This window comes from Anas platyrhynchos, chromosome 1 (genome assembly GCF_047663525.1).
Source record: "Anas platyrhynchos isolate ZD024472 breed Pekin duck chromosome 1, IASCAAS_PekinDuck_T2T, whole genome shotgun sequence".
NCBI lineage: Eukaryota > Metazoa > Chordata > Aves > Anseriformes > Anatidae > Anas > Anas platyrhynchos.
In genome coordinates this window covers 80,284,238-80,567,322 of record NC_092587.1, presented here as the reverse complement: position 1 = coordinate 80,567,322, position 283,085 = coordinate 80,284,238, and the positions used below count along the sequence as shown (strand labels likewise).

The following is a 283,085-nucleotide window of genomic DNA, read 5'->3' as shown; positions in this document are numbered from 1 at the left end:
GCAGAAGTGAGGAAGACCCAGGGGCTCAGGCGGGAACAGCTGCTCCCTTCTGCTGGGGCTGAAAAACACAAGGCAAGAGTGGAAATCCCCGGCCCAGAGTCGGGGGGCAGGATAATCCAAGGGGCTGCGTGCCCTGACAGCCTGCTGATAACCCTGTCCCAAGGCCTGGCAGGTCCCGCAGGTGCTGTAACCAGCTCGTGCTGTCTGTCACTGGCAGTGGGTCACACCTGCAGCGTAGGACAACACGGGGACTGCCCTCTTGCTTCATGTCACAAGCCATGCCTGCGCTCTTCCCAAGCTGCACTACTTTTCTTCTTCTGTCACGCCTCTTTTCTCCCCTGCACACCTTCCTGGTTGCCCTCCCTTCCCCCTGTGTTTCACTGAATGCTCTTTCTCTACCTCCCTCCTCCTCACCTCTCTCTGGAGCTTCTTTCTCTCAGCTACCCAACTCTTAGCTGGGCTCTGTATCCCAGCCTGTTAAACACAACAGCGAGTAGTCACTTACTCAAAGGACTGACAGTCCAGCTCAGTGTCTGGCAGCAGACACGCTGAAGAGATGGTTTCTACCCTGAGAATGGGCACTGGGTCTTTCTGCTGGTACACAGCCAGCCACGGTACCATGCCCTTTATATATCCCAGCCCCGTATTTTCCCCCACCTTCTCCTTCTCCTAGAGGAGGGCAGAAAGGAAGGCTTTACGGTTACCTGCAGTCCCAAGACTGACTCTCTCTTGCTGGTTCATTATCGCTGCCACAACATCACTTCTCCACCAAGAGTCTGTCCATGTCACCAGTATGGCCACAAGCACAGCCCTGCTGCAGGAGGAGGAGCTAGGGCAGCTCCCTCAGTGCCGGGCAGTCTGCATGGAACTGAATCTGATGTGCAGACAGAGCCATAGCTGGGGTATTTCTCACAGCACATGGAGATGACAAACTTTCATCATTTGTCTGTCAGGACGTTTCACAAGAGGCTTGTTGCAAAACAGAAACTCACAGAGGCAAAGGAAAACAGATGAAAACCAGAACCACTGCTGCTCAGAGCATCTTCTTCTGTACATTTTCAAGCAGCTTCACAAGACACATTAGCGGTGTTTTTATCCTTCCCTGGTGAGGGAGAACGTGTGTGAAAATGCCTGTGCTGTTGGTATTTGCTAGCAAAGGGATAAATAATAATAAACACACTCACTAGGGCACGTGACTTGCTGATATGGAGCCGGAGATCTGAAGGGAACACCAGATCATGTCAGCATCCCTGCCTGTGACAGATTGCAAAGCTTTACTCTGTCACCACTACGTGAGGCACACATGGTGCTTGTAGCACTGCTCGGGGTGACTTGATTGAAAACTCTGGAGGATGTAAGCATCCCTAAGGATATCCCGAAGGAAAAAGAAGCCCTGCTGGGCCTCTCTGTGCTCTGAACTGAGTGCTGTGGGCATGCAGACACTGCTCTTCCACACCCCATCAGTTAGCTTTCTCCCTGTGAAGAGGCAGGCAAGTACGTGCTCAGGAAGAAATGGGATAGCTAACAACATGAGCATCAAAGGCTCGGAAGGGCAGGGCACACAGCTGGTGATAAATGAGGACAAACGTAAACCGTGTGTAGAAACGTGCACAAAAGGCTCAGACCATGCCAACAGTGCTGTTGCATTGGCAAGACGGTCCATAAATGTGCTTGCTGGTATTGTCCTAGAAGGAATTAACTACTAGAAGGTACTTGCTACTGGGTTCACAGCACAGTGAGAGATTCTAAAATGAAATTTTAGAACAAAGCGTGGTAACAAAGATGAATTGTACCACTCATGCCCCCAAATGAGAATGTGTGCTGTTTGTTCTTGCTCTGTAATATGCCTGACTCTGTGGTTGAGCTGAGGGTGGCTGATCAGGAAGGAAGATGCAGAGGGTAGGGAACTGTTACAGGGAAAATCTGCTCATATTGCACAGCTTAAATCTAATCGGTCTTGATGCAGTACATTAATGACACGTAGTTAACTGGCAACCCACGATCCATATATTCGGGATCAGTATCAGGAATATTATCAGGAATCATATTATCAGGAATAGTATCAGGAATATTTGGTATGGGAGGCACGGTTGTGGAAGTCGACTACAGGTCTCCAGATCAGGAGGAGGAAGTCGATGAGGCCTTCCATGAGCAGCTGCTAGTAGCCTCACGATCACGAGCGCTGGTCCTCATGGGGGACTTCAATTACCCAGACATCTGCTGGGTAAGCAACTCGGCCAGGCACGAGCAGTCCAAACAGTTCTTACAATGCGTTGAGGACAATTTTCTGACGCAGGTGGTGGAGGAGCCGATGAGGCGGGGGTGCTCCTGGACCTCCTTCTTACCAACAGGGATGGGCTTGTTAGGGATGTGAAGGTTGGGGGCAGCTTGGGATGCAGCGACCATGAGATGGTGGACTTCCAGATGGGACTAGGCAAAGGAAGTAAGGCTAAAAGCAGGATTGCTACCCTGGACTTCTGAAGAGCCAACTTTGACCTCTTCCGGGACCTGCTTGGGAGTATCTCATGGGCTAGATTGATTGAAAGCAAGGGTGCTTGTGAGAGCTGGGCTACATTTAAGCAGCACTTCTTCCATGCTCAGGATCGGTGCATCCCAAGGAATAGGAAATCGGGGAAGGGGGGCAAGAAACCCACATGGATAAGGAAGGAGCTCATCAATGAGATCAAAAGGAAGAGGAGGGTCTATGAAATGTGGAAAAAGGGCCTGTCCTCTTGGGAGGAGTATAGATGTGTTGTCAGGGCCTGCAGGGATGCAACGAGGAAGGCTAAAGCCCACCTAGAGATGAGGCTTGCAAAAGAGATAAAGGATAATAAGAAGGGCTTTTTCAAGTATGTAACAGCAAGAGGAAGACTAGGGATAAGGTGGGTCCCTTGCTGAATGAGGGTAGTGTTCTGGTCACGGGGGATGCTGAGGAGGAAGAGATACTGAATGCTTTCTTTGCTTCAGTCTTTGCTTCAGGGACACTCCCCCGGGACTCCTTGCCCCTGGCAATAGGACAAAGGGTCTGGGAAATGGAGGGCTCCCCCCTGGTGGACGTGAGAGTGGTTCGGGTGTGTCTGAGTGGGCTCAACGCAGACAAGTCCATGGGTCCCGATGGGATGCATCTGCGTGTGCTAAGGGAGCTGGCAGATGTGATCGCCAAACCGCTCTCTAGCATCTTGGAAAGGTCCTGGAGAACAGGTGAGGTGCCTGAAGACTGGAGGATAGCCAATGCCACTCCGGTCTTCAAGAAGGGCAGGAAGAAGGATCCGGGAAACTACAGGCCAGTCAGTCTCACCTCTGTCCCTGGAAAGGTATTGGAGCAGCTTGTTCTGGATGCCATCTCCAAGCAATTGGAAGAGAAGGTGGTTATGAGGAGTAGTCAGCATGGATTCACCAAGGGGAAGTCATGCTCGACCAACCTCATTGCCTTCTGTGATGGCATCACCAGCTGGGTAGATGGGGGGAGAGCGGTGGATGTCATCTACCGTGGCTTTAGCAAGGCTTTCAATACTGTCTCCCATGACATCCTACTAGCAAAGCTGAGAAATTGTGGGATAGATGAGTGGACAGTAAGGTGGGTTGAGAACTGGCTGACTGGCCAAGCTCAGAGGGTTGTGATCGGCGGAGCAGAGTCTGGCTGGAGGCCTGTGACTAGTGGTGTTCCCCAGGGGTCAGTGCTGGGTCCGGTCTCGTTCAAATCTTCATCGACGACCTTGATGAGGGAATAGTGTCTGCCCTCAGCAAGTACGCCAATGACACAAAGCTGGGAGGAGTGGCTGACACACCAGAAGGCTGTACTGCCATTCAGCGAGACCTGGACAGGCTGGAGAGATGGGCAGGAAGAAATCAAATGAGATTTAGTAAGAGCAAGTGTAGAGTCCTGCACCTGGGAAGGAACAACCACATGTATCAGTACAGGCTGGGGGACAAACTGCTGGAGAGGAGCTCTGAGGAGAAGGACCTGGGAGTCCTGGTGGACGACAGGTTGACCATGAGCCAGCACTGTGCCCTGGTGGCCAAGAAGGCCAATGGGATCCTGGCGTGCATTAAAAGGAGCGTGGCCAGCAGGTCAAGGGAGGTGATCCTCCCCGTCTACTCTGTCCTGGTCAGGCCTCACCTGGAGTACTGTGTCCAGTTCAGGGCTCCCCAGTACAAAAAAAGACAGGGATCTCCTGGAAAGAGTCCAGCGGAGGGCCACAAAGATGATATGGGGCCTGGAGCATGTTCCTTATGAAGAAAGGCTGAGAGACCTGGGTCTGTTCAGCCTGGAGAAGAGAAGACTGAGAGGGGATCTCCTCAGTGTATATAAATATCTGAGGTGTGGGGGATGGAAGGATGCAGCCAACCTCTTCTCAGTGGTTTGTGGGGATAGGACAAGGGGCAATGACTGCAAGTTAGAGCACAGGAAGTTCCGCACTGACATGTGAAAGAACTTCTTCAGGGTGAGGGTGATGGAGCATTGGAACAGGCTACACAGGGAGGCTGTGGATTCTCTTTCTCTGGAGATATTCAAGGCCTGTCTGGACGCCTACCTGGGCAACCTGCTCTGAGGAACCTGCTTTGGCAGGGGGGTTGGACCTGATGATCTTCCAACCCTGGAAGTCTTCAAAAGACGTTTAGATGTAGAGCTTAGGGATATGGTTTAGTGGGGACTGTTAGTGTTAGGTTAGAGGTTGGACTCGATGATCTTGAGGTCTCTTCCAACCTAGAAATTCTGTGATTCTGTGATTCTGTGATTCTGTGATCTTTCAAGGTCCCTTCCAACCCCTACAGTTCAGAGATTCTGTGATTCTGTGATATAATGGATCAATGACACATTAATAAACAGCTATGGGTTTCTAAACAGCTTCCTGCAACTACACCCCCAGAACTCCAGACCCCACAAGTGATCATTCGCACACTTGCACAAGCTCCTGACCCTACCCTCACTCCTGCGGTGGGAAGTGCAGCTTACAAGAACACATCCTCTTTTCTGGACGTGTGGGTTCCCCTGTTTACAGGGGCTTCCTGCTGCTGGTGCAGGTTCTGTGTGCGTCCACACCACTTCATGCAGTCTGCTGACCCACAGGCTGCTGAGGAAGCTCAAGGGCACATGCATCTGCTGAAGCTGTGGGTGTGTGCTTGCCTTATCCCTTACTGCCAGGAATGCCAGGTGAATGCCTGCCCATGGCATCCAACTCTGCTTATAGATGCTCCAACCTGGCAGAGTTGCCAGGGTCTTTCGTGCCTGTCCCTGAACCACTGAAGACAGTGGTACTTGGTTTTACCAAGTTCATTGCTAGGAAATTCTAGTTGGAGGCCCCGGAGAATCTTGAGTCTACTTTCCCGATAAAAAACAATCTAAAGGAGGGGTCAGGGAAGGCGAAGGAGGAGGCTCGATCGGGGATGAAAATAATGTGGAACAGGAGAAAGAAGAGGGTGGGAAACCTTTTGTGGTCCCCCTGCAAGTTCGGTTGGATCGTGAAAGAATAGCAACACCTAGTGCTCCTCCGGCGGAAGGGAGCACCGTACATACTTCATCGGACGGGTCCTTTTGGGGGGTAAATAAGAAGGGCTCCCTTATTTTGTTCCCTGCTGGGGGTCCTGAGGGGGCAGGGGTGGCATCCGCCAGCATTTTCGGGCTCCCTCCGGCCGCCCCTGTATGCAGCCCCCCCTGCGTTTGACCCTGGAGAGCGGGCAGGAGGGGAAGCGCGGGTGGAGCTTTTTTCGGAGAAGCCCCTACCATCGTCCATGCGTTGCATTCCCGTTCCGTAGGGTGCTGCGCCCCAAGAGAGAGAATGAGTGGATAGTGAGAGTTCAACAGATGAGGAGTCTCGGGATCCTAGACAGGCTACCCCGCGGCAGCCGATGCACATCCGCGAGGAGGTGCAAAAGGCAAGAGAAAAATGGACTATTAGTGCGAGAGAATGTCTTCTCTCAGGTTGTGAAATAATGCCAAGTCCTGGGCGGATAGGGTGCTATCCTGTTTTCGCGGGGTCTCAAGGACATCAGTGGCAGCCGGTAGATTGTAAGGTGCTGCTACAGTTAAAAAAGGCTGTAGAGGAGGGGGGATTCTCTAGCCCACAGACACAGGTTTTGTTGGATGCGGTGGCCTTGCAAGGGCCCCTGATGTTTGATTGGCAGCAGGTTGCCCGAGCCTGCCTGACGGCAGCACACGTACCCATGTTTGAGTCTTTGCTAGAAGAGGAAGGTGAAGTGTTAATGGCGCGTGCCTGGGCAAATCCCCAGGATCCTTTATATGGTATGCCTGGGGAAGCGTTGTTGGGATGGGGGTGGTGGAACACTCCGCAGGAACAGCTGCAGTCAGCCCGACTCCCAGTTGTCTCCATATTCGGCAAAAACCTGAGGAACACTTTGGGCGCTTTGCAGATAGAGTGCAGACAGCTGTGGCGAGCAGTAATTTACCACGGGAAGTGCAAGATGTTGTTTTGAGAGAATGCTTAAGAACGGGAGCTCTACCTGAGTTCAAGGCCACTCTTGCAGCACTTCCAGCTTCTGCAAGCGCGGGCAAGCTGATTGCTCGCGGATGTGCATTTGGCAAGGCTCAGGAGATGCAGCCTCTTGCTGCTGCTCTCAGTGAGCAGATGGTTGGGGTCACATCCACCCTCCAGGCGTTTGCTCTCCAGATTCATCCTGGAGGCTGTTTTCGTTGCGGACAGCGTGGTCACGTAGCTCGTGATTGTTCCAAGAAGACGGAACCTGTGATCGAAAACAGCCGTGTCCGTTGTTGGGTGTGTGGGCAATCTGGCCACCGTGCTCGCGAGTGTTCACAATGAAAAGGGGAGGTAAAAGAGGAAAAGAGGGGGGGGCTGTCGGGAAACGCCAACACTGGGACGAAAAGGGACCCGCCGTCTCGGCCGCAAGCATGGGTCCCAAGCCCCATCAAGCAGGGGTGGACAATTCCGCTGTCCAGTCTCGGGCCAGAAAACGATTGGTAAATACAGAAGCTTGGCTTGCAGGTGCACGGGCGGTGGAGCAAGGAGTGGAGATTCCCGTGCAGCTGCGGACTGCCACAGCTGAGCCCACTGTATTCCCTCTGGTAACCGAAAGTGATGATGGACTCTCTAGCGCGAATTATCCCCTGATACAAGTTAGCTTTGACATGGGTTCTCGGCCAACTTTGCCTGCCCGAGTAGCTATTCAAGGTGTGAAGGATCCATTTCCACCGCTAGCCACTATAACCTTTTTAGTGGACTCTGGTGCAGATGTCACCTCCATTTCCGCCGTACACTGGCCTCAACAATGGCCGCTAGATCCGCTGCCCCGAGCGGTCAGTGGGGTGGGTGGTTTGGTGGAAGGCCATCGCAGCCATCATCCAGTATTGATTCGCTGGGGTGACGCTGGTGTCCGGCGGGAGGTGGGGCCCCTCAGACCCTACGTTCTAGCCATTCCTATATCTCTGTTAGGTCGTGATGCATTAGTGTTAGCAGGAGCTCGCTTGCATATTGAACCTTCACAGCAGGTTTTATACAAGGGGCCACTGGGGAGCCATGCCCCTGTTGGCATTTAACATGGTGGTCGGATGACCCCATAAGGGTTGCCCAGTGGCCCATCACAAAAGAAAAGCTTATCGCTCTGCATGAACTCGTCAAACAAGAAGTGCAACAAGGACATCTCGTTCCGTCAACTAGCCCTTGGAACTCCCCTGTATTTGTAATTAAGAAAAAATCTGGGAAATGGCGCTTTTTACATGATTTACGTGCGGTTAACGCCTCAATGGAGGACACGGGGCCCTTACAGCCCAGGTTGCCGTTACCTACTATGATCCCTAGAGATTGGCAATGTATGATTATAGATTTAAAGGATTGTTTTTTCAGCATACCTTTGCATCCCGATGACACCAAGCGTTTTGCTCTAACCATTCCATCGTTGAACAATATGCAGCCAGCAGCCCGGTATGAATGGGTTGTCCTCCCTCAAGGTACGAAGAATTCCCCTAAAATTTGTCAGATGTATGTGGGCAAAGCCCTCAAGACAGTTCGTCAGCAGCACCCCACTATCTTGGTAGTCCATTATATGGATGACCTGCTGCTTGCTGCCCCCATACTGCCTTCAGGTCTGTATGATCAAATAGAGGCCGCTCTATTGAGATTTGGTCTGACCATCGGGAAAGATAAAACTCAGCTAGTGGCTCCATACAAATATCTGGGGACTCAGCTTACAGAACGCCTTGTGCAGCCTTAAAAATTGTTGGTCACAGAGAATTCGGTTACTAACTTGCATCAGTTACAAGTGTTGGTTGGCGCCCTGCAGTGGCTCCGTCAATTTGTTCCGCTGCCCCCTGACGAGATGCAATTATTTACTGATCAGTTACGGGGCGACACTGACCTGACAGCCCCGCGCCAGCTGTCTTCCCAACATCAGCACATATTAGAGCGCTTTATGCAACGCCTCCAAAAGCAAGGCTTATGGCGTCGCGATGCCGCACGGCCCTTACTTGCACACATCCTTCTGCAGGTACAGGGAGCTGTTATTATTCTACATCAGGGCCAGCTGCAGCGCCCACTGCTTTTTGGCTATGTGTCTGTGCCCCGCGTTGCGTTTCCACAATGGGATGAACTCCTTGCCCTCGCTATAGAGTGGGCTCGAACGAAGGTACGTGCAATAGATGGCAGTGAACCGCGCCTGTTGTCGGTGGAACTACGGCCAAATGCCCTGGCGTCTCTTTTACAACAATCTATGCGGTTGCAGACTGCCCTAGCAGCTTACCTTTATGCTTTGCAGGCGTATCCAAAGTCGCCTTATGCGAATCTATTTTCCGTACTTGATGTAATTCCTGCTTTGCCGATCTCTCCAGAGCCATTGCAGGCTCGAACTGTTTTCACTGATGCAGCTGGCTCCACTCACAAGTTTGCTGTGGTGTGGTGGACTGGCTCGGAATGGGAAGGCCAAGTGCGCTGCAACACTTCTGTTTCTTTACAGCGTCTTGAAATGCTTGCTATTTGTCTCGTGCTCTCTCTTTTTCCCACAGAGCCTTTGAATATTGTAACAGATAGCCAATACTGTTTTCGCTCTGCCACCCTCTGCCGTTCCTGCATTGCACCACGGACTGAAACCACAGTCCTCCTGTATAATGCTCTTTCTCAGCGCAGCCAGCCTGTTTTTGTAATGCATGTCAACAGCCATACCCAGTTACCTGGTTTCATTACGGTGGGTAACGCGGCAGCAGACTTGGCATGCTACCCCGCTCTTGTCGATACCCGTGTAGCTGCTGCCCAGTCGCACAGCCAATTTCACCAATCGGCTTTGTCGTTGCATCGTCTATTTAAAATTCCGCTAGCTGACGCACGGTCTATAATAGCCACATGTCCAGCCTGTAGTCACCCTGCTCCTCTGCCGTCTGGGGTAAATCCGAGAGGACTGCGCCCCAACGAGCTGTGGCAGATGGACGTTACAGAATATGCGCCTTTCGGACGTTTCCGGTCTCTCCACGTCGCGGTGGATACCTGTAGTGGTATGATGTGGGCTACTGCTCTCACAGCACAGAAAGCTCAAGAGTGCATTCATGCCCTGCGCATTGCAGTTGCGGTCATGGGCATCCCGCACACTCTAAAAACAGATAATGGTCCAGGCTACACTAGTCAGCTCTTTGGCCAATGGTGTTGTACCTGGGGCATCACTCATACCTTGGGTATTCCGCATAATTCTACTGGGCAAGCCATTATTGAGCGTACTCATCTGGCTTTGAAAGCTCTCCTCGATGCCCTTAAAGAGGGGGGAATGGAGGCGACTGGCTATGGAGATTCCTGTCCGCACGCTTTGTTATTAAAGGCCCTTTTTAGTTTAAATCATTTGGAAGGTCGATCCGCAGACCATGCTGTGACAGAACGCGTACCTTTAGGGGTTGTTCAGGTACGCCTGGGCGGTGGGCCGTGGAATCGGGATCCGGTACCCGTGTTAGTTATGGGTCGGGGTTACGCCTGTTTACAACTACCATCGGGGGTTCGATGGGTTCCAGCCCGATGGGTACGTCCATTCCCTGAGCAGGTGGACTCAAAGGAACAGCCGTTCCCTGAGCAGGTGGACTCAAAGGAACAGGAAATGAGTAAGTAACTTTCTTCCCTTTACAGCGACTCCTGCTTGTCCTCGCCTTATGCCCTGCAGTGTACGGGGGCTACTGGCAGGAGTATGCTGTGGGCTACCGGACCGCTCCGCTGTTTACAATGCCATACGCTTACAACCTACGGTCTGCTGAGCCAGTACTCAACGGGACACTTCATGGGTTGTTCCCGCCTGTTACTTGCCGGGGAAGGAAGCTGACTACCATCCGTATCAATGCCACCATGCAGGCAGGTATCAATCTGAGACATGAAACACTCTTGTCATCGGACAGCACCACACATGCGACGGAGGACGGAAAAGAAACCGTTCTGCCGACGGCACAATTGTGTGGCTCCATTGACATTTGGGACAATGGGACAGTAGCGGATGTGACCGTTCTGCCATGGACAGTTAAGACCACAGTGCGCAATCAGTCGGTGGCCTGGTTGTGGGTGGGGTCACCGGGCCAAGCTCCTGCACCGGTGGACTTCTTCCCTGGGGATGCTTGGACTGTAAATAGCCGTGCGACGGCCCTTTATCAATCGGTCCGCGTCGCGCATGTTTCGAACTCTGCTCATTGGCATTTACCTAACCCCTATTGGTTGCTCTGTTCTCAGGAACGTGCTTGGAAGGTGATTCCAGCTAACACGACACTTGGTTTGTGCTCTATGGGTCTGCTATTGTGGCCACATCGCACTGCTCGCAGCCCACGAGCAACCCGAGGAGTCTATAAAATTCCGGTGTTGTTAAAAATGAGAGATAAAAGGTTAGTTCAGTGCACACAGCAAGCAAGGAGCAATCAAGAGGAAAATTTAATGATAGGGTTAAATAGAGATTTCGCAAAAATGCAGAATGTGAGTCAAGTGACCGCTTGTTTACCTATACCTAAATCCGCAGGAGATCCTATACCCTGAGGTATAATCACATCACTGATACCCCAGATTGAGAAAAACAAAACAATCCAATGTGAATCGGAAATGGTCATAGAGACAGAAATGCTGGAAGGGTTTTATAGAGAGTGTCAGATTCGCCTTTATTCTGGGCGTCAAAAGGAAAGAAATAACATATTTACGGACCTAGACAACGAGGATGGACGACTAGGGATGTGTGAGTATGATGCACCATGCACACGACAAAAGTAAAAGGTTATATGGAAGTGTAAAGAAGGTAATGAGATAGGAGGATTAGAGGGTTGGGAGTCAGCATGGGCATTAAATATACTGCAGAAATACCAATATGGGGGGAATACTCCTTGGTGTTTGCAGTGGGTAGGAAGGACGAATAATGACCAGAGTTTACTATATGAGACGGCTCAGAGGGAAACTAGTAGTCGGGAGAGGGTAAAGGCAGTCCCGTGGTGGAATTGTACACAAATATTCAATTGTGACACTACTTTAGAAACAATATCTCTGCTCCCGGTAAAGATAGCCTTAGCCACCGGATGTGCATGCAGAGCTCTACAAGTTAACATGAGTATCACCAATCGGAATATAGCCAGCCAGACTGGCAGGGAAAAGACCTTAGTGAATTGTAAATCTTCGACTATACGAAGCATAGGACATTTTGTGTGGGCCACCAGTGATGGAACTTGGACGACTCATTTAAGTTTGGATGGCCCAGTAAAAGAAATAACTGTAGGATTGCCCACCCTTTGCCCACTTTGGAAAAAATCTCCTCTCATAGAGAGAAGGACAAAAAGAGAAGTGAAGAAGACGATGAGTGGCAGGAACCGTCCACTGGGATAAAAATAGGATGGGTGGTAGAATCGTTTGCCCCGATAGCCTCCTACCACAATAGGGAGTTGATATACAATTTGATGGGGCAAGTACATAGACTGGCCAACATGACCAAAAGGGGTTTAAGGAATTAAATATACAGTTACAAGCCACAACAAGAATGACCCTGCAGAATAGATTGGCCCTGGATATGCTTCTGTTAAAGAAACAGTGCGTCTGTGGATACCTTAAAGATAAGGTTGACCGTTGTTGTATACACTTTCCGAATGTAACTGCCGATGTAGAACGTGGCATATCCCAAATAGCCCAGGTAGAAGACAAAATAAAACTCTCGAGGCAACTCTCGAGGGGTTAGGCTTTCAGCTAGAAGGATGGCTTAAATCGCTCTTACAAACAATATTGCTACTAGTAATAGTATTCGTTGGGATAGGGCTAGTATATGCATGTATTAAAGCAAAAATAGCTAGAAGCAGTATAATGAATCGCAGCATGCCGACCATTGTCACCAAAAATCATGAAGGGTTCCCATTGTCACCGCTTGCTCCTGGGACGGATACTCGTCCCTAAGTAATTATGATTAAATCACGCTTAGTGTAACGGGTTAAAGGAGGTACGTTACTGCATAAAGAGGGGGGAGGTGTGGGATTATTCTGGGTTGTGCCTGCGTGCATGAAAGGAGGGGTCTGGGGTGCCTGCGAGCACAGTGGGAGGCGTCCTGGGTTCCTGGGTGGGACGCTTTGACACTAAATAAGATAATGTCACACAGTAATAAATTGGCTTATGGCACAGAACGCTGGTCGTTGTGTCTGTTTGTCCCAGGGCTTTCGTTCGGGATATCCTACACCTGGAGGGATCCATACTCTGTATATGTAAGCTTATATTCTCCGCTAACAAGCTTTCACCCTGAGCAGCCAGAGAGGGCAGTAGGGTGAGGCTGCTGGTGCTGATTGTGTAAGTGCTTTTCAGCAGCGCTCATCTGTCTGTCTGCATGCTATGCATACTTGTACCTGTATACGTACACGCTGTGTGAATGTGTGCAGCTGTGCCTGTTTGGTGTACACACTCAGCCTCGCTACAGCCTGGACCTAGGGACATGGCAATGCAGCCGCCTTGCGTCTGCTGGGCTATGGCATTCGGCAGCTTCTGCCACCACCCACACAACGACTCCCATGGATGGGTTTAGGAAGCCAACTCTCCTGGTCAGCCACCTTTTCTCCAGTACAAATTCTCCCCTGCACTGGGACACAGAGGGACGGCTCACGTTATAGGTAGGACAGAACAACACAGCCAGGAGATGCACATCGGCGCTGCCTGGGGAACTGGCACGGGTTGTTTGGGAGCACCGAGGCAGGTGATGCTTCCCGAGGCAAACAGAGGTGGGGGCATAGGGACCAGGAAACAGAAAGGGGTGGAGAAGGATGGGAGGCACAAGGGCACACGGTCTGCAGCAAGACTCGGGTGGAAGTGAAGGCAATATGCATTGAACTTCTGGAGGGGCCCTCACGGGCAGCAACCGCCCTGCCTCTCCCTGCCTCTTCTCCAGCATCGTCCAGCCTGGGCAGGTGTGCCCTGACAGGGCCCACTGAGGTGCCAGCCTCCCAGGACGCCCGCTGCATCTGTTGAGTCCAGAATTAGGTCTGAGGTGGGAGGGGTGACCAAAGGACCTACTAATTTTGCTGCTGGGGCCATGTCCTCATACCTGGTCAACCATGTGCAGGCTAGACTCCTGGCACACGCTCCTGTTTCTCTCTCAGGTAAGACCTTCAGCATGGCAACATATGAAAACCCCACAGCTGGTTTCCTGTGCCCGCTCTCTCCCAGAGCCCTGGCTGTGTGCGACAGGACCGTTACACACAGGTTATCTCTGAAGCGTTAAGACTCACTGGGTGTATGCAACTTCTACTGCAGTAGTCATCTCTGGCTCTTTGCTGGCACAGCAACATGCTTGGTATGAAGCACGTGCATGTGCAAAATACCTCAGCTTAGAGAGGGAAAGGGAAAGAGAGAGAGGGGGAGTGAGCCCAGAGCCTTTTTTATCGGTGTAATATTGTATTTTCTGCTTCACAGGAAATCAGTATTTGTTCAGCAAAACCAATGCTGAACAGGACTCTCTATGACCCAGCAAGAAGCAGACACCTCTTCTCAAGGAGAGAAAGGGAACAGCAGCTCTGAGCATCCTTCTTGCATTCCTGCATCTTCTTCCTTCTGGAGAGCTCCAGCTCTTTTCAGCCAGCAGCTGCCAGACCCACACAGAGAGAAGAGGATGACTGACAGAAGAGCCCAGGAACTGCTTTGATGACCCCGAAGCCTCCTGTGTCAGTCCCAGGGAGGCAATGGCATTGAAAGAAAGGTATTGGCACATTTCCCAGACATGACCTTCACCTGCCATGCTTGCATGGAGCTTCCATTGCCAAATCTGTCATCAACGACTATGGGATGGGATGGTCAGCCTGAGAAAGCACAGGCAGAGTTCTCTAGCATTTATTGTTTGCATTTGAGGGGTCATAGTACTTTCAGAAATACACATGCACAAGGGATGCTGTGTGCAGAGCAACATCACTCCCAGTCTCACCATCCCACCCAGCAGAGGCAAGACAAATGCTCCAAGGCTCTCCTACCCCTCCCAACACAGCCCTCTGTTTTTCCCAGTTCGCTGCTAATCTCAGGATGAGGATTCCTCCATCATAGAGTTACTGCTGCAGTTTCACAGATCCGATAAGAGTGGATTGTGCATTGGACATCATTCCAGTTCCGGAAAACATCTTTCTGGTAATGGATTAGAACGCACGGCTCATCATGTTTATCACTTGGCTCCCCAGGCCTCCAGAACCTGAGAGAGAGACAGACATGTTACTCCCCTGTGCACCCTGCAAGCAAATTGCTGGAAAAGGCCACACGTTCAACACAAGGCTTGGAGGGGAGACACTCCAGATGCAGTTTGATGGACAGAAGTCATACCCTTCCTCGCACTCTGCTAATCCCACTGGCAGCAGTCTTACATGCAAACCTGACTTCTTCCTAGAACCAACACAGCAGGGAGCTGTTCAGTCCTGGTGGGCAGAGCTGCTCACCACAGCTCACCCCAGGCACTTCACAGCCAGAAGGGGATGCGTCTCTTCCAGAAGAAACATCTGCAAGCCAAGCCCTGGTGATCTCTCCAGCACCCCATCGCTTCTGCAGCATGGCAGCACTGGCCCAGCATGTGCTTACACCTGCACACCTACAGGAACATAGACCATGTGCCTACACCTGCACACCTACAGGAACATAGACCATGTGCCTACACCTGCACATGTGTGTGGTGGGGCAGTACGGAGGTCAGGCAAGGCTTGTCCTGTATGAATTCATGTATTTCTCCTCAGGAAATGCAGCTTCTTCTCTGCCTACAGCACCGATGGCCATGTCACAGATAACTTATCACTAACCACTAACCAGCATGGATGGATCGGTAGGAACCTGGTATCCTACAAAGCCCTTGCCAGCTCCATCATTGTCCTGTCACAGACAGCCATGGCATATCCCTCCCATGCTCATCAGACACCCTCACATCTCTTCCACCCTCTTGCTCTACCCGGAGCCACACCAAACACTCTCCGTCATGGGATACTCACGCTGCTGATTCATTATAGGGAGTCTGGTCTGCCCAGCGCCACTGGCCCTACTCCTGTTTTGGCAGACCGATGTATAAATTGATTCCGTGTTGTTGGTATTTCATCTGTATTTCCTTATAGAGGAAAGCCTGGAAATGAGGTAGAGTACAACGTCCATGAAGTTCAGGACTGAACAGAGGGAGGTGGCAGGAGTCCCAGTGGGGTGGAGCTGGTGTCAGACTGGAGCCAGTGCTGAGTGCATGCAGCAAGGACATCCCCCCTCCACTGCAGGAGCCAGGAGGGGCTCTGAGACCCCTCCAGGCCTGGCACTCCTGTCTCCAGGCTGCTCTGTCCCTCTCCCAGCCCGGCACTTACCTGCTCTGCTTCTGTATTGATCACCACCAGCTGGGAGCCCATCCCACTGCAGTTCTGCTGGCTCTCATCCCAGGGCATCTGATCATCTGAGAAGTAATAGCAGCTTTCTTTAAAGGGTGTCCAGCCCTCTGGACAGCACTTCCAGCTGTCCTCTGTAGGGGAAGAAGAGCCTGTGTTGGACAAGATGTGCTGTGCCTCTTCTCAGTGAGCTCAGCGCAGAACCCCAAGTATCAGGGAAGGGGTTTGAATTGCACCTCTTTTCTGGACTGTGGTAAATGCTCTCTTTTGTGCTCCACAAACAGCACCATTGACACCCTGACAGATTGCTGTCACAGGGCCCCTGCTTGAAGAGCTTTTTCCCTTGTTCTATCGTGCCCATTCAAGCTCTCACTGGGGAGAGGCACTTTCTGCCTCACTGTTCCTGAGGAAGTCAGATGGGAAGTAGCTGGCAGCACTCCTCTGGGGACATGACATCAGAAAAGCATTGTCCAAGTGATTAGCTCTCATCTCATACACAGGAACAAACATACACAGTAAACTAGGCTGGCAGCCTCACTGCCAACACAGGTAGTTTCTTACACAAGCTGTGCATGTTTTCCTAGAAATTTGCCATACATGCAGAAAGTCTCATGATGGATCGAAAAGCATGGGCACATTCTTTTAAGCATGAGGTTATCTTTTTTCAGGTTATATATACCTCTATCTGTAAGCTGTTTCTATCACACACAGAATATAGCTCAATATGGAACATGTCCAACAAACAAGTCCTTCCAGTCTAGTCAACCAACAAAGACACTCTGGTACACTGAGCAGAGATGAAGATGCTTGCCCTGAATCCCAGACCTCACAGGGACTGTCTTCTTGGGTTCCCCACACAGGAGCTCTCCAGGGGCTCTACGTGCTAATCTATGCAATCAAGGTGTGACTGCCAAATGCTGTAACCAGCTGCTGCTGATATGGGGCCAGAAAAATGAAAGGAACAGGGAAGGGAGGAGAGGCCCAGGAGGCTGTGGTCCAAAGCAAGACTGCAGAGGAACCAAAACCAGAAGCAAAGAATTCTTGTGCTGCAAGAACCACATGAAAAGCAACGAACCTGCCTGCCTGCAATGCTTCTGCCTGGAGAGGTGCTTAGTTCTTCCAGTACCTACAGGTATATATTTCACCATGTCCCTTGCACTCACATATTCTCGCCCAGCAGAGTGAGGATATAGGCTTCAGGGCTCACACTCTTCAAAAGCTCCCACCTTCCATGCATGAGGCTGTGGAGTCCCTTTCTCTGGAGATATTCAAGGCCCATCTGGATGCCTACCTGGGCAACCTGCTCTAGGGAATCTGCTTTGGCAGGGGGGTTTGACCCAATGCTCTCTTCACATCCCTCCCAACCCTGTGAAATGAAAAGCTGCTCATTTCACACAGTTTAAATCTAATCAGGGTCAAAGCAGTTGTCTCAGATTCCCTTCTTGGCACCAAATCAAGAGAGTGAAGAGTCCAGGGAGTGGAAGAAGTAGAAAAAAAATATTAATTTACCTGTGTTCTTCTGTAGTAGATCAATGTTTACCAATACATTTGTAGAAACAGAAACCCTGGCACTGGAGAGCGCAGGCTTGAGCCATCCCTTACAAAAGGATGAAGTGCTTTTGGCTAGATTTGTGAACTGGACTGGAGCTGAGGGGCTGTATGTGGGCAGAGAATGGGACGAGTGATCAGAAGGTGGACATGGAGAACCCCACCCCCTTCCACTGGCCCAGGACGTGTTTTCAGAGCATCCTAAGTCAGACTGTAAAACATAGCATTTTCTTTCCTCACATCTCCATCTTCCTACCCTAGGGCAATCCAGCTCTGGCTGACAATCCTGTTCCCAAACTCAAAGGCTGATTTACAACAGAATAAATTTTGGGGACGTGCTCAGTGTCACTCCCAAGGCTCTTAGCATCACTCACTTTGGCTTGCAGATCCACCGGGGATGCAGTGCCACCCTTGAGCATTCTCAGGCAGAGTCTTGTACTGGCCACAGCTCCTGTGAAAGAGAACAACTGGGAAGAGAGGAAAGAGAAGGAAGGCGCTACTGTCATCCTTTCATCCTCATTCATGGGCAAGCTGTCCTGCCCTCCACCTTCTGGCTGAGAGCTCCCTCAGAGACTCGGTTACACCAACAAGCCCTGAAAATTGTATCCTGGAGGAAAAGAGCAGACAGCTTTCCCCACTACGGGTCACTCCCTCCCTTGGGCAAACACTGATCAGATGAGCCCCCCTCACCTCAGCTGCCTGAGACTCATTTTCCCAGCTGACAAAGCCCAGCTAAGACATCCTTAGAGGATGGGGTCAGGAAAAGGTCAAAGAAGTTGATATCATCCTAGTAAAGGTGGAATATCAATGTGCATTCCCTCTTAATCTGCCTGTGTTCTGCAGCTTTAGAGCACCCTTTGCACACATACCAAGGAGGGGAAGAACTGCTGAGTGCTGAGGCCTCACCCAAGGGAGCTGAACACCACAGGAGAGTTATCGCAGAGCAGTAACGATACTCCAGGACACTACACGCAACATATTTCCCTTCTGTTTGTTCCAGGCGGTGTGGGTGGGATGCAGCTGGAGCATTTTGGAGGATTTACGCCTCACTCTGCTCAACCGTGGGCAGCCCTGGTAGCAGGATGTCCAGGGAGATCATGCTGGCTCCTCGGCTGCAACAGGGTCACGCGGAGCTCTGAGGGACACCACAAATGCGGCCAGGAGAACTGAGAGCCAACAGCCAGCCCTCGGGGAACCTGCTCAGACGTCGTCTGGCACTAAGGAGACTTCTCGGCCGTGTTGCAGTGGGAGGGCAGGAACTGATGGGTTTCACCCAGGACTGGCTTTATCTGCACAGGTGGGCAAGTGAGAGGAGCTGTGGGAAGGCCCTGCCAGGACACTACCTGCTAACTGTGCAAGGGACGCGGCTCCCCAGCTAAGAGGCAGCGTGGGAAAGGGGCAGCAGAACAGGCTGTTTGGGTGCAGGGCAGTCGCCTGCTGGCAAAGAGGCTGGGGTTTTCTTTGTCCACCTGACACCAGGCAACTTCAGGCCCCGTTCCCTTCCTCCCCGAAGAAGTAAAGGGACCCTGGCACCCACCGAGGCCGACGGTCATAAGGGCAGTTTTGACGGCAAGGGCAGAAGCGAGGAAGACCCAGGGGCTCAGGCGGGAACAGCTGCTCCCTTCTGCTGGGGCTGAAAAACACAAGGCAAGAGTGGAAATCCCCGGCCCAGAGTCGGGGGGCAGGATAATCCAAGGGGCTGCGTGCCCTGACAGCCTGCTGATAACCCTGTCCCAAGGCCTGGCAGGTCCCACAGGCGCTGTAACCAGCTCGTGCTGTCTGTCACTGGCAGTGGGTCACACCTGCAGCGTAGGGCAACACGGGGACTGCCCTCTTGCTTCATGTCACAAGCCATAGCTGCGATCTTCTCAAGCTGCACTACTTTCCTTCTCCCGTCACACCTCTTTCCTGACCTGCACACCTTCCTGGTTGCCCTCCATTACCCCTGTGTTTCACTGAATGCTCTTTCTCTACCTCCCTCTGTACTGGGTCTGGCTGGGATGTTCACTTTCCCTGCAGCAGCCCATACAGTGCTGTGCTCTCCGCTTGTAGCTGGAACAGCAGTGGTATCACACGAGTGTTGTGTCTGCTGCTGAGCAGTGCTGGCACAGCATCGGGCCTCTCTCTAACCCTCCTAGGGGTGGGCAAAAAAGTGGGAAGAGAAACATCACCAGGGCAGCTGACCTAAACCAACCGAAGGGATATTCCATACCATATGATGTCACACTCAGCAATAAAAGGTGGAAACAGGAAGAAGAAGGGAGGGCTGGGCTCTCGTGAAAACGTCGGTCCTCCTCCCAAACACCGGTTACGTGCGTTGAGGCCCTGCTTCAAGGATGTGGTCAAGCATCGCCCGTTTGTGGGAAGTAGAGAGTAATTTCTTTCCTCTGCACTTCCACATAGCCTTCATTAGTTTTATTTGTTTGTTTTCCTCCCTTTTTTTCCTTTCCCCCTCCCTTTTCCCCTTTTCTTATTTTTCTTTTCTTTAAAATGTTTCGTTCATAAGAATCGTTCTATTATTATAATTATTATTATTAATATTATTAGTTATTATTATTATTATTATTATTATTACAGACATGCAGAAGAGATGGTTTCTACCCTGAGAATGGGCACTGGTTCTTTCTGCTGGTACACAGCCAGCCACGGTACCATGCCCTTTATATATCCCAGCCCCATATTTTCCCCCACCTTCTCCTTCTCCTAGAGGAGGACAGAAAGGAAGGCTTTATGGTTACCTGCAGTCCCAGGACTGACCCGCTCTTCCTGGTTCATTATAGCTGCCACACCATCGCTCTTCTCCACCAAGAGTCCGTCCACGTTACTGGTATGGCTACAATCACAGCCCTGCTGCAGGAGGAGGAGCAAGGGCAGCTCCCACAGTGCCGGGCAGTCTGCACGGAACCGAATGTGATGTGCAGACAGAGCCATAGCTGGGGTATTTCTCACAGCACATGGAGATGACAAATTTTCATCGTTTCCCTGTCAGGACATTTCACAAGAGGCTTGTTGCAAAACAGAAACTCACAGATGCAAAGGAGAACAGATGAAGAACTAAACCACTGCCACTCAGACCATCTTCTTCTGCACATTTTCAAGCAGCTTCACAAGATACATTAGTGGTGTTTATCCTTCCCTGGTGAGAGAGAACGAGTGTGAAAATGCCTGTGCTGTTGGTATTTGCTAGCAAAGGGATAAATAATAATAAACACACTCACTAGGGCACATGACTTGCTGATATGGAGCCAGAGATCAGAAGGGATCACCAGATCATGTCAGCATCCCTGCCTGTGACAGATCGTGAAGCTTTACTCTGTCACCACTACGTGAGGCACACATGGCGCTTGTAGCACTGCTCGGGGTGACTTGATTGAAAACTCCGGAGGATGTAAGTATCCCTAAGGATATCCCGAAGGAAAAAGAAGCCCTGCTGGGCCTCTCTGTGCTCTGAACTGAGTGCTGTGGGCATGCAGACACTGCTCTTCCACACCCCATCTGTTAGCTTTCTCCCTGTGAAGAGGCAGGCATGCAGGTGCTGAGGAAGACATGGGATAGCTAACAACATGAGCATCAAAGGCTCAGAAGGGCAGGGCACACAGCTGGTGATAAATGAGGACAAACCTAAACCGTGTGTAGAAATGTGCACAAAAGGCTCAGACCGTGCCAACAGTGCTGTTGCATTGGAAAGACGGTCCATAAACATGCTTGCTGGTATTGTCCTAGAAGGAATTAACTACTAGAAGGTACTTGCTGCTGGGTTCACAGCAGTGAGAGATTCTAGAATGAAATTTTAGAACAAAGCTTGGTAACAAAGATGAATTGTACCACTCATGCCCCAAAATGAGAATGTGTGCTGTTTGGTTTTGCTCTGTAATATGCCTGACTCTGTGGTTGAGCTGAGGGTGGCTGATCAGGAAGGAAAACTCAGAGGGTAGGGAACTGTTACAGGGAAAATCTGCTCATATTGCACAGCTTAAATCTAATCGGTCTTGATGCAGTACATTAATGACACGTAGTTAACTGGCAACCCATGATCCATATATTCGGGATCATTATCAGGAATATTATCAGGAATAATATTATCAGGAATAGTATCAGGAATATTTGGTATGGGAGGCACGGTGGTGGAGGTCTACTACAGGTGTCCAGATCAGGAGGAGGAAGTCGATGAGGCCTTCTACGAGCAGCTGCTAGTAGCCTCACGATCACGAGCGCTGGTCCTCATGGGGGACTTCAATTACCCAGACATCTGCTGGGTAAGCCACTCGGCCAGGCACGAGCAGTCCAAACGGTTCCTACAATGCGTTGAGGACAATTTTCTGACGCAGGTGGTGGAGGAGCCGATGAGGCTGGGGGTGCTCCTGGACCTCCTTCTTACCAACAGGGATGGGCTTGTTAGGGATGTGAAGGTTGGGGGCAGCTTGGGATGCAGCGACCATGAGATGGTGGAGTTCCAAATGGGACTAGGCAAAGGAAGTAAGGCTAAAAGCAGGATTGCACCCTGGACTTCCGAAGAGCCAACTTCAACCTCTTCCGGGACCTGCTTGGGAGTATCTCATGGGCTAGATTGATTGAAAGCAAGGGTGCTTGTGAGAGCTGGGCTACATTTAAGCAGCACTTCTTCCATGCTCAGGGTCTGTGCATCCCAAGGAATAGGAAATTGGGGAAGGGGGGCAAGAAACCCGCATGGAGAAGCAAGGAGCTCATCAATAAGATCAAGAGGAAGAGGAGGGTCTATGAAATGTGGAAAAAGGGCCTGTCCTCTTGGGAGGAGTATAGATGTGTTGTCAGGGCCTGCAGGGACGTGACGAGGAAGGCTAAGGCCCACCTAGAGATGAGGCTTGCAAAAGAGATAAAGGATAATAAGAAGGGTTTTTTCAAGTATGTAACAGCAAGAGGAAGACTAGGGATAAGGTGGGTCCCTTGCTGAATGAGGGGGGTATCCTGGTCATGGGGGGCACTGAGAAGGCAGAGATACTGAATGCTTTCTTTGCTTCAGTCTTTGCTTCGGGGACACTCCCCCGGGACTCCTTGCCCCTGGCAATAGGACAAAGGGTCTGGGAAATGGAGGGCTCCCCCCTGGTGGACGTGAGAGTGGTTCGGGTGTGTCTGAGTGGGCTCAACGCAGACAAGTCCATGGGTCCCGATGGGATGCATCTGCGTGTGCTAAGGGAGCTGGCAGATGTGATCGCCGAACTGCTCTCTATCATCTTGGAAAGGTCCTGGAGAACGGGTGAGGTGCCTGAAGACTGGAGGATAGCCAATGCCACTCCGGTCTTCAAGAAGGGCAGGAAGAAGGATCCGGGAAACTACAGGCCAGTCAGTCTCACCTCTGTCCCTGGAAAGGTATTGGAGCAGCTTGTTCTGGATGCCATCTCCAAGCAATTGGAAGAGAAGAATGTTATGAGGAGTAGTCAGCATGGACTCACCAAGGGGAAGTCATGCTCAACCAACCTCATTGCCTTCTATGTTGGCATCACCAGCTGGGTAGATGGGGGGAGAGCGGTGGATGTCATCTACCGTGGCTTTAGCAAGACTTTCAATACTGTCTCCCATGACATCCTACTAGCAAAGCTGAGAAATTGTGGGACAGATGAGTGGACGGCAAGGTGGGTTGAGAACTGGCTGACTGGCCGAGCTCAGAGTGTTGTGATCGACAGAGCAGAGTCTGGCTGGAGGCCTGTGACTAGCGGTGTTCCCCAGGGGTCAGTGCTGGGTCCGGTCTCGTCCAAATCTTCATCGACGACCTTGATGAGGGAATAGTGTCTGCCCTCAGCAAGTACGCCAATGACACAAAGCTGGGAGGAGTGGCTGACACACCAGAAGGCTGTGCTGCCATTCAGCGAGACCTGGACAGGCTGGAGAGATGGGCAGGAAGAAACCAAATGAGGTTTAACAAGAGCAAGTGTAGAGTCCTGCACCTGGGAAGGAACAACCACATGTATCAGTACAGGCTGGGGGACAACCTGCTGGAGAGGAGCTCTGAGGAGAAGGACCTGGGAGTCCTGGTGGACGACAGGTTGACCATGAGCCAGCACTGTGCCCTGGTGGCCAAGAAGGCCAATGGGATCCTGGCGTGCATTAAAAGGAGCGTGGCCAGCAGGTCAAGGGAGGTGATCCTCCCCGTCTACTCTGTCCTGGTCAGGCCTCACCTGGAGTACTGTGTCCAGTTCAGGGCTCCCCAGTACAAAAAAAGACAGGGATTTCCTGGAAAGAGTCCAGCGGAGGGCCACAAAGATGATATGGGGCCTGGAGCATGTTCCTTATGAAGAAAGGCTGAGAGACCTGGGTCTGTTCAGCCTGGAGAAGAGAAGACTGAGAGGGGATCTCCTCAGTGTATATAAATATCTGAGGTGTGGGGGATGGAAGGATGCAGCCAACCTCTTCTCAGTGGTTTGTGGGGATAGGACAAGGGGCAATGACTGCAAGTTAGAGCACAGGAAGTTCCGCACTGACATGCGAAAGAACTTCTTCAGGGTGAGGGTGACGGAGCATTGGAACAGGCTACACAGGGAGGCTGTGGAGTCTCTTTCTCTGGAGATATTCAAGGCCTGTCTGGACGCCTACCTGGGCAACCTGCTCTGAGGAACCTGCTTTGGCAGGGGGGTTGGACCTGATGATCTTCCAACCCTGGAAGTCTTCAAAAGACGTTTAGATGCAGAGCTTAGGGATATGGTTTAGTGGGGACTGTTAGTGTTAGGTTAGATGTTGGACTCGATGATCTTGAGGTCTCTTCCAACCTAGAAATTCTGTGATTCTGTGATTCTGTGATCTTTCAAGGTCCCTTCCAACCCCTACAGTTCAGAGATTCTGTGATTCTGTGATATAATGGATCAATGACACATTAATAAACAGCTATGGGTTTCTAAACAGCTTCCTGCAACTACCCCCCCAGAACTCCAGACCCCACAAGTGATCATTCGCACACTTGCACAAGCTCCTGACCCTACCCTCACTCCTGCGGTGGGAAGTGCAGCTTACAAGAACACATCCTCTTTTCTGGGTGTGTGGGTTCCCCTGTTTACAGGGGCTTCCTGCTGCTGGTGCAGGTTCTGTGTGCGTCCACACCACTTCATGCAGTCTGCTGACCCACAGGCTGCTGAGGAAGCTCAAGGGCACATGCATCTGCTGAAGCTGTGGGTGTGTGCTTGCCTTATCCCTTACTGCCAGGAATGCCAGGTGAATGCCTGCCCATGGCATCCAACTCTGCTTATAGATGCTCCAACCTGGCAGAGTTGCCAGGGTCTTTCGTGCCTGTCCCTGAACCACTGAAGACAGTGGTACTTGGTTTTACCAAGTTCATTGCTAGGAAATTCTAGTTGGAGGCCCTGGAGAATCTTGAGTCTACTTTCCCGATAAAAAACAATCTAAAGGAGGGGTCAGGGAAGGCGAAGGAGGAGGCTCGATCGGGGATGAAAATAATGTGGAACAGGAGAAAGAAGAGGGTGGGAAACCTTTTGTGGCCCCCCTGCGAGTTCGGTTGGATCGTGAAAGAATAGCAACACCTAGTGCTCCTCCGGCGGAAGGGAGCACCGTACATACTTCATCGGACGGGTCCTTTTGGGGGGTAAATAAGAAGGGCTCCCTTATTTTGTTCCCTGCTGGGGGTCCTGAGGGGGCAGGGGTGGCATCCGCCAGCATTTTCGGGCTCCCTCCGGCCGCCCCTGTATGCAGCCCCCCCTGCGTTTGACCCTGGAGAGCGGGCAGGAGGGGAAGCGCGGGTGGAACTTTTTTCGGAGAAGCCCCTACCATCGTCCATGCGTTGCATTCCCGTTCCGTAGGGTGCTGCGCCCCAAGAGAGAGAATGAGTGGATAGTGAGAGTTCAACAGATGAGGAGTCTCGGGATCCTAGACAGGCTACCCCGCGGCAGCCGATGCACATCCGCGAGGAGGTGCAAAAGGCAAGAGAAAAATGGACTATTAGTGCGAGAGAATGTCTTCTCTCAGGTTGTGAAATAATGCCAAGTCCTGTGCGGATAGGGTGCTGTCCTGTTTTCGCAGGGTCTCAAGGACATCAGTGGCAGCCGGTAGATTGTAAGGTGCTGCTACAGTTAAAAAAGGCTGTAGAGGAGGGGGGATTCTCTAGCCCACAGACACAGGTTTTGTTGGATGCGGTGGCCTTGCAAGGGCCCTTGATATTTGATTGGCGGCAGGTTGCCCGAGCCTGCCTGACGGCAGCGCAGGTACCCATGTTTGAGTCTTTGCTAGAAGAGGAAGGTGAAGTGTTAATGGCGCGTGCCTGGGCAAATCCCCAGGATCCTTTACATGGTATGCCTGTAAGGGGAAGCATTGTTGGGACGGGGGCGGTGGAATACTCCGCAGGAACAGCTGCAGTCAGCCCAACTCCCAGTTGTCTCCATATTCGGCAAAAACCTGAGGAACACTTTGGGCGCTTTGCAGATAGAGTGCAGACAGCTGTGGCGAGCAGTAATTTACCACTGGAAGTGCAAGATGTTGTTTTGAGAGAATGCTTAAGAACGGGAGCTCTACCTGAGTTCAAGGCCACTCTTGCAGCGCTTCCAGCTTCTGCAAGCGCGGGCAAGCTGATTGCTCGCGGATGTGCATTTGGCAAGGCTCAGGAGATGCAGCCTCTTGCTGCTGCTCTCAGTGAGCAGATGGTTGGGGTCACATCCACCCTCCAGGCGTTTGCTCTCCAGATTCATCCTGGAGGCTGTTTTCGTTGCGGACAGCGTGGTCACGTAGTTCGTGATTGTTCCAAGAAAAGGGAACCTGTGATCAAAAACAGCCGTGTCCGTTGTTGGGTGTGTGGGCGACCTGGCCACTGCGCTTGCGAGTGTTCACAATGAAAAGGGGAGGTAAAAGAGGAAAAGAGGGGGGGGGCCTGTCGGGAAACGCCAACACTGGGACGAAAAGGGACCCGCCATCTCGGCCGCAAGCATGGGTCACAACCCCCATCGAGCAGGGGTGGACAAGTCCGCCGTCCAGTCTCGGGCCAGAAAACGATTGGTAAATAGAGAAGCTTGGCTTGCAGGTGCACGGGCGGTGGAGCAAGGAGTGGAGATTCCAGTGCAGCTGCGGACTGCCACAGCTGAGCCCAATGTATTCCCTCTGGTAACCGAAAGTGATGATGGACTCTCTAGAGCGAATTATCCCCTGATACAAGTTAGCTTTGACATGGGTTCTCGGCCAACTTTGCCTGCCCGAGTAGCTATTCAAGGTGTGAAGGATCCATTTCCACCGGTAGCCACTATAACCTTTTTAGTGGACTCTGGTGCAGATGTCACCTCCATTTCCGCCGCACACTGGCCTCAACAATGGCCGCTAGATCCGCTGCCCCGAGCGGTCAGTGGGGTGGGTGGTTTGGTGGAAGGCCATCGCAGCCATCATCCAGTATTGATTCGCTGGGGTGACGCTGGTGTCCGGCGGGAGGTGGGGCCCCTCAGACCCTACGTTCTAGCCATTCCTATATCTCTGTTGGGTCGTGATGCATTAGTGTTAGCAGGAGCTCGCTTGCATATTGAACCTTCACAGCAGGTTTTATACAAGGGGCCACTAGGGAGCCGTGCCCCTGTTGGCATTTAACATGGTGGTCGGATGACCCCATATGGGTTGCCCAGTGGCCCATCACAAAAGAAAAGCTTATCGCTCTGCATGAACTCGTCAAACAAGAAGTGCAACAAGGACATCTCGTTCCATCAACTAGCCCTTGGAACTCCCCTGTATTTGTAATTAAGAAAAAATCTGGGAAATGGCGCTTTTTACATGATCTACGTGCGGTTAATGCCTCGATGGAGGACATGGGGCCCTTACAGCCCGGGTTGCCGTTACCTACTATGATCCCTAGAGATTGGCAATGTATGATTATAGATTTAAAGGATTGTTTTTTCAGCATACCTTTGCATCCCAATGACACCAAGCGTTTTGCTCTAACCATTCCATCGTTGAACAATATGCAGCCAGCAGCCCGGTATGAATGGGTTGTCCTCCCTCAAGGTATGAAGAATTCCCCTAAAATTTGTCAGATGTATGTGGCCAAAGCTCTCAAGACAGTTCGTCAGCAGCACCCCACTATTTTGGTAGTCCATTATATGGATGACCTGCTGCTTGCTGCCCCCGTACTGCCCTCGTACTGCCTTCGGGTCTGTACGATCAAATAGAGGCCGCTCTATTGAGATTTGGTCTGACCATCGGGAAAGATAAAACTCAGCTAGTGGCTCCATACAAATATCTGGGGACTCAGCTTACAGAACGCCTTGTGCGGCCTTAAAAATTGTTGGTCACAGAGAATTCGGTTACTAACTTGCATCAGTTACAAGTGTTGGTTGGCGCCCTGCAGTGGCTCCGTCAATTTGTTCCGCTGCCCCCTGACGAGATGCAATTATTTACTGATCAGTTACGGGGCGACACTGACCTGACAGCCCCGCGCCAGCTGTCTTCCCAACATCAGCACATATTAGAGCGCTTTATGCAATGCCTCCAAAAGCAAGGCTTATGGCATCGCGATGCCGCGCGGCCCTTACTTGCACACATCCTTCTGCAGGTACAGGGAGCTGTTATTATTCTACATCAGGGCCAGCTGCAGCGCCCACTGCTTTTTGGCTATGTGTCTGTGCCCCGCGTTGCGTTTCCACAATGGGATGAACTCCTTGCCCTCGCTATAGAGTGGGCTCGAACGAAGGTACGTGCAATAGATGGCAGTGAACCGCGCCTGTTGTCGGTGGAACTACGGCCGAATGCCCTGGCGTCTCTTTTACAACAATCTATGCGGTTGCAGACTGCCCTAGCAGCTTACCCTTATGCTTTGCAGGCATATCCAAAGTCGCCTTATGCGAATCTATTTTCCGTACTTGATGTAATTCCTGCTTTGTCGATCTTTCCAGAGCCATTGCAGGCTTGAACTGTTTTCACTGATGCAGCTGGCTCCACTCACAAGTTTGCTGTGGTGTGGTGGACTGGCTCGGAATGGGAAGGCCAAGTGCGCTGCAACACTTCTGTTTCTTTACAGCGTCTTGAAATGCTTGCTATTTGTCTCGTGCTCTCTCTTTTTCCCACAGAGCCTTTGAATATTGTAACAGATAGCCAATACTGTTTTTGCTCTGCCACCCTCTGCCGTTCCTGCATTGCACCACGGACTGAAACCACAGTCCTCCTGTATAATGCTCTTTCTCAGCGCAGCCAGCCTGTTTTTGTAATGCATGTCAACAGCCATACCCAGTTACCTGGTTTCATTACGGCAGGTAACGCGGCAGCAGACTTGGCATGCTACCCCGCTCTTGTCGATACCCGTGTAGCTGCTGCCCAGTCGCACTGCCAATTTCACCAATCGGCTTTGTCGCTGCATTGTCTATATAAAATTCTGCTAGCTGACGCACGGTCTATAATAGCCGCATGTCCAGCCTGTAGTCACCCTGCTCCTCTGCCGTCTGGGGTAAATCCGAGAGGACTGCGCCCCAACGAGCTGTGGCAGATGGACGTTACAGAATATGCGCCTTTCGGACGTTTCCGGTCTCTCCACGTCGCGGTGGATACCTGTAGTGGTATGATGTGGGCTACTGCTCTCACAGCACAGAAAGCTCGAGAGTGCATTCATGCCCTGCGCATTGCAGTTGCGGTCATGGGCATCCCGCACACTCTAAAAACAGATAATGGTCCAGGCTACACTAGTCGGCTCTTTGGCCAATGGTGTTGTACCTGGGGCATCACTCATATGTTGGGTATTCCGTATAATTCTACTGGGCAAGCCATTATTGAGCGTACTCATCTGGCTTTGAAAGCTCTCCTCGATGCCCTTAAAGAGGGGGGAATGGAGGCGACCGGCTATGGAGATTCCTGTCCACACACTTTGTTATTAAAGGCCCTTTTTAGTTTAAATCATTTGGAAGGTCGATCCACAGACCATGTTATGACAGAACGCGTACCTTTAGGGGTCGTTCAGGTACGCCTGGACGGTGGGCCGTGGAATCGGGATCCGGTACCCCTGTTAGTTATGGGTCGGGGTTACGCCTGTGTACAACTACCATCGGGGGTTCGATGGGTTCCAGCCCGATGGGTACGTCCGTTCCCTGAGCAGGTGGACTCAAAGGAACAGGAAATGAGTAAGTAACTTTCTTCCCTTTACAGCGACTCCTGCTTGTCCTCGCCTTATGCCCTGCAGTGTACGGGGGCTACTGGCAGGAGTATGCTGTGGGCTACCGGACCGCTCCGCTGTTCCCAACGCCATACGCTTGCAACCTACGGTCTGCTGAGCCAGTACTCAACGGGACACTTCATGGGTTGTTTCCGCCTGTTACTTGCCGGGGAAGGAAGCTGACTACCATCCGTATCAATGCCACCATGCAGGCAGGTATCAATCTGAGACATGAAACACTCTTGTCATCGGACAGCACCACACATGCGACGGAGGACGGAAAAGAAACCGTTCTGCCGGCGGCACAATTGTGCGGCTCCGTTGACATTTGGGACAATGGGACAGTAGTGGATGTGACCGTTCTGCCATGGACAGTTAAGACCACGGTGCGCAATCAGTCGGTGGCCTGGTTGTGGGTGGGGCCACCGGGCCAAGCTCCTGCACCGGTGGACTTTTTCCCTGGGGATGCTTGGACTGTAAATAGCCGTGCGACGGCCCTTTATCAATCGGTCCGCGTCGTGCATGTTTCGAACTCTGCTCGTTGGCGTTTACCTAACCCCTATTGGTTGCTCTGTTCTCAGGAACGTGCTTGGAAGGTGATTCCAGCTAACATGACACTTGGTTTGTGCTCTATGGGTCTGCTATTGTGGCCACATCGCACTGCTCGCAGCCCACGAGCAACCCGAGGAATCTATAAAATTCCGGTGTTGTTAAAAATGAGAGATATAAAAGGTCAGTTCAGTGCACATAGCAAGCAAGGAGCAATCAAGAGGAAAATTTAATGATAGGGTTAATTAGAGATTTCGCAAAAATGCAGAATGTGAGTCAAGTGACCGCTTGTTTACCTATACCTAAATCCGCAAGTGATCCTATACCCTGGGGTATAATCACATCACCGATACCCCAGATTGAGAAAAACAAAACAATCCAAAGTGAATCGGAAACGGTCATAGAGACAGAAATGCTGGAAGGGTTTTATAGAGAGTGTCAGATTCACCTTTATTCTGGGCGTCAAAAGGAAAGAAATTGCATATTTACGGACCTAGACAACGAGGATGGACGACTAGGGATGTGTGAGTATGATGCACCACGCACACGACAAAAGGAAAAGGTTATATGGAAGTGTAAAGAAGGTAATGAGATAGGAGGATTAGAGGGTTGGGAGTCAGCATGGGCATTAAATATACTGCAGAAATACCAATATGGGGGGAATACTCCTTGGTGTTTGCAGTGGGTAGGAAGGACGAATAATGACCAGAGTTTACTATATGAGACGGCTCAGAGGGAAACTAGTAGTCGGGAGAGGGTAAAGGCAGTCCTGTGGTGGAATTGTACACAAATATTCAGTTGTGACACTGCTTTAGAAACAATATCTCTGCTCCCAGTAAAGATAGCCTTAGCCACCGGATGTGCATGCAGAGGTCTACAAGTTAACATGAGTATCACCAATCGGAATATAGCCAGCCAGAGTGGCAGGGAAAAGACCTTAGAGAATTGTAAATCTTCGACTATACGAAGCATGGGACATTTTGTGTGGGCCGCCAGTGATGGAAATTGGACGACCCATTTAAATTTGGTTGGCCCAGTAAAAGAAATAACTTTAGGATTGCCCACCCTTTGCCCGCTTTGGAAAAAATCTCATAGAGAGAAGGACAAAAAGAGAAGTAAGTGAAGAAGACGATGAGTGGCAGGAACTGTCCACTGGGATAAAAATAGGATTGGTGGTAGAATCGTTTGCCCCGATAGCCTCCTACCACAATAGGGAGCTGATATACAATTTGATGGGGCAAGTACATAGACTGGCCAACATGACCAAAAGGGGGTTTAAGGAATTAAATATACAGTTACAAGCCACAACAAGAATGACCCTGCAGAATAGATTGGCCCTGGATATGCTTCTGTTAAAGGAACAGGGCGTCTGTGGATACCTTAAAGATAAGGTTGACCATTGTTGTATACACATTCCGAATGTAACTGCCGATGTAGAATGTGACATATCCCAAATAGCCCAGGTAGAAGACAAAATAAAAGAAGAGCAGCGTGACGCAGAACAGAATTGCCTGGGGGCAACTCTCGAGGGGTTAGGCTTTCAGCTAGAAGGATGGCTTAAATCGCTCTTACAAACAATATTGCTACTAGTAATAGTATTCATTGGGATAGGGCTAGTATATGCATGTATTAAAGCAAAAATAGCTAGAAGCAGTATAATGAATCGCAGCATGCCGACCATTGTCACCAAAAATCATGAAGGGTTCCCATTGTCACCGCTTGCTCCTGGGACGGATACTCGTCCCTAAGTAATTATGATTAAATCACGCTTAGTGTAACGGGTTAAAGAGGGTACGTTACTGCATAAAGAGGGGGGAGGTGTCCTCTGTAGGGGAAGAAAGACCTGTGTTGGACAAGATGCGCTGTGCCTCTTCTCAGTGAGCTCAGCGCAGAACCCCAAGTATCAGAGAAGGGGTTTGAACTGTACATTTCTTTTGGACAGCGGTAAATGCTCTCTTTTGTGCTCCACAAACAGCACCATTTAGAGCCTGACAGATTGCTGTCACAGGGCCCCTGCTTGAAGAGCTTTTTCCTTTGTTCTATCTGCCCATTCAAGCTCTGCTTGGGGAGAGGCACTTTCTGCCTCACCGTTCCTGAGGAAGTGAGATGGGAAGGAGCTGAGCACTCCTCTGGGGACACAGACATCAGAAAAGCATTGTCCAAGTGATTAGCTCTCATCTCGTACACAGTAACAAACATACACAGTAAACTAGTCTGGCAGCCTCACTGCCAACACTGGTAGTTTCTTACACAAGCCGTGCATGTTTTCCTAGAAATTTGCCATACATGCAGAAAGTCACATGATGGATTGAAAAGCATGGGCACATTCTCTAAAGGACGAGGTTATCTTTTTTCAGGTTATATACCTCTATCTGTAAGCTGTTTCTATCACACACAGAATATAGCTCAATATGGAACATGTCCAACAAACAAGTCCTTCCAGTCTAGTCAACCAACAAAGACACTCTGGTACACTGAGCAGAGCTGAATCTCAGACCTCACAGGGACTTTCTTCTTGGGTTCCCCACACAGGAGCTCTCCAGGGGCTCCCTGTGCTAATCTATGCAATCAAGGTGCGACTGCCAAATGCTGTAACCAGCTGCTGCTGATATGGGGCCAGAAAAATGAAAGGAACAGGGAAGGGAGGAGAGGCCCAGGAGGCTGTGGTCCAAAGCAAGACCACAGAGGAACCAAAATCAGAAGCAAAGAATTCTTGTGCTGCAAGAACCACATGAAAAGCAACGAACCTGCCTGCCTGCAATGCTTCTGCCTGGGCAGGTGCTTAGTACTTCCAGTACCTACAGGTATATATTTGACCATGTCCCTTGCACTCACATATTCTCACCCAGCAGAGTAAAGATGCAGGCTTCAGGGCTCACACTCTTCAAAAGGTCCCAGCTTCCATTCATGAGGCTGTGGAGTCCCTTTCTCTGGAGATATTCAATGCCCACCTGGACGCCTACCTGGGCAACCTGCTCTAGGGAACCTGCTTTGGCAGGGGGGTTGGACCCAATGCTCTCTTCACGTCCCTCCCAACCCCTACAATTCTGTGATTCTGTGAAATGAAAAGCTGCTCATTTCACACAGTTTAAATCTAATCAGGGTCAAAGCAGTTGTCTCAGATTCCCTTCTTGGCACGAAATCGAGAAATTGAAGAGTCCAGGGAGTGGAAGAAGCAGAAAAAAAAATGTTAATTTTCCTGTGTTCTTCTGTATTAGATCAATGTTTACCATTACATTTGTAGAAACAGAAACCAAGGCACTGGAGAGCACAGATCTGAGCCATCCCTTACAAAAGGATGAAGTGCTTTTGGCTAGATTTGTGAACTGGACTGGAGCTGAGGGGCTATATGTGGGCAGAGAATGGGACGAGTGATCACAAGGTAGAACTGGAGCAACCCACCCTCTTCCACTGGCCCAGGACATGTTTTCAGAGTATCCTAAGTCAGACTGTAAAACACAGCATTTTCTTTCCTCATCTCTCCATCTTCCTTCCCTAGGGCAATCCAGCTCTGGCTGACAATCCCGTTCCCAAACTCAAAGGCTGACTTACACCAGAATAAATGTGGGGCACGTGCTCAGTGTTACTCCCAAGGCTCTTAGCATCACTCACTTTGGCTTGCAGATCCATTGGGGATGCAGTGCCACTCCGAAGCATTCTGGGGCAGAGTCTTGTACTGGCCACAGCTCCTGTGAAAGAGAACAACTGGGAAGAGGGGAAAGAGAAGGAAGGCGCTACTGTCATCCTTTCATCCTCACTCATGGGCAAGTTGTCCTGCCCTCCACCTTCTGGCTGAGAGCTCCCTCGGAGACTCGGTTACACCAACAAGCTCTGAAAATTGTATCCTGAAGGAAAAGAGCAGACAGCTTTCCCCACTACGGGTCACTCCCTCCCTTGGGCAAACACTGATCAGATGAGCCCCCCTCACCTCAGCTGGCTGAGACTCATTTTCCCAGCCGACAAAGCCCAGCTAAGACATCCTTAAAGGATGGGGTCAGGAAAAGGTCAAAGAAGTTGTGAGATCATCCTAGTAAAGGTGGAATATCAATATGCATTCCCTCTTAATCTGCCTGTGTTCTGCAGCTTTAGAGTACCCTTTGCACGCATACCAAGAAGGGGAAGAACTGCTGAGTGCTGAGGCCTCACCCAAGGGAGCTGAACACCACAGGAGAGTTATCGCAGAGCAGTAACGATACTCCAGGACACTACACGCAACATATTTCCCTTCTGTTTGTTCCAGGCGATGTGGGTGGGATGCAGCTGGAGCATTTTGGTGAATTTACACCTCACTCTGCTCAACCGTGGGCAGCCCTGGTAGCAGGATGTCCAGGGAGATCATGCTGGCTCCTCGGCTGCAACAGGGTCACGAGGAGCTCTGAGGGACACCACAAATGCGGCCAGGAGAACTGAGAGCCAACAGCCAGCCCTCGGGGAACCTGCTCAGATGTCGTCTGGCACTAAGGAGACTTCTCGGCCCTGTTGCAGTGGGAGGGCAGGAACTGATGGGTTTCACCCAGGACTGGCTGGATTCGGCAGCTGGGAAGTGAGAGGAGCTGTGGGAAGGCCCTGCCAGGACACTACCTGCTAACTGTGCAAGGGACGCGGCTCCCCAGCTAAGAGGCAGCGTGGGAAAGGGGCAGCAGAACAGGCTGTTTGGGTGCAGGGCAGTCGCCTGCTGGCAAAGAGGCTGGGGTTTTCTTTGTCCACCTGACACCAGGCAACTCCAGGCCCCGTTCCCTTCCTCCCCGCGGAAGTAAAGGGACCCTGGCACCCACCGAGGCCAACGGTCATAAGGGCAGTTTTGACGGCAAGGGCAGAAACGAGGAAGACCCAGGGGCTCAGGCGGGAACAGCTGCTCCCTTCTGCTGGGGCTGAAAAACACAAGGCAAGAGTGGAAATCCCCGGCCCAGAGTCGGGGGGCAGGATAATCCAAGGGGCTGCGTGACCTGACAGCCTGCTGATAACCCTGTCCCAAGGCCTGGCAGGTCCCACAGGCGCTGTAACCAGCTCGTGCTGTCTGTCACTGGCAGTGGGTCACACCTGCAGCGTAGGGCAACACGGGGACTGCCCTCTTGCTTCATGTCAAAAGCCATAGCTGCGATCTTCCCAAGCTGCACTACTTTTCTTCTCCCGTCACACCTCTTTTCTCCCCTGCACACCGTCCTGGTTGCCCTCCCTTACCCTGTCTTTCACTGAATGCTCTTTCTCTACCTCCCTCCTCCTCAGCTTTCTTTGGAGCTTCTTTCTCTCAGCGACCCAACTCTTAGCTGGGCTCTGTCCCCCAGCCTCTTTTGCGCAACAGCGAGTGGTCACTTACTCAAAGGACTGACAGTCCAGCTCGGTGTCTGGCAGCAGACACGCAGAAGAGATGGTTTCTACCCTGAGAATGGGCACTGGGTCTTTCTCCTGGTACACAGCCAGCCATGGTACCATGCCCTTCATATTTCCCAGCCCCGTATTTTCCCCCACCTTCTCCTTCTCCTAGAGGAGGACAGAAAGGAAGGCTTTATGGTTACCTGCAGTCCCAGGACTGACCCTCTCTTGCTGGTTCATTATCGCTGCCAACACCATCGCTCTTCTCCACCAAGAGTCCGTCCACGTTACCAGTATGGCCACAAGCACAGCCCTCCTGCAGGAGGAGGAGCTAGAGCAGCTCCCACAGTGCTGGGCAGTCTGCACGGACTCAAATCTGATGTGCAGACAGAGCCATAGCTGGGGTATTTCTCACAGCACATGGAGAGAGGCGAATTTTCACCATTCCTCTGTCAGGACGTTTCACAAGACGCTTGTTGCAAAAAAGAAACTCACAGAGGCAAAGGAGAACAGATGAAAACTAGAACCACTGCCACTCAGACCATCTTCTTCTGCACATTTTCAAGCAGCATTACAAGACATTAGTGGTGTTTTTATCCTCCCCTGGTGAGAGAGAACGAGTGTGCAAATGCCTGTGCTGTTGGTATTTGCTAGCAAAGCAAATTAAATAATAATAAACACACTCACAAGGGCACGTGACTTGCTGATATGGAGCCGGAGATCAGAAGGGATCACCAGATCATGTCAGCAGCCCTGCCTGTGACAGATCAAGAAACTTTACTCTGTCACCACTACGTGAGGCACACATGGTGCTTGTAGCACTGCTCGGGGTGACTTGATTGAAAACTCTGAAGGATGTAAGCATCCCTAAGGATATCCCGAAGGAAAAAGAAGCCCTGCTGGGCCTCTCTGCGCTCTGAACTGAGTGCTGTGGGCATGCAGACACTGCTCTTCCACACCCCATCAGTTAGCTTTGTCCCTGTGAAGAGGCAGGCAAGTATGCAGGTGCTGAGGAAGACATGGGATAGCTAAAAACATGAGCATCAAAGGCTCAGAAGGGCAGGGCACACAGCTGGTGGTAAATGAGGACAAACCTAAACCGTGTGTAGAAATGTGCACAAAAGGCTCAGACCATGCCAACAGAGCTGTTGCATTGGAAAGACGGTCCATAAATGTGCTTGCTGGTATTGTCCTAGAAGGAAGTAGCTACTAGAAGGTACTTGCTACTGGGTTCACAGCACAGTGAGAGATTCTAGAATGAAATTTTAGAACAAAGCGTGGTAACAAAGATGAATTGTACCACTCATGCCCCAAAATGAGAATGTGTGTTGTGTGCTGTTTGTTCTTGCTCTGTAATATGCCTGACTCTGTGGTTGAGCTGAGGGTGGCTGATCAGGAAGGAAAACTCAGAGGGTAGGGAACTGTTACAGGGAAAATCTGCTCATATTGCACAGCTTAAATCTAATCGGTCTTGATGCAGTACATTAATGACACGTAGTTAACTGGCAACCCACGATCCATATATTCGGGATCATTATCAGGAATATTATCAGGAATAATATTATCAGGAATAGTATCAGGAATATTTGGTATGGGAGGCACGGTGGTGGAGATCTACTACAGGTGTCCAGATCAGGAGGAGGAAGTCAATGAGGCCTTCTACGAGCAGCTGCTAGTAGCCTCACGATCACGAGCGCTGGTCCTCATGGGGGACTTCAATTACCCAGACATCTGCTGGGTAAGCCACTCGGCCAGGCACGAGCAGCCCAAACAGTTCCTACAATGCGTTGACGACAATTTTCTGACGCAGGTGGTGGAGGAGCCGACGAGGCAGGGGGTGTTCCTGGACCTCGTTCTTACCAACAGGGATGGGCTTGTTAGGGATGTGAAGGTTGGGGGCAGCTTGGGATGCAGCGACCATGAGATGGTGGAGTTCCAGGTGGGACTAGGCAAAGGAAGTAAGGCTAAAAGCAGGATTGCTACCCTGGACTTCTGAAGAGCCAACTTCAACCTCTTCCGGGACCTGCTTGGGAGTATCTCATGGGATAGGTTGCTAGAAAGCAAGGGCGCTTGTGAGAGCTGGGCTACATTTAAGCAGCACTTCTTCCATGCTCAGGGTCTGTGCATCCCAAGGAATAGGAAATTGGGGAAGGGGGGCAAGAAACCCGCATGGAGAAGCAAGGAGCTCATCCATAAGATCAAGAGGAAGAGGAGGGTCTATGAAATGTGGAAAAAGGGCCTGTCCTCTTGGGAGGAGTATAGATGTGTTGTCAGGGCCTGCAGGGACGCGACGAGGAAGGCTAAAGCCCACCTAGAGATGAGACTTGCGAAAGAGATGAAGTATAATAAGAAGGGTTTTTTCAAGTATGTAAACAGCAAGAGGAAGACTAGAGATAAGGTGGGTCCCTTCCTGAATGAGGGGGTTGTCCTGGTCACAGGGGACGCTGAGAAGGCAGAGATACTGAATGCTTTCTTTGCTTCAGTCTTTGCTTCAAGGACACTCCCCTGGGACTCTGTTGTTTGTCCTCTTCACGGTGAGGGTGACGGAGCATTGGAACAGGCTGCCTAGGGAGGTTGTGGAGTCTCCTTCCCTGGAGATATTCAAGGCCTGTCTGGACGCCTACCTGGGCAGCCTGCTCTGAGGAACCTCCTTTGGCAGGGGGGTTGGACCCGATGATCTTTCGAGTTCCCTTTCTACCCCTACAGTTCTCTGATTCTGTGATTCTGTGATATAATGGATCAATGACACATTAATAAACAGCTATGTGTTTCTAAACAGCTTTCTGCAGCTACCCCCCCAAGAACTCCAGACCCTACATGTTATCAGACGCACACTTGCACAAGCTCCTGACCCTGCTCTCGCTTCTGCGGTGGGAAGTGCAGCTTACGAGAACACATCCTCTTTTCTGTGCGTGTGGGTTCCCCTGTTTACAGGGGCTTCCTGCTGCTGGTGCAGGTTCTGTGTGCGTCCACACCACTTCATGCAGTCTGCTGACCCACAGGCTGCTGAGGAAGCTCAAGGGCACATGCATCTGCTGAAGCTGTGGGTGTGTGCTTGCTGTGCTCCTTACTGTCAGGAATGACAGCTGAATGCCTGCCCATGGCATCCAACTCTGCTTATAGATGCTCCAACCTGGCAGAGTTGCCAGGGTCTCTCGTGCCTGTCCCTGAACCACTGAAGACAGTGGTACTTGGTTTTACCAAGTTCATTGCTAGGAAATGCTAGTTGGAGGCCCCGGAGAATCTTGAGTCTACTTTCCCAGACCCTTGCAGTACAGACAAGAGCCAACAAGAACAGCACGGATACAAACAAGATCAGTGGGATGTGGACAGAAGAAAATACTGCAGCAACAGGGGTCTTGTGTGACCTTGCAATCTAGAGTGCAGCTACTGGATACTCAATGATTAAGCCTAGCTCCTGGTGTGGGATTATTCTGGGTTGTGCCTGCGTGCACGAAAGGAGGGGTCTGGGGTGCATGCTAGCACAGTGGGAGGGGTCCTGGGTTCCTGGGTGGGACGCTTTGACACTAAATAAGATAATGTCACACAGTAATAAATTGGCTTATGGCACAGAATGCTGGTCGTTGTGTCAGTTTGTCCCGGGGCTTTCGGTCGGGATATCCTACACCTGGAGGGATCCATACTCTGTATATGTAAGCTTATATTCTCCGCTAACAAGCTTTCACCCTGAGCAGCCAGAGAGGGCACTAGGGTGAGGCTGCTGGTGTTGATTGTGCAAGTGCTTTTCAGCAGTGCTCATCTGTCTGTCTGCATGCTATGCATACTTGTACCTGTATACGTACACGCTGTGTGAATGTTTGCAGCTGTGCCTGTTTGGTGTACACACTCAGCCTCGCTACAGCCTGGACTTAAGGACATGGCAATGCAGCTGCCTTGCATCTGCTGGGCTATGGCATTCGGCAGCTTCTGCCACCACCCACACAACGACTCCCATGGATGGGTTTAGGAAGCCAACTCTCCTGGTCAGCCACCTTTTCTCCAGTACAAATTCTCCCCTGCACTGGGACACAGAGGGACGGCTCACGTTATAGGTAGGACAGAACAACACAGCCAGGAGATGCACATCGGCGCTGCCTGGGGAACTGGCACGGGTTGTTTGGGAGCACCGAGGCAGGTGATGCTTCCCGAGGCAAACAGAGGTGGGGGCATAGGGACCAGGAAACAGAAAGGGGTGGAGAAGGATGGGAGCCACAGGGGCACACGGTCTGCAGCAAGACTCGGGTGGAAGTGAAGGCCATGTGCATTGCACTTCTGGAGGGGCCCTCACGGGCAGCAACCGCCCTGCCTCTCCCTGCCTCTTCTCCAGCATCGTCCAGCCTGGGCAGGTGTGCCCTGACAGGGCCCACTGAGGTGCCAGCCTCCCAGGACGCCCGCTGCATCTGTTGAATCCAGGATTAGCTCTGAGGTGGGAGGGGTGACCAAAGGACCTACTAATTTTGCTGCTGGGGCCATGTCCTCATACCTGGTCAACCATGTGCAGGCTAGACTCCTGGCACACGCTCCTGTTTCTCTCTCAGGTAAGACCTTCAGCATGGCAACATATGAAAACCCCACAGCTGGTTTCCTGTGCCCGGTCTCTCCCAGAGCCCTGGCTGTGTGCGACAGGACCGTTACACACAGGTTATCTCTGAAGCGTTAAGACTCACTGGGTGTATGCAACTTCTACTGCAGTAGTCATCTCTGGCTCTTTGCTGGCACAGCAACATGCTTGGTATGAAGCACGTGCATGTGCAAAATACCTCAGCTTAGAGAGGGAAAGGGAAAGAGAGAGAGGGGGAGTGAGCCCAGAGCCTTTTTTATCGGTGTAATATTGTATTTTCTGCTTTACAGGAAATCAGTATTTGTTCAGCAAAGCCAATGCTGAACAGGACCCTCTATGACCCAGCAAGAAGCAGACACCTCTTCTCAAGGAGACAAAGGGAACAGCAGCTCTGAGCATCCTTCTTGCATTCCTGCATCTTCTTCCTTCTGGAGAGCTCCAGCTCTTTTCGGCCAGCAGCTGCCAGACCCACACAGAGAGAAGAGGATGACTGACAGAAGAGCCCAGGAACTGCTCTGATGACCCCAAACCCTCCTGTGTCAGTCCCATGGAGGCAATGGCATTGAAAGAAAGGTACTGGCCCACTTCCCGTAGAGACATGACCTTCACCTGCCATGCTTGCCTGGAGCTTCCATTGCCAAATCTGTCTTCACCGACCATGGGATGGGATGGTCAGCCTGAGAAAGCACAGGCAGAGTTCTCTAGCATTTATTGTTTCCACATCAGGGGTACTTTGAGAAATAGACATGCACAGGGGATACTGGGTGCAGAGCAACATCACTCCCAGTCTCATCATCCCACCCAGCAGAGGGAAGATAAAGGCTCCAAGGCTCTCCTACCCCCTCCAACACAGCCCTCTGCTGTTCCCAGTTCGCTGCTAATCTCAGGATGAGGATTCCTCCATCATAGAGTTTCTGCTGCATTTTCACAAATCCGATAAGAATGGATTCTGCATGGGACATCATTCCAGTTTCGGAAAATATCTTTATGGTAACTGATTACAACACACAGCTCATTAGGGTCATCACTTGGCTCCCCAGGCCTCCAGAACCTGAGAGAGAGACAGACATGTTACTCCCTGTGTACCCTGCAAGCACATTGCTGGAAGAGGCCACATGTGGAACACAAGGCTTGGAGGGGAGACACTCCAGATGCTGTTTGATGGACAGAAGTCGTACCCTTCCTCGCACTCTGCTAATCCCACTGGCAGCAGTCTTACATGCAAACCTGACTTCTTCCTAGAACCAACACAGCAGGGAGCTGTTCAGTCCTGGTGGGCAGAGCTGCTCACCACAGCTCACCCCAGGCACTTCACAGCCAGCAGGGGATGCGTCTCTTCCAGAAGAAACATCTGCAAGAAAAGCCCTGGTGATCTCTCCAGCATCCCATCGCTTCTGCAGCATGACAGCACTGGCCCAGCATGTGCTTACACCTGCACACCTACAGGTACATGGACCATATGTCTGCACCTGCACATGTGTGTGTTGGGCAGTACGGAGGTCAGGCAAGGCTTGTCCTGTATGAATTCATGTATTTCTCCTCAGGAAATGCAGCTTCTTCTCTGCCTACAGCACCGATGGCCATGTCACAGATAATTTATCGCTAACCACTAACCAGCATGGATGGATCGGTGGGAACCTGGTATCCTACAAAGCCCTTGCCAGCTCCATCATTGTCCTCTCACAGACAGCCATGGCATATCCCTCCCATGCTCATCAGACACCCTCACATCTCTTCCACCCTCTTGCCACACCAAACCCTCTCCGTCATGGGATACTCACGCTGCTGTTTCATTATAGGGAGTCTGGTCTACCCAGCGCCACTGGCCCACCTCCTGTGCCCTCAGACCGATGTATAAATGGATGCTGTGTTGTTGGTATTTCATCTGTCTTCCTATTTCCTTATAGAGGAAATCCTGGAAATCAGGCAGAGTACAACGTCCATGAGGTTCAGGACTGAACAGAGGGAGGTGGCAGGAGTCCCAGTGGGGTGGAGCTGGTGGCAGACTGGAGCCAGTGCTGAGTGCATGCAGCAAGGACATCCCCCCTCCACTGCAGGAGCCAGGAGGGGCTCTGAGACCCCTCCAGGCCTGGCACTCCTGTCTCCAGGCTGCTCTGGCCCTCTCCCAGCCCTGCACTTACCTGCTCTGCTTTTGTATTGATCACCACCAGCTGGGAGTCCATCCCACTGCAGTTCTGCTGGCTCTTATCCCAGGGCATCTGATCATCTGAGAAGTAATAGCAGCTTTCCTGAAAGGGTCTCCAGCCCTCTGGACAGCACTTCCAGCTGTCCTCTGTAGGGGAAGAAGAGCCTGTGTTGGACAAGATGCGCTGTGCCTCTTCTCAGTGAGCTCAGCACAGAACCCCAAGTATCAGGGAAGGGGTTTGAACTGCACATTTCTTTTGGACAGCCATAAATGCTCTCTTTTGTGCTCCACAAACAGCACCATTGACAGCCTGACAGATTACTGTCACGGGGCCCCTGCTTGAGGAGCTTTTTCCCTTGTTCTATCGTGCCCATTCAAGCTCTCACTGGGGAGAGGCACTTTCTGCCTCACCGTTCCTGAGGAAGTGAGATGGGAAGTAGCTGGCAGCACTCCTCTGGGGACACTGACATCAGAAAAGCATTGTCCAAGTGATTAGCTCTCATCTCATACACAGGAACAAACATACACAGTAAACTAGTCTGGCAGCCTCACTGCCAACACTGGTAGTTTCTTACACAAGCCGTGCATGTTTTCCTAGAAATTTGCCATACACGCAGAAAGTCTCATGATGGGTCGAAAAGCATGGGCACATTCTCTAAAGGACGAGGTTATCTTTTTTCAGGTTATATATACCTCTATCTGTAAGCTGTTTCTATCACACATAGAATATAGCTCAATATGGAACATGTCCAACAAACAAGTCCTTCCAGTCTAGTCAACCAACAAAGACACTCTGGTACACTGAGCAGAGCTGAAGATGCTTGCCCTGAATCTCAGACCTCACAGGGACTGTCTTCTTGGGTTCCCCACACAGGAGCTCTCCAGGGGCTCTACGTGCTAATCTATGCAATCAAGGTGTGACTGCCAAACGTTGTAACCAGCTGCTGCTGATATGGGGCCAAAAAATTAAAAGGAACAGGGAAGGGAGGAGAGGCCCAGAAGGCTGTTGTCCAAAGGAAGACCACAGAGGACCCAAAACCCAGTGCTCTGAAAACACTTGGCTATGTGCATCCTGGAGGGGAGCTGATGTTGGCTGATCAGTATGGACACTGCAGAGAAACTGTCATTTTCATCTGCTCAAAAGAGCACTGGAACAGGGTGCCCAAGGAGGTTGTGGAGTCAACTTCTCTGGAGATGTCCAAGACACGTCTGGGGCCTGCCTGGGCAACCTACTCTAAGGAACCTGTTTTGGCAGAGGGGTTGGACCTGATGGTCTCTCTAGGTTCTTCCCAACCCCTACAATTCTGTGATTCTGTGAAATGAAAAGCTGCTCATTTCACACAGTTTAAATCTAATCAGGGTCGAAGCAGTTGTCTCAGATTCCCTTCTTGGCACCAAATGGAGAGAGTGAAGAGTCCAGGGAGTGGAAGAAGTAGAAAAGGAAATGTTAATTTACGTGTGTTCTTCTATATTAGATCAACTCAAAGTTCTCCATTAAATTTGTAGAATCAGAAACCGTGGCACTGGAGATAAGAGGCTTGAGCCATCCCTTACAAAAAGATGAAGTGCTTTTGGCTAGATTCGTGAACTGGACTGGAGCTGAGGGGCTATATGTGGGCAGAGAATGGGACGAGTGATCAGAAGGTAGAACTGGAGCAACCCACCCTCTTCCACTGGCCCAGGACATGTTTTCAGAGCATCCTACGTCAGACTGTAAAACACAGCATTTTCTTTCCTCATGTCTCCATCTTCCTTCCCTAGGGCAATCCAGCTCTGGCTGACAATCCCATTCCCAAACTCAAAGGCTGACTTACACCAGAATAAATCTGAGGGACGTGCTCAGTGTCACTCCCAAGGCTCTTAGCATCACTCACTTTGGCTTGCAGGTCCACTGGTGATGCAGTGCCACTCTGAAGCATTCTGGGGCAGAGTCTTGTACTGGCCACAGATCCTGTGAAAGAGAACAACTGGGAAGAGAGGAAAGAGAAGGAAGGCGCTACTGTCATCCTTTCATCCTCACTCATGGGCAAGCTGTCCTGCCCTCCACCTTCTGGCTGAGAGCTCCCTCAGAGACTCGGTTACACCAACAAGCTCTGAAAATTGTATCCTGGAGGAAAAGAGCAGACAGCTTTCCCCACTACGGGACACTCCCTCCCTTGGGCAAACACTGATCAGATGAACCTCCCTCACCTCAGCTGGCTGAGACTCATTTTCCCAGCCGACAAAGCCCAGCTAAGACACCCTTCAAGGATGGGATCAGGAAAAGGTCAAAGAAGTTGTGAGACCATCCCAGTAAAGGTGGAATATCAATATGCATTCCCTCTTAATCTGCCTGTGATCTGCAGCTTTAGAGCACCCTTTGCACGCATACCAAGAAGGGGAAGAACTGCTGAGTGCTGAGGCCTCACCCAAGGGAGCTGAACACCACAGGAGAGTTATCGCAGAGCAGTAACGATACTCCAGGTATCTACACTACACGCAACATATTTCCCTTCTGTTTGTTCCAGGCGCTGTGGGTGGGATGCAGCTGGAGCATTTTGGAGGATTTACGCCTCACTCTGCTCAACCGTGGGCAGCCCTGGTAGCAGGATGTCCAGGGAGATCATGCTGGCTCCTCGGCTGCAACAGGGTCACGAGGAGCTCTGAGGGACACCACAAATGCGGCCAGGAGAACTGAGAGCCAACAGCCAGCCCTCGGGGAACCTGCTCAGATGTCGTCTGGCACTAAGGAGACTTCTCGGCCCTGTTGCAGTGGGAGGGCAGGAACTGATGGGTTTCACCCAGGACTGGCTGGATTCGGCAGCTGGGAAGTGAGAGGAGCTGTGGGAAGGCCCTGCCAGGACACTACCTGCTAACTGTGCAAGGGACGCGACTCCCCAGCTAAGAGGCAGCGTGGGAAAGGGGCAGCAGAACAGGCTGTTTGGGTGCAGGGCAGTCGCCTGCTGGCAAAGAGGCTGGGGTTTTCTTTGTCCACCTGACACCAGGCAACTCCAGGCCCCGTTCCCTTCCTCCCCGGGGAAGTAAAGGGACCCTGGCACCCACCGAGGCCGACGGTCATAAGGGCAGTTTTGACGGCAAGGGCAGAAATGAGCAAGACCCAGGGGCTCAGGCGGGAACAGCTGCTCCCTTCTGCTGGGGCTGAAAAACACAAGGCAAGAGTGGAAATCCCCGGCCCAGAGTCGGGGGGCAGGATAATCCAAGGGGCTGCGTGCCCTGACAGCCTGCTGATAACCCTGTCCCAAGGCCTGGCAGGTCCCACAGGCGCTGTAACCAGCTTGTGCTGTCTGTCACTGGCAGTGGGTCACACCTGCAGCGTAGGGCAACACGGGGACTGCCCTCTTGCTTCATGTCACAAGCCATGCCTGCGCTCTTCCCAAGCTGCACTACTTTTCTTCTTCTGTCACGCCTCTTTTCTCCCCTGCAAACCTTCCTGGTTGCCCTCCCTTACCCCGTCTTTCACTGAATGCTCTTTCTCTACCTCCCTCCTCCTCACCTCTCTCTGGAGCTTCTTTCTCTCAGCGACCCAATTCTTAGTTGGGCTCTGTCCCCCAGCCTGTTTTACACAACAGCGAGTGGTCACTTACTCAAAGGACTGACAGTCCAGCTCGGTGTCTGTGGCGGCAGACACCCTGAAGAGATGGTTTCTACCCTGAGAATGGGCACTGGGTCTTTCTGCTGGTACACAGCCAGCCACGGTACCATGCCCTTTATATAACCCAGCCCCGTATTTTCCCCCACCTTCTCCTTCTCCTAGAGGAGGACAGAAAGGAAGGCTTTATGGTTACCTGCAGTCCTAGGACTGACTCTCTCTTGCTGGTTCATAATTGCTGCCACAGCATCACTTCTCCACCAAGAGTCTGTCCATGTCACCAGTATGGCCACAAGCACAGCCCTCCTGCAGGAGGAGGAGCTAGAGCAGCTCCCTCAGTGCCGGGCAGTCTGCACGGACTTGAATCTGATGTGCAGACAGAGCCATAGCTGGGGTATTCCCCACAGCACATGGAGATGACAAATTTTCATCGTTTCCTTGTCAGGAAGTTGCACAAGAGGCTTGTTGCAAAAAAGAAACTCACAGAGGCAAAGGAGAACAGATGAAGAACTAAACCACTGCCCTCAAACCATCTCCTTCTGCACATTTTCAAGCAGCTTCACAAGACACATTAGTGGTGTTTTTATCCTTCCCTGGTGAGAGAGAACGTGTGTGCAAATGCCTGTGCTTTTGGTATTTGCTAGCAAAGGGATAAATAATAATAAACACACTCACAAGGGCACGTGACTTGCTGATATGGAGCCGGAGATCTGAAGGGATCACCAGATCATGTCAGCAGCCCTGCCTGTGACAGATCAAGAAACTTTACTCTGTCACCACTACGTGAGGCACACATGGTGCTTGTAGCACTGCTCGGGGTGACTTGATTGAAAACTCTGAAGGATGTAAGCATCCCTAAGGATATCCCGAAGGAAAAAGAAGCCCTGCTGGGCCTCTCTGCGCTCTGAACTGAGTGCTGTGGGCATGCAGACACTGCTCTTCCACACCCCATCAGTTAGCTTTCTCCCTGTGAAGAGGTAGGCAAGTATGCAGGTGCTGAGGAAGACATGGGAGAGCTAACAACATGAGCATCAAAGGCTCAGAAGGGCAGGGCACACAGCTGGTGGTAAATGAGGACAAACCTAAACCGTGTGTAGAAATGTGCACAAAAGGCTCAGACCATGCCAACAGTGCTGTTGCATTGGAAAGACGGTCCATAAACGTGCTTGCTGGTATTGTCCTAGAAGGAATTAACTACTAGAAGGTACTTGCTACTGGGTTCACAGCACAGTGAGAGATTCTAAAACGAAATTTTAGAACAAAGATTGGTAACACAGATGAATTGTACCAGTCACGCCCCAAAATGAGAATGTGTATTGTTTGGTTTTGCTCTGTAATATGCCTGACTCTGTGGTTGAGCTGAGGGTGGCTGATCAGGAAGGAAAATGCAGAGCGTAGGGAACTGTTACAGGGAAAATCTGCTCATATTGCACAGCTTAAATCTAATCGGTCTTGATGCAGTACATTAATGACACGTAGTGAACTGGCCACCCACGATCCCTATATTCGGGATCATTATCAGGAATCATATTATCAGGAATAGTATCAGGAATATTTGGTATGGGAGGCAAGGTGGTAGGGGTCTACTACAGGTCTCCAGATCAGGAGGAGGAAGTCGATGAGGCCTTCTACGAGCAGCTGCTAGTAGCCTCACGATCACGAGCGCTGGTCCTCATGGGGGACTTCAATTACCCAGACATCTGCTGGGTAAGCCACTCGGCCAGGCACGAGCAGTCCAAACAGTTCCTACAATGCATTGAGGACAATTTTCTGATGCAGGTGGTGGAGGAGCCGACGAGGCGGGGGGTGCTCCTGGACCTCGTTCTTACTAACAGGGATGGCCTTGTTAGGGATGTGAAGGTTGGGGGCAGCAACCATGAGATGGTGGAGTTCCAGATGGGACTAGGCAAAGGAAGTAAGGCTAAAAGCAGGATTGCCACCCTGGACTTCTGAAGAGCCAAATTCAACCTCTTCTGCAACCTGCTTGGGAGTATCTCATGGGATAGGTTGCTAGAAAGCAAGGGTGCTTGTGAGAGCTGGGCTACATTTAAGCAGCACTTCTTCCATGCTCAGGGTCTGTGCATCCCAAGGAATAGGAAGTCGGGGAAGGGGGGCAGGAAACCCACATGGATAAGCAAGGAGCTCATCAATGAGATCAAAAGGAAGAGGAGGGTCTATGAAATGTGGAAAAAGGGCCTGTCCTCTTGGGAGGAGTATAGATGTGTCGTCAGGGCCTGCAGGGACGCGACGAGGAAGGCTAAGGCCCACCTAGAGATGAGGCTTGCAAAAGAGATAAAGGATAATAAGAAGGGTTTTTTCAAGTATTTAAACAGCAAGAGGAAGACTAGGGATAATGTGGGTCCCTTGCTGAATGAGGGGAGTGTCCTTGTCACGGGGGACGCTGAGAAGGCAGAGATACTGAATGCTTTCTTTGCTTCAGTCTTTGCTTCAAGGACACTCCCCTGGGACTCCTTGCCCCTGACAATAGGACAAATGGTCTGGGAAATGGAGGGCTCCCCCCAGTGGATGTGGGAGTGGTTTGGGAGCATCTGAGTGGGCTCAATGCACACAAATCCATGGGTTCCGATGGGATGCATCTGCATGTGCTAAGGGAGCTGGCAGATGTGATCGCCGAACCGCTCTCTATCATCTTGGAAAGGTCCTGGAGAACGGGTGAGGTGCCTGAAGACTGGAGGATAGCCAATGCCACTCCGGTCTTCAAGAAGGGCAGGAAGAAGGATCCGGGAAACTACAGGCCAGTCAGTCTCACCTCTGTCCCTGGAAATGTGTTGGAACAGCTTGTTCTGGATGCCATCTCCAAGCCATTGGAAGAGAAGAATGTTATGAGGAGTAGTCAGCATGGATTCACCAAGGGGAAGTCGTGCTCGACCAACCTCATTGCCTTCTATGATGGCATCACCAGCTGGGTAGATGCGGGGAGAGCGGTGAATGTCATCCAACGTGACTTTAGCAAGACTTTCGATACTGTCTCCCATGACATCCTACTAGCAAAGCTGAGGAAGTGTGGGATGGATGAGTGGACGGCAAGGTGGGTTGAGAACTGGCTGACTGGCCAAGCTCAGAGGGTGGTGATTGGTAGCACAGAGTCTGGCTGGAGGCCTGTGACTAGCGGTGTTCCCCAGGGGTCAGTGCTGGGTCCGGTCTCGTTCAAATCTTCATCGACGACCTTGATGAGGGAATACTGTCTGCCCTCAGCAAGTACACTGATGACACAAAGCTGGGAGGAGTGGCTGACGCCAGAAGGCTGTGCTGCCATTCAGTGAGACCTGAACCAGCTGGAGAGATGGGCAAGAAGAAACCAAATGAAGTTTAACAAGAGCAAGTGTAGAGTCCTGCACCTGGGAAGGAACAACCCGAAGTATCAGTACAGGCTGGGGGACAACCTGCTGGAGAGGAGCTCTGAGGAGAAGGACCTGGGGGTCCTGGTGGATGACAGGTTGACCATGAGCCAGCACTGTGCCCTGGTGGCCAAGAAGGCCAATGGGATCCTGCCGTGCATTAAAAGGAGCGTGGCCAGCAGGTCAAGGGAGGTGATCCTCCCCCTCTACTCTGCCCTGGTCAGGCCTCACCTGGAGTACTGTGTCCAGTTCTGGGCTCCCCAGAACAGAAAAGACAGGGATCTCCTGGAAAGAGTCCAGCAGAGGGCCACAAAGATGATACGGGGCCTGGAGCATCTTCCCTATGAGGAAAGGCTGAGAAACCTGGGTCTGTTCAGCCTGGAGAAGAGAAGACTGAGAGGGGATCTCCTCAGTGTATATAAATATCTGAGGGGTGGGGGACAGAAGGATGTAGCCAACCTCTTCTCAGTGGTTTGTGGGGATAGGACAAGGGGCAATGGCTGCAAGTTAGAGCACAGGAAGTTCCGCATTGACATATGAAAGAACTTCTTCAGGGTGAGGGTGACGGAGCACTGGAACAGGCTGCCTAAGGGAGGTTGTGCGAGTTAGGCGCGGTGCATACTTGCTAGGTACGCAGGTGGCCATGGGGCCTGGAGTCGATGATGTGGTGAGTACTTTAAAATCCTTGGCCAAGGAAGTAGGAATAACTTTACGAAAGAAGGACATACAGTCCCTCTTGTTTTGGGTGACACGCCGGAATCTGGTGGGGTCTCCTGTCCATTGCCTGAGACAGGCTACTTTAGAAGCAGTGGGACGGGATTTATGTGACAGCGCTTGCATCGGGAACAGAGAGGCGCAGACTTTATTACCGACATATGGGTCGGTGCGAGCGGTTTTGGAAAAGGTAGCCAACAAGACATGCCTGTGGGCTAGTGTGCACCGCATGCTTTTGTCCGATGGGGACAGTGAGAATAAGCAGGCTCCTATGGAGCTGCCGATAAAAAACAACCTAGGAGAAGGAGGAGGCTCGATCGGGGGATGACAATAATGTGGAGCAGGAGAAAGAAGAGGGTGGGAAACCTTTTGTGGCCCCCCTGCAAGTTCGGTTGGATCGTGAAAGAATAGCAACACCTAGTGCTCCTCTGGCGGAAGGGAGCACCGTACATACTTCATCGGACGGGTCCTTTTGGGGGGTAAATAAGAAGGGCTCCCTTATTCTGTTCCCTGCTGGGGGTCCTGAAGGGGCAGGGGTGGCATCCGGGCACGTGCCAGCATTTTCGGGCTCCCTCCGGCCGCCGCTGTATGCAGCCCCCCCTGTGTTTGACCCTGGAGAGCGGGCGGGGGGTAGAGTGCGGGTGGAGATTTTTTCAGAGAAGCCCCTACCATCGTCCATGCATTGTGTTCCCGTTCCGTCGGGTGCTGCGCCCCAAGAGAGAGAACGAGTGGATAATGAGAGTTCAACAGATGAGGAGTCTCGGGATCCTAGACAGGCTACCCCGCGGCAGCCGATGCACATCCGCGAGGAGGTGCAAAAGGCAAGAGAAAAATGGACTATTAGTGCACGAGAATGTCTTCTCTCAGGTTGTGAAATAATGCCAAGTCCTGTGCGGATAGGGTGCTGTCCTGTTTTCGCAGGGTCTCAAGGACATCAGTGGCAGCCGGTAGATTGTAAGATGCTGCTACAGTTAAAAAAGGCTGTAGAGGAGGGGGGATTCTCTAGCCCACAGACACAGGTTTTGTTGGATGCGGTGGTCTTGCAAGGGCCCTTGATATTTGATTGGCGGCAGGTTGCCCGAGCCTGCCTGACGGCAGCGCAGGTACCCATGTTTGACTGCTAGAAGAAGAAGGTGAAGTGTTAATGGCGCGTGCCTGGGCGAATCCCCAGGATCCTTTACATGGTATGCCTGGGGAAGCATTGTTGGAACAGGGTGATTACTGCTGCTGATTTGGGCCGTAGAGCATTAAAGCGGATGAATGCTGTAGTCAGCCCGACTCCCAGTTATCTCCATATTCAGCAAAAACCTGAGGAACACTTTGGGCGCTTTGCAGATAGAGTGCAGGCAGCTGTGGTGAGCAGTAATTTACCACCGGAAGCGCAAGATGTTGTTTTGAGAGAAGGCTTAAGAATGGGAGCTCTACCTGAGTTCAAGGCTGCTCTTGCAGCACTTCCAGCTTCTGCAAGCGCGGGCAAGCTGATTGCTGCACGGATGTGCATTTGGCAAGGCTCAGGAGATGCAGCCTCTTGCTGCTGCTCTCAGTGAGCAGATGGTTGGGGTCACATCCACCCTCCAGGCGTTTGCTCTCCAGATTCATCCTGGAGGCTGTTTTCGTTGCAGACAGCGTGGTCACGTAGCTCGTGATTGTTCCAAAAAAAGGGAACCTGTGATAGAAAACAGCCGTGTCCATTGTTGGGTGTGTGGGCGACCTGGCCACCGCGCTCGTGAGTGTTCACAATGAAAAGGGGAGGTAAAAGAGGAAAAGAGGGGGGGGCTGTCGGGAAACGCCAACGCCGGGATGAAAAGGGACCTGCCATCTCGGCCGCAAGCATGGGTCACAACCCCCATCGAGCAGGGGTGGACAAGTCCGCCGTCCAGTCTCGGGCCAGAAAACGATTGGTAAATACAGAAGCTTGGCTTGCAGGTGCACGGGCGGTGGAGCAAGGAGTGGAGATTCCCGTGCAGCTGCGGACTGCCACAGCTGAGCCCAATGTATTCCCTCTGGTAACCGAAAGTGATGATGGACTCTCTAGCGCGAATTATCCCCTGATACAAGTTAGCTTTGACATGGGTTCTCGGCCAACTTTGCCTGCCCGAGTAGCTATTCAAGGTGTGAAGGATCCATTTCCACCGGTAGCCACTATAACCTTTTTAGTGGACTCTGGTGCAGATGTCACCTCCATTTCCGCCGCACACTGGCCTCAACAATGGCCGCTAGATCCGCTGCCCCGAGCAGTCAGTGGGGTGGGTGGTTTGGTGGAAGGCCATCGCAGCCATCATCCAGTATTGATTCGCTGGGGTGACGCTGGTGTCCGGCGGGAGGTGGGGCCCCTCAGACCCTACGTTCTAGCCATTCCTATATCTCTGTTAGGTCGTGATGCATTAGTGTTAGCAGGAGCTCGCTTGCATATTGAACCTTCACAGCAGGTTTTATACAAGGGGCCACTGGGGAGCCGTGCCCCTGTTGGCATTTAACATGGTGGTCGGATGACCCCATATGGGTTGCCCAGTGGCCCATCACAAAAGAAAAGCTTATCGCTCTGCATGAACTCATCAAACAAGAAGTGCAACAAGGACATCTCATTCCGTCAACTAGCCCTTGGAACTCCCCTGTATTTGTAATTAAGAAAAAATCTGGGAAATGGCGCTTTTTACATGATTTACGTGCGGTTAACGCCTCGATGGAGGACATGGGGCCCTTACAGCCCGGGTTGCCGTTACCTACTATGATCCCTAGAGATTGGCAATGTATGATTATAGATTTAAAGGATTGTTTTTTCAGCATACCTTTGCATCCCGATGACACCAAGCGTTTTGCTCTAACCATTCCATCGTTGAACAATATGCAGCCAGCAGCCCAGTATGAATGGGTTGTCCTCCCTCAAGGTATGAAGAATTCCCCTAAAATTTGTCAGATGTATGTGGCCAAAGCCCTCAAGACAGTTCGTCAGCAGCACCCCACTATCTTGGTAGTCCATTATATGGATGACCTGCTGCTTGCTGCCCCCATACTGCCTTCAGGTCTGTATGATCAAATAGAGGCCGCTCTATTGAGATTTGGTCTGACCATCGGGAAAGATAAAACTCAGCTAGTGGCTCCATACAAATATCTGGGGACTCAGCTTACAGAACGCCTTGTGCGGCCTTAAAAATTGTTGGTCACAGAGAATTCGGTTACTAACTTGCATCAGTTACAAGTGTTGGTTGGCGCCCTGCAGTGGCTCCGTCAATTTGTTCCACTGCCCCCTGACGAGATGCAATTATTTACTGATCAGTTACGGGGCGACACTGACCTGACAGCCCCGCGCCAGCTGTCTTCCCAACATCAGCACATATTAGAGCGCTTTATGCAACGCCTCCAAAAGCAAGGCTTATGGCGTTGCAATGCCACGCGGCCCTTACTTGCACACATCCTTCTGCAGGTACAGGGAGCTGTTATTATTCTACATCAGGGCCAGCTGCAGCGCCCACTGCTTTTTGGCTATGTGTCTGTGCCCCGCGTTGCGTTTCCACAATGGGATGAACTCCTTGCCCTCGCTATAGAGTGGGCTCGAACGAAGGTACGTGCAATAGATGGCAGTGAACCGCGCCTGTTGTCGGTGGAACTACGGCCGAATGCCCTGGCGTCTCTTTTACAACAATCTATGCAGTTGCAGACTGCCCTAGCAGCTTACCCTTATGCTTTGCAGGCATATCCAAAGTCGCCTTATGCGAATCTATTTTCCGTACTTGATGTAATTCCTGCTTTGCCGATCTTTCCAGAGCCATTGCAGGCTCGAACTGTTTTCACTGATGCAGCTGGCTCCACTCACAAGTTTGCTGTGGTGTGGTGGACTGGCTCGGAATGGGAAGGCCAAGTGCGCTGCAACACTTCTGTTTCTTTACAGCGTCTTGAAATGCTTGCTATTTGTCTCGTGCTCTCTCTTTTTCCCACAGAGCCTTTGAATATTGTAACAGATAGCCAATACTGTTTTTGCTCTGCCACCCTCTGCCGTTCCTGCATTGCACCACGGACTGAAACCACAGTCCTCCTGTATAATGCTCTTTCTCAGCGCAGCCAGCCTGGTTTTGTAATGCATGTCAACAGCCATACCCAGTTACCTGGTTTCATTACGGCGGGTAACGTGGCAGCAGACTTGGCATGCTACCCCGCTCTTGTCGATACCCGCGTAGCTGCTGCCCAGTCGCACTGCCAATTTCACCAATCGGCTTTGTCGTTGCATCGTCTATATAAAATTCTGCTAGCTGACGCACGGTCTATAATAGCAGCATGTCCAGCCTGTAGTCGCCCTGCTCCTCTGCTGTCTGGGGTAAATCCGAGAGGACTGCGCCCCAACGAGCTGTGGAAGATGGACATTACAGAATATGCGCCTTTCGGACGTTTCCGGTCTCTCCACGTCGCGGTGGATACCTGTAGTGGTATGATGTGGGCTACTGCTCTCACAGCACAGAAAGCTCGAGAGTGCATTCGTGCCCTGCGCATTGCAGTTGCGGTCATGGGCATCCCGCACACTCTAAAAACAGATAATGGTCCAGGCTACACTAGTGGCTCTTTGGCCAATGGTGTTGTACCTGGGGCATCACTCATACCTTGGGTATTCCGTATAATTCTACTGGGCAAGCCATTATTGAGCGTACTCATCTGGCTTTGAAAGCTCGCCTCGATGCCCTTAAAGAGGGGGGAATGGAGGCAACTGGCTATGGAGATTCCTGTCCGCACGCTTTGTTATTAAAGGCCCTTTTTAGTTTAAATCATTTGGAAGGTCGATCCGCAGACCATGCTATGACAGAATGCATACCTTTAGGGGTTGTTCAGGTATGCCTGGGCGGTGGGCCATGCAATCAGGCTGTGGTACCCCTGTTAGTTATGGGTCGGGGTTACGCCTGTGTACAACTACCATCGGGGGTTCGATGGGTTCCAGCCCGATGGGTACGTCCATTCCCTGAGCAGGTGGATTCAAAGGAACAGCCGTTCCCTGAGCAGGTGGACTCAAAGGAACAGGAAATGAGTAAGTAACTTTCTTCCCTTTACAGCGACTCCTGCTTGTCCTCGCCTTATGCCCTGCAGTGTACGGGGGCTACTGGCAGGAGTATGCTGTGGGCTACTGGACCGCTCCGCTGTTCCCAACGCCATACGCTTACAACCTACGGTCTGCTGAGCCAGTACTCAACGGGACACTTCGTGGGTTGTTCCCGCCTGTTACTTGCCGGGGAAGGAAGCTAACTACAATCCGTATCAATGCCACTGTGCAGGCAGGTATCAATCTGACACATGAAACACTCTTGTCATAGGACAGCACCACACATGCGACAGAGGACGGAAAAGAAACCGTTCTGCCAATGGCCCAATTGTGCGGCTCCGTTGACATTTGGGACAATGGGACAATAGCGGATGTGACCGTTCTGCCATGGACAGTTAAGACCACGGTGCGCAATCAGTCGGTGGCCTGGTTGTGGGTGGGGCCACCGGGCCAAGCTCCTGCACCGGTGGACTTTTTCCCTGGGGATGCTTGGACTGCAAATAGCCGTGCGATGGCCCTTTATCAATCGGTCCGCATCGCTCATGTTTCGAACTCTGCTCATTGGCGTTTACCTAACCCCTATTGGTTGCTCTGTTCTCAGGAACGTGCTTGGAAGGTGACTCCAGCTAACACGACACTTGGTTTGTGCTCTATGGGCACGTGCAATTGTGGCCACATCGCACTACTCGCAGCCCACGAGCAACCCGAGGAGTCTGTAAAATTCCGGTGTTGTTAAAAATGAGAGATAAAAGGTCTGTTCAGTGCACACAGCAAGCAAGGAGCAATCAAGAGGAAAATTTAATGATAGGGTTAATTAGAGATTTCACAAAAATGCAGAATGTGAGTCAAGTGACCGCTTGTTTACCTATACCTAAATCCGCAGGTGATCCTATACCCTGGGGTAGAATCACATCACCGATACCCCAGATTGAGAAAAACAAAACAATCCAATGTGAATCGGAAACGGTCATAGAGACAGAAGTGCTGGAAGGGTTTTATAGAGAGTGTCAGATTCGCCTTTATTCTGGGTGTCAAAAGGAAAGAAATTACATATTTACGGACCTAGACAATGAGGATGGACGACTAGGGATGTGTGAGTATGATGCACCACGCACACGACAAAAGGAAAAGGTTATATGGAAGTGTAAAGAAGGTAATGAGATAGGAGGATTAGAGGGTTGGGAGTCAGCATGGGCATTAAATATACTGCAGAAATACCAATATGGGGGGAATACTCCTTGGTGTTTGCAGTGGGTAGGAAGGACGAATAATGACCAGAGTTTACTATATGAGACGGCTCAGAGGGAAACTAGTAGTCGGGAGAGGGTAAAGGCAGTCCCGTGGTGGAATTGTACACAAATATTCAATTGTGACACTGCTTTAGAAACAATATCTCTGCTCCCAGTTAAAATAGCCTTAGCCACCGGATGTGCATGCAGAGGTCTACAAGTTAACATGAGTATCACCAATCGGAATATAGCCAGCCAGACTGGCAGGGAAAAGACCTCAGTGAATTGTAAATCCTCGACTATATGAAGCATGGGACATTTTGTGTGGGCCGCCAGTGATGGAAATTGGACGACCCATTTAAATTTGGATGGCCCAGTAAAAGAAATAACTTTAGGATTGCCCACCCTTTCCCCGCTTTGGAAAAAATCTCCTCTCATAGAGAGAAGGACAAAAAGAGAAGTAAGTGAAGAAGACGATGAGTGGCAGGAACCGTCCACTGGGATAAAAATAGGATGGGTGGTAGAATCGTTTGCCCGGATAGCCTCCTACCACAATAGGGAGCTGATATACAATTTGATGGGGCAAGTACATAGACTGGCCAACATGACCAAAAGGGGGTTTAAGGAATTAAACATACAGTTACAAGCCACAACAAGAATGACCCTGCAGAATAGATTGGCCCTGGATATGCTTCTGTTAAAGGAACAGTGCGTCTGTGGATACCTTAAAGATAAGGTTGACCATTGTTGTATACACATTCCGAATGTAACTGCCGATGTAGAATGTGACATATCCCAAATAGCCCAGGTAGAAGACAAAATAAAACTCTCGAGGCAACTCTCGAGGGGTTAGGCTTTCAGCTAGAAGGATGGCTTAAATCACTCTTACAAACAATATTGCTACTGGTAACAGTATTCATTGGGATAGGGCTAGTATATGCATGTACTAAAGCAAAAATAGCTAGAAGCAGTATAATGAATCACAGCATGCTGACCATTCTCAACAAAAATCATGAAGGGTTCCCATTGTCACCGCTTGCTCCTGGGACGGATACTCGTCCCTAAGTAATTAGGATTAAATCACGCTTAGCGTAACGGGTTAAAGGAGGTACGTTACTGCATAAAGAGGGGGGAGGTGTGGGATTATTCTGGGTTGTGCCTGCGTGCATGAAAGGAGGGGTCTGGGGTGCCTGCGAGCACAGTGGGAGGGGTCCTGGGTTCCTGGGTGGGACGCTTTGACACTAAATAAGATAATGTCACGCAGTAATAAATTGGCTTACGGCACAGAACACTGGTCGTTGTGTCAGTTTGTCCCAGGGCTTTCGGTCGGGATATCCTACACCTGGAGGGATCCATACTGCATATATGTAAGCGTATATTCTCCGCTAACAAGCTTTCACCCTGAGCAGCCAGAGAGGGCAGTAGGGTGAGGCTGCTGGTGTTGATTGTGCAAGTGCTTTTCAGCAGTGCTCATCTGTCTGTCTGCATGCTATGCATACTTGTACCTGTATACGTACACGCTGTGTGAATGTGTGCAGCTGTGCCTGTTTGGTGTACACACTCAGCCTCGCTACAGCCTGGACCTAAGGACATGGCAATGCAGCTGCCTTGTGTCTGCTGGGCTATGGCATTCGGCAGCTTCTGCCACCACCCACACAACGACTCCCATGGATGGGTTTAGGAAGCCAACTCTCCTGGTCAGCCACCTTTTCTCCAGTACAAATTCTCCCCTGCCCTGGGACACAGAGGGACGGCTCACGTTATAGGTAGGACAGAACAACACAGCCAGGAGATGCACATCGGCGCTGCATGGGGAACTGGCACGGTTTCTCTGGGAGAACCGAGGCAGGTGATGATTCCCGAGGCAAACAGAGGTGGGGGCATAGGGACCAGGAAACAGAAAGGGGTGGAGAAGGATGGGAGCCACAGGGGCACACGGTCTGCAGCAAGACTCGGGTGGAAGTGGAGACAATATGCATTGCACTTCTGGAGGGGCCCTCACGGGCAGCAACCGCCCTGCCTCTCCCTGCCTCTTCTCCAGCATCGTCCAGCCTGGGCAGGTGTGCCCTGACAGGACCCACTGAGGTGCCAGCCTCCCAGGACGCCCACTGCATCTGTTGAGTCCAGGATTAGCTCTGAGGTGGGAGGGGTGACCAAAGGACCTAATAATTTTGCTGCTGGGGCCATGTCCTCATCCCTGGTCAACCATGTGCAGGCTAGACTCCTGTTTCTCTCTCAGGTAAGACTTTCAGCATGGCAACATATGAAAACGCCACAGCTGGTTTCCTGTGCCCGGTCCCTCCCAGAGCCCTGGCTGTGTGCGACAGGACCGTTACACACAGGTTATCTCTGAAGTGTTAAGACTCACTGGGTGTATGCAACTTCTACTGCAGTAGTCATCTCTGGCTCTTTGCTGGCACAGCAACATGCTTGGTATGAAGCACGTGCATGTGCAAACTACCTCAGCTTAGAGAGGGAAAGGGAAAGAGAGAGAGGGGGAGTGAGCCCAGAGCCTTTTTCATCGGCGTAATATTGTATTTTCTGCTTCACAGGAAATCAGTATTTGTTCAGCAAAACCAATGCTCTCTATGACCCAGCAAGAAGCAGACACCTCTTCTCAAGGAGAGAAAGAGAACAGCAGCTCTGAGCATCCTTCTTGCATTGAAAAAGGATCCTGGGCCAGGAGCTGGTGGGGCTCATTGAGAGGGCTTTAAACTAGGTAAGAAGGGGGATGGGGCTGAAGCAAGGATTGTTGGGGCTGTGCCAGGGGGAACAATGGCAAGGCTGGAGTATAAGGCAATGGCCCAGCTGAAGTGCATCTACACCAATGCACGCAGCATGGGTAACAAACAGGAGGAGCTGGAAGCCAGGCAGGCAGGCAGGCAGCAGGCAGGCTACGACTTGGTTGCCATCACGGAGACGTGGTGGGACCAGTCTCATGACTGGAGTGCTGCAATGCCTGGCTATAGGCTCTTCAGAAGGGACAGGCAGCACAGAAGGGGTGGCGGTGTGGCTCTCTATATTAGAGAGTCTTTTGATGTTGTGGAACTCGAGGCTAGGAATGACAAGGTCGAGTCCCTTTGGTTTAGGATCGGCAGGGACAACAAGGCTAGTGTCCTGGTTGGGGTCTGCTATAGACCTCCAAACCAGGATGAGAAGACAGATGAGGAGTTCTACAGGCAGCTGACAGAAGTTGCGAAATCTGCAATGCTTGTACTCGTGGGGGACTTCAACTTCCCTGACGTATCCTGGAAGCACAACACAGCCCAGAGAAAGCAGTCTGGGAGGTTTCTGGAGAGCATGGAAGATAGCTTCCTGATGCAGCTGGTTAGTGAACCTACCAGGGGTGGTGCCCCGCTACACCTTCTCTTCCCAAACAGGGAAGGACTCATGGAGGATGTGATTGTCGGGAGCTGTCTTGGGCAGAGTGACCACAAAATGGTGGAGTTCACTATTCTTGGTGAGGCCAGGAAGGGGACAAGTAAAACCACTGTATTGGACTTTCGGAGGGCTGACTTTGGGCTGCTCAGGACACTAGTTGGTGGAGTTTCTTGGGAGGCAGTTCTGAAGGGCAGAGGGGTCCAGGAAGGCTGGGCACTCTTCAAGAGGGAAATCCTAATGGCGTAGGAGCGGTCTGTCCCCATGTGCCCAAAGATGAGCCAGCAGGGAAGAAGACCAGCCTGGCTCAACAGAGAACTGTGGCTTGAGCTTAGGAGAAAAAAGAGGGTTTATAATCTTTGGAAAAGTGGGCAGGCCACTAGGCAGGACTATAAGGATGTTGTGAGGCTGTGCAGGGACAAAATTAGGAAGGCCAAAGCTCATCTGGAGCTCAATCTGACTACTGCCGTTAAAGATAACTAAAAATGTTTTTATAAATACATCAACACAAAAAGGAGGACTAAGGAGAATCTCCATCCTTTACTGGGTGCAGGGGGAAACTTAGTTACAAGAGATGAGGAAAAGGCGGAGGTGCTCAATGCCTTCTTTGTCTCAGTCTTTAGCGGCAATACCGGTTGTTCTCTGGATACCCAGTACCCTGAGCTGGTGGAAGGGGATGGGAACAGGGTGTGGCCCTCACCATCCACGAAGAACTGGTTGGTGACCTGCTACTGAACTTGGATGTGCACAAATCGATGGGGCCGGATGGGATCCACCCAAGGGTACTGAGAGAACTGGCAGAGGAGCTGGCCAAGCCCCTATCCATCATTTATCAGCAGTCCTAGCTATCGGGGGAGGTCCCAGTTGACTGGCGGCTAGCAAATGTGACGCCCTTCTACAAGAAGGGCCGGAGGGCAGACCCGGGAAACTATAGGCCTGTCAGTTTGACCTCAGTACCAGGGAAGCTCATGGAGCATGATATAAATGATAAGAACTGCTTTGTATCACAATTGCCTAACTTTGGATTATTTACTAGCACAAGAAGGAGAAGTCTGTGGAAAATTTAGCTTTAGTAATTGCTGTTTAAAGATTGATAAAAAGGGTGTTTCTTCCTAGTAGCTAATAGAATGCTATGTTCCGGTTTAGGATGAGAAGAATGTTAATAATATGCTGATGTTTTAATTGTTTTTAATTGTTACAGAGCAGTGCTTACACCAAGCCAAGGACCAAGCCAAATTCAGCTTCTCACTGTCCTGTCAGCAGGCAGGCTGGGAGGAGGGCCGGACTGCTCGGGGTTAGGTTGAGCATCAGACAGTAGGTGGTGAGCAATTGCATTGTGCATCACTTGTTTCGTACACATTATTACTAGTAGTACTATTATCATCATTATTATTGTTATTATTATTATTATTATTTTCTTGTTATCTCAATTCACAGGCTTCACTTTCCCATTTCTCTCTCCCATCCCAGAGAAGGAGAGGGGGGAGGTGAGCGAGCAAACAAAAACCTGGAAGGATATGGAATGGGATTTATTTTCATGGCTGCCTGGTGGACCATGGGTTAAAAGAGTGTTATTTTTATTGTTATGTGGTGTAAAGATGTTATTGTTTATACCTTGTATGATACCTTGTCTTACATTATTAATACGCCGGGTGATAAATAGTACATTGCTAATAACTTCATTAAAAAAAAGAAGAGAATATGTCAATTATGATGCTTAAGAATTGGACCCTCCAAGAACAAACTGATGAAATCCAATTATTAATAACAGAAGAGACACGAACTGGGGATATTAAAAAGAAGATAAGGGATTGTGAGGAATGTTTTAACAATTCCAATTCGTGTCCATAAATTCGTGTCCATAAATTTGTGTCCATAAAGAATAATTCTGTTTGAATCCTCTCTGCCTCTGGGCCCTGCACTGGCAATTTAGTTCTTGAACCACAGATGCAGTGTGTCCCAGTCTCCCCCTCATTCTAGTCAATTTATCACGTCTTCAGAAAACACTCCTTAAATTTATGAACCTGTTTGCTTTTGTTATTCCAGACTTCTATTTCTAACAGTTACAGCCTTTTTTCCTGTCTTCTTCGAGATTAACTTAACACTGCTATAGATGTGTCTGTGAATGGCTGGGGAAGAATGTTTTAATTACTCGTGAAGCGTCAAATAAGAAAGCTGTTTGTGTTTGATGTCTGGGAGTTTCAGAACAACTGATAACAAATAGTGACTGTTATGAGATACTATGTGGATCCTTGGTATCTGGCCAGGGGGGCCAAGAGATTAAGAGGAAGAAAAAAGAAGCTGAAGGACGGTTGGGAGACAAGACCTGTGGAGAGTTTACAGAGAGTGTTCCGTAAACTTGGAATAGTGCCGAGTAAGTACAAAGGGTGAGAGGAAGACTACGAGCCTTCAGCATGAAAGACCCCTAGAGACCCCCAGAGGAGACTGATGCGCATGCTCCAGTAGGAGGGACTGGACCCCGGAAGCTAATTATAATAATCTATTTTTTTAGAAGTAGTAATGAATATGTATTAGTCTAGGTGCATAAAAATCAGCTGCTTGATGTAACTGGTGTGCATCCTGGTGGAGCAGAGACTCCCGGTGCACCCAGCGCTGTTTGCTTACCTCTATTCCTTTATATTCTTTTAATAAATCCTATTTTTTATTTAATCCTAATTTGAATCCTGAGCCATTTATAACAGAGCAGATCCTCTTGGGAGTCATCATGCAGCACTTGAAGGGCAAGCAGGCGATCAGGCCCAGTCAGCATGGGTTTATGAAAGGCAGATCCTGCTTGACGAACCTGATCTCCTTCTATGACAAAGTGACGCGCTGGGTGGACGAGGGAAAGGCCGTGGATGTGGTCTACCTTGACTTCAGCAAGGCTTTTGACACCGCCTCCCACAGCATTCTCCTCAAGAAACTGGCTGCTCTTGGCTCGGACTGGCGCACGCTTCGTTGGGTTAGAAACTGGCTGGATAGCCGGGCCCAAAGAGTCGTGGTAAATGGAGTCAAGTCCAGTTGGAGGCCAGTCACTAGTGGCGTCCCCCAGGGCTCGGTGCTGGGGCCGGTCCTCTTTAATATCTTCATCAATGATCTGGACGAGGGCATTGAGTGCACCCTCAGTAAGTTTGCAGATGACACCAAGTTAGGTGCGTGTGTCGATCTGCTTGAGGGTAGGAAAGCTCTGCAGGAGGATCTGGATAGGCTGCACCGATGGGCTGAGGTCAACTGCATGAAGTTCAACAAGGCCAAGTGCCGGGTCCTGCACCTGGGGCGCAATAACCCCAAGCAGAGATACAGGCTGGGAGATGAGTGGTTGGAGAGCTGCCAGGCAGAGAAGAACCTGGGAGTGATGGTGGACAGTCGGCTGAATATGAGCCAGCAGTGTGCTCAGGTGGCCAAGAAGGCCAACGGCATCCTGGCTTGTATCAGAAACAGTGTGACCAGCAGGGCTAGGGAGGTGATCGTCCCACTGTACTCGGCTCTGGTGAGGTCGCACCTCGAGTACTGTGTTCAGTTTTGGGCCCCTCGCTACAAGAAGGACATCGAGGTGCTTGAGCGAGTCCAGAGAAGGGCGACGAAGCTGGTGAGGGGCCTGGAGAAAAAGTCCTACGAGGAGCGGCTGAGTGAGCTGGGCTTGTTCAGCCTGGAGAAAAGGAGGCTCAGGGGCGACCTTATTGCTCTCTACAGATACCTTAAAGGAGGCTGTAGAGAGGTGGGGGTTGGCCTGTTCTCCCACGTACCTGGTGACAGGACGAGGGGGAATGGGCTTAAGTTGCGCCAGGGGAGTTTTAGGTTGGATCTTAGGAAGAACTTCTTTACTGAAAGGGTTGTTAGACACTGGAACAGGCTGCCCAGGGAAGTGGTGGAGTCACCATCCCTGGAAGTCTTTAAAAGACGTTTAGATGTAGAGCTTAGGGATATGGTTTAGTGGGGACTGTTAGTGTTAGGTTAGAGGTTGGACTCGATGATCTTGAGGTCTCTTCCAACCTAGAAATTCTGTGATTCTGTGATTCCTGCATCTTCTTCCTTCAGGAGAGCTCCAGCTCTTTTCAGCCAGCAGCTGCCAGACTCACACAGTGTGTGACTGACAGAAGAGCCCAGGAATTGTTTGATGACCCCGAACCCTCCTGTGTCAGTCCCATGGAGGCAATGGCATTGAAAGAAAGGTACTGGCACACTTCCCATAGAGACATGACCTTCACCTGCCATGCTTGCCTGGAGATTCCATTGCCAAATCTGTCATCACCGACCATGGGATGGGATGGTCAGCCTGAGAAAGCACAGGCAGAGTTCTCTAGCATTTATTGTTTCCACATCAGGGGTACTTTGAGAAATACACATGCACAAGGGATGCTGTGTGCAGAGCAACATCACTCCCAGTCTCATCATCCCACGAGCAGAGGCAAGACAAATGCTCCAAGGCTCTCCTACCCCTCCCAACACAGCCCTCTGCTGTTCCCAGTTCGCTGCTCATCTCAGGATGAGGATTCCTCCATCATATTGTTTCTGCTGCAGTCTCACAAATCCAATAAGAGTGGATTGTGCATGGGACATTATTCCAGTTCCGGAAAATATCTTTCTGGTAATGGATTACAACACACAGCTCATCACTTGGTTGATCACTTGGCTCCCCACGCCTCCAGAACCTGAGAGAAAAAGAGACATGTTACTCCCTGTGCACCCTGCAAGCACATTGCTGGAAGAGGCCACGCCTGGAATACAAGGCTTGGAGGGGAGACAGTCCAGATGCAGTTTGATGGACAGAAGTCGTACCCTTCCTCGCACTCTGCTAATCATACTGGCAGAAGTCTTACATGCAAACCTGACTTATTTCTAGAACCAACACAGCAGGGAGCTGTTCAGTCCTGGTAGGCAGAGCTGCTCACCACAGCTCACGCCAGGCACTTCACAGCCAGCAGGGGATGCGTCTCTTCCAGAAGAAACATCTGCAAGCCAAGCCCTGGTGATCTCTCCAGCACCCCATCGCTTCTGCAGCATGACAGCACTGGCCCAGCATGTGCTTACACCTGCACACCTACAGGCACATAGACCATGTGCCTACACCTGCACACATACAGGAACACAGACCATGTGCCTACATCTGCACATGTGTGTGGTGGGGCAGTACGGAGGTCAGGCAAGGCTTGTCCTGCATGAAGGACTCTTTCTCCTCACAAAATGCAGCTTCATCTATGCCTACAGCACCGATGGCCATGTCACAGATAACTTATCACTAACCACTAACCAGCATGGATGGATCGGTGGGAACCTGGTATCCTACAAAGCACTTGCCGGCTCCATCATTGTCCTTCACAGACAGCCATGGCATATCCCTCCCATGCTCATCAGACACCCTCACATCTCTTCCACCCTCTTGCACTACCTGGAGCCACACCAAACACTCCGTCATGGGATACTCACGCTGCTCTTTCATTATAGGGAGTCTGGTCTGCCCAGCGCCACTGGCCCACCTTCTGTGCCCTCAGACCGATGTATAAATTGATTCCATTTTGTCGGTATTTCATCTGTATTTCCTTATAGAGGAAAGCCTGGAAATCAGGGAGAGTACAACGTCCATGAGGTTCAGGACTGAACAGAGGGAGGTGGCAGGAGTCCTAGTGGGGTGGAGCTGGTGGCAGACAGGAGCCAGTGCTGAGTGGATGCAGCAAGGACATCCCCCCTCCACTGCAGGAGCCAGGAGGGGCTCTGAGGCCCCTCCACGCCTGGCACTCCTGTCTCCAGGCTGCTCTGGCCCTCTCCCAGCCCTGCACTTACCTGCTCTGCTTTTGTATTGATCACCACCAGCTGGGAGCCCATCCCACTGCAGTTCTGCTGGCTCTCATCCCAGGGCATCTGATCATCTGAGAAGTAATAGCAGCTTTCCTGAAAGGGTCTCCAGCCCTCTGAACAGCACTTCAGGTCTCGCCCTGTGCAGGGAGAGACCACGGAGCATGAATGCTAATAAAGAGAGAGATCATCATTGCAAAGACCCCCTGTTCTCCAGGGACAATGCTCGTATTCTAACTTAGATTGATTCTTTCTTTCTTTCTTTCTTTCTTTCTTTCTTTCTTTCTTTCTTTCTTTCTTTCTTTCTTTCTTTCTTTCTTTCTTTCTCTCCTTCCTTCCTTCCTTCCTTCCTTCTATAAATTTTTGGAAGAAAAAACACCCACAAGTATAATGTAGGTATTTCTTCAAATTGTTCTGAGGTATGATCAGAAGAGAGCTCTGTGTACACAAGTCCATGGTAATCTTTGTACCGTGCTCTCAGGTCTTGCTTTGACAAAGACAAAGCCATTCTGGTGATCTGTTTTGACTCCTCCTTGTACAGTCTCCCATAGGATTGTAGGTGCAGCAGCAGGGAATATTACTTGTTTTTCTGAAGAGAGTTGCACTTTTATTATTGCTCCATTATTAATCTTCCCTGCACCACTGTATGATACTATGCATTTTGTCCTTGTCAGTGTGTTCACACCCACCCTGCCCTCCCAGGACACTCTTAACATGGACCTATCCTCCCCCTAAGCTGCTAGCAGGAAATCCTTTTTCTCTCTCTCCCACATCTCTCCTCTGGAGCCTGCTCCTGTTGCTGCTTGCTGTGAGAGCAGACCCCAGCAATCACCATCCTCATAACGAAGACCTCCTGCATCCTTGCCAGCACCACTGACCTTTGCCTTGATGCACCGCCAAGATGCAGTGCAACTCTGTATGGTTCCCCTGCAGGGCTGCGGGCTTGTCACAGCTCTGGGAGACATGAGTGACTGGAAAGGGAGAGAAAAGAAGGCAGGGTTACCACTTTCTCCGTGCTTCTCCCACACCGTTTTGTACTTCACTTTTTTATGCATTTCCCCACCAAGCACTGGCTCAGCATCACTGCTCCTCTGGCTCTCCCTTTCAGGTTCTCAAGAGGTAACTGACATTCTGTCAGGGAAGAGGAACAAGCATTTCTGCTCCCAGCCACCCACAGCTGCCTGCAAGGGTCCTCCACTCAGTGACTGACAAGGTCTATCCAGGATGACCTAGTCAACAAAGCTAAGGAAGCCCGGGACCCACCTGAGCAGTCCCAGGTGGCTGTGGCAAGCCAATGGTTTGTTACTGGAGTCTGTCCCAGCACTGAGCAGATGCCCTCAGGCTTCCTTGGATGCCATGGAGCTGAAGGTGTGGGGTTAGTTGCTCCATGGCTCTTAGAAAACTAGGCCCAAAGCAGTATGGCTGCCTTCACAGCAAGTGACAACCTTCCACGTCAGAGAGCAGAGGGACCCCTGGGAGGGGATAACACAGAGAACATGACACAGGGTGGGGCTGATTCCACCTGACCACAGGCATTGACCATGGAGATACCCATCTAAATCCCTTTACAATCAGTGGATTAAAAGAAGCACTTCAGCAACACAGTTTCTCTCTTCCTAAGCTAGCCATAGACATCAGCAATAGTTTGGATGAGAAACACATTAGATGGGCCTGTTTTAGCAGCAGCAAAGACAGTCCAGGTGAAGGTAACAGCATATGCCTCTCTCTACTGAAACCAGGGTGGAATACTTGGGAATTGCTATTTGGCTCATACAGTGGTGGTGGCTGGTGTCAGCAGGCCATGTTCACAGCCCAAAGGACTGTGGAGTGGTCACCAACTCAGACACTCAGGGATATTGATAATATAGATAACATTGACAATAGAGATGTCTATTTTCATCAGCTGTGTCATTTAGAAATAGCAATACTAATGAGGAGGGAAGAGTAATCACAGTGACCCCTGTGAGTGATCAGTGATCTCCTATAATGGACAAAGGCTCAGAAGAGCTGGGCAGGGGCAATTACAAAGCTCGGGGAAGAATGTATGCAGTGACTGACCACAGCTGTTGCAATGAAAGGGGACCTTATCTCAGCACAAATGGGACCAAGGAGTGGGCTTTGCCCTAGTTAGCTGAGTGAATCAACCAGTTATATCAGCTGAGTGAATTGACCAGCTGTGTAACTGTACATCCCTCAGAAGATCAAAACAATGGCAATAATCTCCTAAATTAGCCAGACTGGCATGGGATGAAGGTATGTATGCTTTCAGCCCAAAACAGCATAGGAAACTGAACAACAAAAACAACTCGGAGGAGAGCAATGAGCCTGAGCTGGCTTTAACCCACATATTCCTTTTTGGTTGCTGGGGATACTCAGCGTTGCAGTGGCGGACAGATTGCAGAGATTGGTAAGCCCATCCCAGCTGGGAGCCCATCCCACTGCAGTTCTGCTGGCTCTTATCCCAGGGCATCCGATCATCTGAGAAGTAATAGCAGCTTTCTTGAAAGGGTCTCCAGCCCACTGGACAGCACTTTCAGCTGTCCTCTGTAGGGGAAGAAAGACCTGTGTTGGACAAGATGTGCTGTGCCTCTTCTCAGTGAGCTCAGCACAGAACCCCAAGTATCAGAGAAGGGGTTTGAACTGTACATTTCTTTTGGACAGCGGTAAATGCTCTCTTTTGTGCTCCACAAACAGCACCATTGACACCCTGACAGATTGCTGTCACCGGGCCCCTGCTTGAAGAGCTTTTTCCTTTGTTCTATCTGCCCATTCAAGCTCTGCTTGGGGAGAGGCACTTTCTGCCTCACCATTCCTGAGGAAGTGAGATGGGAAGGAGCTGAGCACTCCTCTGGGGACACTGACATCAGAAAAGCATTGTCCAAGTGATTAGCTCTCATCTCATACACAGGAACAAACATACACAGTAAACTAGCCTGGCAGCCTCACTGCCAACACTGGTAGTTTCTTACACAAGCCGTGCATGTTTTCCTAGAAATTTGCCATGCACGCAGAAAGTCACATGATGGATTGAAAAGCATGGGCACATTCTCTAAAGGACGAGGTTATCTTTTTTCAGGTTATATACCTCTATCTGTAAGCTGTTTCTATCACACACAGAATATAGCTCAATATGGAACATGTCCAACAAACAAGTCCTTCCAGTCTAGTCAACCAACAAAGACACTCTGGTACACTGAGCAGAGCTGAATCTCAGACCTCACAGGGACTTTCTTCTTGGGTTCCCCACACAGGAGCTCTCCAGGGGCTCCCTGTGCTAATCTATGCAATCAAGGTGCGACTGCCAAATGCTGTAACCAGCTGCTGCTGATATGGGGCCAGAAAAATGAAAGGAACAGGGAAGGGAGGAGAGGCCCAGGAGGCTGTGGTCCAAAGCAAGACCACAGAGGAACCAAAACCAGAAGCAAAGAATTCTTGTGCTGCAAGAACCACATGAAAAGCAATGAACCTGCCTGCCTGCAATGCTTCTGCCTGGGCAGGTGCTTAGTTCTTCCAGTACCTACAGGTATATATTTGACCATGTCCCTTGCACTCACATATTCTCACCCAGCAGAGTAAAGATGCAGGCTTCAGGGCTCACACTCTTCAAAAGCTCCCAGCTTCCATGCATGAGGCTGTGGAGTCCCTTTCTCTGGAGATATTCAATGCCCACCTGGATGCCTACCTGGGCAACCTGTTCTAGGGAACCTGCTTTGGCAGGGGGGTTGGACCCAATGCTCTCTTCACGTCCCTCCCAACTCCTACAATTCTGTGATTCTGTGAAATGAAAAGCTGCTCATTTCACACAGTTTAAATCTAATCAGGGTCAAAGCAGTTGTCTCGGATTCCCTTCTTGGCACCAAATGGAGAGAGTGTAGACTCCAGGTAGTGGAAGAAGCAGAAAAAAATTGTTAATTTACCGGTGTTCTTCTATATTAGATCAATGTTTACCATTACATTTGTAGAAACAGAAACCATGGCACTGGAGAGCACAGATCTGAGCCATCCCTTACAAAAAGATGAAGTGCTTTTGGCTAGATTTGTGAACTGGACTGGAGCTGAGGGGCTGTATGTGGGCAGAGAAAGGGACGAGTGATCACAAGGTAGAACTGGAGCAAGCCACCCTCTTCCACTGGCCCAGGATGTGTTTTCAGAGCATCCTAAGTCAGACTGTAAAACACAGCATTTTCTTTCCTCATCTCTCCATCTTCCTTCCCTAGGGCAATCCAGCTCTGGCTGACAATCCCGTTCCCAAACTCAAAGGCTGACTTACACCAGAATAAATGTGGGGGACGTGCTCAGTGTCACTCCCAAGGCTCTTAGCAGCACTCACTTTGGCTTGCAGATCCATTGGGGATGCAGTGCCACCCTGGAGCATTCTGGGGCAGAGTCTTGTACTGGCCACAGCTCCTGTGAAAGAGAACAACTGGGAAGAGGGGAAAGAGAAGGAAGGCGCTACTGTCATCCTTTCATCCTCATTCATGGGCAAGTTGTCCTGCCCTCCACCTTCTGGCTGAGAGCTCCCTCAGAGACTCGGTTACACCAACAAGCTCTGAAAATTGTATCCTGAAGGAAAAGAGCAGACAGCTTTCCCCACTACGGGTCACTCCCTCCCTTGGGCAAACACTGATCAGATGAGCCCCCCTCACCTCAGCTGGCTGAGACTCATTTTCCCAGCCGACAAAGCCCCGCTAAGACACCCTTAGAGGATGGGGTCAGGAAAAGGTCAAAGAAGTTGTGAGACCATCCTAGTAAAGGTGGAATATCAATATGCATTCCCTCTTAATCTGCCTGTGTTCTGCAGCTTTAGAGCACCCTTTTCACCCATGCCAAGGAGGGGAAGAACTGCTGAGTGCTGAGGCCTCACCCAAGGGAGCTGAACACCACAGGAGAGTTATCGCAGAGCAGTAACGATACTCCAGGTATCTACACTACACGCAACATATTTCCCTTCTGTTTGTTCCAGGCGCTGTGGGTAGGATGCAGCTGGAGCATTTTGGTGGATTTACACCTCACTCTGCTCAACCGTGGGCAGCCCTGGGAGCAGGATGTCCAGGGAGATCATGCTGGCTCTTTGGCTGCAACAGGGTCACGAGGAGCTCTGAGGGACACCACAAATGCGGCCAGGAGAACTGAGAGCCAACAGCCAGCCCTCGGGGAACCTGCTCAGATGTCGTCTGGCACTACGGAGACTTCTCGGCCCTGTTGCAGTGGGAGGGCAGGAACTGATGGGTTTCACCCAGGACTGGCTGGATTCGGCAGCTGGGAAGTGAGAGGAGCTGTGGGAAGGCCCTGCCAGGACACTACCTGCTAACTGTGCAAGGGACGCGGCTCCCCAGCTAAGAGGCAGCGTGGGAAAGGGGCAGCAGAACAGGCTGTTTGGGTGCAGGGCAGTCGCCTGCTGGCAAAGAGGCTGGGGTTTTCTTTGTCCACCTGACACCAGGCAATTTCAGGCCCCCTTTCCTTTCCTCCCCGGGGAAGTAAAGGGACCCTGGCACCCACCGAGGCCAACGGTCATGAGGGCAGTTTTGACGGCAAGGGCAGAAGCGAGGAAGACCCAGGGGCTCAGGCGGGAACAGCTGCTCCCTTCTGCTGGGGCTGAAAAACACAAGGCAAGAGTGGAAATCCCCGGCCCAGAGTCGGGGGGCAGGATAATCCAAGGGGCTGCGTGCCCTGACAGCCTGCTGATAACCCTGTCCCAAGGCCTGGCAGGTCCCGCAGGCACTGTAACCTGCTTGTGCTGTCTGTCACTGGCCACTGCCAGTCACACCTGAAGGTGTGTCACACCTGCAGCGTAGGGCAACACGGGAACTGCCCTCTTGCTTCATGTCACAAGCCATGCCTGCGCTCTTCCCAAGCTGCACTACTTTTCTTCTTCTGTCACGCCTCTTTCCTGACCTGCACACCTTCCTGGTTGCCCTCCCTTACCCCTGTCTTTCACTGAATGCTCTTTCTCTACCTCCCTCCTACTCACCTCTCTCTGGAGCTTCTTTCTCTCAGCTACCCAACTCTTAGTTGGGCTCTGTCCCCCAGCCTGTTAAACACAACAGCGAGTAGTCACTTACTCAAAGGACTGACAGTCCAGCTCGGTGTCTGGCAGCAGACACGCAGAAGAGATGGTTTCTACCCCGAGAATGGGCACTGGGTCTTTCTGCTGGTAAACAGCCAGCCACGGTACCATGCCCTTTATATATCCCAGCCCCGTATTTTCCCCCACCTTCTCCTTCTCCTAGAGGAGGGCAGAAAGGAAGGCTTTACGGTTACCTGCAGTCCCAGGACCGACTCTCTCTTGCTGGTTCATTATCGCTGCCACAGCATCACTTCTCCACCAAGAGTCCCGTCCCTGTTACCAGTACGGCCACAAGCACAGCCCTGCTGCAGGAGGAGGAGCTAGGGCAGCTCCCACAGTGCCAGGCAGTATGCACGGACTTGAATCCGATGTACAGACAGAGTCATAGCCGGGGTATTCCCCACAGCACATGGAGATGGGGGAATTTTCATCATTTCTCTGTCAGGACGTTTCACAAGAGGCTTGATGCAACCTAGAAACTCACAGAGGCAAAGGAAAACAGACGAAAAACAGAACCACTGCTGCTCAGACCATCTCCTTCTGTACATTTTCAAGCAGCTTCACAAGACACATTAGTGGTGTTTATCCTTCCCTGGTGAGAGAGTACATGTGTGAAAATGCCTGTGCTGTTGGTGTTTGCTAGCAAAGGGATAATAAACACACTCACAAGGGCCTACAAAAGCAGCCAGAACACTACAGGAAGGCCCATGTGTGGCTCAGCCTGGGCAAGTCCCCATGCAAGGCCCAAGCCCAGTAACCCAGAGCTCAGGAACTTGCCAACATGGTTTCTGACTAATTGCTGAGGAAACAAGGATGGTGCTTGGAGCAGAGAGGAGGGGTTGCACGTGACTTGCCGAAACGTAGCCGGAGATCTGAAGGGATCACCAGATCATGTCAGCAGCCCTGACTGTGACAGGTCAAGAAACTTTACTCTGTCACCACTACGTGAGGCACACATGGCACTTGTAGCACTGCTCGGGGTGACTTGATTGAAAACTCCGGAGGATGTAAGAATCCCTAAGGATATCCCGAAGGAAAAAGAAGCCCTGCTGGGCCTCTCTGCGCTCTGAACTGAGTGCTGTGGGCATGCAGACACTGCTCCTCCACACCCCATCAGTTAGCTTTCTCCCTGTGAAGAGGCAGACATGCAGGTGCTGAGGAAGACATGGGATAGCTAACAACATGAGCATCAAAGGCTCAGAAGAGCAGGGCACACAGTTGTTGACAAATGAGGACAAACATAAACTGTGTGTAGAAATGTGCACAAAAGGCTCAGACCATGCCAACAGTGCTGTTGCATTGGAAAGACGGTCTATAAACGTGCTTGCTGGTATTGTCCTAGAAGGAATTAACTACTAGAAGGTACTTGCTCTAGAAGGTTCACAGCACAGTGAGAGATTCTAGAACGAAATTTTAGAACAAAGCTTGGTAACAAAGATGAATTGTACCACTCGTGCCCCAAAATGAGAATGTGTGCTGTTTGTTCTTGCTCTGTAATATGCCTGACTCTGTGGTTGAGCTGAGGGTGGCTGATCAGGAAGGAAAATGCAGAGGGTAGGGAACTGTTACAGGGAAAATCTGCTCATATTGCACAGCTTAAATCTAATCGGTCTTGAGGCAGTACATTAATGGCACGTAGTTAACTGGCAAAACACGATCCCTGTATTCGGGATCAGAATTAGGAATATAATGGATCAATGACACATTAATAAACAGCTATGGGTTTCTAAACAGCTTCCTGCAACTACCCCCCCCCAGAACTCCAGACCCCACATGTGATCATTCGCACACTTGCACAAGCTCCTGACCCTGCTCTCACTCCTGCTGTGGGAAGTGCAGCTTACAAGAACACATCCTCTTTTCTGGGCGTGTGGGTTCCCCTGTTTACAGGGGCTTCCTACTGCTGGTGGTCTGTGTCCACACCACTTCATGCAGTCTGCTGACCCACAGGCTGCTGAGGAAGCTCAAGGGCACATGCATCTGCTGAAGCTGTGACTGTCTACTTGCCGTACCCCTTACAGCCAGGAATGACAGCTGAATGCCTGCCCATGGTGTCCAACTCTGCTTATAGATGCTCCAACCTGGCAGAGTTGCCAGGGTCTCTCGTGCCTCTCCCTGAACCACTGAAGAGAGGGGTACTTGGTTTTACCAAGTTCATTGCTAGGAAATGCTAGTTGGAGGCCCCGGAGAATCTTGAGTCTACTTTCCCAGACCCTTGCAGTACAGACAAGAGCCAACAAGAGCAGCACGGATACAACAAGATCAGTGGGATGTGGAGAGAAGGAAATACTGCAGCAACAGGGGTCTTGCGTGACCTTGCAATCTAGGGTCCAGCTACTGGATACTCAATGATTAAGCCTAGCTCCTGGAGGGATCCATACTGCATAAATGTAAGCGTATATTTTCCGCTAACAAGCTTTCACCCTGAGCAGCCAGAGAGGGCACTAGGGTGAGGCTGCTGGTGCTGATTGTGCAAGTGCTTTTCAGCAGTGCTCATCTGTCTGCATGCTATGCATACTTGTACCTGTATACGTACACGCTGTGTGAATGTGTGCAGCTGTGCCTGTTTGGTGTACACACTCAGCCTCGCTACAGCCTGGACCTAAGGACATGGCAATGCAGCTGCCTTGTGTCTGCTGGGCTATGGCATTCGGCAGCTTCTGCCACCACCCACACAACGACTCCCATGGATGGGTTTAGGAAGCCAACTCTCAAGACTCGGGTGGAAGTGAAGGCAATATGCATTGCACTTCTGGAGGGTCCCTCATGGGCAGCAACCGCCCTGCCTCTCCCTGCCTCTTCTCCAGCATTGTCCAGCCTGGGCAGGTGTGCCCTGACAGGGCCCACTGAGGTGTCAGCCTCCCAGGACGCCCGCTGCATCTGTTGAGTCCAGGATTAGCTCTGAGGTGGGAGGGGTGACCAAAGGACCTAATAATTTTGCTGCTGGGGCCATGTCCTCATACCTGGTCAACCATGTGCAGGGTAGACTCCTGGCACACGCTCCTGTTTCTCTCTCAGGTAAGAGTTTCAGCATGGCAACATATGAAAACCCCACAGCTGGTTTCCTGTGCCCGGTCCCTCCCAGAGCCCTGGCTGTGTGCGACAGGACCGTTACACACAGGTTATCTCTGAAGTGTTAAGACTCACTGGGTGTATGCAACTTCTAATGCAGTAGTCATCTCTGGCACTTTCCTGGCACAGCAACAGGCTTGGTATGAAGCACGTGCATGTGCAAAATAGCTTAGAGAGGGAAAGGGAAAGAGAGAGAGGGGGAGTGAGCCCAGAGCCTTTTTTATCGGTGTAATATTGTATTTTCTGCTTTACAGGAAATCAGTATTTGTTCAGCAAAGTCAATGCTGAACAGGACTCTCTATGACCCAGCAAGAAGCAGACACCTCTTCTCAAGCAGACAAAGGGAACAGCAGCTCTGAGCATCCTTCTTGCATTCCTGCATCTTCTTCCTTCAGGAGAGCTCCAGCTCTTTTCAGCCAGCAGCTGCCAGACCCACACAGAGAGAAGAGGATGACTGACAGAAGAGCCCAGGAACTGCTCTGATGACCCTGAACCCTCCTGTGTCAGTCCCATGGAGGCAATGGCATTGAAAGAAAGGCATTGGCCCATTTCCCGTACAGACATGACCTTCACCTGCCATGCTTGCCTGGAGATTCCACTGCCAAATCTGTCCTCACCGACCATGGGAAGGGATGGTCAGCCTGAGAAAGCACAGGCAGAGTTCTTTAGCATTTATTGTTTGCACTTCAGGGGTCATAGTACTTTGAGAAATACACATGCACAGGGGATGCTGTGTGCAGAGCAACATCACTCCCAGTCTCATCATCCCACCAGCAGAGGCAAGATAAAGGCTCCAAGGCTCTCCCACCCCTCCCAACACAGCCCTCTGCTGTTCCCAGTTCGCTGCTAATCTCAGGATGAGGATTCCTCCATCATAGAGTTTCTGCTGCATTTTCACAAATCCGATAAGAACGGATTGTGCACGGGACATCATTCCAGTTCTGGAGATTTTCTGACTGGTGATGGATTACAACACACTTCTCTTCAGGAGTATTAGTTGGCTCCCGAGGCCTCCAGAACCTGAGAGAGAGACAGACATGTTACTCCCTGTGCACCCTGCAAGCACCTTGCTGGAATAGGCCACGCCTGGAATACAAGGCTTGGAGGGGAGACAGTCCAGATGCAGTTTGATGGACAGAAGTCGTACCCTTCCTCTCACTCTGCTAATCCCACTGGCAGCAGTCTTACATGCAAACCTGACTTATTTCTAGAACCAACACAGCAGGGAGCTGTTCAGTCCTGGTGGGCAGAGCTGCTCACCACAGCTCACGCCAGGCACTTCACAGCCAGCAGGGGATGCGTCTCTTCCAGAAGAAACATCTGCAAGCCAAGCCCTGGTGATCTCTCCAGCACCCCATTGCTTCTGCAGCATGACAGCACCGGCCCAGCATGTGCCTACACCTGCACACATACAGGAACATAGACCATGTGCCTACACCTGCACATGTGTGTGGTGGGGCAGTATGGAGGTCAGGCAAGGCTTGTCCTGTATGAATTCATGTATTACTCCTCAGGAAATGCAGCTTCTTCTCTGCCTACAGCACCGATGGCCATGTCACAGATAATTTATCGCTAACGACTAACCAGCATGGATGGATCTGTAGGAACCTGGTATCCTACAAAGCCCTTGCCGGCTCCATCATGGTCCTCTCACAGACAGCCATGGCATATCCCTCCCATGCTCATCAGACACCCTCACATCTCTTCCACCCTCTTGCACTACCCGGAGCCACACCAAACACTCTCCGTCATGGGATACTCACGCTGCTGTTTCATTATAGGGAGTCTGGTCTGCCCAGCGCCACTGGCCCACCTTCTGTGCCCTCAGACCGATGTATAAATTGATTTGTTCTCATCGGTATTTCATCTGTATTTCCTTATAGAGGAAAGCCTGGAAATCAGGGAGAGTACAACGTCCGTGAGGTTCAGGACTGAACAGAGGGAGGTGGCAGGAGTCCCAGTGGGGTGGAGCTGGTGTCAGACAGGAGCCAGTGCTGAGTGCATGCAGCAAGGACATCCCCCCTCCACTGCAGGAGCCAGGAGGGGCTCTGAGGCCCCTCCACGCCTGGCACTCCTGTCTCCAGGCTGCTCTGGCCCTCTCCCAGCCCTGCACTTACCTGCTCTGCTTTTGTATTGATCACCACCAGCTGGGAGCCCATCCCACTGCAGTTCTGCTGGCTATTATCCCAGGGCATCTGATTATCTGAGAAGAAATAGCAGCTTTCCTGAAAGGGTCTCCAGCCCTCTGGACAGCACTTCAGGTCTCGCCCTGTGCAGGGAGAGACCACGGAGCATGAATGCTAATAATGAGAGAGATCGTCACTGCAAAGACCCCCTGTTCTCCAGGGACAATGCTCATATTCTAACTTAGATCTTTTCTTTCTTTCTTTCTTTCTTTCTTTCTTTCTTTCTTTCTTTCTTTCTCTCTCTCTCTCTCTCTCTCTCTCTCTCTCTCTCTCATTCTCTTTCTTTTCCTTCCTTCCTTCCTTCCTTCCTTCCTTCCTTCCTTCCTTCCTTCCTTCCTTCCTTCCTTCCTTCCATAAATTTTTGGAAGAAAAAGAAACCAGGATAATGGAGGTATTTCTTCAAATTGTTCTGAGGTATGATCAGAAGAGAGCTCTGTGTACACAAGTCCATGGTAATCCTTGTACCGTGCTCTCAGGTCTTGCCTTGACAAAGACAAAGCCATTCTGGTGATCTGTTTTGACTACTCCTTGTACAGTCTCCCATAGGATTGTACGTGCAGCAGCAGGGAATATTGCTTGTTTTTCTGAAGAGTTGCACTTTTATTATTGCTCCATTATTAATCTTCCCTGCACCACTGTATGATACTATGCATTTTGTCCTTGTCAGTGTGTTCACACCCACCCTGCCCTCCCAGGACACTCTTAACATGGACCTATCCTCCCCCTAAGCTGCTAGCAGGAAATCCTTTTTCTCTCTCTCCCACATCTCTCCTCTGGAGCCTGCTCCTGTTGCTGCTTGCTGTGAGAGCAGACCCCAGCAATCACCATCCTCATAACGAAGACCTCCTGCATCCTTGCCAGCACGACTGACCTTTGCCTTGAGGCACCGCCAAGACGCAGTGCAACTCTGTGTGGTTCCACTGCAGGGCTGCGGGCTTGTCACAGCTCTGGGAGACGTGAGTGACTGGAAAGGGAGAGAAAAGAAGGCAGGGTTACCACTTTCTCCGTGCTTCTCCCACACCGTTTTGTGCTTCACTTTTTTATGCATTTCCCCACCAAGCACTGACTCAGCATCACTGCTCCTCTGGCTCTCCCTTTCAGGTTCTCAAGAGGTAACTGACATTCTGTCAGGGAAGAGGAACAAGCATTTCTGCTCCCAGCCACCCACAGCTGCCTGCAAGGGTCCTCCACTCAGTGACTGACAATTTCTAGCCAGGATGACCTAGTCAACAAAGCTAGGGAAGCCTGGGACCCACCTGAGCAGTCCCAGGTGGCTGTGGCAAGCCAGTGGTTTGTTACTGGAGTCTGTCCCAGCACTGAGCAGATGCCCTCAGGCTTCCTTGGATGCCATGGAGCTGAAGGTGTGGGGTTAGTTGCTCCATGGCTCTTAGAAAACTAGGCCCAAAGCAGTATGGCTGCCTTCACAGCAAGTGACAACCTTCCACGTCAGAGAGCAGAGGGACCCCTGGGAGGGGATAACACAGAGAACATGACACAGGGTGGGGCTGATTCCACCTGACCACAGGCATTGACCATGGAGATACCCATCTAAATCCCTTTACAATCAGTGGATTAAAAGAAGCACTTCAGCAACACAGTTTCTCTCTTCCTAAGCTAGCCATAGACATCAGCAATAGTTTGGATGAGAAACACATTAGATGGGCCTGTTTTAGCAGCAGCAAAGACAGTCCAGGTGAAGGTAACAGCATATGCCTCTCTCTACTGAAACCAGGGTGGAATACTTGGGAATTGCTATTTGGCTCATACAGTGGTGGTGGCTGGTGTCAGCAGGCCATGTTCACAGCCCAAAGGACTGTGGAGTGGTCACCAACTCAGACACTCAGGGATATTGATAATATAGATAACATTGACAATAGAGATGTCTATTTTCATCAGCTGTGTCATTTAGAAATAGCAGTACTAATGAGGAGGGAAGAGTAATCACAGTGACCCCTGTGAGTGATCAGTGATCTCCTATAATGGACAAAGGCTCAGAAGAGCTGGGCAGGGGCAATTACAAAGCTCGGGGAAGAATGTATGCAGTGACTGACCACAGCTGTTGCAATGAAAGGGGACCTTATCTCAGCACAAATGGGACCAAGGAGTGGGCTTTGCCCTAGTTAGCTGAGTGAATCAACCAGTTATATCAGCTGAGTGAATTGACCAGCTGTGTAACTGTACATCCCTCAGAAGATCAAAACAATGGCAATAATCTCCTAAATTAGCCAGACTGGCATGGGATGAAGGTATGTATGCTTTCAGCCCAAAACAGCATAGGAAACTGAACAACAAAAACAACTCGGAGGAGAGCAATGAGCCTGAGCTGGCTTTAACCCACATATTCCTTTTTGGTTGCTGGGGATACTCAGCGTTGCAGTGGCGGACAGATTGCAGAGATTGGTAAGCCCATCCCAGCTGGGAGCCCATCCCACTGCAGTTCTGCTGGCTCTCATTCCAGGGCATCCAATCATCTGAGAAGTAATAGCAGCTTTCTTTAAAGGGTCTCGAGCCCACTGGACAGCACTTCCAGCTGTCCTCTGTAGGGGAAGAAAGACCTGTGTTGGACAAGATGTGCTGTGCCTCTTCTCAGTGAGCTCAGCACAGAACCCCAAGTATCAGAGAAGGGGTTTGAACTGTACATTTCTTTTGGACAGCGGTAAATGCTCTCTTTTGTGCTCCACAAACAGCACCATTGACACCCTGACAGATTGCTGTCACCGGGCCTCTGCTTGAAGAGCTTTTTCCTTTGTTCTATCTGCCCATTCAAGCTCTGCTTGGGAGAGGCACTTTCTGCCTCACCGTTCCTGAGGAAGTGAGATGGGAAGGAGCTGAGCACTCCTCTGGGGACACAGACATCAGAAAAGCATTGTCCAAGTGATTAGCTCTCATCTCATACACAGGAACAAACATACACAGTAAACTAGCCTGGCAGCCTCACTGCCAACACTGGTAGTTTCTTACACAAGCCGTGCATGTTTTCCTAGAAATTTGCCATGCACGCAGAAAGTCACATGATGGATTGAAAAGCATGGGCACATTCTCTAAAGGACGAGGTTATCTTTTTTCAGGTTATATACCTCTATCTGTAAGCTGTTTCTATCACACACAGAATATAGCTCAATATGGAACATGTCCAACAAACAAGTCCTTCCAGTCTAGTCAACCAACAAAGACACTCTGGTACACTGAGCAGAGCTGAATCTCAGACCTCACAGGGACTTTCTTCTTGGGTTCCCCACACAGGAGCTCTGCAGGGGCCCTATGTGCTAATCTATGCAATCAAGGTGTGACTGCCAAATGCTGTAACCAGCTGCTGCTGATATGGGGCCAGAAAAATGAAAGGAACAGGGAAGGGAGGAGAGGTCCAGGAGGCTGTGGTCCAAAGCAAGACCACAGAGGAACCAAAACCAGAAGCAAAGAATTCTTGTGCTGCAAGAACCACATGAAAAGCAACGAACCTGCCTGCCTGCAATGCTTCTGCCTGTGGCTTAGTTCTTCCAGTACCTACAGGTATATATTTGACCATGTCCCTTCCACTCACATATTCTCACCCAGCAGAGTAAAGATGCAGGCTTCAGGGCTCACACTCTTCAAAAGCTCCCAGCTTCCATGCATGAGGCTGTGGAGTCCCTTTCTCTGGAGATATTCAATGCCCATCTGGATGCCTACCTGGGCAACCTGTTCTAGGGAACCTGCTTTGGCAGGGGGGTTGGACCCAATGCTCTCTTCACGTCCCTCCCAACCCCTACAATTCTGTGATTCTGTGAAATGAAAAGCTGCTCATTTCACACAGTTTAAATCTAATCAGGGTCAAAGCAGTTGTCTCAGATTCCCTTCTTGGCACCAAATCGAGAGAGTGAAAAGTCCAGGGAGTGGAAGAAGTAGAAAAAAAAATGTTAATTTTCCTGTGTTCTTCTGTATTAGATCAATGTTTACCATTACATTTGTAGAAACAGAAACCATGGCACTGGAGAGCACAGATCTGAGCCATCCCTTACAAAAAGATGAAGTGCTTTTGGCTAGATTTGTGAACTGGACTGGAGCTGAGGGGCTGTATGTGGGCAGAGAATGGGACGAGTGATCACAAGGTAGAACTGGAGCAAGCCACCCTCTTCCACTGGCCCAGGATGTGTTTTCAGAGCATCCTAAGTCAGACTGTAAAACACAGCATTTCCTTTCCTCATCTCTCCATCTTCCTTCCCTAGGGCAATCCAGCTCTGGCTGACAATCCTGTTCCCAAACTCAAAGGCTGACTTACACCAGAATAAATGTGGGGGACGTGCTCAGTGTCACTCCCAAGGCTCTTAGCAGCACTCACTTTGGCTTGCAGATCCATTGGGGATGCAGTGCCACCCTGGAGCATTCTGGGGCAGAGTCTTGTACTGGCCACAGCTCCTGTGAAAGAGAACAACTGGGAAGAGGGGAAAGAGAAGGAAGGCGCTACTGTCATCCTTTCATCCTCATTCATGGGCAAGCTGTCCTGCCCTCCACCTTCTGGCTGAGAGCTCCCTAGAGACTCGGTTACACCAACAAGCTCTGAAAATTGTATCCTGAAGGAAAAGAGCAGACAGCTTTCCCCACTATGGGTCACTCCCTCCCTTGGGCAAACACTGATCAGATGAGCCCCCCTCACCTCAGCTGGCTGAGACTCATTTTCCCAGCCGACAAAGCCCCGCTAAGACACCCTTAGAGGATGGGGTCAGGAAAAGGTCAAAGAAGTTGTGAGATCATCCTAGTAAAGGTGGAATATCAATCTGCATTCCCTCTTAATCTGCCTGTGTTCTGCAGCTTTAGAGCACCCTTTGCACGCATACCAAGAAGGGGAAGAACTGCTGAGTGCTGAGGCCTCACCCAAGGGAGCTGAACACCACAGGAGAGTTATCGCAGAGCAGTAACGATACTCCAGGACACTACACGCGACATATTTCCCTTCTGTTTGTTCCAGGCGCTGTGGGTAGGATGCAGCTGGAGCATTTTGGTGGATTTACACCTCACTCTGCTCAACCGTGGGCAGCCCTGGGAGCAGGATGTCCAGGGAGATCATGCTGGCTCCTCGGCTGCACCAGGGTCACGAGGAGCTCTGAGGGACACCACAAATGCGGCCAGAACTGAGAGCCAACAGCCAGCCCTCGGGGAACCTGCTCAGATGTCGTCTGGCACTACGGAGACTTCTCGGCCCTGTTGCAGTGGGAGGGCAGGAACTGATGGGTTTCACCCAGGACTGGCTGGATTCGGCAGCTGGGAAGTGAGAGGAGCTGTGGGAAGGCCCTGCTAGGACACTACCTGCTAACTGTGCAAGGGACGCGGCTCCCCAGCTAAGAGGCAGCGTGGGAAAGGGGCAGCAGAACAGGCTGTTTGGGTGCAGGGCAGTCGCCTGCTGGCAAAGAGGCTGGGGTTTTCTTTGTCCACCTGACACCAGGCAATTTCAGGCCCCCTTTCCTTTCCTCCCCGGGGAAGTAAAGGGACCCTGGCACCCACCGAGGCCAACGGTCATGAGGGCAGTTTTGACGGCAAGGGCAGAAACGAGCAAGACCCAGGGGCTCAGGCGGGAACAGCTGCTCCCTTCTGCTGGGGCTGAAAAACACAAGGCAAGAGTGGAAATCCCCGGCCCAGAGTCGGGGGGCAGGATAATCCAAGGGGCTGCGTGCCCTGACAGCCTGCTGATAACCCTGTCCCAAGGCCTGGCAGGTCCCGCAGGCACTGTAACCTGCTCGTGCTGTCTGTCACTGGCAGTGGGTCACACCTGCAGCGTAGGGCAACACGGGGACTGCCCTCTTGCTTCATGTCACAAGCCATGCCTGCGCTCTTCCCAAGCTGTACTACTTTTCTTCTCCCGTCGCACCTCTTTTCTCCCCTGCACACCTTCCTGGTTGCCCTCCCTTCCCCCTGTGTTTCACTGAATGCTCTTTCTCTACCTCCCTCCTCCTCAGCTTTCTTTGGAGCTTCTTTCTCTCAGCAACCCAACTCTTAGTTGGGCTCTGTCCCCCAGCCTCTTTTACACAACAGCGAGTAGTCACTTACTCAAAGGACTGACAGTCCAGCTCGGTGTCTGGCAGCAGACACGCAGAAGAGATGGTTTCTACCCTGAGAATTAGCACTCGGTCTTTCTCCTGGTACGCAGCCAGCCATGGTACCATGGCCTTTATTTATCCCAGCCCCGTATTTTCCCCCACCTTCTCCTTCTCCTAGAGGAGGACAGAAAGGAAGGCTTTATGGTTACCTGCAGTCCCAGGACCGACTCTCTCTTGCTGGTTCATTATCGCTGCCACAGCATCACTTCTCCACAAAGAGTCCGTCCACGTTACCAGTACGGCCACAAGCACAGCCCTCCTGCAGGAGGAGGCGCTAGGGCAGGTCCCACAGTGCCGGGCAGTCTGCACAGAACCAAATCCGATGTGCAGACAGAGCCATAGCTGGGGTATTTCTCAGAGCACATAGAGGTAGGCGAATTTTCACCATTCCTCTGTCAGGACGTTTCACAAGAGGCTTGTTGCAAAAAAGAAACTCACAGAGGCAAAGGAGAACAGACGAAAACTAGAACCACTGCCACTCAGACCATCTTCTTCTGCACATTTTCAAGCAGCATTACAAGACATTAGTGGTGTTTTTATCCTTCCCTGCTGAGAGAGAACGAGTGTGAAAATGCCTGTGCTGTTGATAGTTGCTAGCAAAGCAAATTAAATAATAATAAACACACTCAAAAGGGCACGTGACTTGGCGACATGGAGCCGGAGATCAGCAGGGATCACCAGATCATGTCAGCAGCCCTGCCTGTGACAGATCGCAAAGCTTTACTCTGTCACCACTACATGAGGCACACATGGTGCTTGTAGCACTGCTCAGGGTGACTTGATTGAAAACTCTGGAGGATGTAAGCATCCCTAAGGATATCCCGAAGGAAAAAGAAGCCCTGCTGGGCCTCTCTGCGCTCTGAACTGAGTGCTGTGGGCATGCAGACACTGCTCTTCCACATCCCATCAGTTAGCTTTCTCCCTGTGAAGAGGCAGGCATGCAGGTGCTGAGGAAGACATGGGATAGCTAACAACATGAGCATCAAAGGCTCGCAAGGGCAGGGCACACAGCTGGTGATAAATGAGGACAAACCTAAACCGTGTGTAGAAATGTGCACAAAAGGCTCAGACCATGCCAACAGAGCTGTTGCATTGGAAAGACGGTCCATAAACGTGCTTGCTGGTATTGTCCTAGAAGGAAGTAGCTACTAGAAGGTACTTGCTGCTGGGTTCACAGCACAGTGAGAGATTCTAGAATGAAATTTTAGAACAAAGCTTGGTAACAAAGATGAATTGTACCACTCGTGCCCCAAAATGAGAATGTGTGCTGTTTGTTCTTGCTCTGTAATATGCCTGACTTTGTGGTTGAGCTGAGGGTGGCTGATCAGGAAGGAAAATGCAGAGGGTAGGGAACTGTTACAGGGAAAATCTGCTCATATTGCACAGCTTAAATCTAATCGGTCTTGAAGCAGTACATTAATGACACGTAGTTAACTGGCAACCCATGATCCATATATTCGGGATCAGTATCAGGAATATTATCAGTAATAATATTATCAGGAATAGTATCAGGAATATTTGGTATGGGAGGCACGGTGGTAGGGGTCTACTACAGGTCTCCAGATCAGGAGGAGGAAGTCGATGAGGCCCTGTACGAGCAGCTGCTAGTAGCCTCACGATCACGAGCGCTGGTCCTCATGGGGGACTTCAATTACCCTGGCATCTGCTGGGTAAGCAACTCGGCCAGGCACGAGCAGCCCAAACAGTTCCTACAATGCGTTGAGGACAATTTTCTGATGCAGGTGGTAGAGGAGCCGACGAGGCAGGGGGTGCTCCTGGACCTCCTTCTTACTAACAGGGATGGCCTTGTTCGGGATGTGAAGGTTGGGGGCAGCTTGGGATGCAGCGACCATGAGATGGTGGAGATCCAGATGGGACTAGGCAAAGGAAGTAAGGCTAAAAGCAGGATTGCCACCCTGGACTTCTGAAGAGCCAACTTCAACCTCTTCCAGGACCTGCTTGGGAGTATCTCATGGGATAGGTTGCTAGAAGGCAAGGGTGCTTGTGAGAGCTGGGCTACATTTAAGCAGCACTTCTTCCATGCTCAGGGTCTGTGCATCCCAAGGAATAGGAAATCGGGGAAGGGGGGCAAGAAACCCGCATGGATAAGCAAGGAGCTCATCCATAAGATCAAAAGGAAGAGGAGGGTCTATGAAATGTGGAAAAAGGGCCTGTCTTCTTGGGAGGAGTATAGATGTGTTGTCAGGGCCTGCAGGGATGTGACGAGGAAGGCTAAAGCCCACCTAGAGATGAGGCTTGCGAAAGAGATAAAGGAAAATAAGAAGGGCTTTTTCAAGTATGTAAACAGCAAGAGGAAGACTAGGGATAATGTGGGTCCCTTCCTGAATGAGGGGGGTGTCCTTGTCATGGGGGACGCTGAGAAGGCAGAGATACTGAATGCTTTCTTTGCTTCACTCTTTGCTTCAAGGACACTCCTCTGGGACTCTGTTGTTTGTCCTCTTCACGGTGCGGGTGACGGAGCATTGGAACAGGCTGCCTAGGGAGGTTGTGGAGTCTCCTTCCCTGGAGATATTCAAGGCCTGTCTGGACGCCTACCTGGGCAGCCTGCTCTGAGGACCCTCCTTTGACAGGGGGGTTGGACCCGATGACCTTTCCAGGTCCCTTCCAACCCCTACAGTTTTCTGATTCTGCGATATAATGGATCAATGACACATTAATAAACAGCTATGGGTTTCTAAACAGCTTTCTGCAGCTACCCCCCCAGAACTCCAGACCCCGCAAGTGATCATACACACACTTGCACAAGCTCCTGACCCTGCCCTCACTCCTGCGGCGGGAAGTGCAGCTTATGAGAACACATCCTCTTTTCTGGGCGTGTGGGTTCCCCTGTTTACAGGGGCTTCCTGCTGCTGGTGGTCTGTGTCCACACCACTTCATGCAGTCTGCTGACCCACGGGCTGCTGAGGGAGCTCAAGGGCACATGCATCTGCTGAAGCTCTGGGTGTGTACTTGCTGTGCCCCTTACAGCCAGGAATGACAGCTGAAAGCCTGCCCATGGCATCCAACTCTGCTTATAGATGCTCCAACCTGGCAGAGTTGCCACGGTCTCTTGTGCCTGTCCCTGAACCACTGAAGAGAGTGGTACTTGGTTTTACCAAGTTCATTGCTAGGAAATGCTAGTTGGAGGCCCCAGAGAATCTTGAGTCTACTTTCCCAGACCCTCACAGTACAGACAAGAGCCAACAAGAACGGCACGGATACAAAAAGATCAGTGAGACATGTACAGAAGAAAATACTGCATCAACAGGGGTCTTGTGTGACCTTGCAATCTAGGGTCCAGCTACTGGATACTCAATGACTAAGCCTAGCTCCTGGAGGGATCCATACTGCATATATGTAAGCGTATATGTTCTGCTAACAAGCTTTCACCCTGAGCAGCCAGAGAGGGCAGTAGGGTGAGGCTGCTGGTGCTGTTTGTGTAAGTGCTTTTCAGCAGCGCTCATCTGTCCGTCTGCATGCTATGCATACTTGTACCTGTATACGTACACGCTGTGTGAATGTGTGCAGCTGTGCCTGTTTGGTGTACACACTCAGCCTCGCTACAGCCTGGACTTAAGGACATGGCAATGCAACTGCCTTGCGTCTGCTGGGCTATGGCATTCGGCAGCTTCTGCCACCACCCACACAACGACTCCCATGGATGCGTTTAGGAAGCCAACTCTCCTGGTCAGCCACCTTTTCTCCAGTACAAATTCTCCCCTGCCCTGGGACACAGAGGGACGGCTCACGTTATAGGTAGGACAGAACAACACAGCCAGGAGATGCACATCGGCGCTGCCTGGGGAACTGGCACGGTTTGTTTGGGAGCACCGAGGCAGGTGATGATTCCCGAGGCAAACAGAGGTGGGGGCATAGGGACCAGGAAACAGAAAGGGGTGGAGAAGGATGGGAGCCACAGGGGCACACGGTCTGCAGCAAGACTCGGGTGGATGTGGAGACAATATGCATTGCGCTTCTGGAGGGGCCCTCACGGGCAGCAACCGCCCTGCCTCTCCCTGCCTCTTCTCCAGCATTGTCCAGCCTGGGCAGGTGTGCCCTGACAGGGCCCACTGAGGTGCCAGCCTCCCAGGACGCCCGCTGCATCTGTTGAGTCCAGGATTAGCTCTGAGGTGGGAAGGGTGACCAAAGGACCTAATTATTTTGCTGCTGGGGCCATGTCCTCATCCCTGGTCAACCATGTGCAGGCTAGACTCCTGGCACACGCTCCTGTTTCTCTCTCAGGTAAGACTTTCAGCATGGCAACATATGAAAACCCCACAGCTGGTTTCTTGTGCCCGGTCTTTCCCAGAGCCCTGGCTGTGTGCGACAGGACCGTTATGCACAGGTTATCTCTGAAGCATTAAGACTCACTGGGTGTATGCAACTTCTACTGCAGTCATCTCTGGCTCTTTGCTGGCACAGCAACATGCTTGGTATGAAGCACGTGCATGTGCAAACTACCTCAGCTTAGAGAGGGAAAGGGAAAGAGAGAGAGGGGGAGTGAGCCCAGAGCCTTTTTCATCGATGTAATATTGTATTTTCTGCTTTACAGGAAATCAGTATTTGTTCAGCAAAACCAATGCTGAACAGGACTCTCTATGACCCAGCAAGAAGCAGACACCTCTTCTCAAGGAGACAAAGGGAACAGCAGCTCTGAGCATCCTTCTTGTATTCCTGCATCTTCTTCCTTCAGGAGAGCTCCAGCTCTTTTCAGCCAGCAGCTGATAGACCCACACAGAGAGAAGAGGATGACTGACAGAAGAGCCCAGGAACTGCTCTGATGACCCTGAACCCTCCTGTGTCAGTCCCATGGAGGCAATGGCATTGAAAGACAGGCATTGGCCTATTTCCCATACAGACATTACACTTCACCTGCCATGCTTGCCTGGAGCTTCCATTGACAAATCTGTCTTCACCAAATCTGTCCCGACCGTGGGATGGGATGGTCAGCCTGAGAAAGCACAGGCAGAGTTCTCTAGCATTTATTGTTTCTACTTGAGGCGTCATAGTTCTTTGAGAAATACACATGCACAGGGGATGCTGTGTGCAGAGCAACATCACTCCCAGTCTCATCATCCCACCAGCAGAGGCAAGATAAAGGCTCCAAGGCTCTCCCACCCCTCCCAACACAGCCCTCTGCTGTTCCCAGTTCGCTGCTAATCTCAGGATGAGGATTCCTCCATCATAGAGTTACTGCTGCAGTCTCACAAATCCGATAAGAACGTATTCTGCACGGGACATCATTCCAGTTCCGGAGGTTTTCTGTTTTGTGATGGATTACAACACACAGCTCATCAGATTTATTACTTGGCTCCCCAGACCTCCAGAACCTGAGAGAGAGACAGACATGTTACTCCCTGTGCACCCTGCAAGCACCTTGCTGGAGAAGGCTACACGTTCAACACAAGGCTTGGAGGGGAGACACTCCAGATGCAGTTTGATGGACAGTAGTCGTACCCTTCCTCTCACTCTGCTAATCCCACTGGCAGCAGTCTTACATGCAAACCTGACTTCCTCCTAGAACCAACACAGCAGGGAGCTGTTCAGTCCTGGTGGGCAGAGCTGCTCACCACAGCTCACCCCAGGCACTTCACAGCCAGCAGGGGATGCGTCTCTTCCAGAAGAAACATCTGCAAGCCAAGCCCTGGTGATCTCTCCAGCACCCCATTGCTTCTGCAGCATGACAGCACCGGCCCAGCATGTGCCTACACCTGCACACCTACAGGAACATAGACCATGTGCCTACACCTGCACATGTGTGTGGTGGGGCAGTATGGAGGTCAGGCAAGGCTTGTCCTGTATGAATTCATGTATTACTCCTCAGGAAATGCAGCTTCTTCTCTGCCTACAGCACCGATGGCCATGTCACAGATAATTTATCGCTAACCACTAACCAACATGGATGGATCTGTAGGAACCTGGTATCCTACAAAGCCCTTGCCGGCTCCATCATTGTCCTCTCACAGACAGCCATGGCATATCCCTCCCATGCTCATCAGACACCCTCACATCTCTTCTACCCTCTTGCTCTACCCGGAGCCACACCAAACACTCTCCGTCATGGGATACTCACGCTGCTGATTCATTATAGGGAGTCTGGTCTGCCCAGCGCCACTGGCCCACCTCCTGTGCCCTCAGACCGATGAATAAATTGATTGCATTTTGTTGGTATTTCATCTGTCTTCTTATTTCCTTATAGAGGAAATCCTAGAAATGAGGGAGAGTACAACGTCCATGAGGTTCAGGACTGAACAGAGGGAGGTGGCAGGAGTCCCAGTGGGGTGGAGCTGGTGTCAGACAGGAGCCAGTGCTGAGTGCATGCAGCAAGGACATCCCCCCTCCACTGCAGGAGCCAGGAGGGGCTCTGAGACCCCTCCAGGCCCGGCACTCCTGTCTCCAGGCTGCTCTGCCCCTCTCTCAGCCCTGCACTTACCTGCTCTGCTTCTGTATTGATCACCACCAGCTGGGAGCCCATCCCACTGCAGTTCTTCTTGCTCTCATTCCAGGGCATCTGATCATCTGAGAAGTAATAGCAGCTTTCCTGAAAGGGTCTCCAGCCCTCTGGACAGCACTTCCAGCTGTCCTCTGTAGGGGAAGAAGAGCCTGTGTTGGACAAGATGCGCTGTGCCTCTTCTCAGTGAGCTCAGCGCAGAACCCCAAGTATCAGGAAAGGGGTTTGAACTTCATATTTCTTTTGGACTGCGGTAAATGCTCTCTTTTGTGCTCCACAAAGAGCACCATTGACACCCTGACAGGTTGCTGTCACCGGGCCCCTGCTTGAAGAGCTTTTTCCCTTGTTCTATTGTGCCAATCCGCAAAATCGTCCTGTGCAGAGAGAGACCACGAAGCATGAATGCTAATAAAGAGAGAGATGGTCACTGCAAAGACCCCCTTGTTCTCCAGGGACAATGCTCATATTCTAACTTAGATCTTTTCTTTCTTTCTTTCTTTCTTTCCTTCTTTCCTTCTTTCCTTCTTTCCTTCTTTCTTTCTTTCTCTTTCCTTCCTTCCTTCCTTCCTTCCATAAATTTTTGGAAGAAAAAACACCCACAAGGATAATGCAGGTATTTCTTCAAATTGTTCTGAGGTATGATCAGAAGAGAGCTCTGTGTACACAAGTCCATGGTAATCCTTGTACCGTGCTCTCAGGTCTTGCCTTGACAAAGACAAAGCCATTCTGGTGATCTGTTTTGACTACTCCTTGTACAGTCTCCCATAGGATTGTAGGTGCAGCAGCAGGGAATATTGCTTGTTTTTCTGAAGAGAGTTGCACTTTTATTATTGCTCCATTATTAATCTTCCCTCCACCACTGTATGATACTATGCATTTTGTCCTTGTCAGTGTGTTCACACCCACCCTGCCCTCCCAGGACGTTCTTAACATGGACCTATCCTCCCCCTAAGCTGCTAGCAGGAAATCCTTTTTCTCTCTCTCCCACATCTCTCCTCTGGAGCCTGCTCCTGTTGCTGCTTGCTGTGAGAGCAGACCCCAGCAATCACCATCCTCATAACAAAGACCTCCTGCATCCTTACCAGCACGACTGACCTTTGCCTTGATGCACTGCCAAGATGCAGTGCCACCCTGTGTGGTTCCGCTGCAGGACTGCGGGCTTGTCACAGCTCTGGGGGACGTGAGTGACTGGAAAGGGAGAGAAAAGAAGGCAGGGTTACCACTTTCTCCGTGCTTCTCCCACACCGTTTTGTGCTTCACTTTTTTATGCATTTCCCCACCAAGCACTGACTCAGCATCACTGCTCCTCTGGCTCTCCCTTTCAGGTTCTCAAGAGGTAACTGACATTCTGTCAGGGAAGAGGAACAAGCATTTCTGCTCCCAGCCACCCACAGCTGCCTGCAAGGGTCCTCCACTCAGTGACTGACAATTTCTAGCCAGCATGACCTAGTCAACAAAGCTAGGGAAGCCCGGGACCCACCTGAGCAGTCCCAGGTGGCTGTGGCAAGCCAGTGGTTTGTTACTGGAGTCTGTCCCAGCACTGAGCAGATGCCCTCAGGCTTCCTTGGATGCCATGGAGCTGAAGGTGTGGGGTTAGTTGCTCCATGGCTCTTAGAAAACTAGGCCCAAAGCAGTATGGCTGCCTTCACAGCAAGTGACAACCTTCCACGTCAGAGAGCAGAGGGACCCCTGGGAGGGGATAACACAGAGAACATGACACAGGGTGGGGCTGATTCCACCTGACCACAGGCATTGACCATGGAGATACCCATCTAAATCCCTTTACAATCAGTGGATTAAAAGAAGCACTTCAGCAACACAGTTTCTCTCTTCCTAAGCTAGCCATAGACATCAGCAATAGTTTGGATGAGAAACACATTAGATGGGCCTGTTTTAGCAGCAGCAAAGACAGTCCAGGTGAAGGTAACAGCATATGCCTCTCTCTACTGAAACCAGGGTGGAATACTTGGGAATTGCTATTTGGCTCATACAGTGGTGGTGGCTGGTGTCAGCAGGCCATGTTCACAGCCCAAAGGACTGTGGAGTGGTCACCAACTCAGACACTCAGGGATATTGATAATATAGATAACATTGGCAATAGAGATGTCTATTTTCATCAGCTGTGTCATTTAGAAATAGCAATACTAATGAGGAGGGAAGAGTAATCACAGTGACCCCTGTGAGTGATCAGTGATCTCCTATAATGGACAAAGGCTCAGAAGAGCTGGGCAGGGGCAATTACAAAGCTCGGGGAAGAATGTATGCAGTGACTGACCACAGCTGTTGCAATGAAAGAGGACCTTATCTCAGCACAAATGGGACCAAAGAGTGGGCTTTGCCCTAGTTAGCTGAGTGAATCAACCAGTTATATCAGCTGAGTGAATTGACCAGCTGTGTAACTGTACATCCCTCAGAAGATCAAAACGATGGCAATAATCTCCTAAATTAGCCAGACTAGCATAGGATGAAGGTATGTATGCTTTCAGCCCAAAACAGCATAGGAAACTGAAAAACAAAAACAACTCGGAGGAGAGCAATGAGCCTGAGCTGGCTTTAACCAACATATTCCTTTTTGGTTGCTGGGGATACTCAGCGTTGCAGTGGAGGACAGATTGCAGAGATTGGTAAGCCCATCCCAGCTGGGAGCCCATCCCACTGCAGTTCTGCTGGCTCTTATCCCAGGGCATCCAATCATCTGAGAAGTAATAGCAGCTTTCTTGAAAGGGTCTCCAGCCCACTGGACAGCACTTTCAGCTGTCCTCTGTAGGGGAAGAAAGACCTGTGTTGGACAAGATGTGCTGTGCCTCTTCTCAGTGAGCTCAGCACAGAACCCCAAGTATCAGGGAAGGGGTTTGAACTGCACATTTCTTTTTGGACAGCGGTAAATGCTCTCTTTTGCAATGAGCTTGAGCTGGCTTTAATCCACATATTCCTTTTTGGTCGCTGGGGATACTCAGCGTTGCAGTGGCGGAAAGATTGCAGAGATTGGTAATGGGGTCACATTTATATTGTGATTCAACAGTGCATTGCAATTGCTTCTCTTTTCTACATGTGATTTGTGCTTGTATTTTGATTAAATACATTGTTGTGTCCCTCTGCCACATCAAAATCATATGTAACATCGATTAACTTCAATTAACTTCAAACAATTTGTGTAAACATGCCATGAACGATCCTTAGCAGAAAATGAGATTGAACCAGTGATCATAATCTCCAGTACGTGTGCAAGAATCATTTTTTATGAACTATTCCAGTGAAACGCCAAAAACACTTAAAAGGGGTGTGAGTTTGCAAGTGTGCAGTTAGGCCTGCAGATGCAGCTAGACTTGCTGCACAACAGTTCTGTGCACAGGCAACAAGTATACAGAAGGGGAACTGTGAACGCAATGGAGAAATTCAAATGTGAGCCTCTGAGGTTGCCCATAGGCTAAGAAGAATGAAGAAAGAGGTAGGGGAAGAAGGTGAAGAAAGTTGTCCAGAGGTGAGGCTTCCTGAAGGCTTACAGGGTAATAAGAAATATCTTTCTCCAACCACAACCCCGTAAAAACTCCCTGATGATAGAGTTTGCACCCTTTTTCATGAGAACACAGTTCCTGAGTAAAATCTCCCTTCTGATTGGAAGAAGTTCCCTTCTGCTGACAGACTTCTCCACCCTTATCCCAGCATGTCCCCCAAGCCTCTCTCCCGACTCCTGGTCACCAGCCTGCACATACTCACCTAGGAGAACAACAACAAGGGCAACGCACACCAGGAGCAGGAGCAGTGAGATCAGCCACGGGAGCCATGGAGGGCATGTCTGCGTATGTTGCTCATGCTGCTGCTGCTTCTTCTGAGGTACTACAGGTGAAGGAGTGCACCAAACACAACAGCACAGTCAAATATACAGCACAGCCCACATACCAATGGTGTACAACTCAAGGAAGAACTGCTCTAAAAAATGCAATTTCAGTTCTGATGTCAGGTTACACAGTTTGAGAGAGGAGCAGATTTCTGCAGCAGGTCAGGTTTCTGGAGCAGGTTAGGTTTCTGGAGATGGTCAGGTTCAGCACCAGTGTCCACAGCCCCAGTGATTCCTGTGAGCTAGCAGTAGTAATTGCTACCAATGCTAATTGCTAGCAATGGGGGATGAGTTCTTCACATGGCCTCAAAGTCTGGATTGAAGCCATGTGTCTCCAAATTGACCTCAGAGCTAGTGAATGCAACATTGCTCTTACCATGGTATTTGAGACATTCACATGAAGATTTCATGCAAATTTCTCCACAGAATATGTTTTATACCTACTTTTTCAGCTTTCTGGACTTTATGTGTATGGGAAGGCTGGTGTAAGCTGAACAAGAGCAAGGAATTAAAAATGTACAAAGGTATGATGGTACAGAATCAACAGAAGAGGAAAAAAAATACTTCCTAGGAAAAGCCCCTTCCCTCTCTGGTTTCCAAGCCAGGGTTCAGAGATTTTCTGTGGTAAAACTTGTCTGTGCCAGGCTGGGTGCCTGCAAGAACAGAGGTAGAGTGTCCAGCAGCCTGCATGAAGTATCCCACTCAGATTCACTCTAGCTGGAACCTGACTTTTGTCTAGACAGACACTGCTGTACGAAGTGCCAAGGAGGTTTGGGAGTAGACAGGAGAATGGGTCACAGGGAAGGAGAAGCAAACACTTGTTAGGAGACAGTTTTAGGCTGCAGCAAGTACACGAGCCAGGACAAACAGGAGGGTGAAGAGACAGCAGCACTCACTGCAGGACAGGAGTGAAGAAGTTTCTGAAGAGACCGATATTAACGATAAGCTTAGAGAGACCTCATTCACTGTTCATCATGAAACTCCCAAGTCTGCCAGCCACCACTTGTGCCTGCCAGACATGATGAGTGAGCTAGACTTTCAGAAACTGCTGTTCAAGGAAGCGCTCTGACTACTTCCCAAAGGCTTGGGGGAGGCTGTAACAGCAGGGGGAAAACCATCATCTTTCATTATAAAAAAAAAAAAAAAAAAACATTCACAGGCAGTCAGGACTCAGATTTCCCTGGATGAATCATGTGTTTCCAGCCAGATTATGCCTGTGCTGAAAACAGGGACCTGGATCGTGACCTGGAATCCAGCCATTACTCATGCCTCAGGGCAAGGAATAATCTGGAGCTGGTGCCTGTTGTAAGATGGAGGTAAAGATGTAAATGGGCAGTTTAATATCCTTAGTAGCAGGAATAGTTTGTTTATTTATTTATTTATTCATTCATTTATATATATATACTTTCACCACTTTTGTGTAGGGTCCTGTACCTAATGGTGGAAGCAATGAGACAAGCACAGAGTATCCACACCTCTGTGTATTCCTACTTGTGACATAATGAGTGCAGTATGCACACTGATGTGGACATGCCTTGAATTTTCACAAAGCCTAGTAAATTCACTGTTTTATAACCATTATTTTTTAAATAGCAATAAAAATGTGTTTGGTGTGTTAGTTATTTTTCAGGAGCGGTAGATATGGATCTTCCTCCAGATCTTAGATAATTCTTCCCCTGTGTATTTCAATGTGTTTTGTTCAAGCCCATCTCTCCTATTAACTTTTAAGTCTGTCTTGTCCATGGACCATTTCTCAATAAACAAAGGGCCATGGGGCTGTATGTTTCTGCAGCCAGTGCCACCTCTCAAAACGATGTGGAGGGCAAGTGCCCACTCTACATCTTTCTCTAATGCTCTCTACACAGGCAAAAATCTGCAGCTTCATTTTGTCAGAAGGAAGAGCAGTAGCAGCCAGGGGTTGGACAAATTTGCTGCTATTCACTGATATGGAAGCCCCTCCATATTTGTAACAGATCAGATTGTCTGTAATAAACCACCGTCTCTATTGTTGGTACTAGATATTTGTCCAAAAACAACTTTCTCATTCAAGACATGACTAGATAACATGTAAAGAAGCAGCTACCACCTGCACCATACCAGGGTTAAGTACTACTACTGTGCAGCACCCATCCTGGACTCTCACTCATTGGTGTTGCAACCAGTGCACTAAGGGAGCCCAAATACTTTACCAAATGCTCACCTGACATCTACTGCTGCGTTCTCAGTAGTCATCCTTACTCATGCTGCAAATTTGACTACCTAACAATTCCCACTTCCCCTCTTGTAGACATTCCTTTAGCATCTTACTTTAAAATTCCTTTAGTCTCCTGCTCTTGTAGTGGCAGATATCTCCTCTGTCTCATCAATTTGTCAAACTATGAGCCAGAGTCCCAGAAGGAAAAACCTCTGTTTCCTGTTCTTCAGTCCACCTCCTTCTGAGGTCCCATTCCCCTTAAAAAAGGACCAATTCCTTACCTTCAACCTCTTCAGTTGGTGATGCATTCTTGAACTTCACTTCGGCATAGGTGATTTCTGCTTCCATTTAATCACAGTGTGCTCACCAATCCCCGTTTTTGGTTTTGTGATATAAAAGCTTGGCCCTTTAGGTCCCTGGATCCAGAGGAAGACACCACTGAGTTGCTGAACCTTTTCTATTGCTCATTCATCCTTTGGCTGTCAAAGGCATCCATGCTGAACACTGGAAGCACTGGCAAAAACATGAGAAGTGCTGAGAGCTCAGAACTACTCTAAACAAATCTTTGGGTTTTTTTTAGCCCAGAAAATCAGCCCGGCACTATGAGAAAGAAAAGAAAAATGAGAACTTAGTGACTGAGAAGGAAGTTGCACTCCTCCTTCCTCAAATTCCAGTCTCAGTTTCTAGCTGATAGGTTTCCTGTTAAGATCTGCTGTTTCTTCCTTTGTCATGTTTCTTTCTCTCTCTCTCTTTTTTTTTTTTCCTTTTTTTTTTTTTCTTTTTAAGATTTATTTCCCTTGCTTATCTTTATGTTTTGCTTTGTTTGTCTGTTAGTAATTCTATATTTTATTTTAGGTTTGCAGCTAGTACAGGTCTTAGCCCAGTTTAACCTGCAACACAGTGAGATGTAAGATGTTTTCTGCCCTCAGTTATGTCTTGTGGTTAAGCTGCACTTGCTACATCAAAAATTCCATTTCTTGCCTCATCCTGGGAAGTCACCCACAACTGGCAGCTAGCACTAGAATAAATCTCAAATGAACTGTTCCTATAGAGGAGAGACTGGGAGTTGCAGCCTCTACAAAGAGGAATGGACAACAATCAAAAGTTTGAAGTATCAACGGAGAAACAGAGAAGGTCTTAGAAGTATGTGGGGACAAGAAAAGTAAGGTTCTTTTTAGAAGTGATAATGTTTTGAGAAGTTACTGGGCAGAGCAAAGACAGATAACACTATCACAACCGGATATACAGCCTGTGGAAGTGCAAAGCAGTGCTCGCTTCAGGGGATTAGACTCCAGTTCAGAGGTTAAAAAGGGCTTGTTTATATTGTTATATTAGACTCCACCACTGTCATTTGTGTCCATTTACCTTCTATTACATTGGGGCAGAATGGTCAGGTTACTGTTTAGTCTGATTTTAAGCTGGGGCAGTGGATGGGGGGAGCTAATTAAGGGAGATGGCTGCTGAAGTATATGCTGAATCAGAAAGATTTCTGAGAAGAAATGCAAATGACTCAGGATGCTCTGGAAAAAAAAAATGGTCAGAAGGTCAGCAGATATGAGCAGGAATAAGCCTGAAGGATGAAGAAGGAAGGTTCGCCTGGTTAGTCAGGCTGATAGCAAGTTTCTCAAACCAGGCTAGAAAGATGTGCTAGCATTCAGGGGGTTAGCGTGGAGGGCACACAGCATAGAGGTGGAGGATAGACAAGGCAGTGCAAAGAAGAACAACGGAGAAGAACAATGTGGGAGAAGGTAAAGGGCAAGGGAGTCATGTAGTGGACATTTTAACAAATTATGGAGAAATACTGCCCCTAAACAGAATGGGGCATACATAGATTGATTTCTTTACCAGGGAATTTCCTTTCCATCAGTTTCTGGAAAATCATCATGTCTTGTGTGCATTGAGCTAGTTTCACTTCTCCTTTTTCTATCGTGTGCAAAGACAGTGACTTTTCCATTATACAACAAGAAAAGCAGATGCAGGACAGCCTGGCCCCTTGAGATGTTCTTTGCTGCCTGCTTTTCTTCCTAACATCCTCTCACTTCTTTTCTTTGTCTTCATTCTGGGCCCTGCTGTTGCACTTATGTACACCTAAATGGTTGCTCTCAAATTTCATGTCAAGATTTCATAGAACGGTTTGCATTGGAAGAGACCCTAAAGACCACCCAGGTCCAACCTCTCTGCCATGGTAAGGGACACCTCCCACCAGCCCAGGTTGCTCAAAGCCCCATCCCGCCTGGCCTTGTACACCTCCAGGGATGGGGCATCCACAGCTGCTCTGGGCAACCTGTTCCAGTGCCTCACCACCCTCATAGAAAAGAATTTCTTCCTTATATCTAATCGAAACCTACCCTCCTTTAGTTTAAAGCCATTACTCGTCCTATCACTACACTCCCTGACAATGAGTCCCTCCGCAGTAATCCTCTGCCTGCTCCTTATCCCCACCCAAGCTGCAACAGAATCACTGTTTCTAGGGGAAAAAGGCTTACTTCCTGGAAGGGTTTTAAGCTGTCCAAAAAAAGTGGGAAATATGATCAGCAGACAAAGAAAAAAGTTACAGTGTCGCTTCATGAGCGTTTTTGAGCCTGAAACACAACTCCAAGCACAGCTGACGCATTTCAGATATAAATTCAGGATCTAGTTCTTGTGCTTATTAGGACACACTGGATTTTACCCAGACATCAGAAGATGACTCAAATGTGCCTGCTCAGCCATCAAAGAAAAAGAAAAAGAAAAAGAAAAAGAAAAAGAAAAAGAAAAAGAAAAAGAAAAAGAAAAAGAAAAAGAAAAAGAAAAAGAAAAAGAAAAAGAAAAAGAAAAAAAGAAAGAAAAAGAAAGAAAAAGAAAAAAAGAAAAAAAGAAAGAAGAAAAGTCAGTTAATTCTGCTCTCTGCAGAAAAAATGAAGCCTAATTAATATTGTACTAACCAGTCTGAAACCTTAGTAAAACAAACAAACAAAAAAGCAAAACCTTTTATTTCCCTTCCATTCCCCATCGTGTTCTGCCCTTCCCTTTCCACCTATGTTCCCCACCCCAGTACACCCAGGTCCTCCCACAATATCTGTATTTTCCCAAAGACTTCTTTCATCTTAGCCCCACTCAGAAGTTCAAGGTACCTCCCACACTCCTAACTCCCACATACCCCTAAGTCCCAGCTCCTTCCTATCTGGTTTGCTCACCACAAAACCTTATCCTTTCTGAGGCTGTTGACTTGATGTAGTTGCTCTGGAGCCACGTGAGCACCCACACAGAAGGCAGCAAAAGCACTAATGCTCTTTCTCATTTACCTCTCAATGAAATTTGAGTAAGGTAGTATGTGCAACCTTTCACCTCACAGCCAATTTCACCCAACTTAACAAGAAGGTCTGCTTAACAGCAGAGAAGACAGGACTCATTGCATGTGCCTTATTTCTTTTGAAAATCAAATTGATCCAGTTGGGCAAAATTTTAATTCACTGAACAAAGAGGATTTGGAATCCTAAAGCTGTGATCCCACACTTCCCCACAAAAAAAATCCCTTTTGAAGTTGAGCACAACTGTGGTGAAAACTGCAAGTAAGACATTTGTTACAGTGTGGTTAGAACTTGAGGGGGTCAGCTGAGGGAACTAAGTTACCACGGGTAACTTATATCACAGGCACATCACACTGACAGCCCAAAGCCAATACATAAAATCACAGAATCACGGAATCACAAAATGGCTTGGGTTGCAAGGGACCTCAAGGACCATCTAGTTCCAACCCCCCAAGTTATAGGCAGGGATGCCACCCACTAGATCAGGTTTGCCAGGGCCCCATCCAGCCTGGTCTTGAACAACTCCAGAGGTGGGGCATCCACACCCTCTGTGGGCTACCTGTTCCAGTGCCTCGCCACCCTCTGAGTGAAGAAATACCTAGCACCTCAGAAGATTTGACAAAAGCAAAAGGAAGCTGACAGATCCAGGGGAATTATCAGTATGCATTCTTCAGTAAGCTGACCTTGCATACAAATGAAAAAAGTTGAAAGTAGCATGACCTCCATGTAAAACCACAACAAGCAGAACTAGAAATCAGGACTGGCAATAAATCCTTTCCCACAGACACTAGGAGAAGAAAGCTTTTCACAGGTTTGAGGTTAAATGAAGATCAGGGTATAAAAAGAACAGTCAAAAAGAACAAGGACATTGAAACAAAGTTAAATGAATTATTTGCAACAGCAATGGCAGTGGAAGAAACTGGAGAAAGTACCACAAGAGACCTGGTTTGGGGGGACTGAACCAAAAGACCTGTCCAAAAGAAAAGTGATTTTGAAAAAGTCATGGAATTAGTAGGTATGGACAAGATAATCCCAGGGGTTTCCAAGAAACTCAGAAGTGAAACAGATGCTAATGGGAGTGGTTGATCTTTTGCTTTAAACTACCTTTTAATAAATAAATTACAGGATGGCAAAAAAAAACATGCCAAAGGGGAACAAAAAGTCTAGGGAGACTTAGGAAACAAAGTTTTAATATCTGTAGTGGCCAAGTTAATAAAAATCATTAGAAAATAATAAAATTAACATAAATATATGTAAGTATGACCTACTTGGTAAGAATCAACATCACCTTTTTAAAGAGAAATCCTGCCTCTCATAGTACTTTGAAGGGGTCAATGTCATACGAATAAGAATAATCTGGCTACTTGGATTTCAGGGGACTTCCAGTGAAATTCCTCAGCAAATATTTCTGAGGAAAATAGACAGCTACAGGATAAGAAAGCAGATCTTTTAACAGGGAGCAAACAGCAAAGGTGGGTAGGAATAAATGGTCAGTTCCCTCAGTGGAGGGAAAGCACCTACAGAATTCTTACCAGGTCTGTAACAGGACACGTGCTAACATTTCCTTAAACAAAGTGGCAAAGAGGAATGAGATTACAAAGTCTGCTGATGATACCAAGTTATTTGGGGCAGTAAAAGTAAGAGCCAGTTGCAAAGAATGACAGAAGGATGAGACCGAGTGACAGGGTGATAAAAGGGAAGAGAGAATCCAGAGTGGGTAAGCAATGCACTTTAGGGAAATGGGTAGTGAAACAATGCACTTTAGGAACAACCTCAACCCTAACTTCACACACAAAATGATGGGCTGAGGTGATTAATGCCACTCAAAGAAAAACTTATCAAAAATAATTTCAGAGGCAGACAAAAAAGCAAATCAAACACCAGGAATAGTGAAGAAAAAAAGCATAAAGATCCTCTTGGTCCTCCCTCCCTTCCTCAAGTCACCTCAGTACCTAGCTCTTTTCCTAGGGCAGAATTAGAGAGAAGAAAGGGAGATAAAAGTTTTGGACTCAAGGGAAGTGCATAAAATGCCAGTGAAACATGGGGAGTGAGGCAGAGCATAGAGCAGCTAGTAAGGGATGACAGATATCTAATTAAAGAGAGTCAGGCAATGGGATCTCCAGAGGGATTTGGACATGGTTTAGTGGTTGATTTTGGTGGTAGGGATATGGTAGGACCAGATGGTCTTGGAGGTCTTTTCCAGCCTTAATGATTCTATGATTCTATGTTTTGGCTATATAGAGGAGCTCTAGCAATAGGCAATCCCATTGTCTACCAGGCTGCATGGAAGAGGCAGGATGCTGAAATTCTTACTGCAGAGGAGCCAAATTCCTCCAGCTCTTGGGTACCATGTGAGAGCAGTGCAGTCTGCTGGGATCTGACAAAGAGCCACCGCATGCCCTTCTATAGCATGGCTGATAACATTGGCCAGAGCTGCCTGCTGATGACAGAATCACAGAATGTCCTGAGCTGGAAGAGATCATCAGATCCAATACCTGGCTGCACACAGGACCGCTCTAAAATAAAAACATATGTCTGAGAGCTCTGTCCAAATGTTTCTTGAACTCTGACAGGCTTACTGCCATTGCCACTGCCCTGGGGAGCCTGTCCCAGTGCCCAACCGCCCTCTGGGTGCAGAACCTTTCCCTAACCCCCAGCCTGACCCTCCCCTGTCCCAGCTCCATGCCATTCCCTCCGGTCCTGTCGCTGTCCCCAGAGAGCAGAGCTCAGTGCCTGCCCCTCTGCTCCCCTCGTGAAGGAGCTGCAGGCCACCAGGAGGCCTCCCCTCAGTCTCCTCAAGTCTGAACAAACCAGGTAACTTTAGCAGCTCCTCCTACGTCTTGCCCTCTAGACCCTTAACCATCTTCATGGCCCTCCTTTGGACACCAAGTGGTTTATGTCCTTCTTCCATTATGGTGCCCAAAACTGCACACACTGCTTGAGATGGTGACATCAGCGCAGAGTACCGCAGGACAGTCACTTTGCTCAGCCAGCTAGCAGTGCTGTCCTTGATGCACCCACGGATACAGTTGGCTCTTTTGGCTGCCAGGGCACTCTGCTGGTTCATATTGAGCTTGCCGTTGGACAAAACCCCAGATCCCTTTCCACAGGGCTTCTCTCCAGCCTCCCACCCCCTAGTCAGTCCATGTAGCCAGGGTTGCCCTGTGCCAGGTGCAGAACCTGGCACCTGCTCTTGTTAAACCTGTGTTTGCTGTGACCAACGTCTGCATTGTCTTTCAGGTGGTTTTCAGTACCTCCCAGAATAACTTCTCCATAATTGTACCAGGCACTGAGGTGTGACTCTCAGGCGTGTTGTTATCAGGATCTCCTTTCTTGCCCTTTTTGAAAGCTGGCACAACGTTTGTCAGCTTCCAGTCGACTGGGACCTCTTTCTCCAGATTCTCCAGAAAAACAATTGAGAGAGGTCTCTTGATGAAGTCAGTCCAAGTGCCCTGAATGCTAATGTCAAAATACCCTTTTCTTTACCCTCCATATCAGATGATCCTGGGGACACCTTCAGATGCTGCAGTTCTGCTTCGTGGCACTCAGGGGTTCAACCATGTTCAGGAGTCTCCTCATGAGATAGATGGCAACACAGCCACGTGGGGAAAGGCACCTTTTGTTCCTCTCCAGGTGTCTGCATCACCTACTTCTGCCGCGCTAAGGCACTGAAGTCAGCATTGGCGTATTGAAAGGACCGCAAGTAAACAGCACTCCAGATGGCAGCCGCCAGCATGGGACCCACTGTGGACTCAGGGTGAAGAGCCTCTCCCTTCCGTTGCTGAATCCCAGCAGGCGTGGTGCTGCTGGCTGGGATTTATATGTAGGGCAAAGTATTCCCTGCTGACTCACACCGGCCTGCAGCACTGTGGCTTGTGTATTTTAAACCCTGCCTCCAGTTCATATTTATTTATTTAGCATTTTAGGACCAGTAAGGAGCTGGTCTTTGAACAACGGGTGCAGCCTCTGCCCTTTCTGAGCTGAAGGGTTGCTGTCAGAATTCAGTGTGCCCCACAGCTTATCAAACCTCTTCATCAGACACCTCCTCAGACTCTGCTGGCCCATCACGGGACTCACCTCAGCACAGCCTAGTGCAAAAGTTGTGCTGTGAAATGATACAGGTTGAAGGTATTTTGTTCAAACCCTTCTCTAAGCACAGCTGCTTCCGAAGTTAGATCATGCTTCTCAGGGTATGTTCACTGCTTACGGAAACCCTGCCCCTATGCAATATATTACTTGAGGACTTTTTCTGTACTTCTATCCAAAAAGTATGCAGCAGTAGTTTCAAAGCATGCTTTTGTACATATACCCATGGTATTGATTTCAACATTAGGTATTACTGACATCAGCCCCTAACTCTGGGCCAGACATGCAGCCTATCCTGCCATATCTCTAGCCCCATATCAAATGTTCTCCAAATAAAATGCCTTCCTACTGCTTTCCGAACTTCCCTGGCACTGCAGCTCCCTGGAGCTCAATTCCTTGTCTCTGCTACTAACCAAAGCAACCTTTTGTGTAGCAGTACTGATTTAGCATCTCCAAACATCCTTGAAAGTAGTTTTCATAACACCCTAATCAGTGTTCATGGACAAGTGCTTAGAATTCACTTCAGGAAGAAAAAAGGAGAAAAAAAAAAAAAAAAAAAAAAAAAACAGACACATACATCTATGTGTATACACCGGCAGACCACAAGAGGGGGTATGTGCCTCTCAGTTCCAAGCCCAACACTGTGCACAAGGGCACTGAAGTGCAGAAGGTACTAGGACAGCATAACATTTCTGCATTTGGAAGATATAATTTCCATTACGGCCAAACTGTCAAGTGAGATTAAGGAAAAAACGTTGAAACTGTGTTTTAGTAAGCTTGACTGGAGGTCAACTATATGTTGTTCAAGAAAGCATTAGAATGACAAGTTATGATACTGGTGGGCATGAAAGCAGAGCTGCTCTTGGACAGAGGAAAGTATTCAAAATAAAATAAAATAAAATAAAATAAAATAAAATAAAATAAAATAAAATAAAATAAAATAAAATAAAATAAAATAAAATAAAATAAAATAAAATAAAATAAAATAAAAAAATAAGCCAATACGACTCTGCAGTCACCCAAATCTGCTCTGGAATTTCAAAACAGATCCATGAAATTCCTTGTGCTAGCGTTTTATGGTTGCCGATATCCTTCTCTTTTGACCTACTGGCCTGAGTGCCAACATCAAAACACCCTTTTCTTCACCGTCCATGTCAGATGATCCTGTGGATGCCTTCAGGTGCTGCAGTTCTGCTTTGTGGCTTGTTCTACATGCAGATCTGGCCCTCACCTCCCCGCCAACCCCCCTTATCACACACACACATGCCTCCCTCAGACACTGAAGGTCTCCCCCGGCCAGGGGAGGTGCCCACAGGCAGCCAACCCAGGAGTCAGCATGTTCTTGCTGACAGATGCCGGGCGTGATTTCTTTGCAGACAGCACTTCTCTATTTCCAGCCAGGTTCCATGTGGTGTTTGCCTTCATCCCCCTGCCCAAACTGATTGGAGCTCAGCTGGTCCCATGGAGAAGGTGTGGACGATAGCAGGGATCACCAGAAGACCTACAAAGAGGGGAATCAGCAGCAGGCAGCAGCACATTGTCACAGGTGAGACTGAGCTTGCAGTCCGTGGTGGCAGGTACTAACAACCCAGCCAGGCTTGTGCAGCAGGCTAGGAGTGCCAGGAAGCAACACACCCCCTCACATCCCTAGAGCACAGGGCTCTCTGCACAAAGGCTACAAGATACAGGCAACCACTGCCTTCAGTGAATGCCTCTTCAAACTGCTTCAGATGTTTTAAAAATTCTGTTCCCTGTGAAAGCCAGCTGCCTCCACCCTGTCGTGTAGTACTGCTGCCATCTTATGACACCTAGGAAAGAAAAGGAAAGGCAGGCTATTGCAAGTTACCTGGCTAGCCTGCCCCAGACACAAGTGATGCCAGCAGTTCACTTTAGACTCCCAGCAGCGGCAGCTGGACAAACATAGCTCTGCTCTCAAGTCACTACAGACAGGCTGCTGATCGATCTTCCCAAGCTCAGAGGCAGCTTAACTGAATATTTTTCAGCAGCCCGAGACTGGATATGGACACAGAGCTATAGTTAATAGCAGTCAAAAAATAAACTATCAAACTAGAAGCGTACGGGCTGTTAATTGTGTTTTGCAATGTGTTTTTCCTGACTATCAACATGGACAAAGCTATTAACTTGGGCGAGACCCAACACAGTGTCTAGACTGAGGAACTATTGTTCACATAACATAACAAGCACCCACTGGCTTGCCCAGGCCATGAGACATTAAAATGTGTTAACTACAGAGGCCACACTGCTCTGCCCTTATTCATTAACAGCCCAGTTACACTCCCTCCTGCAGTACATTTATGCTCATTTAACAGGACAGATCACTTCAGACTCTGTTCCCCCAATCACTAAAGCTTACAAAGACTATGTTTTGCATGTGTGTTTGTGTGCTTAATTTGTTTTACTTCCTCCAATAGACATCTCTTCATCTCCGTTTCTTTAGGAGTCTATATACAGCAAGACCGTTTTGTAACATCTCAAAGGTTTGTGCTTGCAATCCATGTTGTGCGGCTATATTAGGAACAGTTACAGCACAGCAGTGAGGCGAGTTTTAAATCATAGAATGTAAAACTAATGGGGCTAGGGGACAAACGTTCACATCCCATCCCAACTACAACAGTTGCTAAAAAAAAAATAATAATAATAAAAATAAAAGAGACAACCAATAACCACACAACACTGGGATCTTTTTTTTTAATTATTTATTTAATTTATTTTTTTCCCAAACACTACTGTCTGCAGGAGCTCTTTCTATCCACTACAGTCCATTTCCCATTTGGAAAACAGGAAAACATAAGCATGGACTTTCCTCCCTTTTGACCTTCACCCCTCTCAGATGGAGAGCCACATTTCCTAGCTGCCCAAAGACAGCAGTTGATCCATTGTGTTGAACATTATAAATGCACAGGAGACAGTGCTCAGATTCATAGAATGATTTGGGCTGGAAGGGACCTTAAAGATCATCCAGTTCCAAGCCTCCTGCCATAGGCAGGGACACGGCGGCTGGTTCTTCATCATTGCAGTCCTTTCCTTTGCCTTCTGGAGCCCAGGCCATGTGGCTGGAGCTCTTGTCTGTGAAGACTGAAGTAAAACAGTCATTAAGTACCTCAGCCTTCTCCCTATGCCTTGTGACCAGGTCTCCTATTTCCTCCTAGAGATAGCCCACACTTTCCCTACTCTTCCTCTTATCACCGATGTACCTATAGAACCCTTTCTTATTGCTCTTGATGTCCCTGGCCAAATTTAATTCTCAACAGGCTTTGGCTTAACCTGATCCCTGCCTGCTCAGACAATGTCTTTGCACCCCTCCCATGCTACCTGTCCTTGCTTCCACTGTCTGTATGCCTTCTTTGTCTGTTTAAGCTTGGTCAGGAGCTCTGTGTTCACCCATGCAGGTCCCCTGGCATTTTTGCCCAGAGACCTGAGCGTATTTGCTTGATGTTTTGATTCGTATTAAAGGCCTGGCCTTAATCCTTCATCTAGAGAGCGCTATCGTTTGCAACATCAGAGACTATGTCTGAAGCAGCCTGCATCCAGCAGAAGCTAGATTAGAAAAAGACACTGGCAACAGAAAGTGCAGGAAAAGATGGAAGATTCAGCCAGTCTGGTAACAGGCAGGGTAATTTCACCAATAACGTACTGCCATAGCCAACTTTTCTACCATGCAGACCCAGGGGGAGGGAAAGCCTGTTCCTGGTGAAGGCCATTGAGAAAGGGAGAGGATTTGCACAGAACACGTCAAGGTATTGCACTGCAGCAGGCCCTGATGTGTGGAAGGACATGGGGACCAGGAAGATCTCCGGAGAGGTCAAAGCTCTCTTCCTCATGAACTGTTTTCCAATTATCCACACTTCTCTACTCCACAAGCACGATTATATCCCAGCACCTCCCATAGACAGACTTTACCTGAAACTCCTCTTACTGTGAAGAAGTAACTCCAGTCTTTTCACCCCTTCTCACTGCAAGTACCTGTTGTAAAGTCAGTTGAGCTTCACCATGGTACATGGATGGGACCCTTCACCTTCTCACTGCCAGGACCTACCCAGCCATTTATCCATCATATTCACTGAAAAGGGATAACAGCTTTGCTCTTACATCTGAAGAAAGAGAGAGGTGTTTTTTCCAGGCCACCACAGATCCTGTTATAGTTGATGAATGGCACCAATGTTTACAGGCGCTATCAGAATATCTGGTTTAAAAGGTTAGGACTTCTCACCTTTACCCAGACCACATGACTTCCATGATACTCTCAACACAACCAGGCGCAGTACTTCATTGTCTGGCAGACAAGCACTGAGCGAGTGTGGCTGTGCACAAACAGATGGCCGTGAGTAGCCTTGACCAGACCAGAGACAGAACATCAGGGCCCTGAGCACATATTTTGTGTCTTCTGGGGACCTGGCCCACTGAGTTCGTCTCCACAGTCAGCAGAGACTGCTTCACATTTGCAAGTATTGTAAGAACGAATTTGGACAAATATCTTCAGGGTGTAAAGCCTCTGATGTCTGAAATGCTAACTGGCAGGGCAACAAAGTTTTCTCACTTGCTAGTTTTATCCATATTCGCATCAAGCGTATCTCCCTCCCTCCCTCCCTTCCTCGCCCCCAGCCCCAGTCAAGCCTGTTTTCCGCATTGTTTTTTGACCCCCACCATTTGGAACAGCCACAGGTCATTGTTACGTCCTTCTTCCAGGCACCTACTTGGCCCTGACAGAGACTGAACTTCGCTCACTCCTAGAGCTCTTCCTGTCCAGTCTGCAGGCCACAATGCACTTGCAGAAGAACAAGTAGGCCAGTGGCATCTTGCTGGAGACAATGATCTTCAATCTGCAGGGCTTCCAAAGCAACAACAATTTGACAACTTAGAAGACTCATGACACTCTTTTCCCCAACATTACTTGTTTAATTGCCATTTCACCAGTACATTTTATGCTTTATATACATGTATCTTTAATCTTTGCTTCTTTAGCTTTTCAAATACATAATATATTATCTTCAGAATACTAACTAAGACAACACAGAAGAGGCTCCTAGTTAGTTTTTAATTGGTGCTATAAACTTCCTCAGTTTGGGGAACTGACGTGTAGTTGAAATGACAGGACCTGACAATATGAGAAAAAAAAAAAAAAAGCCAACCAGCAGAGTCCATGGCTTAGCTAGCAGACTATGGCCACCCACAGATTCTGAGGAGACAGAGCTTAAGTACAATGAGACTGCAGGAGCAACTCTGAAGGTAGGGGGAAGCAGGGGGAACACCAAGAGAGCCAGGAGATCAGGATTAAATGACTACTTAAAATACATCCAAGAGCAGTCTGGTCCCCACTTCCACAAGTGGAACTGCAGCAGCTTTAGAGCCATTTTCAAGAAAAGTGTTGCTTCCCGGAGTGATGGTCTAGGTGAAACTTAGTCCCCAAAATGCCCTCATTGTAGCAAGAAGACAAAACAGACAACAGAGCTTAGCAAGTGCAAGGTACATACAACGTACTACTCCTTTAAAATACGCATGAGGAAGTCTTAGTCCCAAAGGGCAAAATTTACTTGCACGGGTGTGCTAGCAGAGAATATCCCAGTTTCAAAAGTGTTGCTGCTGGCTGAGTGTTGAAAATGGGAAGAAGTTGTCTAGAGAAGTACTTTAATGCTAGGGTTCTAGTGACTAGGTACTATAAAATGGTCATTGAAACCATCTTCCTGACTAGTGTTTTGGCTTGTCAGCTAGCACAGAAGGGCTTGTGAAGTTTCTAGCCTGCCCAAGGGCTTTGCCCAGGGTTATCAGCAGACTTACAAGCCAGATGACATCCACAGCTGCTGAAGTTGGAATAGTGTCCACATCAAAGGGCCTTCAGAAACTCTCCCAAAAGGAACAGGAGAAAGTAAGGGCCTTCTACCTCTAATTCTCTAAACCACATGGGAAGTAGAGGATTTTCAGGACATATTAAAAAAATAAAAAATAAGCTTCTGAGTTACAGGAACCAGCTCACATCCCTAGAAAGTTATTCCTAGAATAAAAGCCACAAGGAACCCAGGTGGGATAATTTGGCCATCACAGTTCTCAAGGTTGAGCCTACTATATATTTCTTGCCCAAATGATATGTGACAGCTGAAAAGGGAAGAGTGACTGTCCCTTCACTGGAGAATAACCCACTGTCTCACCACAGCTCTTACTGTGGAATGGATGCACAATACTTGTAACACAGTGCAGTCACAACAAGTGCTGCTGGACAGATACAAGTCCAGGGCTCAGGATAGCGATGCAGGAACATGAAACGCTGAACGGTGGGATTACCTGGATGTCATCTAGTGCAAGTAACTACCGAATTATAAAGACAGATTCTTTTTTCTTTTTAAAGCTATTTCCAGTTAAACAGCTCAATGGCTATGAGGCCTTTGCATGAAGGAACAGGGGAGAAGGGAGGAGTGAGAGAACTTTTTCCAGTGAACCTACAAGCCAAACAAGGAGTCTCGTGATGGGGAGCCCAGCTGCAGTTACAGCAAAGGGGCAGCAGATCTGCTCAAGGACTTGCATGACTCCTCCCCTTAAGAGCACAGGAACATCCAGCACTATAAAGAATTGCACCAAAGAAAGGAATAGTAGTGCATGCACGGGGAGGTTCACTCCTCACCGCAGACATAATTAATCTAACAGGATTTCATGTTGAGATTTAGGAGAAATATGACTTATCTCCTCACAGATTCCATTTACAAGCTCTAGCCATATGCTGCAGCCCTCAGCACTGTAGGCCAAGATGCAGTGACTTGAGCTGCTATTGAAAGTAACTGCAAAAAGCAACAGGAAAAAAAAAGAAAAAAAAAAAAGACAAAGAACCCAGAGGCACCTACCCAGCCTCCTCCTGTACCCACCTTCCTCAGGATTCTTGCTTTCCCTGTATGAAAAGATGGGGAAGAAGAGCTAGGATGTAGCATGCAACAGGCAAGTGGGTAGAAGAAATGAGGCTCCCCCTTCTCCTTGCCCGCCTTGTGAGGAGTCAGTATGTTCTCTTTAGGTTCAGTAGTTTCAATGTGGGGTCAAAAATAGTAAGTTTTGACTGAAGTGAAGACCTGGCTTAAAAAAAGGATTGTCCTGACTTGTTTCTGATTGAAGACTAGAGGGGTTTGTGCCCCCTGTGATTCCAACTGGTGCCTCTAGAGCCTCTTGGTCATCAGTTTGTTCCATTCCGCTGCTTTGACCATTCAGAACTGGACCCAGTTGGACTGCTGAGGAGCCTGATTAGGAACAGCACTGAAAGAAAGACAGGACAATCAGAAGGAGCAACTCTAATAGGACTTCTTAACTCACTGCTCTTCCAGCACCCATGAGGAAGCCACCTCTTCTGTGTGGAGTTCCCTTCACCAGAGTTTACCTGGATGCAGTGCTGAAGTCTCCCCAGAGGTCTGCAGTAGCTGTGGCTGGTGCCTTGGATGCAGACACTGGAGCATCTAAGTCTAACAGGATATCTAAGACAGAAAAAGAAGAAAAATCTGTCAAGGGGAAACAAACAACAACAAAAAGACAGGCATTTAAACTGTCACCTATATAAACTACCAGGTGCAGTGGCATCCAGCTCTCCCTCCAGGAGAAGGAAGCTAGAATTTTTAAGGACTGAGTTTGTTGTAACAGCAGCCCCTTTTACTAAATGTACACTGAGCCTCCAGCTCCTGCTGCAGGGGTACATTGTCGTCAAGAACCATTCGGTCTGCATCTTAGTGTATCAGCTAGCGGATTTGCAACATATTACTCCTTCCAAGTGGATTTAGGAATCAGATTCAGCCCAAGCACAGCAACCACAATAGTTATTAAACAGGCTTCTTCTGGTCAGTACAAATCATGCACTGCAGCCCAGTCCTCTTCAGGAGGTTACAGCTTCTTATCAGGTCTGTATACAGCACTGCAAATGTCTCTGAATTCACAGGAGTATCATCAGCATTCAAGTTGCAGTCACACACTCAGTATAGCACCTAAAAGACTGCAGCAATCTCTGTTACAGCCCAATTCCACTATGCTTTGCACCTTCTGGTCTTCGTACTAAAGCTACCTCCCTCCCCGTTCAACTCCTCTCAAGAAGTTCTTTTCCTGCACCTCTCAAAAACCACAGAACTATCTGCCTTTCCCTATGGAAAGCAAATGACTGAGCACTATTTTCCTAAACACCCAATACAGCTCTGTCCATGCCCCTAAAGCACACACAAGTTCAGAAGAATTCAAGTATTTAAACTTGATACCCAACCACCCAGGTCATTTTGACCAATTCATTTGGTTTTGGTTTCTCTTCTTGCAAGGAGAGCAGCTACAGTGCTATTCTCCCTGGCAAGGCTATCAAGCTGCTATTATTAAACAAACACAGATATCCTCAGGTCAAAGGAAGCAAAGCCCTCAGGGTACATCATGTTTCACAGGGCTTTTAACTGCACTTTTGACACTAGTTCCCTGCAGCTGGCCCGTGTTCTATCTCTGCGCCTACTGGTGTCCAACAGACTATTTGTTCTGTGCTAATGTTTACCTGCACTGCTCGCATTACTGGATTTCAGCACGGGTGGCGGTGTGACTTGGTTGGCAATGGCTGTGGAAGAAGGAGGAGGGATGGGAGAGACTGCAATTTTGCCTCCTGGTGGAGGTGGAAGCAGGCTTAGGCCCCCTGATCCAGACACACGAGGCTTGGCTACTCCTCCTTTCTTTGTCGTCATGTTCTGTATAAAGAGGGAGGACAAGTGAGGAGCAGTCTCCACTGACATATCCAGAGAAAGAAGCTGAGTCAACTTCGCTCCTTACCCCAATGTTCAGTTTGATGGTCTGCCCTTCCTTGAACCCTAAATCTAATTTGGGACGCGTGTCAGCTTCCTGAGACTCCCTGGAGATCTCAGTCTCCTGCTTCACCCACCTAAAAAGAAGAGAGGTAAACACAAGACACTGTGGCAAATGGAAGCAGAGCCTCAGAATAATGCATGATTCCTTTCCCCACTCTGCCAAAGAACTGTCATGCCTTGCCAAGCCAGCTATCACACCACCCCCAGTGTAGTACAGCAAAAAGCTCAGAATACCGCAAACCCAAGAGACTGTCTAACGCTGCACCTGTAGTGTCACAGGACTTAAGACTAACAGATCAGACCCTGCAGGACCCTCAGCTTGCAGTGCTTCACGATCATCCTGAGGAAACCTGCTCTAAGAGAACATGCACCACCACCCAACTCATTCCAGGAGCTAGAGGAAAAGCAGCAGTCCAGAAAAGCACAACTCACTTGAAGTGATCCTGCAAAGATACGTTGAAGTCAAAGGCATCACCACGGTCCGTGAAACCAATGCCTATAAATGCACTTCGTCCTAGCAAGGAGATGGAAGGAGTCATTGTAGGTGCCTTGCAAATTGACCCGTGTCCATTCACTCCAAAATCCTCCTGCTTCTCCTAAACCACTCTGTGCTACTTCCCTCTGACACATCTACAGCTGGACACAAGCAGCTCACAGAAGTTCGTTGCTTCTGGCCTGTAAGATGCACTTTTCTCACCATGTAGCGCTTTCAGAAACTGAATGCTCCTCCCTGTACTCTGTGCAATGCAGAGAACCCTTCTCGGTTAATCCTGCCTTCCTACCCCTCCAGACACCCTACCCAGACTTTTCAGCACTCCCCCCACCATCTCAATCCACCAGACACACATGCAGCTCCAGGTATGCCTGATGAACGCAGACATGCATCAGCTCCATCCATCTCCTCCACCCCTGGCACTTGGCATATACATGACCCCTCAACTTACCAGTCCCATCCTGAATCCGAATCACAAAGTAACGGCTGGAATCTGTCACCGTCTCCACTGCAATGCCAGGATATTGGTCTATGGGAGCCTGAGCAAACAGCTCCCCTAGAAACAAAGAAGCAGGTATTAAGGAGAGCAAGCTTTTTGTAATGCATGTCTAGAGCTACCACACAGAGCTTTGAGCAGGCTTAGAGGCACAGATTCTTAACTAGTGACCACAGTTACAGTCTTGCCAAACCACACGCCTTCCCTTACCTGACACCTTATCTTCTAGCTTTATATATGCAGTTTTGCCTTTGGAGGTGACACGAAGTCGCCCTGTCCAGTCCGGATGGTCCAGTTTCCAGTCAGATGCCCTGAAAAGAGAAGCAACTGTTCACTGACCGTACTCCAACCTGTCCATCCAGCTGAAGTCTCTGCTCCCAAACCTTCAACGCACACAGACGCCTTGTTCCCCTCCTCTTCTCAAACAATATCCCCCTCTCTTCTCAAGCAAGGTCTCGGCTCCTCTGTTGCTGCCAGCTGACATGCATGGCTCTGAGCAGCCTACCTTTCCGCTGCATGAAGGGAAATAGACACTACCCAGAGAACATCAGCTCTGTGTTTGCCTTTATAATATTGCGGAAGAGGGGAGACTGAAACCCAAGAACTCCCTTGGAACCTTTAAACCCGGAAAGCGCCTTATAACCATCAGGAAAATTCATCAATCTCCTGTAACACACTGAGAAGCCACTCCATTATGTTACCCTACTGTAGTGAAGCAGCACCGGGTACCCCTGCACCTAGGGGCAGGTGTTACACCAGCTAACACCGTGCCTGCAGCCGTCCTGACTGCCCCGGCCAGGCCGCCCCCCCCCCTCCTCCTCTTCCTCCTCTTCTTCCTCCCGGCCCGCTGAGGGCCGAGCACCTGTATCCGCGGTTGGAGGTGCGCGGCGGGATGCGGTACACGCTGACATCGGGCTTGACGCAGAGCACGGACTCGTACTCCAGCTCGGCCGCCGCCATCTCGGAGCCGAGCCCGGCGCGGAGCGAAGGCTGGGAGCCTAGGAGCAAGGGGCACTTCCGACCGCCATCTTTGCTGAGGGCAGGCACCGCCCCGCCGACGTTGGGAGCGGGCGGCCGGCGGGGAAGGCATCTTGCTGCGCCCCGCGGCCATCTTGGAACCGGTCCTGACAAAGCAAGCGCGGCCGGCGCCATCTTGGCTCCTGGCAGCCCGCTCCGCCTGGCGGGGCTCGGGGCGGCCATGTTTGGTGCGGGCAGGTGAAGCCGCGCCGGGCGCCATGCTGCGGGCGAGCTCCCGGGGCGCGGCGCTGGCCTCGGTGCTGGGCTCGGTACCGGGCTCGGTGCCGGCACTCACCAACATTAAATGTCACCCGCCTCATTAATGTGCTCTCATGTGCCACAGTCCTCTTACAACTCTTGTAAGACAGCATTTAAACAAGAGAGTGGCAAAGGGACAACTTCTGTAAGTATGTGAGGGAAGGTGCGCAGGGAGCACCAGGACACTGTGAATGCGTCTCCCCCGTTTGATTCTATTGAAACTTATCCAACAGGGAGCATAAGTCTTCTGTTTGGTTGGTTTGTTTTTCAAACAAGCGTCTTTGGACCAAGAAGAAATAAAGCATTGCCAACAATAGCTTGAGGGGTTGTTTTGTTCTGTTTTTACAGGATTAAGCAGTAAGGATGAAATCTTGAAGGAGAGCTTATTTTAAGTCTGACTGTGAAAGCAATGGGATCTATAGGCTTCCCACAGAAATTGTTAATGAATGAGAACCAAAGAACAGCAAAAGTCTTGGCTGGAGCTCAGTCATATGAGGTGAGTCAATGCAAAGTCCTACACAGGTAGGATAAAATATCTAGTGCATGCCAGTGTATGAGTAGCCTGATAATAAAACATAGAGAAGAATCATTTGTGCTTTCGTGTTGTTTTTGTTGTTGTTTTCCTTTGCTTATTTAAGAAAAATACATATACATACGGCATTGTCTAGGAATGCCCGTGAAGCCTGTCTCTATGGATGGACGCAGCATTTGGAATTCTCCTCCTGTGCACAGAAGGGAAGCCAGTCTCACAAAATGACTCACTGGACTATTTAAAGGTTGATGCTGAGACAAGCGTTTTTACAGAACAGTCCAAATACTATTTCAAATGGTACTTCCTTCACTGAAAATGCCCTGGCAAAATATTTGACCTGAACACTCACCCAGTCCTGAGAACACATTATTGCGAAGAGCTACTTTTTAGTTATGTGTGATCCAGTTATGTTCATACCAGTTTTGCCATCCTTTGTTCCCTGCTTGATGTCCAAACTTCTTGTGCTTACCTAAACTTACTTAGAAATGTACAAGATATGTTGTGACCATACATGGGATTTTCTGAAGAGGCAAATCTCAGAAATACTACTGCAGGGCAACCTTGCAGATATGTGGTATCACTGGGAGACCCTATGAAACTAACCATGCACTTGTGACAATGAAAACAAGCACAGTGCAAAGACTGCCCACCAAAGCACTGCCATATGCTTTCTAGAGTAATAGTTGCACTAGTTATAGATAAGCTTTATAGGGAAATTTTTGAACAGTTTTTGTTTGTTTAGGAAGAAGAACTTGCCACGTACAAGGAGCATTCAGAGTCTGAAAGATGATAGTTCCCTAGTGACTTCACCTGCGCAGAAACAACTGGGGAGTCAAGAGAGGTTGCAAAGTTTTGGTGAACTGCACAAGAAGTAGTAAAAAAATAATAAATAAAAGTGATAATAAATAAAATTTAGTTCTTGCTAAAATGTTTTGGAGACAACCTTGCATGAGGGAAACACTAGGAAATACCACATTTTTAGAAGTGCAGAGATAACTGGTGACAGACAACACAGCTTTTCTAAGGGCAAATCATGCCAGGGGAATTTGGTAGCCTTCTGTGACAGGGTGCCCTGTCATAGACCTTCTATGACCTGTGGTGGCTGCAGGTGCCCACTGTGAGCAGTGTGTGCTGTTGATGCAGCAGGGCGCGGGGTTCTTCACCAACTATTCATGGAATCACATCGCCCTCAGCCTTAAAAAAGCCTCAGGGGGGACAGGTTTAGGGCGAATAGTTCAAGGAGCAGGAGTGTGAGTGGTGTTTTGTTCTATTCCTTCTGGGGAGGTGAAAGACACAGAGCGGGCTAGGAGAACACAGGTAATGAATAATTGGCTGAGAGGCTGGTGTTGAGACAGGAACTTTGGGTTCTTTGACCATGGGGCAGTTCACTCAACCTCTGGCCTGTTGTCAATGGATGCAACTCACCTGTCTCAAAGGGGGAAACGTTTCCTAACGCAGGAGCTAGCAGGACTCGTCGGGAGAGCTTTAAGCTAGTTGTGATGGGGGGAAGGGATAAAACAGGACTCACCAGAGAAGAGCCTAGGGGAATGATGCTGAAGCTGGGGGTGAGGCAGATGTCTCATCTGAAGTGCATCTACGCCGGTGCACACAGCATGGGCAACAAACAGGAGGAGCTGGAAGCGACTGTGCAGCAGGCTGACTGACCTAGCTGCCATAACTGAAACGTGGTGGGGTGAGTCCCATGACTGGAGTACTGTGATGGACAGCTACAAGCTCATCAGAAGGGATGAACAAGGAAGGAAGGGTGGTGGTGTGGCTCTTTATATTAAAGAGTGTTTTGACATTGAAGAGCTTGGGGTTGGAAATGATAAAGTTGAGTGTCTATGGATAAGGATTGGGGGAAGGCCTGTAGGGGTGACATCTTGTTGGGGGTCTGTTATAGACTGCCTAAGCAGGATGAAGAGATGGATGAGGCATTCTATGAGCAGCTCACAGAAGTTGCATGATCGCCAGCACTCATTCTCATGGGAGACTTCAACTTCTCTGACATATGCTGGAAGTATAATACTGCACAGAGGAAGCAGTCCAGGAGGTTTCTAGAGTGTGTGGAAGACGGCTTCCTGACACAGTTGGTACAAGAGCCTACCAAGTGAAGTGCCCCACTAGACCTGCTCTTCACTAACAGAGAAGGACTGGTGGGAAATGTGAAGATTGGGGACTGTATTTGTCAGAGCAACCATGAAATCATAGAGTTTTTTATTCTTGGTGATGTCAGAAGGGTAACTAACAAAACTGCTATCTTGAACTTCCAGAGGGTGGACTTAGACCTGTTCTGGACACTTGTTGCAGGGGTCCCTTGGGATTCACTCCTGAAGGGCAAAAGGGTCTAGGAAGCCTGGACACTCCTCAAGACAGAAATCTTAAAGGCCCAGGAGCAGGCTGTTCCTGAGTCCTGTAAGGCAAGCTGGAGGGGAAAAAGACCAGTGTGGATCAACTGGGAACTTTTGTTGAGGCTCTGAGGGAAAAAGAGAGCCTATTTCCTCTGAAAGAAGGGATGGGCTACTTTGGGACAGTACAAATAAGTTGCTAAGATATGCAGGGAGGAAGTTAGAAAGCCGAAAGCCCAGCTTGAACTCAGAGTGGCCACTGCAGTAAAAGAGAACAAGAAATGCTTTTACAAATATATTAACAGTAATAGAAGAACCAAGCAGAATTTCCATCCTTTCCTTGGTGCAGCAGGGAATGTGATCACTGAGGATAAGGAAAAGGCTGAGGTTCTCAACACCTTTTTACATGTCTTTAACAGTCAGATCAGTTATCCTCAGGGTACTTCACACACTGACCTGGAAGTCCCTTGTGATTCAGGTAGAGAATCGCCCCTTGTCATTCAGGCAGAGACAGTTAGAGACCTGCTCCTCCATCTGGAACATCACGAGTCCATGGGACCAGACCATGATACCAGATGGGCTCCACCCCAGGGTGCTGAGGGAGCTGGCAGAGGTAGTTGCCAAGCCGCTTTCCACCATCTATGAGCATTGCTTCTTACCTGGAGAGGTCCCAGGGGACTGGAGGCTTGCCGATGTGACTCCTATCTACAAGAAGAGCCATAAGGAGGATCTGGGGAACTACAGGGCTGTCAACCTGACCTCATTTCCAGGGAAAGCTATGGAGAAAATCATCTTGGGTGAGATCACATGGCACATCCATGGCATCCAGGGGATCAGGCCCAGCCAGCACAGGTTCATGAAAGGCAAGCCATGCTTGTCCTACCTCATCTCCTTCTATGACTGTGTGACCAGACTGGTGGATGAGGCAAAGGCTGTTGATGCAGTCTACCTAGACTTCAGCAAAGCCTTTGACACGGTCTCCCACAGCAGCCTGGGGAAACTGGCTGCCCGTGGCCTAGGCAGGTATACTCTTCTCTGGGTAAAAAACTGTCTGGAGGGCCATGCCCAGCGGGTAGTGATTAATGAAGTCCAGTTGGCATCCCCTTACAAGTGGTGTCCCCCAGGGGTCAGTACTGGGGCCTATCTTGTTTAATATCTGGTATTGTTTAATTCAGTTAACACTAGGAAGATGAAGCAAGCTCTCTACAAGTCTGCAGATGATAAAAATCTGGCTGACACATCAGACAGCGTTGCCAGCATTCAGAGGTACCTGGACAGGCTGAAGAACTGAGCAGACAAGAACATCATGAAGTTCAGCAGAGGGACCTACAAAGGCCTTATCCTGACAAAGAACAAACCCCATGCACCCGTACATTCTTAGGACTGTCTGGAAAGCAACGCTGCAGGGACTGGTGACCTTGTGATCCTGGTGGACAAAAAGCTGAGCATAAACCAGCAATGCACCCTAATGCCCCAATGGCAATTAAGGCCAACAGCATCCACAGCTATGTTAGGACAAGTGTCAGCAGAGGGAAGTGATCCTCCTCCTCTACTCAGCATTGGCGAGGCCACATCTAGAGTGCTAGGTGCTGTTCTGGGCTCCCCCGTACAGCAGAGACATGGACATAGCAGAGTGAGACTTGTGAAGGGCCAGTAAGATGATTAAAGGACTAGAACATCCTTCATGCCAATAAGGGCTGTGACAGCTGAATCTGTCCAGCATGGGGAAGAGAAGACTCAGGGGGATCTTATAAATGTGTGTAGCTATCTGATCAGAGTGTATAAAGGAGATGGAGCCAGACTCAGTGGTGTCTGGTGACAGGAAAAGAGACAGTGGACACAAACTGAAACAGGAAATTGTCTGATCACAATTTTTTATTTTTTTTTTCAATTGTGAGGGTGGTTGACCACTGGAACAGATTGTCCAGAGAGGCTGGGGAGTCTCCTTTTGTGGAGATACCAAAACAGAGTCCTGGGTAATTTGCTCTAGCTGATCCTGCTTTGAGCAGTGGGATGTACTAGACAGCCTCCAAAGGTTCTCTCCAACTTCAACTATTCTATGATTCTGTGAAATACAGCCTTCCTAAGATAACTCTGTTTCCCAACTAGGGACGGGAGAGATCTGGAAGAGATGAAAAAACGATCTTCATCATCATAGTATGGTGATTTGGGATTAATATCACAGCTGCAAGTCGAAGGTCTGGTTTGACCTGAGTTATCATTTTCTGAAAGTGACAAAACGTCTTCCTTCCTCCTTGCACCATGTCCGTTAAGTGGCCACATCATTAACTCCTTCATTCTGAGGTGTAAAACTGTTCAAAGTCAAACTGCTTGAAAGTTTCTTTGGCTTGGAAACATATAGAGAAACCTCATCAACTTCACTCTCCAGAATGAGCTGGTTGGGACAAAAGATACAGTGCCTGCTGTGATAAGGTTGGCTGCAAGGGAGAGGTTGTAGCTGGAGGAATAAGAGCTGAACCAACTGGTAGCAAAGGACCTTCTTTCAAGAGAGATTTTAACTGGAGCTAGCAAGTCATGCGCAAAGAAAAGGCATTGCATCCCATAGAAGCCAATGGGAATACACTCCTTTCAACAGGTCAATTCATTCAACTCTCAGATCGCTTTCTCAGGCTCTCAGGAGTCTCTCAGGAAAGATGGCAGCTGAGAATAAAAACAGCTAGAGAGCAATTGTCTTTGTGGGCTGCTGACAGCTCACCCATCTTTGGGGAAACAGCCCATTTCTGGCCTGCCTTCCTGTTTATGGTCATCTGGTCACTTTTTTTTTTTTTCTTTTTTTTCTTTTTTTTTTTTTTTTGAGTTTGAGTCAGTATTTTTGTGTTTCACGGAACAGATGTTGTGTAGCAGGAGCAGAACTCTCCACAATCCTCGTTCACTTTCCAGTTCAAAACCAGAATACTGAGACCAAATCTTTTATGTCTGATCTTTTATGTCTGGGCTTTGCCATTTCTGCTAACAGTCTCTTGATTTCCCATATCAGGTGTGTTGGAAAGGAACCCTATTGTTACACATTTGAAATGCTTTACCTTATCTTGTAGGGTGGACACATTTTGTGGTATCAGCATTTCAGCTAACCACTTCCAGCTTTTCATCAGTCAAGTTCCTTCTTTAACACACACACACAGATGCAAAAAAAAAAAATAATAATAATTATGTTTTTTTGAGTACAATGTTCTGTGTTTGGTGAACTAAACTGTCTCAAGCTGGGACAGAAGCTTACCTGGATTGATAAGAATCCAGAATGATAAGAAATGGAATTAGCTAGATGAATGTGTTGATCTGACAAAAGATGAAATGGCTATAAAAACCATAGCTCAAGACACCTAATGATATCATGGAGGTGGTTTTTGTTATTTATGATTTACATGAAGAAAAAGTCAGTGTTATGCCAATAGGCAAGACATGTGTTTTGCTATTGTGATCTTGTGTTGTTTTATGGAAACTATATAATAGAGAATGTGTCTGTGCTTATCACTCCCTAGCTTCCTGCTATTCTTTGACTTGGGACTTTTGACTTTTATTTTGACAGTGCTGAAAGGTTTTGTTGGTTTGGTTGGTTAGTTGGTTGGTTTGTTTTATTTTGCTATTTTACCAGCCAATTGCCTTCTAAAACTTCAAATATGAGTCGTAAGCATTTCCTTCAGGGTGGAAAGGGTAGTTTGCATATACACGTACACAGAGGAAAAAAGCAGTTCCTAAAATATTTTGAGAGTTTCTTTTCTTTTCAGTCACTTCAGAGACAGGACTGGTGGTTCTCTCTCCCTGACACACCAAAATAGCTGTTTCACTGGGGTAGGTACAGAATTATGCTTTCCTCTTCAGCTTGCAGTTTTTTACTCTTCACTTCTAAAAGCCTCTGTTCTCCCTCCAATTCCTGTTTCCATCTTCATAACCGCATGGTAGCCCTCTTAACACTCCTGAAAACATGCTGTGGACAGCATTACTGCCTGCAGCATTCCTTGATTCCCTACCTTCTTCACACCATCTTCTGTATCTATACGGGGGGCAGCCGGATTCAGCTCTTGCAGCACTTTTCTCCACTTGTTCTTGGTAAAGTTGCTTCTGCATATAACAACAACATCACAGGAAACTGAACAAACTTGTTAGAATTTTAAGTTAATACTCCAGTTGCCTTCTAGCAACTTATTTCATAGCTTTCTTCATGGGTCACCCTGACCTAAGCCTGTGAGCAATTGTTAAAAAAAAGATAAATTACAATGTCTGTTGCAAATATCTCATTTTCTTTGTGGTGAAAGTTTGAACACTTGTGCATCACTCCACATTTAGACTACATGTTATGCAAGAAAGAATTTGATTATTTAGATCTTTTAATAATATTGTAGATTTAGTCCTGCACACAACAATCCCTGACTGGCATCTAAGTACTCGCGTGGAGGTTTAAGTAGAACTGGTCTTAGCTGTCTTATTCATGCCTCCCCTGTTGCTTCCACAGGCTGTATTCAGCTCGTGCCTCTGCAGTTTCCTTGCCTTCTTGTAATGCTTTTAGGGACCATACAGCAACAACACTGCCTTCATTGATTTGGCAAGGGTTTAGTTAACAAGGATTTTATAACCAGTTCTGTTAATGCCTACAGGATAAGTATCAGGCTTTCTCTCTCAGACCTATCTTGTCTTTTCTATATTTCTTCACTTTTCCTTCTTAATTTACTAGTATCTAAGTCCAAGAATGATTGAATAATTAGTATTTCCATGCCACTTTTCATAGTTTTAAAAACACACTGAATTGTATTATGGCTCAGTTTCATTGTCATGCAGTAAGACAGTTTTTCTTATGCCTAATGGGCTCGAGAACATTACTATTGTTCTGTATTTTAATTTGTCTTTCTATAACTAAATTTCTGTCATTCTTAAACCATTAATTTCTTGTCTTTCTGCTCATCAAGACTACCTTTTCAAGGATCTGGCCAAGAGCTCAGAACACAGATACATAGGCTAGAAAAGCAAGAAGGAAGTGCTTTACTGAGACTTCCCTAAAAAATATCCTTTAGCAAGCACTGTTGCTGTCCTGTCTGTTCTATTTATGATGTCAGGAAAGTAGAACAGGGGTCTTTCATTAGAACAAACGTTGCTTTCTCAACCTAAACATATTTCACTGGTTATGCCAGGAAAAGAAACTGTTCATTTTAAAAAGAAAAGGAGAAAAGGAACTAAAGTTCTTTCTGGAACTTAAAAAGGAACTTACATGACTTTCTGAAGAAGAAAACTGTGCAAAGCTGGAAGTCAGTCAGGAAAGACACCTGGTGATTGTGTGGGCATGTAAGTAAAGTGAGAGCTCCATTTTAGAATGGAGAGTAAAAAGACGTGGACTGAAATCAAGAAGGGTGACAGAAGTAGAACCTAAGTACATATACAAAATCCCTGTTTGAATAGTGCAACCTACATAGCCTAGCTACCATGAGAATGATGAAGCTGTAGAATGGTCAGATTAGTAGAAGCAAGTCTTTAGCACAAACTAGTACAGACTGATGCCTTTGTATCCAGCCAGCTTGGTACTGTTTCCTCAGAGATACTTCAGTACAGATTAAAAAAAAAAAAGGGGGAGTATGAATTGCCTACTAATTTGCTTTCTGTTTTATAACTACAGAATGCCTCCACTCCTGATTAATAGCAGTTCACATGAACAGGCTGCTGTACATTATGCACCAGAAACCATTGGCTCCCTTGCTATCTTCATCCTCGTTTTCATCATAGGTATCCCAGGCAATGGGTTGGTTATCTGGGTAGCTGGTCTGAAAATGAAAAGGTCTGTGAACATTGTCTGGTTCCTAAACCTTGCTGTGGCTGACTTTGTGTGCTGCTTATCTTTGCCATTCTACATTGTTCACTTATTCCTCCATGAACACTGGCGATACGGTTGGTTCCTCTGCAAAATCATTCCATCAATCATAATCTTCACCATGTTTGCTAGTGTTTTTCTACTCACGGCAATCAGCATTGACCGGTGCCTCCTTGTGATGAAACCTGTCTGGTGTCAAAATCATCGAACAGTGAAATTTGTATCACTTGCATGCAGTGGCATATGGATCCTGGCCCTCATTTTCTGCTGCCCTGTCTTCCACTACCGCGAGATTGTCAACAAAGATGGCAAAACTGAGTGTGGGTACAATTTTGGAGACAATGAAATGCTAGATTATATGGATGACAGTGATCTTATAACTAAGTTATTGGAAGAAAACTCACCTTTAGTACCGACTGTCATGTATGCTAGCACCGTCTTCACTCATCAGCCTGCTGACAATTATCCAGGTTTCCAGGCAAAGAGTATAACCACCAACAAAGACACAACCACGGCAGCTCACCTTTTTTATGCCCCTGTAGGTGTGCACTCCCTATTAACTTCCACTGCCTATCCTGACATCAGGCTATTGGGATCTGGTAGCGATCTACCTCACACTAACTTGTCTGTACCACCCGATGCTGACCTCCATTGGAATCTACTCGACTATCCTGATGTTTTGCTTGGTTTTGACAGTGACTACAGCGGTAACGACTCACTGGGAAATTTTGATGCGGGTGATTATCCTGTACCTTTCGCCTTAATGATAGTAACTAGGGCTATCTTCGGCTTCGTGCTCCCCTTTGTCGTGATGACAGTTTGCTACGCCCTTATTGCTTTCAGAATGCATGCGAGACAGTTTCATAAGCCACACGGCAAGATGCTGCGAACCATCACGCTTGTGGTAGCGGCATTCTTCATCTGTTGGGTTCCGTACCACGTAGTTGGGATTCTGTTCCTCGTAGCTACTCCTGAAACAGAACCGAGGTTACTGATCCTCTGGGATCACATCTCTACAGCACTTGCGTATGCCAACAGCTGCATAAACCCTCTGCTCTATGTTTTTGTGGGTCGGGACTTCAGGGCAAAGGCACGGCAAACAGTGCAAGGAGTGCTGGAAGGAGCCTTTACTGATGAACCGACACATTCAACCCCTATCTCCTTTGCCAAAAGCAAGACGTCAGCAGACAAGGATGTTAGCAGCACGGTCTAACACAGGACTTCACCAATGCAGAAAGAAAGAGCTCTGTAAATCAATTCTCTGCTTTTTTTTTGCTCCAACACATCTGATCAATCAATATACCTGCACACAGGGCACTGAGATGGTTCAGATCACATCAGCAAATGCCCTTTACATCCTGCTATAAAGAGATTGGAAGCTGGAAATACCAAGAGTAATAATCTCTGACAGATGACTGGTGAAAGAGGAGACCCAGAGTATTTTAAAGTTGAAAGCAGACTTGGTGAACAATCTGTGGTGGGATCACGTAGTTTAACATCTGAATTGCTAGATACGGAACTCATCAGTTATTTGCATGTGTCTATTATAGATGTTGTGCATCTCCTGTCTCTGATAAAATGCAGATGAAATCAACGCTGGTGTCTTTCCTTGGAATCCACCATCTCACCTTTCCTCTCATTTGACTATACTGGGGCCTGGGAGGCTTTTTTCTTTAGATAAACCTAGAGGGAAGCACTAAATTTTCTTACAGCAGTACATCGGAACTTGCCCCAGTGAGCTGCATTTAACAGACTTCCATGCCCTGGTAGATGACCAAGATATCTCTTTATCCCAACAAATACATCACTGTACATTAGTAACTGGCCCAGTTCACAACATATAACTATGTTCATTAGCATGCACTCACTCACTGTCTCCCCAGCAGTCACTCCACCGACAGTCCCCAACTTTCCTTTTTGGAGGTGGCCTGAAACAACCCAAATGTCCACGTTGCATTTTAAGATACCACAAGCAGAATTTGAGCAGCTGCCTTCACTGATGAACCAGATTGGATGGCTGCTGGACAATCACGCAGTTGGGAAAACTTTGTAATTGAGAAGTGATAACCTCTAGTCTGACTCCCAGGAAGGTGGAGAACTAGCCTCTTTCAGCTCGGTCATGTCCTGCTCTCTAGCAGAGAGATGTGCTTGTGTCTTTATTGTACAGGAGGATAAAAATTGCTTCCTATCAGGCTTTTTAGGGGTGTTCCCCAGGCTTGAATGTTCCCTGTTCCTTATTAAGCTTTGGTTTAAGGAGTAAGGTCAACAAGTGCCATGACAAACAACTAAGCCATGGTACAGTTTTCACTGCCTTTCTGGAAAACGTGTGAGTTGAAAGACTCACTGATCTCAGTTTTGGGAAGACAGACAGCTACAGGGACTTCCTAGTCTTTCTCTTGCAACCTAAGCTTCTTAGGTTGTCAGTGTACGTGCAGGTGCAAGCTGTTAAGTCAGAATTTGGGTGTGGACATGGCTATTTCCAAGGTAACTGGTAACAAGGTAACTGGTAATTTTCCAAGCCCACTTGTCAGGCACCGCCACAAGAAACTCAATACCAGCACCAAAACAGTTAAACCATAAACATTCACTTTTTCTTTTTATTAAGAAAGCATGCACAAAAATAAACTTGTGAGACCACACCCCTCTCTCCCTGACCATCGAGCAAAAACACCATGGGCCAGCCTGCAGCGCCGAGCTGCGTGTAGCCGACCCGATGCCTTCCCACACTCCACACTCCAACAACGCACATTTATTTCAGGGACAGAGGAATGAGGCTAATTTGCACACTGACCGGCACATATTTACATATGCAAATGAAGAGCGATTGAATATGCAAATGAGGCAAATATGCAAATGAGGAGCACTTGGATATGCAGAAGGAGCCATCTTTCTTGTTTTTGTTTTTGTTTTTTTTTTTCTTCTGGTGGTTTCAGGTATCCACAGGGCCGGCTCTCAGTAACATCCTCTGCAAAGCACTAACTGGCACCAACAAGGGGCTGTCTCTGGTGCCACGTTCCACAGAAAACCAATCACACATGCTTCCAAGTCGTGCCATTCCCATCCCGAGGCAGCAGAGATAACAGCTGACTCCATGCTGAAGTTGGTTCTGGAATTCCTCATTTCTCTTGGAAACACTCAATGATGAACTCCCCCCACACACACACTTAAAAAAAGAAAAAAAAAAAAAGAAAAAAGTCCCATCCCCCCCTCCCCAATACAATGAGACTCTGTCCACTTCCCTGACAAAGATCCAATTGGTTCATCCCTACAGCAAATTTAAAAAGCAATGTCAGTTCCCCACCTTCCTTCAGTCAGAGTAGAGGTTATGACCTCCTCTGCCCCAGGTACGTCAAGCCGCCATGGTATTTTGTGTGTCTTGTTCCCTTCACTGGTAAACAGGGAATAAAGTCTGGGGGGAGGCTTTATAAAACATGTAAAGGAAACAAAAGGTTTGACAGAACAGAGCCATACCAGAAAAAAAGGGGAACAAAGGACACAGTTTAGGAGAGGAGACATCTCAACACTCACTCCTGCTCCTGCACCTTTTCTGCCTTCCTGATTTGCTAGTGCCAACAGAGCCCATCAACTGGGATTTGTGCTCTACTCTGTCATCTATCTCCCCAGCTGAACTGCAAGGGTTTGACCCACCCTCCTCATTTTACACTATACTATACTCTGGCTGTTCAGTTTAAAAATCTGCCCCACTTCGTCCTCTCTTCTAATGCATCTCTTACAAAAATCACTTGTAAGGGCCTCCCACTTACTCGACCAGAGGGTTCGAGCCCCTTGACCAGAAGTCGCCTAATTCACCTCTGTTCTGAGCAGCAGCTTCCTCTTCCCACCATTTGCCTGTTCACAAAGTGGAACCACTGACTAAGAATTACACCTATGCAGCAAGACACCCATCATTATCATTTTCAAGCCACAGGCAAGGACAGTCTCCAAAAAAGTGCAAGGGGGAGAGGGCCAAATAACAACTGAACAAACTGAAAAAAATACTGATAGCGAGAAAATTTTTGGATTTGTATATGCAAGTGAGAGTCTCACTGCGTATTTGGAAGAAAGGCTTGAAGGGGTGGTTGTGGGGGGTGAAATTAAAAGCTTTGGGGAACAGACTTTGCTGCATCGCGACACCCCCGACTGCTCCTTTTACCTGATGGGTATGCAGACTTCACCTCCCTGGAGGCTGCAAAAGGCAGTGTAGAAAACAGGTCAGGATTCCCCCAAAATCGCTCTTGGTCCTCACAGATGGCACTGCATTCTGAAACCTACATCTGCTACATCCTCATTTCTCCAAACTCAGGTCTTCCCTCACAGCTCAGCTCTGTTCTCCCTACTTCAGAGGTCTTTGTACTTGGGCTATCTCCTGCTTCTCTTGCTTTTCCTGCGGGTGCGAGAAAGTTCACAGAGCTAAGATCACCCCTCCAGTGTCCCTTTAGCCCCCAACCTTTACAACATTTAAGAAACAACAGAACTACAGGCTCCGAGGGTCCACTAGACTCTCTCACTCCGGTAGCCAATATGACAGATTCACTGGCCACCTTGAAGGGAAAGAGGGATTGTTAAACGCAAAATGATGGAGGCAGAGAAAGATGCACTCGAGGATTCAACCTTGCGAGGTCTTTTCGTGGCACCAAGGAACCATCTTTCTGCCCTCCACAGGGCACCACGCAACATGAAAGAGTCAATCTGATGCGTCCGAGGCCACCAGAGGAGGGGAAGGGCTGTGCTCAATTATTGATAATAACAATAATAATAATAATAATAATAAACAAAAGAAGAAAAAGAAGATAAAACAGGACGCAAGGAAGGATTATCTTCGGCAGCATCTTGCGGTGGCTTCTCTGGCGGAGATAGAGAATATATATCTATATACAGGCAAGGTGGGGAGGCTGGGGAAGGTGGTGCAGCACCATTCACCCCGTGTCCCCCTCGCCTCCCGCGTCCTTCACAAAGGACGGGCTCTTCAGTCTGTAACTCGCTAAGTGATCAAGTCCCAGTCGAAATCATCGGGGATTTCCTCATTGGCACCTGGAGGAGGCCCTGGAGGCCGAGGGACCAGATGGTGAGCTGAGACAAAAAAAAAAAAAAAAAAAAAAAAAAAAAAAAGAGAGAGAGAGAGAAAGAACAGTTAGATGAAAAAAATGTTTTACTTTCATAGAAGCATCGTGGACTTCCTTCCAACAGTTTTAACAAGCAAGAACACTACTGGCATGAACTTCTTACCGTCAGACAGTACCTACTAATGTCTGTAGGTGGTGTGCTGTGACATTCTCCACAGCAGCTTCTATAGAGGTTCAGTTTCAGCTTCCTTAACTGTCCTCACAGCTGATTGCTGATAGAATACAAAGGACTCTGGCAACAAAAACTTCTCATGTAATTTTCCTTTGAGCAATTAACTGAAGGTGAGACTGGACTGTAAGATGATTTATGTGAGGTGAAATAAAATATTGATTTTTTTTTTTCCTTGAAATTCTAAACCCTGATAGAGCACTAACGGAGGGTCTCTTGCAGTCCAATCTCTCTCTACCCTCAGTGCTTCACCAGAGAAGCACTTTGTTTTGGGAGAAATGCATAGAGGGCTTGGGAAACGGTTCTTGCATTTGTGATATTATGAAGAGGCTACCAAGCTTGGTGGGGCCTGAAGACTACCACCCATTCCTACTCTTTCACGTAGGATCAAATGAGACTCTGAAATATAAAAAGGGACTTTACGTCCCTCAGAAAGACGTTGAAGTGATCAGAAGTGCAAGTAGCATTCTCCTCTATCTGCCCAGTTGGAGGCTGGAACCCAAGAAGGAGGAGATGAATGGACCAAGTGAGCAATTGGCTGCAAGGCTGGTGCCAAGCTCAAGGTCCTACAAGCTCAGAGGTACTTTTGAGAAACCAGGCACGCTGACACTGCATGAGGCACACCCGGCCAGGTGGGGCAACAACAGTGTTCTGGGCAGCAAGCTGGCTGGCCTTCTTAGCAGGGCTTTAAACTAGATGTGGTGGGGGAAAGGGAAATACTTCTGAGTGATGGAAGTGAACGTGGGAACACTGTCTCCTTAGGAAACAACAGGGAAATACTGGAGAACTGCCCCCAAGCAGTTAGGAAGGATTCCTCTGAAAATGCAATGAGATCAATAGCCCAGCTGAAGTGCTTCTACATCAATGCACACAGCGTGGGAAACAAGGAGGAGCTGGAAACAATGATGCAATTAGAAAAATATGACCTGATTGCTATCGTGGAATCATGGTGGGACAAATCACATAACTGGAACGCTGGAATAGAGTGCTATGAGCTTTTCAGAAGAGACAGGCAGGGAAGGAAGGGCAGGTGTGTTGCCCTCTATGTTAGGGAATGGATTGATTGTGAAGAGAAACCTCTGAGGAACAGCCATGGACAGGTTGACAGCTTGTGGGAGAGAGTTAAGGACCAGAACCTTGTGTTGGGGCCTACTACATGCTGCCTGATCAAGGGAAGCCTGCTGATGAGGCCTTCTTGCTTCAGCTACAAGAAGCATCGTGCTTGCACGCTCTCATCCTGGTGAGGGACTTCAACCACACAGATGTCTGCTGGAAGAGCTACACAGCAGGCTGTAAGCAGTCCAGGAGACTCCTAGAATGCATTAAGGACAACTTCCTGGTCCAGGTATTAGACAAACCAACCAGAGAAGAAGAGTTACTGGACTTGATGCTTACCAGTGCAGAATAATTCATTAAAGAAATTAAGACTGGGGGCGGTCTGGGCTGCTGTGACCACACCTTGGTTGAGTTTGTGATCTCAGGGAACATGGGCCTGGCAAAGAGCAAAGTCAGGACCCTGAACTTGCAAAGAGCAAACTTCCATCTATTTAGACCTAGTGGATGAGATCCCCGGAACGCCATCCTTAGGGACAAAGGAGCTGAAGAGAATTTATAATTTTCTAAGGATGTTTTTCTTAAGAGCACAGGAACTTTCCATCCCTCTGTCTAAGAAAGTGAGCAGGGAGGGCAGAAAACCAGGATGGTTGCATAAGGACCTGCTGGTTAAACAGGTTCAAGGAAGAAATGCACAGGCAGTGCCATGAGGCAGGGACATGTGGCCTGGGAAGAGTACTTTTGTTTCCCTGAACCCATAGATGGAAGCTGGTGGAGCAAAGTCCCACCCACTGTAAGTGAAGAGCAGGTTCGAGACCACCTGATGAAACTAAACAAGTACAAGTCTATGGGGCCTGATGTCATGCATTCCAGGGTCCTGAGGGAACTGGCTGATGTAGTTGTCAAGCCTCTCTCCATCATATTTGAAAAGTCCTGGCAGTCAGGTGAGAGGTCCCTGTTGACTGGAAAAAGGGAAACATCACTACCATTTTTAAAAAGGATAGAAAGGAGGACCTACGGAACTACAGAATAGTCAGCCTCACCTCTGTGCCTGACAAGATCATGGTAAAGCTCCTCCTGGAAGCAATGTCAAGGCACATGCAAAACAAAGAGGTGATCCAAGACAGCCCACATGGCTCCACCAAGGGTAAATTGTACCTGTCCAATCCGGTGGCCTTTTACGATGGAGTTACTGCATTAGTTGACAAAGGAACACTGACAAATGTCATCTACCTGGATTTCTGCAAGGCCTTTGACGTGGTCTTGCATGACATCCTGATCACCAAATTGGAGAGGTATGGATTTGACGGGTGGGCCATTCAGTGGATAAGAAGCTGGCTTGCAGGCTGCAATCCAGAGTGGTGGTCAATTGCTCTATGTCCAGGTAGAGGCTGGTGACGAGTGGTGTCCCTCAGGGGTCTGTCCTGGGACTGGTACTGTTGAGTTTCTTTATCAACATCATAGACAGTGGGATTGAGTGCACCCTCAGCAAGTTCAGAGATGACACCAAACTGACTGGTGCAGTCAGTACAACAGAGGGAAGGGATGCCTTCCAAAGGGGCCTGGACAAGCTTAAGAAGTGGGTCCATGTGAACCTAATGAGGTTCAACAAGTCCAAGTGCAAGGTGCTGCAAAACTGGGTCAGGGCAATTCCAGACATGAGCACAGTCTGGAAGAAGAACTCGTTGAGAGCAGCCCTGCAGAGAAGGATTTGGGAGTTCTGGTGGATGAAAGGCTTGACATGAGCCAGCAGTGCACACTTGTAGCCCAGAAGGCCAACTGCATCCTGCGCTGCATCAACAAAGGAGTTGCCAACAGGTTGAGGGAGGTGATAGTCCCCCTCTGCTCTGCCCTTCTGAGGTCACACTTGAAGTACTGAGTCCAGTTTGGGGCCCCCAGCACAAGAAAGACGTGGATCTGTTAGAGCAGGTCCAGAGGACGGCTACAAAGATGATCAAGGAGCTGGAGTACCTCTCCTATGAAGAAAGGCTGAGAGAGCTGGGGGTGTTCTGCCTGGAGAAGAGAAGGTTCTGGGGTGACTCCATCTTTCATAAAAAAGATGGAGAGCGACTCCTTGCTCAATCAGATAATGACAGGACAAGGGGGAATGATTTTAAACTAAAATAGGGGAGATTTACATGAGAGGTTAACAGGAAATTCTTCACTCAGAGGGTGGTGAGGCACTGGAGCAGGTTGCCCAGAGAAGCTGTGGATGCCCCATCCCTGGAGGTGTTCAAGGCCAGGCTGGATGAGGCCCTGGGCAACCTGATCTAGCGGGTGGCATCCCTGCCCATGTAAGGGAGGTTGGAACTGAATGTTCTTTGAGGTCCTTTCCAACCCAAGCTGTTCTGTGATTTCTCTGTTTTTTCCATGTATAAATATGCCTTAACATTGCCTCTTACCTGGTCGATTATATCCTGGAGAGTCCTGGGTGGAAATCTGGTACATAGGAGATGGCCCGGAGAAGAGATGGGGAGGCTGGGGCTGACCATAGGAGTTCACTGTGGAATGAAGTAAAGCAAACTATTAATGTTCTGGTCAGCTGTCTTGGTCCTGACTGGGTTGCAGCTCAGCCATAAAGCAACCCATTCAAACCTATGGGATACTGAGAAGTTGTTCAGTCGCTGGGTCCTAACCACAAGCTATAGCTTGGTCAAGGATCTCGTTTCTTGGCACCTGCAGGAGTTTATCTTATTAGTAAAGATTTTGTTTCCCATCAAAAAACGTCAGAAGATGACTCAATATTATTATTATTATTATTTTTTTTTTAAATTTGAACTCATTTAGTTCAGTACTAGGCAACACACACCATCACAGTTGTACCAAGACCATGTTACCCTCCGCACTCAGCCCAGAGAGCACCCTCTTACTTTTTGTCAGGTCATTCCTTCTCCAAAGTGGGAGCAAAAACTTTCTGTTTTACAGCTCCTGTCATCCAGAACAACAAACTCTCAATCTTACCATTACCAAACCAAAACAAATAAAACAAACAAGAACCTCTCCTTCTCTTTTTCCAGGTTAACCTTCTAAATGTATTTCTGTCTGGACAGGTAGTCTGTCAGCAGTATGCATCACATAATAATGGTGTGTCTAGGCCATAAACATTGGACATCCTAATTCTTTAAAGTCAGAGGAGACTGAGATGGTGTGGACAGCTCCTGACAGCCCAGCATTGAACTGCTTGGTGCTACACTGACTAGCAAGGCGGTAAGTAATTTAGGATATACAGAGAACTGCACCTTCATTAACATGGCATTTCAGTTTCCCTCCCAGTTACCTTGGTTCATGGATTGCTCCTGTTTGCCACTGTTCAGGGCACAAGAATCAGAGATTCGAGGGGGCTGCTGCGGGCCGACCAGATGAGGGAGCTGACCAGTCTGGGTAAGGAAGTGATTAAGGGAGTCGCAGAGGTTGGCAATATGGTGTTGATCCAGCGTCCAGTTCTTCCGCTCAGCCTGGCGCAGACTCTCCATCAGCTCTGCAGAGTACAAGAACGGCATCAAAGACAGCACTAACACCGCAGTCTTCCCTGTAAAGAGTTTTTGTTTTCCAGCTCTAAATCTCACCTTCCCCCCACAGACCCAACTTCATCACTTTTAATCGGTCACTGGACACTTAGAGAGCTCCATTTTAAAGGTATTGTCTCACTGACTCAGGTAAGGGAGGGAGGGAGGAGCAGAAGGGAAAAAATCTTGGTTAGGTTTCTGACATCTATAAATTAATACCTCCTGCCCAAAATTTCTACAGCATTCAAGTGCTTTAGGGTCTTAATAGAACCCATGATATAGGACAACTCATTTTTCAAATAGAAGAGTTGAGTCACTGAGAAACCAACAAACTTGACAAATCTAAACTGGGTTAAAAAAAAAAACAAAACACCAATCTGTACACAGCACTCCTAAATTTTATAGATTACAGTCCCTAGTCACTAAGTGACTAGACTGTGTCACTAGACCAACACTGACCTGAGAATTGGGAGTGCTCAATGCTAGACCAGTTCAGCCGGTTTACCATCTTGAAGCTTTCCTTCAGGGAATCAATGTTGGAGCACCAATCAGGAAATGCTGGAATTAAACGGGTAAGAAATTATTCCAGTGCAGAATACCCTTCCCCTCTATCCCTTGATAAAAAATGACTGTTCACTCTTCACCAAGGATTCTAATGCTATAGTAGCTAGAAAAAAATTTTCTCTTGGAAGACCAGGTGTGATGTTTCCCTTTTCATTTAGCCCGACTTTATACTGCATCCCTAAACAGAATCCCAAACCCAGCGTGACTGGATCCCTCTTTCCTTCATTAAGAAGGCAATTTCCCTTTCAGATTTCAATCATAACCGTTTTCACCCTTTTTCTTCTCACTCTGCAGGTACCACTCAGGGAAAGTTCCCTTGTGGGATTTCTGTCTGAGGGCTCCCCATTGCTCCAGTTTCCCCAGCTGTTCTTTCCATCAACCCTGACTTACCAAAGCCAGCATTGTTGATTGAAGCCTGTGACTGCTGCTGCTGCTGGTGCTGATGCGGCTGCTGCTGTGGGTGGGAGTGTGGGTGATGTTGTTGATGCTGGTGGTAGCCTCCATGCTGCATTGGAGGAGGGTGCATGGACATCACTGGTGGAGGGACATAACTTTCACCACCCTGCTGCTTTCCCCCTTGGGACGGGCAACCGTCTGGGGTTGGAGTGTGGAGTGGGGGAGCAGCACCCACTGCTGAGGGACCCTGCTGCTGCTGCTGCTGCTGGTACATGTAGTAGTTGTGGTTGGAGGGTTGCATGTCACCAAGGAGAGAAGAGAAACCTGTGCGGTGAAAGAGGAGGGAGCTTTAAGAGCTGTCTGAATCAGACCTCTGATTAAATTATCCATCTCTAATTTCACACTGCTCATCCTGCTATTTATGAAGCTTTTGGAATGCCCTCTGGAGGCTGCCAACAATTAGCACCTTTATAGTTATGTTCTCACTGTGCTCCAGGTCCTGTTCAGAACAAAAGGCTCTACAAGAAAGCCCCAGCAGAAGTTAACCTTTTAGTACAGTGTTAGGCACTTAAACTCCTCCTTGGATTTTTCCTATATATACACCAAGTAACATGGGCTTTCTGGAAATTTCATGCCCATGTTGCTTTCCTAGAAATGACCACAAGCAAACTTAAACAACAAAACATTTACAAAATAAAGTTGGTAAATCTGATTTGCTGGTTCCAAAAGCTCCCTTCAGCTCCTATCCTACAAGCAGCATGGTCTGGAACCTTCACAGTTTTCCTCACACAGACCATTAAAAGTCACACATCCTACTGCTTTTATACACAGAGCACATGTCAGGGCTCCTTTATTATGGATTCTATGAAATTGATTTTATTACTTTAATTCCTCCCAATTCATTGGGCATGTCGCTTCTATCCTCTTCCATTTCAGACATAATCTACGTGCAAAAGCATCAGGTGTTCTCCACACTTCCCCACATCAGGAGCTCCTGCTGCCTCTTATGTCTACTTCCCCAGTTCATTGTCCCCTTACATCTTGGACTTCTGAGAACAGTCACAGTGAAAGGCCACTAACCTGAGCTATCCATTCCTTACTTGACCACCTGCAAGCAAGCCTCAGTTTTTCACTAGACCCAGAATCAACCCTTAGACCACCCTACTAATTGTAATGGAACAAAAGGGTCAATATTAACATCTTAACTCTAAAATTGCCAGCACGATTTCCTCAAAAACTGCAACTTTTCCTAGACTATCTTATAGCTGAAGAACTGAGAAACAGACCACTGCTGAACTTTCACAAAGGTACACAAGTGAGTCAAGGTTCTTCTCTGCATTTTTCTATCTTTCTCATTGTACAACATCTTATACAACAGAGTACTACCAGTAATCTCAAGTGCCAGCATGATGAAAGTAATAAATGTAATAGCTTGTTATTTTACTGAAGCTACAAGTTTCAAGAGGCTCCTCCTGAAAGTGGCAGAGTAGCAAACCCTGCCTGCGCTGTATAACAGTTGACAGCATAGGTGAAATGCTCATCTAATTGTATATTCCTTCCTGCTAGTATTTAGAAGAACGTTTAAGGATATGGACAGCAAGTGGAGACTTTCCTGAAGTGTTTTCTGCAGAAACACAGGTCTCATCTCATCCCTACAGCGATTCTGCCCTCTGGTGGCTGGTTCCTCAGTCACAGAAATGTGAGCTATGAATGGAGTTACAGGCTCTTCCTTCCCCACAAAGCTCAATTCTCCAAGGTCTCGTACAAATTCTGCTTTTAAAAGATCTTCACAGTGACGACCTTCCATTCTCTTTTGAGGGAAATTCCACTGCCTAAATGCAACAACCCCCTCCTTCTTACAGTTTCTAGCTTGTCAGACTGTGAATACTTCTCAGACACACTTTTCTTCGGGACTTCATTTTTCTACGCTTCTACCATTTTAGCATTTGCTTTTCTATCAACACAAGGTATTTTTAAATCATAATCCTTTTTATTCTGAGTGAATGAGTGGGGAGCAATAGAGAAGGGGCAGGCAGATTTCTTATCTGCTCCTGGCAGAGCTAATTACAAACCAAGAACTAATTGCCAAAGAAGGAAAGTCTGTTTGCACAGGCTTCTAAAAGAAGAAAGACCTGAAAGCGTAAGGATAGATCAGCGAACAAGGACTGTGTAGGCAGGTACCTGCCCACCCCATGTGTCACATATTGTTACTCACCGTGCTGAGAGGAAGATGATTTCTCCAGCATGGATTTGTAGAGGTTTCGGAAGGACCAGCTAAGATCCTGGAAATTGATCTCAGAGTAGGAGAACTTGAAGTCATGGTTGGCACTGTACAGCGGGGGTGGCACGTCGGCCCCTTCACGGCCCTGCCCCCCTGCTACAGTAGAGGCAACATCCACAGGTCCTGCAGCCTGCTGAAAGGACCACACACAACAGAAATAAGGCCTTGGCTTTATACTAGGTTTTGTAACTTCTGACAGGGATCCAAACACTACCTACAGGTAGAACACGCGCTGCTATCTCCTATCACTTAGCTCACCTCCCAGCAGACCATCCCAAAAGCCATTTTCCTTGACGGAAGTTAACCAACCACCCCCCATAGCACACTGGCTCCAATATCCAACCCGTTCTTAAATGTCACTTCCTCCTTATTTTCTGTCTGATTAACTTCTTCCCTTCCTTTTATTTTTCCCTCCCCACACACACACTTCTTTAAGGCTTCTGTCCTCTTCTCCACTGCTCACCTGACTGTAGTTGGCAATGGGGGCAGTGCTCTGGAGTGACAGCTGAGGGGTGGCCTCAGATGGCAAAGAGGCTTCTGTGCTGACTGGAACAGCACCTCGGGGGCTCTTGCTTGCCTCTTGCTCTGGGGAATCTTGTGGTATCTGTGGAGGGGGAAGAAGGAGAAAAGAAGCCCAAATCAAAAACAGATGGAGAAGTGAAACTGCAGATGGGAAGCCAGCTCCCCCCACTGTAGTTCATGGCTTAGAAAAGAGGAGGACTAGGCCTTAGTCACCAAAGAGACAGGATAAAGGACTTTAAGCATTATTAACTTAGCTACCAAACAGCAACAAGAGCCAATCAGCACAATATACATGTTAATTCATTCAGTTCTAGCTTTTGTTTCCCCAGTGTGCACGCTTTGCCCCCAAAATGACAGCATCATCTGGTGCTGGAAGGACTCCTTGGAACAAGAAGGGGGATTCCCCCTCCTGCTCCATGCTGTCAGGAAAAAGTAACACTCACGTCATCATCGGGAGGATGCCGCCTCTTGCGAGATATATCTGGACACGTATCTATTGTCCAATAAGAGCCCTGAAAAGAAGACCCAGTGGTGAATTACTGCAGTATTAAATCCGGGTGCTTCCTGCAGCAGGGATTTACTGCCTCAAAAAATGCCGCATTTACTAAACATTAGGACCACCTGGACCACCCTGAGTATCAGACAACCAAGGCCTGGGTGCTGGAAACAGAGGTTGCTCTCTTGCATCGTGTTGTACTGAACATTGCTACAGGTGGAAGGCAGGATGCTTTACGTTTCCATCACTTTGAGACATGACAACAAGAAGAGCAAAACATGTTTTAGACCCGAGACAGACCAACTCTTTTGGGCCTGCACACCCCCCCTCAGTACCTTCCTCACAGCGTGTTATTTTTTTATTGACTAATGAGGACCAACTCAGTGCTCAGACTGGGCAGAAAGAACGAGAAGGATCTCTTTTCCCATGCTTGTGAGATTTCACTTTAAGTACTGTGCCCTCTTGGGGGCCTCCCAGGCAAGACAGACACTGACATACAGGAATACATCCAACAGAGGAGCACCATGTTGGCTAGGGGACTAAAATACACCACGTACAAGCAGTTCACACAGACAGATCTGTTTAGGCTGGAGAAGAGAAGGTTAAGGAAATCTAACCACTGTCTTAAACTATGTGATGAAATTTTAAGATGACAAAACCCAAACTCTTTTCAGATATGCACAGAATAAGATGCAACAAACACAAGTTACATCAAGAAGAATTCCAATCAGATATAAATGATGGTGGTGCATTGCTTAAACAAGTGCCCATCAAAGGCCTGAACAACCCAATCGTGTCCTGTCTGATAAGCTGGGAGGGGGGGGGGGGAAGAGTGGTGTTTGACCTCCTGAGGTCCCTTTCAACCTGAAGTAGACTATAATTATGTCAGTTTGTTGTTTTCTGAAGCAGCATACACAGAACTCTAGGGTGTGATTTAACTCATTTTGACCTCCAGTTGAACCTGAATAATCAGTGACAAGCACAGGATCGGTTATCATTACAAACCCAGCCCAAAATGTCAATGAGCACCTTCAAACATGTACTCTGAAGTCAGGATGGGTTCCCTGGAATAAGCCATATAATCAATAGCATTTTGAGCAGTGGTCTCCAGAGACCTTACTTCAATTTTTAGATGCCAACTGAGCATCACCTAGTCCTTCAAATATAACCTGAAAAGGCCTGCACAAAGGCCTGGCAACTTTAGGATGCTGAGGGATGGAAGAAAGTTAAAATAAATCAATAAAATAAAAGCTTTCTGTCTAAATGCATAGTTTCTCATCCGCACCATCTTCTTCTGCTTGTTTTTTTTGTAAAAGTAACTATCTGCTTGTCATGTCTTGGTTTTGCTAGCAACTCTCCTTTACAATTGTTACACACTAACAGGACTTTATCAGCCTTTACTAACACAACCAACTAATAAATTCGTGACTGCTACTTTTAACTGGTTTCTACAGATCTGAACTACCTGATCATGACATTTTTTTCCCCCAATGCCAAATTGTCTGCAGTCTACGTAAGTAGTTCTGCTCTCACTTCCCTGGATCTTGCCTCCATGAAGCCTATGATGTCATGTCATAATCCTGCCATGCACCACCAGCCACTAAAATCTTTCGTAACAGAACAGGTTGGACCAGACCCACACTTAACAAATATAGATATATAAATATAGAAAAAGAAACAAAACTGAAAAAGTACACTTAACACTATTCCTTTTCCATTATCTTTAAAGTTAACAGAAGATCACAGATAAGAAAAAGTGCTAAAACTATTTAGGCCCTTTTACAGGTTCCCTTTAAGCAATTGCTTCTGTAGCCAAGCGCAGCAGTAAATCTTACTACTGCTTCCATTTCTGCCTGCACTTTAGGTTTCAAATTCCAGTCATGAGTTAGAAAGAGCAACCCCTGCTTATTCCTTGCAGTTTAAAATGTCTTGCCCAGGAGCGTGCAGATTTCTTACCTTCCCAGGATCATCCCTCGGTCGAGGCACTTTTCGAAAACACTTATTCAGAGAGAGGTTATGACGAATCGAGTTCTGAAGAGAAATTGAGAGATACAGGTAAGTGCTACAACAAAAACGTACAGCCTTCTGTGTATGCTCAGGTGTGGGTAGAGAAAACAGAAGGGAAGCGTATACTCAAAAGCCAAACCTCACTACATATACCCACCATGCAGCAGAACAGAAGCTTAGGAAAGGAGAGGAATAGAATAGGCTGAGTAACTGGGGCTGAACCACCTATACAAATACAAAAGGTACAGTGAAAATAGTATCAGCGTGATGCAGACACTGGCAGTAACGTGGGTTTTGTGGGTTCTTTTTGTTGGTGTTGTTTTTTTTTTGTGGTGATTTTCTTCCCTCTTTTCCCCAGGATTCTTTGTAAGGGCCACCACGTACATGCAACAAAAATCTGAGAAAAAAAATGGAACCTCCGTCTCTCTTCATTTCTTCCAAATGGTCAACTTAATTTCACATCCGTTTCTCTTCATTTTGCTCAGTAACCACATTTGGTACAGAACTAAGAAAATAACATCCATTTATTAGACGGAAAGGGTACTTTAGCTATGGAAGTCCTTACCTTCCAACCAATACCAGCATTTTTGTAGTAGGGAAAATTGTCACAGATCCAACGATAGATCTCACTGAGTGTCATCTTCTTGGCAGGCGACGAGTTGATTGCATACGTGATCAGAGTGGCATAGCTGTAACGTGGCTTCCCATCTTGATGCACTGCAGCCTCATCCTTACTCAGAGTAGCATTGGGATCAGTTGGTGAGCCTGGAGGACACTTTCGGGCAGCCCCTGGAGGCCCTGCTTGTGAGGAACCCCCTAGTTTTTCAATAGTAGCTCTTAAAGTAAGCTGTGGGAGCCAGTCAATGGAGGTGAGGCTGCTTTCCAGGTCAGAGGCCATGGTGCTGGAAGCAGGTGTATCTGTGAGAAGAACAAAAAGCACAATGAGAACTCCTGATACACAAACAAGGTAAACCATAACAACAGAAATATCCGTTTGCATTCCCCTTCTCTACTCCTTCCCCTATCGCAAAATACCTGAGTGAAGATCATCCGGCTTTGTACACGTTATTCAGACAGATATAATCATCCAAAAAGGCCTACCACTACGTCTCCAGGAGGACCATTCTTGCTAGGACAGCACTGATGATAATTTTGCTAGGACAGCCTTATCCAGAGCATCCCAACTGTTCTCAGGTAAAGAGCCAACATCTATTCAAAGGACAGGGACCCTCTTCAGCAGCTGCATCACATTCATTCCTTTACTACCTAAGTAATGTAACCTTGAGGCCTTCACCAAGATTAGCTGTAATACAGTAGGTTTGTCGTGTCATGTAAGAGGAGGATCGTGGCTAAAAGGGAATACTCACTCATTCACACCATATCCAAACCACAATGGATCTGATGATCTAATTAAGATCATCTGGAAAAGTCAGGACTGTGACTATCTTAATTTGGGGAGAAATTAATTTCTCTCTAAGGCCCACTCTGTCTTTTTGCATCAGGTGACATTATAATTAATCCTATTCCTTAGGGCTAGGATTACATATCTCATTTTAAAACACCAAGATCATGCATAATACTATATATAGATAATTACATCTACCATGTCGAGGTGGAACAGACTATATAAAGCTTGTAATAGTTAAAGCTTTGCCTACCATAACCCATTTTTCCTAAACATACATACAATTTTGATTGTATTAAATCTCGCTGAATTCACGAAATAACAAGCAAATATTTTGCCCAAATCTGAGACATGAGAAAAACTGACTTATCCGAGCTCACACTACGAGTTTGCCACAGGGCAGAAACATACTCGGGATCTTTCTTTTCATAAATATTACATATTCCCCCCCAACCCCCCCCAAAAAAAAAATTAAAACACACCTGTCCAACATGACTAGCACTTGTAGCCAGGGTTTCCTACTTAAATATTTTATAGGAATAAAATATTTAATAGCATAAACACGGATGAGCTTGTACACAGCACAAAAAGCTTATATACTGCCTTTTGAAGTAGTCAGGGCATCAGAAAGATCATTATTCTTACTTGCAATTAGAAGCATCATTATTTTTTGGACTGAGGTAGTTTCCATGGTCACAACCTGCACTGCTCTGCACTTAATCATTGAATAAAAATAAAAATAAAATTTTGAAGGGCTGCAAGTTCTGCATCTTTCATTTTGGAAATTAATCTCTGTGGAGAATTTGATGATACCACCCCGTATCTCGCTAGTACATACAAAAGTTAAATGCCTAAAGACATGCACACGCTTTTGTACATGCTCACGTAACAAATTAACTACATGCCTACATGTCAGAGAGCACAGACTAGCGTGAACACGCACTGCTTTGGAAAGATTCACCAGTCAACACCCCCCACACAAGTCCATCACTCATCTGAGCAGATCAGACGAGAAAGGGAGACGCACAAATAGATATTCATTCATTCGAGTATCTGAGTACTCATGCAGAGCATGATACAATACTCTGGTGGAGCATTACAGACGCTCATTCTAAAAATAGGCATTTTACAATAATGCAGTGGATGCACCCAGCGTTTTGACACAGAAGCTCTCCACTCTGCCCCAAAACCACGTGTGTTACACAGAATCACAGAGTGGTTAGGGCTGGAAGGGGCCTCTGGAGGCCACCTGGTCCAAGCCCCCTGCTCAAGCAGGGACACCCAGAGCACACTGCCCAGGATCACGTCCAGGTGGCCTTGGAAGATCTCCAAGGAGGGAGCCTCCACCACCTCTCTGGGCAACCTGTGCCAGTGCTCCATCACCTGCACAGTGGCAAAGTGTTTCCTGATGCTTAGAGGGAGCTTCCTGTGTTCCAGTTTGTGCTCTCTGCCTCGTATCCTGGCACTGGGCACCACTGAGAAGAGCCTGGCTCCACCTTCTTTGCACCCTTCCATCAGGTATCTATAGGCATTGCTAAGATCCCCCTGAGCCTCCTCTTCTCCAGGCTGAACAGTCACAGGTCTCTTGGCCTCTCCCCATAGGAGGGGTGCTCAGTCCCTTGATCATCTTGGTAGCCCTTTGTGGGGCTCTTTCCAGTATTTGTATGTTTCTCTTGTTTTGGGAAGCCCAGACCTGGACGCAGTGCTCCAGGTGTGGCCTCACCAGTGCTGAGTAGAGGGGAAGGATCACCTCTCTTGACCTGCTGGTGGTATTTTGCTTAATGCAGCCAATTAGCTGTCGTAGCAGCAATGACATATGGTTGACTCATGTTCAACTTGGTGTCTACCGGGATTCCTCGGTTCTTTTCAGCAGAGGTGCTTTCCATTGGAGCGGCCCCTAGTACATACGGGTGCCTGGGGTTGTTCCTCCCTAGATGGAGGACTTTGCACTTTTGAACACGTTGAACTTCATGAGGTTCTTGTCAGCCCACCTCTCCAACCTGTCAAGATCCCCCTGCACGGCTGTGCAGCCCTCTGGTGAGTCAACCACTCCCCCCAGTTCTGTGTCATCACCACCTCACCCAGAACATTAATTAAAATGTGAAGCAGGACTGCACCCAGTATTGCCCTCTGGGCTTCATTGGCAGCTGCTGGTCTCCAACCAGACTTTGCACCACTGACCACTACCTTCAGAGCCCAGCCATTCGGCCAGCTGTTGACCCACCTCACACTTCTGCACCGATGTGCCCTCACAGTACAGAGGAATGCACAAAGCCTACACCCTGACACGTTCCTACACACCAAACCTTTCGTTTTCGTGCACATTTTCATGCGCTCATGACACCTTTCAGGCCTGGGCCACCTACACAGCACACCAACAAAACCCGCAAGCAGCTGCGCCAGCACGCGGGGCTGAGGAAACACCTCCCAGCGTCACCACTCACGCCCCAGCGCCTGCATGGATTGAAAAGTAAAATTGCACCACTGCAGTATCTGTAGTGGGTGGAAACATTTCTCTGCCTGTGGAGGAAAGGAAAAGCCCAACTGCTACTAACTTATCTATCTGCTCATCTGCCACAGTGCCACAGATGACAGCGATGACTGCTTGCTCTGCAGCTGAGTGATCAGAGCTGCAAAAGGCTTCACATCATGCAGCCTGCTAAAGTTATTGAACGTAGATAGTTCAGCCAAAATGGCCAATCTCAGGCATTTCTAAAAAAAAAGAAAGCAGCATTATTCCTTTCCAAATCATCCAAGGGTAAAGCAACAATACATTTTTACACAGCTTTGGGCACACGGACAAAGGCTGCTGAGACTGCTGACATCGAACGGAAACACAGCGAGACCTGCACGGTAACTTCACTTGGACAGCCCTCACTAACAAGTATTAGTTTGATCAACCTGGGAGGAAACAAACATGAACTGATGTCAGATGAATGTTGAATTTTCTAAGTGTGCCTCATATAGATTTCAATTTTTCACAATGCAATTGGAGAACACATCATCTTATCATATGCATTAATTCAGAAATATCAGTTGTCCTAACAATACAAATCAAAAGTAAAATAGTTACAAGTTACAGCTAACACCTCCTTTCTTAAACACGTATCAAGAAAATGAAGCTACTAAAACCTGTAACAGATTGAGATACCAAAATGAAAGAAAAAAGAAATTATGAAACAACACAAAACACTGCAGTTTTCTTAAAGATTCAGATTTTCCCAACTTGTATCAGTAGAGCATTTAGCTCTACTCCATTGGCTATGAAGTAAAATGCAAAGTTGATACCAAAACACCAACTATCAAATATACAAGCACTACTGTGTTTGTGTAAAATATCTGTCAGGGAGGCAAGCAAGATTAGAATTGAGTCCCATCACTTTCACACTAAGAATCTGATAATTTTTTTCATTCCTCGGCTTATAAAACATTTTAAAAAGAAAACAAAATCCTTAAACATTAACTATATATATAAAATTAAATATATATGTATGTAAATATATGTATGTATATGCACTAACCAAGCCATATTGAAACAACTACTTCTCAGTAAAATCCAGCAGCTCTTTAAGAACACATACGCCAGACAGTAATTTTGGACAGAAAGACTTTTAGACATGAAAACAATCACCTGTGATATTTCAAAGCAGTGGAATAAGATTGTTTTTCCAAGCTTTAACTTTAACATATTACCAGAATTATAAATCTGTACCCTGGCAGTAAAGGATCTGTAGCATTCACGCACAGTCAAACCCTCAGGTACGGTGGCAATTCCAGAACAATGCTGACACAAAAATAATTTGGTATAATTTGTTACTAAATTCCTATAACAGTAGTACTTGCTATAATTTGTGCTGTGTATTTTCATTCATCTAATCCGAGCCGTACATCAGCTTGACACTACTTAATGGTACAGCACAACACCACTACAGCCAAACGCCAGCAGCTGATGGTTCTTTCATCTTCCCCTTCCCAGTTCATTGCCTGACAATTCTCCTTTCAAATTCCTTTTTTATAATCCCACTCAAAGAGAGGAAAAAAAAAAAAAACACAACTAGTGACTAACAAACACACTGAACTAGAATCAAGGGTGTTTAAAAAAACCCTACTATATTAGCACGACAGATTTAACTTCAAAGAAATAAAAAAACAGTTAAGGACCAGAATTCATCATCTCCCATTTTGCATGTACAGAAGTAAATGTTATCCGTTTATATATTTGGTTGACTTTAAAAAACAGCTGTAAGGTAGCCAGTCATAACCACCATCAGCAGCTGGAAACTGACTGCACAGTCTGCACTCCTCAAGTAGTAACTAGTTCCAGCACAAGACCAAGTCAAGACAGATCAGAGATACAGAAACAACAGCCAAGCACCAACTCAGATCTGCAGCTAAATACACAAGAACCTGTCTGATTCATAAGGAAGACGTTATTAAAGAAAATCCTAGCACGGAATACCTGTTAATAACCATTAATTCCCTCGGGACTAGTAACACTTCACTGCAGCGCTCCAGGAAAGCTACTGCCTTACAGTGAGTATCTGCAGCTCACAAACTGAACCTCAGGTTGGAAACGTAAGCCAGCTTTCTGTCTGTCAGATTGTACCATACCTGCTGCTGGACTGCAAAAATCTGTACTGCGCTTACCCTGCTGCATTGCAAAAGCTTGTTCTTAGTCAGCCCTTACCTTGTGCCACTACTACTTACGTATCAGGAACGGAAGAAAGGTCTGAACGGTGAGGAACAACACTCTGAGGGGCACACTGTGCGCAATCAATCAACATTTATAACCTGAAATATTCTCTAAGGCAGGGCCCAGAGGCTGTCCATTCAGTAGAGGGTGAAGCAATGAATGAAACTACACCGTACACAGCCTATAGATAATGCATATTCTACAATAGATCTGTAGATTTACTTTCTAAATTTACTTTCACTGTTGCTTTATTTTATTTTATTTTTCTTCCTCCTGCTATTCTAATCCAATGAAACACTGCTGGTGAAACACTCAAAGGAGATTCAATCTAATTTTCTCAACATAAACTTTGAGAAGGAAGATACACAAAACAGACTACCAAGTAGTGAGACATTGCTGCAGAACACCTGTAAAAATAAGATCACTTCTACTGAGGTGCCTGAAGCACAGATCCAGTGCTGACAGTATCCATCTAATATAATCTGACATAAACCTCACTTCTGGGGTATTTAGCAAACAAATAAACATCATCATGAGGAAAAAAAAAAAAAAAAAGAACAACTTGACCACTGAAACAGAAAGGTGAGCAGGATGCCAACTAGACTAAACTGCCTCAGAAACTAAGGAAGAAAGTAACACATGAGAATGCATGAGAAAACAGCTTTTACTTTGACAAAAAAAAAAAAAAAAAAAAAGTACTTTATCAATGTTACTAAGGAGCTGGAGATTATCAAGGGGCTGGAGCGCCTCTCCTATGAAGACAGGCTGAGGGAGCTGGGGTGTTCAGCCTGGAGAAGAGAAGGCTCTGGGGAGACCTTACAGCGGCCTGTCAGTGCCTAAAGGGGGCCTGCAGGAGAACTGAGGAGGGACTCTGTGCCAGGGGGTGTAGGGACAGGACAAGGGTTAATGGTTTTAAGTTAAAAGAGGGGAGATTTAGATCAGATATATGGAAGAAATTCTTCACTCAGAGGGTGGTGAGGCCCTGGCACAGGCTGCCCAGAGAAGCTGTGGCTGCCCCATCTCTGGAGGTGCTCAAGGTCAGGCTGGATGGGGCTTTGGGCAACCTGGGCTGGTGGGAGGTGTCCCTTACCATGGCAGTGGGGGTGGAACTGGGTGATCTTTAGGGTCTTTTCCAACCCAAATCATTCTATGATTGTTCATAAATGGAACTTAACCTGGAAGAACTGGCAGGGGTTGTGTTATTATATTAGCAGGCAAAAATGAAAGCATTGCAGTTAGAAAGTACACTTCTGTTTGCAGTACCTATAAAAGGATGAAAAGCAGTCCCTGTGGCAAAGAGGTAGCAGAAACCATCATACTCTAGAACCACCCTTCCCTCCTTTGGGAGCAGTATAACAAGCACAAAAAATAAACTAATACAATAATTAAACTAATAAGCTAATAATTTACTCACAATAAATTATTGTACTGGAGGTGTGGTAATAGAGTGTACGCAGTTCACACTAGTCATGAGCTACAAAGGAAAAAAAAGGCTTCAACCAAAGGAAGTTACTGTCATCTAAAAGCACACAGCTATATGGATATGAACCACAAAAAGTTATTATGTATTAATTTTTGTAGAAAACTGGCAGAAAGATACAGTTTACAAAACTTGACCTGCATATTTGAACTTAACAATAGAGAGCATTAAAGCCAACATCCAAAATATCATGTCAAGGGAAACAGTGTCTTTACAGGCATCAAAGGGTAGGATCAAACAGTTTGATCTAAATTTTAGTAAGACCAACTACTCAAAAGACTTTTGTCATTTGCTACATAAACACGCTGCAGAAATGCAGAGAAACACTCAGCAAACATTGCAGAAACCCCTCAGACAGCCTGAAGATGTGTTCAAAGTTAAGATTAGTGTGCTTATTTATGGTGCTGTGCAACTGAGAGTGGGGAATATGTAACACCTGTTAAAAGAAACAGCAAATGATATTGAGAATAGTGGCATGCTTAAAATACTTCTGAGCTAAAAGTTACTTTATTCGTAGTAAGACCATCATAAAAGATTTATTCTAATAATAAGCCCAATGTCCCATTATTATATATTAAATAAAAAAAAAAAGTAAAAGCAAACCAAGTCAATTTGAAGCAGCACAATGAAAATAGATCACCCCAGCAGAAGGATCTCTACAGCATCCCTCCACCTTCGGAACCACTACGCAACATCTTACCATTGGAAACAGGAGCACGATTCTAAGCACATGCCAGGAAGGTAGGAGAAATCTTTTGGCACGAATATTAACAGAACAATTAGTCCTACACTGAAAAAGGTATTGGGTATTGTTTTTGGAAATAGTTCAAATTCATGAGCACATATCTGGAACGAAGGTTTCCCTTGGAAACCCAGAAGTCGGAGGTAGACAAACCGTATTTAAGAGAAGGTATTTTCCCCCAGCTTCATGGAAGCACCTAGCTTGAAAAGAAGGATTTCGATTTTAGCTGCCTATCAGAATCATATCCCGTAGTACAGCTTCAGTACAGGATATGCAAACACTGATATGACACACAGATTGTCTCTGAAATTAGAGACAATCAGAAGTAGATCAGCATGCAAAGTATCTTGTTCAGAAGATCTTCACATCACTGCAAAGACAGCTACAAAAACCCAGGTTAAAAAAATGCAACATGCGCTTGTAAATAAAAAAAGTGTTCTTATTCACATTAAAAAATGGACCTGTCAGTAAAAAATGAAAATCGGACTGCAAGTGGCCTGTTCACCAAAAGCTGAACCACTGAAAAAGACATTAGTCCATACGAATTCTGCAATAGCTGCTGAAACAAGCCACAACCCACACTGACCTTGTGAGAAAATGGGTATCAAGCACCAACTTTGCATTGAATTCATAGAGAATAAGGAAACTGGTATCAAGTACAGATCAGTGGAGTACCACCTAGCACAGGAAATGCTCCCAGAGTTGAGATTACCAAAGCACTGCAGAAAAAGTTGTTAAAGAAGAGGTTGGAAGCAAAGTACAGATGAAATTTAAGTTGTAGATTGATCAGATGAATCACGTAACCCCGTGTAAAGTTCACAAATTAGGTCTCAAGCACAACTTTAAACACAATCCTTTTTCACTTCTTTGTTAGCTGTTTGTTTGAACTAATGTGATTGAACAGTCTTCCAGGAGACATCTGACAGCCTCCAGCCAGGTGCACAACTTTTAAGGATTTTCAGCAAGTGTGAAAGTCAAAAGGATTCCACATACCACAGGAAAAGGGATGTACACCCATTCATTCCTTCTTCTAGCTTAAAATGCTATTACTGCCACTTGGCACTCTGCATCCTACCTACGAAGTGCTACTTTCTGTGTGTCATCCTCAGACCAAGCCTCCTGTTCAGGCTGTTACAGACTCACAAAGAAGCCACGCTCTTCCACACGCACGCTTACCACAGCTGCCACCTTGCTGTTCTGAATAAATGTTTTCTGCTCCAGCTCTGACCTTCCCAGTCTCCGAGATGTGCCTTCGCTTATGACTATCTGTATTTACTTTTGTAATCGGTCCCGTTCGCAGGAGCAGCCTGGGAGAGGAGGACACATGCAATAACCCAGCTACATCTGAGTATCGGCAAGGCCTTCGGAATAATTTTCAAATATGTCAATAAGTAACCTCCAGTTTGTCTCGCCTCTATTGGCTGGCAATTCTCCTATATGTATCAAGGTATGAGTCAGCTGAGGAGGAATGCGAAGGGATGATCACGCAAGAAATGGAAAGGCACAGCGTCATGCCTGTGTTGCTGGAGAGCAAAGGACAACACAATAAAAGGCAGAAAGAGATAGGGGAGAAGCATAAATGTGGAAGGCCCCTCAGAGGAGGGGCGAGAAGCTGTGACCTTACGTGGTGCACGATGGCCAACGGGCAGAACTGAGGGGGAGGAGAGGTGGCAACGCTTTGACTAAAAATGCCAGGAGGTTTTGCTTCAGCAACTGTCTTTTAGACAAGACTCGGGGAAAGTAAGAGTTGTCAGAGGCCAGGAAGAAGAGAGCAGTAGTTGAGATGGCAAGCAAAACAGAAAGCATAGGGGTTACCCAAAGAGGTAACTAAGAAAGAAGCAGCAGATTAAGGGCATGAAACTGGAGGATGAGGTCTTATATCGTAAGTGTAAAAATAATAGTGTGATTCAGAGAAAACCCATGTCCAACTGTGGGAGGTTGCAACAGAGGAAAGCGGGAAACAAAGGGAAATCTCACGGGAGATTTCTGGAGTTTCATCCTGGTCTCAGCAATTTTGAGCTATCAGCAAATCATTAAAAAAAAAAAAAAAGACATTAAGGTGGTATGCTGAAATGCATAATGTAATATCGCTGGCATGAAGAAAGTGAAAAAAAGCCAGGAGAGCATGCCAGAAGTGGGTCTGTGTGTCTAACTTATGAAAAAATAAATGGAGGAAGGTAAATGGCCTAGTACAGAAGTAACTGAATAAGTAACTAGAACAGCAGGAGGGAAACCAGGAAAATACAGACACAAAAGTCAAAGGAGGACAAGATTTCAAGACTGGGCATGATCAAGTGTCAAAAACAGCAGGGAAGCCAAGAAGGATGAAGATGGAATACAGACCCTGAGACCTGGCCAAGAAAAGGTCATTAGAGATCTTAGAAGGAGACTCTTCAAGGGAGTCAGAGTATCTATACTCAAGTCAACTTTAAAAACAATCCCAGGCTACTGACACGGCACAGGATCTGTCACCCTTCAGTTCTGGCTTTGTGGGTCCTGCCATGAAACACAAACGACCAGGGGCATCGTGCTGCCACTGCTCCTCAGTGCCAAGCAAAGCAGCACGCAGAGGCGTCGAGTTCAATTTCACACTGCAATTAAGGTAATCAACAGGAAGAAGAACACCAATAGCAACACCCAGCCTTCATGAAGTGTTTCTCCTCCTCACGCTCTGGAACCCTTGGAAGGAGCGATTCCCTCTTCCAGTGTCACTAGGAAGCTGTGCAAAGAGGAGCACGCAGCGCCAGGTCAGCCAGCAGAGCAGCAGCAGAGCCACGCGGAGCACACAGCGCTCCCACACCAGCTTTCTACCTTGAAACCCCGTCTGCTTTGCTCAGGTGGAGAGAAAGGGAATTTCAAAGGGAATTAATAGTTTGCCCAGTTTTGTCCACAAGTTACTGATGGGGAGGGAGATTTTTTTAATATTATTTTACTTAATTTTTTGGAGGGAAACTGAGAATTCAGAAACTTTGCCCCTTTAACTAATGACAACAAGCAGTCCAGATTCCTTCACAGTTATTCAGATTTGAACTTTTAGCAGTATGTATATGTTTCTCATAATCAGCCACAGCCTTTACACAGCAAAGAGCATAAACAAAATTTGAATTGCTAATGTAAAGAATAAAAAGCAAATACCTCTTCCTCCAGGTATAAAAGCTCCACTCATCTCTCGCTCATTACTCAGTCTCTGTCATACATTAGAAAGGCCAAACAAAAACACACATGCCTTTATTTGTTGACTTCAGGTCAAGTAAACCGACCAGCTTAGAGAGATCGGATCAGAAATGAGGCACTGGGCCTTGCACAAACTGTTCACACCAACTCAAAACCAAGCTCCTGAGGTGCTGGGAGCAACCAGAGATTGCAGTGCAAGGGGTTTTCATTCCAACCAAATAAAACCTTGAAGAAAAAAATCATGAAGAAAGGAAGGGGAAGGAAAGGAACATGGGAGACAAAGTACCATTCCCCAGCTTTGTTGACCTAGACATTTTCAGATGAACAAAGTTTCATTTATTTTATATTTGTATAAAACGTGCTTCTTGACATAAACTCTGGCAAAAAAAAAAAAAAAAAGGAAAACTTTATCCACAAGCATATAATCTAACAAAAGCCAAAAAGATTGAAATACAGGTGCAGAAATAATGAGATCTGTGAAACGGGTTAAGAAAGGACTCCTGATAGTAAAGAAACTTTAAAGGACATGGGGAATGCTTCTCTTTGAAGAGACAAGAAGCGTTTCAGGCTTCTAGGGCCACAAGAGAGAATGACAAATGGACAGTAAGGAAAATGAGATGCAAAGAGCAGTACAGAGAGAACTGGGAGGAGTACTGGGGTGTAGGAGGAAGTGAAAGTAAAGTAGATGGGGTGGAAACACGCTGGGCCTTAAAGGTGCAGGAGAAGAGCCTGACTGACATGAAGATAGGAAGCCAGGGATGGGATTCAGGAAACTGCTCACGAGGTCCACAGCTAGCAGCATCTGCGTCTTCTGCCTTTAAGGCACCGACTCAAAGGGTCATATTAGGATGGGGTAGAGGATGGAGCAGTCAAAGACAGGAGGATAAAACAGCTGTCTGGTCCAAATATTGGCAAAGCACCACAGCTCACACCTGTAAACGGGCCCTACGCTCTGTTCTCTGCATTCTGAAATGTTCCCAGTATTCTGCATGTTTCTTTTCAAATGTAAAATGAAAATTTTGCAGCTCATTCATTGTGAAAACGTACTGCAGCATGCTTGCCCTCTCTCAGTAACATACGCTCACAGGATGCCTTTAAACATGGAAAAACTAAGGGCAGAGTAGACGTATGCCATGGATTTTTACGTTCATCACATACACCTCAGAAGGAGGACACATCAACAGCACAGTAGGTAGCAAGTATCAATGTTAAATCCTATAAAAATGATAAGCATTTTGCAGTTGAACACAAGCGGGACATTCTTGATAAAATAATGAGTACAGCAGCCAGCAAAACAGGGGTTCAGATACTTTTCTTTAGGCTTCAGTATTGACACAACTGGAGAATTCACACATTTTGGAAGTTAACAATTCTGGGCTGTCAATCTGGGCGCTACCCTCACTTTCCAAGTTGTCTTCTGGAAGTGCTAGAAACATTTTATTATTATAATTATTATTATTATTTAATTAAAGCATCACACGGCAACAGTTTCTGCAAACGAAGTACCACAGTGCACAGAGGGTTCTGTTCTCAAGTCACTGGTTACAATCCCAAAGTTGGGGAAAGCAAATGGAAAAGCGAGTCCAAAAGCATCTCATCTTCTGATTGCTAATGACAGCGATGTAATTCCTGTCTGACAGCTGTGTAAAATGAGATAATCATCTCAGCCCTGCTCTTGAGGGACAGCTGTCCATATCACAGTTGCCATTAACCATACTTCTTTTCTGACACTTGAAGGGCCAAAGATCCAGGCTGTGATGCAGACCGAATCTCCCACTACAAAGGTCAGCTGAAATTTACAGCAGGACGTAGTAAGCGAAGATACCAGTACCTCTGGGACGAGAAAAGACCTTCTTGAGAGACATAAGCATTCAGCTGCATTTTTATTGAAAAAATAAGTGCTACTGTAGTCACAACCACATCTTGGACTGGGAAATGATATCCGAACTCCTTAAAAATCATTTATTCTGTTTCATTTGAAGCTGTCTGACTCTTTATTCTACCCTACACGCTTGCCAACAGAACCAGATTTCAAGATAAAAATCCAAGGAACTTACAGAACACATACTGAAACATTAATATAACCTCCTAACCTTCCAGTAATTTAATCCTTTTGACATAACTCTCCAGACCTTCTCATTGCATTTTACCTTAGGGCTTGACATGAAGTTCTCAGATGAGAGTGGAGCACACGCGGGGCAGAATCACGCTGCTTCAACTTTAACAGTCAACTTTGGGAATGATGAATGACCAAATTTAAACTTACAAATCCATAGACATGCGTTTAAGTGTCTCTGTACAGTGAAGACTTCATTGCCTCTGTTAAGTCAACTCTACATTCCTGGGCACTTAGGAAAATTAGGCTATTTACTTAGGTACCTAAATGTGGTTTCAGAAGTCTAATTTTAGGTGTTCATGTTTAATATTCTTAATGTAAACGTTTAAAGACATAGTGCTTCCATTCAAATGCGTCTATACAGTACCTTGCGCTTTTTATGAAGGTAATACTCTCCATTTTTCCTTCATGGATACTTCTGAATAAAATAAATGATGCAAAACAGCTGCAGTATTCCACCTCAGAGGAAGCTGCATTTCAGTCTGTGATAAACGTTTGATGAAAATACCAACATCACCACTGAAAACCTATGCTCCCAAAAGATTACCCCCTCCCTCGATTTTATCAGTCTGTCCTGGCTTTTGTATAGATGTATTTTAGACTACAAGATCTTCGGAGCAGAAATTGTCTTAATTTTGTGTGTCTGAGTCAGCACCAAATGCACTGTCAGCAATTAACAAATAAATAGCCAACAATTACACTACAGCATATGAGTTTCAGCCCTGGATGTCTGTCGTGAAAAAAAAAAGCTCTGATACAAACTAAAAAATCATAATAACCAAGGGAAACATATACAAATATACATATACACACAAACAAAAATAATCATTGCAGGAAAGCAGAATTCTGTATGGCTGGCATATATATTCTGTAAAGTGCCCTGGCATCCATCAGAGCCAAAAGCACTTGAAAAATGTCAAGTCATTACTGTGAGGATGGGGGCAGAGCAAGGTAAATTAGCCTCTGGAGAATGAAAAGTTAGCTACCCCCTTGAATTTAACCTCTAGAGCATGAGAAGTCAGTTACCCCCTTGAATGTACAAAGGACAAAATGCCTCAGTTATCTCTTCTCTTGCGCTAGATAACACTGTACTCAAAACAGGCTGATTGCATAACTGTAGGGCAACAGGTAGGAGGGCATCTAACAGTACTCTGAATATACATCACCTCTGGGTTCAGTCTCCCCCTAGCAAGGAGCACCTTCTCAAGCTATGGATAACTGTCAAAATTCCCTGCAGAAATGGGGAATCGTTTTGGAGGAACCTGGAGGCATCATCCCCTGTCTGATCTCACTGGCCACGTTCTTTCTTCAGGGTCTCCCTGCTCACTGTTCTGTGAAATGCATGCTGCAAGGCTTCCTGTCCTGGTCAAGGGCCCTTTGATCTTGGATTTCCTCACCGCTGTCTCAGTGGAGCACACAAACAGGAGTACCTCAGGTGAGGTACCCGTGGGATTGGTTCTTCTACAGGGATCTGCTTTGACTTCATTTGAAACGAAGCCTCCCTTGGACTCGATTTCTCAGGAAATCACGTTGCTGTCAGAATAGTCATCTAGGGCTGGAAATTAACCGTCTCGTCTACAGAAAGCAGCCGGCTTGGCTCGCGACGGCACCAGGGTTACCATTCACGTGAGCACAGCATACAACACACACCAAGACTGGCAGCAGCAGAATGGCTTCTTCTGACTTTCAGAGCAGGTCCCACTGGCACTACCGTGATTTTTCATCCCTAGGCCCCTGAGCACAACAGAACCCACTCCCAAGGGCACTCACACCAGCGTTCACCCCACAGCCCCGAGGTACAGCAGGACACGTGGGATCTGCACGTTCAGATCCCAAGCACAGGAAGGTCTGCATCCCACGGTGATTTGATCCCCACCGTTATTTGCACAGGAGGGCATGCAAGGAGAACAACTGCCACTCCAGCCCCATGGAGGCATCCTTGGGCACTAGCACTGCAAATCACCGTCTGTATCTCCTCGATACTTTTTGGCCAGTATTATCCTTCTCAATGACCCCTGAATGGAAGAAATTCACTCCAGACCAGAGATGACGAAGGCTGAGCCTAGGATTAATGCACCAGTGCAATAAAATAGAAGGGAGAGGACAGCAAGGTTTCTTACCATTAATTAGGGTTAAGGTCTCCAATAAACTAAATACCAAAGAAAGGCATCAGATCAATTACACATAGGGTACAAGATCGCAAAAGGACAAGAGATGGAGAAAAACAGCCATAGGAAGGTTTGGAAAAGGTTCAGAAACAACAGGAGAGGAAAAAAAAAGATTAAAAGGAAAGAAGATATGGTGAGAGAAGAGACATGGAAAATAAAGATAAAAAGCAAAAGAGAAGGACAGATAGGAATAGGAGGTGATATAACACGGTCACTCACTCTGACTGGAAGATTCTTCTGGAGGGAGGTGGATTATCTTCAGTGCTGGTTTCTGGGGTGCTGCTCTTCACACTTCTCTGAGACCCATCCTCAGAATGTTGCTGTCAGTTATTCCAAGAGCTTCTTCAAGAAATATTTCGAGGGCGTGGGGATTGCAGATTAAATCAGAATCTTGAGTATTATAACAATCTGCCTGGGACTGTCACCTCCCTAAAACTGCTTGTTTTATCCCTGGATGGAGATCCTCTCTCCCTTTTGGCAGCTAAACACCAAAGGGGTGTTCCCCCGGGAGGCTGCCTTTTCTTCTCCTTGCCGCCTGTCAGATTGGGGAAATTGATCTCCAATGCTCTCCCTACCTGGAAGTCTCTCTGTTCTTTCCTGTAGGTGCACCTTGTCCTTGGGGGTGGTGGGACCACCTTCTGTGAAATAATTCTTGCCAACGCTGTGGGTATTATCGGGGATCTCTGCCTTTTCCCCTCCGTGTAATCGGGAGGTGTGCTGCCTCTCCTTGCAGCGAACACTTGGGGAAAACCCTCTTGGGGTTAGGGAAGGCGGGATCTCCCTCGGGACGGAGGGGGATCAGGTAGGTCAGTATTGCAAATCACCTTTACCTCCAGCGGCCGGCAGCAGCTGGAAAAGGGAAGAGGAGGCACCTAAACCTGCCCGTGCTCTCCCTCCCGAGCAGGGATAAATAACCAAAGCCACTGGGCACGCAGCCGGGGCTCCCGCTTCTTTCTGCGTTGCCCACCGCCTCCCTGGGGCACCCGGGGTGCCTCCTGTGCCTGGGGGGGGGGAATCTCCTCACCGCCCAGACGGGCACCGGGGGGGCGCGGGGCCGCTCGGGGCTATCCCCGCCACCCCCGGCAGGCCGCGGGGGTCCCCCCCAGCCCGGCCCAGCCCGGCCCAGCCCAGCCCGGCCCGGCCCGGCCCAGCCGCCCGCAGCTCCGGCCCCGGCTTCCCCCCAGGCCCCGGCCCCGGCTACCGCGGGAGGCCGCGGCGGCCCTCGGGGCTCAGCGCCCGCCTCCGCCGCCGTCCGCCGGGCCTCGGCTGCGCCCCCGGGGGCTCCCCGGGCCCCGGTGCCGGAGCGGGGGGGGGACGGGGGACGGGGAGGGGGCGCCCGGGCGGGCGGCGCTGAGTCCCTCCAGGCCCCGCCGCTCCCGCGGCTGCTGCTGCTGGCGGCGGCTCCGCTGCAGGCCCCGGCTCCTCCCCGGCCTCCGCTCCGCCTCCTCCGGCTCCCCCCGGCCGCGGCCGCCCCCGCCTCACGCGGGTTAAGGAGGCGCCGCCGCCCGGCCCCGCTCCCAAATGGCGGCCGCCGCCTCAGCGCGGCCCTCCCCGGGGGGGGGGAGCCGTCCCGCTCCCCTCAGCCCGGTTCTGATCCCTGTCCCTGCTCATCTGCCTTCGTGTGTTCCTCCATAACCACAACAAGAGCGTCCCCAAAGCTTGGGGCGTGTTTCCCCCGCAGTCCTGTAACACGTTATAACCGGCCAAATCTGTACAGAAAGCCCCCCTCAGTTGCCTGCTGTGTTGTCGCACTTCCACCTCCTTGGCTGCCAGTGATGAGCCTCGTGTGGGCACGCTGCAAGGCTGGCGCTGGGCACACGGGCTGCCTGTAGTGTCAGAACATCACAGGGGGCTGCCCGCTGAGGTGGCTTGGGTAACATGAAATACGCCAAAACCCGCATGGGAGAAGGGAGAGACGCTGCATGAGATCCCCCTGAATCTACAGCCGGTGCTGCAGGCCGGCCGCTGCTGCGTGGAAACCTGAAATGCACAAACCTGGTAACACCCCGACACCCATCTGGAAGGCTTTCACTGGAACAGGCTGCCCAGGGAGGTGGTGGAGTCACCATCCCTGGAGGTCTTTAAGAGACGTTTAGATGTAGAGCTTAGGGATATGGTTTAGTGGGGACTGTTAGTGTTAGGTCAGAGGTTGAACTCGATGATCTTGAGGTCTCTTCCAACCTAGAAATTCTGTGATTTTCTGTGATCTGTGACTCCTGGTCTCTGAATCAATCTCTTCTTTCCATGGCTAGCTTCGTATTTGCACCCCTCCAAGCAGTAACGCTGCTACGAAACGTGGAGCTCAGGACATCGAATACACTGGGAGGGAAATATGTTTATTTTCTGAGCAAATTTTCTTATTTTTTTTTCTTCTGTAAACTGTAATGTGAAAACTGTTCTGATGGCTCAGCAGCTGCTGTAAGACTTGCTACTTTAGCAGGGCTTCGTTTTTTCTTGTATCTACCAGACACTCTTTGCATTCCTTCAACAGGTCAAATCTGTGCCAAACTCCCGTGCCTTCATTTCAGGACGTACCAGGAACTAACACCCCATGTCTGCTCTGTCGGGAAGTTTGTGTCCTCTTCTCCCAAACCAAACCTTTGTTTTGCCTCTATGCCAGCAGCTCTGGTGGGAGCTCTTCTCCCTTTGCTATTACCTACCCTTTTCTCTGTCTGGATGATTCCCCGTCCCTTTACCCGTATTACTGTCTCATTACAGATCCCATTACCGTGTTCCCTCTCACTACCAAGGGCCAACACCCACGTCTTCCCCCTCACCTCTGCAGGCCGTGGCAGAGCCCTGTCCCATTCTCGTTGTTCCCCAACCTTGCTCCAGTTCTGGGTCAGCACCTCAGCTCCTACTCCCTTGGCTTCCTACCTCCCCTTAGGATTTCTCTTTGGGGCAGGCGGTCTTTGTTCCTCCCTGCTATTCCCACCAGTCCCCCAGTCCCGTTCTTGCCAGGGTTTGTGTCCATGTGGTGCAGGGGCTCACCACCCTGCTGAGAGGCACGACAGGAGCATCTCCGTGCCGGGGGGAACCAGAGCGTGGTCTCTGTGCATTGCTTGCCCCGCAGCCAGCTGCAGAGCCTTGGAAAGCTGCAGCTGGGCTCAACGCATCTCAGGTACCCCACGTGTATTCCCCAGTTATGTGTGCCCACTGCCTTCTCCCACAAGTTGATGGATGAAATATTCTGTTTTTTTTATAGGCAAAAACGACCTGATGTGACTGACTTACTCTGCTACATGAGAGGGCATCAATATGAGAACGCTGTTAAATACAAAAAGAGGCTTTGAGAGGCAGCTACGCGCTGCAGGAACACAGAAGGTAACGGATGGTGACCCCATCACCACACCTGGTGCTCTGAAAGACCCACCCCAAGGCCCCTGCAAGCCAAGTACAGGAGCGGGGGCAGCAGCTGGGGAGATGCAAGACGCCTCACCCGGTCCCCACGCCATTTATTTCACACCACCTCCTGCCCCCCCGCCCCTCGCTGGCGCCACCTTAAGAGCGCGCGGCCCCTCCCCTCCCCGCCCCGCCCCGCCCCGCCCGGCCCCGGGCCCGGCCCGGCCGCCGCAGGGGCTGCGGGGAGCCTCGGGGGCGCGCGCGGCGCGTGCCCGGCCCCGCCCCCCTCGCGCGCCTTCGCTCCTCAGCGCGGACCCCCCCCGTGGTAGGCGGGGCGAGGCCGGCCCGCAGCTCGGCCCTGATTGGCTCGTTCCCCCTCCTCCCCCCCGCTCCGGGAGCTGCTATTGGCCGGCTGGCGCTGCCAGTCAGGTGACTCACAAAGGGCCGCGCGGACGCCTGCAAGAGAGGGGCGGGCGGCGGAGGGGTCACTTCCTGTCCGCGGGCTGCGGCTTCCGGTCCAGCCCTCGCGCTCGGGGCCGGCCTGCGGGAGGCGGAGCGCGCATGCGCAGTAGGGGCGGTTGCCCCCCCCCCTCCCCCTTTGCGCACGTCACGGCGGGACGGTGGCCGGGCCGGGCCGGGGCGCGAAGCCGCTGCCCTGTCGGGGGGGGGGGGGGGGGGGGGGCTGTCAGTCACCACAGGGGCTCGCAGCCGCCCGCTGTGCCTGTTGTAACACCAAACACTACATAAAGGAGTAAATGCAGCCCATGAGGATGGGCAGTCACACCTCAGGCCACACAAAAGCACAGTTCACACACGAATTATCCTGCCACGGGTGTCCCCTTGCCTCCACGCAGGAGCTGCACCACACAGACCCCTCCTGGAGCCCTCAGGAGCCCCAGCGCAGGGGTGTGCTTTTAATGCAGAAACTCCCAAAGCAGGAAAATCCCAGCCTGGGTTGCTCACCCGCGGGTGGTTCGTTCTTTCCTTCTGCAAGAATCACAGAATCACAGAATTTCTAGGTTGGAAGAGACCTCAAGATCATCGAGTCCAACCTCTGACCTAACGCTAACAGTCCCCACTAAACCATATCCCTAAGCTCTACATCTAAACGTCTTTTGAAGACTTCCAGGGATGGTGACTCCACCACCTCCCTGGGCAGCCTGTTCCAGTGCCTAACAACCCTTTCAGTAAAGAAATTCTTCCTAACATCTAACCTAAAACTCCCCTGGCGCAACTTTAGCCCGTTCCCCCTTGTCCTGTCACCAGGCACGTGGGAGAACAGACCAACCCCCACGTCGCTACAGCCTCCTTTAAGATATCTGTAGAGAGCGATAAGGTCGCCCCTGAGCCTCCTTTTCTCCAGGCTGAACAAGCCCAGCTCCCTCAGCCGCTCCTCGTAGGACTTGTTCTCCAGGCCCCTCACCAGCTTCGTCGCCCTTCTCTGGACCCGCTCAAGCACCTCGATGTCCTTCTTGTAGCGAGGGGCCCAAAACTGAACACAGTACTCGAGGTGCGGCCTCACCAGAGCCGAGTACAGGGGGACGATCACCTCCCTAGCCCTGCTGGTCACACTGTTTCTGATACAAGCCAGGATGCCGTTGGCCTTCTTGGCCACCTGAGCACACTGCTGGCTCATATTCAGCCGACTGTCCACCATCACTCCCAGGTCCTTCTCTGCCTGGCAGCGCTCCAACCACTCATCTCCCAGCCTGTAGCTCTGCTTGGGGTTATTGCGCCCCAGGTGCAGGACCCGGCACTTGGCCTTGTTGAACGTCATGCAGTTGACCTCAGCCCATCGGTGCAGCCTATCCAGATCCTCCTGCAAGGACACTAATAAAGTCTTTCTGCTGTATTTGGTCTCCTGTTTTCTGTAGGAACTCTCTACCTTTTAGGTCTCTGCAAGTGGCCTCTCGTTCTTCCCGTAGCTTATAGCAAAGGTTTAAAGGTGGGCAACCAGCTTTTCCCTCTGTCCTTCAGACAGGTGTAGTGGCTGTAGGTGGGTACCAGGGCAGGGCTCACTCCCAAGGGTCGTGAGCTTGTCTGCCCGAGGTCAAACGCCCTATGTGAAGGGCACCCCTTCCTATGGGTTCCCTGTGGTTTAGAAGTGCTCCGAACGGGAATCTTGTTCTGGAGCTTCAACTCCAGCTGAAAAGCTTGGAGGGCGAAGTCAGATCAGACAGAGTCAGCACCACAAGTAAGTGATGCTTAAATGCAGACTCCTGTGCAACATGGGTGCTCGTGAGGCCAGAGAGCAGCTGGGCTGGGGCTGGAGGAGCTTTCTCAGGAAGAGAGAAGTTGCAGGCATGCCAGTGAATGAACTGAATGTGTTCAACATTCATTTTCATTTCATACAGCTTTTCCTTCAGTGTGAAACATCCAACAAGATGTCCATGAGAAAGTATCTCCATGATAATTGCACTTTACTGAATCGCAAGGTTTACTAAGTGACACTACTTAGTTAAGACCTACAAAGTACTCGCAAGTGAGACATTTCAGTAGTTACACAAACTGATAATGAATAGCAGATTCTTGGGCCCAAAAGCCCGCTGATCTATGGTTACAGATGTTATGTTACTATGGACTCAGTGAATATATAGGAAAGTTACAAAGTGATTTTCCTCTGAAAAGCTGTACGTAAAAAGGTACCTTCTTACTCAGCAGTTAAGTTGCTTAGGTGTGTTCTGACTAATCTTCTGACCTGAGTGACTGAAATAATTTTTACTGTTTTTCTTGCTTGTTAGCCCTGCAGAATTAAAATAGCTCTGAGAGAGGATGCTGGATACTGCTCCTGCCTGTATTGAAACAACATAATTGCATTCTAAGTTTAAGTTAGTTAGAGTGAACAAACCAAAAGATCAGTTAGCAGCTGTCCTTAAAGGAACCCCTGTTTTGTGTATGATACTTTTGGTTTTCATATTTGGCAGTGGTGCCAAGGAAGAAAAGCTGTGGTCTCACATCCCAGTACTGGCAGCTAGAAACGCTCAGTCTGCCTGTACGTGTGGACAGAGGTTGCTGTGAAGCAGTGAATGTGGGACCACCTCAAGTTGCTTTTCTCAGAGCCCCTACATTTCACAAACACTGAAGCGCAGGGAGGCTGACTAACTGTCTGCCACTTCAAAAGCAGGCGGTGTGAAAATGCAGACAGGATACAAAGTTTGATCGCAATAGCTCACACTAATGAGCAGTTCGTGCTGTTGCATCCTGACTGAGAACCAGGCATCAGAGTTAATAGTAAAAGATTAAAATCCTTAGAAGTGCTGCACATACATATAATATCAGGCTTAATAATAGTCTTGGATGACAAGCATCTCTGTGGATCAAAAGAAAAGCAGGATACCTGTGTGACTTAAGTTATAATTTCTGAGAAACCTGGAGTCACGCAAGAGAGTCTTCAAAATTTACAGTAGACATAAGCTTGAATTTGCAGCATGTAATAATTAGGATGGAAGCTGGAATAGGGAGTTGAAGTGCAAACAATGAAATGAATGAAAAGTATAAATGAGAGTCTTTCAGTGTGTGAGAATCAGGAAGTCTGTGAAAGAATTAGTGGATGTGTTGGATCAGGGGAGGTTACAGAGAACAATTAAGAAAAACTTTGCTTTTTCATATCCAACTCCAATTCTGAGGGTGTAGGAGACTTTTTATATTATTGTCTTGCAATGCTACACCATCCTGTTCATCTTGATAGTGAAAAGGGATTACTAACACAGGTCACTTTTTGTTTCATATTTGAATTTATGGACTTGGCATAAATAAAAAGAACATTTGGATGAAATTTGCTGATAGCACAGGGACAGAATGATCAGGGTTTTACAAAAGCATACTGAAAGACCTCTGAAATTTGGATGAAATGAGATCTCGCATAAGAGTCACATATGTAAAATTTAGTGCCAATAATTACTTTTTTTTTTTTTTTTTCCCCTCCCATGGGAACTCACCCATTGGAAATGGGGCAGGAGGAGAAGAGGAACTTTTGAGCATTCAGGGTCACATAAGATGAATTTCTAAAAAATAAATCGGAGAGAATCAAGAGAATTTTCTATAAGAGGAAAAGAAAAAGTAATATTGCACCATCACAGGTGAAATCTCATACGTAATATTGTGAATAATTCTGATTAGTCATTCTCAATAAAAATTCTTTCAAACAGAAGCAGGAGGAAGAACAGCTTCTAGGATTTCCTGGGGTAGATGATCTTACCAGTAGGGATTAAAAATCTTGCCTAGTAAAACAAAGCCTTGGAAATATTCTGATGACTGGCTAAAAACACACATGACAGTAAGCAACAGGTAGGAAAAAGAGCTTTCAAGGGGAAGGATACTGCTGATTATGAACAAATAGGTATAGCATGGCCAAAGTTGAACTGTAGAAAGACAAATCCAACACTGAGAAGGGACTTTCCAAAATGGCCTTCCTTGGATTGTGGGAGCAAAAAGCCTAAAAAATTTTAAGCGCTGCAGGGCAAGATGAGAATTGTCTAAAAACAAGGACTATCCTACAGGCAGCAAGCAAGGGACAATTAAACAATTCATTGTCGTGGTAAAAGGTTAAGAGAAAAATGTTTTAAGGATCCACCCTCTGTTCTTGTGCATCTATTAATCATGTGGAAGGAGAAGGGAAAAGTGAACAGTGAAGCCACAACCTCTGCAGAAGACAAAGTAATTCAGAACAGTGGCATGAGAGCGGATTCTGGAAGACTTGAGTCAGACCTAAACAAGGAAGATGATCAGACAGCACAGCAGAAAATGAAATTCAACGTCAACAGTGCAGTGGCAAGGGGAATGTTTAGAGTGATGTTACCCCTTCAAGGTTTAAAATTAGCTTTATAATCATAGCTGTGAGATTTCAGCACAGTGTGGACAATGTTGTCTGAATGCTCTGTGGAGGATGCATGTCTGACCTTAAATGTGAGGTTTTGGGAAATGGTGACCTGAATAATTAAGGCATGTAAAAACTCTCTGAGAGAGGTTAGAAAAACTGAGGTTGCTGTTTTGTAAAGGAGAGATTTTTGTAAAGGAGAGTAATTACTAGAGCGGGAAAAGTAAACTTGAGAGCTTCTGTTCTTCCTGTATCACAGTATGAGAACAAAGTGACCATTCAATGAAACTGAGGAGTGAAAATGCAGTAATGCTTTTCCACGTCATGAGATTACACTGATGAATTCGTTGCTGAAGGAAGTGGTTGAGCCAAGTAGCTTCCAGAAAAAACTGAACATGTAGCTCTCGTGAGTATCTTGAGGAAATGAAAATACATTTAGGAAAGGGGTATTTGACACAGTTCTGTCCACATGAGCTGTTGAGAGGTTGTGACAGGGAACATCCTGGTTGAGGATGCTGAGCTATCTGGTACGTGACTGGAGAGACTGTAGTGAATGATGTCCCAAAGGTGTGTGAGTCACACTGAAACACAACCGAATCTGAAGTGAAGACACAGTGGTTGAGAAAGGGTTGACTAATATTTCATTTCATGGACTGGCACCTGCTGCCCTACTCTTCCACTCAGCCTAAGGTGGTAGAGTGGAAACAGGAAATGAAAATAACCATTTAACTCAAACTCAGTTCAGCTTATTCTCTGAGCTATTTTCTTATCAGTCCACACTTGAGAGCACAACATAGTCCTTCATGTGGGGTTACCATTTGTCAGACATTGTCCTAATCGCAGTGTTCCTAGTTGCTGGGTGTTTTGTTTGTTTGTTTGTTTGTTTGTTTTTGGACAAGGGTGCTATTTATGTTGTGCAATTGGCAGTATACAGAAATAGTCAGTATAAAATGCCCATGTATCTGAAAAAACAGCAACTGGGATAAATGGATAACCATGTTCTTTCTTATACATAATCAGAAGACTTTTGCCTCTAACATTTGAGGAGAAACAGGATGGGTGAAATAATAATAATAATAATAATAATAATAATAATAATAATAATAATAATAATAATAATAATAATAATAATAATAATAATAATAATAATAATATAAAGGATATTTACTAATGCCTATATAAGGATTTCAAAGGATTTTCGAATAGCTAATATCCAGAAGATATTTCTCTCTTCTTAAGGAGTCCATGTCCATGTCACCCCATATCCATGTTCTCCATGGTAATGCACTCCACGGCAATGCACTTGACCTATTAAACAATGTTGCCAGTAACCTGAATCCTGAAAACTATGAAGAAGCTCTGATTTTCTAAAAGCAATGCAGCCAAAAAAAGTGAATAAACTTGGTTAAGTCATCATAATGCATTGCAATCAAGCATTACACGTAGAGACTTGCTAGTGAAAGAAGAATTTGGACCTAAACTGCATTAGTCCCTTGCCCCATTTGATTTTGGTACCATGCATAGATGCTGCAGTAATTGGAAGGAATGAAAAGTGATCAAAGTGTTTATGAATTGGCTCAGTTCCCACTCAGAGAGAAAGGCTGTGTCTGTGGTAGTAAATTAAACAAGACTGTTCTCTGGTTCTGAAGCCAACAGTATGGCCAGAAGTGGCCATCCTGTTAAACTCTTATCTTCCGTGACAGGCTGGCTGTGTGCAGGCTTCCCTCTGGGAATGGTCCTTGCTGTGTGCTGACTCCTAAAGTGTGACCAGAACTGTTTGGAAGATTGCTAGTTGGCTGCCAAAAATAAATAAATAAATAAATTCCAATTTCACTGCTGGGGAACACTCCCAGTCACCATTTCTTTTACCAGTGTGGATATCTACCCAAGTAACTTCTGTCACAAGACAGCTTGAAGTGAATGAATATCCACCCCAGCCTAAGTAGTACAAAATCATCAATACTCTTGGAAAAATCCTTTGTCTATGAAGTTTCTAGGGACTCCTCTGTCTCTCAAACTCATATGACCCACTGCTGTCACCCTGTGGTGGGATGAGGTTGCTTTGTTTCGGAGCAAAGCAGTAGGTTGGTAGGTCAGTCAGGTTTCTCTTGGGCTGCCTAGGTTGGTGATGCCTGTGGAATCAGGGGTTTAGGTCAGGATGGCTAATGAGTCCTTCGAGCTGAGTGCCTCTCTCTGATCTTTGGTCAATTGTGCATGCACTGGGCTGAGTGTGAAGCTGAAAGATGTAGTGCTAGACAGCTGGGTGAGAAAATCCCTGCTAGTTATGAGTCCCTCAAACTCTCAGCCTTCTGTCCTCCTGGTGGAGGCCAGTACTGATACAGAGAGTAAAAAATAAATTACCTAAAGTGAAGGATGTTTTCAACCACACCAGGACTTTTCCAATTGATCCCTGCTGGAGATGGGAATGATGCACTGCAGGGCTCCTTCCAGAGGCCACGCTGAGGGTCACGGTATGGCCAAATATCCCCATACAGTCCCCCTGCTGTTGCTTTATTGCTGCGAGTGCAGCTTCTGCTGACCGAACTCCTCTGGGGTCTACATAAATTGTGAGCTGCGGCCGGGCCAGTGATCACTGCACTTCCATGGTCAGTCTCACGTGGGGCAGAAACCAACGCTGGAGCACCAGCATCCACGCAGAGCTGGAGAGTGGCTGGCTGCTCCTCAGATTTCATGGGCTGGCTCACTGGGAGCGACTAAACGTCATGAGTCACCCCTGCCTTTGGGAACACTGGAATGGTAAATTCATCAGGTATGCTGTGCCTGAGTGGTCAACCAGCTTGTTAGAGTTCGGGCAAGACGGTCACAAGGCTGGGCATTCACACAGGCAGAAGTGGCTGAGCTGGAGCAAGGAACAGGCAGGAGCAAGGCTGGCATGGAAGGGCGGCACAAAGGCAGCAAGGCTTGAGCAAGGGGTTAAGCATAGCTGGGAGCAAACACTGATGGAGAACTACTGTCAAATGCCATCAGGCTGCCCTCCCTCTGAGTTGTCTGCACGGTTCTGGGATCTGGTCCCATCCTTAAATGGGAAGGGAATTATTCTATACCAAAACATAAGGAGATGAGAAGAGGGTGATTTTTATTTTTTTTCTGTCTCTTTTATTCTGCAATTTAAGCCAGGCTCAATAAGAAAGCACCCACGAAAGGAGCACACGTGAGCAAACCATCTGACATGAGACTCCTGCGCTCTGTGAGACATCTGCCACTAAGCCAGAGATGGAGCCCTGAGCCAAATAGTCTGAGGGTGACTGGTGGTTTCTGAGTTCCTTGGTAAGCAGGGGCACAGTCCTATAAATCCTGGTGATTTCTGCAGCAGGCAGATGGGGTTGGTAATTTCACATTCATTAACTGGCCCACTGTGGGTGACTCATTCAGCAGCTCTCAATGAAGCGAATCTTTCTAATTTAGGGCCAGCTAAACCACAAGCTTCACAAGTTAGAAGGGACTCCTGACTGCAGCATGTGGAATAGTCAAGAAAATTTGCTGGTGTTGAATTGAGAACTATGGAGAAGACTTGAAATGGCAGGTATAACTAGAAATCTAACAACGTGAGATTTAATAATAAATAAAGATATAATCCAACAACACTAACATGAAAAAGTTTTGATGTGGCAAGAATAAGGGCCTGTGGGGTAAACAGAGAGGAATAAGCACCTCTCAAAGAATGGCAGGGGCGGGGTGGGGGTGGATCTTGGTATTTAATTAATTAATTATTTCCAAGCGCTTGTCAGGTATCCACCAGATGGCAACAGAAATCCATTTTTTACACGTCAGGATTCTGCGGGGGAGTCTCGCCGAATTCCAGCTGCTCTCCTGTCTGGAAGATTTACGGGACTGCAAAGCCTGGCCTGCCACCAAACAGAGAGAGAGGCAGAGAGAGAAAGGAAAAAGCCTACACGAAAAAGCCAACGTGGTTTTGTCGTCTCTAGGCATGCCTACGCTGGCTTTTTACTGAGTCGGCCTGGGCAGCTGAGGACAGTGAAAGAGGGGTGTCTGGCACGCTGAATCTTCCCTGGGAAGCTGTGGTGAGCTGGTGCAGCCTGCGTGGGGCTGCCCTTGCTCCTGGCACTGCGCACGCCAGCCCACGCTGCTACCAGCCGCCTCTGCTGGCTGTGCGGATGTATTCTGGGTGACCCAGAAACAAAAATAGCTACGGGTGGATTCAGGACAGGCGCTGAAGTGGATGGTCAGGCTCCAGGAGAGCCCCTGGGCAGTGCTGTAGCTGGGAGTGATGCAGGCTGGCTGGGGGGCGTTTGCAGAGCTGATTGGGAGCCTAGCACTGCGGGTTTTATCCTCTCAGCAAAATTCATTTTCTCTGGCAGCTTCCATCATATTTTGACCTCAGATGGCTTGAGCTCTGCTGCCATGGGAACTGCTTGCTCTTCCTGCCGTACCGTTCACTTACTGTCTGTGTCAAAAAAAAAAAAAAAAAAAAAATCCCCCTATCTTGCAACAGGTCCTTCCCAGCAGAAGTGCTGCCAGGTTTTTAGCCCTGTCCCCAGGCAGAAAAGCACTGTTTAGCAGCCCGAGGAGGGCAGCCCGCAGGTCCCCAGGGGCAAGAGGCGCATCACAATCCCCTGCCTCACAATCTGCCCCATTCCAGGCAGAGGGCTGCGGGCAGCTGGATGACCTCTGGGAACTGAAGCCTTAAAAATGGACCTGTGTTGCCCGGGACTGGCCAAGGTGAGCTTGCAGAAGAGGGAAGGAGGGAGGGCATCGCTGCCCGGTGGTCCTGCAGGCGTGTAGGGAGAGGAGGGGGAAAGGAAAGAGGCAGAGGTGAGGGCAGCGAAGAGGGTGCGGAGCGGGGAGCAGACCCCCCAGGGCTGCAGAGGAGCCATGAGGGGAGCAGGATCGTGCTGAAATGCCTGCCGAAATTAAAGCAGGCCTGAAAACCAGTCTAGAGCATGTCGCTAAGAGTAGGGCAAAGGAAATGTTCAGTTAAAAAAAAAAACAACAACAACAACAACAACAAAAAAAACGTAGAGACCAGAACCTAAGGAGAAATGAGACTTGGCTGTGAGCCCGTCTGTCCTACTAGTTACTGGTACGTAGGAAGGAAATCCAGAAACTCCCTCTGACACACATGCAGCAGACACATGACGCATATTGTAGATCCGCTGGGGAAAAAAAAAAAAAGGAAAATGGGCTCTGCTGTAGCCAAATAATAGTGCATTCCATATTGCACTGTCAACAGAAAAGCTGTAGGAAATTTTCACAGAGCCATGCAATTCTTGGGAGTATGCCAAGAAGTTCTTCATGTCTGTTAAACCAAGATCATGCGTCAGTATTTTTTAAGCACAAAAGGATGCAGCAAAACATATATTTTTTAAATGCTATTTAGCATGCTATGAATGCACTCCTCCACATTGTTTTGTAAATGATGTAGCCTTTCAGAGCTTCTGCTCATCATTTCATTGTAGCTTCTGCCCCCTTTTAACAGCTGTGAGGAAAGAAAGCCCAGACCACCAGTGGAAGCTGTTAAGTGCCATAAGGAAATGAGAATGCTGTGCTATATTAATATATTGATATATTAATATACTGTATTAATATAGTGTATAAATACTATATAAATATACCATGTGATATATTATATTAATACGTTAATACACATGCATGATATTATTAATATATAATTTTACATCTTAAATTCATATTGATATAACTGATACATTGATACGCATTTAAAGACGTAGCGAATTTAAGAGATTTGGTGTGTTGATACCACGTATAACTAGTAACTCAAATACCTAAAACTTACCTATGAATTCCGCCAGTAGTTCAGCCACTCTCAGCCTTAAAGGAGAACTCTGTGGCTCAGCTGAAAGCGACATTTTTGGGGCCCCCGGGCCCCCGCAGCCCCGCACCGTGCCGCAGCAACCCCGCCGCTCCCTGCCGGTGCCCCCTGGGCAGTGGCCAGCAGAGGGGAGTGTTGGAGTGCTTGGTGCCCCTCCTGCAATCCAGATTTTGCTGCCACCTGCCCTCTCCTGCATACCAAAGGCAGCACTGGAAGGTGGGATCAGGCCTCTTTGTTGTTCCTGATGTTAGTTAGCTGTTACTCGGCCCGACCTGCAGACTTTTGCTTTTATGCTTTAACTCCGTTTATTTTCTAGTCATAGAGTCACAGAACGGTCTGGGTTGGAAGGGACCCCAAAGACCATCCAGTTCCAACCCCCCTGCCATGGGCAGGGGACACCTTCCACCAGACCAAGTTGCTCAAATCCCCATCCAGCCTGGCCTTGATCACTTCCAAGGATGTGCATCCACAGCTTCTCTGGGCAACCTGTTCATCTTGGCTGTCCTCTGGGCTTGTTCTAATACATTTGTGTCCTCCTGGGGGCCCCACAGCTGAAAGTCTTTTTGTTTCCTTTCAGCCTCCCTTTATTGTTAGCAAAAGTCCTCCCAGATCCTGACCTCACCTAATCCATATCTAAGGCGCAAAACAAGTCATTTGTTTCTCTTTCTTTCTCTCTTTCTCTCTCTTCTCTTTGAGGAAGGAGTGATGAACTCCCAATGAGAAACAAGCAAATGTTAACATGAACACGTAAGAAGAGGAAGTAAAAAAATGAAAAAGGCCATGTGATTTTTCTGAGAATGGCTAAAAAATGTGTTTTGGGTAGCAGAGTCTGAAGGAGGAAAACAAAGAGTTGTGTGCTGTTTGGGGTGATGGAGAAATTGTACATAAGAGCCTCCTTAGGGCAGAAAGGAAGGAAAAAGAAATGGGTTCCAAATGACAAAGACCAGAACAAAACTGAGGAGAGACCTTTGGAAACAATGAGTCAGAAACTGATAGAAACTGGGAGAGCTGCAAAGAAACTTTCTTGCCTAGATTAGGAATTAAAGTGTAACTTTCAGATTCTAACGATCCACTTAACATTTCTTAAAAACAGTCTACATTAGACTGGTAAAAACGAGAATCATAGAATGGCTTCTGTTGGAAGGGAACTTAAAGATCACCCAGTTCCAACCCCCCTGCAGGGACACCTCCCCCCAGACCAGGTTGCTCAAAGCCCCCTCCAGCCTGGCCTTGAAACCTTCCAGGGATGGGGCATCCACAGCTTCTCTGGGCAAAATAGTTGGGTTATCCTGGGTGGCTAACATCACACGTTAACTTCAGTCTAGGTTAAGCCATGAGGGAGGTGTTGAAAAAAAAAAGAGGCTGAAGAGGAGAAAGATGATGGCAAAAAGATGATGCAGAAGGAAATGGCAGCACACAGAAGGGAAACATGCAATGCACGAGGGAATGAATGCAGGGGCTGGGTAATGCTGTGCACAGACCACAGCGCAGGTGCTTAAGATGAGAGGGGACCTGTTAAAGACGAGGAAAGTGGGCACAGGGAAGGTGCATGGGCATGGGGGGAGAAGGGGAGGCTGATGGATCCATTGCACATTTCCATGATGTTACTTGTCTTGGAGCTTTGGCTGCAGAGATGCTAAAGTAGAGGAGGGCAGAAGAAGGGCCAGGAATTTCAGTTACTGTGCAGGTGGGAAACAGGATAGTGGGATCACAGAAATAGAAAGCCTGAAATCCATTTCCAGGTCTGGCATGACTGATCATTGTCATTTGGCAAGGGCATTAAATAATTATGACTTTTGTAAACTCTTGGGAATATTAGTTGCTGCTTTTGTGGTAACTTCTCTGTGTAGTCCTTAATGTGATGTTCTGAGTGCGATACTTAACAATGACAAATCAAGGCTGACTTTGTCTAGAGAGATATTAATATGCCCAAGAAGGTTCCCTTGTTCTCAGGCCTTGCTGACTACAATTGCTTGTGTTGTTGTTGAATCTAGACATACTTATTTATGAGGGAAAGTAAACTGGGGTTCATCTCAGTGAGATAATTACTCTTCTCTGTGGCTGTCCCTACATCCATTTTTCATAGAAAATAAAAATGACCTTAATCAGTTATAAGTACCCTGCCTTCCAAAGCCATTTTAGCCTGGAAAACAGGCACGGAACTTTGAAACACCATCACACATCAGAAACAGATCTTATAACTATCAAAATAACCATTCATTGTGAAGCAGGTTGTTAGTTTTTCATAACAAATCTGTGACGAGATGACTGGAGGGAAAAACTGCAAGGGAAATTTGTTTGCATCTCTCAAATGCTGCCTATTTCTGAATTACACTCTAGTAAAAAGAGTTTAAAAGCCTAAAATGATACAGTGCCCAACAGAAGAATCACTAATATTGTCTGTGCTTATTTGGCCCATGATTGGCAAAATTCACGAGTCAGAGTTAACTCTGACAGGGTCAAAATTTTTGCATGCCTAGAGGCACAGTTCTCATCCCTAGTGGGGTAAGTGAGGACATCTGATTAATTCAGCTGTGAGCGGAAGACAACTGGCAAGCTTTAAAAGAGAGGAAGAGGCTTGCAGTGCTTCCAGGGCTTCCTAGAAACATGTGAGCTGGTGAGGGGTTTCACAGAGCCTTGTGGCAAGTCAAGAGGCATCAGGGAATGCAGCCTGCTCTGCAACGTGCTCAGCTAACGTGGTGACCCAGCCGTAGCTCTTCCTTTTGCCATGCTGCCTTCCACCTTCCTGAATTACTCAGTGAAGGCAGGCGAAATGTGTAGGCTGGTTGGGTGCTCGAGGTTCACCCAGGTCAGCTGAAGCTGGAAGACAAAGAGAAAACCAATATTAGCTTCTGTGGCAGGACCATTGCCCTTGGGAAAGTACTTTGAAGGTGAAAGGGGGACTGCATGTCCTGGGAATTAGAAAAGCAGCTGAAGAGAACGTTAGAGCATGTGTGGTGAGCACAAAGGTTTCCATGATAGCAGAGCTCCTCCAGGAGAATTACCTGGGTGTGTAGCAGAGGGGAGTGCTGCAGGCAGAGGGGACCCCAAGGGAGGAGGTTTTGTAAGGTGAATTGCTGTCTGTCCATCTGAATTTCACACTGGTGAAGGTGAACACACTCCCAGTGGTGGGTCATAAAGTGGGGCAGCTCTGGTGGGGCTCCAAAGCCGCAGGCAAGGTGGGGACAGAAGCAACACAGTGAAGGGAACACAGGACATGAATGCCATTGATTGCTGTCAGACACTGCATCATCTTTACAGCTGGGGAGGAGCCAGTGTGGAGTCATGGCAACTGCGAGAGCCTCCCCTGTAGATAAAATCCACATTTACTCCATATGTTCTCCTCCCACTCCTAGGGGACGGACAGGTTCAACTTCCACACCTGCTGCCACACAGTCTAGTCTGGAAGCAGGAGACAGCTGTTCTCCACAGAGCATGCTGAACCCATATCGACCTGCTTCAGCATTAACAGGTTACTTCAGACCCAGTAATTAGGCCACGAGGGAGTCAAAATTAGAGACAGAAAAAGGCGTTCTGTGTTTGAGCATGTCACGTCCCTTCTCTTTTACTCGGGTCTAGGCAGATCTTTTACTGCACTACAAACCACTGAGGTTTGATGTAGCCTTTTTAAGGTGTCAGTGGGAGAACAGGACATAGGGCTGCACAAGTAGGTTGCATTTTTGACACATATTCTTCAGTGATGCTTGGTTCCTCTCTTTGACAGGCTGTCAACTTCCAGCTGCAATTTAGGAGCAATGTCACAGTCCTGAACAGTACTTTTTCCTCTCAGTAAAAAGCAAGAATATGCTTGTGCTCACATAGGCAGTCACAACAACACTCTGATGTTGTGCTGCAGTATCTGAAGGGCTGTGCCCCAACTTCTTTTGGTGCATAAAGCCAAACAGCAAGTATCTGTGATTTTCATCCTGGGTTAGGAAGAGTGTTGCACTTTTTGAGTGTACTACTAGAACCAGTCACCTAGGCAGAAAAATGTGGAGTGCAACTCTAAAGGTGATTTTCTTGCTTCTGGTCTGGGCTAGATGGCAGAATCTGACATCTGTCCTACTGATAGTATCAGCTGTGGACATTCCCAGCAGGCAAGCGAAGGTTTATGATCCATGTCTATACTTCCTCACTTCCCCACAGATTATTCTTTGGTGCCAGAGGCTTCAAGTAAGTAAAGGAGCATGGAATCTAGGGTAAAGATGAACTGCATTAAAAATACAGCATTTGTAGCAGCCCTGTTTTCTAGACATAACAGCCATCTGTGCCATGGTGTCTGGTCCTGGTCCAGAGGGAGATCACGGACTGCCTAGCTGGTACAGCACCAGTCTGGGTCTTAGCATGCTGGGGTTTTGTTTACAACATCACTGCAGATTTTCTCTTGGGCTAAACCATGTAATCACTCCATGCCTGGTTCCCATATCAGCAAAACAGAGTTAATATTAATTCTTTTTCCTTATCTGTGTTGGTCTTGAGATAGATCTTCAAGACATAGCTAACGCTTACTGTTTATATACAGTCCTTTCTACAGTGTCACTGTGATTTGAGCTGGACCCTTTAGGAGCACTAATTATTCCTATTATAATCCATGCCTAGCTGGCTGCAGACTCTGAAAGCCATGTCAGCAGTAGTTTGTTTGTTTGTTTGTTTGTTTTTGTTGTTTTTAATTTATTATTATTATTCTTTTTTTTTCTTTTTTTTTTTTTTTTTTTAGTTTCTGAAATATTCTGAGTTCTATGGGGTAAACTCTGGAACAAACAGGGGACTGGCTGCCATGGGGAAGCAATTCCAGGTCTTACCCTGAGCCTTGCACAAAATGGGGATCTGTGGAAGGCTTGGGTCTGCTGTATGGACCCAGCAACAGTGGTGACGCATGTATTTAACTGCTACATTTCACCCCACAGTTTAAGGTGTTCCCAGAAATCTTGCATTAACACTTGGTTAGGGATCAGTTGCATATAAATCGGTCATTTATGGAGTTCTGAGCTTCACTGCACTTTTAGGTCAGTTCAGGATTTAGGGTCTCATGTGACTAGCACATTGTCCTCTCTGTCTCTGATCCAGTGATTCTTCTGAAAGGCTGAAGAATGTGTTATCTGATAAGTCTTTAGACCTGGTAAAGGTGCTTTGCCTCAGGGTCCCAAATTCCCAGGGAAACCTGAACTCTTGGCATAGGTTAGGCTGGATGGTTGTGGTGCCCAGCTCCTTTATGGCACAAAGAGCTGCAGAGAGAGCCTGTACCTAACACTAGGTATAATTCAGGAGATATTTTTTGACCAAGAGAAACTTTGAAGACCTCCAAGCTAGTGAGTAACTGAAGTAATGATTTAACAGCTTAAAAGAAAACCCTTCTGTGGATAGTGAAGGAGTCCTGCATGTGTCCTGCCCCCCCTGACTCATTGCTGCACTAATTACTTCACTTAGCACAAAACCACTGCAAGAACATCCTTCCCTTATGCTGTCCCACAACTTTTACCCAATTGCTTTCTGCAAGTTCGAAAAATATAGCTGCAGTAAAGAGAAATGTTTCTATATCGGAAGTATTTGTTTCTTTCTTCTTTTCTTCATTTTTTATTATTCTTGTCTTTCACAAATATATTTCTCACATTGCTATTCCTTTCATGTATAATCTTAACTTGCATTTTGTTTTTCTGTTGCTCTTTTTTTCCTGTCCTTCCCTCATTTTCTGTAAGACAGGTATTTTTTTCTCCTTATTTTTTGCTTCAGCTCTTCTTCATCCTTCTTTCCATTTCTCTGTCTCAGTCATTGTCCGTGATACCAAAAGAAGATCTAGAAAGACAGATGAGTATTGAAGATGGGGAAAAGGAGTGATGTGGTGGCTGTAGTGCCACAACGCTGGCTGGAGTTAAAAAATAGGCCTCGATGGCTGTACACTGGCATCACCTGTTCACACACCTTCCTCCCATGAGAGAGAAGTTTCCAGCCCCACATCGGTGTTGCAGTTCACACATCCTTTCTTCAGCTACTTGTTCTAGTATAGCAGGTAGTACAGTGCTCACTACTAAGACAGATTTCAATACAGGAGTTTATGAATCTGAAGGCTGACAGTCAGTGTTTAGGCAACTACACCTAAAAAACTTGCTCCTGAAAAAAACACACTTGGTGGCTGTTGTATACTGGAGGCAAATTTCTGTCATTGCCTTATTTATTCATTTATTTATTTATTTTTCTTAAAATACTGTTTGCATGCCTGCTAGATCAGACACCACATGCAATGCAACACGTTTTATCTTAGAGAGCCTCCTTATGAAGGCCTTCTCATCACTGGAGGCAACTGGACTGGTGGAAGCCCCAATCAGTTAATGATTACAAGTTCTGGGTTGGGCAGAAAGATACGTCCCCATGCGAAGAGTTAAAGATGCATTGGCCCATAAATCAGCCATTAGGCAGCATGATCCCTACCTTACCTGGCAGAGTTACAGAGAGCAGGTAGGTGGCCTTGGCTTCTGCTATGGACTTCTTTGCTCCATTTTTGACCATGTGCATGGTTAAACTTATTATGGTAGGCAGAGAAGATGTATATTTTAAGGACTACTATAGGGAGTTATGACACCTAAAAAAAGGCATTCGTAGCATCACAGTGAGTGGGTTTGTTCTTCATCAGCAGCTTTTGGATCCATAAAGACCATGGAGAGGAAGGTAGAATAAAGGTTCCTTAATGGAGAAGCTGGTGTATGGGTCTCATGTTCTGGGGTATTGCAGTAATCATAGAGTCACCCAGTCAATGGGGAGAAAGAACAGATTCTCTAGCAGCTAATTTTCTGTTGCTGGGTTTGTATTTTTTTTTTGTTTTTTTCCCCTTTGTTTTTAAAGAAGGATGAGTGTGGCTTCAGAAAGACACAGGTTACAGGTCTCCTCTGGAGGGAGACAGCTCCCAATGATGCTGAGTAAAGCAACAGCCTGGAGAGTGCTGGGCTTCACCAATTTCCTCTAGGCTAATTTTCATTACAGTTCCCCTGACTGTTGGTTTTGGGGCTCCATAGTAGCAAAAAAATAGTCATCTCTCCTTCTATTCTCTTGGTTTCCATCTGAAGGGCTGAGAAAGTGTTTATGCTAAAGTGCTCAGCCTTGTGGCATCTTAGTTTGGGATCTACTCTTGGTTTGCCTTTGCCTCAGTTCTGCGTCTGGAAAAGGATCTTTCCTCTTTCCAGTGGGGTGCTGTGAAGAATCAAGGCTGTGAGGTGTCCAGGTCCTACAGAGCCACAGAAGTGGGATGTTTGCACACATGCCTCGTGGATGGAGTGTGTGAAATTGGTGGTGCATTTTGGAACACTTCACATATTGTTCTGTGATCCCTTAAAGCTTGAGGATCTGGCAAGATACCACTCTATTCTGTGCCTTGTTCCAGATGGATGGACCAGAAGCAGGAATAACCCAGCAATCCTTCAGCTGGGGACATTTGGCTCGGAGGCACAGCTCCTGACATCACACCCAAATTCCCATGCTTAGTCTCACTCAGCCAGGTACTCTGTGATTTTGGTACTTATTTATTTTCCACCCTCTGAATTGTACCACTGCATTTCTGAGCAGAGGGTCAGGGATGCCTCCATGAGAGATGTCTGCCCTTGTTCTTACCTCTGAGAAATCACAGAATCACAGAATTGTCTAATCTCAGTCTGTGTGTTTGTATTTTCGCTCTCTGTGTTGCTAAAGAGAAGCAGTTTCCGAGGGAGGAAGGAAATCCAGCAGGCTTGCGCAGCGCTCGGTTCTTTAGAAATTTCACTGCCTGGGGATTGCAGGGCTGAGATGCACGTGTAGGGGGGAGGCAGAAGGAAGGGTACCGGGCGGGACTCAGCGATGTGCTGTGGGATGAAAGCAAAAACAGGCACCCACGCAGCGCGCAGGACCGGTGCAGAGTGGCTGAGCCCGGCGGCGATGATGCTCAACGTGCTTCGGCTTTGTAAAACCTCCTCTCCACCACATCCTCACGCCTGTGAGGCCCCCGGGTGTGCCCCCAGCTCTGTCTGCCCGACAGCCAGCTTCTCCTGCCCACCCCCCCCGGTGCCCGGCCGCGGTTCCCAGCTGCGCGCAGGCTGCCGAGGACGTGCGAGCCCGCACGGGGCGCGCCCGGCTCCGGCCTCCCGAGGGCTCCCGGGGGCTGATGGCAGCGATCAAGGACGGAGGAGGGGGGCGGCTGCCCGCCCCCGCCGCGCTTTAACCCGCCGCTGGCCGCCGCTTTCCTGCCCCAGGGACCACGGGGCAGGAGCCGGGGAGCGCAGCTGCAGAGGCCGGGGGGTGAGCGGGGAGGAAAGGGCGAGCACAGAAACCACAGATGGAGGGCAGGAGGCTTGGAGGGAGAAGTGGAAAAAGGCGAAAAGGCGGCCAGCAGGGAGAAGGAGGAAGGCAGGAGAAGCCTGGTTAGAGGAGGGTGGCATGACATGGTAAAACAGAGCTGCATAGCTGGGGGGTGTACGCATGGCACCAGGGCAGGGAGCGATTGATGCCTAAAAATGTGACTGTGGCGAGAAAACCCTTGGCTGCAGAGAACGTGTTTAGAGACTGGATGGGTGCCTCTGCCTTTCCCTGTGGCTGGTTTCTCTCTTTTCCCTTTTTGGTGCTCCTGCAGCTCTGTTAGCAGTTGGGCTTAACAGCTCAGCCAGCACATGGTCCCTCCACTATGTCTCCTTGCTATTCCAGGCCTGCCAACACATTTTAGTTTAATTTCTGTGCTGGGAAATGGCCAGTTCTACTTATCAGTGTCATCAGCAGGGGAATCTACGCTCTTCCTTATGCATCCAGCCTCTGTTTTCCCAGGTCCGTTTCCCCATACTCCCATTGTTTGCAGAACGATAAGAGACTTGGCAGGAGAGCTAATTCAGGAGCATAATCTCTTTCAAACAAAGTGCACCCTGTTCCCACCTGGTCAATTAAACCGGAACAAATCCATCCAGAACCACTGACCTGAGGCCAAGCACTTTCCCTCCTGAAAACATGTGTGGTGGCTTTCCCTGTGAACCACTTCAGCCCTACCTGGAGCTGCGGGATGGGCAGCTAGTCCCCAGTGCTCACTGGCTGTCTGCTCAGGCACAGGAGGGTTGGAGCCAGTTGTGATGGTGTTTTTATCTGTGTGACACGCTCCTGTGTGATCTTCCTTGAAGGAATGTCTCCAAGAGTGAAGCCACTGTTGGAAAAAGTGGCATAGATGCCTTATGAAACTGTCGCTATCACAGATGAAAAGACACAGAGCAGGGCTGAGCCTGTTTCCTCCGTCTTGTCCCATAGTATGTGATCTCTAGGGAACTCAGATCTGAAGCCTCTCAATACTGAAGATATTTAAACCATCTCTACCTGTAAGCCATATCCTGAAAGAGTCCCTGACCTCACAGCAGCTAACCTTTTCCTTGTTAGGAAAGAGCTGAGAGCAGTTTCTTACTAAGAAAGAGCTGAGAGCAAACAAAATATTCTAGGGGAGGACTCTTGATGGAGTAGTGTGGGTTGGAAGGAAGGAGCTGTGCAGCCAAGACTGTGACATTTCCACTCTACAAAGCTTTCTCTGGGAGAGGCCTGGGCCAGAACAGCCACGACTCCTGTGCAGTTCCCACAGTAAGGCTCTGCTGGAAGATGCTCCCGTGGAACACCAAGGACATCTCCTTACACTTAGTGTACCTGCACTAATCTCAATTATTTCTTTTGGAGAGATACCAGGACTGAAGGGCAAGTAAACCAGCTGTTAGCTCGCTCTGTTTCCTGAATTTCTATGGGAAAAAATAGAGATAGTAGTAGAAAGCAAGTGAAAACCTCCTTTCATACAGTGAAAACTTGTACACCATCTCCAGCAGCTCATGGGTTTGGAAGGAGGTGTATGAGGAAAGAGACGGGAACACTAGGTCAGCATTCCCGCTGCACCCTTTGTGGCAACCTCTCTTCAGAGATAAGAGGGATGACCACGTACCCAGTCATTCCAAACACCTTGTGTTTCAGGCAGACATGCAGAATTGTGCAGGGACAAATCATATCCTGCTCCGGGCTAAGCTTAAAAAAGATAATAGTGTACAGGGGACAGTCTCTTAAGGGCAGAGGCTAAAGCAAACGACAGCAGTGCAGAACAACAGCTGCAGCCTACCCTATTGCAGATGTTGTACAAAATTGCAAGTGTTGCACTTCACATTGATTGGGAGAATACAGATTTGATTTGATTTGATTCTGTTTTTTGAGGATTGGTTCAAAAGTGTTGAGTTTCTCAGTGCTTTCAACAAAACTCATGTTCCTGCTGTTCAAGTTTTCTCCTTTTCTGCATTTTGTGATCTTATCACTGCAAAGAGAGAAGCATGACACAATGCTATGGGGAAAGAAAAACAAAACAAAACAAAACAAGCAAACAAAACAAAGCAAAAAAAAAAAAAAAAAAACCACTTGCATTACCTACAGAAGTTTGCCTGCAGGATTTTGTTGTGCTGTAATTTTTGTCATTGTGAATATGAATGTTAATGTTTAGTTCTGGACAAACTGCATTGGAAAGTATATGCCCCAAGTCTGAAAATTGCATGTATATAGCCACAGGAGTACAAATACTGAGAGGTGCCACTTAAGAATAAACATCAGAAATGTAAGATTTCACATAAGGAAACAGGTGAATGTAGGTACAAGGGTATACACAGATATGAACAAAGAGTGTATGTACACAAATGCAAACAAGCACAGATATAAAAATACAGCTATGTATGCATGTGTACATACCTTTCTATGTATGAAGTAGGTAAAGGAGCATATATATAAATCTGTTTACATGTTTTAATGTATGCCCAGATATAAACTTGTGTGCATATATACATTGGCATATTGGAAAACACGTGTACACATTTCAGTATTATGAATTCAGGCACTGGTATTTGCACGGGCCTGCAGTAGCACACAGCCCGTATCTGCACGAGAATGTAAAGTTACACAGACCGGGTATTTCATAAAAGGAAAGCGAGTGTAATGCAGGCCCCTGCAAATCCTCCACCTACCCACAGAAACATGCATGAGCAGTTGTGTGCACGGCAGCCTGGCGCAGACAGGCTGGCTGAAGGTAACCACACTAGTTTACAAAGAGATGAGGAGGACCAGAGGCAAGCAGATGCACGTGTGTGTAGGAGTGGAAGTGAGCCCTGGCAGGGTGCGTGAATGATCCTGGGGGAGGAGGGAAGCGTAAGGTGTAAGAGCCAAATGTGTTTGCATGAACAGGGCAAAACAACAGGCAGCATGACCTGAGGGGGGGGAAGCTCTGTGCTCCACTGGGTCCCCACACAGCCCTCCCGCAGGGACCACGTCCTGTCTGTCCTCAGCCACCCCAGACAGCCCTGTGAGTGTGCTGGGGAGCAGGCTTGGGTGTGCAGCCTGCCCCTGCCCCGCTTGCTGCAGCGTGGTGCAGCTGTGCTCCGACTGGGAGGGTCATGCATCTGCCAGGGAAGGGCGCAGGCCATCTTCCAGGACCAGCAAGACAAACCCTGGGAGGATGAGCTGTCTCTGGAGGGAGGTTTTCCTCTGAAAGGGCAGGGCTGGGGTGAGGCCAGCAGCTGTGTCAGCAGCCTGAGTTTTGCAAGAAGCTGCTGTGGCTTGAACTGTCAATATAGGGGAGATGCCCATCCAAGGCCGCTGATGCCATTTCTGAAGGAGGAGAGGGAAGAATTGCCAGGCTGTGAAGATGGGGCTGTATGCCAGGATGCTTTCTGGCCCATCTCTCCTGACTGAGATGCAGAGATGGACTGGCTATCTAGCCTGGCTCACCCTAGAGGTGGTTTAACCTTGTCCTTCCTGGACAGGAGCAGCGTGCTGCACTTCAGAGCACTCTTCATATAACCTCCTTTCTTGTTCTGCTTTCTTTGTTCTGCTTGTAACAATGCATTTGCTGCTCCTGCTCATTGCTACTGAACAGCAGGTGCAAGGTGCTAGGAGGTGGGGGGTCAACACTGCCACAGGGCAGGGCAGAGCAAAGCATCTCCTGCTGGGAGAGGAATGCTAAACCTTATGCACTATCTGGCTTGGCCGCTGGTATCCCACTGGGAGAAACAAACCTGCTAAAGGGAGAGGGGGAGATTCAAATCTGGCCACCTCTGAGTGTTGCCAGCTCAACAGAAGATAATTTTAAACTACTGTAGCGAGGGGACCAGGGCTGCAGAACACATAATCATCACATCGGTCAGGCCGGAAAAGACCTAAGATCTAAGAAGACCTAAGATCTTCTAGTTCAAACAGAGAGTGGTCAGCCAGAGGCTTTCTGTCCTTTGTTTATTTGTGAATCTTTCTGATGTAACTACACGCAGTCTTACTGGGCCAGTTTTGACAGTCCCTGCTCCCCGCTTCCCCCCCTCCCGCACTACAACCCTTCCTGCAATTGCTGGGAAGTGTAGCGTGATTCAGGCTGGATACCTGGGAGCGGATGACCAGAGGAAAAATTCCTTCAGCGGTGGTATTTTTAAGTGTGCCACTCTGTTTGTGCTCAGTTGCGCGCCAGTGTTTTTGTGTGTCAGTATGTGTCAGTGTGTCTAACCCATGTGTTTGCTAGGGAGTGTGTATGTACAGCGGGTGGGTTCGGCTCTGCACACTCCATGTATATGCACTGGATGTGTGCGTAGCTCTCTGTTACTAATGTCGGGGTGTGAGAAGTATGCCTAAATGGGGCCATGAGATAAGGCAGCTGACACTGCTGAAATGCCTCCACCCTATGCCCCTGTTGCACACCTCCTGTGCTCCTCTCGCACTGCTGCCAGGCTGACCAGGCGAGGCATAAAACAGCGCGAGGAACCAAGCGCTTCCTGATCAGTCGCTGTGGGACTGCGAGGCTGCGTCCGGTTATGCAGCCAGACATATTCTGGGTAAGCAGCTAGACGAAAGAGTGTCCTCGCGCTTCCTCAGACTTCCCATCATCCTTTTGCTCAGCTGGCTCAGTGCCCTGTATGTACGTGAGAGGGTTTATTTTTGTGACTTCCACAGAAGAAATGTTTCCCCTTAACAAATAGAATTTCTCCTCCTGAATATAATGTTTTCCTGAGAAATATGAAGTAAAGAATAATTTGGGAATGCTCGCCAAAACAACACACTCCATTCAGCCCTCGAGAGAAGGAGGGGAGGGTCAGCTGATGACTCAACCGAACTGCAGCTGTAATTCCCGGTATCCAACACTTTCTGCTCCTCTCCTGGCTCCTTCTGGAACCCACCCTTCACCCAATCTCTCCCCTGAACAAGGTTTATTTTCATACTGCCGAGCTGCTTTTCAGGACTTTAATAGGAAATTATCTTTTTTTTTTTTTTTGATTGGTACTTTTTTTTTATTATTATTTTTTCTCTACATGTTTTAAAACTGAACCTGATGTTCAGTTTAAAACTGAACTCATGTTCTAAAACTGAACTTGCGTAGAGAGCTGTTTTCTTCCATTGCCCCACAGATTCGGTTTCTTGCTCAGGGTAGAGAAAACCACGGTAAGATCCAGTGGCTGATATACATAAAGCAAACAAACAAAACAAAACAAACAAACATAGAAAACCCTCACCAGAGATATTTTGGCCAAAGCCCCTCTCTCCTGCCCTGCAGACTCCTGGTAGCTCAGCCCTGAGCTCCCAGGACAGCTCTGCCAATGCCACCCACCTTCACAGCCCCTTTAGCATCCCAGTCCTGAGGGCGTTTGAGCAGTTTCAGGTGCTCAAAAACAGATGAGTTTCAGCTCATCTGTTTCCTGGAGACACCAGAGGAAAGGAGGCAGAAACTAAGATGGATCAATAAGAAGGGCTGTTGCTTATGAAAGCAACATTTTTACAGAATTCTGCATGAGTCACCTGCACACACTTCATTATTGCTATCCTTAGATATGGACTAATGTTAGAATCAAATCTGGTGGCACAGGAAAAAGATAAATACGCAGTTATATGGCTTCTGTCTTTGCTAGAAAGCCTGGTTGCCCTGGCAACATCAATCAGAAAAAAAGTTGGCTTGTGTCCTCAATGCTGGGCTGGAGTCTTTCATCGATCAGAGGAAAAAAAAAAAAAAAAAAGATGGGGCCTAAAGTGTTACGGGGCATGACGACTAAGAGAACGTAGATGAATGTCTGGGCTTGTCACGTCTCTCTCGTAGCACAGAGCTGAGCTCAGGAAACAGCCCTTGGTGTGATGCTACAGTTTGCGGTTTACTCTTTTACTCTTTAGCATGTTGGTTTCTGCTTTTTTTTTTTTTTTTTTTTTTTTATTATTATGAAAACTACTTCCTCTTTGCAATTGATTGTTGCAGTATTAGAAGCTTTTGACTTTAGTGATTTGATTGATCAATTAGGTTAATCAGGAAAATTATCAGAGGCATCAGCTCCAACCTACGTTTCACCACGGAAAAGAGAAGAGGTTAAAGATGACTTTGTTTTAGTGACACGAACTCTAGTGCTCTTCTCATTGAGCAATTCTGCAATTTCCTCCCGCACTTCTATCTGTCTGTGTTTATCTTTTCTCCCAATTCATGTTATCCCTTTTCTCACATTGTGCCTGCCTTTTCCTTTCTTTTCTCTCTCTCCCTCTTTTTTTCCCTCCACTTTGCTCTTCTTATCTGTTTTAATTCTTTCTTTCTTCACCTCATTATTCCTTTGTTTTTGGATTTGTTTTGTTTTGGGCCTTCTGTCTCTCCCTTCCCTCTCTCTCTTTCCACTCCTAAGCTCCTCCTGTCTATGGGCCAACCTATTCCCCACCTATCATCTTGTTTCTCTCTTTTATCTTTCCTTTTTTCTCCCACTCTTTCTCAGCTCCTCTCAACAATGAAGTTACTCACTGTTTGTGGGGGAAGCATCTGGCCCTTGTTGGCTCTTGTTCTCTCTCCTTTGTTCTGAATACTCTTTTGTTATAAACACAACAGAAAAGCACAAAATCATCTTTCAAGGCAAACACTGCATAATAATTCTCCTTGTCTGTTCTCCTCTTATCTCTGAAGATTTTGTTCTCCATGCAAAATAGAAACATGAGAACGGATTCACTAAAATTATTTGGAAATTTTATGCAGAACTAAGGAATGGTGAGGAACTTCAGGGGAAAAAGAGACTGGAAAGAGCTTCATCTCATGGGGCAGCCTCACTGAGCTGAAAACTGGGCAGATGTGAAAAAGCAGTTACTGTAAGGTCAAATTTCTTGGACAGCAGAGTGATGATGCTGTGCTTGATCATTTCAAGATGATCATGCCCTGTTCCTAGTAATTTTATTTTGTTTTATTTTATTGTATTTGCACAGTTTTCTGTGTCTTCTCCCATTTGTCCCTTGAGCCAAGGCTTTGTGTATACAAAATGTGCCAAAGAACCGTACCTGTTGGAGCTCCACTGATGTTCTCAAAAAGCCACAGCAAGCTGGCTTCTGTGGGGTCACTTTCCAGGTCCAACCTCTAAGATAAATTAAGATAAGAATGGGCTTGCTAGTTGTTAGGACTCTCTTAATTCTGAATTCTCTGATAAAAGTAGTTTTTCATGGAAAATGTAGGTTTTCTGGAAAAGAAACATTAGTTGCCATGCACTATTTTAGAAATATACGAGTTCTCAAAGCTAAAATGAATGAAGCTTCTCAAGTGTTCAGTGAGTCCCAGTTCACATAGCTGGTAACAATACTGGCGTATCCTAGTGTGGGGCAACCAGCATGAAGTTCTGCCTGGTCCTTCACTTGAAAATATGGCTGGCTGGCTACTGGTAACCTGCAGTGGGCCTCTATCCTTGTGCACATTGCATAATATGCATAACTATTATATTGACAAAAACAGATTAAGTGTGTAGTTTAAGCTGGTGCACTATCAGATAACTCTGCTAAGGAGGTATTAAGGTGCTTCCCCCATAGCTACTCAACAGATGATCTTCATAGGAATGATCTGGGATGTGGGAGGTGCGTGTGTGTCCTAGGACAGAAACAAAGCTGATATTTAGGAGGAACAGACTGTGATGCAAGCTTCAAATCTAAATATTTCAGTGCCAGCAGATGAATTCAGACTGGAGGAAAATCAGCTGAAATGGGAGGGTGGGGTGTTTTCCCCACATTTCTTAGGGAGATTTGGCTTTCAGTGATGGATTTTGATCTTGTGTCTCTTTTTACTCCTTTTTACTCCAACAGTTCCGTACAGATAATGAAATGTCACCAACTGTGTCCTGCATTTGTGTCAGAGAAGCAAATTTCAGCCAAAGTTGTACTGCTTCTAAATTGAGCTGCCAGTTAAGCATGTGTTTAGATTAATATAATTTAATCAAATTTCAAGATTAGATTAACTTAATCTTCAAGTCTGGATTTCCCAGCACTTGCAGTTGAGTCATGAGTCAAGAAGAACATAGGAGTGATGCAATTTCAGAAGAATGTGTTTGTTTTGTTTTTTTCTCCCCCCCTTTTCTTTTCTTTTCTTCTGCTCAGAGATTGCCTCTGAAATTTTGAGATGATCTGAGCCTCTCCAAATATGGCAACTTTCCACGTTAACCAGTAATTGTATACATTCAGAGCTAATGCCAGGGTTTGAGACATCTGAGTGATCAGATTTGAGGTGGAGTTTGTTATGCTTGCAAATAAGTGGAAAACAAGCTAGGAAAAAAAAGAAAAATATATGTGAGCCAAGATCAGTCAGACAAAGAGTGTTAAGGAATTAGGACCAGATCTGGCAGCCTGGTAAAAGCAAGGCTGTCACAGCTCCTTGCTCCCAGGTGCAGCTGCAAACAAGGCTGAGCCTGTATTCTCAGTAGTCACATGCATGAAAACACGTATATACACCATACATGTATATATGTATACATATGCGTACATATATACATATCTAAGTATATATACTTAAATTACACGCCTGCTACACAGATCCACACAAACACAGAGCAGTTACATGAACACAAACAGCACCTCATTCTGTTCTCCTCCCTGACAGAGCAGCATGGAAGTCTAGTGGGAAATATATATATATATATATATATATATATATATAATGAGGTCCCTTCCAACCCCTACAATTCTGTGATTCTGTGATAATGCATATAAATACATATAAGTGTGTGTGTGTACCAGGTAGCTCTCTCTAGCATTCGAGCTCACTCTCCTCCCTCTGGATCCCAGTCTCCCCAGTTGCTAGCACCAAGGCCTCTCTGGGAGCTCTCTGGGATTCCCCTGGTCACTCCAAAAAGCAAGTGCTCCTTGATAAACATCCTACAAACATGTACACACCCAAAGTGGAGAGTTCCTCACCCAGGAAAGGAGTCAGTAGTTGGAGTCACTGGCACGTAAGGACTGAGCGTCCTGATGAGGCACATACTGGCTGGCCAGCCAGTGCTTTTACATGGGACAGAACCTTTCTTCTCCTTATCCCTCCATTTTCCCACACTTCTTCCTCCCCAAGTGACCCGGATTCTTCCATTTCCCCACCTTTGATTACTTCCTAAACTTCTCACCACGAGTCCCGTGCAAACCCCAAGCACTTCCCCTGCCTCCTGCGTGCCCCCGTGCACGGCAGCACCGCCCTGCCCCGCTCTGACACCTCTCCCCCCGCTGGCTTCACACCTGGACAATGAGGCTGATGGCCCTCGGGGGCAGGGAGCCGCAGTGTCACATCCTCCCAGGCCTTAATCTGCCTCCCCCCCTGCCGTGAGCCCTTTGATGGGCTGATGGCTGCCGTGATGGGCCTGCGAGCAGCTGGGGCAGGGGCTATTGTGTGTCACCCCCTCTCCCACCGCCATTGTCTCCTCGGGGGGTGTGAGGACGAGCTTTTATCACGTAGCCCCAGAGAGAGGAATGCGCTTTTTTCCCCTTGTCCCTTTACACAGCAGCCCTGCAGCAGCACAGGAAGACCCGTGAGGGGACGCTGCCACCTCACCTGAACTGTGTACATATATATGTGTGTGTGTGTGTGTGTATACTTGTGTCGCACCTCTTAAATATTAAAAATGCTTTTAGTAGGTGTTGTATACTCATAAGCCTCATCTGGGCTGTAAATTCCTGTTAGCCTGCCTGTGGTCAGCAGGAAACAGCAGAAACGGAATCAAAACGTTGACGCTGGAGTTCCTCAGAAGCGGGTGGTGGCGGGGGCGCTGGCAGCAAGCCTCGTGCTGAATAAAACAGCACGCGCCAGCTGGCTTCCCTCCCTCCTGCCCGGGCCGTTTCCAAAATTTGAAGGAATCCGAGTTTGGCAGAATCCTCGTGCAGCTTGAGGAGGCCGATTTGCCTCAGAAAAGCACGGGTTTTGAGCCCAAAAGCGGCCACACCCCCATCTTTGCCCCCATGGCTTATAGGCGTGAAGTAAATATATGTATATATATATATATATATTTACTTGTATATATTTACTTGTCCCATGCGTATGTGTAAGCAAAATAAGCAGAAAGTCACGTTCGGGCCCCCTGTGGTACGACACCCGCCCCCCCCCCCGTGAGGAGCCGCCCGGCCCCGCCCCGCCCCGCGCACGCCCATAAAATGCGGCCCCGCTGGCAGAGCGCGCACGCAGGCGCCGCAGTGGGCAGGGCCGGCAGCGAGCAGCGGAGCGGAGCCGGGTCCGTTAGGCGCGGGGAGCCGGGAGCCGGTGGGCGGCCGAGATGGCCGACAAGAAGGTGGGTGCTGTCAGGGGAGAAGCAGCCCCGTCTGACGGGAAAGGGGGGAAGGATTGGGTTATTCCTGTGTTTATTGGGGAAGGATGGGCTTTTAGTATTAATACTATTATTATTTGGGGGGTAGTGTGTTTGTGAAAGCCGGTTGGTTTTTATTTGTATTTTATTCTTATTTCTTTTTTTATTATTATCTTTTTTTTGGGGGGGGATGAGGATTGATCCGCGTGTCCCCGCGGTTAACTGCTATCGATCCGATTAACGTGTGCGCGGTTAATTGGTATCGATCCAATTAACGTGTGCGCGGATGCAGGGGAGGGGACGGGGATGGGGATGGGATGAGGCGGCGCCGCGGCCGGCGTTAAAACCGTTACTCGGCTCTGGAGATCGGGCCGCCCCCCCTGCCCCTCCGGAGCCCTGCAGCGGGTGGGCGCCGTGCCCGGGGGTCGGTGCCCGTGCCCGGGGGTTGGGGGGGCTCCCGTCACGGACACGCCGTCCCTGGGGCGGCCCCAGCGCCATGTTGGCGAGAGCGGCGTTTGGGGTGAGGAGGGGAAGGAGCCAGCAGCCACGCAAGGTCGCCCGGGTCTCGTCAGGGCATCCCGGGAGGGTTCAGCAAGTTGGGCTGCTCCAGGATGCGGGGAAGGGCACGGGAGGTGCCTCCCCTGTGGCCCGAGGGGAAGGGTGGTGGGTGAGCGCTCTGCTGATGCCCAGACCTCAACCTTGGTTGGGGTGGATGGAGCTGCGTTGTTTCTGAGCTCTGTCTGCGTTTTGGGAAGCGAGGCACCGCGAGCTGTAACAAATGGGCCATACACTGGCTCGTGGTCTGGCTGGCTGGGGGGGCTGGGTCTGGCCATGTGATGATGTCTTGGGTGGTGTGACGGCGGGCAGGAGATGGAGATGAATAAGCGGCGATGTTCCGGAAAACGCATTACGAAAGGCAGTAGTAGAACCAACCTCATCACTGCCTTATATGTGCCATGAGGGCAAGATGTGCCTCCAGAGCAGGTACCCTGTAGACCCTGCTGCCCCCAGAAGAAAAAAGGAGACTGTAACCACTGCTAGCTATGACAAAGCAGAGCCTTGAGGGGAAAGATTCTCTTCTGTTGAGTCACTGTACTGGAAGTAGCGGACAGCTGGGCTTTGTCATCCCCTTGTTATATCAGCTATGGGGCGCCTAGCTCACAGTCCCAAAAGCGCTTAGATGTCTTAATGGCCTTTTAGTGGCACCCACGTGCTTTGGAAAAGCTGTGTCCTTGTGGTTTTGCAACACAACTTGTCCTCTAAAATAAGGGGAACAGTCACAGGGTGGCAGAGAAAAGGCTTGGATCCTCTGGGGTATGTTCAGGTGTGAATTGTACTATGGGAATCATCTGCCCCATGCAGGAATATGGGGTCTTGTGTCCTCTGCCTGCAGCATTAACCTTAGTAGGAGGTGACCTCAAACTGAGATATTTAAATGATACAGGCAGGGGAAGCCATGCATGAGAGCAGTTTCCTCAATTTCTGCTTACTGAGGCCTAGCTGGTAGCTTTGCGGGAGTGTGCAGGCCAGAAGCACCTACATGCCTGGCTTAAAGGAGGGTGGTGTGAGCCCTGGCAGCCTTGGGAACTGCCACCTCTGGAGCGAGCTGGAAAATGAGAAATTGGAGGAACTGTGACAGTAGACCCCACGGCTTTGCATCTGCCCTGCCAGCCTTTAGAGAATAATTGGAAAGATTTAGAAAGGGAAGGGGACTGTTAAAACTTACAGAAAAGCTTACAGTCGCTCTTGAGACAAGCATGTGCTTTCAAATAGTGCCAAATTAGGCACTGGCAGTGTAAGTTTGAATTCCTGAGTCACCTGTTCCCCCCTGCTTCCCTAACAGAGCTGGCTTAAATGTTGGATTTAAAAAAGTGTCAGATGTTTTTTTTACTGACAGTTTAATTGCTCAGTCTTTGGGACTTGTGCAGGTTGGAGCTGTTTCCTTGATGGCTGTAAGGCTCAGCAGTTTTTTAATTTTAATAAATTTTACATACCCTCAAATTCCAGGGGCTGTGCTTTATTAAAAAAGTCAAGTATTGACTCAGTGTCAAGACAAATAAAGGGAGAAGGTTGGCAGCCTAGGCTCCTGTGCTTATGTGCCTTGGGGCAGGGCTGGGAAGTTCTAGCCTGGGAAAAGCAGACCTGCTGCTGAAGAGGGCAAGTTTTGAGTGACTGCCAGTGTAGACCTGGTGCAGATCTGAGAATGTATGGGGGGGTGCGGAGAAGGGGGCAGTGGCTTTCTCGGTTGGCATGAGGAAGAGTCTGACCCTTGTTTCATGATCAGCAAAATCTCTTCTATAAAGCAGATCAGCCCAAAATAACAGCCACTAATGGAGCCAGTGTATTCATTATTAATGAGCTGAGAATAGTTGAATGTCAGGATTTATAAACGTTGGTCAGGTCCTTCTCACAGTCACCAAACTCTTTGCTGTCCAGTTGCACCTCTGTTTCCAGGGTCTCTGTTACTGGTACATACCCTCGCTAGGTAGAACCATGTTCCATAGCTCCAGGTACAGCTGCATCTTCTATTTGTGCTCAAGTTGTGTAGAAAGCATGAATAAACAAATTAACCAAGCAATTGTCTTTTCTTTCAGAAAATTACTGCACCCCTTATCTATGCTGTTACTATTGCTGCTATTGGATCTCTCCAATTTGGGTACAACACTGGTGTCATCAATGCTCCTGAGAAGGTAAGAAGGAGAATGGGGGAAAAATATGGATACAAGGCTGATGAAGAAAAAAGGCATAGAAAAGGGGGGGAGCTGTCTATCAAGCAGCTAATAGTTTGGTTCTGGTTTTTGAAGTCAAGGAAGGAAGATATTCAGAGGACAAAGAAGTTACTAGAAAGGAGAAAGCAGAGAATTTAATTAGGAGTGCAGAATGTCTAGATAAAGAAGGGTCCATCTGCCATTTTCTGGAACATTAGCCACTTCAGGGTTTGTCATTTTGTTAGCTAGCAGTTTTGACCCACCTCCTTCCCTTTTAGGGCATGAGAGGAGAAGAAACATAATTTGATTCTTCTGTTTTAAATGCTGCCATGTGCTACCCTGCTCTCCAATCTGTCACAAATTGATTAACTCTCTAGACTGTTGTACGGGTCAGGGGATGAGGCAGGATGTTCTGAGTCAGAATGAACCAGCTGGGGCAGAAGGCAAGTAGTGAGCAGTTACAGAAATGAGCTGAGAAGGTTGGTAGAGGTTACAGTTGCTCTGGTTTCTCTCAGACTTCTTCAGTTGAAATGCAGATTTAGTGCTTATAAAAGAGTTGTGACTGGGGTATTTTTGACAAAATAATATGTTTGCACCATAAAAAAAGAAGAGATGAAGAAAATGAGAAATGTGGTTTTCTTGCACTAAGATGGTTCCTCAGGAACTGAGTCACTAATACCACATCCACCCCATCTCCAGGAATAGATGTCACATCACATGCTGGTGGGGGGGTGGGTGGGTGCCCCTCCCTAGCTAATGTCCTGCTGCCCTCTGCTGGGGGCAGTGCTCTGAGGCTGCATCTCCTTCCTCTCATTATCAAAGAGCATGCCTCAAATTGGAAATGGCACTGCTGCTGGGTTTTTGCTGTTGCCAGAAATGTTCCCCTCCATTCTCTGGTGGTTTTTCTTTTTCCCCCTCTCACTCTCATCTCAACCTTAAAAAAAACATCAGCAGTGACTCACATCTAGAAACATCATCAATGCTTTCCAGTCAGTGAAACAATCTCTCCTGCATCATTCTGCTTCCAGTCTCTGAACTTCTCAAATTTTTAGTTTTTCATTTTTCTGTCTTGATCTTTGCTTTGTGTGCCTTCTTGACTTGCTGCATCATTTTAATCTTTTGTCCTATTCTTGCTGCTTGATTCCATGAAAACAGAAGACTTCAGAAATATTCTCCCCCCACCCAGTGCAAAATGCCTCTCACAGGATTGTAACCCACTTCACCCACCTGGCTTTTTTTGCAGATCATCCAGGCTTTCTACAACAGAACTTTGTACCAACGGAGTGGAGAGCCTGCATCTCCAGAGCTTCTTACCTCATTATGGTCCCTTTCTGTGGCTATCTTCTCAGTAGGAGGTATGATCGGCTCCTTCTCAGTCAGCCTTTTCGTCAATCGATTTGGCAGGTAAGTTGGGAGGAGGAATCCAAGAAATTAGTGACTTCCCATTTAGCGGTGGAGTTTTGGGGAGGAAGGGGGGGAGGAAGAATGCATGAGCTGTGAAAAGAAAAAGAAGTGGTTGCAGGTCAAGGCAGGAGCTGAATGGGAATTGCTGTTCTTTTCCTGCTCCCAAGATAATGGTTATGGGTAGCTTTATCCTCTTCCCCATAGTTTTCCCACACTATTTCTAGTTAAAGCTCAATCTTGTTACCTTTGTCCTGGCAGGAGGAACTCCATGCTGCTGGTGAACGTCTTGGCTTTTGTTGGTGGTGCTCTCATGGCCTTAGCCAAGACTGCGAAGTCAGTGGAGATGCTGATCATTGGGCGCTTCATTATTGGCCTCTTCTGTGGTCTCTGCACTGGCTTTGTACCCATGTATATCAGTGAGGTCTCACCCACCAGCCTCCGTGGAGCCTTTGGAACCCTCAACCAGCTGGGCATTGTTGTAGGCATCCTGGTGGCCCAGGTAGGCTTGACAAACTTGATCTTGTACTTCAGGGAAAGGTCAGGTGAGGGAGGGCTGTGTGGGACTGAGACCTTGTGAAGTGCCATTTGCCATCGAGTACAATATTTTGTCCTGTCATACTTTGTGGCATAGAGGTAAGGAATTAGCGGACTTAAATCATCTTTTCTCTCTATTTCATGGGTAGATCTTTGGCCTGAAGGGAATCATGGGGACTGAAGCACTTTGGCCACTGCTTTTGGGGTTCACTGTCATCCCAGCAGTCCTACAGTGTGTGGCTCTTCTGTTCTGTCCTGAAAGCCCCCGCTTCCTGTTGATCAACAAGATGGAGGAAGAGAAAGCACAAGCAGGTAAGAACTCATTTCTGAAGGGGCAGGGCTGTGTTGTGGCTCCTAGCCTGCCCTGGGCTTGAGTGGGAGGCTGGGATTACCTTTAGAGCCTGTGGTAGACAAGGGTGTGATTCCCAGAGGGCACCAGACCTGCCTTCCCATCCTTTAGATTGCACCGATGCCAGGAATTTTGAGAAATCTGGCATCCCAACATCCTCCTTGATAGGATTAAGAAATTGGGAGTGGCAACTGGCCTGATGGGATGAAGCAGGACCTGCTGCTGCAGCTCTGTCGGCTCCTCCTGAGTGGTAGGAAACAAACTGATGTTTAACAATGAGCTTGGAGGGTTTCCTTCCCCTACCACAGAGGGATGAAACCAGCTCTGGAAAGTGTATGAACAGAATTAGGGATGAAATACAAGTTAGGAGCACAAATTACATGAACAGTGCCTGGGTTTGGTTTCCATGGTGATTGTAGCACCCTGAATTCTGCTTTAAAAAAATGAGCAACAGCTACATGTAGAGGCTCTTTCCCACAAAGCAGGACCAAACACTGACTTGGTAGGTGATTCTGTCTTCCAAGCATGCCCTCCCTGAAACAGCAGTGTAGGGGTAAGGGGAACCTCCTGTCTGTGGGATTATTCTACCTTGCACTTCTGGATTTGTCCCTACAGTTCTCCAGAAACTCCGTGGCACACAAGATGTGTCTCAAGACATCCTGGAGATGAAAGAAGAGAGTGCTAAAATGTCTCAGGAGAAGAAAGCAACTGTGCCAGAGCTCTTTCGTTCTCCAAACTATCGTCAAGCCATTATCATTGCCATCATTCTACAGCTCTCCCAGCAGCTCTCAGGCATCAATGCTGTGAGTTATGTTCCTGTCATATTTGGGCCTCTGGCTATCCTTGTGGTTCAGAATAGTTATGCACCACTAATTGTGACAGAACTAGGCTTGCAAAGACCTCTTTTCAGTTTTGACTGGAAAATCACAGAATACTACTTCTTGTGATACTGCAAGAAATTGCCAAAATGAAACAGATTATAGTGGCTTCCACTTTTCCCAGGCACCATGGCAAGGCATTGCAACCACGTATCAAGTGAATGAAACTTGACTGGAAGCGTGCTGTTTTGTGCTGTTGAGTGCTTTTATACTGCTGAGTGCCTGTTGAGACCCTCTCATTAGGCAGAGAATGAGGAACACACTCATAAGCACTAGAATTGTTATGGTATCTGACTTTTGGCTTCTGCTTCTCTTTGTAGGTGTTCTATTATTCCACAGGGATTTTTGAACGAGCTGGTATCACAGAGCCTGTGTATGCTACCATTGGAGCTGGTGTGGTAAACACAGTCTTCACTGTTGTATCGGTAAGTAGAACAGGTCCTTCTGAGAGAAATAACTTGTCCGCATGGGATCTTCTGGGGGATGTGATTAAAGATAACTAGCTATGCTGTAGCAAAGCAGTGGGCTAATTATTGGCATATAAAAGCAAAGAGCCCATCAGATGGGAGGGGGAAGGAGAAAAAGATCTCTTCTATGAGAGGTAGTAAAGGGTGAGGAGTGCTTGAGGGGAAGAGGGAGAATGATGATGAAAAAGGCAGTAGCAAGAACTGGATAAATGTATTGAAGAGAGGAGCCTGATAAACTGCACTGAGATCACTGCTGGCACTGAGGACTTATGGATAGATTAAAGCAGAGCAGTTCACACTGGAGGGAGCCTCTTCTGTTCTTGCTGACAGTCACTGATTTTTCTTTCTGCTACATCTTCAGCTGTTCCTGGTGGAGCGTGCAGGACGCAGGACACTCCATTTAGTTGGTTTGGGTGGCATGGCTGCGTGTGCTGCTATCATGACTATTGCTTTAGCTTTGAAGGTGAGTAATTGGTGTTTTTGTCCAGACTCCCCTCAGTGGGGGACCTTTAGGTCTGTAGCTGAGTAGAGGGCAGAATTGCAGGGCAAGGCAGGTACAGCTGGGGTTAGGGTGGAGCATGTGGTGGGGTACAGCATTCTTGCTGGAAGAACTGTGCTACAGTGTTCATAATATAACTATGAAAGTAGACCATGTTAATAGATATTGCATTATGCTGTGCCATGTTTGCTTCTCAAATTGAATTTGTTAGTTTTGTTCCCTTGCAGGATGTCGTAGAGTGGATCAGATACATCAGCATTGTTGCTACTTTTGGCTTTGTAGCCCTTTTTGAGATTGGCCCTGGTCCTATCCCTTGGTTTATCGTGGCAGAACTCTTCAGTCAGGGCCCACGGCCTGCAGCCATGGCAGTGGCTGGCTGTTCAAACTGGACCTCTAATTTCCTGGTGGGAATGCTCTTCCCCTATGCAGAGGTAAGGACCTGGATTGCAAAGAACTGTAGGTGTGCTGCAGCATTGGATATAGGTGTCAAGAATGGTTGTGGAATCTCAATCCTTAGCAGCCTGATCTCTTTGAAGTTGGCTCTGCCTTGACCAGAGGGCTGGGGCAATCTTTTATGGTGTTCTGTTTGATTTAGTGTGGCTGATCATATGTCCTGCTTGGCTACTGCTTGTAGCCTAGAGCCATCTTAATTTAAAGGCTTTCCTTTTAAAAGCTTTAATTTTGGTCACTTCAAGAGTGCTTAAAGCATCTCAGAAGCCTACATCAACCTGATCTTTAAAAAAAAATTTTTTTTGAGGATCTTTCAATAAAGGGTGGAGTTCTGATATGTTAACAGAAAGTGACTTTGCATTTGGGCTTACGGTTTTTTTTGCAAATTTAAAACCTGCTTTTGTTCTCATTGCAGAAACTATGTGGCCCCTATGTATTCCTTATCTTCCTTTTTTTCCTGGTCATCTTTTTCATCTTCACATACTTCAAAGTGCCCGAGACCAGGGGTAGGACATTTGAAGACATCTCAAGGGGCTTTGAAGGACAAGCAGAAACCAGCCCCACAACCTCATCACCTGTGGAGAAAAACCCCATGGTGGAGATGAACAGCATTGAACCTGACAAAGAAGTTGCCTAAGATTCATGATGCGCCCCTTCTTTGACTCTTAGATCCTCGAAGAGTCATTAAAGGAATGAGCAAAGAAACAGTGAGAACCGGGACAATTTTTTCCCCCAACTGCTGCTATTGTCTTTGCACCCACATATTTTTCCCCCCCCGCGCTATTCTGCCAGGCTTACCGGTGTTAAGCAAATCTGATATGAAATCTCATTCTAAAAATACCGGAAGGTGCCTGGCACACTAGCAAAAATAATCTCATCTTATCTGCCACAAACATCAGGTGAATGGACAACAGCTGGCAATATTCTTGCTTTTCTCACCTGTAACTGCTATTTGGGATTAACGTACTTGTGCACGCAGTGACCATAACGTAACTTAAATACTATTTTTGTAGGGAGTTAAAGTTACATGCTAAACAAGTCCCCTGCCCTTGGAGTCTACTCTGTATGTGTGTGCAGTGTGCACTGGAGTTTAAGAAGCCTACCAAAAAGCCATTTCCTAGCTTTTTCCTATCCAGTGTGCACTTTTTCAGCCTCAGGAAAAAGGGGACCAAGTTACATGCATATTTTTCCTGTTCTTTTATTTTTTTGTATAGACAGACTGGGAACATACTTTTACTTAAGTTTATTTATTTGTATGTCACTTTGTAAATATTTATTTTTTTAATGGTGTACAAAAATGTACAGGATGAAATTGAAGATGTTTAAGACAAATAGCTATTCTAATGGAAGATGCTGTAGACTTGAGGTGCAATAAAACTGTAAAGGAGAAATACAGTACCAAACAGTAAGGCAGGTGTTTTGGATGGTAGATCAGAGCCAATTTTGCACATCACCTTTCCAAGTTATTTCTGCCCTCTGGAAAGAATCAAATTGGTCAGTACTGGTGAGAAGAGGCAAACTTGTTTATCAACCAAAACCCCCATGTCATTTGGGACATTTTGAGTGGTGATTTTAACTTCTTTTTTCTGGAGTGCTACTTGGAAAGTGTGGTATTGCAGCAAGGGGATGTTGTTAGTTTATACATCAGTTAAGCATTAGGGATGACTGAGGGTGCAAACCAGAAGGTGAGTTTTGTTTTTTGTGTCTTTTCTTGCCTTTTTGACTTCTCTGCTGTATTCCAGTAGGTCAGAAAGTTTAAAAATTGCAGATTGTGAAACATCTTTGGAATATAATTTTTAACCTCATACAAGTTATGTGACAATTATAAATACTGAAGGTGCATAATGTAACTCTTGTAGAACAACCGGTCAGTTACAGCATGTATAGGTTCTACATCATAGAGATGCAGGAGTAGAGAGCAGAGCTACTGGAGCTACTGGAATATGTTAGCTTAGTCTGAAAGATCTATAGTACTCAGTCTACTGGTTGGTTGTAGGTCAAATGTTTTTACCCCTTGTGTTCTCGGGAAGATCTGCATGATGTTACAATGCCCACCATTGTCCAGTGTGTTGTGTAGATGTGTGCAACTGTGTAATATTGCCTGTTAGATGGGATATGGCAGACAAAAACGGTACATTGTAAGTAATGGTCTTCCCTTTGTCTCATTGCTAGGCAATCAAGTGTATGTACACAGTTATCAAGCTCTAGTTGCAAGCTATCACAGCTCATTTTAGGAAGGCAAAAAGTAATGCATGCAGTATCTTCTGTTATCAAGGGTTGGGACTGTTACTTCTCTGACTGCAGTGTTCTGAGTCTGGGCTTGCACAAGTGCTATATAAAACCAGCAAAGGAGTAGCTACAATTTCAAGCTCCTGTTCTTAGACCTGCCTTTTTGTGGTCACAATCAAATCAAAGTTTACCTGCAAACTCAGAGTTCATCACTGAACATCCTATAGAAGAGGCAAACCCCCAGATTTCAAGGTGGGTAAGAGGAATTAAAAAGGCTCAGAAAGGCAGAAGTGACCGCAAAATTGTGGTAGCACGTACAAACCAAACATTGACAACATCGTTTTGGAGCAGGTTAAAGCTCCCATCAAAGTATATTCTGGGAGTGCCTATGGTGTTTTCTGTAACTAGTGATGAGATTTTCCACCATTCCTAATGAGAAACAGTTGCAGAGATCAGTAAAACTTGCTTCTGTGAAATACTTCCTGTGATGTTACTTAAAATATTCCCACCTTTGCACAATGTTATTCTGTTACATCTGATTTTCCCTTGCTTTCCATCAGCCTTCTCTGTCAGGTATTTATTCCCAGAGGTATTATGACTACCCTCACTTCCAACTTTCATATTTTGGCTCAGTTATACAGATTGTGCCCTTCCTTTAGGCCTCCAGCACTTGCAGAGATACTTCCATATGGACATCTGTGTTTTAGGAAACTCCCCCTACAGCTGTGCATAAGAGCATTCCCCACTTTGCATTAGAGATGTGTTGGCTTGGACCAAAATGTGTAGGTCTTCCTCACATGGTATCTCTTTGTTCTGTAATGGCATTGTGGATATTTTGGATGGTTTTTATAAGCTTATTGTGACTGTTTAATGTTTTTAAAATAAAAGTTACAACCTTAACACTGGTTCTGGGTTTTATCTGTACCCTTTAGTTCTATTTCCTACTACTTTATCCTTGGCTACATCCTGTAATGTTCTAAGCTTCTGCTTGGCAGTCTCTGGCTAGCCCAGCATCCTGGATTTGCTGTTTTCTTCTAGTGGTGATGGCTGCTTCGTGCTTAGTACCTTAATGAATTCCCTTACTCCTTTTTCTTAGTAGTTAAGGATGTGTTGCTCTGATTCTTGTTAGCTCAAATTCCCTGAGCAGGGCCTTCAGTGATACTTTGCCAGTTTTTCTCAATAACATAGGGAGAGGAGAGTGCTTGGAGGTTAGAAATACCTCCTTCCTGGCAAGGGACCTCTATGCCCCACTCAGGTTTTACATGTGTAAACTGTTTTAAATACTGTTCTGCAGTGGGTACGTGGAAGGAGCAGAGGGTGGCAAAGAATAAACCTCACTGCCTGGGGAGAGGCCACTTGTCAGAAACTGCTCCCTTAGCTCAGGGGCTGTGGCATTCTTGACAGTGGCAAGTCTGAGCTGATCTCCACAGCTCTTTCATGTGGAGTACTGAGCACCCCACCTATTCCCATGAGGCAACAAGTTCTGGTTGTAGTGCAAGTCTTTCTCCACCACACAGCCTGAGGGGTCTGTATCTGTTCCACAGAACTATAAACTAAGAACAGTTCATCAAAATGTATGGAGATGAAATCTTTCAGAGGAAGAGGATGGAGGAAAATGAGAAAAAAGAAAAATGAAGACAACATGATATGGTAGAGCTAGAAGTGGACCAGTTCAACCTGTCTGATGACAAGAGTCAGAAGACAGGCTGCACAAAGTGTGCACATCAAGTGGTTTGAATGCTGGAAGGTGGGCTCTTAGTTGAAGTGTTCATCACATTAAACCAGTGTGCAGGTAGGTCTCATGGCTGTCACAACAACGCCCTTCAGCTCTGAGAGGGATGACAGGTGTCAGAGGTCACTTGGACAGGTAAGTCTCTGAGATGGCACACAAATTTTGTTCTGGCTTGCTAGGTGCAGGTGATGCTCCAGAGACCTTCAAAGCATAGTGCAGGCCTCTGAAAATTGTTGGTCCCTGGAGCGGTGTGTGTGATTAAGGTTTAGCTGAAGTGGATGATCTTGTGATACTACCCACACCCTATTTCTTGGGGGTACTCAGAGCTGGTGAAGTATCAGCTCTGGTGGGAAGCATGGTACTCTAAATATTTGCATCTCCCACCATAACTGGACCCGAAATGGAGCAAAGGAAGGGAATACAAAGAAACAATGAGATAACAAAAGCAAATCACTGTTTCAATGAGAAATTAGTCCTGGAGGAAGCCCCCTCCCCTTGCTGCTTTTTTTTTCCTAACAGTTTATATCACAAAACCTGTGAGCTTCTCAGCATGTTTTCCACTATTGGCAGAGATGGAGATAACACCAGGCCAGGACTACTTTTGGTTCTCTCTCTGTTCCAGTGTGTTCTCCATCTGAGCAGCAGTTGGCAGAGGTGTTACCACCAGAAAAATCCCAAGTGGCATGGAAAGTCATGACAGGTCCTTGAGGGCAGAAGGCAATAGGATGTATATGAACATCTAGATCGCTGGAGAACCCTTCTCAGAGAGAAACCATTGCTGAGTGGACGAGAGAAGATCCCTAAGGGTCACAAGTGAAGCTGCACTTTTATCAACTGCACCGAAGTTTTCTGTGCTGTTTTACAACCTGGAGCAAGACAAGGCATGCCATGGCATCACAGCAAATGTTTGTCACTTTTTGTGTGTGATTTCTGATGAACTCATTTGTATACGAGACAAGAAAACCAGTTAGTTTTCGTGAGAAGAAATGTGAAAACACAATTTATTGGAGCTAAATTTCACAGGGGTCTGCCCTGTGTACATATCTTTGCATTTGATTTTATGTTCCTTTGTTATGTTCCAGGCACCTTTATAAGCTAGGGAGACCGTGGGGATGCTCTTTCTCCTTTGGAAAGGTTCCAGGGTGAGAGCCCAAGCAGTGCTGCAGTCTTACCTCCAAGTAAAGCTGCTAAGCTTCGCTTTCTACAGTGGATAGGATCATCAGAACTACCAAAAGAAGCAATATTTGTCACTTTGTTGAGGGGACTGCTACATCATCAGTTTCATTTGAGAGGAAGGAGGGTGTTGTGCATTGTGTGGACTGCGTGCTGATGCCACTGTTGTGGGGCTATGATGGAGGACCAAGAGAAGGTACCACTCTACAATGTTCTTTCCAGCTGTACACATAATCAAGAAGGTCCTGACAGCAGGTATATCAAACATTGAGCTGCACAGAAAATGCACATCTCTCTGATTTTTTTCCTTCCCCCCCATTTGTTGTTTTTTGTTGTTGTTCGTTTTTGTGGACTAGACCAAGGACATGGTTCCAAAGCTTTCTTCATTTTGAGAGCAACTAGATCTCCCTTTGGTGATACTTGAGGTGCTTACTGGAAAACCAGATGTGAATGGCTCTTGTCTGTCATGCTTATTGTTTAACAGTGTTTAACCTGGCCCTGTCATTACAATGCGGGTCACCAGACAAGACAATTGTCTTCATAGTGTAATTCAGGGACATTAGGTTTGCTTAGACTAGGGAAGAAAATGGTTTTGTTTCTTAAAATACATCTTGACAACACAATTTATTTGGTGCTACTTAAGTGTGCAACATTGAGTGTAGGCAGGCTGTGTAACTTCCAAAAGAATTTCTTTGCTTTGTTAGCCCTTGATTCTACACTGTATGCCAATAAAATACACAGCTTACATGAATTGTCTTCTGCTTCTCCAAGAGACACAGCCTCAGCATGTCTGACAGACACATGACTGACCTGTTAAGTCTGTTTTCTGCTTGCATTGCACAACCATTTCTTGTTTAGCAAATGGTCACATGAATCTGTGTGTGGCAGTCACACTGGTGCACCAGTCACTGTGGCATCTAGTGTGGGACCACTGCAGATCATGTACTGACTGTACATGTACTGTAGTTTAGGACTCATAGGCACAAGTTAATCAATTCTTGAGGTTAAAGGGAAATACAGGTGTCCTCTCTGCAGTGAATGCTCATGGGAAACTTTGCAGGTGAAACAAACAATGTTAGAGCAACAGAGTTCCTAGCAGTGGGAAATAAACTCTGGGTCTACAAAGTTTGGTTTCTGCTTTCTTGAAGGAGGGTGTCTAAAGCAAGGCGCTTAATTGTCACAGCCAAAAAGAAAAAGTATCTGATATATGGTTTGTGGTTGTGAACAATTCAGTTGCACACAAACAGTATGTTCTTGTTCAGAGTAGGGCATTAAAAGTACAAGCTAGACATAGAAGTATCTCTGTTTAAACCTACCTTTCCCTCTCTCTGAATCACTGTATCACTGCTGAAGGCAGTGGTCCCCTACAGCACACACCTTTTGCTTCTTTATGCTTCAGGATATTACAACTCTTCAGCCCTAAGAAGTCTCAAGAATAAATGTTCTCTAAAAGGATATGATTACCCAGCGAGGAGATGTGTCCTTCCTTATGCCACTGTAAAATTTGGAGGCAGACAGAAACTGTAGCAGTATATAGCTGCACAGCCACTGTTTTAATCTTGTATCTAGGATCAAAGAACACTTCCATCAGAGATCTGAGAAAGCTTTTAGAAGACTCAGGCATAAACAGATGTGACCGTGAAAACCAGACGTGGTCTTGCAAAAAAAAGAATGAAATACTCAGAGTTTTGTTGTTGTTGTTTGTTGGTTTGTTTTTCTCTTTTCTTACAAAACCCTGGAGACTGAGGTGCTGATTAGTTGTTGGAGAAAGTAGACAAGACATCATAGCCATTGCTACCATTCTCAGTGTAAACACTCTGCCCTTAGGGGTCAGTGCTGCAGGTGGATTTAATATGGCCAGCAGTCTCACAAAGAGGGAGCAGTGACTCAGGGAATGAGGAGGGACTGGAAGAGAATTTTTAGCAGCTGGGTCTGTGGTGACTATGAGGAATAAAATGTGTTTCTGGACAGAGAACTTGAGAAGGACAGGTGGTAGATTTATATAAGTGAATTGTGGGGAGATCTCAACACCAAAAAGGACTTATAACCTCACTCTGTCTCCTTCTGCCTATTTGCCTTCTCAAATCATTCCTCAAAAAATTCCTTCAAAATTGTCCTGCTACCTGAAGTTCCCCATTACTTTTATCACACTAGAAATGGGAGCCATAAACACCCTCCTCTCCATATTTCCTGTATATACCTTTAATGCCAGCTCCTCATTCTCAGTAGATTGGGATGGAAACCAAAGCATTGGGCTTCTTTGCTACGAGGAATCAATGGTGACTTACTCTTTGAAGTGACTTATCCTTTCTCAGGGGTCAGGAAATGGTCCAATAGCTGCTTTGGGGAACCACCTTCAGCTAGTCCAGATCCATACTAACCTGCAGACATTGACATACTGCAGTTTGCTCTTTTACCGCTCAAAGACTGATCCACCTCTCTAGTGTTGTTCTATCCTGTTCTGTGCCACAGTACACAGAAAAATGCTTAGGCAACCTTTATGGCCTTCTATCTTAGCTCCTGCCTTCTACACTGAAGCTTCCTGCTGGCTGACCCTCCATGCCCATCACTGCACAAGCCAGAACCTTGTTGGATGTTTCTTAAGGAAAGCCAGTGACTATTTTGCATGAGCTGAAAATAGTTTGAAACCTTTCTTCCTCACTCTATCTACCAGGTTATGAATTCTCCACTGGGGGTGCATCCTCTGGTCTCATGCAACTTTCAAGTATTTCATGGACAAATGCATCCCTATGAATTAGAAAAACATTATTCAATGGATATACATCTGCAGAACATCAGAAATACATGGTGGCAAAACAAGTAGGTTGGTATGCCACTTCCATTTCCAGATGTTCACAGTGGTTGAAGGAAATCTGCCAGTATTTGGCCAGTTGGTTATGGCTTCCTATAACCTGTCTAGTTTCTTCTCTGCCTCCAGCTGAAACTCCTTTGCTACAGCACATTTTAATGCACAATCAACTAGTATAGGTGTTACGTTTAACCTTTCTTATTTATCCTACCATGTGTCAGAGTGCTGAAGAGTGTGATGGGTTGCCCAGGGCGCTCTTTGTAGAATGTCACGGTGCCAGGACACCAGCGTGGGCTGTTGTATAATACACTATATAATAATTATCCCATTCTCCCTTACAGGGATAATTTACATCTTCCCATTTCCCAGTAGGCAGAGTAGTGGTTTGCTGCCACCTTCCAGAGAAGTATGATCTGGGAGACAATATCTACAGAGTACCTCATGTCAGCGTATATTATATCAACCACTCTCCCCTAATCCACATAGCCAGGGCAAAGGCAAAATTTACCACCTTTTATTTCAAAAGGTGGTAAAGTTTGCCCTTGAACAGTCAGGACCACGAAAGCAAAAATGATCAAAAAGGCCTCATATGGGAGAATCCTTGAAAGAAGCATGGCTGAAAAGATCATAAGAAAGCAAGCCAGGGGTTGGTAGTTAGTGTTAGCTAGCTGTTGGCTTAATACAAAACCCCACTCCTGGGGTTTCCCTCATGGGATCATGACTGTAAGGGTGGATTGGGAGCAGATAGTTGTGAGGCAGAGGAAATAAACTCTATTCTATCTCCTACAACAACCTGTAGCTCAGTACCTGCTGTCTCCCAGCAGTCTCTGTCACCATGCTCCCTCCAAACTGGTCCTTTCATGCCCATCCAGGAGCACTCTGTGGTTACAAAAAGATGCCTGCCAAGAATACCAGGATGGTGGAAAAAAACAAAAAACTACAGGCAGCTTTGGAGTGATGTGTATACTGAAGGATAATCTTCTTCCCTCGGTCAGGTACAGGACAGGGGCATCCGTGGGTACAGCAGAGCTTGAATTCTGAGAGCAGTTGGTATTCAACTGAGAGGCTAAATGGGGAGGGGTGATATGTGGTATTTGGGGTGCAACAAAATGCTGCAATCGCGTGTGTTTTCTCATCTGGGCTTTTACCCTGAGGGACCTCACTGGAAGAAGGAATGAACAGGGTGGCAGTTCAGGAAAACATAACGAGGTAGTTATGGGTATGGCAGGTCACCCAGGTCTGACTGCGAGGTGGTGCTCTGCATGCTGGAGTCGAACTGAACCCCCTCGCCGTGCTCTCTGGTTGTACGAAAACCTCGCCAGCTTCCAGCAGGACAAGCTGACACTGCCATCTCCTGGTCACAGCCTGGAGCACCAGAAACTAGCTGGTTCTGTTGCTGATCGTGAGCAAACCACTTCTCCTCCTTGCACCTGGATATTTTCATGAACAAGACAGTCCCAGGGAAGGCAGTGACGAGGGCTCACGCCCATCTAAATTAAACCTTGACATCATCAAATAAAGGGTACAGAGCTACCCTCAGGTTGGCAGTTACTGCTGAAAGGAGAGGATGGACAAATATTGCCCGTACCTTTCTATGAGACTGTCGTTCTCACTGAGTTTCTGCAAAAAGGCATGACGTTTATTCACTTCAGTTCTTTTTACCATGGGACTCCCTGATAGACCTGTCCTGGTCCCATTTCCAGCTGTAGTACTGTGGGCTTCATCAGCCATATTGTTGTATTGTGTTCCTACAGAAATTGTACTTGCTTTGACAAATCATCACGTTTTAACAGTCACCACTGATAAGACAGATGGGTGTGGTGAGAGAAGGTGGGCAGCCTTTGACAATTTCCAACAGGAACACAATAGCTGTGCTTTCTTGAAGGCAGGAATACAATATCTTTAAGGTTGTGCCTTACCAGCCATGAGGCTTGATTGCAAGTGCCCCACAGGATGTGAGAAAGCAGCCTCTGCAAAAAGCTATTCACATCCTGTAGAGTAGAAATTAGGATGCCCATTTTTCTGCAGAATGGGCTTTCACAGGAAGCCAAAAAGAAACATGACTAAACCACACAATTTTCACAGAACATGAACAGCTGGGATTTATTGTAAGATACTTGCAGAAAGAGCTCAGGGAAAACTGATAAATGCAGGCCCATTGATTGCCACAGCCAGGAAGAACAGGTGGACATATAAAACGCAGCTGGCTCAGCTAGAATAAAGCTTATCTGAGTAGTCTGTCAGACTGCCTTTCCATACACACAAAGTAAAGCTCTACCCTCAACCATTAGGTAACGCAAGACAAGGTCCTGAGAAAGAGAACTGTCCCAGACATATGCCAGCAAAGCCCAGTCCTGACAGAAAACATGATTGCTTTGAAATCTGCAAGGGCTCATCCATCTCCAAAACACTGTTACTGCAGAAGTGTTGAAAGAAATGTTTTTCAGCTTCCTTATTTCATGCCCTGGTCAAAAGCTTTTCAGAGTGAGCAATATCAAGAGCACCTTTACTCTTTGACCTTTTTCCCATTCTGATACAGGAATAATATTCATGCTCATCATACATAGCTCATAGCCACTGCAATCCAAAACAGGGGAGCAGGCAGGACACCAAAATCACTCACTGTAGGGGAAAGACTACAGTCCCTAGGGTGTCCTTCCTAGACTGAAGCCAAAAAGTGATCCTGGAATGGGCACACCCAAAGAAACTCTCATTGGCAGCGGATATGCAGGCATCAGGTGTATGTGCTTGCGCAGTGTCCTGACACCAAGGAGTCTGTGGAAGCACAGCACAGTTTATCGGTCATCATCCCCTTCTACTGTCTGCTATGAAAGGGTAAGTTGGTGAAACAGAGGCACCAAGGGAAGTGGTTTATACTGTTCCTGGTGCCACTGCAAGGGGCTACAGGAGGTGTGTGGTGACTGAGAAGCTCTGGGAGCCAAATGTGCCATGTGCCCTGCTCCCAGGTTCCTAGAACTGTCTGCACCCTACAGGGTTTTGGAGCATGGCCATGAGGACCACATATCTGATGTGTGGTTTGTGGGTGTGAATAATTCGGTTGCATAGATACTGTGTGCTCGATTCTCTCCAGCAGAGTAGTGAACAGGTGCAAAATGTTCGTACAGCCAGACAGCTCTCATGATGCGGCCTAGGGAGGTCTTCTGAGATCAGCATTATTGATCGCAAAATGCAGACCTTCATGAAAAAGTAGGGCAAAAGGCTGTGAATCACTGCACAGCCTTGCACCTGTGCCTAGCCATGCAGTAGAGAGAAACAAAATTTTCACCAGCTTCGCTGATGACTTACCTCCCACACCACACCCTGTGGGGATCTGCACGGCAAAGGGGTCTCAAATTTTGCTGACTTCCTCTCCTCCTCCCAATATGTACTGGCTTTTCTTGCTGTTCGCAGGCTTCTCACATATCCATCTCTCAACTTATACCTTTGGGAATTACTGTCCACTTTCACCTGGCTGACATCTCCTTCCAACTTTAGGAAGGACAGGAATGGATGAACTGAAAGTACAGATGAAGGTATGGCAAGCTTCCTTGTGGAGGTTGGCTTGCATTACCTAGCTGCCTCTGGGCTCTCTCTTGTAACTCAAGGACTTTCTTGTGACCTTGACCTTCACATGGCCAAGGTCACAAGACCTTGTGATGTGGTAGACCCTCTACCATGTGGCATTTTCTGATGCCCCTATTTCCCCCATAGCTCCTTCTGTCTCTGTCATGTTGTTGGATCCTGCTGTACACCAGCAGAACTGAGGGTGACCCAGTGTTACAATCCCTTATACCTCTAGGAACTTCTCCGTATTTTCCCTGATATTTCAGCCCATTCCCCCTGCTCTACCCCACTTCTCTGTGGGGATATTAGATCAATAAAAATTACATGATGACCATGACACGAGGGTGCTCCCAGTGCCTCCCCTGTGCACCCCAAGTACTCCTGGAGCGCCAGGCCACCCCTCGAGCACCGCTGGGTGAGGATGTGGTGGTGCAGGGAGGCCAGCAGGCCACAGCCTCCCTGGGGAGTGGAGACACCCGAGGGCTTTCCTTTCCCTGGTGATCCCAGAAGATTTTTACATCGTGCCTTTGCTGCTGTGAGCAAAAGATATTCCTTCACACACATCCCAGCATGAGTAATGCAGCTTTTAAAAAGCTCTCCTGCCTTTTTCATGCTGATATTTCCAACTGGCTGCCTGCCTGCCACTCTGTTGTCTTCCCTGCAAGTTAACATTACCTCCCCCAAAAATGATTGCCTTTGGGCCACAAATTACTTTCTTCCTCCCAAGGTGTCTCAGTCTTGCTAGAGTGCAGCAGCCACGTGGAAACACCAGATACCACGTGCCCTCATTGGAGGGTGCTGACTGTGCTACCCTCTCTGTAGCATGGAAACATGCCTGATTTTTTTTTTTTTTTTTTGGCAACACACTAGGAGCATGTATGTCTCCTGGGTGTCTCGCCAGCAGCGACTATTCCATATAGATGGCTGTCAACCACTCACCCACAAATTTTCATTGCAAAGTTTAGACTAATCTGCACTGCAATTATCAGTAATGTTTTCTTAGACCACCTGAGGGCTCAAAGAAGCAAATCTTTTCTGCCCACGCCAAAGCACAGGGCTGCTCTGAAATATGAACCCCAAGCCAACCTCCCTCAAAACATTCAATGCATACACACAGTGCCCTGCAGCCCTCAAAAGAAAACAAAACAAAACAACAAAGACAAAGCAAAACAACAACAACAAAACACTCTAATTCACAACCCAAAACATAACACTGCTCAGCAGCACTTCTGTGCCACCCCTCAACCCACCCCAATATACGCCTGAGCCACAACTACAGGCTTCAGAGATAGGTGGATTTTTCTACAGAGTCTATCAGGTCTGCTCCTGTTTGCCCAGCAGAACTAACACAGCTCACAGGAAGGAATCGGACCAATTAATAACATTGCCTATTAAGATCCAGCAATGATGTGACTGGTAGAGCTTGTTGGAGGATCATCCAACGTAACTGTTGGTAATGGTGATGAGAGAGAAGGCCAGACCTGGCCCAGCTCTGTTCCAGACAGGGAGGGTACATAAGTGAGATTGTGAAGACCTGACAACTAAAGTGACATGCAATCTTATTTACTTTCATCACTGCCCCGTCTCTGTCTGCCAGTTCAGCAACCTGTCCGCACCTTTTTTATGGGAAAGGCAACCTGAGTGGAGCTGGCAGTGGGAACGCCTTCAGGAAAAAATAATCTCTCCCTAAGTGTAAACAGAGATTAGATACACAGATTGCTGAGAGGCAGAGAGGATGAGGTGCTGCAGTTCTATTCTGAATTTGCCAAGCAAGTATGTTTGGCAGAGAAAAGCTGTTTGTCTTTTTTTAACACTCTTGTGCCTGCTGCTCTTCCCTGGGACCTCCCCCTCCCTTTCGTTTTGCAGGGCACACACAAAACAGAATGTAGCCTTCTTTGCATAATCTCACCGTAACAGTGTATAACACCATCCTTTAGTTCTAAAACTAGTTTTCTGCATTGACAACCTGATGTTTCTGCCTAGCCAAGGTGTGGCCAGTGCTGCACAACAACAGGCCCTTTACTGAGCCTGTATGTTGCCTCAGTTTCCCCATCCATGAAAATGAGATGATATGGATCTTTGTCAAGTGCTTGCATGCCTGCAAAAGTCAAGCTGTTGCTTGAATTGGGTATACCTCAGCTAGTAAACATGCATCTCTTCTGCTTCTCTCTCTCTCTCTCTCTTTTTTTTTTTTTTTTCTTTCATGCTGTGCTTCCTACATATCTCCCTTTGATATTTACTTACCTTTGGGATTCTTTCTCCCCAGGTGCATGACTAGCTCTCATTTTTTGCTTCTTCCTCCCTGCTCAAGCAAGATAGGTTCCTTTTACATTATTTCTTTGTTCTCTGTGGTATTTGCGACACCCTCCCAGCCTTGTATCACCTGTGAATTCCATTCCTCCTGGTTGTGTTTTCCCTGTCTCAGCAGCACCTAGAATGACGCAGCCTTTTGTGCTGTTGTTGCTGTAATTGAACCTGATGCTTGAAAGGAGAAGAAAAGGTTGGAATAAACTGCCTTGATGATTCAACCCTGGGGCTGAGTGATTTGTTTCTTTGATATCAGTCCCTTGATCAGAGCTTTGCTATGTTATCTCTGTTTGTCTGGGGAGAGTTAATTCCTGGCACATTTGGGCTGGTGGAATCCCAGATACCAGAGCTGGTAACTGGAAAAGGAGCAGGCTGCATTCTTCTCCCACTCCTAGATATGTCAGAAGAGTCTGTGAGGTTAGATGTTCCAGTGCTTATTAGTCCCTTAAGAGAGTCTTCATCTGCGTTTAATGTAATTGAGAAAGCTCTAACTTTCTTCCACCTGCCAAAATCCATCACCTGCTCCCCCTGTAATTTAATCCCTTGCAGAGGTGTCCCAACATAGTTTCCTCTTCCTCCTGCCTTGTTCTGTGCACAGAGTCCCCTATTGACTCATCACTACTTGCATGCTTTTTGCTCACAAGATATTTAGGAATTTATGAGTACTTGCTGATCCACTAATCACGAAGCATGATGGATGACTACCATGAAAAGGGCACTGAAAGCCTAGCATGAAACTAGCCTAACATAGCCTAGTCTAGGTCTAAAGCCTAGGATATAGCCTAAATTAAAAGCCTAATATGAATCAGATCAGTGGATGAATGGGAGGGGTTCCAAGGCATTGACATCTGAGCTGGAAGAATGTCTGTGTAGACCCAGAGTCTTGCAAACTGGGCTTAGGTGGGAGTTCTTTGGCTGAATTGCCTAGGAACAGGTGTAGGGGTGTAATCACACAGAGACCACATCTGCCTAGGACCAAGTGCGAATTCCAACGGCAGGAGAGGGTTTTGTAATGTGTGCGTTTTTTACTACATTAAACAGTTAAGAATGATTTGAGATTTCAAGATCTCAGGCAGCTTGGTGCCATGGCAATAATCACCATTAAAAATCTTCATAACATTTGATAAAGAGAAGGGAAAACAGCTAAAGTACTGGGAAAAAAAAAAGACAATTCCTCATTCCCTTAATTCTTAATTTTTAGGAAGAAAATATATGAGAGATAGCATTAATGATAGTCAAGATTCATTTTGTTTCTAGGGGATTTAGTCATGGTGGACCTAGGCCATAAACTTGTTTTTACTTGGTGTGCAAACTTGAAAATCTAAACACACTCTGAACTGGGAAAGGAAGAACAACAAAGAAGGAAAGGGCACCTTTCATTTCTGATGCTGGGCACTTGCACCACTTTCTGCTGCTAGAGGATATATGGTATGAACAGGCACTCTTGGAACTGGAAAACACGGAGCAGCATTAGGCTGGCTGAGAATTTGTTGTTACCTCACGCTGCCCATAAGCTCATAGCCATATAGTCAGAAAAATTTCTTTGGCCAGTAGCCATGGATGTGTTTTAAACATCATGTCTGATGTCCACAGAATGTGGACAGAAAAAGCCTTGTTAAGTATGAGTGAGAGCAGGGAAATCACCCCCTACTTTTCAAGAGATGTTGGAATGAGGCTAACTAGCAGACATGGTGACACTATCCAGGGCCTTCTCTTCAGCCTACTTTCATCACAAATTTTTTAGCAGTTCAAGAAGTAAAAGCCTAAAGGTGAGATCCAGGAAGCTGTGGGAGTGCTGGCAACATTTGCAGAGTTCTTTTCTTACAATTTCACTTTTTTCTTGGCTTCAGAGTCAGATTTTGCTTTGGTTGGAGGGCCTCACTGTGTGAAGGATTTCAGGGAAGATATATGGATAAGAAAAATCCATCATATTATGATGACCAACAGCTTACCCTAAACGACTTTATTGGAAACTAAGCCCATTCATTTTGTGTACCTTAATTTTAGTTAACTGGGTAGATTGAAAAAGAGGGAAAAGCAGGGGAGTGGTTTTTGGGGAAGTGGATTTAAAAAGAAGGATGTATTTGTGCAGCACACTTTTTGGTATGGTTTTAACTTTCAACTTTCACCAATTTTACTGAAAAACTTTGTTCAGCAAAACAAGTTTTTATTTTATTTTATTTTATTTTATTATTTTATTTTATTTTATTTTATTATTTTATTTTATTTTATTTTATTTTATTTTATTTTATTTATTTTTCTTTATAGTATATATATTATACATAACAGACATTATTTGTTATAATTTAAGAGGTAGGACCTCTATGGAGTGTTTTCTTTCTTCATGAACAAAACACACTGAACATGGGAAGTTGGTTTTTAAATTGCATTTACAAGAGGACAGATAGAAAGCAGATAGGAAATGTAAAGAATGTAATTTAAAATGTACAGATGTCCTAGCTGCTCACCCAGTCTTTGGTAGGTTGGTGGTACAAGAGGTCCCTTTAGATCCCTCAGCACTGAGAGTTTTTAACTTACTTTTCTGTGGCTCTGGATGGCTTCTATGTAAAATGAGGTGCCAGCTCTGACCCAGTTTAGCTCTAGGTTCAGAATAACCTAGAGAAGAGGGAAAGGCTTCTTGTCCTTTTTGATTACCTAATTGAAACTTCACCACATACCCTCTCTGGGAATATATTTAGCTCTTTCAGAATGTCTTGCCCCAGCATGACACACAAACAAGCAAACAAAAACAGTAGCATGTTGGACTTGATGATCTTGAAGGTCTTTTCTAATGTAAATGATTCTGAGTATGTGCTTATGATTTACTTTTTTTTTTTTTTTTAATCCATTTTTCTTCCCACTGCTTATTGTTAATACAGTAAAACACTATGTGGTAGGGGGAAAGAAAAACTCCTCTTCTGATGTAGGCTCATTAATAGAATTTTAAAAGAGGACAAGGCCCTTGTGAAAACTGCCTAAAAATGGATATGACTAGATTCCAGCACAGTCACATACAAAGCAAATTAAAAGTTAGGAAACATTCAATCACCAAAAATGAAAAGTCAATGAAAAAATATATGGTGCTTTAAGAGAAGTAAATTCAAGAGGAAGTTACAATTAACATGCTGAACTAAATGGTTAGCAATGGGACGGGATGGGAATGCTGTGATGTGGGAATGTTTTCATTTCTTTGCTTTCAATCATTCAAAATGTATTAGTGTTTCAACTTTTTGCTTTCAAAAATTTTATTTAGATTAAGCCATTAGCATCAACATTAATCACAAAATCCCTGCAAATCTTAAAACAAAGAAGGGCATTTGTTTAAAGCATCAAAGACAGAAAAAATACTATAAAACAAGACGGTCAAAGCCTTTTCTTAAAGCAACAGTGCTATCTTTCTTTGAATACTTAACCAAAACCACATTTAATGTGTTCAAAGATTGAAAAGCATATGTTTTCAAAGCTGACTTGGTGCCAGAGCTGCACCAAGAGGTGAGGCATGAGGACTCAAGCTGCTACTGAACACCTGAGTCTGGTCAGGTTGCTGTCAGTGTGAACTTCCAGGTTCCACACATGTGCTCAGTGCCAGTTAAAGAAAACATTTCCATGAGCATGCTCTCCATCTTCTGCTCTACTTGTGCATGTCCTGAATTATGGTCAGCATCCCAGCCCAGTGTTCAAGGTGGTTTTTGCAGCCTGTCCTGCCTTCCATGTCACTGGAGTTACACTGTCAGTAGCACATGCATTCACTAGTTTGTGGCTGTCTCAGGCCAGTGTGAGCTACAGGCAGACCTTGGAGTGCATGGGGGCAGAGAGTAAGGACTTCTCTTTTTGTCTTTCCTCACAGTCTAACTACTAGTCTTTCTTCCTCACTGCCTTTATTGAGGAAAGCTTGTGATTTACACGCTCCTGTTCCATTTGCTATGACTGCTGCAGACTTGAGTTCCATCTCACAGAAAGCAGAGAAGTTAGCTGTTGATGAAAAATCATGTTACTAACACACTTGTGAAGAATTTAGCTTCTTCTTATAAGAGTGTGCTTTCAGTTTCATGGAACAGAAAAACAGGAAAAGTTTTTATTTTTTGGATACTATAAAGTCCTCTGAGCCAAAAGCACAAGCCTGGGAGGGGCAGACCTCATGGAGGTCATTATGGGAAATTAGTAAGTAGCTGGGCCTAGTCTGGAATAGCACCAAACAGACCAGAGCCTGGCTCAGTTTGAGGCCAGACCACATCCGCCTTGTTAGCTGCACTCACTGTTGGTTTCAGTGAGCTGATCCACGTGCTGCATGGAGGAGATAAGCTGCTCTGTGAATGGTGGTGCTGTGCTGAAACCATGGGAATGAAGCCTGGAGGTTTGTTCATCTCCTCTGTGCCTCAGTCCCAGTCCCACTCCCACTCCCCAGGGAAGTGACTCACTGGTCCAGTCTTGTGGGTGTCTCTGCTCCTAGGAGCAGTGTGTCTTCCTCCCATGGCTTCTATGCAGTGGGACTTTGTAGTGCAGCTGACTGTGATAATTTATTATGGCCTCTGGGCACTTTGCGAGAAGGTTCCCAGACACCTTGAAAAGTAGCTGAAATCAAGAGCAAGTGAGAAGTACTCAGCCAGCATCCCAACAGATACTGTGAAGCCACAGTTATTTGCCAAGTTTTCTGTCAAAATGTCAAATTAAATCTTAGTAGATATGTTGATATCCTCCAGGTTTGCTAACTTGTTTTCATTTTCTAGCTGCACCAAACTTGAACACCAAGATACTGTAATAGGCCAGACATGAATAGGAGTGCTTCATTCTCCTTGAGGGTCTGGCACTGGAGCTGCCCAGTGGGGTCCCAAGCTCATCGGTGTCCCTCCCTTTGCTTAGGTAGCTAGATATGAGGCATGGTGACTTGAGATCTTACGGCACTGCTGCTCTGAAACATGGAGTGATTCAGATGTGAGGCATGAACCAAAACCATGATGTAGAGGCTGCTGCAGTGTAACTGACATATTCAGTATGTTCTTGGGATTTTGTAGGGGCAGAAGTGTTCAAAAGTCCTTTTGGACTTCATTTTTTCCAAACATACTTCATACTTGTAACTGCATTTCTTGTGTGGAGGGAAGTTAGATCCTGTGGTTTGTAAGCACAGAAGATAGTGCTTCAGAAAACAGAAAATACAATCCTGAATGTCAAGAGAAAAGAGAACCTAGTCAGGCCTCTACTCAGTTCCCCCCAGTCTGCACCTCATGGGAAAAGAAATGGTCTCAAGGCAGCAGAAATATTCAGTGATGTGGCAAGTGTGTTGAATGATCTGTCCGTGATGTTTCACAAGCAGCTGCTTTGATTTTTAAGCTCACTCGTAGGCCAGTCCTGCAGAAATTTTTAGCTTCCCATTCTGGGAAGAATGCTCTTTATTTACCCCTGCTGTACAGACACGGGAGCTGGGATAGTAATCTGTCAAGAGACATAGAGCAGTGGCAGAAATGCTGGTAGAAGTGATGCTTTATATTCCTTTAAACTAATCTAACTTGCATTTACTTATGTTTTGCTCATCCCTGTTTGTCTGTCTCTTCTCCCTGCTGATACTTGAACACTGTCACAGCAAGCAGGTTCCCCTCTCTGGCCTGTTGGGCAGGTACTGGTTGCTAGCACAGGCTCGGGAAGAAGGCAGCAAAAAACATCTGTGGAGCAACAAAGTGTTAGGGCAAATAGGGGTTTTCCGGGTTTAAATCATTTTACACTGCTGTGGAACTGCACCCTCAGCTCTGAGCTGAAGCCAGGCATGCACATGTCCCTATGCCAAGGCAGGGCTGATTCCAGCAAGAAATATTTGAATTAACTCCAGAATTTCTGTCTGTGCATTGAGAAATACAGACATTAGCTAAAGAATTCCAGTGTAGCTTGAAATGAAACTAGTCAAATCTTCCTAAGCTTAGGTAGACCAAAACATATGGAGGGTGAAGGACTGGAGCAAGCCCACAGAGCAGAGCAGCCCACTATCCCATTGCTGTCTTCTGTGGCTCACTCAATTACCTCTAGTTATTTAATGAACAGTTTTGCAGGTGCCTGTCTTCCTTGGATCAGCCATGTGTCAGCAAACCGCTAACACTGCCTTAGAGAACCCACTTCATCTTTACTCCAACCAGTCTGGGGCAGCCTGACAAAGGCCACAGACAATACTATGCAACCAAAAGGATGTGCCTTTGAAGGGCCATGGAGGAGCAAATCTGTTAGCCGTGGACCTCACCTGTATTAAACCTTTCCTTACCTGCGTATAATTGTGAAAAAATATCTTCTGATTGTACCCCTGAGCCTCTTACACTGAGAGTCTGGGAAGTGCTGCTTAGGTCAGGAGGCATTGTGGGTGTGGGTGTCTTGTGGGGATGCCAGTGTGGCGTGAGCTCCAAAGCAAAGGTCTCAGACCCCCCCCCACATAAACTGTAACCTGGGCTTGGGTTTGCACTGCAGACCAGCACCAGATCCACCTTCCATCCACTTCCTTGCAGTGGAGATGAGTTTGTTCTTCCAGTGTAGTGAGCAGCTCTCTTCCACAGGACATCCACCCTCATGGCATTATTTTGTGATGGGACGGTTTAAGCTGATCCCAAAGAACCAAACAGGATGGGGTTTTCTGGGGCTCTGGATCACAGACCTGCTCAGGTGTGACTGAGGGACCTGCAGAATGGGAAGAATTCATAGGGGACATATTTTAGCCCTGATGCCATGTGTGCCCCCTCCTCCCCCTCCCTCTGCCTTGTTCTGTCCCCACCCCACCAATCAGCCCTCTTTAGCATGACAAAGAGCCTCGAGAAGCCGACGATGATAGATATTGCAGTCCCAGGCAGGGGACAGCGAGCTATAAAGGCATCTGCCTGTCTATACTTCGGGGCTACCGCAGCTTGCCGGTGACACCTGCCCCCTAAGCGGAGGTGGCATCTCTTGGGAGGCAGGGGAACCACCCCTCCACCTGCCCCCCCATGTGTGCTCAGCTGGCTCTGCCCCCCTACCAGGCTTACCCCGGCGGGTCCGGCATGGGGTACCTGGAGTTCTGCTGGAGCTCAGCAGGGGACACAGGACATGTCCCCGTCTCGGCCGGGCCAGCAGCAGCAGCCAGTGCCAGTCCATCTCCAGAGGCAGGACAGCACAGGCAGACAACAGGTAAGATGCTTCTGTCAGGGTACCTGTGGCCCCACTTCAGCCACTTGCGTAACCACTTTGAGCAGATCTTTTTTTTTTTTTTTTTTTTCTCCTTGCCTTGGATTTCTTATATGTGAGCTGGGCAAAAATCCATGTGGCAGGTGAGAAGGATGGCCTTTGGCTGTCACTTCACCTCTACACAGTGCGTTTCAGTGGTGCCTGTGAACTGGTTTCCTAAATCTCACCAGGGACTTCAGGTACAGGCAGTTCTGTGCTCCGGGCTAAGACAGTGCAAAGGCATGTTGTCGTGGAATTTGTGGCTATCAGGGAAGGAATATCTGGGCCTCTTTTTAGGCAAATGCTGTCATGTGCTTTGGAGCAACACATCCCAAAGGTAGCTGTGTTTAGAGAGTCCCCTGGCCTCTTACAAACTCCTTGCGCCCTTTGTGTGCTCATTAAACTTGTTCTTTGGCAAGTTATGATCTGAATCACTGTGCCAGGAAATCTGCTCCCTTCACACCAAATATTGTCCCTCTCCATTTCTTTCAGTTTGTCATTTTCCTCTCTCTATTCCCCTCACCTTTCTGTGCTCTTGTCTCTTTGTCTCTACCTCTCTGAAAAAAGTTCCAGCCTCTCTCCACCTCAGTGACATTTTCTATGCTTTCTGTTCCTTCCCCACCCTGGTGAGTGGCAACACAATGGCTGATAAAAGTCTGATAAAATCAGATCTTCACGCAGCCTCACTGTGTGGTCAGCAGGGTAACACTCTTGCAATGGGTGAGAGAGAAGAGTGAGTTTTCAGAGTGCGTGTTTCGAGCTGTCAGATGCCATGGAGAGCTACAGCCTTGGGCAGAGGTGCTAGTGGCTACTTGGGTTCAAACACTCTCCTTCAGTGAGTTCAAACACTCTCCTTCAGTGAGTGTTCTTTCTTTCTTCAGAGAGAGGCCAGCTGGGGGAGTGAAGGCCTACATAAAAGTCAAGGGCTTGTGGAAGTTGTGCCTGTCTTAAGTTTTTGTGTTTGTGTCTGTTCCACGCCTGTTTGTGGAATGGCAGGCCCTGGGAGGACAGCTTGTGTCTCTGCCAGGAGAGCATCAAGGGAAAAGATACCACAGACATGGCCCTCCCTTCTGAAGCCCAGAAAATTTTTAGTGTTGCTTAGTAACACCTCAGCTTAGGCCAAGGAGCCCATTCCTCAGGAAGGTAATCAGTGATTGGGTTGAGATGTGTGTTCAGGAGGATGAGGAGGATGTCTCAATGGGATTCAAAGTTACAGCTCTCAAGATGGCTAGGAAGGAGATCGGGAGCTACTGGAGAGAGGCTGTGCACTGAAAATTGCACTGCACATTCACTGCAGCTCCTCTCTCCAGAAATGTCAGTAGGAAGAGAGGGCATGGGGTATGCAGAAGGGTTTGTAGAGGAGTTGCTGGAGGAAGGAGAAATGGACAGATTTATCCTTGCAGGTATGGGAAGGGGGAAGACTGGCCTCACAGACAGTCAGGATTGTCTTGAGAAGATCTCAGCCTGTCACAGGCCTCAGCAACCAGGCACCTGACAGAAAGATGCTGGGGGTAATCTCTCTTGTTAACATTTTCCTATTCAGGCAGCCTGAATGACTTTGCATCTTGGAAGCTTTTGTCTAGAAAAGTGGCCCAGCTTGTTTAGGAAGTTTTTCCTTTAGATCTTTATCTTAGCTTTGTCCTTCAGCAGAGACCCCCTTAGGACTTTTAACAGGACAAATGAGAAGGGGCTGAGACAGCTTCCTCCGCACTTTTGAATTTTGTCCCCAGTGTCCCCAGTACAGGGTTTCTGAGTCTTCTCCCCTGTCTCACATGCTCACTTTTCCTTTCTCCTACCCCATCTCTGTGTCAAATCTCTCTCCTTTGTTCTTGGCATAAGGCTTCCCAAATATCTTCATCTGCACATTTGTTTCCAGCACTGAGACAGCCTGTCAGTGGGAGTCACTGGAGTGATATAATATCCAAGGTCTGGCTCTGATACTCTCCACCTGTAAACCCCCCCTCGCTGTAAGCATTGACTGTTCTGCCCCAACATACACCCTGGGAATGGAGATTTCTTTGCCTATCAAGTGCTGTGAGATTCCTGGGCAGACAGTTTTGGGGAGGCCAGTTACCAACCCAAATCTCTATGTACAGTCATGACTAGACTTCTTTAAACCACCTGAATCTGAAAAATTACTGGGGCCTTTTGAAGGAGAATAATTACACTGTGAGCCAATGTGCAGCATTCTCTCTTCTGTGCCCTGGCTTTTTCACCTGATGAAAGGGAACTGTGGAAATCCTGGAAGTCTGAGCTGGAAAACTGCTCACTGTCAGTAGGCTTCTCTGTTCTCACAGATCCATGAAGGTAGATGTGTGACACAGACCTTTGCCTGAAGCAGGCTTCTTTCAGGTAGACAAGGAGTGCTGATCTCATGCCATAACACGTAGGGAGTGCGCTCATATCCGTTCAGCTGTACATTATGTCTTATATACCTTCTGCCACTCTCTTTTTATTTCTAGAAATTTCTCCGGCTTCCTCCAGTTCTGGGAATTTCAGCCAGTTCATGCCAGACTCAGCCACCAGTCCACATTCAGCATCCTCATCCCCACAACCTACTGCTAAGCCTCAGAAAGGCAGAGAAGATGTCATGGGGACAGTCAAGAAGGGCAAGAGCCGCACAGCCTTCTCCGAGGAGCAGCTGCAAACCCTGCACCAGCGGTTCCAGGCCCAGAAGTACCTCAGCCCCCATCAGATCCGGGAACTGGCAGTGGCCCTGGGGCTCACCTACCAGCAGGTGAACGTGGAGGCTTTGACCCATGGTATATCAGTTACACAGTGGCTGAATAGTCACATAAAGCAGTGGCAGGATGGAAAAGCAAGTCGCCAGCAGAGGGCAGAGGCAAAGGTGCTACATACCAGTCACTGCCCTGCCTATTTGTCCCCAGATATCTGAAGCACTTCTGGGGGACAGGAGAGTCAGTGGCACCTGACCTGGGCCTCCCCAGTGAGGGGTCGCTTAAGGGGACTGCTGCCAACACTTGCAGTAGAATTACAAATGCATTTATCAATATGCTGTTTGGTACAAAGAAAAAATAACCATACAATTACATGAAGTTACAACTCCAAACTCTGCCTGGCATTTGGATATCAGAACTAGGCACGGTGGCCTGGATGTCCCTGGATGCCCTGGGACTAAAATATTCATATATGCATTGTATATGCACATGCAGGCACCCACATACTGAACTGGTTCTGTCAGGGACAGGGCTGGCGGGACAGTCTGCTATTTCCTTCAATCAACATCCTTGCAAAGGCTGCTCTCAGAGCCCAGACACAGCCCTGGGGGAAAATGGTCTGGAATTCACCCTTGCTAGGAGCTTTGAATTCTGAAACTACGGGATACAAGAAGCAAGTGTTTCACTTTGCTCACACCTATCCACTGGTTTCCTGCAGAAACAGTGTTTCAGAAATTTTCCTGTAGTGCAGGGGGCTTATGGAGACAGGGGTGGGTTTAATTTGCAGCAGTCATTGCTGTCCGTGACTGCAATGAGTTTGTATGTCACAACTGTGACTGACACAGGGCTATAATGCCGCCCCCTCCACCCCCTGCCCACATGCAGATGCACTAGCCACCTGCTGAGGCTGCTAGACAGACATCTCCCTTGGCAATAACCCCAGGGAACACTTAAAGGGCTTTGTCTGCTGCTCCCCATATATCTATGCCATCTGACCACTCTCCCCTGATTCTTTGCTGCTTGTAAATCTGATAACAGTCACTACTCCCTCTTTGCTGATATTTTCTCTGGTCTTCCTTCCCCATCTAGGTGAAGACTTGGTTCCAGAACAGGAGGATGAAGCTGAAAAGGTGCCAGAAGCATATCCTGTGGACTGCTCGGGCTCAGTGCCTCACGCAAGTAAGAACACATGGGCAATGTAACCATATAGGTACAGGTACAACACACCATGCCTTCTGGTTTGCACAGAGGCACAGACTTGGCACGGCTCTCCAATGTCCTGTTGGTAGCCTGGCAATGGGCTGACTGTGCTACTTAAATGCTTCCAGAGAATGATTGTGTTCCTTAAATATTGCATATTAAATATTGCATTTGACTGCATATCCATACCAGAGCTATGGAGATGGACATGAATCTTCTTGCCCTGCCATCCCACTGCTGCTGATCAAGAAACAATGTGAAATGCGAAGGGACAGAAGTCCCTCTAGTGGAAGGTGTCTGTGCCCATGGCAAGGGTGTTGGAACTAGATGATTTTTAAGATTCCTTCTGAACCATTCTATGATTCTGTGATTCTGTGTCATGTCTGTGGACACCAGTGCAAGATGTTGTGTTTTGATTCACTGTCTTTCCTTTTCAGAACAGCTTCCAACCAAGTACTTACCTGGATGTGCACCCAAAATTCCACCAGGGCTACCCAATCAATACAGCCAGCAACATCCAAACAGTGTCTTCTCCCCGCCAGCACTACGGAGCAGGGCAGAACGCTTACGCGATTGTGACCAGCGAGGATGGAGGAGTCTTTGGCAAAGGTGGGGGCACCTGCAGCGTCCAGCAGACGGTGGGCTTCATTGCCCAGCACAAAGTAGACTTTTATCACAGCTGTCCTGGCAGTGTGGAATATCCGGGCACAAAGACAGGTGATGGCTGTAACTTTCACCACGCAGCGCCCATGGGGGCATCATTCCCAACCACTGCTGGCTACCATCTCTATCATTCCTAAGCATTGTGTGTGTGGGGAACTTGGGTACCTTGCAAGCAAATCTTATTCTCATCTCTTCCTTCATTATTCATGTAATTTCCAACTCAGGGGCATCATGTAACTAGAACCAATTTTGGCATCTAAACGTTTGCCTGCAGGCATGCCCAGATACACAAGTGCTAGCACATAAGCATACATATAGCCCTTCATTCATATGCGTTTACACATACACATGCACACGCACACACAGTTCTTTATTGGCAAATATAGCCAAATTCCCTTACCTCATATGCCCAAGGTCTGGCTGACTAGACTGTCTCCTAGGTCTTCCAAATTATGGACCTCAGAACCTTATCTCAGAGTAGGCAAAGATTCCTTTGGGGACCTCATGTACACACATCACTGTACAGAGCACACGAAGATGTGGGCTGTCTGTAGAGGTGCTAGTCGCATACTTTTCAGTGACAGTGGATAAGCTGTTGTCACACAACGGGCATCCATCTGATGGTTAGACCACCAGTTCTGTAGGTTAGCCACAAGTCATAGGAGTGAAGAAATGCATAATGAAGGGAGATTTGACAAGCTGCTTGCAGAGAGGGTATTGAGATGATCTTATAAGCATCAAAATGATAAATAAGCTCATTCTTCTATCTTTCCTTGTTTCCTCTTGAGAAAAAATAAAAGTGCATTTAATTTGGAAAATAAAATACTTTTTTCAGGTGGATTATGTGTTTTTCTGCATTTTTTTCTCTTTATAACCAGGCAATGAAACCCAGATGGAGAAGAAATAGCCATAGCAACCATATTCTATTGTTATTACTGATTTGAATCTGAAACTATAAACAGATATTTTTCCTTTTTTATCAGTGGATCAGCTTCATGGTTCTTGGCAAGACCAGATATCTAGAATCAGAGGGACAGAAAGGTAACTCCCACCTACTTTAAAAATCTCTCCTACCCAGCAATATTTCATAATAAGACTAAGACACGGTGGTACTATCATTTCTAACTTTAATACTGCATGGATATCTAAGTACCTAAAAACAGATGTGTGTATCAAAGTATATTTAATAGCAGGGTCCCACTTCCCTGAATCAAAGGTTTTCTCTCAGACTCTGATAAAAATGACTTTATCTTAATGTGAAATAGCTGTCATGGTTAAGAAAATGAGTATAAGATGAAAGTACTTGTTGTCTGAGACTGGAATAGTATGTGTGGCCATCTGCTGTTTTGCTTTTCTATGCCTCACAGTTGTTTGTTCCTACCTCCATTCCCTCATGTAGCCACTCTCTGACCCTTTGAGTTGTACAGCTACACCGTATGCAGGGCTACACTTTTTATAGGGCTGTGTACTGTAAACTGGGTGAATTGGAAAAAATAGGGCCTTCTGGAAGATCGATTTTGACTCAGATCATTTCATTTCATTTTGAAGCACAGTCCCACGCCCCACACCTGTCCTGCTCCCACCAAGTGCTTTTGCTCAAGAAAGACTTGTTCTTTCAACCACTACACCATCAGAAGGGTGGGGATCAATTGGGTCTGCTTAACTGAAAGCCAGCTTTAAGATGCTGGTTAACATCTCAAGGCACGGTACAATAACATCAGTTATCAGCTCCTTTGCAGTTACCCTGAATATTATCTGCAACCTTTCCATGTCATCCTAATAAACACAGTTGTAGGTGAAAAAGTTGAGTCTTTCCTCATTATCTGGCAATGGTTCACTTGCCTGCGTCTTAGTGCTCAGCCCAGGCAGCAGTGCCAGTGTTGTGATATTTAAAAGATTTAGTGATTCAGATACAGCCCAGCAGCTGGAGACATACCCTGTGCACGAGCAGGGTATTTCTCATTAAACATGAGAAATTAATTCTAGTCTTGTTTTTATGAAAGAAATTCACAGGTATGACACGAGGGTGCTCTTCAAAACTTTGGAGGCATGAAGGTAATGTGGCCCTTACAAGAAAGGAAAAGCTTTTAAGCTCAGTGCCATGATTTTGGGTCCTTTGTGCCTCTTGACCTGCTTGGTATTGGTTAAGATGCTTTTGGCTAGTTATGATAGGCCAAGCAAGAGATGTGTGCCAACGCTTTACTGAAAATTTCCAAAGTTATGGTAGCTCAGTGTTTGAGTCATGCAGGGTAGTTGGATGACTAAATATAACACTTACTAATGCCTGCAGGGAAGAACCTATTAAAGGTCACACCTTTTATCTGCACTGCAGAGATAACTAGGGCTGTGAGCCCTTGCTCATGGGCCACTCAGAAGAAATATGTAGCTTGTAAAACATAGCTGCAGGCCACATTGACAGAGAGAGCAAGGAATGAGGTTGCTTGCACCACACTACCTACTTGTTATTTTGCCTATAGGACAGCTAAGGCTGGGACCCAGTAAATTAGGAGATAAAACCTAGCCTACATAGCTTGCACTAGATTTAATTTGTTCAGTTTGGATGGGATTCAACAAACTAGAGCATTGACCTGCAGAGATTCTGAAAGTGCAGCTTACCCCACATGCTGTAATACGTATCAAGCTTAACATGGAAGTGAGGATGCCAGCAGCCAGATATTTGTTGGTATGTGTCCTGCAGAAACAGGTGAGAATGTTCTCAATACTCCATGTGAGCTTACAGCTGGATCCTAGTAAGATTTGCTAGCAAGCAAATCATGTTTGCAGAAATCACATTTTCACAGCACAGCCACAAGAAGATGTGGCAGTGCTAGCAGAGATGTAATGCATCCCACAAAGATAAGGCTTTTTTTTTTTTGATATGCACTTACTTCCTTTGAAGAGCTACTATAAACCTGCTAGGAAATACCAGTCTCAAGGGATTAGTTGTATCTCCACTACTTTTGGTAGTAGTGCTGCAATTACCTGTGCAGCTGTTTCACAAGTTGGGGTAACTCAAGCATGTCAAGGTAACAGACCTCCAGCAGCATGAAAAGACCAAGTCCAGTGTCATTCCACAGCTACCTGATCCTTGGTCCTTCCCAGCCCACATTCCAGAATTCCAACAGCCACTTTGCATCTTCCCTCTAGCTCTGCAACTACGTGCACTTGCCAAACCTGCACGCGGCCTGGGGGCTGAGCAACCAAGGGAATAATGTACCCATGAAGGAACACTCCATTTCTGCAGAACAATTCCAAGGTAAATGCAGTAACTAAACCACAGCATGCAGAGCAAACAGCCCCAAAGCTATTTAAGCAATAGGTGTGTTGAGAACAATCTTACCTATTTCTGCAGGACATCTACCAGCAATTATTTGCCTACTAGCACCCTCACCTCCTTACCCTTGGGGCAGAAACATGGAAGAAAAACATACTAAAACAACACAGGTAAATTTGTAGCAAGTATTCTCTGCTATCTTTCTACAAAGACTTATGTATCGTGTATATTTCTTAGGCCTCAGGTTTGCACCTTAAAAAATAGTAATTAAGAAAAATAAAGGTGAAATGCAACTGGTTTGGTAGCTAGGACTTTTACAGATGCACGGTTTTCTGTTCTTTCAAGCAATGCTGTCATTGAAACTAGCACTGCTGCTAGAGCAGTATCCAGAGTTCATCTAAACATGTTAGAATACAAGACACAAGTCAGACCTGTAAGGATCCATTTTGTAATACACGTACAGGGAGCAGTATAAGCCTGCTATTTCTCCTTGCTGGCCAGACTTCCCTTTTTCTGCTGTTGAAGGTCAGCAGCTCATACGCATACAAGTCAGCCTTTCTTCCCCTACAGCCTCAAGTGCCCAATCCCTCACCTTTCTGCACATATCCTACTTCATGCCCTGGAAGCAGAGTCTTACAGCATTGCAAAAGGAAATTACACATGCTTTGGCATCTATACAAGCAAGCAGGTTCTATGCAGCAAAGGACCTGTGGCAATCTGAGCAGTCAGCTGCCATTTTACCCTCCTGTGCTCAGTGGGAATACATATTGAACTACCCTTCAGACAGATGAAAAGCATCTGTGGTATATTGTAAATTAAAGAGCCTGGAGTTGAACCCAAACATACCGCTTTTGCTAGTTTAAACTATGGCCATTAACAGGAGCTTGCCTGTATTAATACAGCAGTAACCTAAGGGTTTGAAGACAAACCAGTGCTTTTTTTTTCCTCTCCTTAGCACTACTACCCATGAAGGCTTGCATACCTCAGCCACAGATGGTTTTGCAGATGTTTGAGCTAATAAGCATGTAGGAAAGGTAATGCTCAACAGCCAGCTGAAACTCACTGAGCAGGAAGAGGGTCAGTGAGCCTCTAAACTGCTGGTTGCTGATGCTGCTCTAGTGCAAGAGCCCCATGTGTACCAGCTCCCAGTTGCTAAGCAGCAAGAAATAGTCTCAAGGCAAAGAGGGGAAGGAATCAAGTTCTGTTTCAGTGCTGAAGGCAGGATTCAGTTACTCCTATTAAAAAAAAAAATAATCTACAAGTTTGGTATACATAAGGTTAGGACAGGAATCCCCAGAGGGCTGTAGCCTGAATAAGGCAGTACTTCTAGACCATACCTGGAGCAGCAGAAGCAAGGAGATATAGAAATCTCAAAATGCATTTTCTCACTCCCAACTGAACTGAGTATCCCTCATACCTAAAGTTACTCTTAATCATTGCTAGCAACCCAGTTGCCTACTCCTGGAGTCCCCCTTGCACTAGGCAACACACCTGCTTATGGAAGTCAAGGCTGATGACTCTGTGATTTACTCCCTTTAAGCAGCTGCTGGTTCCTACTTCTGGGACAAACACAATGGGATTTTTCCCTCCTTTCCCCAGTACTTCCAGAGGAACAGAACCACCATTCCCTTAAAACGCTGTTCTGGTGAAAGATGCAAGCTGGTAACACTGTTTAGGCATTAAAATAAAGTCATTTATTTTCAACTCAAACAAGTTTATAAAAACATTAAGCAGATGCCAAATAATAAAAGACAACATGCACATAACCATAAGAACATCCTCAAAATCACTGCAAGAAAATACACTTAGAAAAATGAAACTGGAACACAACAAATATTCATCTCCCTTGCAGTGAGTTTAACTATGACATACAATCCTCATGCATACATTAAAATACAGGATTGCAGTAAAAAAAATGTGCACTAGTGACAACAATACCAAAAAATTATTTATGCTTTTACAATTTACTCTTGCCAGCTCATTTTGTGTTCTTGAGCAGTGGCAGACAGGCTTCTACAATTCTACCACCTAGCATTCTTTTAAGTAGCTGGCCATCTCTACCCCTGAGAATACTGACATGGTATTGTCACTGTGTTCATGAAGTGCTAGTGAACCATGACATACAGATAAGTAAAACCGTTCTCACCACCTCACACAGAAATGGCACTTTGGGATACCCTCTGCAATATTCAAGTTGAGACAAGCCAACAGTATCTCAGCAGAAAGATTAAGGAAGGCAAGATCTGAACTGCAAAGGAACAGTTCCAGAGATTCACTGTGAATGATTTGACAGGCACAAAGAAGTTAGCAGCTCTGGAAACTATGGAGAAAGTTTCCATTTCAACTATCAGAAATACTTTTCTCCACTTCTCTTTCTTCTGCTCCTCCTCTCAATCCCCCTGATGTACACAGGAAGGTACCAGGCAAGGAATAGGCAGATGCTGACCTCTCCAGGAGGAGAAGAGTAACTTTGGATCAAAGCCATCTGAGATCAGATGATCTTTTAGCTTTTCAGTGAAGAATGGGAGGACCCAGATGAACTTATCAGCTGTCTGAGGTATTAGCAAAAGGCAAGACAGAAAGATAGATTCTGGGTTACAGCCGGTATTTCTTGCAGAAGTGCAAGAAAAGTCTTCTCCAGCAAAATCCTGATGCAAAACACAGGGCAAGGATCAGAGAATCACATGCTAAAGAGGCAGCAGAGTAGGTCTTGGACAGTAAACATCAACCTTCACCATCTCTGCTGCTCCTGGCTGTGGCATTGCACATTCCCCTCCATGAATGCAGTTTTGGATTATCTACGCACAAAACCCCCTTGGCCAAGGGTTAGCTATGCACAAATTCTTTTAAACAGAAGAGAAGCCAAACACAGCAGGGTACCAAGACCCACCAAGAGTAAAAAGCCAGAACTGAGGGGGGGGCAAAAGAAAGGAATAAAAATTGGATCTCTGAGTCAAGATCCTAGAAACCCCATGACAGAAAACAGGAAGAGGGAGAAAAACACTTTGGTCTAAGACTCATAACCACTCTGGGTCTCCAGCGTATGCCAAGGGGCCTGGTACTGATGCCGTACAGGAGAGCTTGAGAACTGCATGATACCATCAGAGGTGCTCTGGAAGCTGTAGGTGTCTTCTGACTGCAGGCCATCATAATCCACACTAGTAGGGTAGCCATGATAGAAGTTCATTTGCTGAGTTAATAAACCTACGGCTTGCTGGCTGTTGCAGCTTGTCCCACCTTTTCCGAAGAACCCCTCGTCCTCCACAGCCATGAATGGGTACAGGCACTGCCCATTCCCATAAGTCTGGCCACTGCTGTAAGCTTGGTGCATGTTGGTCACAGCCTGAAGGTTTCTGTTGGCACCAGCAGGGAATCCTTGGTGAAACGTGGGGGTCATATCCAGGTATGAAGCTTGATGAAACCCATTCTAGGGGAGACAGAGATAGCTGTTCAGTAATTAAGAGCAGGCACACCAGCTGTGTCCATTGATTTGGATACGTCCTCCTTTCCACCCTTTCCAAAATCAGTTATGTTCAGTCCACATCATCCCCGCTATAGATTTATAATAACAGAGATCATAAGATCTAAAGTTAGAAATCCCCAAATCACCATGCTGGGAAGAAAGCCAGCATGAGTAGGCCTTGGTGGCCCTCTCTGGCCAATTCTTAACCTGGAAATAAGTGGATAACATTATTTCAGTTGCCAGTGCAGGTTTAAAATAGATGCTGCTGTAAAACCTGTAAACCTGTTCTGTACACATGAGAAATACAACTCTTAGACATGATGCACTTTTCAGCACAGAACAGAGGATCCCTGACTAGTGGAAATATATATAGCAAACAAAAGGGGCAATTCTCTCACCTGTGATAAATACATCCCTTTTTCCACCCACTGACTCTCCTTCTGGCAACGTTTAAACTTCATCCGTTGGTTCTGAAACCATGTTTTCACCTGGAAGTGAAGAGGACATAGAATATTAGAAATTCATTCTTATTTGAATCTCAGTACATATCCTAAAAACGTATTAGTTTCTATAATAGTTTCTGCTTGGGTCCTAATACAGTGCATAGTTTCAGCAGCTAACGTTAGGTGCCAGTAGAACTAAAACTGAGCCTAGCACACTTACTGCTCAGGCCACCACGGGATCTTTCATGCTCAACATATCAAAAACCCTTCCTGAAAGACAGGCCAGACAATACAACTGCCGAAACATTGCTTGTACAGCAGCACCTCACTACTGTGACGAGATCAGTGCCGATTCAGTAGTGACTCGTGGCCTCAGTCACACACGAGTAGCTGGCGAGGCAAAGACCACCTCCTTGAGGAAAGACTGAGGGTGCCACTACGTATAAGAAAAGTAGTGCCAAATATCTGTCTTTTTGTATTTTATCAGAGACAACATATGCTGATACAGAGCAGTAACCTAAGTGGCACTGCCCTTTATTTCCGAACATCTGCACACAGTGGGAGGATAGTGCGGGAAGTAAGAGGAAGACTGAGTCATAAGTTTTCACACCCTCTACTCTCTCATATACGCAATCAGATAAATAAGATAATTAAAGACACTCCTCTGGGGATCTAAGAAAAAAAAAAAAAAGCAAACAACAAAACAACAATTGGTTGTGGTAGCAAGATTACTCCACAACGGGGGTGCAACTTTGCTCAGAGCAAGACGTTCACCTGCTTGTAGGTGAGCCCCAGGGACGCTGCCAGCTCCCGGATCTGATGGGGACTGAGATACTTCTGGACCTGGAACCGCTGGTGCAGGGTTTGCAGCTGCTCCTGGGAGAAGGCTGTGCGGCTCTTGCCCTTCTTCGCTGCGCCCTCATCTTTCTCCTTGACCTGGAAGCTGGGATGTGGAGACGGGCGCTCCGCGGTGGGGCTGGTGGCCGAGTCCGGCGTGTACTGGACGAGCGTCCCCGAGCTGGAGGAAGCTGGAGAGGCATCTGGGGAGGGAAGCAGCGGCGAGCGCTCACACCTCAAAGTCGACGCCCAGCTCCCCGAATGGCTCACGGATGCCGGGAGCCAGGGATGCCCTGCCGGGACGCGGTGGCCTCGCCCGGCCCCTGCCCGAAGCGGTCGCCCCCCGGCCGTACCTGGGTGACTGGGCGTCCTCTGCTCGGCGGGCAGGGCCAGCAGGTCTACCGGGGCCTCCTCGGCGGCCGCGCCGTCCATGGTGCCGGAGGGCCAGCAGTAGTGGCCGTACCTGAGGGCGCCGGCGAGGGGCGTGTAGGGCGGCATGGCCAGGTGGGCGCTCATGGCCGGGCCCGCACCCCCAGCCCCGGGCGCCTGCCGCATGCCGATACCCCATTAGGCGGAGCCGGGGGGTGCTTTATGTCCTCCCCAGGCCGGCCTCGGCTGGAAGGGACGGTCACGGCCATTGTCATGTTAAAAGCCGGTTGATTGGGGGGGAGTGGCTCCGGGGGGCGCTCAGCCCTTCCTGCGGGGACCCTGCTCCCACCTCGGGGCCCGGGCGGGCAGGGCAGGCACCCCCGCCCCCACGTTTCACACTCCTTCTCCCCACCTACGCCCCCCACCCAAGGGGGAAGAATGGAGGCGAGGCAGGAGCCTCCCCCCGGGGCATGCGGGGGCTGTCGGTGTCTGCATTGCAGATCGCGGCCGGCAGATAAGCGCTCCGCCGCCCCGCCGGTCAATGCGGACTGGGGGCAGGGGAGGGGGCGACTCCCCTGAGCGCCCACCCTGTGCTGCGGGGAAGGGGGCTCCAGGAAAGATAAGCTGCTCCCCAGCTCTTTCAGCTGCTAACCCGAGGCTGGGGAAGGCGGGCCTGCCTTGCAGGGATACAGATGTACTTCTCAAGCTTCTTTCCTCAACCATTTGCCACTTTTTTTCCTAGCTTCTTTAAGAAGTCAGAGCTTATAAAAAAGTTTGGTTTTACTACACACCAGGAAAACACGGGAATTATGGAGCTGAGGGCCGTACACCTACAAAAGAGCCTTATAGGTCTTACGCACTTAAAGCCAAGGCCTAGTCTGCTCAGAGAAGCTAAGCTACTTCCTCCTTCCTACCCCAACAACAACAACCACCACCCCATAAATAAACTATTACCACTTCCCTTAAGGGAATTAAAAGCTTATTAGGAGGATCTCATTGCCCAGGAATTATAAAACCTGGAAAAACTCTATGGAAAGGTAAACATGAAGGCACATGACACATAAAATTCCCTATCTCACCCAGTGAAAGAAACAGGACACAGGCACCTACCTGTACCCAAAGGAAGGGGGAATAGTTGCTAGATTACTGCACTGTTAATAATCTTCTAGAGATGATAGAAACAGATCTCCTTTCCTTCCATATATCTCCTCCACCCCAGTTGAGTCATCATGAGAAATGAGCCCCAGGTGTTACCCTAAGCCCACTTTCTCTTGTGCCACTGGTCAGCTGCTGGGAATTGCTGGGACTGATGAGCTTACTTTGAGGAGCTCACACTGGGGTGCCTTTGCTGCTCCCGGCTCTTTGCTGCTCTTGGGCTCTTGCCCTGTTCTTGCAGCTCTATATTTCATGCAGGTTGCTTGCTCATTGCCATGGGCAATAATCAGCCCATGCATGCACAGGAAGGGTTTCTCTGTCAGACATGCAGAATGGTCACTCAGTAGTATGTTGTAGAAGTGATAGCCACTGATCTGCATGGTCCCTGTGCTGATAGGGCTTCCCTGGAGATATGCACTCTACCTGCAAGGTAGTGTTTGACTTCATTGCAACAACCCATTGCAAAGACAGAGAAAAACACAGGATTCTGTGGTCAAGGGAGCTGTATTTGCAAGCCAAATCATTTGTTTGATTGTTTCTTGGCAATGACAGTTTGAGGAGCTCCATGTTTGCCTCTACAGTGCACATCAAGTGAAATAATAAACACTATTCTGGTATTTATTGACAAGGACTACTGTCTGGAGACGATGGTGCCCACTAGTGAGAGGTTGCAGGAAGCACTCTTGGCCATCTCACAGGCTGCAGACTGAGTCAAGAGAGGTGACACAGCTTGTCTAGGAACAACTACAGCAGGACTAACATTTTTACAGATGGAGTAACACTACCTCCGCCATCAGATCCCATCTTCCCTTGGTGTGCGTGTGTGTGTTGCAAAATGCAGCTGAACTGCTCATGGTTTGCAATTTTTTGGTGTTGAGCTGTTTTTCTCCAAGAGACAGACCTGCTTTGTAGCCTGCATAGAACTGATTTCATTTACCCATCCTTTTCCATTTGCCTTTGTTCATCTTTTGATTTTCTCATCTCCTTTGTCTTCCATTTCCTTTGCTTTTTTTTTTATGCTTGAACTATCCTATCTATTTTCTGTTCCATATATCCCGCTCTAGTGACAACAATTTTCTCCTTCTCCCCAACCATACCTCTTACCAGATTATGAGGCATATCTTTTGAAATGTCTCTGTGGGATAAATGAAGCTTGTGTGAGTGTATAAAATCATACCATCTAAAGACGGATTTTTTTTACATTTTTTTTAATGTAAAGAAATCCAGTTGTTTTCCCCAAAATAAATTGTAGACATAAAAATGCCTTGGGAAGGTAAATCCATAAGTCTCACAGGCACATAGGATGCTATAGGAAGCAAGATGTATATGTTTGAGTAGCTTCCCAAGGTACTGGGTCAGGGACATTTGCCATGTGACAACATCAGCCTGCAAAGTGGATATACTACCCATGAATATGTAGAGCTGACGTGTATTTAAAAAATACCTGCTGAGAATGTCTCCTAAAACAGAAGCGTGTTTCCACTCATGTTTCTTTTTGTTGCTGTTTTCAGCAGGAACAGCAACATGATACAGATCTGATTTAGTCCTATTCTTCCCCACAGGGTGAAGTAGCAGCAGTGATTTGTTCTTAAGCTAAAAGTTGTGACCCCCCTCCCTCTTCATCCTGTGGCCACTCTCCAGTTTGGTAGTTCTCAGTTTATGATGTGCCAAATATTTTGGAGCTTTTGTCAAGTGAGCATAAGTTGCTTTATTATGCATATGGCAGTGAACATAACCAGGCACTGGGCTGAAGCATGTCCTAATGAACCTTTTCCATAGTCCTTCCAGAGTAGAGATAGAAGCTCAGGTCTAAAAGCAGTCTTGGCCTCTTGGCCTAAGTACACATGAGACAGGACCAAGGCTGAAAGATGTTTTCATCCTGCAAGTTCCTTTTGTGAAGGAGGCCCTGTTAGTGTCAGTGCAATCTCTGCCTTCAGAGGGCTGGAGCTCAAACTGGCACTGAAGTGATACAAACTTATATTGGAGCTGGGGAAGAAGCAGATGACTGGTAGTGTATATCCAGCTCTGGATCTTATACCACTAGATCAGAAATGCCATGGGTTCCTACCTCAGAGCACTGCTAAGCTCATTTTCACCAGCAGGTTAATGTTATACTAGTAGAGGTAGTTTCAAATTTTATATAGGATAGGTACTCTTCTGTCTTCCTGTTGCTAACTTAAACACGGGGCAGTTGTGTTTTGGTGAATACTGTGAAGTGTCATGAGAGTTCCTGTATTGTTCTGCTCACATTCATGGTGTTCAGCAAGCTGGCAGTGGTTAACAGGGGGCCACGGCCTGGGCCCTGTTGCTCCTCAGAGGTTTCTTTGGGTGCCATCACCCTCAGTCAGTCATGTGCATGGAAGGGGAAGGCAGGTAGAAATCCCTCCCTTGTATTCTGCTGAGCTCGCCTGGCATTTCTTGCGAGCAGGCACCTATGATATTTTTTTTACATTGAATTCTCAAGTTAAATTTTGGAAAAATAATCCTGCCCTGCAGCCCTCAGTACTCACCGAGCTCTTGGCTCCAGACAGCCTGCCCCCCCGTGGCTTGGTCACAGCTCACAGTCTGGTCTCAGGATGCCGTGTTTGTGGAAGGGAAGGCAGCCAAGAAAGAATAACAAAAATTAGACCTTCATTCATATTACAATACGGTTTTCCTTTCTCTTGGCTCTTTGGGGGAGCAGGTCAAGAAAAGGACAAAGCTTCTCCTTTGCAGTGGCAACCCAGTCTCTCAATCACCTGAGAATTACTGGGTGATGTGGCCCTTTGTTAGCTGTGGAGAGGCAGACTGGGATAGAGGAGCCACGGCATAAAACCAACAGACTCCCTGCACGGGCAGGAAAACCTGAGTTTCAGAATCAGGTGGGAAGAAGGCTAGTGCGCCAACCCAGATTTCTTGAGGTATGATGGGCCTGTTCATCGGCCCTTTCTTGTGCCCATGCCTGCCGTGCACACAATGTTGAAGTTATGTTGTAAGTACTTGTTTGAGGAAGCATTCCTTATCAGCGCCTATAAACTGGAATATAGAATTTCTGTCTCCCCCGTGGAGACAGAAATCAAATTCTCTGATCAAATTCACACCTCTTCCTTTTAGTGATAGTGCGGTTGTTCTTACAGGCTCACTTAGATGTCCTCTTATTAAAAACAAATGGGACAGAGATCACTGTCTTCAGATACTTTCTTTGAGTTTATGGCATTTCCACCACTAGAGGGGAATACCAAGTCCTGTGCTTTTCATTGTACAAAGGCCCTACGTAATTTCAAAATGAGTCACCTCCCATGCTCTCCTCCCAGAGGATGCTCTATATCAGGCAGTTTGCCTTTTCTTCCCCAAACACACTCCACTTTGAAATGAAACAGAAGCTTTTCTTCCTGAGGTTTCTTTACTCTTCTTCCCCTTTCTGATAGGAACAATTTCGAACAACCCACTCAGTGGGAAGTCTCCACAAATCCATAGCTAGTGGGAACCTGCAGTCAGCAGGGCACTGAACTGGTAGATAGATCACATGTTGAAGGCTCTCTTGAGTTCACTGAGTATTGTGGCACCTGTTTTCTTCAACATCTTTTACCGGAGGCTGATCCCATGTTTTTCACAATTGTTAATGCATATCAGAACAGAACTAATGAGGATCATGTGCCAAGTGGATGACTGTAATTATACATGCAGGCCATAAATGGGCACACAGCCTGTGAGTAATTTTGTGTTCCTAATACATCTCATGAACCACACTCTTCTAGTTAGCACATACTTCTCAAGTGTGTCACTGTGCCAATTCTGTGGCATCTAGATTTTTTAAGCTCCAGAAAGTCCCCGTAAGAGCAGATCACCTATGAGACAAGTGTCTGATTACAAGAAATGTTGGGATGACTGAAAAGGGTGCTGCTCTTTCAAACCTGTCACAGGTTGCGACAGGGACTCCCCTGTTGCCTGACCATCACCCCCATCGGTCCACCCTCTGCTTTCCTCCAAGACTGGCTGTTGCACATGCATTCATGAGTGATTAGCAAGTGTTAGAGCCTGAGGCTCCCTGGCTGGCACCCACTCTACATTTGAATGGTAACCCGTGAAACCCAGTGCTGTGGAACGGGATCTGCAAGTGGATTTTGTCTGGGCCTGACGGAAGAAAGAGATTTATCTGCTTTTGTTTAACAATATTTAGGTGGCCGATGTGACTGAGATGGAAAGAAAAAGAGACAAAGAGAAGAACAGTAAGAGGCAGTAGCATTTTTTTTTTTTTTTTTTTTTTTTTTTTTTTTTTTTCCGGCTGGATGTCATTTGTCTAGGAATTGAATCCAGTGGAGGAGCGGGGCATAGCTTTGACACCAGCTAGTGGTGGTATAAAGGTAAAAAATATTTGTTCATTTTTTTCGGATTGTCTAGGGAGAGCTAGCTCACACCAGGCAGTGAAGCACATCTTTGTGGGCAGCAAAGGGACTGAATTACTGACTGGGTGTCTTCCCTGTCTATAAGATCAGGAAAAGCCACAGAATCATGGCAAAAGAACTGCAGACACTCAGACTGTTCTGTGACAATATAGTAACGCTTCCCTGGCACAATTTAGCCATGAAGGAGGAGGAGGAGCTGCTGTGATTGTTGGGAACAACATTTTGCAAAAAATTCCAGTTCTAACCTCAGCTGTGTACTGCATGCAAACAGGGGCTAAGACAGGCCTGGGAACACCTTCTCTTAACCCCACTCACGACTGAATTGATTCACTATAGTTGAAAACAATCTATTAATAGCGTTAAAGCGCCTGCAGATGCAAAATAACCTTGCAGAGTGTTGCATGTTTTTGGTGCAAACATACAGGTGTTGATTTGGGATCCAGCAGGGCCCTCTGACATGGTTAACACCTCAGCTGTCTGTCTTCACTTACTGCAGCTGCCAGTAATCCCCACATCTGTGGCAAAAATGGTCGAGCAGGATGTAGTTCATCTTTCCTCAGTCACCACAGTTCACAGACAGCACGTTAACACAAACCACTGAAGATTTCAGTTTCTATCAGTACCCACACGCTCTGCAAACCCATGTGCTGGCCCCATCTGGAGGTTTGATCTCTGATCTGTCCACCAGCTGCACCTACTATGAGGACAAGGCAGTAGTGGTGCTCTGCAGCCAGAGCAGCTTATTCGCTGGCATGTTCCTAGCAAAGCCTGGTAATTAAGGTCTGCTCCTGTTGTATGAGGAACTGGAGCACTCCTTCTCTGTGATTTGATCCCCAGAGAATAGGTGTACACCAACCACAGAATTCAACACCTGTCCTCTGAATGTGTCTTTCAGGTATTGACACCCCAATGACTTGAAACAGCCACTTGGAGAACCTAAAAATGACCCTCACAGTGCTGAATGATGCAGTCATGGAAATGCCAAGGTCTGCTGGCAGCCTACTGAACAGCAGTCTCCTAGCATCATGAAACAGGAGGAAATGAAAATGCTCAGAATCAGGCTGTTCTATATCACTTTCTCTTCTTTGCTTTAAAATCTCTTACATGGAGAAAACATGTGAGCATCTTGTTTCAACCTGCTGAAGTTAAAACCAAAAGAGGGGATTAAATAGCCCAGTTAACCAGGTGCTGATCCCTGCTCCCTCTGTAACTGGGATAGTTCCTCAGCAAGGAAGGATTTTGGTCCTATGATAGTCAAAGGCAGTTTTATATCAACTTCAGTGGCTTTTAGAGGTTTGACATTTTTCTTGTAAGTACATAATCTGACCCCTTATTTAAATGCAATAGAAACATGAATTCCTGGACAAATAAATAAAGTCAGTCACAATGAGAAAGAGGTGGACCACATTAAGTAGAGGAGAGGAAAAAAGAGAAAGAGAACAGAAAACCAGTCTATTTTGTCTAGGTTCCTAGATTGCCTTAATCGTTATGGTGTCTGAGCATTTTCCGGTGCCCTGACTCAGATCTGCCACATGTGGTTCTTTGTCTCTTTCTTATCCTCTTTGCAGGGAAAGAATTGCATATGTTATTGGGGTTTCACTTTGGGTTAGTTGGATTGGTCTGGGGGCTTGTTCATAATGTGTTCACAGCTGTTTGTATTTGAGCTGTGTGTTGCCTTACTCTGATGCCTGAGACAATTCTGCCTCCTGTTCTAGTAGATCTTTACAGGGTTAGAGGGGCTCCTCTGTATCAGTGAAGTGGATCTGCTGATGCCAGCTGATGACAACTGTTGACTCTAGAGCTTTGAGGAATCTCTTTGTGCTGATCCGAGGCTGCTGTTTGCATTGGAGAGACCATGAACTGGACAGTAAGTTTGGTAAGCAGGGGGCAGCTTACAAAATGTGGGCAAGATACAAGGAAAAGCAAGTCAACAGGGGGTGGAGAAACACTCCCCAGCCCTGTCTCTGTGCTGTAGATGATTGATTTGGCCTGGGCCCCAGAAGGCAAAGGCAGGGACTGGAAGAATTATGAACTGCCCACTGTAGGAGAAGATCATGTTCGAGACTATCTAAGGAACCTGAAAGTGTACAAGTCCATGGGACCTGATGAGATACATCCACAGGTCCGGAGGGAGCTGGCGGATGTAGTTGCTAAGCCACTATCCATCATATTTGAAAAGTCATGGCAGTCCAGTGAAGTTCCCGCTGACTGAAAGAGGGGAAATATAATCCCCATTTTCAAAAAGGGGAAAAAGGAAAACTCAGAAACTACAGGCCAGTCAGGCTGCCTCTGTTCCTGGCAAGATCATGGATCAGTTTCTCCTTCAAACTATGCTAAGGCACATGGAAAATACGGATTTGATTGGTGAATGAAGCCAACATGGCTTCATTAAGGGCAGATTGTGCCAGACAAATGTGGAGGCCTTCTATAATGGGGTTACAGCGCTGGGGGATAGGGGAAGAGCAACTGACATCATCTACCTGGACTTGTGCAAAGCATTTGAAACTGGCTCCCATGATATCCTTGTCTCTAAATTGGAGAGATGGATTTGATGGATGGACCACTCAGTTGGTAAGGATTGGCTGGATGGTCACACTCAAAGAGTTGCGGTCAACAGCTCAATGTCTGCAGTACCGAGTGGTGTTCCTCAGTGGCCATTGATGGGACCAGCACTGTTTAACATCTTTGTTGGTGTCATGGGCAGTGGGATTGAGTGCACCCTCAGCAAGTTTGCCAATGACACCAAGCTGTATAATGCAGTTAACACGCTGGAGGGAAGAAATGTCATCCAGAAGGACCTGGACAGACTTGAGAGGTGGGCCTGTGCAAATCTCATGAGGTTCAACAAGACCAACAAGGTTGTACATCTGGGCTGGGGCAATCCCCAGAACAAATACAGGCTGGGCAAAGAATGAATTGAAAGCAGCCCTGATGAGAAGGACCTGGGGTGTTGGCTGATGAGAAGTCAACATGAGTCAGCAATGTGTGCTTGCAGCCCAGAAAGCCAACTGTATCCTGGGCTGCATCAACAGAGGAGAGGTCAGCAGGTCGAGGGAGTTGATTCTTCCCCTCTACTCCGCTCTTGTGAGGCCTCACCTGCAGTACCGTCTTCAGCTCTGGGGCTCCCAGTGTAAGAAGGACATGGAAGTAATAGAATGAGTCCAGAGGAGAGCCATTAATATGATCAAGGGGCTGGACAAGGAGTAGGGTAGGTTGAGATTAGATATAAGGAATAAATCATGCACTATGAGGGTGGTGAGGCACAGAAACAGGTTGCCCAGAGAAGCTGTGGATGCTCCATCCCTGGAGGTGTTCAAGGATAGGCTGGATGGGGCCCATGGCAGAGGGGTTGGAACTAGATGATCTTTAATGTCCCTTCCAGCCCAAACCATTATCTGATTCTGTGACCTTGGAGGCTGAAAATATTGCTCACTAACTGATGTTGGGAGGGGAGGAGAGTTTCTATGAGTTGTCAGAAGGATAACTGGTCAGGTTGTCAGATGGTCTGATCCAGTATTACAGGAAGTGGTGTGCTTAGAATAAAGTAAGTGTCCAGGATAACTGAGGGGTCTCCACCATCCCATTGTGCTACATCTAGCACAAAACCATGTTCATCAGTGTATTGGTAAGGTTTTGGTAGCAGGGGGCTGCAAGGGTGGCTTCTGTGAGAAGAATCCAGAATCTGACCCATGTTAGATAAGGGCCAGCTTCAGCCAGCTCTAAAGGGACCTGCCGCTGCTCAGAACTGAGACAATAAGCAATGCTTTTTGTACCTCTGTGAGAGCAGATTTAAGAAATGGGAAAACAAACAAAAACAAAACACAAAACAAAATAAAAAGTTCTCCCGCAGCCTGTGGAGAGAGAGGCCCCTGGTGGAGCAGGCTGTCCCCCTGCACCCATGGGTCCCACATGGAGCAGATCTCCATGCCGCAGCCCATGGAGGAGCCCCCGGTGGAGCAGGCCCCAGGCTGGAGCTGCAGCCCGTGGAGAGGAGCCCACACAAGAGCAGGGGTCTGGGGGGAGCTGCCACCCATGGGGGACCAGTGCTGGAGCAGTTTGCTCTTGGGGGATGGACCCCCTGGGATGGAGCCGTGTGGGAGCAGTTCTTGAAGAGCTGCTGCCTGTGGGCAGCTCCCACAGGCTCAGCTGGGGAAGGATGGCATCCCGTGGGAGGGACCCCACGGGGAGCAGGGGCAGGGAGTGACTGTGAAGGAGCAGTGGAGACAAGGTGTTAGGGACTGACTGCAGCCCCCATTCCCTGTTCCCCTGTGCTGCTCCGGGGGAGGAGGTGGAAGAGGGTGGATGGGGGAAAGGTGTTTTTTTTTTTGTTTCCTCTGTTTCTCACTTCTCTAGCTTGTTAGTAATAGGCAATAAATTTTACTAATCTCCCTACTTTGAGTCTGTTTTGCCTATCATGATAATTTTTGAGTGATCTCCCCATCCTTATCTCAACCCTTGAGCCTTTTGCATCGTATTCTTCTCCTTCCCCTTTGAGGAAGGGCAGTAAGAGAGCAGCTGTGGTGGAGCTCGACTGTCCACCTGAGTAAAACCACCACAGTCAGCAGACTCAGCTTTGGGCAGCGTTCATTCTCCGCAGAACTTACCTTATCACAGCAATCCTAGTTTTACATCAGCAAGCCAGCACTTAACTTTGTGGCTTGGTTACTTATAATGACGGAGTTTAGGCAATGTGAAGCTAAGAAGCTGCAAAATCCATCTGAGATTCTGGTTAGATACTCTGGCAGTAACCTGAGTGAGTGGAGTTCCAACTGCAAGAAAATTGCAAGGCAATCTGCTTACATTGGGTAGTTCTGTGGCAAAATGGTCTAGCCATGGTCTAACTTGGTGTGACCTAAATTGTCAGCTTAGTGGAAAGATTGAAAATAACACAACATCTGCTCAGTATATATGACAACAACAGCAATAAGACATTAGTAATCAATCACCTCCCACAAACAGGTCCACCTCCCTGCCCTACTCTCAGCAGAGCACATGGGGGTGGTAACAGCTAATGCTTTCACTTGTCAGGAAACCGAGGCACAGGGCTTTGGGAATGGAACCAGTGAAGAAACAAGTTGGATTGGGGTAATTGCCTGTTCTCCACAGGACAGTGTAGCTTGCTGAAATCTCATCACACATCTCACATTCCAGCATGCTGCTTCACCTCCTCATTCCCCTCCCCCTGCCTCTACTGGAGGAGCGGGAGGAGGCTTCTGCTCTGCTTGTCTGTGGATGTGGGAGAGAGAAATGATGGCACAGGGAGAGAAAAGTTGAGGGACTGGAAAAAGCAGAAGCAGCCAGATGAAATGGAGGTAGCGTATCCTCTTCGTTGTGCCTCATGAGCAGTGCAAAGTGGCACAGTGTGAGCATGGGTGCAGAAATCTTATTGTAACTGTGGAGTCACTCGGAGCTGTGCTCAAGGCTGGGGAGGTGGATGACCCACCTGTTTGGCATGCATTGAAAAAACAACCTGTCACTTCCTTCACAAAAAGCCCAGGGGCTGAGGGACTCACTTTTAATGCCTCGACATCCCAACATCCCATGAGACAAGGGGCTGAGAAACACTGGAAGGTGGAGGGATGTTGCTCCATCCGTCTCCTTTCTCCCATTTCTGAATGGCAGTCTCCAGGAGATCTCAAGGTGACTTCACAGAGGAGAGCTATGTTTACTAAACAATCACAGTGCCAGAGGTGCCAGAGGCCTCATCATTTCACCTTTCTTCTAAGGATGCTCTCCATACTTGCTCCCTGCCCCAGGGACAGATAAATTCCTCTTGGTCACTGGTTTGCTATGAACACCACAGCAAGGCACCAAGGACACAGATCTCCATAATGGCTGCTCCGTACTGATAGAGTGAGGCCTGAACTGGAAAGGTCTTTTGCAAACTTGGTCCTCCCTTCCAACACACAAACTACTCTTTCCAGGGCCTCTAAACAAGAGCTGAGCTGCAGCTGAGGGACAGGACAAATGAAACATCATAGAAATGATGAACTCCATCTCCTCTAGGTAGAAGGAACATTGAGTATTTCTCTCATAGAATTCTTGAGTGTTCTCACATGAATAAAATCTTGAGGAATTCAGAGCTTACTTCCTTTATTCTTCTCTCATTTTGCCTATTCATTCACAACAGGATTGGCTGCTGAAAGCTAGTCCTGAGATGACATTTTCAGATATCTTCACAGGACATCCAGAGACTATTGTGAACTTGAACAAGACTAAAGCCCTCAGCTAAGCTGGGAGAAAGATTTTCTTCCCCTCCACCACATATCATGCTCCTGTGCTCCTTCTTCTCTGCAGATGAAATAAGCGAGTCTCATACATTGGCATAACGAGCATCTTCTTCCCCTCACACAGACAGGGTCAACTGTGAAATTCCAGAAGTACCTTTCTGTGCTTGGCCTATTTCTGATATCCCGTCAGATTTTGCTGTTTATTCTTGTCATCTCATTTACTTCTCTCATACATTTTCCTGTTCATTCTGCTCTCCAGGCTGGCTTCTTATTTTTTTTTCCATCATGACTCTTTCACTTCCTTCATTATATGATTTCCTTCATCAGTTTCTGTGGTACTTGTTTTTCTAGCTTGGAGACACAGAAGTGCATGAAGGAATGAGAGTTATCATCATTTGGCTTTACATGGGGAAAGGCTGCAAGAGGTTTCTGCAGAAAGTTTTGTTTTTCACTCCCCATGTCCCTCCCCTTAGGAAAACGTCTCCAGGCTGAAAAGAAGGAGATTAATTGGGTAATCAATCCTATGACATCTCAGCTGAATGCCACAAACTATGAGCTCTTTTAGAGGATAGCACAGTATGCAGGTGAGAAACCACTGAAATTTTGAGAGGGAAGGGGAGACACTGTTTTAGTTGTGAGTGAAACTAAACCCCAGTCATCATGGTGATGCTTTTCAGGAAACAGAACTACTAATTTCTGGCTAGCTGTCTTTAAGCTTAGTTGAATTCATGTCAGGAAAAGTATTTCTGGAAAAATGAAACTTCTGGAAAAATTAGGATTGTTATGTTTTCTTTTGTATAATATTGCCACTTTCCTTTTTGGTTTGCTTGTGAGCCTGGTTATTTATGGCCAATATCCATCTGTTCCTTTGCAGAGTTGCTGTCCAAGCACTTACAGAACTGTATGGGTTAGATTTAGATTTAAACATTAAAAAAAAATCTACAGAAGTGATCATTTGTCCTGTCCTTCCTAGGAAGACCAGTGCAAGGGTGGTAACTGGCAGGGTGGAAGAGCAATAACAAACAGCCAGGGATAATAACAGTCCTGTTGCAGCCCTATGAACAATTTGTGCTTTAGTAAGTGGAGCCATCCTGCTTCAAACTACTTACAAAGACATGATGCAATTTCCCCAAAAAGCAACTTAGATTGTTGGTTTGGTATTTGGGCTTTTCACAGCTCACCCTGCTCCTTCTCATTTGGCCATCAGTACAAAATCTCAGTATAGACACAAGTTGTCTCTTGAAGTCAAGAAAAAGCTGGCTCATGTTGTATCTTCCTATGGCTAAAGACCCAGGACAAACTATGGTGAGAAGAAGGAAAGGATGTTTCTTTATTCTCTGTCTCTCAGGACATTTCACATGAATTGAGATTCTTTCCCTCACCATGGTCTTGTGTCAAAGCCCTTGGCCCTACCACACCTTGCACAGCCACCATGCACTAGAGAACACCTCTATCACCCTATCTCCTTTCACTCACCTGGTATTTACTGCTGCAGCCTGAATTTTCCTTCTGGTGACACAGAGATCCAAGACTGACCTGGGGACAAAGATCAGAGACAGCTACCACTGAGAAGTATCTGAATGGCATGTGGATGACGCAGGAAATAGAGAGGTGAAAGGGAAATCTTTTATCCTATTGCAATGGTTAAGCTTAAAGTGAAGAAATAACCTTCCCCATTCCCCTTTTCTTCCCTCAAACACTACCTTTCAAAATCTAAACTGTCTGTCCCCAGTATTCAACTGTCTGAAAATCACCAGGGCAGCATTTGCCCTAAAAAAAAGGAAATAAGCTTGATAAAAGGGGAACAGCAATTTTCCTGGGGTACTTATTTGCCTTCTGCTTTTCAAGCTCTGAACTGTCCCTCCAGTTCTTTGTCCCAGGAGCCTGAATGTATATATAACATTGGATCAGTGACTGTGACAGAAGTCTGAAGTTAGAGGAGCTGGGTTGTAAGGAAGGTCAACAACCTGGCAGCAAAGGCAAACAACACCTAAGCTGCTAGAGAGAGATGTGCTAAGGAATGCTGTAGTTTTGTGATACACTGATTTTCATGACTTTTCTTTTCTTGTACACCTTCTCCTGTCCTATTCAGCTCTGGGATTTGATAAAGGCTCCTTTACAAAGTCACAAGCAGAAGATGGGGACAGAAAGCCACAGCTACTGGGAGACCAACATCCAATATGTGCATAGGAAATGTTCCCTCATACCCTTCCAGATCTTCAAAAATGTAAATCAGGCACAGAAATGCAGTTATGTTATGGCTTCCATTTCATTGAGTAATAACAATAAATATAAAGAGCATGATACTTAAAGAGATAAATTAAATTAAATCATTAAACACTCTGACTCATATGTTCTATGACTAAGCAGTCAGAACAAGATGTTTTGTATTACGGTTTAATTTACCTACCTGCTGATGATCTCAAATAATGTTTTTCATTTTGGTATCCAATCTTTCTAAACCACATAACAAATATGGACAGAGTGCTCAAAAGGCAAATTGACCGTGAGCATATCAATCAAATCAATCATATCATCAGTTTTCTTCTGTCCTAGTGTCTGAAACTATAATTACTTAACCTGCTTCCTCTATAACCTCATCAGACTCCTGTGAGGCTACAACATTAGTGCCAGACAAAGGAAATTCTGTTGGTCATAATTTGCTACCACAGATGTGTTCTAGCTCAGGTGTGGGCCCACAGCCGCATCAGCAACATGCCCTGAATGCAGGACACTGGTGTTCCAGGTGGTACTGAGCATGGCTCATGCTGTGCATTACAAGGATGCACAGAGTATATGTTTGGGCTGCTTCCCAGGAAGGATCTGTCTGTTTTTGAAGGCAACCACCATCCCAGGATATGGCTTTAAATAAAGCCATTCAGCTGTGTGTGGGGAGGGATATTACTGTTTCAGAAGTGCAGCAAGTCATTTTCATCTAGTCTTAGGACACTGCAGTGGCAGGATGAGGTAGTTCAAGCTCTGGGTGTTTGGGAACTAGAAGCTCTCAACATCTGGTCAGTTGTTGGCAGCTCGCTCAGCAGAGCTTAGCCTGTGGCTTGGCAATATGATGTGAACCTGTCACAACACAGCAAAAACATCTCTTTTCTCATCCAGATCACCATGTTGCTGTTACAGTACACAGGATATTGTGAAACCTGGAGAAAGAAAAGACTTACAGTAAGACTTTCTTCCATCCTTGGAAGACTGTAAGAGAGCTTGACCCGAGAACTATAAAATTCTTGTATTTCAATCTGTGTTACAGTTCTATACCTTTATCACATTTACTAATGTTGATTGCATAATGTAGAGAATGTGAGTGAGAGGAAGAGGTAAATTGATTAATCCCAGGAAATTATTGCTGTTACAATGTTTGTGGGTGCCCACTAAGGGATTTCTGAAACTGCTGCTCTGAGAGGACTGAGGTGCTGTGGGGTCCGATATAGGTACAGGCTTGTTGGGATGGATTTTGGATATCTCATATAATGGTGCCAAAGGCAAAGTCCCAAGGCAGGGTGGGCTCAGATGACAGGCACCAGAACTGGGGCTTGGAGGTGGGAAGACCCAAACAAATTCTCAAAAGTGAGACTGGCCTGCGAGTGATTTCAGTGAGTGACAGAGCACACACTGAACATCATACACCCATGTTAGTGACATTCTCCTGGGGTTATCTTTCCCTCAAAGATGGTCACATCCTTATGGGAACAATTAAATAATAATAAAACCAAACTATAACAGGAGACTGATTGCTGATTGCTGGCTGTTTGCTTTCTCACAGGAATACTGAAGAAAAAAAAAAAGTCACTGTAGCCTACCTCTTCTCTTCACAAGGTACCCTCCCTATGGTGAGAATATCGTTGCTCCTGGAAGTTTCCTCTCTCTTATGGCCTCAGACTGATCACAAAGCAGCCTTAAACCAAATGGGAACTTCAGATACCATGCCACAAAATTTTCATTCCACTCTAAAACTCTTCCCACAGCCCAACTTGGTCTTAGTTAGGGTCCACCTAGAATGGTCAGAGCACATCCCCAGCACCAGAATAACCACCATCATCCTTAGTCTTCTTGCTAAGTCTCCTCCAGATGACATCCAGAGCTAAGGGATGAAGTTCTTTTCTACTCAGAAAGCACTGAAAGCACTTATCCCTCAGAAGAGACAGGACTCAGCAGTTTTCTTCAGATACTCCATAAAATGAGAAACGGAGACCCAAATCCTCATCCTGCAAACTCATGCAGTTTTGCAATAGCCCAGGTAATGGAAAAACAAAACAAAACAACCAAACAAAAACCACAACAACCAATAAACTAAACAACAAGACCAGTTCATGCAGGGACCTGGAGCTCTGCCACTGTAATAGGCCAAAGCTGGCTCTGTGGGTCCAAGCATGGTTGAGTCTGAGGCGACCTATCCTCCTGGACCATGGGGTGCTGCCAAAACAGACTGTGGCATAGCTTTCTGGAGCTAAATAACAAAGGCCTGACAATAAATAGCTTAATAAAACTGCTGTTTAACACAGAAAAAGAAGCATATAAGCAGTGAGTAAATCTTCAGATGCTGGGCACCCCGTGTTTGTGTAGCACAGATCCTGAATCAAAACAAAACCAAAGCAAAACACCTCTATTCCTAAAGGAAGTGCACATGAGAACACCTTAGATAAAGGCAAGGCCAGTACCAGGTGGGATCTGTTACCATGGACTGCCTGAGGCTGTTCTGCAGCTACAGGATTTGTGCAGTGCAGAACAGACCTTCACCTAGACCAAGGTGACTGTTTTGTGTGTCACTGTCTCTACGTACAGTGATCTCTGGTCAGGATCTCGACCTTCCATCCTGTGATCCGCATGCAGTTTACCTTTCCCAAAGATATAAGTTTCAGGTTTTATCAGAGCTTCTCAATCCTTAAGCATGAGGCCCAGTAGAGCAGACATGGTCTGTTAGAGGTCGAATCCTTGGATATTATGTCTTCTGCAAGGCACCCAACACGTGGTCATCTCTCTTCCTCCAGAGGAGGAACTCTCATCTTTCCAGATTTGGCAGGAAGGTATTTAAACTTTGCTGGTAACTTATGAGTTTATCCACTCATCAGGGTATTTCTGAGCACTTTAACCTTGGCAAAGCTCTGAGAGCATCGAGAAATCCTGCTGTGTGTGAGGTTTCCACTTAGTTCCCACAGCTTCAGGTGCTTCAGAGGAAAGTTGGGTGTGCCTTACGGAACAGCTGCACCACTTGAAGGGTTCTTCTGAACACAAAAATAAATCACATTTCCTGACAATTAAGTGTTACCATCCCTTCCAAACTTACAAGTGGGCTGCAAAGAGACAATCCAGTCATTATGTTTTTAACCAGAAACACGTATCAGCTCTCACTCACCATGTACTGGGAGAGGAAGAAGTGCTGGTAAGAGCAGGTGTGTAAAGGCTTGTTGCTACTTGGGAGCAACTGAGGTCAAAGTGTTTTTTGCCTTTCCTCTTACATCATCCTGAGCTGAACCTGCAGGCGTTTTCTGTGACTGGTTGAGTGTGGAGCTTCGCTCTGCAAGAACAGAAACAGAAAGGAGAGCACCAGAAGAAAAGAGCAGTGCCAGAGGGCTCACGAGGAAAGAAGACATCTACAAGAAGAAGCTGAGAGGGTAAAAAGATTACTGGCAGAAAATCTCAGCTTCAGCTCTGTGCTGTCATTGCTCCACACGAAGGGGATCCCTTGCTTTGCTGCTCCACGGGTGTGCTTTATATCTGTGCAAAGTGTCTGGCTTGCTTCTGGAAGGGTGAGCATGCTGCTGGTGCAAGCCCAACTGCAGAGGAACCCTGCTTCCAAAAGTAACTGTGCTGGGCACTGTCTGTGCCTGCAAGGGGCTGCACTAAGGTCTGGATGTGCTGGGGAAACTGCTGCCTGCTGCCCTGCCTCGTCACTGGGCAAGGCTTAGAGCTGGCACGGGAGGCATCACAAGGGAAGGAGCAAATGACACCCGTGAAAACGGGTAAAGGTAGGGCAGGGAAGGGCAAAGGCAGGAGATGGCTCACCCCAGTGCTGGGGAACAAGAGAACCTGAAAGTGCCCTTTCCCTGCTGAACCAGTTGTGGCTCTTGAAAAGGCTGCTGTGCCACAGAATTAACAGTAAATGTCAGATCGGATATTTTCTGTCCAATACAGAAAAAAAGTTCTAATATATCAGCTTTGCAAAGCATTAGTAGTGGAGGAAAAATATAGATTAAAGAAGTTTTGACACATTTGTAGCCATACATTTTAGATATTATCATAATTGCTACTATCATCTTACAAGGAGTAGAACTTTAAATGTTGTCTAGTAAAAAGTGCTAGGGAAAGGAAGGAAAATTATTAAATACCTGTAAAAGTGCGGTTTATTCTACTTAATTTAGAAGCTGTTTTCACAAAATCAGAACATTATAAAATAAATTCATTACATTCTTTTTCAAGTTATCAATAATGGTAAAAATATAAAAAAGATATTAAAAATACATTTTAAAATATAATTGTAATCAGTCAAGATGTTCTCAAGGTTTAGTACACAATTATATAGCTGTTGTATATTAATGGCAAAAAAAAAAAAAAAAAAGGAGGTAGTTATATTTGGCTGTCATCCCTCTGCCATTTTTTCCCCCAGCTCTTCTAAACATTTTTGGGTGCAATTCACCTCTCAAATGCTCAGTCAGTCTTTATATGTGGCGTATTTCTCTCTAGCTCTTAAATTCTGAAAGTGTTGCAAGTCCGCCTTCATGAGATTAATAGACTAAATTTAGAAAGAAAAGTAAAAGAGGTAGGGGCTATTTTTTGGATTTGCTAAATCTTAATTTTACCTCAAATTTGTATCAAGGAAACAGCTACTAAGTGCTTAACTCTTTTTTAACTTTTTTTTTTTTTAATTGTTATTCTTTTAGTTAGGTTCTATGAGTTTATATGTGTTATATGTAACAATGCTGAACAGCTAGAACAGTTTGTAATAGCTATAAAAATAAAAAATGGAAGTGATTGCATGACTTTGGGCAAATTATCAATTTCTCTGTAAACACACAATTCATTTTAAGCATTTTCTTACATGGTTTGAGGAGAAAAGTGGATGAATAGTTGCTGGGATTCTGTGTATTCCTATAGTGTCAAAATATTTTATGATGTATTATAAATTTCATGTCTGTCCTTCTGTTAGACCTGTTTAACTTTACTTTAATATATGTTTCAAAAAATAGTAAGTTACATCTGTAGCAAACATTTATAACAATGCAGACCTTTGTTAATATTGTATTAAGTTAGTCACACAACAAATTTCACTTGTCTAGGCATATCTTTAAGGTGTTTATAGCTTGAAGATTACTGTAATGCAAGATTGTTCTAAAGAAATGTGTTTATGTCATTGCAAATATGCATGGGACACCCGTTGCAATAGCTTAGCCAAAGTGCAATATTTTATAGTAAAGACACAGGCAAGAGTTTAAGTAAGACTTGAAAAATTTTCCTTGTCTATATGTTATAATCAGATGACAACAACTAGAAATACTTTTGAATCCATCAGATCTCTACAATATGTTGTAATGATGTTTTCCAAAATGATACATAGACTTTCTGCAAGAAATCGGTGAAAGGATTTGGCTTGTATATTGAGTTTAATGTATTTTCTTCAGAACTTCAGACACTGTCACTGTGTTCCCTGTATATATATATACACATACATATATGTGTGTGTTATATTATGTTACATATAATATGTGTGTTTGTGTTTCTTAATGATCAACAAGCTTAAAATAAGCTAATAAGCACTAACTTCCAAATAACATAACAGAAACAGAAAAAATACATCTCTTTTAGCACCTCAAATGAGAAAAAGTAAAATTCAAGCCTGTGATTCCGTTATCTCTCTCCATTGTATATTTAATGACATAACAAAGGAATTATATATAATAAAAATATTATTCCTTTACCATAATTAAATAAACAAAGCTAAATGCTACTTTTACATAAATTCAATAGAAAATCTCATAAAGCAACAAGCATACATAGTTTCTGTGGTTTTATATACACAGAGTTTACACTGAGAAAATAAACAGACATATTCTGTGGTTTAAAGACTGGTTTATGTACACAAACATGCTAATGTGTGGGAGGCTGGGATAAGGAGAGAGGGTAAGAATACAAAGCCTTCCGACTGACTTAGATAAATGAGATGCGTTTTTACTTAGTCAATGATTCCTGCGGTTAGAGAGTATGTGACAGCTGATCTGCAAGATTTCATTTGTCCTTGGTTCAGACCGTAGGGTTTTTAGTTACTGGTGCGTGCTAATCTGTAAAACAATCTATGGGTTTCTTGCTTTTCTGTTAAGGGTCTGTCCAGTTGTCTACTACACATATTCTGAATTACTCTAATGCGAAAAAATACATATATGAAGTGCATTCTAATGCAGATCTCTATATAGCACAATTGTAAAAAGGCTACAAAGTCCTCATGGAAAATATATTTTGTTATTTATGTATCTATCATGGATAATTGCTAATATGAAGGATATATTTACTACTAACATTTCCAGTATTTGTACAGTTACTTAAGTTATTACATTTAGAGGTCTATTCTGAACTGAATAGATCTCATTTTATCTATCAGGAAATGTCATTCTTGAGAGTCGCATCTTTTTCTTAGCACTTATTTTTCTCTCCCTCAAGTAGAATTGTGCTGACCATGCTAATCTTTATGAAAATACAAGAAGTTCTCCTTCCCTTCCCTTCCCTTCCCTTCCCTTCCCTTCCCTTCCCTTCCCTTCCCTTCCCTTCCCTTCCCTTCCCTTCCCTTCCCTTCCCTTCCCTTCCCTTCCCTTCCCTTCCCTTCCCTTCCCTTCCCTTCCCTTCCCTTCCCTTCCCTTCCCTTCCCTTCCCTTCCCTTCCCTTCCCTTCCCTTCCCTTCCCTTCCCTTCCCTTCCCTTCCCTTCCCTTCCCTTCCCCCTATTGGTTCCTCTACCCTCTCCCTTTTTTTTGCATACTGGAATACTACTGAAAACAAAATTGTAACCTCTGGTTCCTTGTAATTTCTCTTCTATTTCAGCATGTGCATTTCTAAAAAGGCATGAAAGTGTCATTTTGCCTCCTGTGAGAATCCACAGGAGACATACCTACTCTGTGAACTGCAGTGGGGTGAGACTAGCAGGCCTTGGTGGGTCAAAAATGTTTTTCCCATGCTGAAAGCTGCTTCCTGAACAACGTCTGTAAGAGTAAAAGATAGAGTAATTATATTGATTGTTCCATCACCTGCTGCTTGTCCTGGAGCCCCCGTGCATGCTGCTGTCATGAAATACAGAAATTAAAAAACAAACAAACAAACAAAAAACAAAACAAAACAAAACAAAACAAAAACAACAACAAAAACAAACACAAAACAACAGTCCTATGTGAACACAAACACTCATGAAGCATGACTTTATTGCATAGAAAATGAAGAGATCTGCAGAAGTCTGATGGACCTTAAGCTAACGTCACCACTGCTGTCATGAAGAACAAAGGCAGGGCTTTCCTGTGCTTTCTGGAACTGGAAAAGGATGAACTGGTGAACTTAGGGCAAGGGTAAATCTGGTATAGGCTTACTTCTTGTGCTCAGTACCCTCCCATCCAGCTCCTTTGGGGGCACATGTATCACTGCTCAGCAACAAATTACCACATACGAAAAATGATATTCAGATATTACAAGAGAAAGGGGACAGGAGTCTTAGCAACCCAATCTGTATGAAAACCCTTCTTGTTTACAGACACCATCTTCCTGTCAGTCCTCAGAGAATGGGAGATAAGGTGCTTCTCCCTCGTCCTTTGGAATTAAAGGCAGCTGCTGGGAAAAGGCTGGCTGAAGGAGTCCTCTGCTGGAAGGAGAGGGGAAAAAAATAATAAAGAGAATGGTATTTCCAAATGTAATGTGGAGAGCATCCATCAGCTGGCCTGTCCATGGCCTAGCTGTCCCAGTGGCATGGGCACACATCAGGGGTTAAAAACTCTTGTTTCCTGAGCTTGTCTGATGCCTGAATATATGCAGGTCAGTCAGCTTGCTTCCATTTCTCCAGGCTACACCTACTGTTGGAAAACGTTTGTCAGAGGAAATGCTGCTGCTGATTCCTGGTCTGTGGGCTTTGAGTCACAGATAACTATGTATTGGATGAGGCTCGTAGACTGAGGGACAGGGGAAACCACATGAAGCAATTTGCAGTCTGGGGTCACTGAGCAGGAAAGAAGCTGTTCACATCTAGTAGGAGTTTAAAGAGTGCTGCAGCATGCTTTTGGAAAAGGAACTATCCTAATCATAGGAACTACCCCGTGCCACTGAGAGAGAAGCACTGTGGATTTTTGTTCATCATAGTAGAGAGCAAAGGCTAAGAGAGTATCTTTTCTCCTTCAGGTTCCGGAGTGGGAAATCCCTTGGTTTTCAGCTGAAACTGGTCTCATCATAGAAAGCCTCCCCCAGATTCCTTTCTAATCTGTCTCCAAGCACGTTTCTGTTCACCAAATAATTCTACTTACCACTGACACTGCTCACCACTGTCAATATCTGCTGTGTTCTGAGATCCCCTCCTAGTCACTGGGCCCCTACACACCTCTTTAAATTTCCTGCCAGATTCTACATGTCAAATTCCCTTACTGGTCAGAAGGGAGAAGCTTTTTTTGCAAAGATGAGCATAGCTGTTTGAAAGGGAATTTCAGTCCCCTGGCAAGTTCCAGCCTTTGATTGTTGTCAGGTCTCTTAGAAGGCAAAAGAGAATGAGAGATTGTGTTCACCAATGATATGATACTGAAAGGTTGTGCCCCTGGAGATCAGAGATTCTTTGTACAAATAAATAAATAAACAAATAATAAATATAGCAAAGCTAATATAAGTTTTTCAACACAATGATTTCAATGTATTGGAGTTTTCTGACGTTACTTTTAGTGAAATGGAATGAAAGAAATCTATAATTAAACATGTCATTGAACATCTGGGAAATCTGTAACACAAGAGCTTGTGTTATGTCCATTTAAAATTGCAGCAAGTACAAAGTGTAACTGTTAAAGGATCTAAATATTCTATTTTTATTTTCATTTCATGAATCTGTATTCCACTAAGAGATTACAATCACAGAAGACGACCTGATACTGCTTAGGGATCCCTTAGCTTAGGGATATGGTTTAGTGGGGACTGTTAGTGTTAGGTCAGAGGTTGGACTCGATGATCTTGAGGTCTCTTCCAACCTAGAAATTCTGTGGTTCTGTGATTCTGTGCTTGTACGTAGAAAATTACTGTTTGTATGTAGAAGATAGCAATCATAAAATGTTGCTAACTTACCTTAGTTTCTAAAAGCCACCAATATCCTGCACAGACGGCTTGTCAATGGAACACTTGAATACACTGGACCATACTAAATATCCCTGATGAGAAGCCTCTGGATGTGGAAATGGAGGCAGGTACCAGGCAGAACAGGGAAGTGTTTCAGGCCCACTACTCCTAGCATTGTTCCTCTGAGGCGGCCTCTGTACTGTGCAAAGGTACAGCTCTGCTATCAGTACTGTGTGCTTGGGAATAGAACCTTTCTCCACTCCCTGTTCCTGACACTAGGTTATTTTTGCAAGACTAGAATAAATACTCACTGGTTTATACCCATTTCAGTCATTAAACGCTGAAGCTATGATTGGCTCTCATTCACTTGATTAAATTTTTAACATAGTCAATAGAATTAGTCAAAGTTTTGGATAGGTCTAGCCTAAAGACGATCTGACTTACAGAAACTAAGACATGGCTACCTGTAACTCACAGAATGGCAGCATTCCTCAGTTAAGTCTACTTTGGTAGATGCATCCCCCTGGTTAGATACAGATCTTTCTATCTTACAAGATCAGGAGCTGATGCTTTCAAGATGGTCTTAAAGAAGCAAATAAAATTGATCACACAAGTTGTTCTGGAAGAGGAACAGCAGAAATGTGACTTCTCTAAGCGCAATTTATGAAGCAGAGCAAGTGAGGGATAGGCTATGTCAGGAAAAGCTTTGCACACACACATGCACACATACATGCAGACCACCTCAAAACACCACTCGAGTGAGTCAGCAAAGCTGAGGCTGGGAGCAGACACGGCACTCCTTCCCACCAGTCTCAGTGCCAGGCACTTAGGTGGCAATTTGGCTTCAACATGCAGCTGTTCTGCTTTGGGCACTTTGCTTCCAAATGTTGGCAGTTGTACATACAACAATTCCCTCCCTCAGTTTCTGGTTGGAAGGTTGTTGGAAGATAGCTGTTCGCACTAGCTGCCAATCAAATGATATCACAGTACACTTACCCAGGTTGATTAATGGTCTGTGCAAGGCTCATTGCATTCATTTCTTGTTTACATTGCCCTGTTGGCTGTGGCTTACCACACTCAGCCCTTGTTTGCATTGTAACCTTTGCTTTTAGCTGAAGCAAGACTGTCACAACCAAGAAAAAACCCTAACTTACTTTCATAATAAAACTTGAAGGCAATTATATGATCTGTGAACTCAGGGACCTGAGGACATTAAAAAGCCTCAGCTGCCCTGACCTGCCTCACCTGGGGCTCCCACTGACACTCTGTCTGTGGATTACCCAGGATTTCCATTTGATCTCAGGTCTGGGTTATTAGACCCTGCCTGAGCTATGGTACAATTGTGCTTGTCTCCAGCTCTGTGACACTGATGTCCAGGCCCATGTCCATGCTTAGCCATGGACACTGTTAATCTGACTTTCTGGGTTGACATCAGACCTGTCTTATCACTATAGACCATCCTGGTAATTGCTGGTCTGTGTGTGACCTTGGTTATTACCACAGGGATCATCCTGACCTAAGAGTTAACTTCCCTACTTGACCTAGGACCTGACTGGCCAGCAGGAACTTGCCTGAAAATCTGGACTGTTAGCTGATCCTGGCTGCTAGAGCTAGGCCAGCTCTGATCATTTTTTTTTGGGGTACAGTGGGACAGGACCTTGCTAGTGAGGCTCCTGCTCTGCTGGTTGCTTTATCTCTCTTGACGTGGCTTTTCATTCTTTAGGAGTAGCTGACCCTTGCTGTGACCTGGTAGTGTCTGGCAAAACCTGCTGTGACCTGGTCAGGGAAAACAGCAGCTCTGGACTCCTGGTTAGTTGTTCAGGTTCTGATTACCTATAACACTGTGATGAAGTTTCTATTCCAGGCCATTCTTTCAAACCATATTTGCCTTGCAAAGCAATCTGAGGTCAAAAGGTAAGCCAGAAGTGACATCACGTTCGGGTCAGTTCTTAGCAGACTACCCTCTCTTCGGCGTGTGTGGGGAGAGAAAGGAAATGAAACAGAATATTAGACTACATATAATGTAACAGCAAAAATAAACATAATAAATGGGACCTGACAGACCAAATATCAATGATGCAGCTGAGCAATATTTCTCAAGAGTAACTTAGAAATCAGAATTAGTCTCTCTTGAACTGGTAGAGGCAAAAGCCAAGCCATGAAACACACGAATACTCTTGTTGCTGCCATAGTTGACTGAAACATCAACATTTGGCTGTGCAGCACAGAGGTATGAGACTAGGGAAAAGATCTGGAAACTGCTGGGTGGTGTTCTGTACTGAGATGCCTTGTTCTTATGTGAAGAGAAACAGAAGGGCCTGAATCCTGTACGTATGACACATTTATTGTCACTGCTATTCCTTTATTCACTGCGGCCTGTCTGTTCCCGGCTTGGGGCATGGAACTTCCTAATCTCCTATGGACTGAAATTTGCACTCAAGCTCAGTCACTTACAGGCTGTGGATGATAAGTATAGGGTTATATGTGACTATATTTGAGATACACGTGTAGGCATATGCAAGCAGTAAGACTAGACAGCTTACTGGAACCAAAACAAAATCTAAATTTGGGATTTGTCTTTAAATAAACTTCTGTAGAGCAAAGCCCTTTTTTTGATGTTGTTTTTGCTGGATCCTCTGAGAGAAGAAAGCATCCAGTCTTGCCAAGAAATAGCCCCAGCCTTTGCTGTCTGTGCTTCTGTTTTTGTTGTTGTTGTTTTTAATTTTTAATTTTTATTTTTTCTTGAGAGAGAACTGTGGGTACAGCATTCTTGCAGTATTTGCAGATTTGGAGTCTGTAATACATGTATATATGCATGGACAGTGTGGTGATTACAGAAAGGAAAGCAAACTAAATATAACTTAACCTGGCCTACTGTAGACAACACACCTCATCTTGACACCATCCAGCACCTCAGCAACTCTCCTTCACCTCATTCTGAATACCTGGCTACTATGGTCTGTTCAAATCTTCTCCACCTCCAGCCTAACCCTGGGTCCTGCCATACAACATGATTGCTGTTTTTGCCATGGTCTGCTTTCTAACTGGACAAAGGTGCCACTAGCTGTTGTCTTTCTTCTTACATCATTCCTGGGGAGACTCAGATCTGCCAGTTGCTGAAGAGGTTGGAGACCTTTCTCTCTGCCATCATCATCAATGTTTCAGCATTAACTTCAGCAGAAATGCCAGCATGCTCTGCATGAGTCACCCCACCCATGCATCTGGGTGGTCGCTTGGTGGCATCCCAGAGCTCTGAACAGGGAGCAGCTGAAGGTTTGTCTCACAGATTGGCTTTGGGAGCCCATCTCACCTCTGTTTCCTCATCTGCAGCCCCAGAAATGTTATGGCATCACCTTTTTTGCACTGCATACATTGCTACTGTGGGTCTGGTTAATCCAAGAAAAGTTTTCTTACCAGCTAATGACTATTTTCATGTATGAATCCTTGAACCTCAGCCATGGTGACTGGAGGTTGGGTGTCTCAGATTAAGCCTCTGCTGAAGGTGGATTGTGGAGTGGAGATTTGCTAAGGCAAAGGAGGTGCAGATGGATATGTTACCCATCCTGCAGCCCTGCCTGTCTGCAAGAAGAGCAGCAACTTTATTAACTTCAAAATCTACAATGTGTTAACTGTGGTAGTGAGATCTGGAGGGGCTTCCCTGCCAGCATCATGCGTGACTTGTCTAAGATGAGACCGTAAACTATGACAGGGAAAAGAGCTGAACCATTGTACTATAATTCCTTTGGTTTTCTAGTGTCACCTGGACTATTTGTACTCCCAGTTGTGAGGTCTTTCCATAGCAGCATCCTGACTGGGGAAAATCTAATCCATAGCCAAGGCCAAGACTATTTGCATAGTTGGGGATGATTTTCAGTTCACTTTCATATTTGGATGAGCATTTGCAGTTGACCCCACTGGGTATGCTCATATATATGTTTGAACTGTGACAATTCAGCTGGATTTTTGGATATAGGGTCTGCCTCTCCACCTTAATTTCCGCCTCATTTGTATTCCACTTCTGCCATCTACTGCTCACAAATACTACTTAGCCCCATATCCACTTTTGAATCCCTCACTTCCCTTAATATCTTCTCAGATGAGATGAATACAGTCCAAAACAAACACTGCACAGTTGGTGTTCCTCCTTGTTCCACTGACTGGCATGAGCAAAACAGTTTCAACCTGGGAAAAGGTTCCTGGGACCCATCACTTCAGCTACATTCCCTAAATCTCTTCCCTGGATGCGTTATCTCACAGCAGCACCAGGTGTCCCCTGCTCTTGCACCACACACCACAAATGTTCAAGTCCAAAGCTACCACGACTGTTGATAGATGGCCCCCTGAAGATTGTCTTGCCTCTTCTATGAGGAATATGACAAAGCACATACTGCTGCTTAAACAAGCAAGTTGCTATCTCACAGTCATACTCCATGCCAGTGACAGGAGAAGAGACTGTTTACAGAGCAGCATAGGGCCTGAAACATGAAAATCCTGGCAGAGCAACCCCATATCTCTTGTACCTTCTGAAGATCTCTTTAATGGTTTATCTGTGGATACTCAGGTTGGGTGGATTTCTAGTTTAACTGTAAACAACAGATTTTGTGGTGGGTTAATTCCAGGAGGCAGCTAATCACTAAGCAGCTGATTTCTTCCCTCTCCCTGCACATTTTAGGGAGAGAATGAGAAGGGCAAAAGCAAGAGAACTCATGGGTTGATATGCAATTTAATAAGTGAAGGAAATCAAAACAAGACAAAACAACAACAAAACCCCCAAAAGACACAAAGGCAGTCACTCCCCACCAGTATACTGATGCCCAGCTAATCTCTGAGGAACAGCAACTTTGGAAAAATTCTTCCTGAGTTTTTTGCTGAGTATACTGTTATATGACTCGGAAGATCCCTGTGGCGAGTTAAGGCCAAGTGTCCTGGCTGTGTCCCCTCCAAGCCTTTTGCCCACCCCCACCCTACTTACTGGGGGGCAGAATGAGAAGGCTTTGATGTTGTGGAAGCAGAGTTTAGCAATAGCTAAAACAAAGATGTATTAACAATGCTGTTTTTATCACCTGTCTATACCTCAGTGCCATATGGGCTGCTTTGAAGAATATTAGCTCCATCTCAGCCAAACCAATACTGACAGTGTCCTTCCAATGGTTCTGATGTCTGGTTCTGATGGAGGTTTTACCTCCCATGGGAGCTAGAACTTACAGGTGATTTTTGGTGAGAGCTTAACAATGCCTATGCCATTGAGCAGTTCCCGAGCGCTTGGAGAAGACATGATCCACACTGAAAGCTCACAGAGCTACTCTGAACGCTGTCTCTGATATGACAGAAGGAAAAGAACAGAAGAATCATTGCTTTCTCTCAAGTCCACCTGGTTTTGTCACCCTTCTGCTATTTAGAGCCCTGCCAGTTTTGTGATGACTGTATGCCAGACTCAGCCTCTCAAAGGGAGGGTGGATACTCTGATGTCCACCAGGTTTTCTTCTGGTATGTAGAGCTTATTGTTCTGCCAGTACTTTTACACAGCACATGCATTGAAATGAAGAGGCAGGCAGTAGGCAAAATCAGAAAGATAAAAATATAGTCCTTCTGTGGTGCAAAGTAGTGTACAATGATGGCAGGACTGCTCAGAGCAGAAAACCATAGTCCAAAGTACAGATACTTTCACTTTTGGACTCTTTTTTTTTTTTTTTTTTTTTTTAATTTTATTTATTTATTTATTTATTTATGTTTTGTTAAGGTAACAAAAAGTATTACTGAAGTAAGCACACAGGTAAGTCCTTCCCACTAACCATCTGCCCTCAGCCTTGTCTTGGCCAAGGCTCTGCCCACACACCCTCATTGCTGGTTGTCATTCCACTTTGTTATTCAGAATTAGATTCATAAAGCTCACTGAGTAGTAGCAGGGTGTTAACAGTTATCTTAATCTGGTATGTTTTGATTGCCACGTACAGAAACTGAACGGGAGTCCCAGTAAAGTATGATTCTGCTGTGTAACCTGCAGTTAGAGAAAATGAAAGCAAAGATGCTGGAGAGGTAAAAAGACCTCCGGGTGGATGTCCTTATCCACCTCTGGGTAGATGTCCTTGCAGGTCTGACTGTTAAACTCAAATGCTTCTAAGATTGTTTTTATTTGCATTTTTTTCAATATTATGCTCATATGCTTCTAAGGATGTATGTTTGTGTGTTTTTATTTGCATTATTGTGTTATTATTCATACATATGTATGTAAATAGCTGTGTGTACTCATGCATATGTATTCATACACAGAGTCATGTTTTAGCCCTTTTTAAATGTGAAGTTCACAGTATAAATCTAACAAACAAACAAAAGCAAAACCAACTGTTTTTTTCTTTCCATAGCAATGTAGATATCTTCTGAGAAAACTCCATTAAACCCAAACATATAGTGGATGTTCATTTTACGGTCAAATGCTCCAGCAACAGAATCTGCACTTAAACTAACACAAAATTTGCCATTGCAAATTGATTCCAGGAGGCAGCTTGTAAATGGGGATTGAGACCTAAGCCTCTGTGGCACAAGATCTGAACTTCCAGTCACATTTAAGTTTTGAATTCCTCCTTGCTTCCAGGCTTCCACCTGCTGATTCTCATCTCTTTCCAGTAAATCATTCATTCAAAAATGTCATGCAAAGGTAAGAATCAAAGCTCAGGACCTTTGTAGAGCTTAGGGATATGGTTTAGTGGGGACTGTTAGCGTTACATCAGAGGTTGGACTCGATGATCTTGAGGTCTCTTCCAACCTAGAAATTCTGTGATTCTGTGATTCTGTAAAATCCCGAGGGATTTACAAAGTACAAACTTGGTTGATTCAAACCCCGCATCTATTTGTTGTCTGTGGTATTTGATCTAATTTTCCTTCTTATGCGTTCTTATTTCTTCTCCCTAACCTGTCTTTCTTAATTTCTTCCATATCTTTCCCTTTCCCTTTTCTATGGCTTCTATTTATGTCTTTTTTTTTTTTTTTTTTTTTTTTTTTCTGAATAAAATTGTTCAGTGTGATGCCGGAGTCAGTGTTATCAAATATACACCTTGGGTTTCAACTGTCAAATAAGCCAAGAGACTTCTGAGAAAACATACATGCCATGTGCCTGTACTCTCAAAACACACCTGCTTAGTAAAATAAATTAGGGGAATAGTACATCCAGTAGACACCATTTCTGTAATATGATCATGTTGTAGGATTCTCGTGCTGATATCTGTTTCCTGGGAGACATCTGCAGGGAGTAGTTCCCTGTCACTCTTATATTAATATTACTATGAAGATGTAAGGAACCTGGTGGGTAAAACAGTCGTTAATGAATGTATGCCCACCACTGTGTGCCCTTTGCACTATCTTCCTCCAAAATGCATTTTTATGTTCAGGAGGTATGTGTAGGGGGGTCAATGGTTATTTTTTCAAAACCCCATTTACTGGAGTGGGTGAGATATATTCAGATGCTGCCCATAGCTCATCATTTTGCAAATCATCTTCATGTTTACCTCTAACATTATCTTAAGCAACTTCTGTAAGGTGAAATAATTGAAAGTATGAGAAATTGGAAAAAATATTTTGGTTATATTTAAGTAAATATGAGGTTTAGTCAGCATGTACCACAAAAATGTTGAAGAGCAGTATTGATGGTAAAACATGGCATGACCATAGCTGGCACTTCCACTTCGGAGGCCTCAGATGACAGAACACTATGGTCCCCCCTGCACTGTTCACTGTAACTGCAACCATCATTTTTCATTGCTGTTATATACCTGGCACCGTTTGTTCAGAAGATCTGATGGGCCGTATATGTAAAAATAGCTACTGTTTGTGTTTTATCTCAGCAAATACAATAAAATAATTATTAACACAGCAAAAAGAACAAACAACTGCAATAGAGAGAAACACCTCAAACAATGTATTTGTTGTTTCAATGTTATATATGCTAATAAACCCTCATGAAAAAGAGATGAGGTGACACAATATTCTTTTAATTTCCTTCTCTGTGGTAGATATTTACAAATATGCACTTGTAAATTGAGATGCCTTGTTTGACTTGCAAAAACGTGTCTTGATTAGTAGCAGTGCTTAGTAACAGTGTCACAGGAAACACAGAGAAAACAAACCCAGAAGAGCTGTTTTTCTTACCTGGGACTAGTGGTAATAAAGAGAGAAATTTCAGTCTTGCACAGTAAAAATAGCTCACCTGATGGTTTCAGCTTCTGGCAGGTGACCTTATCTACATACCCAGATTCACTTATGAATGGGGCTCACCCTCCTTTGCAGGGTGAAACTTCTTTCACCCAGTGAAGAAGTTTACTTGCGTCAGAGCAAGTCACTATGAGGAAACATTCAGCTAAGTGACGTTGCAGACATCCAAAGTCCAATCTGCAAGAATAGAAACTGAAATAAACACGAGACTAATAAAAGGATACTTTTAGCTCACCTGATGGTTTCAGCTTCTGGCAGGTGACCTTATCTACATACCCAGATTCACTTATGAATGGGGCTCACCCTCCTTTGCAGGGTGAAACTTCTTTCACCCAGTGAAGAAGTTTACTCGCGTCAGAGCAAGTCACTATGAGGAAACATTCAGCTAAGTGACGTTGCAGACATCCAAAGTCCAATCTGCAAGAATAGAAACTGAAATAAACACGAGACTAATAAAAGGATACCCGTCGCCCAAGAGGCTATAGACAGATACAGACATATCAATGGCAGCTGTTAGCAATAGAGGTAAGTACACCTATATGTAAAGTGGGCCTATTTCTACATATTCAGTGTAGATGCTTACTTTAGTTGTATCTAAGGTACTGGTGAGTACAGAAAACTGTGTGTGTTGGTAAAGGAGACACTTGTGGATCTTCTTGTGTGACCTCTTTCAATGTGTTACTCTGTCTTGAGTCTTAGGTTGAGCTTCAAAATACCAACGTCTCATTGTGTTAACCCTGATCTGTGTTAGACAAGAAGAATTTGAATCCACAAAGACCTCTCAGTGTGCAAAGACATCCCAAAGGCAATTATTAATGGAACAAATTATTATTATTATTTTTTTTTTCACCTGTCTTGTTTCCAACTCAAGAACCACCTAGAAAATGCCTTTTAAAGAATTGATGCCACTAGGCTGTGTAAGGAGCTGACCAGGTCTCTGTTAATGAAGAACACTATCAGATTCATGCTGAAATGTAATTTGAATGCATGTGTTTCATAATTCCCCATCTCAAACAGCTAAGGTATATGGAAAAGTGCCTTTCATATCTTATTTGAAAGTAAATTAACTCTCTTTCCTCCAGTAAAATGAAGGTTCTGAAATTCTTAAGTTTGGCATGGATGGGCTTTTGCAGAAGAAACCCTAATCTGGGAAGGGCTGAGTGATTCATAGGGTCAAACTTCTTTGCTGCCATGAAAGTCAAAATGTATATATAAACAGATAGGTTGGTGGTACTACCCCATAGGTATTGGAAATCACCTGCCTGTCTGCAGTTTTTTTTCTTGGCACTGGTATTTTCCAGCTTTTGAGAAAGTCTCATACTAAGAAAAGAGATTGTCATGAGTACCAATGGGAAACTAGTTCATGTTTTGCCTAGCAGAACTGATTTGGAAAATAGAAAGTGAGAAGAGATCTGATTCTACTCTTTGATTTGTCAGGCAAAAGCAGATGCAATACTGATGATATCACTGAAGTTAAAAATGGTTGATATCACAGTATACAATAACGTGTTAAAACATGCAAAGTTTCACATACAGAATAGTTTAAATGACCAAGTTTAGCTCCCAAGAAGAAATCCACCACTCCTGGATCCCAGAATGGGTGTACAGGTATAACTTATTAAGCCCTTTTATATAAAAGAGACAGGAGGTGTAGAGGAGATTTCATTTTCTGAACTGCTGTCCCCAGATGATTCACAAATCTTTTCTGCATAGGTCGTGCACCCAGACAGAACAACCAAAGGTAAGACATATTGTTCTATCTTATCAGGCTGCCTGGGCTCATGGAATTTTCCAGAGACAGACAAGACTACGAAGACTTGCAGCTTGTTTTCTTCTCACTGTTCCTTTCCCTCATCTTCCTTTTCAGTTGTCTCACTGCTTTGAACAGTGTTGATCTCAGCATGATGTTGGCCAGTCATGGCTCACCCTGCCAACATCTCTAAAGGAGGTGCTTCACCTTTCTCAGTGCTGTGGGTTTTTCACCAGAATCACTCTAGGGGAATCATTCTGGGGTCTTCCTCTCATTCCAGATTTAGATCACTAGATTGTAGCATTTTTCAAGCTACTCCTTTGTGATGGAAAAGGCTGAGAATGGGAATAAGCATTGGCTGATGCTACACAGAGCGGGCAGTGCACAGTGTGACCAAACATCACTGAAATATTGGGGTCATAGAGGCACTGCTGATACTTTATTTCAGGTGGAAGATGCAGCCAGATGACTTCAAATCAAACTATTTGCCTTCCCAACACCCAAAGGTCGTGTACTTGATGTATGCAATCAAGTGGCGCAGAGGTACCGTCTGGAGGGGTTGGTGCTCAAACAATCCTACCCAACATGCTGAAGTCAACTTCTTGGAAAATTGCTTCAAGCCCTTGTCATCAGCTTCTTGCTCTATCACCTGGGTCTTATCTACTACCCCCTGTGGGAAGTGCTCCAAAAGAATTCTGGAGTTCCTGAGGATACACCCCAATGTAACCCTGAAAATATTCGCAGCCAAGATTTTCAAACATCTGGATATTCGTAATCGGCAAGGTCTCAGGAACCTGACAGAGAAAGGAGTCATCATACGTATTATGAGTCCTGCAGGTAACCCAACTACTCTTCATCTTTGTCTGGGTGTAGACCAAAACCTATGGGATTATATCCACTACCAGCAGTTGTACTTTGTAGTAGTGTGGATGACTGGTATTGGAAAAGACTGGTGAGTGCCCATATGCTGCTTTCTTCTGCCTTATTTCTTTCCCAATCCCAAACAGCTGTAGGACCAGCATGGTCATTTCCTCTTGCCAAACATGAACTAGGAAAGTTATGTCATTCTCTAGCCATCCATGTCTTCATTATATACAGTGTGAAACCCTCGCAGGAATAATTTTCCTGTCTGTTTTAGCATATATATGCACATCAGTTTACTAACTGCACCTAGTAAAGAGATTCTCTGGGATAGAGAATCTGGGAAAGAGATAGCTGGAGAAGAGGAGACCCATCTAAAGGAGACTCAGATTATGCATCACATACTACAAATGTGCCTTTTGCACCTGTGTTTTTTGTATATCTTGCTTGACTCTTGATGTTTGATAAAAAAAAAAAAATGTCTAGACAAGTAGCTCACAGAAAGGAAAGTACATTTGAAAAGATGAATTCCACATACATGTCTGGGTAGTTATTACTGTAGTGTGCAGCTACAAAACCTACCAAGTCAAACGTAAACTTTAAGGACATTGTTTATCTTTGGGAACCTGTCCCTGGAATTATGCCACCAGAGCACTGAAAGAAGCTCTGGCTATCCTGTCAACACTAAGATAAATAGGAAACTGTTAATCTTGATAAATGTTAGGGCGTTCATATCAGGTTTTCCCTGACCATAAAGATAAGTCAGACAGACTTATGAATGAAGCAATAAGTTTATTATCTGAATCTTCCGTGATCAAGATCCAGGTTGCCAAAAGGTGTGCCTGAAAAATCCAGATTACACATGCCACTTTCCTTTGCAGTTGTTCCCTGCAGCCTGTCTTTCACAGATTCTTTCTCTCCTGGCCGAGGTTCTCTGGCCTTATGCCCTTATGTGGTATCTGTGGTATGGGTTGCCTAAGCCACTTTAGTGATTTCTGTCTGGTAATTCCCCTTTTTGGACATGTTGCTATTTCAATAGTTTTGGTTCCCCTTTCCACTAACTTATTTGTGTAGTTGCAGGTCATTGTTGGGCCCTTGCATGAATGCCTGCAGATGAATATCTTTCCCTTGTCCTTTACCGTTGCCTTACTGAGAAAACATTGACTCACTGATATTTCTGAAGAAAGAACTAGGCTGGAAAGACCTGGCTGGCAGCTAAGCACCACACAGCTCTTTGCTCACCCTCCCCCCTCCCTCTCTGGGTTGGGGGAGAGAGCCAGAAAGAAATGAAAGCCTGTGGGTTGATATAAAAACAGTATATCAGGATGGAGAAGAAAGGAAAATAATAATAATAATGATAATAATAATAGCACTACTATTAATAATGTGTATGAAACAAGTGATGCACGATGCAGTTGCTCACCACCCGCTGACTGATGCCCAACCTAACCCCAAGCAGCTGCCCCCCCCACCCCGGCTAGCCACCCCTATATATTGTTTAGCATGACCCCATATGGTACAGAATACCCCTTTGGCCAGTTTGGGTCAGTGGTCCTGGGTCTGTCCCCTCCCAGCTCCTGCTGCACCCCCAGCCTGCCCGCTGGCAGGACAGAGGGAGAAGCTGAAAAGTCCTTGGCTTGGTGTAAGCACTGCTCTGCAACAATTAAAACATTAGTGTGTTATCAGCACTCTTCTCATCCTAAATCCCAAACAGAGCACCCTACCAGCTACTAGGAGGAAAATTAACTAAATTAACATCCTAGCCAAAACCAGGACTGCATGTCTTTCAGCAGGAGTGACTGTATATTTATTTTCTCAGATTACAGTTCCAGCTGGAAAAGATTTGTTGCATACCAACATGGAGAAGAAGATTATTGGCCCTGGAATTTCATTCTGCACATCCTTCTGAACTGCATAGAGCTACACCGTATCATTTTGGTTAGTAGCCACTTTAAAGAAAAGGCTGAGAGCTAAAATAATGCAAAGTCCTAGACAAATGAACTTTGCAGAATCCTGGCAATGGTGTTAGCAGAAACTATAGTAGGAAAAATTGGCATGGATTTGGTGCTGCATAAAAAAAAGGCCAAGTGGCAAGAGATTGCCAAGGACTTTGCTGATACATTGTGCCTTTGTTTATGACCAGGAATAGAGAAGGGAGTTAGAAACACTCACAGTTTGATACTAAGGAAAGGGTAAATTATTTCAACTTTTTATATGGATCAATTAGAATATGTTCTCTTGCAGCTTACTGGATCTACTTGATACTAAAAGCTCATTCATCTGTGTAAACATGATTCAAGTACACTCTTCTAGTCCCTCAGGATAAGTCTACTGATTTCAATGAAGTTCTGAGTGTGTCCAAAAGCCCAGCTGTGTGGATTCACTTTCAGAGCTTACATATAAGATTATCATATGACTGCGATCTGCATTCCCTACTAGCTGTTTCATAACTACAGAAGTTGTTTGCACAGTCTGATATCCCACTACACAAGAGAGAGTATCTGGTCAACTGAACAGGAGAGAAGAGCAGGACTGGAGATAAACTCCCAGCTCAGCCATCCTTTATGGGACAAGCTAGTTCTTGTTTGAACTATTCCCTGTATGTAAAATGGGGGTAACTGAATGGACAGCAAAAGACAGAGGAAGAGATGCACGGAACTGCCTAATATAGACAGGGACTTGAAGTGTAGGAGGAGGAAAATTAACCTGTTTATAAGTTGCTATAAATGTATTTTTTATTTCTGAACAAGGAAAAGTTAAACATTGGACTCCATTTCAGTTCCATCCACCCCAAAATTTACATGGGTCACTGAATATCTCAGGACCCATCCTTCTCAATTCTAACTGTATGACTAAGAAGTTCAGGTAACAGGGGATGCTGTCAATGGCATTGTCCAGTCAGTCAGCTAACCTAACAAAGTAGTTAATGCAATGTAACTGTTTAGGAGATACTTTCCTTTGGCTTTGAGCTTTCCTCAGTCTCCTAATGCCTGAGATTAAATAGTTTAGCAGATCATACACAGTTAAACGCATAGTATGTTGCTTACCAGAGATATGAACAGAGCTGTCTGCTACATCCCTGCAAGTAACTGGAAAAAACAGCAGATTCAGCAGTTCTCTAGGCAGCTGTACAATCTGAATATGGCCTTCAGGTCTCAGGTCTTAGTTTCAAAGAACCAGCTAATGAATGACCTGGCTCTCCCTGCGCCCCTGGCTACCATGCTGGTTACTGAGGAGCCCTGCTGGCTGGGAAGCTTGCACTAGGATACTTAAGCTAAAAGTAAAGCACTTGCTCAGCTGCTTTGCTCATTCAGACAAACTCAAGCCAGCCATGAAATCAAGGTGAATGGGATCCATTACCAGTAACTCTGACTAACCAGCAACTCCCTACAGAAAGAACAGGAAGTTGTATATGGTCAGTGCTTGTGAACGCCCAGCCACATTATACTAACTGTGCTGACAGTTCAGGTATGTCTCATTGACCATTGCCAGCTCACGCTATCCTTGGGGCAGAGAAAAACTACCTGAGCACAGAGGTGTAATGAGGAGAGTGAGTTCCAGACATGCTCCTGACAAATACACTGACTCTTGTGTCAAGTTCTGGGCTTCCTAACAAGGGCACTTACAAACCAGAGAGGGTTCAGAGGAGTATCATCACTGTAACAGCCAGGGGACTGAAGCACTTGCCCTACAAGGAGAGTACATTTATATACATGTATTTATAAATATACGATATGTATTTCCTAGAATATATCTACAAGGAAATGTTTTTGTTCCACCTCAAGAAGGTTAAATGGGATCTTATTGCAGTTTTCCACTACATAAAGGCAAAAACGACAGAGTCAGACTCTCCTTAAATCTTCACAGATGGAAAATGAGGCAACAGGTGTGAGCTTCAGCAAGGGAAAGTCCAACCAGACAGAAGGAAAAAGCCTCCTGGTGACAGTGGTACTGTACTGGTAACAGGTGCCGAGAGAGGATGTCAGATATTCATCCACTGAGACACTGACAACTTTCCTGGGAAAGGTTCTCAGCTGCCTGACTTGGAGTTATGGGACCTCTAGGGGACCTTCCTAAGTCAAATAATTCTGTTTTTCTACTGGATCTGCCCCCACTTCCCTTGGTTTCAGCTAAGCAATCTGTTACCTTCTAAATGCTTCTTTTTCTGAGTAGGAGGCCTTTTTAGGAGAGGTTTATACTGCACATAAATTCTGGGGTGTTATGCTGTTGTGTGGAAAGCTGTGTCCCAAGGTAGATTCTCTGACATTGTGATGGCGGATCAGAGTGAACTCTTGGAACTGATGCTGTATTTTCAAACTCCATATCATGTTGAAGAGACTAAAGCTTTTGGCATCTAGCTGTTAATATTTGTATTTCTGTCCTCTTTTAGGGGCTTCCTCCACTATTAAACCTTGAATACTAGCACCAGCAGCATGCTTACAAGTTCACTTTGTGCACCACAGCACTACCTACAACACTGGAAAAGCCGATTCTTGGCTGTCTTACTACAGTTTTGAATGATGAAGTTTCATACTGTCACTATAAAAGGCCTTTACACCCAGAAGGCTGGGCATTGCTAAATATTGCTAAATATTGGACAGAGCAGAAGGAGCATTTCCTGTGGACAAGAAATTATTGGGAAGTTCAGATGATGCGACCAGGCAACAAGGTTACAGTGCTCTGCATCTTTAGAGTCCAGTGTGGATGGGAATCATACCCCAGGATGAAGTCTTTCAGGTCTGCTGATTCTGCAGTCAGATTCTATGAATACTATCTTGAGAGGCCAGCAAATAATATTTTTTTCATGATCATTTGTTCTATAGATTTAATCAGAGCAGAGCATTGTTTTTGAGAATTTCTTATGAAGGTCACTTCCATGACTGTGTGTGTAAATTTCAGAAAATACCTCATGATATAACGTTACAATTTTTCTTATATTATGATTATATTACTGCTTTTATTACAATATAATACAATTATATTACAAAGTATTTTATATATATATATATATATATTTATGTATTTATTCTCCCTATGTAGAAACAACAGAATAAACGGAAAATGTCAACTCAAGAAATTTTGTCTTTCTCATTCAGCTCCTGTTCACAAATTCTTTCACATTCTGGAGTCCTAGGTGTTCATTGCAAACTGGGAGAACATGTGGAGAACTGTAAAAAGTCTCTGAATTTCCAAAAGAAAGCACTGAGTGGAATGGTGAGGTAGGAGATATAGAAAGATCTAAGCTATCTCTAAGGGCAGGAGACAAAAAGAAGATGCAGGCGTGTTAGGCATTTCTGTAGTTTGTAGTTTGCAGTTTGCACTGGAAATAATGAAAGACATCTGAGTGAACCATGCTGGGAGACCCAGTTCCAGTGCCTTCAAGCAGTTGATTCGTGTTGTCCCACTAGGCTACTAGGGAATGTGCTACCACTTGGGCCTGCAAGCTGACAGGCACAAATGATTATCTGAAGCATAAGGCAAGGGCTGTGGGGAGCCATGCCTCTCTCTTCTACTTGATTAATGACATCTTTTATCCCTGCCAAGGTCTCTAGATATCTAGCAGACAGTTAAGAGAACCAGAAAAGTTGCAGCCTGAAGGGGGATTTCCAGACTCTGTTATCTGAGGGCAAATCTGAAATTGAGCACAGCTGGCTGATGAGTATCTCGTACACTAACAAAATAAAGTTACTCCAAGTGATGCACAGCGGAGCTGAAGTTTTCTTCCCCCCGTCCAGGTCCTCAGGGGGGATATCATACGTCTTTTGGCCATTCTGGTGTTAACCATTTCCTTGGGGAGAAATCAGATCAGTTAATCATTATGTATTTGAGTATACTGAAGTCCATAACAACTCTTCAACAAAACTTGTAATTTACTGAGCTGTTGCGGCATATGGCAACTAACTTTGAGACTCATCATCATATATACCTTCATTATGCTACAGATGTTAGCTGAGCCCCATCCAAGAATCTAGAAGGTTCGATGGCATAAAACTACACAACGTATAGCATGCATGGCCAGCACAAAATGGAACCCCTTCATTAACAAGTTTTAAGAAAATCTGCAGCACCTAAATGAAGACTCATCCATATCTCTTGCCATAATTACTGAAGCATCATGAAAGTCCTGCTCACAGCTTAGGGAGGGCTTTTGAGCAGAGAGGGCTTTACCCACAGCAGTATGGAAATTCCATACACATTGCCAGTTGACAATCTAAAAATGCTGGCAGGTGTCATTATTTTTTGGTACCTCAGAATAAATATGCAGTCAGACTTTGATGTAGAAAAGGTCGGAGATCGGTGTACTTATAACCCCAGTTCTCTGGAGACAGAAGGCAGACTGAATGCCCCAAATCCTTGGAGAAGGATGATGATGTTGCCTGGAGATTAAATGAGACCTGAATTTGAATTAAGACGAGAAAACAGGTTGATGGTAGAGAATTAGTTTGCAAAGACCCAAGAAAGAGACCAGGGGCCTTCTGTAAACAGCACTAACTGAAGGAGATTAGATGGTCCAGAAGCAAGGGCTATGTCACTGAATCATGGTATCACAGGAAGGCTGAATTTAGATGGGATCTCTGGAGGTCATCTGGTCCAACCCTTTGTTCAAGCAGGTGTACCAACAGCCAGCCTCCCAGGGCCACGTCCAGGTGGCTTTTGAATGTCTCCAGGGAGACTCCACAGCCTTTATGGGCAACCTGCATCTGTGCTCAGTCACACTCCTAGTAAAAAAAAAAAAAAAGTTTTTCCTAATGTTCAGAGGGAACTTTCTTTGTATAAGTTTGTGCCTATTGCTTCTTGTCCTGTTGCTGACCAGCATTGAATAAAACCAGGATCCATCTTCTTTGCACTTTCCCTTCAGGTATTTATATACATTAATAAGATCCATTGAGGCTCTAGTTTTCAAAATCCTTCCTTGGATGGCTAGATAATGTTTCTCTATTCCTCCCGGGTTGCCTGTCCTTGCTTCCAACCTCTGCATGCTTCCTTTTTGTGTTTGAGTTAGGCCAGGAACAACTTGTTCATCCATGCAGGCCTCCTGGCATTTTTGCCTGACTTCCCATTTGCTGTGATGCACTGTTCTTGATCTGGAAGGAGGTGATCCTTGAATAATTAACCAGCTTTCTTGGGCTCCTCTTCCTTCCAGAATCTTATCACATGGGACTTTTCCAAGCAGATATTTGAAGAGGCTGACATCTGCTCTCCTGAAGATCAGGGTTATGAGCTTGCTTTTTACCCTCTTCTCTGCCCTCAGGATCCTGAATTTCACCATCTCATGGTTACTGCAGCCAAGGCTGCCTTTGACCTTCATATTACCAACAAGGTCTTAATTCCTGGTGAATATGAGGCCCAGCAGAACACCTCTCTTTGTTGGTTTCTCTATTACTTGGATGAGAAAGGTATCATCAATGCATTCTAGTAACCTCCTGGACTGCTTATGTTGCTGTGTTTTCCCTCCAATCACATCATTCTGCATACCCTGTAGTCCAGTAAGGCATATATCAGCCCAAAGTTGATCCTAATCCTGTAACAGCAACAGGGTGTGGTTTTACTTAACTTGGTAGCCGAACTCCACCACAGCTGCTCTCTCGCTCCCCCTCCTCAAAGTGAAAGGGGGAGAAAAATAGGATGAAAAGAGCTCAAGGGTTGAGATAAGGATGGAGAGATCACTCAACTACTATCACGATGGGCAAAACAAACTCAGCATAAGAAGATTAGATAAATTTATTACCTATTGCTAACAAGCTAGCGAAGTGAGAAACAAAAATAACAAACTAAAAGTGAAGAGAATTAACTCTATCCCAGCCAGTGAATTAACTCTAACCAGGACAGTGAAGAATGTCTTGGGTATTAATAACAGTAGGTCAGCACTAGCAAGGATATGAGATGGCTATGCAACATGATGAGTTCTGGACACACACCCTGGAAGCTCTTGGGCCCTCTCTTATTCCACCATGATGCCTCAGAGCAATATTAGCTAGTGTTCATTAGTTTCTTGGATGTTTTTAGGGAGCAGTATGTGCCTGTTTAGGGATATCCTACTTAATGTCCCTTTTCAGCTCTCTATAGATGAATTTTTGCCTCTCTGACTGTTACTCCCTTAAAAATATGCTTTCATCTGTTGTCCCCTCTAATTATCAGTTTTTCTGCCCAACTGCTTGTTTGTCCCTCCTTCTCACAGAGTCTAATCTAGTCTTGCTAGGAGAAGTCCCAAAAGAGAAGTCCAGCAACAAAGGTTCCTGAAAGTGAAATCCTAGGGAAGAACAAAGTAAGAAGATGAAATACTTCTAGCCCGACACAGTCCCAGGCTCCAGCTCTTTTCAAATCCTCCTAGGCCAAATGTGGTTTCTGACTATTCAATAGCCCATTCTGAAGTGTAAGCAGCTACACTGCTGAGCTCAGAGAAGAAATGAAGAGGGATCTTGGAGCCAAGAGAGATCTTGGAGCAGAAACGGCACTTTATGGAGGCTGTAACAAATCCAGCTGGAATGTTACAGGGCCCTGCAGCCCTGCACCAGTACAAGTAGTCAGAGGGGTGGGCCAGAGACATGACCTAGTTCATTAGGCAAGAACTTCTCAGTGGTGATGGTCCCATAATAAGTAGGACTATTGCTAAGGGAGCAAGAGAACACATGATGGAAGCAGAAATGATGAACAGGGCAGTGTGAGAGATGGTGACATGCTGCAAGTGGAACCTGGATTTCAAAATAAATATTGTCATGGGCTGGCACCTCAGCCTCCCTGAAACACAGTTGGCTGGGGGTTGTCTCTTGCTACAGCTCAGCACCAGGGTGTAATGAGGCAGAGTTCTCTGTCTTTCCCATCTATGTGATGGATGTTCTGACAATGTTAGTGTCAGCTACTGTCACAGTTCTGCCACTGCTGGTGTCACCTCTGGGTATTACCATGTCATTCAGATGCACAGAAGTGCCTGGATTAACAGTAGTGAATAGCCTTTTTAATTTTTTTAAAAAGTATATATATTTCAAATTAATTAGCCAGAGTGCATAGTTCTTTATAAAATGTGCTGCCTTTCCCACTAAAGGCAGGAGGGCAAACTTTCTCTGGTCCAATTGGAAACAACTGTTGGAGTTACCTACCGTATCACTGCTCTGCTCTTATTGTCATGTTAGGGCCTAGGGCTGGGTCTACCACACTGATAGATATAAACACAAACGACATCTGATCTAATCTCATCTTCTGTCACTTTGGACTAATAAAAACAGTGTTCCAGCTTATAGAGTAAGCTGATTCCAAACTGTGATTAATGACAAGGTTACAGCACAGAGACATCAGCATCCTCCCTGCCCTGGAACTTTGGTGCCACCTGCCTTAACCAGTGTGAGGAGACAGGCCCCTGTTAGACAGGAATATGACCTCTCCCCAGGTACTATTAACTCCAGACCTTCAAAAGCCACATCAGTGACAATAAGAGCAACAACACTGGTGTTTTAGCTATACCTGAAGCCTGAAGGAAAACTTGCCAGTCACAGAAGTGCATGACAGATTTCAAAGTCAAATGCAGCCTTCAAAATACTTGCCATACTTTGGCTTCTCCCCATCTATTCTGGCTCTTGCAGCAACCTACTTTCTCCTTCCCCTTCAGAAGCTTGCTTATCCCTACCAGAGTTGTCAAGACAAATGATATCTTCCATGCCAAGCCCCTCAGCATTTATTTTGTGAACCAAATCTGATTTCCATCACCATGAGTATTTATTACATATGTGATTAAATAACATTTTTGCCCACAGAAATACTGCAGGGCCAGCACCAGGGAGGGAAGAAAAAATTACTTGACCTCAGGAACAATGATGGACATGAATACATCTAGGCTAAAAACCCTTTACAGGGCAAGTATCAGGGGACTGAACTCCCTGAAGCCCCTTTCTGTCCTGGTTTTCATGTACTACCATGCAGGAGACACAGAGAGCAAGCAGCAGGGAGACATGCTTTGGAACCCCCTCTCGCATTTATAAGGGCCTGAAGCATGTCTTTGTATTGTTTAATGGAAATCTGTTTCTTATTATTGCAAAGTGATGTCCAAGGACTCTGTGTGCTGACCCAGAGTAATGCTGTGTGCAGCTGTGGGTATGATGTAAATGTCCTGCTTATAAATGGACGTTTTATTTTTTTATTTTTTTAAGAGCCTGAGTACAGCAGCCATTTGCAGAGAGAAACAATATCCCTCGAGCCAACACCCTTCTACAGTGTGCCACATACTCCCGTGCACCAGGAGATGGCAGCCATGCCCATACTTACGCACTGCACAAATAACCATCCCATCCCCGATTTGTCCTCTTTCCTACATTATCAAAGACCAAGCCGGTATCTCTCTGCAGAGCGGGAGCTTTCACAGAGTGGGTGGTCTCTGCATCACAGCTGCTTGGGTGATAAAGCAAATGTCAGTTGTTGTAAGTCTATATGCGTCCCAAGTGTCTGATTGCCAAAAGGTCCCTCAGGTATCTGTGTGAACGGAAACACAAGCTCAACATTCAGTGACTACGAGGGAGCTGTCCCCAGCATGTGGGCAGCACCCTGGGCCTTGTGAAGAATGGAAAAAGCACCCAAAACTTTTTAAATCCAGTCATGGGGAGTTTTCTGAAGGGCAGCCCTGGTGAGAGCTCACGAATCTGCCAGATTTGCTGTGAAATCTTTAGGATTCTGGCATTAATTTTATCTTTAGTTATTATGATGAGAGTAACAAGAGATGGACACACTCATGAAAGCATGGTTTAGGGCAGCAGCATACAGTTACTCAGATGCAGCCTGTGACTTACTCATCATTGCAAACTGTGAGAAGCTGGACCAACCAAGAACACAGACCCTTGCTCTACATGGTGCCCAGTCTCCGAAAGAAAACTCCTCCCAGAAATCACAAACATGTCTCCTGTTTCCCACAACTCAGGCAATGGTGTCTGAGGTATAATCCCCACGATCCCCCTGAGGGTATAGCTTTTTCCTGGGTGAATACCAATGAGGAAGAGACCTAGAATAGCATAGTGACTATCTCCATAAGGGATATGCTATAAACACAATGATACGCGACAGTGTATAAGCAGTAGTGAAATGTTCCCTGTATACACAGTCAAAAGAGCAAGTAAAAACTTCTTAGGCTGAAAAAAGTAATGTTACATTAACGTCATCCTCCAGGGAGTCATTCTTGGCAGACACACCTAATTCATTTGAGGTTGAATTAATTTATAATGCTAGTTCAAGGAATATTTTTTTTTCTTAGCAAGTAATATGAATTAGTATATAAAAACTGAAAAAATGCAGTTCAATATATACATATGTGTTGCAGGAGAGCTAAATTCTTATAAATAAACTACATGGATTAGCTAAACAGTCTACTCCTTATTTAATCTGCCTTAGGTTCAGAAGAATCAGTTTGGGATGCAGTACATGTTTCTTTGCATTTACTCATTGCGTTTATCCTCTTGTTGTGTAATGTCACTAATTTCCTTACTTCAACATTAAAATTTATGGAATGTATTTTCTGTCAAAGTTTTTTGACAGAATTTAAACAAAAACAGTGTCTCAACTGCTCCTTTAGAAAATGTTACTTTTCCTAGTACCTCCACAACAGTTTCATTCAGAAGGACAAGGGTATTGTATGAGCCAACAACAGAAGCTGGAAGACAGAAATCCTTTTCACGCTTCTGCTTCTCCTCTTGGTTTGTAATGTATGTTGATTCAGTACTTCTGTGTCCAGTTTGGTCAATCATGAGTCAAGAATGCGGAGGATCAATGGATGAAGTATCTTTAATAACCTTAGCATTTACATCAGTGATTTTTGGTAGTATTTCCAAAGTACCTATTGCCTGAACTCTTTGTGACCTTGATTGCTGGTTGACACTGTCAAGAGTTTCAAAATTACAAGTGAAAAGGATAAACAGTCTGATATGATAGTGCCAGTTTCTCTCTGCAGAAATCATGAGGGATAAATTACTTGTGAATTCTTTGTGTCAGTTTCTGCTTTCCACGCCCATGTGGTACCAAAATGATGACAAAAACAAATTCTCTTTTGTAAAACCTTTACTTATATAAATAATATGCACCATATCAGACAAATATACAAGACGATGTTTGCAAATTAATGCTTTGCAAAGAGCTCTCACTGCTATTCCTGGTCCAAATTCCTCAAGATGAGAGTGCCTCAGGAGCCTGAAGTTTTACGAAGTTTGTGCTGCACTGAGCTCTGACCTCTCAGAGCAAGAGGCTCTGTGGGTGAAGAGCTGTGCACTGCCCTCCTGCTGGCCCATTACCAGAGGAGGCACTGGGAAGAGTGACAGGGGAACCTGAAGCCATAGAGAGAAAGAGGAACAGGGTTGGAACAGAGAACTCACAGCCATAATGAAGGAAATGGCAGAGCACCTCTAGAGCATGGGACCACACTGTTAGCCCTAATAAAGCTTGAAGAGGTTGGACTGCAGAGGGTGATCCATCTGCAAGTTAGGTAGTGGGAAGGTTGGAGATGAGTTGCTGTGTACGATGAACCAACATCTTCAGCTTAGTAAGGATTATGTCTCCAGCACCAGGTGCTAACGGGGTCCCATTACGGAAACACAGTGATTGTCAGACAGGAGAATGGATTGATTTTGCCCCCTACTAAAGGTTTCTACAGGCTGTACGGCTTTGCTCATAACTTTTTTATTTCTTTTTTCTTTCTTTTTTTTTTTTTTTTTCTGGTCAGCTCTCTGTCCTATCACTGACTAGCCATATATAGCTGTATTATGGGCAATAAAAAGCCTGTAAAGACAGAGGACTGTAGGAGTGTTAAGGTGCCTCCAGCGGAGGACAGCTGGCTGGGGAGAGAGCACAGTGCAGGTCTGATCTAGGAAGAGTTGCTCAGTGGATGGAAAGAATTCCAGTAGTGAGACCTGTGGTGCTCCTCCCTGCAGTATGTCAAGAAACCGATAGTGCCTGATGTAGACACCAACACACCATCCAAAATGCTATGGTCTAACAAGAATGAGAAATTAAGTTTTGAGGGACTATGCAATGTGGAAATGGTTTGCTTTCTGGTAGATACATGATGGAAAAACATTGCTATGGTGAAGTGCCTTGGAGGCTTCTTTCCTGGCTGCATGAGAGGTCCACACACTGATCAGTCCTGACACAGAGCTGTCATGGCTCTCAATGTAGTCAATAGGCATTGAGTGGATGGTCTTACGATTTCTGCATGGAATATGTCTCACTGGCCATCCAGAATTGTAGCTGACACTTGAAAATTTTGGCTAGCAAATCTTTTGCTTTCATTTTAAGTTTTTATTGTCTAGTTTCAACATGTCATAGGACACAAAACCTGAATCCACAGCTACTGAAGTTCCGTGCTTTCTGGGAAGGATGCATTACAGGGACCAGGCCTGCACACAGTCTATTTACAAGATCAGCTGGCTTCAACCAAGGTTTTCAAGCTGAGCTGCCTGAGCTGTCCAGGACTTGGTTCAATACCCTCAGTGGGGCTTTCCAATAACTGGCCAATTTGGCTGTTTGGGTGTAGGCTTTACCACTTACATGCTGATGGTTTTCACATTCCTATCCACATCCAGAAGGATAAATAAACTACTTCACAAGGGAGGACATACAGAGCAGCTCAGTGTAGTGCACCTCTAAGGAGCAAAAGACTTGCTCTCCAAAGCCCTGGTGACTTTTGCACATCAGTGTGATGTCAGTGAACACAGCCACACGAAGAGCACTGCAGCCAAACCCAAAACTCAATGTATCGGGCCACCTGAATTAGCTCTAAAGGGACCGAGGAAAGGCAAATAACCCCTGGCAATGTCACTGCAGTCCCGGCTATTCCCAGCTAGCAATGGATTGTGTGAATCTCAGGGAATGTGTCTTCAGAAGATCAGCCTAATTTTCCTTCGAAATGAAAAAGTAAGGATAGTCTTATCTCTGGACACAGGATTGGAAGAAAGAGAGATGGAAAGAGGGAAGAAGAGAAAGACATGTGAAGGAAGAGTTGAAAATCAAAGAACGAGTGTTGAAGTCTTCTGATTGTTGATGAGTTTCGCTTCAAAGTCCCAGAGTTTTAAAGGCATCTCGTAAATCATCTACTTCATACAATGGCTGTAGAACAAAATATAAGCGGTAGATCAGTTATCAAGTGAGCAAAAGCCCATAAAAATGAGGAAGGAGAAAAGAATGGCATGAGATGGGTTGAGAGGTGGAAGAAGGGAAGAGAATGATGAGAGGGGATATGAAGGAAGGTGGGAGAAAGAGGTATGAGGGACGTGAAGAGTGAAGACACAGGGAGGAGTGAAATGACAAATGGCACAGCTGGACTTCAAGAGTAGAGCAGAACTACAGCAAGGAAGAGAGGAAGAAGCTGAGGGGAAGAGGCACTGGAAGGAGAAGAATTGGTCCTCACCAGGAGAATCCGTCGGAGTTTCCTGGACAGATGGACAGAGTTTTCATGCAGTCCCTCCCAGGCTTTGAATGTCTTTTCCCTGTTCTCCACAAATGTGTTCCAGCAGTAGAAGTAATCTGCACAAGGCACAGGGGAGTTTATGAGTGCTCAGGACTGCCCCAGAGAAGACACTGACCTTTCCTAGGTTCAGTAAATCATCATATCCTGCCATCACCTTCCCTTCTCCATAGCTTTCAGTCATCTTCTTTCACCCTGCCTGCCTTACCTTTGAAGGTCATGATGGCGATTTGGGCCCCAGCCCGATGCAGACGCCGTAGCCCCTCGGGCTCTGCCTTGCGGTCCTCACAGAAGTAGAGGCGGGCGGTGAAGATGCGCAGGGTCAGGTTGGGGTAGGCACGCAGGAAGTCAGCCACGTGTCGGGCACAGTCGTAACAGGGGCTCCAGGAGGTGAACCAGGTGATGCGGTAGCAGCGGCCTGGGTCCAGGTCCCAGGCTGAGATGTAGCGTAGGAAGAGAACCTCCACGTGGCAGCCCATCTTAGGGAAAGAGGGAGAGGGGCAAAGTGTGAGGCAGGGGTGAAGGAAGCTACAAGAGGGGCAAGGAAGAAGGCGTGAGCTGAGTGGGATGTGGGGGGAGGATGGACAAGGTGGGGGACAGGTCTTATGGTCAGTGCACAGAGGAAGAGGGCACAGTGGTAATGGAGTGAAAGGATGGCTAGAAAAATGCAGGGACACTCTACAAGAGGCTCTTCCTAGCTCTCCTGTGGGAGCTAGGAAGGAAAACTGAGGTACTGATAAAGCAGCAAGGACTGTAAATATCTTGCTAGCAATACAGTCTGAGCTAGCGCGAGTTACAGATTTATCTGGAGGCTGCATCCCCCAAATGTTATGTACCGGTGCAGTGCCTATTCCTGTGGACACGTGTCAGATCAGGTGCTGCCTCTTGCAGCCCTTATTTCCCTGCTACCCCAGGCGAATGAGCTGCATGTACCTCAGCATGGATATAAGAGTAGGATGCCAAGGTGTTCCCTGTACCTTGTTACGCAGGTACCCAAAGTCCAGGGAGCATGACGTGGCACTGTCACGGCGCTTCACAACGTAGCAGAGGTAGGTTTCACGACGGCCCTTGGCCCAGCGCAGGTTCTTGAAGTTGTAGAGGAAAAGTTTCCTCTTCATCAGGAGACTGTAGGAGAAGGCAAGAGACATTTTACATTAGCCCCACGCTGGAGCCAGCTATTGGCCATGTCTATGTCAGGCGCTCAGCAACAAAAATATCCCCACCGAGTCCAGGCCCCTCAGTGAGAGAAAAACATCAGTAATTTGCATGCAATATGTTAGGGAAAGGGTGTAGACGTGACTGTGGGGATGAAGCAGGTGACCTAGCAAGTGGAAACAGTAAGTGAATTAGTAATGCTTAGTCAAACAGCAACCATGGCTAAGTGTAGTGTGAAAGTATCTGCAAATATCCAAAAGATGGACACCAGTGAGAGCAAAGGATGAAAGTGTCTGAGAAGAGTTGATCTTGGAAGCTGGGAGGGTCTGGAGTTCAGTCATCCAGATATATTCTTTTGCTGTTGAAACCCTGAAAACCGTTGGGTGAAAGGAGGGATCAAATTGGAGTCTCTTTAGAGAAAAATGGACTGTTTCTTCCCAGCGTTGCCCAAAGGAAGAACATGCCTGAAAGTGTACAGGGCTAGAGATTAGAAGCTAGGATAGGGTAACATGTCCTAGCTGACAGAAATAAAAGTAGGGTAGGGATGCTGACACATCTCCAGAGGCAAGTACCATTCCCATGTGAGGCAAGCACAGAGATTGGCAAAGGATGGTTCCCATGCTAGAGATCCTGCTGGGGAGAGGTAATAGGAGCATGGGGAGGGTAAAATAGTCATGAACCTTATCAAAATGCCTTACTGCCAAGTGGAGGTACATAGGCAGCTGAGAACAGCTGTGTTCACTGAGGTAAGATATTCACCTCCCCCGCAGCAACGTAAAACAGAAGTGAATGGGTTAAAAATAATCACATCCTTTGTCACCTTTTCCCTCTGGTAGGCTGGTGTTCAGCAGGGAGGTAGGGTCAGTGTAAGTGATACAGAGCTGAGTTTTCTCGAGGTCTCCAGTGAGGTGTGGAAAAGGGGAATTTAGGTTTGCTAGGAATTTCCTGGTTTATATCTGAGAGTATAAGCAAGGCAAAATCCTTATATAAACATGCTCCATCTATTCCCAATTGTCACCACAAAACCTGAGCACAACAGAGTGGTTAACTTCCAGATAAAGGTGGCATCCTCTCTGCTCCTCCAGAGGTTTGTCTCCACTGTGCATGCTCACACATGGTCATTGCACCATAGGTGCTAATTCACAGTCACAGCCGCCCTTTTACCTTTTGTAACCTTGTGCATGTTTGCTGTCATTTAGCCCTCCCCAGTGCACCTCTAGCACTTCCAGCTGAGACACTGCATTGCCAGAGAGTCACTTTCTTCCCTCAAAGCATTCTTGCTGCCTGATTGTCCTGCAGATAGGCAAGCTGCTCACTTGCACACATCCTCTTTCCTGCCATGTGGCCCTCAGTTTGCAGTGCAAAGTTACCTGTCTTGCTCACATAAAGCAAACACACACATACTTATTTATGCCATCCTTTATACACACAGGTTGCTAGAGGAGTAGATCATTTGTGAGCTGTAGCCTGTCCCCTGCTAGGAGAAAGTCCATACAGAATACAAGGCCCTGCAGAGTCCTGCGCACACTCAAAGTGAAAAGCATCCCTACTGAGCAGGTTATTCAGCAAATCAATAGCCCCAGGCAATTCTTGGAGATCTGTCCTGTAAGTACTGCCCCAGGCCTGCTCTGCTGGGCTTGCAAGCTGTCAGGAGTAGAGTACACACTGATCCTGCTGAACTTCATCACCCCTTTCTCTGACAGGTCACACTGTGTGTGTGTTTCCCCTGACTGTTTTTCTCTCTTGCACTGTATGTTCTCCATCATACTTTTTTTGTTTCACACTGGTATTTCTCACACTTAGTGCAGCCTCACTTCCTACCACCTCATATTCATCTTGCTTCCTTGTCTGTGAGCACTTATGAACATATGTTTATATTTTCTGGCACAGGCACACCCACCACCAGGCATCCCATTCATCCACTCACAAAACTGTTGCTCAGTGATTTGTCTCAGGCTTCTCCCTTTTAAATGGGTGTTATCAGACAGATGTGGGGAAGAATCTTCTTCCTTGTAGAAGTGCTGGAGAGCAGACATCCCTTCTTTTGAGACAGATCCTCAGGTGATTCAGATAGGATAGCCCAGACAACCACATGTGTGTGATAGGCCAGAGGGTTGCAAAGCTCTTAGCTGGGGGTATGTATGGCACAACAGCAGAAAACAGAGCAGAGGAATGGTGAAAAATGCAATCACTTGTAGAAGAACCACACAATCCAGGTGAAAAACTATTGAAATTATGGCGATGTTTCATCAAAATCCACATGGAAAAATGTTTTTCAACACAACCAAAAGTTTAGGGAAAACAGGCTTTCCCTTTTTATTATTATTATTATTATTATTATTATTATTTCTTAAATTTTGCACAAAAAATATTTGCTTTCAAAATATTTCTGATTTTCCTTCCAATTGTCCTTTTCCTCACATCTTCCAATTTTTCTCAATGCAATGGTTTTGAATGTAGTTGCAAAGAACAATGAAGAATGAGAAATGACCACCAACAAAAGGAAAATATAGTAATGATCATTTGGGTTATTTTTCAGTGTCAGGACACAGTAAAGACAGTGCAAGAAAAATTTGAGTCACAGAAGCCATATGTGCAATTAGAAATGTTCATTAACATCAATTTCTGTTTTCCCTTCTCTCTGGAATTGACCATCCCCAGGGATTTTCACCAATAAGGATTTCAGAACATGACTGGTAGGAGAAGTACAAATGAACAAGTGTTACAGGGAGCTACTGAGCAGATCTGCAGCTAGGCACAAAGAACTGGTTACATGTGAAATTTGTATAGCTGTTGCATAGTTCAAAGGAAAGCAGCAAAGACACAGGAGCTGTGATTATACTCAGGCACTGAAGAATTTGACTGAGCAGAGACCTTCCTTTCAAATAAAGACTCATGAATCCAGTCCTGAAATCAGAGTGAAGGCCCCTGAGAGTGTGAATGATATGCAACAGTGGAGAGTGATTTTAGTGGTAATTAGCTTGCAGCATAATTGAAGTGCAAGTAGAGGAATCCAATGCTGGAACAGTCTGTGCCTAGGAGCACAAGGGTGATAGCAGCAGAAACATAATAAGGCAGAAATCTGATGTAAGATAGAGAACAGGTGTAGAGAGAGAAGAGTAGGCAGAGATCGAGATGCTTATGCAGATAGCATCTGAATGTTCACCTTTCTTTTTTGTTGTTTGTTTTTTTTTTGTTTCTAGAAAAGAGAGAGAATGAAAAGGAAAAGAGAATAGTCACGAGAAATGACAGAAAGGGAGAAGAATACAGGGTGGTAGACAGTCATAGAGAGAAAGAGTGGTGGGGACAGAGACATGTGAGGACGGGATGGGAAGTTAGATCGCTGAGTCAGACGGAGAAAGGGAAAGGGACAGTAAGCACCAAATGGACAGCAGGTTAATTCTAAGAGGAAGACCCTGATTTCTTCTATTAGCAAGAAACTGGAGGCACTCATTTTACCTGTCCATGACTGTCAGGTTCTCTCTCAGGTGATGGGGTTGTCTCTCAGGCTCTGTCTGCACAGTCCTCTGACTTGGTGCACAGAAATATGGACTGCCCTGTATGATCCCTCCCCATTCACCACTATCTACCCCCTGCCAGATTTCGGTGGGGTGTGGTGAGGGGAGGAGTTAGAAAGGTCTCTGGAACTGCAGGAGCCAAAGAGCAAAGGGTTAAAGCTTGAAAGGGGCACCAGTTCTGAAAGATGCTCTGCACTCATTGGCCACCTCCCCTCATTGCACTTGCCATTGGGTCCTCCCAGCCTGCAAAATTATGCTGAATTAATATCAATAACATAACAAGGCAGGAAGCATTGTCTAGTGGTTAGAGGGGGGCCTGGGAGCTGTGTACCACTAACGTGAATGTGGGCAAAAACCGCACTATCCCTCTGGGCCTTTGCTCACGCAGCTGTGCCGTGAAGATGATGACACTGCTCTACCCCATGGTCACGGCCACCCTGCGTGCTGCCTGCCGGGCATCCAGGGGGAAGGAGCTCAGGGAATATGAAACTGTTGGCACACTCCCCGTCTCCTCCATTTCCTCTGGCAAGTCCTAGCAGCTGCTTGGCAGCATGAGGCAGCACCAGGGCTGGAGATGAGGGTGAGGGGGACCTAGCTCGTGGGACAGGCACGGGTGTAGTGAGCAGAAATGGAGCTTGTGGTCCCCGTGTAATGCTTGAATGCCACAGGTGCTGGGCTGTGTCAGCACGAAAGGAGCAGGCATAACCCCCAAATCACAAAGCTGTATGCAAAAGACCTGTGGAGCATGACTCAGGCCCCGATCCTGCTGATCACATCTGGAACTGCTGCTGCAAGCAGCTGGCTGTGGGGTGAGATACCAGAACCCTGCCCCGGGTATCTTGTGGCAGGGCTGCCTGCACTCAGCAGGCTCAGCGCTAGGTACAGCCAAGCCTGGGCTCTTGCTCAGGACATATATATACCCTCTTTGCTCTACCAGCGGAGCTCTCTGCCTCCTACGTTCTGCTCTACCACCACCACCCCCTAGCAGCTGCCAGGGTGCTCATCCCTTCTGCAGGGCTGAAGGACAGCCAGGGAGCAACTTCAGCCAGGGAGGGTCACTGAGGAGGTGGTGGTGGTGGTGGTGGGGCTATTCCACTCAATGTCTTCCCCAGGTAGGGCATGACTGAGAGTGCTACAGCCCTTTTGTTTACCTCATGCTAGGGTAGTTCTTCGTTTTTTTCTTTGCTTGATTTACTTATTAATTTTACTGGCTTTCAGCACGCTAGGACTGTGTGAAACCGGTATATGCAAAAACGTGAAAAGGAGAGACGAGTTGCCAGACCAGAGCAGACTACTCTATGTCCCAGCACTTTGAGAGTACTCTGTCTTTCAGTGTGGCCAGCAATGCTTATTTCAGGAAAAGGAAAACTCTTGGGAGGTACAAGGCTGGACTGTCCTACTCCTTAAGGAGGTGTCTTCCTGACTCCACAGGAGTAGAGCACGTGCTCAACAGACACATTTTGGCAGCTGCTTTGGTCTCAAGAGTAGTGGCAATTATCCTCTTCAAGGATCTGTCTCCTAGGGTTTTTCCAAAGCCAGAACAGCCTGCATCTCTTGCAAATCCCCATCCTACATAACAGACTCAAAGGGGACACTCCAGCTAATAAAACAGTTGCCCACTTTCAGCCTTTACCCTAGCAGTGCCTTGTGAAAAATCTCCCAGGTCAGTCCCAGAGTCATTTTGCCACGTTTTCATATTATTTTTTTCCTTTCAATAATGCAAAGAGGATGGTTGTTACACAGGACATAAAAAAAAAAAAAAAGGAAGAAGAAGGAAAGAAAGCAACACACCCCATGAAATGCGCTTCTTAAGATCACAACTGTTTATGTTTCATCAGATAAGTTAAGGTAGCTTCAGCTTTATTGTTGTTCTAGTTCCTAATTTTCACAACCAAACATGTATAGAAAACTTTACCTTTTTTTTTTTTCTTTTTTTTCTTCATTTAAAGAAGCTGAAAAATGTCTTCATGCCCAGCCTCCTTGTCCCCATAAACCCATCTGTGGGTAATGATTATCTCAAAGGTTTAACATGCCAATTGTCATGAAAAGTTTAAGTAGATCCTTTCTCAGGTTCTGTCTGTAAGTGGAATTAATTCTTCAAGGTTTAAAACATCAGCACTCTTCCTTAAATATCGATGCTCTGCCCAGAGATAAGAAAGAAAAAATGTATGAATGAATAGATGAGTTATTTTTACGTCACTCTTTGGCAAGGGTCAGCAAGTCAAAGCAATGATGCAGACTTTCTAACACCCTTTGTTTTGAGCAGCAGCTTCCCCCTCACTGGCAGTATAAATGTCCAAAGGCAGCAGTAGCAATTCTCTGCTTCTACCTCTAATTGCCAGAGCAGAAACATGTTGGTGTCAAAGCCAGCAGGTGGATGTACTTTCAGGGTCTTGTAGTAAGTCTAGGGTGACATCTTTAGAGGGA

At 46.8% G+C, this 283,085-nt stretch overlaps 13 protein-coding genes, 1 long non-coding RNA gene and 2 pseudogenes across 25 annotated transcripts in view; 6 read left to right on the top strand and 10 right to left on the bottom strand.

The window, feature by feature from the left end:
* LOC119717054 (C-type lectin domain family 4 member D-like) overlaps positions 1-992 on the bottom strand; it is a 6,049-nt gene extending 5,057 nt beyond the window's left edge. Inside the window, exons 1-2 of the mRNA XM_038179569.2 lie at positions 705-992; positions 1-58 (exon numbers count right to left, since the gene is read on the bottom strand). The exon at positions 1-58 is cut by the window's left edge and continues 38 nt beyond it. Coding sequence (XP_038035497.2) covers positions 1-58; positions 705-741 — 95 coding nt within the window. The 5' untranslated portion in view covers positions 742-992. The remainder of the gene's footprint in view (positions 59-704) is intronic.
* A 13,256-nt stretch (positions 993-14,248) lies between these two features.
* LOC119717058 (C-type lectin domain family 6 member A-like) lies at positions 14,249-20,492 on the bottom strand (annotated as a pseudogene).
* A 5,679-nt stretch (positions 20,493-26,171) lies between these two features.
* On the top strand, positions 26,172-31,128 carry LOC140003290 (uncharacterized). The gene is made up of 2 exons (XM_072042908.1): positions 26,172-27,950; positions 29,393-31,128. Exons 1-2 carry the CDS (start codon positions 27,645-27,647, stop codon positions 30,179-30,181), a joined length of 1,095 nt encoding a protein of 364 aa, XP_071899009.1. The 5' UTR covers positions 26,172-27,644; the 3' UTR covers positions 30,182-31,128.
* Positions 31,129-40,514: 9,386 nt separating this feature from the next.
* On the bottom strand, positions 40,515-45,911 carry LOC119717056 (C-type lectin domain family 4 member D-like). The gene is made up of 6 exons (XM_072042944.1): positions 45,754-45,911; positions 45,011-45,106; positions 43,843-43,935; positions 41,964-42,115; positions 41,604-41,737; positions 40,515-40,873 (listed from the first exon to the last, which is right to left on the bottom strand). The coding sequence occupies exons 1-6, from the start codon at positions 45,788-45,790 to the stop codon at positions 40,726-40,728; spliced, it is 660 nt and encodes a 219-aa protein (XP_071899045.1). The 5' UTR covers positions 45,791-45,911; the 3' UTR covers positions 40,515-40,725.
* A 17,640-nt stretch (positions 45,912-63,551) lies between these two features.
* LOC113841770 (C-type lectin domain family 4 member D) lies at positions 63,552-71,452 on the bottom strand. Of its 6 annotated transcripts, none has more exons than XM_038179443.2 (8): positions 71,315-71,445; positions 71,025-71,084; positions 70,553-70,648; positions 69,384-69,476; positions 65,932-66,024; positions 65,042-65,193; positions 64,688-64,815; positions 63,552-63,912 (listed from the first exon to the last, which is right to left on the bottom strand). In XM_038179443.2, exons 3-8 carry the CDS (start codon positions 70,566-70,568, stop codon positions 63,762-63,764), a joined length of 633 nt encoding a protein of 210 aa, XP_038035371.1. In that variant the 5' UTR covers positions 70,569-70,648; positions 71,025-71,084; positions 71,315-71,445; the 3' UTR covers positions 63,552-63,761. The 6 variants fall into 6 exon arrangements, with proteins under 6 accessions (XP_038035371.1, XP_071899026.1, XP_038035368.1 ...); XM_072042925.1 differs by having other exon boundaries at positions 65,042-65,224; positions 69,384-69,460; XM_038179440.1 differs by lacking the exon at positions 71,025-71,084 and having other exon boundaries at positions 71,315-71,452.
* Positions 71,453-72,583: 1,131 nt separating this feature from the next.
* On the bottom strand, positions 72,584-82,756 carry LOC119717048 (C-type lectin domain family 4 member D-like; annotated as a pseudogene).
* A 4,659-nt stretch (positions 82,757-87,415) lies between these two features.
* On the bottom strand, positions 87,416-95,647 carry LOC119717062 (C-type lectin domain family 4 member D-like). Of its 2 annotated transcripts, XM_072042935.1 has the most exons (6): positions 95,214-95,609; positions 92,618-92,737; positions 89,996-90,088; positions 88,883-89,034; positions 88,523-88,656; positions 87,416-87,779 (listed from the first exon to the last, which is right to left on the bottom strand). In XM_072042935.1, exons 1-6 carry the CDS (start codon positions 95,278-95,280, stop codon positions 87,632-87,634), a joined length of 714 nt encoding a protein of 237 aa, XP_071899036.1. In that variant the 5' UTR covers positions 95,281-95,609; the 3' UTR covers positions 87,416-87,631. The 2 variants fall into 2 exon arrangements, with proteins under 2 accessions (XP_071899036.1, XP_071899038.1); XM_072042937.1 differs by lacking the exon at positions 92,618-92,737 and having other exon boundaries at positions 95,214-95,647.
* Positions 95,648-107,201: 11,554 nt separating this feature from the next.
* On the bottom strand, positions 107,202-113,178 carry NECAP1 (NECAP endocytosis associated 1). Its single transcript, XM_038179381.2, has 8 exons — positions 112,973-113,178; positions 112,321-112,421; positions 112,066-112,170; positions 111,554-111,635; positions 111,087-111,195; positions 110,818-111,004; positions 109,681-109,774; positions 107,202-109,559 (listed from the first exon to the last, which is right to left on the bottom strand). The coding sequence occupies exons 1-8, from the start codon at positions 113,068-113,070 to the stop codon at positions 109,511-109,513; spliced, it is 825 nt and encodes a 274-aa protein (XP_038035309.2). The 5' UTR covers positions 113,071-113,178; the 3' UTR covers positions 107,202-109,510.
* Positions 113,179-113,294: 116 nt separating this feature from the next.
* LOC140003289 (uncharacterized) lies at positions 113,295-114,822 on the top strand. Of its 2 annotated transcripts, none has more exons than XR_011811655.1 (3): positions 113,295-113,530; positions 113,734-113,881; positions 114,660-114,822. It is a non-coding gene; the product is annotated as an uncharacterized lncRNA (long non-coding RNA). The 2 variants fall into 2 exon arrangements; XR_011811656.1 differs by having other exon boundaries at positions 113,295-113,639.
* Positions 114,823-119,848: 5,026 nt separating this feature from the next.
* Positions 119,849-123,674, top strand: C3AR1 (complement C3a receptor 1). The gene is made up of 2 exons (XM_027449859.3): positions 119,849-120,075; positions 121,889-123,674. Exon 2 carries the CDS (start codon positions 121,890-121,892, stop codon positions 123,291-123,293), a length of 1,404 nt encoding a protein of 467 aa, XP_027305660.3. The 5' UTR covers positions 119,849-120,075; position 121,889; the 3' UTR covers positions 123,294-123,674.
* Positions 123,675-124,649: 975 nt separating this feature from the next.
* FOXJ2 (forkhead box J2) lies at positions 124,650-155,420 on the bottom strand. 2 transcript variants are annotated; one of them, XM_005012411.6, is made up of 11 exons: positions 154,195-155,420; positions 138,763-139,115; positions 138,147-138,221; positions 136,138-136,206; positions 135,636-135,776; positions 135,107-135,302; positions 132,886-133,215; positions 132,391-132,489; positions 131,703-131,903; positions 130,828-130,926; positions 124,650-127,150 (listed from the first exon to the last, which is right to left on the bottom strand). In XM_005012411.6, the coding sequence occupies exons 2-11, from the start codon at positions 139,093-139,095 to the stop codon at positions 127,062-127,064; spliced, it is 1,632 nt and encodes a 543-aa protein (XP_005012468.2). In that variant the 5' UTR covers positions 139,096-139,115; positions 154,195-155,420; the 3' UTR covers positions 124,650-127,061. The 2 variants fall into 2 exon arrangements, with proteins under 2 accessions (XP_005012468.2, XP_005012469.1); XM_005012412.6 differs by having other exon boundaries at positions 135,107-135,305; positions 154,195-155,419.
* An 11,266-nt stretch (positions 155,421-166,686) lies between these two features.
* Positions 166,687-196,902, top strand: LOC101791516 (solute carrier family 2, facilitated glucose transporter member 3). 3 transcript variants are annotated; one of them, XM_072042892.1, is made up of 10 exons: positions 166,687-166,834; positions 189,079-189,174; positions 190,436-190,596; positions 190,855-191,095; positions 191,280-191,442; positions 192,095-192,282; positions 192,678-192,782; positions 193,186-193,287; positions 193,551-193,754; positions 194,189-196,902. In XM_072042892.1, exons 1-10 carry the CDS (start codon positions 166,805-166,807, stop codon positions 194,408-194,410), a joined length of 1,512 nt encoding a protein of 503 aa, XP_071898993.1. In that variant the 5' UTR covers positions 166,687-166,804; the 3' UTR covers positions 194,411-196,902. The 3 variants fall into 3 exon arrangements, with proteins under 3 accessions (XP_071898993.1, XP_027305662.1, XP_071898990.1); XM_027449861.3 differs by lacking the exon at positions 166,687-166,834 and adding an exon at positions 186,333-186,469; XM_072042889.1 differs by lacking the exon at positions 166,687-166,834 and adding an exon at positions 186,848-187,004.
* A 17,549-nt stretch (positions 196,903-214,451) lies between these two features.
* On the top strand, positions 214,452-219,470 carry LOC101791705 (homeobox protein NANOG). The gene is given in 4 exon segments (NM_001310412.1): positions 214,452-214,721; positions 217,220-217,494; positions 218,525-218,614; positions 219,073-219,470. Coding segments are annotated over 4 exon segments (909 nt in total). The 5' UTR covers positions 214,452-214,540; the 3' UTR covers positions 219,436-219,470.
* Positions 219,471-224,243: 4,773 nt separating this feature from the next.
* On the bottom strand, positions 224,244-228,942 carry LOC101795050 (homeobox protein NANOG). 2 transcript variants are annotated; one of them, XM_027449863.3, is made up of 5 exons: positions 228,795-228,942; positions 227,669-227,778; positions 227,253-227,518; positions 226,434-226,523; positions 224,244-225,999 (listed from the first exon to the last, which is right to left on the bottom strand). In XM_027449863.3, exons 2-5 carry the CDS (start codon positions 227,745-227,747, stop codon positions 225,583-225,585), a joined length of 852 nt encoding a protein of 283 aa, XP_027305664.1. In that variant the 5' UTR covers positions 227,748-227,778; positions 228,795-228,942; the 3' UTR covers positions 224,244-225,582. The 2 variants fall into 2 exon arrangements, with proteins under 2 accessions (XP_027305664.1, XP_027305663.1); XM_027449862.3 differs by having other exon boundaries at positions 227,669-227,861; positions 228,795-228,935.
* A 30,277-nt stretch (positions 228,943-259,219) lies between these two features.
* Positions 259,220-266,622, top strand: APOBEC1 (apolipoprotein B mRNA editing enzyme catalytic subunit 1). The gene is made up of 5 exons (XM_038173084.2): positions 259,220-259,468; positions 260,657-260,684; positions 261,142-261,530; positions 263,374-263,492; positions 265,945-266,622. The coding sequence occupies exons 1-5, from the start codon at positions 259,447-259,449 to the stop codon at positions 265,975-265,977; spliced, it is 591 nt and encodes a 196-aa protein (XP_038029012.2). The 5' UTR covers positions 259,220-259,446; the 3' UTR covers positions 265,978-266,622.
* A 6,957-nt stretch (positions 266,623-273,579) lies between these two features.
* AICDA (activation induced cytidine deaminase) lies at positions 273,580-280,769 on the bottom strand. Its single transcript, XM_005012419.6, has 5 exons — positions 280,600-280,769; positions 276,963-277,110; positions 276,194-276,464; positions 275,929-276,044; positions 273,580-275,627 (listed from the first exon to the last, which is right to left on the bottom strand). The coding sequence occupies exons 1-5, from the start codon at positions 280,605-280,607 to the stop codon at positions 275,574-275,576; spliced, it is 597 nt and encodes a 198-aa protein (XP_005012476.2). The 5' UTR covers positions 280,608-280,769; the 3' UTR covers positions 273,580-275,573.
* Between the last annotated feature and the right edge of the window lie 2,316 nt (positions 280,770-283,085).

Coding starts and splice junctions, on each gene's coding strand:
- NECAP1 (XM_038179381.2), bottom strand. CDS start 113,070: ATGGCGGCGGCCGAGCTGGAGTACGAGTCCGTGCTCTGCGTCAAGCCC. Junction 111,636..112,065: donor TCGGATTCAGGATGGGACTG/GTAAGTTGAGGG, acceptor TCTCCTTGCTAG/GACGAAGTGCATTTATAGGC. Junction 111,005..111,086: donor CCATCAAACTGAACATTGGG/GTAAGGAGCGAA, acceptor CTCTTTATACAG/AACATGACGACAAAGAAAGG.
- APOBEC1 (XM_038173084.2), top strand. CDS start 259,447: ATGGCAGCTGTTAGCAATAGAG. Junction 260,685..261,141: donor CCCAGACAGAACAACCAAAG/GTAAGACATATT, acceptor ACTTTATTTCAG/GTGGAAGATGCAGCCAGATG. Junction 261,531..263,373: donor ACGTATTATGAGTCCTGCAG/GTAACCCAACTA, acceptor TTATTTTCTCAG/ATTACAGTTCCAGCTGGAAA.
- LOC119717056 (XM_072042944.1), bottom strand. CDS start 45,790: ATGAACCAGCAAGAGAGAGTCAGTCCTAGGACTGCAG. Junction 45,107..45,753: donor AGTCAGTCCTAGGACTGCAG/GTAACCATAAAG, acceptor TGTGTTTTTCAG/CCCCAGCAGAAGGGAGCAGC. Junction 42,116..43,842: donor CAGTGGACCTGCAAGCCAAA/GTGAGTGATGCT, acceptor CTTCCCCTACAG/AGGACAGCTGGAAGTGCTGT.
- LOC101795050 (XM_027449862.3), bottom strand. CDS start 227,831: ATGAGCGCCCACCTGGCCATGCCGCCCTACACGCCCCTCGCCGGCGCC. Junction 226,524..227,252: donor TGGGGCTCACCTACAAGCAG/GTGAACGTCTTG, acceptor CTTCACTTCCAG/GTGAAAACATGGTTTCAGAA. Junction 226,000..226,433: donor AAGGGATGTATTTATCACAG/GTGAGAGAATTG, acceptor TGTCTCCCCTAG/AATGGGTTTCATCAAGCTTC.
- C3AR1 (XM_027449859.3), top strand. CDS start 121,890: ATGCCTCCACTCCTGATTAATAGCAGTTCACATGAACAGGCTGCTGTA.
- FOXJ2 (XM_005012412.6), bottom strand. CDS start 139,095: ATGGCCTCTGACCTGGAAAGCAGCCTCACCTCCATTGACTGGCTCCCA. Junction 138,222..138,762: donor ATGCTGGTATTGGTTGGAAG/GTAAGGACTTCC, acceptor ATTTCTCTTCAG/AACTCGATTCGTCATAACCT. Junction 132,490..132,885: donor AATCAACAATGCTGGCTTTG/GTAAGTCAGGGT, acceptor GTTTAATTCCAG/CATTTCCTGATTGGTGCTCC.
- LOC101791516 (XM_072042892.1), top strand. CDS start 166,805: ATGGACCTGTGTTGCCCGGGACTGGCCAAG. Junction 190,597..190,854: donor TTCGTCAATCGATTTGGCAG/GTAAGTTGGGAG, acceptor TTGTCCTGGCAG/GAGGAACTCCATGCTGCTGG. Junction 191,443..192,094: donor GGAAGAGAAAGCACAAGCAG/GTAAGAACTCAT, acceptor TTGTCCCTACAG/TTCTCCAGAAACTCCGTGGC.
- LOC119717062 (XM_072042935.1), bottom strand. CDS start 95,280: ATGGAAGCAGAAATCACCTATGCCGAAGTGAAGTTCAAGAATGCATCA. Junction 90,089..92,617: donor CCTTGTTGTTGTTCTCCTAG/GTGAGTATGTGC, acceptor CTCCCTTTCCAG/TCACTCACGTCCCCCAGAGC. Junction 89,035..89,995: donor GGCAGTGCATCAAGGCAAAG/GTCAGTCGTGCT, acceptor CTTCCCCTACAG/AGGACAGCTGGAAGTGCTGT.
- LOC113841770 (XM_072042921.1), bottom strand. CDS start 71,351: ATGAACCAGCAAGAGAGAGTCGGTCCTGGGACTGCAG. Junction 70,649..71,314: donor AGTCGGTCCTGGGACTGCAG/GTAACCGTAAAG, acceptor TGTGTTTTTCAG/CCCCAGCAGAAGGGAGCAGC. Junction 64,816..65,041: donor TCAATACAAAAGCAGAGCAG/GTAAGTGCAGGG, acceptor CCTGATTTCCAG/GCTTTCCTCTATAAGGAAAT.
- AICDA (XM_005012419.6), bottom strand. Junction 276,465..276,962: donor TTGGGTACCTGCGTAACAAG/GTACAGGGAACA, acceptor TCTTTCCCTAAG/ATGGGCTGCCACGTGGAGGT. Junction 275,628..275,928: donor AACTCCGACGGATTCTCCTG/GTGAGGACCAAT, acceptor TTTGTTCTACAG/CCATTGTATGAAGTAGATGA.
- LOC140003290 (XM_072042908.1), top strand. CDS start 27,645: ATGCAATTATTTACTGATCAGTTACGGGGCGACACTGACCTGACAGCC. Junction 27,951..29,392: donor TAGAGTGGGCTCGAACGAAG/GTACGTGCAATA, acceptor TTCCCTTTACAG/CGACTCCTGCTTGTCCTCGC.